This window comes from Saccopteryx leptura, chromosome 5, assembly GCF_036850995.1.
Source record: "Saccopteryx leptura isolate mSacLep1 chromosome 5, mSacLep1_pri_phased_curated, whole genome shotgun sequence".
NCBI classification, from domain to species: Eukaryota; Metazoa; Chordata; class Mammalia; order Chiroptera; family Emballonuridae; genus Saccopteryx; species Saccopteryx leptura.
Window position 1 is genome coordinate 163,787,728 of NC_089507.1, and position 255,531 is coordinate 164,043,258.

The following is a 255,531-nucleotide window of genomic DNA, read 5'->3' on the forward strand; positions in this document are numbered from 1 at the left end:
GGGAAAACCCAAGGGAATCAAAATAGTTTGGACTATTTTTGGATATACACAAATTGGGACATAAACAGTAAGTATGGATACACACACAGGTCAGGAGCTTTTCCATGTACCTAAAAAAACCAGTTAGAAAATATAGAGGGAAAAATGATCCTCCATAGTACATGAAAAATATAAAATACCCAAGAAATAAATTTAACAAGAAAGGTGTAGAGCTTAGATTAAGGAAACTGACAGAGGGGAAAAAGACTCAAAGAAATGTAGCTATTCCATTTTCATGGACAGAAAGACAATACAGAAAAACTGTCAATTCCTTTATAAATTAATCTGTACATTTAATGCAAATTCAAAAACACCAACAGGATTTTAACATTTAGCAGAATAATTCCAAAGGTCACTTGGGAAAAAAACACTATTATACCCAAATGAATTTTTGAAAAGAAATATATATATATATATATATTATAACACCATGATAACTAGAACCATACTACACTGTGGACATACAGGCCTAGTAATAAACAGAAGTGCTAATAGAGGAGATTAGAAAGTCTAGAAATAGACCTACTTTTATTATAAGTTAACATTCTCTGTGTCAGTGATTTTCAACTCTTTTCATCTCATGGCATACACTAATTACAAAAATTCAGTGGCACACCAAAAAATTTATTTTTTGCTGATCTGACAGAAAAAAAAGGTATCATTTTGATTCATTCACACCAGATTGCTATTGTTTTGTTGGCTGTTGTCATGTTTTTATATAACAATTTAAGGGAAAAGAGGTCAGTGCCCTTGACTAAGTAGTAAGGTATTGCATGTTTTAAAAATTCCTGCAGCACGCCGGTTGAAGATCGCTGTTCTGTGTTAAAGGTGACATCTCAATGTTGGAAAGGATGGATTTATTTGCCAATTGGATTAGACAACTTCCTAGTTATTTGAGAAAAAAATAAAATTAGATTCTTACCTCATAGTACATACCAAAATAAATTCCAGATGGAATAATGACTTAACCACAGCACTAGAAAAATATAAGTTCATATATATGTACGTATAATTTTGAGTTGGAAAAAGACTTTCTAAGACAAAAGATACCAAGGACAATGTTAAAAATGAGAGTGATGGATTTTAGTGATGGATTTTACTCTGCATAATTTAAAAGTTCTGTGGGCATAAAAATTGCTAAGAAGTTAAAAATCAAATGAAATTCTGTGAGGAAATATAATATTTGCAATATATACTAATGGACAAAGAGTTAAAATTCTTAGGCTATAAATAGCTCTTAAACTCATAAAGGAAAATATGGACATCCTAATAAATAGACAAGAAATACAAACAGGAAATTAACAAAAGAAATCCAAATGGCCAAGAAATCTATAAAAAAAAGTGTTCAATATCACCAGCAATCAAAAAAATGTGAAAAAGAAGCCTTTTAAAAATAACTCTTCAGGGTGAAAAAGGTGAAAGAAGTAAGATGTACAAATTGGTAGTTACAGAATAGTTGTGGGGATGTAAAGTCCAGCACAGGGAATAGAGTCAATAATATTGTAGTAACTGTGTATGGTGCCAGGTGGGTACTAACTTATCCAGGGGATCACTTCGTAAATTATATAAATGTCTAACCACCATGCTGTACACCTGAAACTCATACAAAATAATATTGAATGTCAACTGTAATTGAAAATATTTTTTAAAGATTCTTACATGGAAATTAAAAAACTGACTATCAAAAACATGGTTACAAGCCCTGGCTGGGTAGTGCATTTTGTTGGAGCATCATCCTGATACACCAGGGTTGTGGATTCGATCCCCAGTCAGGGCACATACAAGAATCAAACAATAAATGTAGAATAAATTGATGTTTCTCTCTTTTTCTCCCTCCCTGCTTCTCTCCCTCTAAAATTAATTAATTTTAAAAAGAAATTATGTAACATATTTACAAGTATGTGTGTGTGTGTGTAGAAAAAAAGTCTAATAGCCTGACCTGTGGTGGTGCAGTGGAATAAAGCATCAGCCTGGAACACTGAGGTCGCCGGTTCGAAACCCTGGGCTTGCCTGGTTAAGGCACATATGGGAGTTGATGCATCCTGCTCCTCCCCCTTCTCTCTCTCTCTTTCTCTCCCTCTTTTCCTCTCTCTCTCTCTCCTCAGAAAAAAATGGAATAAAGTACTTTAAAAAATGATTCATTTATTAATTCCTTTAAAAAAAAAGTCTAATAATTGATACACCACAATATTTTAGTAATTTATAGTAAGCCCTGGCCAGTTGGCTCAGTGGTAGAGCATTAGCCCAGCGTGTGGAAGTCCCAGGTTCGATTCCTGGTCAGGGCACACAGGAGAAGTGACCATCTGCTTCTGCATGCCTTCCTCTCTTCTCTCTCTCTTTCTTTCTCTCTCTCTCCCCCTCCCACAGCCATGGCTCAATTGGTTCAAGCAAGTTGGCCTTGCCTTAGGAACTAAAATAACTCAGTTGCTGAGCAAGGGAGCAACAGCCCCAGATGGACAGAGCATCCCCCAGTAGGGGGCTTGCTGGGTGGATCCAGGTCGGGGAGCGTGCGGAAGTCTGTCTCTGCCCCCTGCCTCTCACCTAATAAAAAAAATATATATTTATAGTAGTTATTTCTGAACAATAGAATTATAATTTTCAATTATTTTATCTGTAATATCTAATTCTGGAATATATATCATATAAATTTAAACTTTTTTATTTTATTAAAGATTTTTTAAATTTTTATTTATTTATTTTAGAGAGGCGAGAGAGAGAGAGAGAGAGAGAGAGAGAAGGGAGAGAAGCAGGAAGCATCAACTCCCATACGTTATGCCTTCACCAGGGCAAGCCCGGGGCTTCCAACTAGCAAACTAGCAACCTCAGCATTCCAGGTCAACGCCTTATCCACTGTGCCACCACAGGTCAGGCTATTTTATTAAAGATTTTTTTTTTTTTTTTTTTTTTTACAGAAACAGAGTCAGAGAGAGGGACAGACAGATAGGAACGGAGAGATGAGAAGCATCAATCATTAGTTTTTAGTTTTTCATTGCAACACCTTAGTTGTTCACTGATTGCTTTCTCATATGTGCCTTGACCGCGGGCCTCCAGCAGACCGAGTAACCCTTGCTTGAGCCAGCAACCTTGGGTCCAAGCTGGTGAGCTTTTGTTCAAACCAGATGAGCCCGCGCTCAAGCTGGCAACCTCAGGGTCTCGAACCTGGGTCCTCAGCATCCCAGTCCGATGCTCTATCCACTGTGCCACCGCCTGGTCAGGCTTATTAAAGATTTTATTTATTGATTTTACAGAGAGAGGAGACAGAGAGGGGAGTGGAGCAAGAGTATCAATTCATAGTTGCCTCACTTTAGTTGTTCATTGACTGGTTTTCGTATGTGCCTTGATTGGGCAAGCCCAGGGTTTTGAACTGGTGACCTCAGCATTCCAGGTTGACACTTTATCCACTGCACCACCGCAGATTAGGCAATTTAAGCTTTTATAAAGCAATAAAAGATGTCATAAAAAGAACCCCAACAGATTTGACTACATAAACGAATAACATTTATTTAAGATTTTAATAGGTCAAACTCTAGAAAACATCACAGACTCCCCCTAATATTCTTTCCAGTCACTACCTACTCTCATACTCTCAAGAATATCCATTATCCTGACTTTTAACTCCATAGAAGAATTAGTTTTGTACCTATACAAAGGAAACTAGTCTTTTGTGTTGGATTTCTTTTACTCAATATCATCTTTATGACAGTCACCTATATTTTGCTTTTGTAATTGTAGCTAGCTCATGTATTCCAATTGCTGTATTAACAATGAATATGGTTCATGATTTTGCCCCTAGCAGACACTTGGCAATGTCTTCAGACAGTGTAGCTTGTCACAACTGGAGGCCAGATGCTACTGGTACCCAGTAAGGGATGCTAGCCAACATCTTACAGTGCACCACAGAGTTATTTGCCCAAAATGTCACTAGTGCCTGCCCTATAGTATTCCACCAGGTCACACCATAGCCAGCCATTCTTCTGTCAATGGGGACACAGAGTTTTACAATGGCAAAAATTGAAAACAGCTTAAAACATTCCCATATTATGGTTTGTCTAAATGAGAATGTGTTATGCAGTTATAAGACTTCACATTTACAAAGAGTTTGTAATAATATTTTAATAGCTTTAATTAACGCTGGATACAAAGTTGTATACATAAAACATCAAATAGGGTAGTGCTTCTGTCATGGTGTCATATGAACAACACAGGATCCAAAATAGTGTGGACACTCTGCCCCCTCCTGTGCAAAACTGATCCCTAAGAAAGAGCCCAGAAGGAACAATGTGGGAATGTGGCAGTGATTGCTGTGGGGTGGTGTTGGGGCTGAGACAGGCCTGTATATTGTACTTCTTGCGTCTACAGTTTTCTAATTTTCCAAGTTTCCCATTGCTGTAATGTTGAGTAACAAGAAAATAAAGAATTAAAAAGCAGCTACTCACAACCACTCATGAGCTCACGGATGTCTGTGGGTGAATCAGTCTATAGGGCTCACCAACACCGTCTCCACTGGGAATCCTTTCCCAGGGTGGCTACCGTGCCTTCCTGGGCGGGCCAGGGTGTACTCACGTGCTCTCTCACAGGTCCATGCCTTTGTGTGTGCTGCTGTCTTGGCCTGGAGGGCCTGCCCTCTTTGGTCAATCTGGTAAACTGCAGTCATTCTTCAAACCAGAGTTTTTGTGATGTCTCCAGCAACCTTAACTTGGCTTCCACCTCCTGCTGACCACTCCTTTTTCTCTGCCAGGTACAGCTTTTCATACTGTACTGAGCACTACACTGGATGTCATATCCCACAGTAGTCTGTGAGCCACTGAGAGAGTCCTAACATCCCAGGACCTGACCCAGTATCTGTGGCAGTAAACTTAGGGGATGCCTGTGAAAGTCTGAAGAACCTGGGGCGACTGGGGCTCCATCAGGACGGCTCTGAAACAGAACTAGAATGCGACCCTAATGAGAACCAAAAGCACCTGTACTTTTTTTTAAAGAATGATGACTGGTATTCCTTCCTTCCTCCCTCCCTTCCTCTTTCTTTCTTTCTTTCTTTCTTTCTTTCTTTCTTTCTTTCTTTCTTTCTTTCTTTCTTTCTTTCTTTCTTTCTTTCTTTCTTTCTTTCTTTCTTTCTCTTTCTTTCTTTCTTTCTCTCTCTCTCTCTCTCTCTCTCTCTCTTTCTTTCTTTCTTTCTTTCTTTCTTTCTTTCTTTCTTTCTTTCTAGAGAGAGACAAACATACAGACAGGAAAGGAGAGAGATGAGAAGCATCAATTTGTAGTTGCGACATCTTAGTTGTTCACTAATTGCTTCTTATATGTGCCTTAACTGATGGGGGCTTCAGCTGAGCCAGTGACCCCTTGCTCAAGCCAGCAACCTTGGGCTCAAGCCAGTGACCTTTGGGCTCTATCCAGAGATCATGGAATCATGTCGATTTCACGCTGAAGCTGGTGATTCTGCACTCAAGCCAGATGTGCCTGTACTCAAGCCGGTGACCTCAGGGTTCCAAACCTGGGATCTCAACATCCTAAGTCAATGCTCTATCCACTGCACAACCGCTGGTCAGGCTGGTATTTCTGGTTTCTAAAACAGTGCTTGGCACATAAGATTTTGATACCACCTGGTGGCCTGCAATTCAATTCTGGTTCTATCTACCTGGAGTTAGTGCAGACCTCGCTGGTTAAAGGGCTGGCTCACAGCAAGCCTGTCGTCATTTCAGACCACTGGCTACAAAACTGGGGATTCTTATGGTTTCCCTCAGGTTTGGTGGTTCTCTACAATGACTCACAGAACTCCGGAAGGTGCTACACTTATGCTCACAGTTTTATTGTAAAGAATACTGATCAGGATCGGCCAAAGGAAAAGACATGCAGGGTGAGATCGGGCAGGGTCCAATTTCATAGCTCCTTTGTTCTCTCTCCATGGAACAGGGTGCATGACCCTCCAACGTATCAATGTTCACCAGCCAGGAAGCACCACTGAGTTTTCCTGGGGTTTCAGTAAGTAGGCATGATAACTTAAATAATGGACAGCCCAGGGAACCCAATCTCCAGACTCTTGCTCCTCCCTGGAGGTCCAGTTGGCTCAAAGTCTGGACCGTCTAATTACATGATTGATTGGTCTTTCTGGCCCCAGGTCCCATCCTTAAGCGATCAAAGGGGTCTCTCCAAGAGTCACCTCATTAGCATAAACTCAGGTGTCACCCTGGAAGCTCATGGATTACAAAGACACTTCTATCACTTAGGAAATTCCAAGGGTTTTAGGAGTTTCATGCTAGAACCTGGCACAAATTCTTTCTTATACAACACATAGTAGATACTCAACAAATATTTGTTAAGCAGAAAGATACACTCAAAATACCAGATATGAGCAGGAAAGAGGAAGGCAGGCTCTTGGATTCTGCCACCTGACCCATGTACATATACACCTATTATGAAGATGGACACACTAGGCTATGAGAAACCAATACTGTTAAACATTCCAATCATATGACAAACTCCTCATGCTCTGGTTTATATTACCAAGCACAATGATGATAATTTGGCCTCCCACGTGACTTGTTTATAGGAAGAGAATGCTAGCCAGGCTGACATTAGCATGTGCATCTGCCTAAGTTGATTTTTTTTTTTTCAAATAATAAGAGAAATGTTATTTAGAAAGTTACAGAGGTAGTAGAAGAGCCCTTGAAGTTTAGGAGAGAAAAAGGCAGCACTCTGAGTTGACTTCTTATCATAAATTAATAAAGGGGTGCCTGACCAGGTGGTGGCACAGTGGATAGAACAGGGGTCGGGAACCTATAGCTCGTGACCCAGATGTGGCTCTTTTGATGGCTGCATCTGGCTCGCAGACAAATCTTTAATAAAAAAAATAATAACATTAAAAATATAAAACAGTCTCATGTACTACAATCCATTCATTTCCTACCGCTCATGTTCATGGTTGCGGGTGGCTGGAGCCAATCACAGCTGTCCTCCGGGACACCAAATTTTTATTGGATAATGCGTAAGGTACACAGGTCATTGTATGGCTCTCACGGAATTACATTTTAAAATATGTGGCGTTTATGGCTCTCTCACCCAAAAAGGTTCCCAACCCCTGGGATACAGCGTCGGACTGGGATGCAGAGGACCCAGGTTTGGAACCTGGAGGTTGCTGGCTTGAGCGCAGGCTCACCAGCTTGAGCGCGGGGTCGCTGGCTTGAGCCCAAAGATCACTGGCATGAAGCCCAAGGTCACTGTTTTGAGCAAAGGGTTACTGTCTGCTGTAGTCCCTCAGTCAAGCAACCAATGAACAACTAAGGTACCACAATGAAGAATTGATGCTTCTCATCTCTCTTCATTCCTGTCTGTCTGTCCCTATCTCTGTCACTAATTAATTAATTAATAAAGTGGCATTCTGGCTCCTATAGACCAGTCTCTGAGCTCTTTCTGCCTCCCATCACTCATGTGGTTTGGAACCCACAAGCCAGATGCCCGGCCCTGAACCCTGGCAAGTTCTTCCAGGCTGGCGCCACCTGGGGAGTCTCGAGGAGTCCTTGGGAGCCAGCCAGCTGGTCTCTGCCTCTACATTTCAGGGTGTGGGCTGCAGAGTCTTCACGACATTCCTGCAACAGAAGACTTTTGGAAACACCCCAAACTGGATTTGGGTGACTCAAATATCATCTTCAGCAGGTATATTTGAGATGTGGTTGTAACTGTGAAAGCTTAGGTCTATTTAATTTTATTCTACTTGACTTAAAGAAAAAGTATGTGACAGAAGGGGATCTGAGGGCATCAATAAGCTGGGTCCCCAAAACATATTGTAAATCCCAATGTTTATCTGGTCCTGGCCAGAGGCTGGAGACATCAACTGCTATACACAATCCCTGAAGTTTCTGGAGAGATTTAGTACTCTCCTAAAACGTGAATGAGAAAGAGTAGCCTACCTTCAGCTTTAATTCAATTTAGCACTCAAAACACAGCCTTCTGATTAATAATTTGATCTCTGAATCATCTTTAGTATAGCCTCTCCATTGCATATTAATAAGTAACATTCTGGTTGATACATCTGCTTTTTATGAGTTTGGTTAACACGAGTCAATCCAAGAATCTGATCCATTGACATATTCTGAGTTTCAAGCTGAGGAAAGCTGAGAACCAGGCTACAGAAGATAGTGACCCCCTCCAACATACTGTCACTAGAGGAACATATTTACCTCACTGTATCCCTCAAAACACAATACACCTAATTCAGGAACCATTCTACAGTGGTCCTGAATAATGTTTTCTTTGGATGCCCCCAATGGCCAGGAGCTCATTGTCACAACCCTTCAAAGCAGTCTGCTTTCTTGGTTGGTAAAATGTTCTTTCTTAAACTGAAGTTAAACCTGTCATTTTGTAACTTCAACTTACAGGTTCTTTCACAAAACACAACAATTTTTTGTGTGTGTCTAGGCCTCCTATCCTTGGTTCCTTCAAAAAGACCTTGAACATAATGAAATCCAGCCCTCTCATCACCCCATTGTTCTCCTTCTAGCTTTCCAGTGTCTTTCTGAAAAACGTGATCCCCCAGATGATTTTTGAGACATAAGATATTAATGCAGCAGCCCTAGCTGGGCGGCTCAGGTGGTTAGAGCGTCATCCCTGTGCACAAGGGTTGCAGGATTGATCCCTGGACAGGACATATATAAGAATCAATCAATGGCTTGACCAGGTAGTGGCACAGTGGCTGGAGCATAGGCCTGGAACTCTGAGGATCCAGGTTTGAAACCCTGAGGCTGCCGGCTTGAGTGCAGGGTCACCGGCTTGAGCATGGGATAATATATATATGATCCCATGGTCACTGGCTTGAGCCCAAAGGTTGCTGGCTTGAAGCCCAAGGTCACATTGCCTTGAGTCCAAGGTCGCTGGCTTGAGCAAGGGGTCACTCGCTCTGCTGTAGCCTCCCCAGTCAAGGCACATATGAGAAAGCAATCAATGAACTACTACGGTGCTGCAACAGATAACTGATGCTTCTCATTTCTCTCCCTTCCTGTCTGTCTGTCCCCTTCTCTCTCCCTAAAAAGAAAAAAAAAAAAATCAACCAATGAATGCACAAATGAGACAGCAAATTGATGTCTCTCTCTCTCTCTAATCAATCTTTAACATTTAAAAAAGATATTAGTGCAGCCAAAGTTTGTTATTTCTTTTAGCAGCTACAACTCACTGTCAGCTCAGATACTTCAGATAAAATAACTTCATCTCAATGCATTTCCCCTTCCTTTTGGATTTGAGGCTGTTGAAATGAGATACAGGTTGGGAAGGCTGCGGGTTTACTATGTTGAGCTTATTTCTGCCCTTGATGAATACTGTTTCCGTTCAGTCTGAGGAAGAGGGCCCTTAGCGCAGACCCAACATACAGAGCTGTTTCAAGAATTCAGACCGAAGCAGCGAATGAGTTTTTCTTAGAAGGAAAAAAAATTCACCTTTCTCCAGGAAATAAGCCTTCACTGCAGATCTGGGAAGGTGTTTTATTCATCTTTGTTCCCTAGCACCTCGCTGGTAAATGGCTTGATGAATCCTGCCAACTAGATACCAATTTCAACTGGTGGGGTGGGGTGGAAAAGAAAAGCTGTTTTTGCTGATGCCGTTTTTTCTTCTGGTTCTAGAATATAAAAATTGTATATGCAGTAAAATGGTTTAACCAAACCTAGGATGTGGTCACTTGTTTCTCTTGGAAGTCCTGACACCTTCTGGGGTGAACATTCTGTCATCTTAGATTTCCCCCCTTCCACAAACCCAAGCTGTCTTAAGCACTAATATGTCTATTTGTTGTAGACGTAATCTAGAAAAAACTTATTCTCCTCAACCCTGTCCCTCAGCCCCTTAACACCCTTATTCCACTTGCCACCCCACCCTCTCCTGCCCCTCAGCCCAGTCCACAAACCGACAGGGGTTTAAAGTTTAGGATTTGATGTCATCCTTGGGCAGAGACCACAGGACACACACTCTTCAGGGACAGCTTTGGGAGGCCATGTGCTGTCCCCCTTAGGAAGTGGGAGAAATCCCTGCGGCTCTGAGTTGTTCCAATGGTCTGTCCAGTGAGTGATTCCCGTTTCCCCAAAGGCTGCCCCTCATTAGCATGAAGGGGGTGGGGGGTGGAGAAGGGATGAGGGGAGAGAAACAGCAAAAAGCCCTGGTTCAGTTTTAGAGCCTGGGAACCGTGTCTACAAAAATGACAGCTAGAGCTTTCTGGCTCCTCTGTCTGATCATTGGGTCATCTCCTGAAGCCCCAGTGGCGGAGAGAAAAGGTAAGATCGAGGAAACGCTGAGCCCCGGGAGAGGGGCTGGGAGCCGGGGGGGAGATGAGGAGACGGCACGGGACGAGAAAAAGGTCAGAGTTTGCCAGAGGGGTGACTCCGGGTCCGCGTTTATGTTCGCAAGGAGCAAAATGTGTCCCCAGGATTCTGTGTGTCTTGGCAGCCTTTTCGGGAAGAAGCCAGTTCAGCTACTGAAATGATCTGGAGCAAGCCGGGCAGGCTGGGGAAAACTTTGCATGTTAAGTAGTTGCTCCATCACAGAGCAGGGAAAGTGTCAGAAGGGGTCGCAGCATGCCTTTTGGGAACCTCGTTGGCCGGGCTCGCAGGACGCAGCGGCTGCGGGCGCCCGAGTCCCGCTGGCGATCGCAGCGCTGGTGCACCCACCGGGGCCGGAGACGCAGGGAGCCGTCATCCGACCTTCTTCCCCTCTCACTGCACCCCTAGCACATGGCCCTGCCACACTTGAGCCTTTAAAACACAGTTTCATGCATGAAATGAAAATAAGTTACTGAAGGAATGCAGAAATAAGGGATTTTCTGTGGGGAGGTGTTTTTGTTTTGCATTTTAGGGGATGTTTTGTCCGATTCACTATCTCTGGGAAAATAGCTTCCACACCTCACAGTGCAATTTACTGTGGGTTATTTTTCCACATGGAAATGGAATGACTTCAGTGGAATTTAACCCCAAATATCGGACAATCTTTCCCATGACAACAGATGGTGGTATCAATAGAGAAGCGGTTGTGAGGTCAACAGTTGACTGTCAGGAGTTGGATATCCACCAGAACTTGATTCAGCTGTGTAGGGGACAACGTTGACCATGATGAGTCAGAATCAACCTCTTTGCAAAAACATGAACTATCACCAGCTATTATTGTTGAAGGAAAGCTGATTTTAAAGGAGATTGTCAATTTGGCAAGATACATCACTTTAAACGAAGTGTTGCAAGAGCTGCAAATGGGCAGATCTAGCTCGTCAATGCAAGAGGAGAGAAATGCCTGAAACCAGCCGTTAAAACAACAGCAAGGGAAAAATAAAGACAGGTTCCCGTGCCAGTTTGGAGGGAACCCGGACCCAGGCAAACAGGGAGCTGATATTGTGTAACTGGGCATGGAAAGTTGCCCAGCCTCCAAGTTGGCTGAAGTTTGCTCACCAACCTGTCTGCAGCTCCGGAGAAAATAATTAATAATTTAAAAATTTTGTTTGCATGCCTTACCATTTAGGAGGTTTTTGTCCATCATCCAAGGAAGGGAAATTGTAAGCGATGTGTGTGCTTTTATACTTAACCAGGGGCCTCTGCCTCCCAGCCAGGCTTTAAAAAATCTTTCTTAGCTGTGGTTTACTAGTAGTAAGTGGTGTCCAAGAAGCCAGATAAAAATCCACTCACAAATGCTCGCTTCTACAGAGACCAAGATGACAGTGTAAATATGGATGGGAAAACCAAATAGTTCTGTTGTCAGGGCGTTGAAACAATTAGGAGAACCTGTAATATGAGACCTCTCCCCCTGGGGTTTGCTCTCGTACTTTCTCAACAAACTGGACACAGCCAAGAGGCGGATGTTTATATAGATATTAAAGAAAGAGCAGAAAGAGTTTGTTCAGCTAGAGTTGTCAGTTATGTCTGGTCCCAGAACAAATCATTTAAAAAAGCTATAGATTTGGAAAGGTTCTCTAACAGAAGGAAATGTTTCTACGTGGTGAGAAAGATCTGCCTGGCCGGCCTGTTCTTAGAGGGCGAGACGGTCACCCCCGACTTCCTCTGAGCCCAGAAGATGGACCAGAAGCTGAGGTCTCCCTTCCCAGACGACAGGGGCGCGCCTTCCCCGTCCCCTGCGTTCTCTTCTTCACTCCCGGCCTCCTGGCCCCCCTGCTCCCGCAGGTGCTCGCTAAGGCGGGCGCTGTCCCCCATGTGCTCCCGCCCCCAAGGCGCCGCTCCTTTCCCCCACCGGCCGCGTCTCCGCGGCCCGCCCTCCCGCTCAGCCTCCGGGTATCTCTTCTTCCCTCCCTGCAGCCTCGCTGCCGCATGACAGAAGCGCGGACCCAGGCGGCGGTCCGAGCGCGGAGGAGACGCCGGAGCTCCGGGCGCGGCCAATCCCCGAGGCCGCTCCTCCCGCCTGGTCGGGCCCGCGGCGCCGGAAGCCCCCGCTGTCCGCGGAGAACCGGGCCGGCTTCCGGGAGGAGGCCGCGCGCGCGCCCGCAGGCCCGCCCAGCCCGCGCCTCCCGCAGGCCGAGAACCGCGCGTCGCCGCGCCGCGCGCCTGCGCCGGAGGACTCCCTGCGCCGCTCGCGCACCCGGGCCCTGCGCTTCCCAGCCGCGCGCGCCGCCGCCGCCGCCTGGGCCGAGCCCGCTCACCCTAACCGCCCGCGCGCAGCCGCACCGCCTCCTGTGCCGCCGCCGCGCCTCGGCCCCCCACGAGGAGACGCGGAGCCGGGTGCCGAGCCCTGCGCGCGCGCCTGCGGGGCGGACCTGGACGAGCGCGAGTCTTTCTGCGCCAGCGAGTTCGGTGAGCCCCGCCCCGCGGCTTCTCCCGTGCCGCCTGCGAGCCCTTCCGAACCGGACGCTCCCGGAAACCCACCCGCTCGGTCCTGCAGGGCCCAACCCGTGGGGACCGGGTCGTGATCTGTTCGACACGCACTGGGGAAAGAAAGAGGAAGTGAACGTTATGCATTTGTCCAAACTCTTTGTTCTCTGAAAGCAGCAGTGAACGGGATCGTGCATGATGTGGATGTGCTCCGCCCAGGGATCCAGCTGGTGACTCTGCTGGTGGACCGGGACGGGCTGTACAAGACGAACCGCCTGTACATCGCTCCGGACGGGTTTTTCTTCCGAGTCCACGTCTTAGCCCTAGCCTCCTCCGCTTGCAGTAAAACCTGTGCAGAATTTAAACCTGGTATTGAAACTAATCTAACCGGCCATTTTTATATGTACCTGTACTTTAATGTCACCGTTTGTAACTTGGGTGCCACAGCTTGGTCTCTATTGGTAATCCCAACACCTTTGGTAGGCAGGGGTATTCCAAAATGAATAGAATGTAGACAGGTATTTCCGCCATCAATCCCGGACCCGGGGGATTTAAGCTCCATTAATGCCCCACCCTAAACACCTCCAGTTAAAGGTGGGAACAGCACGAACTGGCAGCAAGCAGACAGTCAATATTCGTTGACAAACTGAGTGTACGAAGGAATATCGTTGCCAGAAAGGATGCATAAGGGGCTGTACTTAAACTGAGTTTATTAGTCTTCTTTTGAGGGGTGGGGCACAGGATACTTTCTCGCAGTCTTTCAAGAGATGTGCTCTGGGAAATACTGATACATTGCATAAGGAAGATACTTCCTTCTCTAGTGTTGACTCTTTACAGGCTGATTATAACCGGTTATCTTCTGAAGGTCACTACTAGACTGTTTCCACCTGTTGTCTGAGGTTTAAATGTCTGAGTCAATATATAGGGCAGGGGTCGGGAACCTATGGCTTGCGAGCCAGATGTGGCTCTTTTGATGGTTGCATCTGGCTCACAGACAAATCTTTAATAAAAAAATGTTAAAAATATAAAACATTCTCATGTATTACAATCCATTCATTTCCTACCGCTCATGTTCATGGTTGCAGATGGCTGGAGCCAATCACAGCTGTCCTCCGGGACAACACCAAATTTTTATTGGATAATGCTTAATGTACACCGGTCGTTGTATGGCTGTCACAGAATTACATTTTAAAATATGTGTTTATGGCTCTCTCAGCCAAAAAGGTTCCCAACCCCTGATATAGGGGGTCCTTGGGTTATGACACAGTTCCGTTCAGACGACAGTTACGTAACCAGATTTTGGTGTAAGTCAAAACACACCCTACCCAAAGTCACTTACCTATCCTAACACAGTTGTAAAATCATAATCTAGAACAGAAAAACACAACTAAGCCACAGAAAAAGGACATAAATATATTATACACTGTACTGCTTATTTTTCCATCCTGCGTAACCAAACTAGTTTGCTCACATAGTCCATAAGCACAATGCTAATGGTAAGCAGAAACACTCGTCTCAATTTTTTAAAGTTTTTATGGGAGTGAGGGTCATAAGCTCGAAACGTCGTCTGTAGAGGCTGTTGTAACCCAAGGACCCCTGTGCTAGACTCAAGCTTAGGCATTTCTTAAAAATCTTACATTTTCTTACTTCATGGCATTTAAGACACTATTAATTTATATTTTGGTTACTATTTTTTTCAGGCAGCAGATATATTGTGATGGGCCATATCTACCATAAGAGACGGCAGCTCCCTACAGCTCTGCTCCAGGTCCTAAGGGGGCGCCTCCGACCAGGGGATGGACTCCTTCCGAGCAGCAGCAGCTATGTGAAAAGGTTTAACCGAAAAAGGGCTGTGCAAGTTCAAGGTGCAGCTCACACCCAATGTTTGAATTGACCATCCTGGCATTGCTGGACCAGAAGAAATTTGGAATTGATCAACAAGACAGGAAAGGTCTATCTTCATGTAATGAATGGGATATTTCTTAGAAGAGAGCACAGGGCTCCTTTATAGGAACTAGTTGCATAGTTCCGACTTTAATAATGGTGAAGTTGTCACCTTATTCACAAAATGCTTCTTAAATGGTATGCGTCTGTGCTTGGTGGCAAAGTTATCCAACTAGTGCCAGTTATGCACATAGCTACTGACCTGTCCCATTAACAGATCACTGCTTCATGCTGTTTATTTTTAATTATTTTAATTTAAATACATTCTCAGTAGAAATAGTTCACAAAAAAACATTTCCTTGATTTAATATACAACTTTGAATAGTTTATATCACATATCAAACCAAATTTTATACCTATACCATCACATTTTTAAGTTCTGTACATAACAGTAAGTGCACTAGTCAGACATGTATGATGTCATATTGATCAAACAGATGGGTCAGAGCCCAAGACAAGGTATAAAGTTTTACACTTAAAGAATACTAAAGGGTTTAATTCAAGCACATTATTCAGACAAGTGTTTCTGATAGACCAAAGTGTAAGATATTTTCCTGCCTCCTTGCTCCTAAAATTGTATGTTTTGGGCTGAACTGGCAGCTATCCCAATGCTAAACATATTCTGATGTCATTTTTTTTCTATTAAGATCAAGTCTCATGTTTGTAAAGCAGTAAATCTTGCCTTGAAATCAGATCTTGGATGCACCTGTTTTTTTTTTTCTTTTAGTGTCACTGAGCCCCAAAGGTTTGGGAGAAGGCCTCCCTCAAACTTATTCCACAAACCCTAGAGCCAATATTCAATGACAGTTTCCAAGCATGTGCATTTCACACATTTTCCAGTTGGATTACAAAAGGTTTCATCACTAAATTTAATATTGATTTTTATACTTGAGTTCACAAAGATATTAACAATTTTTTTCCTCTCAGTTCATCTCAAACACTGACTAGACACTGATAACCCACAGTTGAAGATCACCACCCAAAGAAAGATAAAAAGGAACTACATTAAAGAGAGAAAACAGCCTATTTGGCCTTTTGTAACGGCCAGATAGCATTGTAGTGCACCAAGACAAGACAATAGGGACACAAGGGAAGCAAACAGCAGTACCCTAAGATAGAGTATCTGATTGTGACAAGACATCAGCTTACCTTATTTGTCCCAAACATGGGGCAAAAAGATAAAAGTTGAGGCTCTCATGATTATTCCATGGTTAAAGCAGTACTGAAAAAAATTTTTTAGAGAATTTTCCAAAAATGAGTCTTGCCCAAACATATTAAAAATCATACTATATGAACTATTCGCATCTGAGTATGCAGTGAATGCAAAGCTTCCGGGTCAGTTTTAGGATAAAAACGCAATGTGACAGCAGTCACGAAAATCAAAGCCTAATTTTTAAATATCACAAGACTAAGTGGTGATCTTCAGTAACATGGTGGGGAAATTTAAAAAATGGCCAAATAAACGATTGGTTGGGTGCTCAGATGTTAGAACATAAAGAATTTTAAGTAGGTCTTGTTTGAAAGAGGAGAAAACACTTCTACGTACCTTAAGGTCAGAGTTTGATTAGACTGAGTTGATAACACTAGTTTCTGAGTTTTGGAAACACAAAATATGCCAGAACCACGTGACCTGCGCGATGCTGGAGGCCACACAGTCAGTACATATGCCCAGGCAGACACAGCAGGCCAGCCTTTTGGAAAAATTAAGGCCATCGTTTTAAGACCAGGCTTGCAATGAATCAGGTGAAGCTCAGATGACTAAGAGCATTGGTGGGCATGGGCTCAGGAGATGGCGAAAAGATTGGGAACTCTAGGTGAGCAAAAGAGGTGAAAAAGAATCTCCTTTCCATTATTCAGTCAGTACACTCTGGAATTTTATGGAAAATCTTAATTAGCAAGTTCATTGTAGTTCCTCTTCCTTTTGGCCTATTGATAGATTTTCCTCAGCACATGTATTTGTGCTCCCAAGACCAAAGGGCTCCGTGCACAAGTAGTCTCCCAACAATAAAATACTCTAGTGCACCCTCCTTCCAGTTACGCTACTAAAATTCAAAGGAAAAATGTTACTTTCTTGGGGGGTGGGTAGGGCAAGGTCCATAAAACATACCTTTTCAGTGCTATCTCTTACTGTCTTTCAAAGATATCGCTTGGCACTGTTTATTTAAAATCATGTTTAAGGGTTAGCAAACACGTCTATGCAAACACCTAACAGACCCAACATCTAAAATGTACAGTTTCAATGTCAGGAACAGGACTTTATCATATAAAAAATATAGCCTACTTCTTCAATTGAATTTGGTCCCAACTGGATGGGTGTGATCTTCTAAGAAATGTCTTTTTTTGGTATCTTATTCTAAGTATCTAGAACAGCGGTTCTCAACCTGTGGGTCGCGACCCCGGCGGGGGTAGAACGACCAAAACACAGGGGTCACCTAAAGCCATCAGAACTCCCCCCCCCCTCCGGGGTCGCGACCCACAGGTTGAGAACTGCTGATCTAGAAGGATCTCAGAGTGTTTCAAATTATTAAAAATCCTCCTCAGCTGCCTCTGTCCAAGTCCTTACATAAGACATCACTTTTCCCCTGAGATCCCACCCTTCTCATTTTAAGGACTACAAATCTGAGACTTATGGTAATGGCCTCAATCACAAAAAGGGGGAGTACTGCATAATCATGGAGCTCTGTCTAGCTCTGTATGTGTGCAGACTTAAAAGGTCACCGGGCTAGCTCTTGAATATCAGAAACACAAAAGATGCAGGGAGTCTGCCTAACAGAAATGAACAGGAACAGAGAAAGAAGTTTTATTTGCACATCCTAGAAAGGCAGGTTATAAACAACAGCAAGTGTCCAGGTCTCTAAAAAAACACACTAAGCCACTTGAACTATAGAAAGGCAATTGTTTTACTTCAGAAAATATCTCTTTAAAAGTTCACTTTTTAAAACCTACCACTGCAGGACATCAACTAAAATCAAATCCTGCAGAATTTGGAAAGGAGAAAAAAAGCCTTACCAATATTATGAAAATACTTTTCACGAAATAGTTTCAAGGATTGTGAATTTGGCAGATGAAACCTATTGATATACATTAAATAGATTTACATGCCCAAAGACTGGGTAGAAAAGCCTAACAGTATCACAAATGTACATTCTACTACTTGGATCATTGAAAGCAAAATAGCTGCAATATGTGTATCTTACTGAATAGCAGAAGCTTGTGAAAGAATATGCATAAAAAAGCAGCTTTTGAAACTTGTGTTATAAGAATGCATATTTTTCAAAAATTACCTTTGGAAGACTAAAATTCTGTAATTGATAAAACTATAAAATGTCTGTGTATTTATATGGCAATAGAAATTTCAAAAGGCTTTATAATATTAAATACACATGAAATTAACATCTTCCTGGTCAGAGGATTCCCATAAAATTTACCTTTTTTTGTACAACTTGGCAATGCCAACAACTACAGAAAATATATCAACCAACCACTGTTTCATTAGAAACTGCACCAAATCCAATGTCAAAAACATTACTTTATTTTTCTAGGATGAAATGTCCTATTACGTACAAAAAGAATCGCTATTTAGAATTTGCCACAATCTGTTAAAAACATAGCAATCTATTGCCTACAAGTAGGAAAGTTCTTGCTGCAACAAGTTTTAAATGAGTAAGCCCATATATATCTCTATCTCTATATATGAATAAATAGTACAGAGATACTGTGATGTGATGAGATGCAGAATACTTTTATAATTCATTGAAATGTATGATTCTTGCATCAGCACAGTGCATACAATATGTAACATTTTTCCAAAGTAAAAGGACAAATTAACTTATATTTGATTATTTCCATGTTAATATTTTAAGCAAAAACAGTTTCCATGTTTTCATATTGAGCATTAATCTCTAGTTTGTAAGCAGAGGTTTAAGTGACATTTTTATGGTACAAAAAAAGAATGGGCTTCATTAGATAAAATTAACCCAGAATAACTTGTACACCTGAGCCTGTAATAAGAAAAAACTGGGAACGTAGTAACATCTTCCTCTTAAGAAACTAAGGTCTGGGAAAGGTTTTGCATAGCAGGGTGATATTAAACAGAAGGAAACTTTAAAAACACTAATTCTGGAACTGGGTGGGGCAAAACTAATATGAAACTAGTGCAAAATCTAGTAAAATTTTTTTGCAAAGCTGCATAAACCAACCATGGCAGATCTAGAAGCTATTATTACAATGCCTTAATACAAGGGTAAGGTTAGAACACTGAAAGGAAAAACATGCAAATATATCCTCCTCCACTGCTTACGTTACTTCTTTCTCATGTGGGAAACAAAACAACCAACAAACAAAAAATACAAAAAAGATGTCATCTCAAAAAATGCCTTTTATAAAATCTCAGTAGCTGACAATTTGCCTGCTATCACATAACGTCCAGATGAAGGCAAGGTGTGTTTTGTCACATTACCTTTCTTATTCATACAAACAACTGATGCAATGGGACTAGCACCCCTGAAGATTTTTCTCTGACGTGATGAGTGGACTAGGAATGATAAATGAAGGGCTGCTGCTATCCTGGACAAAGCAGGTCCCACATTAGATACTTCTGCCTTTTATGACTTTCCAGCCCCCCCCCCCACCCCGTTCCCTCAAAGGCTTACAGATAATCATTAGCGCACATTCAAAGACACCATCTGTGGGAGAAAAATGATCTCCATTTATTTTGTTTCATATACATCCATAGTTGAATTTTAATACAAAAAGAAAAAAATTAGAATCTGACAAATGTTTACAAACAAGATACCTTCAAATAGATTTTACCCATTTTAGCATGGTGCAGAGTAAATGACAAATTGTACTATTATATTCAAGGCAACAGAGTCTGTGTAGTCCAGGACCACTTAGCCCAACCTTTATGCAAGCCTAATTTTTATCTACCATGAACAACAAACTCATTGTTGATTCCCAGTTGTGTGTGTGTGCACATGTGTACATAGCAGCTCCTTTCATAGAAAGAAAAGACATCTAGAGGTCCTCTTGTACTTTCACCTATAGGAATCATGATAAGATACAGAATGGATTACATGTAACCAGGGCTGGATTGTATAAGAAAAAATAATTAGCTGACAAATGAGGGCAGCAATAAAAAAGCGTCTTTTTTGCAACAATAAATAAATACAGTCAAAAGTTTTCTGTGAGACTCTAAACCAGCTTCTTCACTGAAGAGCAGACGTGGCATTTCCATGGGGTTACACTTGACCCCATATTATCTTTTTTTCTTGCTTTCTTTTTTCTTTTTTTTTTTTCCAATAAACAAAGTTTTCCCGCTTCTGCCACAATAGTAAAACCATTGGATCTTGACAAGATAATGGTGTCGTTGACTTCGCTTTTCCCTTGTCCGTTGGACAAAATTGGTCTCAAGAATAAAATTGGACTGTTATGACCAATAAAAACGAAGTTTAGGTCAAGTCTTGTCAGGATAACCTGACTGAAAACATCTGGCTCCTTAATTTAAAATAGTTCAGACAACCAGATTCTTGCTGTGTTTTATGTTTAGGTTAACACGCTGAACTTTAAGAAGCTGTAGACTGCAGTTTGTTGTTATGAGACCTACAGAATACAGAAAAAAGGGAACAATTAAGCACCCTTCATTTTTTAAAACAATGATGCTTTATGTGAATGCCAAGGTCAGTCTGTCTGGGGGAAATAGCCATGTTCTTTCATTTACCCTTGGTAAGCAAAAGTATGAGAATAAGTAAGAAATTTTTAACTTTAGTATTAAAATTTTTCACTTTACACTAAACATGAAAATTCACTGAAAAAAAAGCGCCAATATTAAAATATATATATTTGTCTAAAAGTTACATTTAGATGAAGGGACAAATAGAGACATTTACAGAACATTACCATTGTGGTAAAAGGTGTATGTGTGTTATGTGTATGTGTACACGCATGTGCACGCTCGTACTTATTTACACTGATTTCGGGAATGTGAAAAAAAATGTTAAGAGAAATAATATTAAAATCACATTTTTCTATTAAACTACAGAAAGTCTCCTTTCTAGTTTCACAGTTTTATTCACAACTTCCATTAGTAAACCAAATTACTGTACAGTTAGCAGGACTAAGTCAAAGTATGTTCTACTGCAACAGCATATATAAATACAGCATTTCAGGAGTTTACAGTCTTAAATACATTGTTCACCATGGCTGCTAGGACAAACTGTTTATTACTATACATCTTCATTTTTTACATAAAAAATTATATTAACTACTCTGAACTTTGGGAGGGGCAATTTTGAATTAGGTAATCACGTGGTTTAATAAAAGAAAGAGTGACCCCAACATCCAGTTCTGATTCCAGTTAAAAATTCAGACTAAAGATATCACAATCTGTAAGAAAACAAAGAACATGGATGGTATAAATGATGAATTATAACAAAGCACAGTAATGAAAATAATTTGCAAACAATGCTGGCAATCATAAATTAAAAATAAGAGAAAATATGGCAAAGGAAATACTGGAAATCCTTAAATAAATCAAACTTCAACAACTGGCCACATATGTGCTTCATTTGCCTTAAATCGACAAATCAACAAAAATTCCCCAATGTCTCTTCACTTATATATTGTTTAAGCAGAAGTGAGCAAACTTCTCAACTAGTTCCCATGTTATTAATATAATGTAAACTTAAATATTATAAAAGGCTACATGAGATCCTGGTGGCAAGCTCTCCTAAGTGTCCCCCCACCCCCAATTCTTCCCACCCGCCTCTCCTCTCCAGCAACGCAGTTGCTGCTGCTTCCATGCAGGACTTCTGCCCCCGAGCTTGGCAGCAGGGTGCAATTCAAACCCCCAGCTTCTACCAAAGGCTATTAGAGCCTTTCTTTAAAAAAAAAAAAAAAAAGGCAATTTTAGAAATTTATTCAAAGGAATAATTATTGAAGGTAAAAAACAAAAAGTATGGTGAGGCCTGTAAGTTATGGTCCTGTGTCCTATCGTTACGTAACCTGAATACAGATCTCCTTAGAATCAATCACTGTGCTTTCAGTGCTTAGGTAATCAGATCTGTTATACTCTTTCCAGTTTTATCAACTTTATATTGCTCCAGATCCTGTTACAGCAAACAGAAGTGAGCTCCGGTAATCATTTCCACCTTCCCTTCTTGAGTCCAAGTTTTATTTCCCTATAAATTTACTCTTTCTATGCTTTTTGTCAAGAGGCTGAGTCTAAAAGTTGAAGATCAATGTAGTACTTGTTACTAATAACTATGTAAATATTTTTTCCTGTAGCATCTACTCCTTTGCTAAGTGGGTATTCTCAGTGTTCGTATTTAACTTTTTGTTTTTCATGGAGATTCTAATCGCCTTTCATTTTCTCTGCTTACATTTTTTTTTAGAGGGAGAGAGGAAAGGAGAGAGAAAGGAACTCCAATCATACTTGCATCACTCTAATTGTTCATTAATTGCTTCTCCTACATGTCATGACCTGGGGGCTCCTGCTGAGCTAGACTCCTTGCTGAAGCCAGTGACCATGAGATCATTTTGATGATCCCATGCTCAAACCAGCAACCCTGCACTCAAGTTGCTGACCTCGAGGTTTCAACTGGAACCTCAGCATCCTAGGTCGATGCTCTGTCCGCTGCACCACCACAGGTCAGGTTCTGCCTACATTCCTAAATTATCCGCTACTTCCCTTGAGGGAGTGCTCCACTCTCCTGGTCCAATTTGAACTGCCTGCTGTAGAGGTCTGCTATACAAATGTCACCCTGGGTTAGGTAACTCCCATTGCTTTCTTGAACCTCCTGTTCCTGGATCCAAGATACTGTTTTCTTGATTTGCTTATTTTGCTACTGAACATCTAAAAAATAACTTGCTAAGGAAGGATGCATGGGAAGGAGACCCTGAGTCTTTCCATGACTAACTTATGTATTCTGTCTCTACACTTGACTGTTTGGCTAGACAAAGAATTCTAGGCTGAAAATCATTTTTCCTCAAACTTTTGGATTTCTCCATATTCATCTAGCACTCCATGTTGCGAGAGAAAAGTCTGATACCAGTCTGACTCCTGTTGCTTAGCAGGGTGTCTGTTTTACCCTCTTTAGAATCCCTGAGAAGAGCTTCTTTCATCCTTGGCATCTGGACATTTTATAGTGATGTATATGGTGGGTGGAACTTTTCCCATTTTCCAGCCAGCTTATTATCAATTGTCTTCGTCATCCCACATACCCCTGCTTTCCTACCCCACAGGGAGGCAGGAGCTTTATTTTTATTAACTGATGTATGCAATATCTGATACACAGCTGAGTCTCAACCATATGTTGAATGAATGAATGAATGTATTTGAAGTCTTGTGCCTCTCATTAGCTCAGGCAATTTATCTTATATAAGTCCTTTGATTATCTCTTGTCTTCTTTGTTTCTTTCTGGAATTTCCATTAAGTGAATACTGCACACTCAGTGGCTTTCAACCTTTTACACTTGGGGACCAGTGAAAACAGGGGACTGCTATTTCAGGGACTGCTAAGGCAGAAATCACCCTATGCATAAGCAAATTTGACTAAGATCTTTGGGTTTCCAATCTTCATACAACACCAGGGTGGTTGACTCTTCACAGGCTGGCCTGAAATTTCTGGCAGATTGGTCCCTGGACCAGCAGTTGAAAAACACAGTTCTATAACACTTCTCTTTCCCAGTTTTCATCTCCTTGTCTTTCTGTTTTTGATGCTGGGAGAGTTCCTTGATTTTAACTTTCTCTGCTTGCAATAAATTTAAATGTTTTCCAATCATTCCTTTTTCTCAGATTTGTTTTTTATTCCTAATATCCTGTTCACCATTTTGAGTCATTGCATTTTTTTTTTTTTTTACAGAGATAGAGAGAGAGAGAGTCAGAGAGAGGGATAGACAGGAACGAAGAGATGAGAAGCATCAATCATTAGTTTTTCATTGCGCATTGCAACACTAGAGTTGTTCATTGATTGATTTCTGATATGTGCTTTGACCGTGGGCCTTCAGCAGACTGAGTAACCCCTTGCTGGAGCCAGCGACCTTGGGTTCAAGCTGGTGAGCTTTGCTCAAGCCAGATGAGCCCGCGCTCAATCTGGCGACCTCGGGGTCTCGAACCTGGGTCCTCCACATCCCAGTCCGATGCTCTATCCACTGCACCACCGCCCGGTCAGGCTCCTGTTCACCATTTTGTAGATGCAATATCTTCTAAAATTTCTCTCATAATTTAGAGGGTGTTTTTTTTTTTTTAAAAAAGTTTAACGTTTTCCCTTATTTTTTCTGGGATCTACTTCTCTGCTACACCTTGACCTTCCTCTTTCACACTGCAGGCTCTTCTTCCTTACCTGGCTGTCTGTTCCCAGGTAAGAATCCATTAATGGACTAGACAGGCGCGAGAGCTCTGTGTACGAGTGTAGGGCTGACTGGCAGGATTTGCTTTAGATTGTGGTTTCTCAAGCTCACTACTGACATTCTGGGGCTGGATAACTCTTTCTTGTGGGGGCTGTCCCCTGCATTGTAGGGTGTTTAGCACCGTTTCTGGTCTCTACTTATACAGAGATGCGAGTACCACTTCCCACATCTAAACAAAAATAATGCCTCAGGCAATGCTAAATATGACAGTCACTTATAATGAGGGGACTGGGGAGCCTTTAATAGTGGTCCAATTGTCTTCTGTTTACTCTGGTTCTCTATAGTTTATTCCATTTCTTTAAAGAAAAATCCCGTGGTCTCCCAGTTCCTCGGGGTTCCTACACAGGTCTGTACACAGGAGTTAGGAAAAGGTGACTAACTCAAATACAGATGGCCCCCAACTTACAATGGTTCAACTTACAGTTTTTTAACTTTCCATTGTGCAAAAGGTTGTGCACTGTTTGAACAGGTGAGGCTAAGCTATGATGTTCAGTAGATTAGGTGTATAAATGCATTTTGACTTAACCATATTTTTGGTTTATGATGAGGTTTGTCGAGACAAAATCCCATCACAAGTTGTAAAGCATCTAATCTTCAGTCAACCTCCCCCCCCCCCCCCTTTTCCTTCTTTCCTGCCTTCTGTCCGATTCCAGAGTCTCCAGGCTGAAGTCTCTCTGGTCTGTGGCTTCCTGGCTTCATCCACTGATCCTCTTCCTTGTGTTTTCTGTCTTCCCAAATCTGTTGAAATCTCATTAGCTAACTAACTTTAACATATTGTTTTCACTATGCTGAGTTTGTCCCATTTTATTCTTTTTATTATTATTTTCCTGGGGATTCTGTCATATTGAATAAGTCCTCTTCATTTTAACTTTCGTAGCAAATAGGTTAATAGATAGGGGATGATAAAAGGGAAAGTTTTAGATTCTGAAAAGTTTCTTGGTTCCCAGTGTACATCCTGAGTGCCTACATACCTGCTTTCCTTTCTCCCTTGCCTATCGCTTTTGGTTCCTTGGCCGAGAAGGTAATTTTATACTTTAGCTGGGCTGTACTTCACATTTATTTTATGTAAACTGACTCAACAATGCAGTTCTTGATATAACTTGCTACAGGAAAAGGAGAGAGACAAAAAACACCCCTACAGACTTTGAAGGAAAATTACTATGTATAGCACTGTTCTCATACACTGATATACAGAGGACCTCAGGAGTTCATTAGAAAATTCTCAGGTCCCAAGCCAGGCAAGTTCTACCCAACTGAATAGGGACAGTCAAACTCTGGGCTGCTGAAGGGGAAACAATGAATAATACATCTCAGGGTCTATGAAGGGGCAGGAGCTACTACAGTAATGGAAGACAAGCATCTGTTGGAAAAAAGGAAGGAGGGAAGGAAGGGAGGGAGGGAGCGAGCTGTGGGCTGGAGAAGAGGGGCTGAGGTCAGAAACAAAAGCAACAAAAGCAAACTTCCTGAACATCACGCAAAGTTGTTCAGGACTTTTATGTACTCAAGGTTCAAAGGACAGATCTATGGATTTCAACTCTACAGTTTTGCCCACAAAAAAAGAAAACACTTTATGATTTAAAAGATATAGCAAACATAAATTAAGGAGAAAGTACTTCCATTCCTCTTTCATAGTCTTCCCCTTCCTCTGCCCTATAGAACACTTTTAATTTTAATTTTTAATTAAAAAAAAAATCACTAGGGCCCTGGTTGGTTGGCCCAGCAGTAGAGCGTCAGCCTGGCTTGTAGATATCCCAGGTTCAATTCCTGGCCAGGGCACAAAAACACAGGAGAAGCGCCCATTTACTTCTCCACCCCTCCCCTTCCCTTTCCTCTTTGTCTCTCTTTTCTCCTCCCATAGCCAAGGCTCCATTGGAGCAAAGTTGGCCTGGGCGCTGAGGACAGCTCCATGGCCTCTGCCTCAGGTGCTAGAATGACTCCAGGTCCAACGGAGCAACGGCTCAGATGGGCCAAGCATTGCCCCCTGGTGAGCTTGCTAGGTGGATCTCGGTCAGGCGCGTGCGGGAGTCTGTCTGCCTCCTACTTCTCATTTCAGAAAAAAAAAATTTTTTTTCATTGGGATTACAGTGGTTTGCAAAAGAATGTCACTTTTATACTTCTGTAAGAGCACTGTCTTACCACTATCTATGCATGCACATTTAAGAGAGCATCCTACAATCTGTAAACGTTTGATAAATATTTTATTTTTAAAAATGACTTTAATTCTAAGCAGATAACAAATAGATTCAGCAATTTCTTACTATTGAGCCTGTCCTCTTGTCCTTGACAGTATATCATCATGCTAGTCTTTTATTTTATTATAAGGATTCTTGATTTAAGGTCAAGTTTATCATAAACTGTACTGGTTGACTCCTTAGAAGTATACAGAGTTTGAAGAGCCGAATCAATTCAGAACACAGAACACATTTGCTCACCTGCTAGCCTTGAATCCTTTCAATTTTTGTACAAAGAACGATTCAAGAACTTCTGCACACTGGTAAAAAGGGGAGTCACTTGGATTGTAGTAACGACAGTTATCAAAAATTTTGGTCATATCTGCCACAAATTCCGTCAGTTTTTCATAATATCGTCTTTGTATTCTTTCTTCCATGGTGGCCAGATCTTAAAAACATGAAATGTAAAACGTTTTCAAAGCTTTAAGGTTGTTCCAATGTGAATATGGCTCCACAGTCCTGACTAACAAGAAGTTCAGTCAAAAAACAGACATTCAAGACTATCTAAGAAACATGTGAAAAACAAAAGCAACAAGAGAAAATTTAATCCATCAGACAGTAAAACTATTACAAAGCTGTGATAATGAATAGTCTGGCACTATGTAGGATGACACAAACATTAATGGGACAGAATCCAAAACAGGAACATCCCTAACTATAGTAAGCATAAGAATTTCATATATGTTGAGGATGTCATTTCAAATAAGTAGAGGAAGAAAGAATTCATAAATAATTGGGTTGGGGAAACTAACTATATATCTGAAGGAAAAATTCTACCTCACATTATAAACTGAAATAATTTAGGTGTTTAGGGCAAAACTGAAAACCATAAAAATTACTAAAACACAAAACATTATATATGTAACTAGTCACTAAATTGTGCATATAAACAGTTAAAACAGCAAATTTTATGTTCCATGTTCACACCCACGCACGCATGCCTCTGGAAGTTCCCATCTGTACTGGCAGGTAAACACGCAAACAAGGACAACTGTCAAAGTGCACCTACGAGTCCGACGGATTATTATTCCAAGCATGACCTGGGCACATCTAATCTGTGCGGGTAGTGAAAAAGTAAACACTTAACACATCACACCAGGCTATTATCATTCTTGTACTTAGGTGCTGGGTAGTTACAGCCTGACTGTTTTAATAAAGTATGTGAGCAGTGCTTAGACATTTCAGGATTCCTACTATATAAGTATAACTTAAAAGAGTACTGACAAATTTAGGCAGGGAAAAAGACTAAGGGCACAACTCTAGAGGTAGATTTTCTAATGCTTAATAAATTTGAATCCAAAAATGTTAAAAACTATCATATGGCCACATCAAAATCACTATAAAGCATTTATATGTCCTTACCATACAGATAGCCCTTAAATAACAATAACAACTACAGGAATATCTTAAGATAAATGGGCAAAAAAATACACAAATAGGAAACCCACAGAGAAAATGTTCAAACAGGCCCTGGCCAGCTGGATGAGTAATAGAGCATTGGCCCGACATGTGGACATCTTGGGTTTAATATCAGGTCAGGGCACACAGGAAAAGCAACCATTTGCTTATCCACCTGTCCACCTCTCCTCCTCTCTCCCTCTCCCTCTCCCTCTCTCTCTCTTCCTCTCTCGCAGCCACGGCTCAATTGGTTCCAGTGAGTTGACCCTGAACACTGAGGATGGCTCTGTGGCCTCTGCCTCAAGAGCTAAAAAATGGCTCCCTTGCTGAGCAATGGATCAACAGCCCCAGATGTGCAGAGCACTGCCCCCTAGTGGGCTTGCCAGGTGGATCCCACTTGGGGTGCATGCAGGTATCTGCCTCTCCTCCTCTCATTAAAAAACAATTAAAAAAAAACACAAAGGAAAATGTTCAAACAGTATATACATTAGTATTTATTAAGATCATGCAAACTCAAATAACCACTTTCTTTGTCCAGATTGGCAAGATTGAAAATTATAATGTCAACTTATTAACAGAGAGGTTGTCTCTATAAGGGGGAGAAAGAGTGGCAGCCAATTTTATAGTTTCTTTTCTAAACCTCTTTAACACCTGCATTTATATACCAAACATATTAGTCAAAACAAGTATTTTCAAATAAAAATATTTTCCCTGAAAAACAATAATAATCAGTGTTTTCAAGAGTACAGAGCAGGGGTCCCCAAACTACAGACCGCGGCTGCATGTGGCCCCCTGAGGCCATTAATACAGCTCCCGCCGCACTTCTGGAAGGGGCACCTCTTTCATTGGTGGTCAGTGGAGTACAGTTATGTGGCGGCAGCGCTCACATATAGTACTACTTTTGGTGACGCAGGACGCACATGTCACGACTCCAGAAGCGCGTCATATCACTTGTTACAACTAGCAGTGACAAATATGGAACCGGACATTGACCATCTCATTAGCCTAAAGCAGGCCCATAGTTCCCATTGAAATACTGGTCAGTTTGTTGATTTAAATTTACTTGTTTTTTTTTTTTTTCTTTTTCTGAAGCTGGAGATGGGGAGAGACAGTCAGACAGACTCTCGCATGCGCCCAACAGGGATCCACCCGGCACGCCCACCAGGGGCGAAGCTTTGCCCACCAGGGGGTGATGCTCTGCCCCTCTGGGGGCGTCGCTCTGCCGCGACCAGAGCCACTCTAGCGCCTGGGGCAGAGGCCAAGGAGCCATCCCCAGTGCCCGGGCCATCTTAGCTCCAATGGAGCCTTGGCTGTGGGAGGGGAAGAGAGAGACAGAGAGGAAGGGGGGGGGGTGGAGAAGCAAATGGACGCCTCTCCTATGTGCCCTGGCCGGGAATCGAACCCAGGTCCCCTGCACGCCAGGCCGACGCTCTACCGCTGAGCCAACCGGCCAGGGCCTACTTGTTCTTTATTTTAAATATTGTATTTGTTCCCGTTTTGTTTTTTTACTTTAAAATAAGATATGTGCAGTGTGCATAGGGATTTGTTCATAGTTGTTTTTTTTTCCTTTTTGTGTTTTTCTGAAGCTGGAAACGGGGAGGCAGTCAGACAGACTCCCGCATACACCTGACCGGGATCCACCTGGCATGCCCACCAGGAGGCGATGCTCTGCCCATCCGGGGCGTCGCTCTGCCGCAACCAGAGCCATTCTAGTGCCTGAGGCAGAGGCCATAGAGCCATCCTCAGCGCCCGGGCCAACCTTGCTCCAATGGAGCCTTGGCTGCGGGAGGGGAAGAGAGAGACAGAGAGGAAAGAGAGGGGGAGGCGTGGAGAAGCAGATGGGCACTTCTCCTATGTGCCCTGGCTGGGAATCGAACCTGGGACTCCCGCACGCCAGGCTGACGCTCTACCACTGAGCCAACCAGCCAGGGCCTGTTCATAGTTTTTTTTATAGTCCGGCCCTCCAACGGTCTGAGGGACAGTGAACTGGCCCCCTGTGAAAAAAGTTCGGGGACCCCTGTATAGAGAGAAGGCGACAGATGCACACTATTAGTGGACACTGTTCAATTTGCTGAAGTGCAATTTAAAAATATTTACCAAAAGCCTAAAAAGTAAATATTTCCTCTGGCCCAGAGACTCTAATTCTAGGAACTTTTCCTAAGAAAATAAACAAGTGCAGGCCGATGTATGAACAAAGATGTTCACATAAGTGTTGTTTATAGTAGCATAAACTGTACACAACCAAAAACTCCATTAACCAGGGGGTGGGGTAGTGATTAAAATCATCCTAATTTTATATAATTTAAAATGATGTACGTCTTACCACAGCTGATGTGAGAAAGGTATGACAAGTTTACAAAGTATGTTATAAGCTGCTGATCTTGTTGGTTCCCTCATATTCCCAAAAGAAACAACAATTTTCAAGTGAGTCCATATCTTTCCAGACATTTCTTATGTACTTTTCTAGATATTTTAAAGATATTTAAATACCCATAGAAAATACATAATTGTTCACTCCAAAAACCTAGGTATTGGCCCTGGTCAGTTGGCTCAGTGGTAAAGCATTAGTTTGGTGTGTGGATGTCCCAGGTGTGATTCCTAGTCAGGGCACACAGGAGAAGCAACCATCTGCTTCTCCACCTGTCCCCTTCCCCCTTCCCTTTCTCTTCTCGTCCCACAGCCATGGCTTGATTGGTTCGAGTGCATCAACCCCGGACACTAAGGATGGCTCTGTGGAGCCTCCACCTTAGGTGCTAAAAATGGGTCAGTTGCGAGCACGGCCCCAAATGGGCAGAGCATCAGCCCCAGACAGGGGCTGCCAGGTAGATCCTGGTCGGGGCACATGTGCAAGCCTGTCTCTATATTTCCTCTTCTTTCACTTAAAAAAAGAAGAATAAAAAACCCTTAGATATTATTGTGTAACTTCTATTTTTCTTTCAAGAGTATATCATAGAGATCTATATAACCATTATGTACATACTTAGAAAAGATGGTGTTTACTTGGGTAAAAAAAGAAAGATAGAAAAAACAGTCTAGCTCTTGAAGAAAATAATTATGATTAAAATAAGGTATATTAAATTTACAAGCTATGTAAAGCCATTAAAATCATGTTCTTGAAGATAATGACACAGGGCCTGATCAGGCGATGGCGCAGTGGATAGAGCGTCGGACCCAGGTTCAAGACCCTGAGGTCACCAGCTTGTGTGCGGGCTCATGTGGTTTGAGCAAAGCTCACCAGCTTGGATCCAAGGTCGCTGGCTCGAGCAAGGGGTTACTCGGTCTGCTGAAGGCCCAGGCACATATGAGAAAGCAATCAATGAACAACTAAGGTGTCGCAACGAAAAACTGATGATTGATGCTTCTCATCTCTCTCCATTCCTGTCTGTCTGTCCCTATCTATCCCTCTCTCTGACTCTCTCTATCTCTGTAAAAAAAAAAAAAAAAAAAAAAGATAATGACACAGGAAGATGTCTGTCAGACAGTAAAATATTTTTAAATTTTTATCTATTTATTTATCTGAAGTTGGAAATGGGGAGGCAGTCAGACAGATTCCCACATGCGCCTGACCGGGATCCACCCAGCACGCCCACCAGGGGGCAATGCTCTGCCCATCTGGGGCGTCACTCTGGTGCAACCAGAGCCATTCTAGCGCCTGAAGCACAGGCCATAGAGCCATCCTCAGCGTCTGGGCCAACTTTTGCTCCAATGGAACCTTGGCTGCGGAAGGGGAAGAGAGAGAGAGAGAAGAAGGAGAGGAGGAGGGGTGGAGAAGCAGATGGGCGCTTCTCCTGTGTGCCCTAGCCGGCAATCAAACCCAGGACTCCTGCACGCCAGGCCGACGCTCTACCACTGAGCTAACCGGCCAGGGCCTATTATTTTATTTTTTGAAGTGAGAAAGTGAGAAGTGGGGAGGCAGAGAGAAAGACTGCCTGCCGCATGCGCCCAACAGGAATCCACCCAGCATGCCCACCAGGGGGCGATGCTCTGCCCATCCAGGGCATTGCTCTGTTGCGACCAGAGCCACTCTAGCGCCTGAGGCAGAGGCCATGGAGCCATCCCCAGCGCCCGGGCCATCTTTGCTCCAGTGGAGCCTCGGCTGCAGGAGGGGAAGAGAGAGACAGAGAGGAAGGAGAGGCGGAAGGGTGGAGAAGCAGATGGGTGCTTCTCCTGTGTGCCCTGGCCGGGAATCGAACCCGACGCTCTCCACTGAGGCAACCGGCCAGGGCCATAATCTCAATTTTAACACACTGAAAATGTAATGGAATTTAATGAGGAAAAGATGAAAGATGCATTTTATCTTTTCTTAATTCCCTAAAATTTTACAATTAACCTGTAAATTTTTAGAAGAAGAATTACTACCTACCTACCTATGTAAAGCAGATTTTATGAATCAGATATGCATAGAAAAATTACTTCTATCTCAACATCAGAATAAGAGATGTAACACCTACTTATTTATGTTTTTTCTTTTCTTTTTTTTGTGTATGTATGACAAGAATTGAGAGAAAGAGACAGAAAGAGGGATAGACAGGCAGGAAGGGAGATGAGAAATGTCAATTCATCGCTGCGCTCCTTGTCTCCTTAGTTGTTCAGTGATTGCTTTCTCATATGTGCTTTGACAGGAGGGTGGGGGTCGACTGCTGAGGGAGTGACCCCTTGCTCCAGCCAATTACCCTGGGCTTCAAGCCAGCAACCCTGTGCTCAATCTGTTGAGTCTGCGCTCAAGCCGGATAAACCCGCACTCAAGCTGGTGACCTTGGGGCTTTGAACCTGGGTCCTCCACATCCCAGTCCGATGCTCTATCCACTGTGCCACCGCCTGGTCAGGCTATGTTGTTTTTTTCAAAAATACTTTTAGCTAGCCCTCATTATCTTTTCTTCATGTTTCCGTCTTTTAAAAAGTTATGCCCTGGCTAGGTAGCTCAGTTGGTTAGAGTATTGTTCTAATACACCAAAGTTGTAGGTTCAATACCAGGTCAAGGCACATACAAGAATCAACCAATAAGTGTATAAATAAGTGAAACATCAAATTGATATTTCTCTCTCTTTCTCTAAAATGAATAGTGAAAAAACAAACAAACAAAAAAAGGCTGTCACCCAATATAAATCCTTTCCGTTAAACAAACATTTTCAGCCCTGGCTGAATGGCTCAGTTGGTTAGAGCAGCTTCCAATGTGCAGGGGTTGCTGGTTCAATATGGTCAGGACACATACAGAAACAGATTAATGTTTTTGTCTCACTCTCTCTCCATCTCTTCCTCTCTCTCTAAAATCAATCAATAAATTAAAAAAAAAAATCCCTGGGTGGATAGCTCAGTTAGTTAGAAAGTATGGAGGTTACAGTTTGATCCCAAGCCAGGGCACATATAGGAACAGATTGATATTCCTGTCTCTGTATCTCCCTTCCTCTCTTGCTAAATTCAATAATTTTTTTTTTTTTTTTTAAACAAGGACAGAGAGAGAGAGAGACAGAGAGAGGGATAGACAGTCAGGAACGGAGAGAGATGAGAAGCATCAATCATCAGTTTTTCGTTGCGACACCTTAGTTGTTCATCGATTGCTTTCTCATATGTGCCTTTACCACGGGCCTTCAGCAGACCGAGTAACCCCTTGCTCGAGCCAGTGACCTTGGGTCCAAGCTGGTGGGCTTTTGCTCAAGCCAGATGAGCCTGTGCTCAAGCTGGGAACCTCGGGGTCTTGAACCTGGTTCCTTCCGCATCCCAGTCCAATACTCTATCCACTGCGCCACTGCCTGGTCAGGCAATAAATAAATATTTTAAAAAATTAAACAGCCAACTATAACACATTTTTAAGAAATTTAAAAAAACCAAAAACAGCCTGACGTGTGGTGGCGCAGTGGATAAAGCGTCGACCTGGAAATGCTGAGGTCGCCGGTTCGAAACCCTGGGTTTGCCTGGTCAAGGCACATATGGGAGTTGATGCTTCCTGCTCCTCCCCCCCTTCTCTCTCTCTCTCTGTCTCTCTCTCTCTGTCTCTCCCTCTCCTCTCTAAAAAAAACAAACAAAAAAAAACCCCCAAAACAACAAACCACTGTATACCCCTCCCTCACTTGTATTAAGAACAATTTTTTTTAAAAACTGAGATATAGTTGACATATAACAGTGTATTAGTTTTAGGTGTACAACATAATGATTTGATATTTGTATGTACTGTAAAATCACCACCATCAGATTAATTAACATCCATCATCACAAAGTTATAATATTTTTTTCTTGTGATGAGAACTTTCAAGAACTCACTTAGCAACTTTCCAATATATTAAAGCACTTCACATTTATAAAATGCTTTGCTGGCTTTGGAATACATTTTTCATTAAAGAATTAGCTGGAGCTAATTCTTTAGCAGTTTTGGAAGCTTTTATGAATGTTGTAATTTTTATAATTTATTTCCATATAAACTATTTTTAATATAATCATTAGAGTTTTCCATCCTTTTTTTTTCCCCCCTGAAGCTGGAAATGGGGAGAGACAGTCAGACAGACTCCCGCATGCACCCGACCGGGATCCACCCAGCACGCCCACCAGGGGCGATGCTCTGCCCACCAGGGGGTGATGCTCTGCCCCTCTGGGGGCGTCGCTCTGCCGCGACCAGAGCCACTCTAGCGCCTGGGGCAGAGGCCAAGGAGCCATCCCCAGTGCCCAGGCCATCTTTGCTCCAATGGAGCCCTGGCTGCAGGAGGGGAAGAGAGAGACAGAGAGGAAGGGGGGGGGGTGGAGAAGCAAATGGGCGCCTCTCCTTTGTGCCCTGGCCGGGAATCGAACCTGGGTCCCCCGCACGCCAGGCCAACGCTCTACCGCTTAGCCAACCAGCCAGGGCCTAGAGTTTTCCATCTTAATACAATTACTTTTAACTTAAACTTACTACCCTTTTTCCCCCCAGTAAATGAGGCCATTTTCTCTTGGATCTCTACTGGGGGGTCCATAAAATCCCTCTCCTTCAGGGAAAGATGAGGAAAAGATAGGATGAGAGGCTCAGACAGAGCCCAACCCACGTATTCTTTTGTATGGCTGCATGATACCCTTCTTTTTTGTTTTGTTTTATACCCTTCTTATGTATCACTTGATTTAGCTACTTCCCTACGGCTATGCATTTCAATTCCAGTATCTTTGCAAGTTTAAACACTGCAGTGATGAACAGCATATTGTGCACATGTAAATTCTAGAAATGAAGCTGCTGGATCCAAGGGTATGCACACTTAAAACAATACATAATTCTTATTTATCCAACAAGTTATCAGACCAATTTCTACTCCCATCAAATGTACTCAACATACCCTCCTGACATATTAATCTTATGGATAATAAATGAAATATCTGCTGAGACTTCTAAAAAAACTCTATATTCAACTCAAGTACTTACCCATAGGTTCCTTAATGACACCGTAATAATCTGGTGCATCATTAGGATCCACTGGTTCCAAGAAGGGCCAGGCCATCTTATGAGCCTACAATTCAAACAAAAAAGCCATTCTTAATGTCAGGTGAAAATACTAATCAACTTCCATTTTCCTTGCAGTTACTGCATCAATCAACTCTTAAACTCCAAATGTCTTAAATGGATAGATAATAGTTTATACTGAGATGATTTTTGCTCTAGTCAAAAGTTATCTCAGATGGGCACACTCTTTAATAATAGTTTCCAAAGGATTGTCTGAGGACCCTGGCATTGGGGGGGGGGGGCACGAGGGAACACTAGCTTAGGAGTCAAGAAAGTTGGCCTGATGATGTTCCAACTGAGCAATGTTGGCACTGCAATCATATCTGTGGGTGTGGAGGTGTTTCCAAGTGCCGAATGGTCACCACTGCTGACTAAGGAGGTGGCAGAGCTGTGAGAGCAGATAACATTCAACCACACACTGAGACTACTGTTCTCCTTTCAGTTCTTTCCATTCTCCTGACAGACTGGGACAGGAGAAAGTGTCACTCAAGCACATATATCTTGACTACATCTCTAGTATCTGCTGATCTTATAAACCATATCTGCCTCCTTTTGATTTCTACTGAGGGAGGTAAGGCTTTAGCTCAAATCCTTAGATAAGCATTTATATCTCACTAGAATTTAATCAGAATGTTTTTCAATCTATGGTAGTGGGGTCAAGCTTTTTCTTTAAAAAAAATTTTTTTTTTTTACAGAGACAGAGAGAGTCAGAGAGAAGGATAGACAGGAATGGAGAGAGACGAGAAGCATCAATCATTAGTTTTTCATTGTACACTGCAACACCTTAATTGTTCATTGATTGCTATCTCATATGTGCCTTGACCGCGGGTCTTCAGCAGACCAAGTAACCCTTGCTTGAGCCAGTGACCTTGGGCTCAAGCTGGTGAGCTTTTTCTTCAAACCAGATGAGCCCTCGGTCAAGCTGGCGACCTCGGGGTCTTGAACCTGGGTCTTCTGCATCCCAGTCTGATGCTCTATCCACTGTGCCACTGTCTGGTCAGGCTTAAAATTTTTATTTATTTATTCATTTTAGATAAGAGAGGGAACGGGGGGGTAGAGCAGGAAGCATCAACTCCCATATGCGCCTTGACCAGCAAGCCCGGGGTTTTGAACCAGGAACCTCAGTGTTCCAGGTTGATTCTTTATCCACTGTGCCACCACAGGTCAGGCCAATAAAGTTTTCTTTAAAAATAAAATTTAGGTTAAAAACTGAGTCATGGTCCTGGCCAGGTTGTTCAGTGGATAGAGCATCATCCCAGTGCTGCAAGGTTGAAGGTTCAACCCCCAGTCAGGGCACACAGGAGAAGCAACCAACCAGTATACAACTAAAAGGGAACAACTAAGTGGAACAATGAGTTGGTGCTTCTTTCTCTCTCTCTCTTTTGCTCTCCCTCCCTCCCTTCCCCCACCCACTGCCCCCAAATCAATGGGGAAAAATTTCACACGGGGGCATTTCACCTTCAAATTACCATATAGACTAGCTTCTCACCTGTAAAGAACGCAGCACCCTCTTCAAACCCTCATAGTCTTTCTCTGTTAGTGGTGTGAGCACTGTCATGGCATCCTCGGTTGACTGGCACTGTGGACAGACATACTCATCAATGAGCTCTGCCTCACTCTGCAAGATGCCAACGCAGCGCCCATGGTACCAATTCTGACACCGATCACAGCCAATATAAAATCTGCAAGGTCCGAAATGGAAATGTGAGTTCAAAAACAGATGGGATCATATTACTTATAACTTACTTTAAAAAAACATGCACCTGAAAATATTCTAACCCTGGGACATAAAATAGATTTAGTATTATAATCGTTTAATACTTTTGAAGATTGACATTCCTATGTGTTAATTTAGTATTTCTGATGTTAAATATAAGCATTAAAAGTTTATTAAAAACACTGTATAATACTAGAGAACCAATACAAAGAAAAAATGGAAAGCATTTTAATTGACTTTAAAGCTCAAAACAAAATAAAGCCAAAAAACTTTCAACAAGTACCCTATCATATGGGAAGCTGATATTGGCCACCCAACTGGGAGTTCAAAATCCTATAAGCTAAAAACAGAGTCTCAGAGCTGGTATCCAAATTAGTATTTTCCTAACCTACAAGAAAGCGCCATTTCAAACACTGACGAAGTCCAAACAAGTCAAGCTATTTTAATCTGATTAATTTCTATATTACATATTGAAGAATCAAGTCTACCATTAAACCATATTTTCCCAATGAATCTCAAACATTCACTATGAAGCAACATAAATTTTGAAGGGGAGGTAAAGAGGGAAGAAGAGAAAAAAATACTGGAAAGGAAATTGTAATGTAAGTGTAAAATTTATGCAGAAAATATCTTGCTTTTTATTTTAAAATAAATAAGTAACCAGTCAGAGCAATTTGGCTTCCTAAATTATTAAATATGATGCTCTTATTGGAACTCACTGTGACTCATCATAAGGTGTTCTGCAGATACAGTACAATTCCTCACTGCTGCCCTCTTGTGCCCGTTTACAATCATTACAGATGTACACATCCATTTTCTTAGCCTCCTTTTCTGTGATGCCAACACATTCTCCATGATACCAGTTAGTACAAAGATCACAGCCAATATAGAACCTAAAAGTGTTCACAATGAAAATGACAATGTAATTGTCATTTTGAGCGGCATGATACTTAAATCTGTCTTTCCTGTCCTGATTCACTTTCTTACAGGATAACTTTCTGCAATGAAGACAGCTAAACATCCTGAATCCGACCATTCTACCCCTGGCAAACTATAGCATCTGACTCTGTATCAAATGTGAAAACATAAAGTCACTCACATCAATTTCAACAAACACACTGTTGAGTGAAATATGGGTCTTTATAAACGTACTGGAATTTTAAAAAATAAAGAACACATTGATGGTAATGTCTGCCTCTTAATGAATGTGTGTGAAACTGTAACAGGCACAAAAACCAAAGCCAAAGAATCAAAGACTTACATCTGTCAAACCTATGCCACAGAAGCCATTTCAAAATCAAGGCTATTCCTTAGATAGGTTTGAAAATGTATCTCACAATTTAAATGGGAAAACAAAGCAAAGCGCAAACACCAAGTAGAAGTTACACTGGAAGGAACATGCAGGTCAGCCAGATGTAGACGATAGAGGATCAAAATATGATATGAAGAAGAAAACTAAAAAGATACATGTAGTGATTCAATTTCTACCAAGTTTTCTAAATAAACATTGGAATTTAATCTAATTGTGACAGATAATGACATGGGCCAATTTTTCAGTTAATGTATGTGTGACAATGTGGAGAGTGGCCAGGTTAATTAACTGTAAGGAGCTAACTGTAAGGAGCTGCTTCAATTCAAAACCAGGGATAAACAGTGCAGAGTGCTGTAAAGAGAGTTATCCAAAATGGCGAGAGGTTCTACAGTATTAGGCAAGGTGGGAAAATGTGAGTGTGTAGTAACTGTGAGCCTGTCACATACAGTTAAGCCTCAAGGCTTCTGTAATATAAAGTATCAAATGACAAAATGGAAAGTGTCTCTATGACAAACACACAGTGTATCTAAATGTGGTGACAGGCACTGTGTAGAAATACCATGTCAAAGTCACAGAAAGAATTAGTATGGACCACAGCGAACCAGATTGGCCTTGCCGAAACCACTGGTTCTAGCAAAGTGTTTCTTGATCTGTTCACCTAGAGAAATAGAAGTAGTCTTCAAGCTTCATGAACTTTATGAACATTAAGGAGTAATACACATTTGTGTGGTTTATCCTATTACCACTAACTTTTTCCTTTTGCATTAATGACTCTTGCATGATTTTCACTGCCACAGGGGTCTTCAACATGTTTCTGTATGTTGCCTTCACCAGAGGGTGGGCTGTATGTTCCGGAAGTTCAGGACTTAATTTCAAGTTTTAGTCACTCTCACTGGATTCTTAAACCGACCTACTCTGATACAAAAGATTACATAATACTCCTTAAGAAACCCCCTTTATCTCATTCGACTCAAACAGGGAGTGAATGAACCAGGTATACTGAAATGTTAAAAATGACAAACTTAAAAATATGAAATATCCACAAAATAATGAGGCAGTCTCAATACAATGAGTATGAACATGTGTGCCTCATTTTATGCAACTCAAACATTATATGAAATAAATTTCTGTGATTTTAATATTTTAAACAGGCCGAGAAAGACTGTTATTTAAAGAAATTTCATAAGCAAAACTTTATGTAAAGAGTAAAACACATTCTGTTTTGTTCTACGAGTCATTTAGTATCTTTTGCTTAAAGGGAGGCACACTTGTATTAGACTGAAGGAAAAATCAGTTGCTAGGGCTCCACTTTTTACATTATGTATAATTTCCAATAGAGTAAGACAATGAAAAGTGAAGATGCCTAAACTGATCTGTGTTTAATTCAACACAGAGCTAAGTCAACCAACAGAAAATTTTGATCTTGCACTTGTACATTATAATTTAAATTAAATAGCACCACCGAAGCAGATTTAAGGTTGCAACTTAAACATCATTAAAGAGAGAATTTTGTTTTAGAAATTGATTAGGCATCCACGTAAGACAGACATTCAGCATTCTTAATTCTAAGTGATCTTTTTTTTTTTAGCAAAATCAAAAACTTTTCAGTACTGTAAAAAATACTGTGATTAATTCCGACTTTAAAATGCCAGCCTACATTATAATGTTCAATATGGAAGCTAAACAGTTAAATGATAATGATTTAAACATAAAACTACATTTATAAAAATAAACAAACAAAACTACCTTTATACATTAGTATTTCTAACATCTTGTATCTATTACCAAGTATAAGTCACAACTGTCAAAAACAGCTTCCAGCTGCCATGTTCATCAAATGTTTGAGTGTCCTACTTGAGGAATAAATGGAACAGTTGAGGGTAAATGGAACAGTTTTGTACTTTTCTTTTTCCCCAAGAAGTAGGAACTTTGACAAAAATAATGTTGTCACATCATTCCAGGAGAAAAAAACATAGACTTGCTAATAATTGAATAATAAAAACTCAAAGCCACTCAAACCTCTTGCACCATTCATATTCACATAAGTCTCTAGAATTTGATGGTCAGGGCTGTGAACAGTTTCTACACAGGATGCTCAGAGCTCGGCAGCAACAGCAGTACAACTCCTTGTCCAAGTAGAATTACTGATTGATATTTGGAGTTAATCCAGAAATAAGAGGAGAAAGCCAAGGAGCAACAGAAAGCTTGTTTTTGACAGAAAAGAATATGAAAGAGAAACACGAATCATGAACATAGGAAATAAAATTTTTACTTGCTAGTGTCAAAGTTAAGAATAAGAGTTGCATGACCAGAGATGAAATGCTATTATTCCCCTTACTTTTAACTATTCCCATTTATGTTGCTACCAATATACTCATTTTGCTCAAAACTGGGAAGAATAACGGCTAAACTTTAAGAGAATAAAGTAGAGCTCAAAGGATCTACTCACTTCGATTCATCGTAAGGCGTTTTACAGATACAGTAAAGCTTTGTGTCCTTCTTCGTTTCCTTGGAGGTAGTAGAAATCATTTTCTTCTTCTTGGACTTGGAGCTGGAGTCTCTTTCCTCTTCCCGCTTTCTCTTCTGGGAGGCCACCAGCAGCGTGGCCGTGGCCTGAGAGCCCGTGTTCTGTGGGGGAGGGGGTGGTGGCAGCAGTGGCAGTGGAGGAGGAGGAGGAGAAGGCGGAGGGGCTGGAGGGGCCGGAGGGGCTGCAGGGGGTGTGACAGCAGCTGCTGTGGCCTGCACCATTTCTTTTTCTTTCTTAATTTTCAGGTCTCTCTTGAGCTCTTCCTAGTGTCAATTAAAGACAACACAAGACTATCATTTGACTTATGTAAATGCACAACCTGGACAGAAGATATCACATGGCCTCCCATGTCAAAATAGCTCCATGTGAGGGAGCTGTTGTCATTCCAAACACCCATGTTCTTACTATAACCCAAACCCAATTAAAACAACTGGAAATGGAAGATAAACGTGATGCAACAACTAGAGAGCTGCTAGGCATTCTCAAAGGAGATCTGACAGAACAGCGCACATGTGTCTAACAAGAACGGCCCCTGCAACTTGCCCACCCTGTTCTGGTTATCTCAGCTGTGGCTCAGGGTGTGATCTGTGTCCTTGTCCATTCGCTGCTTTCTTCTTGCCACTGCCCTTCGTGTCCACAGAATGAGACCGAACATGAACTGAATGTTATACTCAAATTGGTCAGCGCAAAGCAGAATGCGAGACCACCTTGCCTTCTTTCCTACACAGTTATGTCTAGAATTTAAGGCTGCAAGGAGTGCATTATCTTACTACAGATTTTGCCATAAATTAAAATCTTTATTTTTTTTACATGACCAAGCTTTTAAGTATCACACATATTCTAATAATAAATCTAAATGACCCTGGCTTAATAAATCTATTTCCTCCATGTAGTCTAGATGATCCGGAGAGAAGATAAGCTCTGTGACTATTCAACAGCCCTCCTCTATTTAAAAAGAGAGTGTAGGCCCTGGCCGGTTGGCTCAGTGGTAGAGCGTCGGCCTGGCGTGCAAGGGGTCCCGGGTTCGATTCCCGGCCAGGGCACACAGGAGAAGCGCTCATCTGCTTCTCCACCCCTCCCCCTCTCCTTCCTCTCTGTCTCTCTCTTCCCCTCCCGCAGCGAGGCTCCACTGGAGCAAAGATGGCCCGGGCACTGGGGATGGCTCCTTGGCCTCTGCCCCAGGCGCTAGAGTGGCTCTGGTTGCAACAGAGCGACGCCCCGGAGGGGCAGAACATCGCCCCCTGGTGGGCAGAGCGTCGCCCCCTGGTGGGCGTGCCGGGTGGATCCCGGTTGGGTGCATGTGGGAGTCTGTCTGACTGTCTCTCCCCGTTTCCAGCTTCGGAAAAATACAAAAAAAAAAAAAAAAGAGAGAGAGAGTGTAAACTTTTTCCTAGGGAAGTAAATTTTGAGTTTTATTTTTGTAAATATGGGTTTATGACACAATGCTAGGACAGCAGGAAAATACTTTGATCCCACCTTCAAGAACATACCAATGAAAGTCAACTATAAAAAACTACATATGTAGAATATAAATGTCTATATGGAATGGAAACACAACACTATGAACAGGGCTAGAACTGTAGGCCTGCTGGGCCCCAGATCCAGAAAAAGGAAGTGGCAGCCCAACAACAGTGCCAGGAAGAAGGGAACTCAAGCTTCACGTGAGGTGAGGAGCAAGCAGGATCCCCATTCCATGTTAAGGTTTGGCTGGCTAAAATGGGCTTCCAGAAAAGAAAAGAAAAGAAAAGAGAAGAGAAGAGAAGAGAAGAGAAGAGAAGAGAAGAAGAGAAGAGAAGAGAAGAGAAAACAAAACTCCTCTAGGCTGACCAGGCGGTGGTGCAGTGGATAGAGCATCGGACTGGGATGTGGAGGACCCAGGTTTGAGACCCCAAGGTTGCCAGCTTGAGCGCGGGATCATCTGGTTTGAGCAAAGCTCACCAGCTTGGACACAATGTGGCTGGCTCGAGCAAGGGGTTACTCAGTCTGCTGAAGGCCAGTGATCAAGGCACATATGAGAAAGCAATCAATGAACAACTAATGTGTCGCAATGCGCAACGAAAAACTAATGATTGATTCTAATCATCTCTCTGTTCCTGTCTATCTGCCCCTGTCTATCCCTTTCTCTGACTCTCTCTGTCTCTGTAAAACAAACAAACAAACAAACAAACAAAAACTCCTCTAAGTTAAAATACCAAATGCAAAATCGAATAAAAACATGTAATGTGAAAAAAAGACTACCACCAAAATCAGTAAATGAATCTCTATATGAAATTAATTTTATAACCTAATTTTGATGCCTGGCCTGTGGTGCTGCAGTGAATAGAGCATCGACCAGGGACACTGAGGTTGGACTTGCCTGGTCAAGGCACATCCAACATGTAACAAGCAAGCAATGAACAACTAAAGTGAAGCAAATGAGTCCATACCTCTCACTCCCACCTCCTCCTCCCTCTGTAAAATCAATAAAGTCGTTTTAAAAATAAATAAAACAATTTTGATCAAAATTTTATAATACATATGCTTGAGATATTCAAAAGAAGCAAAGGAAGGTGTAAGTTCTATTGAAAAATGAGTAAATTATTTTATCAAAAAGACAAGCAGAGGGGGATGAAGGATGGATGAAAGGTGGAACACAGGATATTTTTAGGTCAGTGAAACTGTTCTTTACAATACTGTAATGACATGCTTCTGTATTCTGTATGTGATATGGATACATGACATTGTGCCTTGTCAAAAACAAAGAACTATATATGTAACTCACAACTGAAACTGCATGTGAACTAGAGCCTTCACAGTTCACAATGCGTTAATATGCGCACACCAACTGAAACAAGTGTGCCACACTAATTCAGGATGCTAATAACAGGAAAAACGGAGAACGTTAATTTCTGCATAATTTTCCTCTAAATTTAAAACTGCCTTAAAAATCAAGTCGATTTAAAAACAGACAAACAGAAATGATATAAGAACAGATAGATATAACCTGACCAGGTGGTGGTACAATGGGTAGAGAGTCGGTCTGGAATGCTGAGGACCCAGGTTCAAAACCCCAAGGTCACTGGCTTGAGTGTGGGCTCACCAGCTTGAACATAGGGTCACTGGCTTGAGCAAAGGGTCACTAGCTCAGCTGGAGTCCCCCAGTCAAGGCACATATGAGAAAGCAATCATAGAACAACTAAGGTGCTGCAACAAAGAATTGATGCTTCTCATCTTTATCCCTTCCTGATTGTCCGTTTGTCCCTCTCTTTCTCTTGCTTAAAAAGATTTTTTAAAAGTACAAAGAACCATGCTGCAGATGACTTTTCCAGTCTACCTGAATCATTACCAGCTAGAAGCAGAGGTCATTGGGACTTGGACGTGAGCTGCAAAGTATAGAATTGTGATAACAATTCCAGTGCCATGTGGACTTTTCCTGGATGTGGACTTTTCCTGGACTCCTGCTCCTTGTGACAGCTCCTAACGGACTGAACTGGGGTTGGGTTGCATTTGCAGGGATCTGGAATAGTGTTGGTGCCAATTTGGACTTGGTGAACATGTTAAGGACACTCCTCTTTTATGGATTGTTGTTGTATTGGCCAAGAGTTTGCTTAAAGGCTTTAATCCATAAAGCGTTGACCTGGAAATGCTGAGGTCACCAGTTCGAAACCCTGGGCTTGCCTGGTCAAGGCACCTATGGGAGTTGATGCTTCCAGCTCCTCCCCACTTCTCTCTGTCTCTCTCTCTTCTCTCTCTCTCTGTCTCTCTCTCTCTCTCTCTCGCCTTCTGTAAAAATGAAATAAATAAATAAATAAAAAATTAAAGGCTTTAATCACTGTAAAAAAAATAGAAGACTGGATAAAGAAGATGTGGCACATATACACTAGGGTATGCTACTCAGCCATAAGTAATGATGACATCAGATCATTTACAACAAAATGGTGGGATCTTGATAACATTATATGGAGTGAACTAAGTAAATCAGAAAAAAACAAGAACTGCATGATTCCATACATTGGTGGGACATAAAAACGAGACTCTTTAAGAGACATGAACAAGAGTGTGGTGGTTATGGGGGGGGGGGGGGGGGAAGGAGAGGGGGAAGGGGAGGGGGAGGGGCACAAAGAAAACTAGATAGAAGGTGATGGAGGACAATCTGACTTTGGGTGATGGATATGCAACATAATTGAATGACAAAATAACCTGGACATGTTTTCTTTGAATATATGTACCCTGATTTATTGATATCACCCCATTAAAATTAATAAAAATTTATAAAAAAAGTACAAAGAACCAATCACATATCTTGAAAATAAAAAATAAAATCATTATAATTAAAAATTATTTTTCAAATGTTAGTCCGTATACATTTCAATGTTGCCCTTCAAAGTAAATTATCCTAGCAATAAATTCAAGTTAAAGTTATGCTGAATATTTACATTTTTTCAAAGATTTTATTTATTGACTTGAGAGAGAGAGAGAGAGAAAGGGGGGAGGAAGGGTGCACAGGAAGCATCAACTCAACTCGTAGCAGTTGTTTTTCAGACATGCCTTGACCAGGCAAGCCCAGGGTTTTGAATCAGAGACCCCAGTATTCCAGGTCAATGCTTCATCCACTGTGCCACCATAGGCCAGGAGAATTTTTTTTTTTTTGGTGAAAAAGACAGAGAGAGACAAAGAGAAGGACAGACAGGGACAGACAGACAGGAACAGAGAGAGATGAGAAGCATCAATTCTTCGTTGTGGCACCTTAGTTGTTCATTGATTGCTTTATCATATGTGCCTTCACCAGGGGGCTACAGCAGACCAAGTGACCCCTTGCACAAACCAGATGACCCCGCGCTCAAGCTGGCGACCTCGGGGTCTTGAACCTGGGTCGCTGCATCCCAGTCCGATGCTGTATCCACTGCACCACTGCCTGGTCAGGTTTTTCCTTTTTTTTTTTTTTTTTTCTGAAGCTGGAAACAGGGAGTGACAGTCAGACAGACTCCCGCATGCGCCCGACCGGGATCCACCCGGCACGCCCACCATGGGGCAACGCTCTGCCCACCAGGGGGCGATGCTCTGCCCATCCTGGGCGTCGCCATGTTGCGACCAGAGCCACTCTAGCGCCTGGGGCAGAGGCCAAGGAGCCATCCCCAGCGCCCGGGCCATCTTTGCTCCAATGGAGCCTTGGCTGCGGGAGGGGAAGAGAGAGACAGAGAGGAAGGCGCGGGGGAGGGGTGGAGAAGCAAATGGGTGCTTCTCCTGTGTGCCCTGGCCAGGAATCGAACCCGGGTCCTCTGCACGCTAGGCCGACGCTCTACCGCTGAGCCAACCGGCCAGGGCTTTCCTCTTTTTTTAAAGATTTTATTTGCCCTGGCAGGATAGTTCAGTTGGTAGGGTATGGTCAGAAAGAACTGAGGTTACCAGTTTGATCCCCATTCAGGGCACATATAAGAAACAGATTGTTGTTCCTGTCTCTTTCTCTCTCCACCTTCCTCTCTCTCTAAAATTAATAAAATAAACATTAAAAAAAAGTTTAAAGAATAAAAATTTTTTTAAAAATTTATTGATTTTACAGGGGAAGGCAGAGAGAAGTATCAACTTATAGTCGCTTCACTTTTGTTGTTCATTGCTTGCTTGCTGCTTGTTGAATGTGCCTTGACTGGGCAAGCCCAGGGTTTCGAACTGGTGACCTCAGTCCTCCGGGTCCATGCTCTATTCATTCTGTTACCACAAGCCAGGAATCAGGTATTTTCCTAAAGTACAATTTTTCTTCTTCATTAGATAATATATTGTCAAAGAAAACACCATGACTGTACAATAGAATATTCACAACAGTAGTAACATTTTTTAAACAGCTCTACAGTGTATTGAATGCCAAAAAAAAGTTCAATATACATTGTCTCCAGTGTGACTGTTTTGTATAAAATGTGTTTACAAGAATATAAAATAATATAAACAAGGTATATTCTAAGATTATTTTTAAATGGTAATCTGTTGGCAGTATGGACTTACAGATAATTTTTACTTGTTGACTAAAGGTAACTGCTTTGAAAGACATTTGACTGAGTGTATGTGTATGAGTATAAATATTTCCCTACTTTGTGCAGAATATGGAGCAGGAACAGTTTCCAAAATACCCAAATGTTAAGTACTTGTTGGATGCATTGAATGGATACATCACATTATCAGTACTATTCTGTAATCTGCATTTTTTTATTCAAATATTTCTGAGAATATTTCATTAAAATATTTATGAGAATTTACTTAAAGAATTAAAAACAAAATTGCACCAATCCTACATTGGCAGTCCAAAATGTGAACACCTCAAAAGGTCTTTAGAACAGTGGATATCAACTGAGGGGAGTAATGCTAGCTCTGGAGAGGGTTTGAGAATGTACATGGAGGGGACAGGTCACTCTTTTGGTTGTCACAATGAAGGAAAAGCGAGTAGTGTTTGAAACCCAATGCTAAACATCCTACACAGTGTAAAAAAGTGGCTGCTTCTTTGTGGAGCTTGGGCTGATTCCAGATTTTGTTACTATTGGTATTCACTATGACCTTGCTCATACATCCTGCCTAGTTGTTTCTTAGATGGTTCTAAAAGTAAAATGATGGGTCAAAGAATATTCACAGGTTTGTTTGTTTTATAAAGGTGAGAGGAGGGGTGATAGTGAGGCAGACTCTTGCATGCGCCAAGACCAGGAGCCACTAGCAACCCTGTCTAGGGATGATGCGAGTACTGAGCTATTTTTAGTGCCTGAGGCTGACATGATCTGACCAAATGAGCTATCCTCTTAGCACCTGGTGCCACACTCAAAACAACTGAGCCGGGCCCTGGCTGGTTGGCTCAGCGGTAAAGCGTTGGCCTGGCGTGCAGGAGTCCCGGGTTTGATTCCCGGCCAGGGCACACAGGAGAAGCGCCCATCTGCTTCTCCACCCCTCCCCCTCTCCTTCCTCTCTGTCTCTCTCTTCCCCTCCCGCAGCCGAGGCTCCACTGGAGCAAGGATGGCCCAGGTGCTGAGGATGGCTCTGTGGCCTCTGCCTCAGGCGCTAGAATGGCTCTGGATGCAACAGAGCGATGCCCCAGAGGGGCAGAGCATCGCCCCCTGGTGGGCATGCCGGGTGGATCCTGGTCGGGCGCATGCGGGAGTCTGTCTGACTGCCTCCCCGTTTCCAGCTTCGGAAAAATGAACCCTCCCCCCCAAAAAAAAACAACTGAGCCACTGGCTGCGAGAAGGAAGAGGGAGAAAAGGGAGAGAGCGAAGGGGAAGAAGCAGATGGGTGCACCTCCTCTGTGCCCTGACTGGGAATCAAACCCGGGACATTCATACATTGGGCTAACACTCTATCCACTGAACCGCTGGCCAGGGCCTAGTATTCACATTTTATAGACTTTTCATACATATCAGTGAAATTTTCTATAGAAATACATGGAATTTTCTCAAAAAAAAAAAAAGTATTGTCATTTCTTTCATTATTAGGGTGAATATCTTTTTATTTACTGATATTTGATATTGTTAGATTTGAAAACTATGTTTCTTACACAGTCTACTACTAGTTTCTGTTTAAATATCAGCTTTATTGAGGAATAACTGAAAACATTATAGAATGTTTAAACTGTACATTAGTGATTTGATTTACATGTATATTGTGAAAGTATTCTCATCTAGTTAGTGTTATCTTTTTCTTATTGACCAAATTAAGTGCTCTTTAAATTTTAGGAGTACCAATTTTGTCATAAATGTTATATTTTTTTTCTTGTCTCTTACCTGTTTTACTATATTGTTGATGGTATTCCTTTTCTACAAATATTTTTCTCTTATCTCTTCAAATCTATCATTTTCCTTTGTGCATTTAAAATATGTAACTCTTAAGAGTGGTTTTTCCCATTCCAAGATTGCAAAAATGACATCATGTTTTTGTCTGTTATTTTTGTGATTTTTATTTTTTTTACTCTAAAATTTTGATCTATAAAATATATCTTAAAGTGGGAGGTAGCGTATTATATAATCCATTGCTTCAGTGAACTGTCTCTTGTTTACTACACTTTGACAACGGTTGTAGTCCTGACATTAACTGAGTACCTGACTTGAATTTTCTCATAAGTTTTAATAATTTTTCTGAGGATTTTGATATAATAACCATATCATACACAATAACAATTTAATCTTTTTGTTTTTGTTTTTCTTGGCTTAAATTATCTAGAATTTCCAGATATGCTAAATACCAATATTGATTTTGTTACTGTGATCTGGTTCCTTACATTAGTGGGAAGATCTCTAAAAACAGAGTGATGTTGATTTGGAGTCTGATCCTTCCTAAAATATACAAGGCACTTTAAGGGATGGTTTATATAGCCTATTTCGCTTATAAAAAACTGTTTAATATGTATGTATAGATGTTTTCTTTCATTTCTCAGTAACTTCCCCAAGTAAACAGAGGACAAGCAATGCCTGCCAGGTCATAAACCAAGGAAGAAACACCTTATTTAATGGGCACACATTATTTTTCATTTTGTCATTTCCACTACCTCAGTTTCTCTAACTTTCTCATGAAACTTGGCTTCTCACAACCTTTTTTCTTTTTTTGTCTTTATCCAAAGTTAGAAGCAGGGAGATAGTCAGACAGACTCCCGCATGCACCTGACTGGGATCTACCCGGCATGCCCATCAGGGGGCGATGCTCTGCCCATCTGGGGCATTGCTCCATTGCAGCTGGAGCCATTCCAGCACCTGAGGCAGAGGCCATGGAGCCATCCTCAGCACCCAGGCCAACTTTGGTCCAATGGAGCCTTGGCTGCAGGAAGAGAAGAAAGAGACAGAGAGGAAGGAGAGGGGAAAGGTGGAGAAGCAGATGGGCGCTTCTCCTGTGTGCCTTTACCAGGAATCAAACCCAGGACTTCCACATACCAGGCCACCGCTCTACCACTGAGCCAACTGGCCAGGGCCTCCTCACAACTTTTGACAAGACTATGCCATAGTGAAGAAAAGCTATTCCCAAGAGATTTCTCAAATGTTTTAGTATATAGACTAACTTCTTAGAGTGCCTAGTTTAGAGATTACAATAGTTTGAAATAAGACCTCTTGAGTCTCCTACAACTTCTTCTTTTTTTTTTTTTCTTTTACAGAGACAGAGAGTGAGTCAGAGAGAGGGCTAGACAGGGACAGACAGACAGGAACGGAGAGAGATGAAAAGCATCAATCATTAGTTTTTCATTGCGCGTTGCAACACCTTAGTTGTTCATTGATTGCTTTCTCATATGTGTCTTGACCGTAGGCCTTTAGCAGACCGAGGAACCCCTTGCTGGAGCCAGCAACCTTGGGTTCAAGCTGGTGGGCTTTTGCTCAAACCAGATGAGCCCGAGTTCAAACTGGCGACCTCGGGGTCTTGAACCTGGGTCCTCAGCATCCCAGTCTGACGCTCTATGCACTGCACCACTGCCTGGTCAGGCCAACTTTTTACTAAATACACAAAAATGTAAATTCTAGAAAGCAAGTTGAAATTTTATGCTTACCCAAAATTTCAAGGGAAAAAGAGAAAATTAGATGCTAAAAACTGGACACAAAGGAAAGGAAACACCTCTCACCTGCACCTCAATTTGTAGGTCTTTGTCCAAGAGTGCTCTTTTTTTCAGAATCTCAGCTTTGAGCTGTTCCTTGTGTTTGAAGAGCAGTGCGGAGAGCTTGGTAGCATTCTGCTTGCTTCGTTTCTGTTCCACACTCTCTTCGCGCTTTCGTTTTTTCGCTGCTTGTTTTTCTTCTTTATCTATCTTATCCAAAATATACTTCATCACCTGGTTACAGACAAGCATTCTAGAGAGAAATACACAACCCATGTGATGCTGGGCATTTCATTTTGAAAGGCGTAAGAATAGATTTTTGGATTTCTCTACAGATGACACACCAACTTTCAGTGACTTTTGGAAAGCCTCAAAGAGTGATTCAAAGCAGCTCTGGGGGGCTTCTCATTTTATCAACTTCAATAAAGATTTTAAAATATAAAATCAGAACCTGTGCGTCTGTATGCTAAAGAGACTGATATACAGTGAGACCCTGTTACTGGGTTATAGACATCTTTCCCTACCTTTGATTCTCTTCTCTTTCAGCTGGAGTCATGGTCTTTTTCTGTTTTAAATGTTCTATTACAGCATTATGCTTCATCACCACCTTCAGGACAAAACAAAACCCAAAAGTGCGTATTTTATAATGACTACAAGTTGGTACACAGGTAATAGAAATCTGAGCACAAGTATGTGTTTCCCAAAGAAATTAATTTTCTATCATAATGTAAATAAAATGAGAGTTATATGGTCTTGTTGCTTACCATGTGCCGGGCACTGTGCTACTAAGGTAAGCACTTGCCTTATTTATTCCTAACACTGAAAGGTAGAAATAATTTTATAGAGATCCTGTGACAGAACAATGAACATGGTGTAATTCTAGCCCACCATCATTCTCCAAAGGCCACATTTTTAATATTGCACTCTCTTTCCCCAACCCCACCTGACAAACAGGCTAAGGAGATGAAAGTAAAGACAGGTATTATAATACATAATTCTCAATTTACAGAGTATGCAGTACTAAGAGCTGGGTAATAATGTATTTGAACATATTGTATATGATATCAATTTTACAATTCTATTACCACGAGTCTTTAAAACCCTTCTGTTGTTTAAGAAGTGCTTCTAACAATACTGTATTACAATCATCAAAGTTGTTAACAGACTAGACATTAATTACTCCAACCACTAAAAAAAGAAAAAGATAATTATATGACATGGCAGAGGTGCTACTTATTGTTACAACAGCAATATTGTAACATGTAAATGGATCAAATCAACATGTTGTACCTTAAGCTTACACAATGTTACATGTAAAATATATTTCAATAAAAAATATAAGTGCTTCTACATACATGACCTCTCATTTAATCATTACAATGATCTTGGGTGGTGGGAAAGAGGGAGTTTTAGTGAGGGCACAGTTCAGGAGTTAGTAAGTTTCAGGGGCTGTGAATGGGAGATCCAAGAACTGAATGGTCCCAATGACATGGGAATACTTGAAATCCACACTCAAACTCCTGACTACTGTCAGGCAGTGAACGCTGTGGATACAAAGAAATTTTTTCCAGTAACACTACAGGATTTATACATGTGACTTCATTTTAAGTAGAACAATTCTTACTCATCTAAATTGACTCACTTCACTAAAATGCTACTACATAATGCCACTTCATAAGTAAGCCATGAAATAATAGTATTTAAAACTTATAAAGGTGTGGCTAGAAATGCAAATGAGTTTAATCAGTCTATAATTTGTTGAGTCTAAATGCAAACTAAGAGATAATACTGTAAATAACTTCAAACAGTTGCTACAATGCCTGAGTGGCTTTAAAACTTCACTAAACCTTCCAGTTCTGTATTCATGATTCAACTCCTAACTCCATTCTTCCCATCTTGTTCTCCCAAAATGCAGATAATTTTTCTAAAAAACATTGACTACTGCCAACAAAAAGTTCCAAACCATAGTAGTCATTCAATATTTTCGTCAAACCCATGTTGCTTCTAAATTGCAACACCAATGACTTTTGTCTCATTGAAGAAACCTAACACAACCAAAGACTAAGTCTAATGCACAGCACAATAATTCAAGCTACTGAACATGCTGCTTTTACTTAATAACTTTACCTGTTTCTGAATGATTTCACTTTGATTAGAAGCTTGGAGGGTGTGTTCCCGCTTAATTTCTATCTGTTGCTGTTTCTTCTTTTGCTGCTGATCCCTGAGTTGCTGAACCCTTTGCAACTGCTCTTGCACACTGGCTGCCTGCACTGTAACCACATTCTGAATCTGGTGAGTTTGCACAGGACTGCTTTGCTGAATTTGAATAGGTAACTGCAGTTTGATTTGCTGGGGCACACCACCTTGCTGAGCCTGTATCTGAGCCACAACCTGTGACTGGATCTGAGAGAAAACCTGGACTTGTTGTTGCAGCTGAGGCACAGCAATGACTTGGGACTGTGGCTGCTGTACTTGTAGCTGAGGACAGGATGGGGATGAAACAGTAACTTGATTTAACGTTTGTCCTGATGAAAGAGTTTGAGGTGAAGACTGTACCTGGGGTTGTGACTGTGGCTGGCCCTGGGAAGGTATCTGAAGAGATGTGTGTGGCTGAATTGGAATCGGTTGTGAGCTTGGAGTCTGAACCTGGGACTGCTGTCCAGGAGACACCTGGGATGGAGTTGATGGACGTATTCGAGTCTGTGGTGGACTCTGGACGCGAGCAGGAGACTGTCCTTGGACATTACTTTGAGGCTGACATTGAACTGCAACTTGTGGTTTGGATGACTGTGCTTGCGTGGGTTGTGCTTCAGAAGGGACATGAGATACAACAGTTGTTTGGGTCTGAACTTCAGGCCGAGTCTGGACGTCAGGCTGAGCTGGGGATTGGGTCTGGGGCTGGGGCTGAGGCTGGATCTGGGGCTGAGCTGAAGGCTGAGCAGTCTGTGGCTGGGGTTCAGGAGGACACACAATTGATGACTGAGCTGGTGGCAGGGTTTTGGCTTGTTGCACCTGTGTTGGGGGTGATAATTTACTCTGTCTTTGTTCACCTGTACCTGTGAAAGAGAAAAACCATATAATTCTATTACTTTAGAACAGGGGTCAGGAACCTTTTTGGTTGAGAGAGCAATGAACGCCACATATTTTAAAACGTAATTCCGTGAAAGCGATACAATGACCCATGTACGTTAGGCATTATCCAATAAAAATTTGGTGTTGTCCAGGAGGAAAGCTGTGATTGGCTCCAGCCACCCGCAACCATGAACATGAGCGGTAGGAGATGAATGGATAGTAATACATGAGAATGTTTTTTGTATTTTTAACGTTTTTGTTTTTTTTATTAAAGATTTGTCTGTGAGCCAGATTCAGCCATCAAAAGAGCCACATGTGGCTCACGAGCCATAGGTTCCCAACCCCTGCTTTAGAACATAAGACTGGGGTTAAAAAAAATTGGATGGGCATTTTCTAACTGTGCGAATTCTGCACCTCAATATAAAAGATCGATGCCTTAGAAAGGCTCCATTTAGGCCCTGGCCGGTTGGCTCAGGAGTTGAGTGTTGGCCTGGCATGTGGAAGTCCCGGGTTTGATTTGGCACACAGGAGAAGCGCCCATCTGCTTCTCCACCCTTCCCCCTCTCCTTTCTCTCTCTCTCTCTCTCTCTCTCTCTCTCTCTCTCTCTCTTTTCCTCTCCTGCAGCCAAGGCTCCATTGAGGCAAAGTTGGCCTGGGCACTGAGGATGGCTCCATGGCCTCTGCCTCAGGAGCTAGAATGGCTCCGGTTGCAACAGAGCAACGCCCCAGATGGGAAGAGCATTGCCCCCTAGTGCGCATGGCAGCTGGATCCCAGTTGGGTGCATGTGGGAGTCTGTCTGACTGCCTCCCTGCTTCTCACTTCAGAAAAATACAAAAAGAAAGGTTCCATTTAGACATGCTTGGGTCAAGACTCTTATTTGGGGAGCATGGGCCCTATTGTATGGCCGCCTTCTGCACACTTTGTCGACTCTCCAGAAAACTAGTTTCTACAGTAAGGCGCAGCCTCTGGAAATCAGCTAGATATTTTGGCCCAGGCAGGTGCTAACCCTCATTTTTTTTCCGATGGCATGGTGACAGTTAGTGACAATAGCTTGCAGAAGGCCAACAAAGTGGTTCTGAACCTGCATCTTTCACTCGTACGTTATGAGCTGGATCTCTCTACCCGCACTGAGATTAACCCCATGATTCAGTTAGTGCTTATAAGGCTGGGCAAGGAATGTGAGCATCATTACAATGGAACCCACCCCCCACCTCCCTTTCTATATATTTTATGAGGAGTGAAGGTAACAGGAGTCTGTTAGAATTAGAGATTTTATTGAGATTGTGAGGCTGACCAGCCAAATGTTAAGCTGATTGGCTTAAGGTATACTCCCCAACAAAGATAAGCACTGGTCCCTTGTCCCCTCTATTACCCCAGCAACTTGTGGCAATAACATGCAGTGCTTCCCATAAACCCCAAGTTCTACCTGCGGCGGTTGTAGAAACAGTGGTGGTTGTGGCGGTGCTGGCTGTTGTGGCTGTTGTCACCAAGGGGGTAAAGAGGAACCGCTGAACAGTACCATTTGGCATTGCAGCCTGCATCAGCTGCTGTCCAGGCCCTGGAAGTATAGTCACCCCTTGAGGTATCAACTGCAATTGCCCGGTAGTTTGACCTTGTCCTTGAATTACTACTGTCAAACCTTGATTGCCACCCTATGGAAAAAACAGACAACACATAAACAGTATTCAAACCATCAATAAGTATACCGTTCGTATGTTTAAAAAATTCTATAATATAATAAAAACATTTTTTGAATGTGTATGGAATGACACCAGGTAGAAATCAGATAAGCTAGCCCTGGCCGGTTGGCTCAGCGGTAGAGCGTCGGCCTAGCGTGCGGGGGACCCGGGTTCGATTCCCGGCCAGGGCACATAGGAGAAGCGCCCATTTGCTTCTCCACTCCCCACCTCCCTCCTTCCTCTCTGTCTCTCTCTTCCCCTCCCGCAGCCAAGGCTCCATTGGAGCAAAGATGGCCCGGGCACTGGGGATGGCTCCTTGGCCTCTGCCCCAGGCGCTAGAGTGGCTCTGGTCGCGGCAAAGCGACGCCCCCGGAGGGGCAGAGCATCGCCCCCTGGTGGGCGTGCCGGGTGGATCCCGGTCGGGCGCATGCGGGAGTCTGTCTGACTGTCTCTCCCGTTTCCAGCTTCAGAAAAAAAAAAAAAAAAAGAAATCAGATAAGCTAAAATAAGAATATTTCTTTAAGAAGAATAATGCTCTTTATTGGAAAAATCAAGAGCTAACAATCCAGAGTTCTAGTCCAAGCTCTCTAAACAGATGGCCAGGAGTCTGTCAGTAAGTAACATCATTATTCCAGATCTAAATCCTCCAAATTATAAGATACAGTACTCCCCTTTATCCATGGTTTTGCTTTCCGTAATTTCAGTTACCCATGGCCAACTTCTGTATGGGTATATTAAATGGAAAATTCCAAAAATAAATGATTCACGGTTTTAGGGGGGATTTTTTTGTTTCTTGTTTTTATTATTATTTTTTTATTTAGTGAGAAGTGTATGCACCCCGACCAGTATACACTTGGCATGCCCACTAGGGGGCGATTCTCTGCCCATCTGAGGCCCTTGCTCCATTGCAACTGGAGCCATCTTTTTAGCGCCTGTGGTGGAGGCCAAGGAGCCAATCTGCTCCAACTGAGCCATGACTACAGGAGGGAAGGAGCAGAGAGAAGAAAGACGGCGAAGGGGTGGAGAAGCAGATGGGTGCGTCTCCTGTGTGCCCTGACCAGGAATTGAACCGGGGACATCCATACGCCAGGCCAATGCTCTACCCCTAAGCCAATCAGCCAGTGCTGATTAATGGGTTTTAAATCATGTGCCATTATGAACAGCATGATAAAATCTTACACTGACTGCTTTGAGCCCCCAGAACAGGAACCATCCCTTTATGCAGCTTATCTAAACTGTGTATGTTCCCTACCTGTGACTTAGAAACCCTCTCAGTTATCCAATCAACTGCTTCACTACTGCAATACTTGTGTTCAGTTAACTCTCATTTTACTTAGTAACAACAGCCCAAAGCACAAAAGTGATGCTGGTAATTCAGATATGCCAAAGAGAAACTGGAGAGTGAAAAAGTCTATGTATATATAGGAAAAAACATAGTATGTATATTTGGTACTTTCCATGGTTTCAGGCATCCACTGGAGGTCCTGGAATGTACTGACCACGAGTAAGGGGGAAGCACTGCAAGGGCACTGAAGTACATGACTAACATCAACACAAAATTCTGATGTTATATCATCTTATATTCATTTTATTTTACAATTTCAAAGCGTCTTTATACATACTGCCTTGTGTTTTTCTCACAATGAATTTGTGACTCTGTGGAGTAGGGAGAGAAGATACTACTATGATTTCTCAGCAATCAAGAAACTAAAGTTGGGCCCTGGCCGGTTGGCTCAGTGGTAGAGCATCGGCCTGGCGTGCGGGGGACCCGGGTTCGATTTCCAGCCAGGGCACATAGGAGAAGCGCCCATTTGCTTCTCCACCCTCCTCCCCTCCTTCCTCTCTGTCTCTCCCGCAGCCAAGGCTCCATTGGAGCAAAGATGGCCCGGGCACTGGGGATGGCTCCTTGGCCTCTGGCCCAGGCGCTAGAGTGGCTCTGGTCGCTGCAGAGCAACGCCCCGGAGGGGCAGAGCATCGCCCCCTGGTGGGCAGAGCGCCGCCCCATGGTGGGCGTGCCGGGTGGATCCCGGTCGGGCGCATGCGGGAGTCTGTCTGACTGTCTCTCCCCGTTTCCAGCTTTAGAAAAATACAAAAAAAAAAAAGTAAAAAAAAAAAAGAAAAAAGAAAGAAACTAAAGTTGGAAAGTTCAAGTCCCTTGCCCAAAGTTACAGACCAAGTTACAGGTGAAATAAAATCAGGAACTCAAGTCTCCTAGTTTTATTTTGTTTTGTTTTGTTTAAGACTTTATTTATTTATTTTAGAGGAGGTAGAGAGAAAAGAGAGGGATGGAAAGGGAGAGAGGGAGAGCAGAAGAGAGAGTGAGAGAGGAAAAGAGGGAGAGGAAGAAATAAAGAGGGAGGGAGAGAGAGGGAAAGATGGAGAAAGAGGGAGAGAGGGAGAGGGAGAGAGAAAGAGGGAGAGAGGGAGAGGGAGAGAAAAAGAGGGAGAGAAGGAGAGAGGGAGAGGGAGAGAAAGAGAGAGGGAGGGAGAAGGAAAAAGGGGGGAGAGGGAGAGAGGGAGGAGCAGGAAGCATCAACTCCCACATATGCCTTGACCAGGCAAGCTCAGGGTTTCGAATTGGGGACCTCAGCGTCCCAGGTCAATGGTTTATCCACTACATCACCACAGGTCAGGCAAGGTCTCCTAGTTTTACCAAATTATCTAAGCTTATGCTTTTAGACATGGAATGCAAATAGCAAGTCAGGAGGATCACTAACATCAAAATGAGGACCAGGAACTGAAATGTATTGGTAGCCTGAACTACCAGGAAGATGGTGGAGAATGAGAAAGCAAAAGTAAAAACAACCCACCCCAGATTCCCAAAAGCCAAACTTTGTGCTACAAAGTTCATGTACTAAATCTAAGCAACACATACTTTATTCCTGAGTCCCTTATTTACTCTTGCTTTCCTGAAATATATTTTTGTGTACATTCAAAAATACACATTGTGGAATTGTACAGCTGTATAATTTTGTTCACCAGAGTCACCCCAATAAATTCAATAAAAAGTTAATTAAAATGAAAACAAAATATATAAAACAGCAAATATAATTTAAAGAATAATTATAAAGTGAACCTTTATAACATCAGCACTCAGGTCATCATTGCCAGTATCTAGGAAGCCCCCCTGTGACTTACTCTGATCCTAACTCCCTTCTTTTCCCATAATGACCATTATTCTCTCTGTTATGACAATATTCCACTCCTTCAACATCATCACTGCATTCCTGCACAGTGCTACTACTTAGGTTCAGATCTTTAAAAGGGCACAGGTTCACAACTTCAAGAGCACCATCCAAAAAAGTTGAGAACGGTGCCCCCTCCAAGTAGGCTATGAAGTGGCCCTGTGTCCATACACAGTATAACCAGTTTTGCCTGTTTCTAAATTTTACCCAAATGGAATCACAATTTAAGTGTGTTGCTTCTTTAGTTCAACAATGTAGTTTTCTCTGGCAGTAGTTTGCTCATTTCCATTGCTGTAAGAATATACCAGAATGTATTTATCTAATTGATTACAGACATTTGGGTTGTTCTTTTAGACTTAGGAATACTGCTGCCATGAATATTCATTATTCTGGTGCTCCCATGAACAGGAACTTCTTTAGGGAATACACCTGGAACGAGAACCACTGGGACCTGAGGTAGCACATCTTCGCCTCTGCTAAGTAATGTCTCATTTTCCAAGATGGCTAAACCAATTTATACTACTACTGGTTGTGCATGAAGAATTCATCCTGTGCCATATCTCTTTTTTATTTTTACAGGGACAGTGAGAGAGAGAGTCAGAGAGAGGGATAGATAGGGACAGACAGACAGGAACAGAAAGAGATGAGAAGCATCAATCATCAGTTTTTCATTGCAACACCTTAGTTGTTCATTGATTGCTTTCTCATATGTGCCTTGACCATGGGCCTTCAGCAGACCAAGTAACCCCTTGCTCAAGCCAGCAACCTTGGGTCCAAGCTGGTGAGCTTTTTGCTCAAACCAGATGAGCCTGCGCTCAAGCTGGCGACCTTGGGGTCTCGAACCTGGGTCCTCCGCATCCCAGTCTGACTCTCTATCCACTGCGCCACCGCCTGGTCAGGCTTAAAGATTTTATTTATTCATTTTAGGGGAAAGAGAGAGAGAGAGAGAGAGAGAGAGGAGGAGGAGGAGGAGGAGGAGGAGGAGGAGGAGGAGAGGAGCAAGAAGCATCAACTTCCATATGTGCCTTGACCCGGCAAGCCCAGGGTTTCGAACCGGCAACCTCAGCATTCCAGGTTGACACTTTATCCACTGCGCCACCACAGGTCAGGCCATGTCTTATTTTTTTAACAGAGAGTCAGAGAGGGGGACAGATAGGGACAGACAGGCAGGAAGGGAGCAAGATGAGGAGATCAATTCTTCACTGTAGCTCCTTAGTTCATTGATTGCTTTCTCATATATGCCTTGACTGAGGGCTACAGCATAGCGAGTGGCCCCTTGCTCAAGCCAACGACCATAGGTTCATGTCCATGATTCCACGCTCAAGTCAGCAACCTTGGGGTTTCGAACCTGGGTCTTCCACATCCCAGTCCAAAGCTCTATCAACTGCGCCACTGCCTGGTCAGGCTTGTGCCATGTCTTTAACTCTTCATTTTGTCCAACATTTTAATTTATATCAATCTCTTATGTATATATTTTTTTCTTTTTTTAAAATTTATTTTAGTGAGAGGAGGGGAGGCATAGAGACAGACTCCCACATGCACCCCAACCCGGATTCACCCAGCAAGCCCACTAGGGGGTGATGCTCTGCCCATCTGGGGCCATTTCTCAGCTGCAACCAGAGCCACTTTTTTTAGCACCTGAGACGGAGGCCCTGGAGCCATCTTCAGCACCCAGGGCCAACTCACTCTAATCGAGCCATGGCTGTGGGAAGGAAGGAGGGAGGGAGGGAGAGAGAGAGAGAGAGAGAGAGAGAGAGAGAGGGAGAGAAAGAGAGAAGTTAGAAGGGGAGGGGTGGAAAAGCAGATGTTGCTTCTCCAGTGTGTCCTGATCAGGAATCAAACCCAGGACATCTACATGCTGGGCCGACGCTCTATCATTGAGCCAACCGGCCAGGACTTGTATATAGTTTTACTACACATTTCCTTCATTACTAATAAAGTTCAGCAGGTTTTAGATTTTGAGACATTTAGATATCTTCTATTCCCATCAAGTTTTCCTTTTTTTCTACTGAACTAGTAAATTTTTTCTTGATTTATAGTAATCCTTCATGTATTCTGAGTAATAGTCCTTGATTGGCTGTATTTATACTTTCTCATACTTTTCACTCTCTAGTTGAATTCACAAAATTTCCCTTTATGGTGTTTTCCTAAGGTCATGAAGACCGAGTGAAAAAATGTCTCACTTCATGATTTCACACATATAGTCAATTATCCCAACATCATTTACTGAAATGTCCTCTCCTCAATGATCTGCAATGCTAGCTTTATTTTATAACAAACGCCCACATATGCATGGGTAATTTTCTGTTCTAACTGTTGGTCTACCTATCTTTGTATCTGGTCCTTACTATATAAGTTTCGATATCAAGTTATCACATAAGGCAAATCCTCCAGTTTTTCAAAAGTAGAATTACTATTCCGTTTTTTTGTAATATTGCTATTCTTGATCATTTTCACTTCCATATAAATTTTAAAAAATCAGCCTGACCCGGACTGGGATACAGAAGACCCAGGTTCGAAACCTTGAGGTCGCCAGCTGGAGCGCCAGCTCATCTGGTTTGAGAAACGGGTCACTCAGTCTGCTGGAGCCTCCTCATCCCCCCCTCAAGACATATATGAGAAAGCAATCAATGAACAACTAAGGTGCCTCAACGAAGAATTGATGCTTATCTCTCTCCCTTCCTGTCTGTCCCTATCTATCCCCCTCTCTGACTCTGTCTCTGTCACAAAGAAATAAATCATTCATCAAATTTCATGGAAATTGCATTCAATTTATTGGTAACTATTAGAATAACTGGTAACAATATTGAGTCTTATAGGGAAATAGCTTAATGTAGTCAAATTTTATTTTTCCCATGGAAATGGGCCAACCAATAAAATTTTGGTGGTTATCCATTGCTAAAGTGTTGTCCCAGTACACCAATGTCATAGGTTTGATCCCTGGCCAAGGCACATATGAAAAGTAATCAATGAGTACACAACTAAATGGAACTAAGTAAAACAGGAGGTTGAGGTGTGCTCTCTCTCTCTCTTTTCCCCTTCCTTTTTCTCAATCAATGGAGGGTAAAAGGGTTATACATCTCGCTGTTTTAGTTCCAAGTCTAAGGACTCTAGATAGGTGATGCTTATTATATCCTGCCTTGGCCCTGGCCAGTTGGCTCAGTGGTAGAGCGTCAGCCTGGCGTGCGGGAGTCTTGGGTTCGATTCCCAGCCAGGGCACACAGGAGAAGAGCCCATCTGCTTCTCCACCCCTCCCCCTCTCCTTCCTCTCTGTCTCTCTCTTTCCCTCCCGCAGCCAAGGCTCCATTGGAGCAAAGTTTGCCCGGGCGCTGAGGATGGCTCTGTGGCCTCTGCCTCAGGTGCTAGAATGGCTCTGGTTGTAACAGAGCGACACCCCAGATGGGCAGAGCATCGCCCCCTGGTGGGCATGCCGGGTGGATCCCGGTCGGGCGCATGCAGGAGTCTGACTGCCTCCCCATTTCCAACTTCAGAAAAATACAAAAAATAAATAAATAAATAAAAATAAAAAATATATATCCTGCCTTTAGGAAGTGTTTTAGTTTAACCCTAGAAAGCAACCACTACTTAAAATAAGTACATTTTTTGTTTTTGAAAATAAGTATATGCTTTTATTATTTTTGTTTTATTTTTTAAAACTTTACTGATTTGAGAGAGAGAGAGGAAAAGAGAGCGCATGACAGTGACAGAAACATCAATCCGTTCTTGTGTGTGCCCCGAGTGGAGTTTGAACTGGCAACCTCTGTGCTGTGCTGTAGGACAATGTGCTACCCAACTGAGCCATCCAGCCAGGGCAATACATGCTTTTAAGCTTACAGCACAAATAAATGAAATTATCTCTATGGTAAGATGAAATTGAATTACTTACGTGGCCCTGGGTTAACTGAGTCAACTGAGCCATGGTGAGCTTCACCTGTCCTTGCTGGGGGCGAGGGGGTTGTGAGGCTGAAGACGGCAGACTTGCAGTGGCTGTTCCTGAAGTTAACCCCTTCTGCCCAGGTGCTGAGGAGACTGCACTGGGGGTGGAGACTGCAGTGGAGACAGGCTGCCCTCTGATGATCTGAGTCACCACTTGTTGAGGAGCACCTAGGCAAACAGCAGAGCATTACACACACTTCTATGCCCGCCCTTAGCGGCATGTGGAGTTGAAAAAGTTCACATTTCAGATCAATGTTTTTTTTCAATTTCTAAAAGAGACTTATGGGATGCTGACAGCTCAAGGAGGCACTCAGACATATACCCATGCCCAGAGGAGCTGCCTTGCTGTCAGTGAGCGTGTTTCAGTCACATCACTGAAAAGCATTCTCCAGTCCCTACTATCTGTAGCACAGGGAAAAAACAGTATTCTTCCTGTATGTCTAAAGCCAAAATGACAATAGGAAAGATCAAGAAGAACATGTAAAATATGCCGTTTATAAGGGTGCCTTTTCTTAGGAATATAACCTTGAAAAAACAATTTAGTGTGAAATTAATTCATATGAATTTTAAACAAATCATACAGAATCTGAAATATTTTGTGTCAGTTATCAATAAGCTTTTCTTATAGCTATGTATGTGCCAGAGTCTGGGGGAAGCATTGAATGGGAAGGACCACCGTGTCATCAACAAGCCACACCTCACTTTAATGTGCTTCACCGATGTTAGGGTTGTTTTTTTACAAACTGAAGGCAAGCCCCTCCATCAGCAAAAATGATGCTGTCTGGCTTTATTGCAATATTTGCTTTATTGTGGTAGTCTGGAACCAAACCCACAGGATCTCTGAGGTATACCTGTACTCAGGCAAAGTGCTCAAATAATGTTTCCACAATAAATCTACTGATGAATGGAGTTTAACTGGAATGGGTCTACAGTTTTTAAAAAACTTCCATTTTTCATTTAACTTGCTGAAACAGGAAGTAGAGACAGGTGGGATCCCTCCCCCCCCATGGAATAGTAGCTAAGAGTATTTATTTGGGAGCTAATTTTACATTTACAAACTCCTAACTCTTTATTAAACAGTGAATAATATCACATTTTTGAAGTTTTGACTCACTACCTGTTCTCCTTCTCTGAATGCATATTTCTCTGTATATTTCCTTTAATGACTCATAGTGTTCTATATTATTGCATATGTATAAAATTAATCCCTGTTTTTGATTGATTTTTAGACAGAGGAGAGAGAGAGAAAGGTAGGGGGAAGAGTGGGAGCATGAACTCATAGTATGTGCTTCTCATATGTGTTTAGACAGGTCAAGTCCAGGGATTTGAACTGGCAACCTCAGCACTCCAGGTCAATGCTTTATCTACTGCACCAGCACAGGCCAGGCAAATTGAGCCTATTTTGACATTTAGAATACCTTTCTTTTAAAATAATAATAATAATAACAACTCCATGGTAAAATCCTTGCTTATAAATTTTTATGTGCTTCTAATTATTTCCTTAGAATAAACTCCCCCCCAAAGTTATTCGGTTTCCAGTAGAAACATAGTAATAAATTGAATTTTATAAAAGTTATATCAATTCATACTCCCACCACAACTGAATGCCTATTTCAGTGAACAATGAAACCTAGGTACAATCATTTAAGTAAAATATTGCAGCACTCAGAAAGAGTATGATCACAATACCTGAATTTCTCCAATTACTACAGAGGGTCAGAATTTAAGACAGTCAAGTAGCCTGACTAGGCAGTGGTGCAGTGGAGAGGTCATCAGAGTGGGATGCTGTGGACTCAGGTTCAAAACCCCATGGTTCCCAGCTTGATCGCGGGCTCATCTGGCTTGAAGCCCAAAGTCACTGGCTCAAGCAAGAGGTCACTCGCTCTGCTGGAGCCCCCCCCCCCCCCAGTCAAGGCACATATGAGAAAGCAGTCAACGAACAACTAAGGTGCCGCAACAAAGAATTGATGCTTCTCATCTCTCTCCTTTCCTGTCTGTCCCTATCTGTCCATCACTCTCTCTTCGTTTCTGTCACACACACACACAAAAACCCAGCCAATTTAATATAGTTCATTGTGAATTCTCTTACAGTTGCTTTCTAAAGATAGAAATTATAAAAATGTGTTTTTCCTACTCTGCTGTCTGCCTTTTTTTTTTTTTTTTTAGATTTTTTTATTTATTTATTCATTTTTATTAGAGAGAGAGGGGAGAGAGAGAGAGAAGGAGAGATAGAGAGAGAACAGGGGGAGGAGCAGGAAGCATCAACTCCCATATGTGCCTTGACCAGGTAAGCCCAGGGTTTTGAACCGGCAACCTCAGCATTCCAGGTCGACACTTTATCCACTGCGCCACCACAGGTCAGGCCTGTCTGCCTTTTATTTATTTGTAAACCTATAAAAAGTTTTTTCATGTTGATTTTTTGCTTTAATTACTGCTCTTAAAGTTTTCTTGTATTTTCTCATCAGATATATGTTCCCAAGTATATTCTTATTCACGGTATATGTTGGCTATTTTCCCCCCAAAACTGATTATTCCAGTATGATTTATTCAGAAATCCAGTCCTTCCTTCTGATTCAAAATGACGCCATTGTCATAGAACAAATTCTCACATACAGTGAATGCCTCCTTAATCATTTCTTTTGGTCTAATTTCCTTTGGTATCATGCTCCTAATTCTGGAGGCTTAAAATATTCTTCAACAACTGGCAGTGCAAGTTTTCCATCATTACTCTTTCTTCTCAACTATCCTTGGTAATTCTCACCCATTTTTCAATATGAATCAAAAACAGTACAGCATGTATAGTCAAGTGCTTTCATTTGAGAACTTCTGAACCCCAACAGGATGTCCTCGTACTGCAAGTAGAGGAACACTTCATGAAAAGTTACTTTAGTTGACTGATCACCTGGTACTGTCAAGGTGTCATCATAAACACAGATGGAAAAAGCATTGGTACCGATTATACGATAGTCATTCAGATAATAATCCTCAATATGTATATTTTTTTATTTTTATAATTTTTATTTATTTGTTATTCTTATTATGTTTTACAGAGACAGAGAGAGAGTCAGAGAGAGGGATAGACAGGGACAGACAGACAAGACGGAGAGATGAAAAGCATCAATCATTAGTTTTTCGTTGCGCCTTGCGACACCTTAGTTGTTCATTGATCAATTTCTCATATGTGCCTTGACTGCGGGCCTTCAGCAAACCAAGTAACCCCTTGCTTGAGCCAGCGACCTTGGGTCCAAGCTGGTGAGCTTTGTTCAAACCAGATGAGCCTGCACTCAAGATGGCAACCTTGGGGTCTCGACCTCGGTCCTTCTGCATCCCAGTTCGATGCTCTATCCATTGCGCCACCGCCTGGTCAGGCTGTATATATATATATATATTTTTTTAATTTTTTTTAATAAAGATTTTATTTATTCATTATAGAGAGGGGGGAGAGAGAGAGAGAGAGAGAGAGAGAGAGAGAGAGAGAGAGAAGGGGGGAGGAGCAGAAAGCATCAACTCCCATATGTGCCTTGACCAGGCAAGCCCAGGGTTTTGAATCGGCAACCTCAGCGTTTCCAGGTTGACACTTTATCCACTGCGCCACCACAGGTCAGGCTGTATATATTTTTTATAGATGATCAAAATGGGATTTTAATTTTCTGAAGTTGGAAACGGGGAGAGACAGTTAGACAGACTCCCACATGCGCCCGACCGGGATCTACCCGGCACGCCCACCAGGGGCGACGCTCTGCCTACCAGGGGGCGATGCTCTGCCCCTCCGATGCTCTGCCCCTCTGGGGCGTCGCTCTGCCACGACCAGAGCCACTCTAGCGCCTGGGGCAGAGGCCAAGGAGCCATCCCCAGCGCCCGGGCCATCCCTGCTCCAATGGAGCCTTGGCTGCAGGAGGGGAAGAGAGAGACAGAGAGGAAGGGGGAGGGGGTGGAGAAGCCAATGGGCGCTTCTCCTATGTGCCCTGGCCGGGAATCGAACCCGGGTCCCCCGCACGCCAGGCCGACGCTCCACCGCTGAGCCAACTGGCCAGGGCCCAAAATGGAATTTAAAAATTTTTTAAATTACATTCAGGTAGTCTGTGGATTCCATTTTGGGAAAGGCGACTGTAAGGTAGGAATGGGGATAGGTAGGCAAGTTTGCACACACTCAGAGACATACAGCTCACACCCACCCACCTTGGGCACCTCTCTGACCACAGGTGCTATATAGCTCTTCCTATCTTCACTGGGCCTTACGAGCCCAATGAGCCTCTTTTTCTTCCTTCAGCACCTAGCTGCACTCACATGTGAAGCCACAGATTCAGATATGAAAATCAAATGCATTGCCATAACATAAGCCATTAGCGAACAAAGGCTTTATACACCTTGCATCACCAACTTTTTGTGTTTCCAAAGTACAGTATCATTTATCAGCCATACATTTTTTTCTCCTTTACATTATTTTATCTTTCCCTTTACCTGCCTGACATCTATTTTTAAACAGAAACGGACCTTGATTTTTATCAATCGTTCCTGTAGTATTAACTGAAACTTTGTTTTCTGTAATAAATCCTGCTTAGGCATTTTTTAAAAAAAGACAACCTTAAAAAAAAAACACTGTATTTATTAGAACTGTGCTAAATTTATATAATAAATAGGAAAAATTTAATCCTTTCTTTCTTCTATGCTCTAAAAAGTCTTTTTTATAAGAAAAAATTGTTTCTAAATCATTTGGAAGAATTTTACCCATAAAACAAAGAGGTCTGAAATTGTTTTATGTAGGTAATAACATGGCAACACTTTCCAAATTTCTTTCCTTGACACGAGTCATTGAGACCTGAAAATTATAAGCATAGTATATAAATGTGCCTAATTATTCAAATAGATTTAATTCCTGAGTATGAAGAGGAATTCTCAAAGTCTTACCAAAAGGACACCTGTAAACAATTACCTTTTGATTAAAAAAAGTTAATTCTATTTAAGTTCATTCTATTTTTTTTTTTTACAGTGACACAGAGTCAGAGAGAGGGATAGATAGGGACAGACAGGCAGGAACGGAGAGAAATGAGAAGCATCAATCATCAGTTTTTCATTGCAACACCTTAGTTGTTTATTGATTGCTTTCTCATATGTGCCTTGACCATGGGTCATCAGCAGACCGAGTAACCCCTTGCTCGAGCCAGCGACCTTGGGTCAAAGCTGGTGTGCTTTTTGCTCAAACTAAATGAGCCCACGCTCAAACTGGCGACCTCAGGTCTCAAACCTGGGTCCTCTGCATCCCAGTCCGACGTTCTACCCACTGCGACACCGCCTGATCAGGCCATTCGACTTTTAAGGCACTTTACTTTCTCATTCCTAATTCTGTAAATTAGTATTTTATTATCTTCTCTCAGGATCAGACTTGCAAAAAATAGTCTTAATATTTGCCTTTTATTTTTTCTAACTATATTTGTACTTTTATTTTACTTCCTCTGGCCTGTTTTCATTTAAGATTTGTTTTAAATATTTTTCCAACATTTGATTAAGATTTATGTTTTTGGGGGGTCTATTTTGTTCACCAATGTAGTTCAACTAACTAGTGTAGGTGCTGAAGCATTTGTCAAAGAATGACTTTATCTTTTGAGTTTGGCTTTGGCAGCATAGCTTAGTTACTATTGGATAATCTGTTTGAAATCACACATTTGACATTTCTTTAACTTAAAAGTCACTTATGAGAACATATATTTTTAAATTTCCAAGCAAGAAAAGGTTATTACTATATACTTTAATATGAAATTCAAGCTTTACTACAAAGAACATAGACTATCAACATTAGAGTTTTTGGAATTCATCAAGGTTTGAACCTGATGCATTAAATAACTATTTTCGTACTAATCATCCATAAATGTTTAAAATCAATGTGTGTTCCTAAAAGTACACAGGTTGATTCAGTCTGCTTCTGGTCTGTTATGCTTCTGTTAATGCCTCCTTGATTTCAAATAGTTTTTGATTAAAACACTTCAATGATATTCTCCTTTTAGTTCATAAAGATCCAAGATTGCATCTTCAATTTAACCTTTACCATTAAAAGTCATTATAAAATGATCCTCTTGCTTGGACAGTGCTGGTGCAGTTGATAGAACACCCACCTGGAACACTGAGGTTCCAGGTTCAACACCCCAAGGTTGCTGGCTGGAGCACATGTTCACCAATTTGGGCAGGGGGTCACTGGTTTGAAGCCCAAGGTTGTTGGCTTGGCTTGGCCTGGCCCCCCTCCCTACCCCCAAGTTAAGGTAAACATGAGTAGCAATCAATGAACAACCACAGTGCTCCAATTGCAGGTTGATGTTTCACATCTTTCCTTCCTTCCTGTCCATCTGCCTCTCTCGCAAAATAAAAAAAAATAAAATGACTCTCTTTATCCTATTTAGAGTTTTTTTTAAAAAACAGTGAATTCTACTCAGTCCAATATTAGTAAGATTATCCTTGTCCTCCTTACTGCTCCCCTCTTCTTTCTTTCTCTGGCTTTTATTTCTTTGCTCATCTGTTTATTTTTAACCTCTTACAGTAACGTGATTTTAATTATATTTCTAAAAAATGTATAGTTGGGTATTTTTTTTCACTCAATCTATACATTCTTCAAATTTTAATATGGGACCTTTAGCCTATATACAATGCAGGGCTGGCACTGCCTTTGTAATCTTGTTTTATGTCTTCCATATAAATGCTTCTAAGCTATTTAATTTTATCTGTCTTTTGAAATACAGACTGTTTAGTCATTTTATACTCTAATTATCTGAATGTATATATTCTATTTATTAGAAGTTTTAAAAATATTTTTATTAAGCATATTTGGATCAATTTTGCAATGCCTGAAATGAACTAGTATCTATGAATGCATACTACAATGGATTAGAAATTTACCACATTTCTCCATGTATAAGATGCATTTTTAGTTTTGCGGCCTAAAATTTAAAAAATAAATAAATTATTACATAAAGTGATTGAACTCAAGTTTTATTCACCATAAAATTCATACAACTCTTCATCACTGTCAAAACTCCCATCCATTAGCTTGTCCTCATCTGTGTCTGATGATGAATCACTGTATTCATATATTGTCTCGTCCTCAGTTCCATCTATGTCATCTGAAATGCCACACTTCTGGGTTTTTTTTGTGTTTTTTTTTTGTGACAGAGAGAAAGACAGAAAGAGGGACAGATATGGACAGACAGGCAAGAAGGGAGAGGGATGAGAACATCAATTCTTTGTTGTGGCTCTTTAGTCTCCTTAGTTGTTCATTGATTGCTTGCTCATATGTGCCTTGAAGAGGGGGGGCTACTGCAGACCGAGTGAGTACTTGCTCAAGCCAGCAACCTTGGGCTCAAGCTAGCAACAATGAGGTCATGTCTATGATACCACGCTCAAACTAGCGACCCTGTGTGCAAGCTGCTGAGTCCCCTCAAGCCGGATGAGCTCTTGCTCAAGCCAGCAACCCTGGAGTTTCAAACCTGGGTCCTCCAAGTACCAGTTTGACGATCTATCCACTTCTCCACCGCCTGGTCAGGAAAAATGCCATAGTTCTTAAATGACCTGACAACGATCTCAATCTTGATTATTATTTCAGGATCTTTTCACCCAGGTACAAACTTCTCCTATAGTTGGTTTCTTCACTCTTCCTGCTGGTGTCAAATTGTCCCAAGACTTCATCCATTGATTCCATTCGTCTCTCAGGCAGCTTTGAAGGGTTTGTAAATGCTGACTTAACTGGTTGGAGCTGGGATGTCAAGCCTCCAGATATGATGGTAAGTTTTGTTTTTTGCCCCACAGCAATCTTCTTTGTGTGTTTTTGTTATGTGTGCCCTGAACTGATCAAGCACCAATAGGGCAGGTTTGTGTAAGAGCCCATCTGGTCTCCTTCTCCAAACTTCCCAAACCAGATCTTCATCCCATCCTGATTCATCCAACCCTTGTTATGAATGTGGACAACCACTCCTCAAGGAATGTCTTCTTTTGGCATTGTTTTGTGTTTGAAAATCAGCATAGGAGGCAGCTTGGTTCTGTCAGCACAACAAGCTAGAACAGCTGTACAATGGCTCTTTTCATGTCCACTTGTCATAATTAGTTTTCACCCCACTCTTTATCAACAGTTCTGTTATTTGGAACATCAAATTGAAGGGGGTCCATATTTGGAACCTGTCCAAACTCACACTGATGTGTCTTCTGATATTGAATGACAAAATGATGAAATTCAAGGACCTTCTGCTCATAGCTTTTAGGTATCTTCTGGGCAAGTCTGGTGAGTGTACGCATGCTTAGTCCATTCCGTTTCATGAACCTGAAGCACCAATTGTGTCTTCCTTTGAAATCAGTAACTTCTTTTTCATCAGCATCATTCTTGCCTCATGCTGAACCATCTTTGTGGACACAGGAATTCAAATTGCCCTTTGCTCTTCATTCCGTATCTTCAGTACCCTCTCTACATCAGGCCATTTTGCTGACTTGCCTCTCATGGCCTTCTTCTGCTGTGGTGTTTTCATTAGGGTTTCTTCTTCCCGTAGCCAGTCTCAGATTGACTTCTCAGTTGGAGGAGGACCAAACTTCCATTCAGCAGCACAATAATCTTTTCTGAGCCATTTGTGGGCAGAACGTGGCAAAATGTAACCTACCATAATGTACCAGTAACAAGTGCAAAACAATGAGTGCAAAGACAACAAGCGCGAAACGGCGGGAAATGCAAGTAAAATAATCTAAAATAATGAGCAGAAAAACAAGCGCAAAAAAGCGGGAAATGCAAGTAAAAAAAATCTACAACCACTCTATAAGACGCACCCAATTTTCAGATCCCAATTTTTTGAAAAATAGTACGTCTTATACATGGGGAAATACAGTAGTATACTTTGAAGTCTTAATTCAAATTGGTATTTTCTGATAGGTAGAGTACCAAATCAGAGTATTTCAGATGTGCTGGACTGGTTGTTTAGATGTAAAATGATAATACTGGATGGATGAATACCTGGCTGTACCATCACAGGTGTTCGAATAATTGCCTTTCCTAGTGTAGACTGTTGGAGTGGTGTTCTAATCACCGTCATACCAGGGCGGATCTGAGGCCCTGTGATTACCTATAAATGATACAAAAGACAGTAAGTTAAAATGTTTTTAAAAGACTAAATAAAGCATGATGGACTCAGAACACAGATCTTTAAGTATTATATATTGATAAACAAGTCTACAGAAATAACAGACTCTTAGATATTACATTTTAAATTATATAAAGATAGAATTTTGAGGAGAAAATTTACTTCAATCAAGATCATATGAAACTCCTGGTCACTGCTGCCAAGAACAGCCTACACCTAAAAGGAAGGAACAAGACCCAGGTAGGTTCTAATCTACAACCACCAAAGCTGCTCATATAAAAACACTGCGCTATATTTTGCCTGAGAGCCAAATACATTATCTATAACCCAGGTGATAAAAGAGTAAGATCAGAAACAAAATGTTCTTCCATAGTTTTAAAGGAGAGGCTACAGACTATTCTAAATTACAATTAGGATCAGAACATTTTCAAGTCTGCAAAATTTTAAACCTTTTCCATATTACTAGTGCCATAGAAATGATGCATCTAATAGGTGTGTGTTATCAGCTGATTTTAAACTAGTTATTATGCTAGAGATTGTATTTTTCATTCAATTTCTTAGCTGCACAGCCAGTTTCCTTGGGTCTAGCTCAGTGTGGTCCATTATTTTGTATAAAGAAATTTTCTTTATAAAATCTTAGAAACTGCCTGACCAGGCGGTGGCACAGTGGACAGAGCGTTGTACTGGGATGTGTTCGAGACCCCGAGTTCGCCAACTTGAGCACGGGCTCATCTAGTTTGAGCAAAGCTCACCAGCTTGGAACCAAGGTCGCTGGCTTGAGCAAGGGGTTACTCGGTCTGCTGAAAGCCCACGGTCAAGGCACATATGAGAGAGCAATCAATGAACAACTAAGGTGTCGCAACGAAAAACTGATGATTGATGCTTCTCATCTCTCCTGTCTGTCTGTCCCTATCTAACCCTCTCTCTGACTCTCTCTCTGTCTCTGTCCAAAAAAAAAAAAAAAAAAAAAAAAAAAAAAATATATATATATATATATATATATATGGTCTATCAGAAAGTTCTGTCCGTTTTTGGAATAAAACAAAATATAAATATTTCTTACCGTCAATAAACTTTATTAAATAATATAATTGCCATTGTTATTAATAATTTCTTGCCAGTGTGAGGGCAATTTGTATATCCTATTTTTGAAAAACGTTTTATCTTTTGATGAGAAAAATTGAACCAGTGCTTGTTTGATATCTTCTTCATTTTTGAATTTTTTGTCCTTCAAAAAATTTTCTAAGGACAAAAACAAGTGATAGTCGGAGGGTGCTAAGTCCGGGGAATATGGTGGATGCGACAGACATGCTTCTGTAGCATTTCTTCCTTGTTGAAATTCGTAAAAATTACAGTGGCATAAATGAACTTTATCAGTAGCCATGGGTACACTATCGCTTCACACATAAGACTACCGTGAATCAACTTTGTTTTAGTTAATTTGCTACGTCAGTATGTATACATTAAGTGATAAAAATAGAGAGGCACACATGCGCCAAATAAACATGTGCTTACGTGTCGAAACTTGTGATAGAAATGAACAGAACTTTCTGGTAGACCATATATATATATATATATATATGCTAAGGTGCTATTAAGTACATGTTAAAAATAAAAAGTTCATCTATAATTTTTACTTATAAATATAACAATAGGTTTTTTACATCAGTACTTTGTCACAGATTAAGGAAAAGAAACATAAGAATCTGGATTAACTGTGAAAGAGGCCAGTCTAAAACCCTGTTGTGGGTAAGATTTCAAAGCACAGCAAGCCTGTAAAGAATTCTTACTTGTGAAGTGCTTGTGGTTCCTCCAGAGCCTGAGGTATTAGGCCTAATTGTGACTGTTGCTGTCCTTGGCTGGAATGAAGTAAAGGTTTGCTGACTTGTGCCTGTACTTGATGGAATGATACCCAGGACTTTTTGCTGTACTTGAACAACGCCTTAAACAAAGATAAAGGCATAATTAACAATTGCCCCTTTAATAAAAAGCCTCAGGTGTTGCTCAGTTTCTAAGGAGAAACTACGTGTGGCAGGGTTTTACAGTGGGCTACACAGAATGTGAGATCCGAGGACTGAAATCAGTGAAAAGGAAATGAAAAATGATGGCAATGGTATGATCTGGCAAATGTGAATTAAAACTCTTCACATTTCCCTTACCTCCTTGTGTTGCTGGCACATTTACAGCGACAATCTTGCTGTTTGCAGGAAGTGGCAGTTTGGTAATTACTTTTCCTGCCATAGTGACTGGACTGCCTGTAATTTGGAACGTCTGACCTGTGCTGGCAATGGTTGTAGCAGATGTGGCAGCTGTGCTGGTGGCTAATAGGGTATAAGACATTTAATAAGCTTTAGATTTAAAATAACCAGCAACGTAGTGACTTCTAGGAAGGGCACCAATGCATGAAATGTGGTTCATTTTGTATTTAAAAAAAGAACATTCCTCTTCATTCAAAGTGAACTATGTAAATGTTGAAAGTGAAATAATGTAGGAGAGGAGTTTTGCTAATGAAATATTATCTGTAACAAACCAACTGTTACAGATTATTTGCTCAATCTGCTGAAGAGAAACAATTTTCTAAAGAAATGTTTCATTTCAACACATAATCAATTGCAATTCTTTTTCTTGAATGAAAGTAATCTGCTATTTAATCACAGTTGTGTACCTGAATTTGACTGGCCCTGCTTGACCCATGTAGCAAAGGTCTGGTGGAAGTTCTTGTTCTGCTGGAATGTCACTGTAGCTGGAGATCCAACTTTAGTAGTTAGTACCATTTTAGTTCCAGTTGTAACTGAGCCACTTAGAGGGGCCACCATCACTTTCTGTGCTGGAGACATGGTACTAGTCGTAATGTTTGTTGAGGAAGTCGTAGAAGCTGAAATTACTGTAGGCTTCTGCTGTTCCAACCGTTTCTAGAAAAGTGGGAAAGAAAACATGAAATAAAACACTTCTAAGTAAAAATAATACCATTCTGCAAGAGAAATTGTTTCCAATCTAAGAAACTGCACCAATTTTCAAAAATATTTTACTTTTGAAAATATACCCAAATTAAAAAACAAAACATGCCGTATAAATTTACCTTGAATGCAATTTCTTGAAGAAAATATTTTTATTATTCTAAATCACATATATTTTATTAAAAACTTTTCAAAACAAAAAATTAAAACTATCAAGTTTTTTCAGCCTGTACAAATGTCTAGGCTTTCAGAGTGAAAATAAAAGAGATGTGGGCAATCTTATTAGACCAGGAACAACTTGCTGCTTAGTGGTAGTATTTAGAGAAGATTACAAATGACATGAACCATAAAAGGTTTCTGTTTGTCATAACGTTAATTTATGCCATCATAAAGAACATGTCAATTTTAAACATCATTATTCAAGGTGGCAAACCTGCAACAAGCAATCTGAAAATCATAAAACAATTTTTGTAGACATCATTTTTGAGTTCAAACATTTTTATAGCAAAATACTTTAGACTATTTTGTATAGAGTGGTGTAATCTGATTTTTCAGACTATACAGTTATTAAAGACAATTTGTGTACCTGTTATCATAGATTGTTGACATTTCCTGACAACTTACAAATGTGGCAATGCAAGCTTATGCACAGAAAAATAATAAATGGCAGGGATTAAAAACCTGGTAGCTGGTACTTTACCTTCATTATCTTTTTTTTTTTTTTTTTGTATTTTTGTATTTTTCTGAAGCTGGAAACGGGGAGAGACAGTCAGACAGACTCCCGCATGTGCCCGACCAGGATCCACCCGGCACGCCCACCAGGGGGCGACGCTCTGCCCACCAGGGGGCGATGCTCTGCCCCTCCAGGGCGTAGCTCTATTGCGACCAGAGCCACTCTAGCGCCTGGGGCAGAGGCCAAGGAGCCATCCCCAGTGCCCGGGCCATCTTTGCTCCAATGGAGCCTCGCTGCGGGAGGGGAAGAGAGAGACAGAGAGGAAGGAGAGGGGGAGGGGTGGAGAAGCAGATGGGCGCCTCTCCTGTGTGCCCTGGCCGGGACTTCTGCACGCCAGGCCGACGCTCTACCACTGAGCCAACCGGCCAGGGCCCTTCATTATCTTATTTAATGCTCAGACCAACTCAATCAAGTTGCTGGTATTGTGATTTAAAGATGAGGAAACAGACTCAGAGACATGAAAACGGCCCCAGGTCAGCATTATTAATGCTGGAGCCAGATGAATTCCAGTTCTGATCAATCTCATCCATGGAAGTCACTCAGCAATGACATTACACTCAGGCTTAAGACTACTTTTGTATGCGTCCTCTATCCCTGAATAAACCTAATTTATTAGGCACATAATTTCTGAGCCCTAATAAGTTTAGTTTTGGATACTTGACATATCATCTGACTAAATAAATTTAAAAAAGGAGGCATAAAGGCTGAAGACATATCTAGCAGTTATTTCCTCTGTAAGTCTTCAAAATTGGACACGTTGACTATATTTATATATAAAAGGTAAATCTGGTTGCACTGAAGAGGTGACAAGACATGTGTCTAAAGTGAAAAACAAAACCACCAGCTAGTTTTTCTAAGAATTAATAGAATCCAAAAGTGCTGTTATCTTACACTTTGATATAATGTAGATCATGTAAATCAATGTAAAAGATACCTAAGAATTTGAAAAAAATAAAACAAAAATGTTTTAGAAAATGTGAGAAAAAAAGGCAGTTTGGAATGAAGAGCTGGTTTATATAAAATGCAATTTTTAAAGTGACGTGTAAAAAAAAAAAAGTGACGTGTATCTTTCTTTTAAAGAAGAAAGTGTTCTTGATGAAATCACCAGCTCCCCAGCACAAGGCTCCAAAGCCCAGGCCTCACTACAAAGTTCTGTCCGAGTCCGACCATGCGGCCAACACACACTCACACGTGGGCGTGCGCCACGACAAGCAGGGACGGCCGCCACCTGGCCACCACCGAGTGATCCCGACACAGAGCCTCTTCAGTGAGAGCCCAAGAGCTGGCCCAAGGCTGCAGCCTGAGGGCCAGCCAGCAGCTCCCCACGACCCCCAGCCCCTTGGCCCTACCCCATTCCACCCCCTCCCACGCACACCCCAAACCCCTCCACACACCCTGGCCCCATTACACGTGTACCCCAGCCCCTCACACCCATGCCCAGACCTCTCACACAAGCACCAGGCCCATGAGTGTCCCCCAGAGAACTTACCCATCCCCTTGAGCATTGGTCTCCAAATTATGTATAACTTAAGTTGATATTATAAATACCTATTTCATCTATATCTTGACAGTTTATATATTCAAGTTGGTTAAAACTTTCATAGTAATTCCTTAACAGAAAAAAAGGGCAATCATCTTTTATATGGGTCCCTAATATTTAGGTATATATGGTACAATATTTATAGTATGGAAATACTAAGAAACCATCAGTAGCTTTTTGATCATTAATTACAACAAACTTAATAGAATTTTAGTAAAATTTGGTTTTCATAGGCTAGAGATTTTACAGATTGTAATTCTGCAGGAAAAATATTACCTTTAGAAGCTATCCACTAAATTATAAGATAATAAATAAATCTTATTTGCAACAATGTTCTCCAAATATGTACACTTTTACAAAACTACAGCTTAGTGTATTCACAGAGCTACTTTCAAGTAATGAAATTGAGATATATTTGAGATATACTTAAAAGTAAATGAGGGCCCTGGCCAGGTAGCTCAGTTGGTTGGACCATCATCCCAATACACCAATGTTGTGGGTTCGATCCCCCATCAGAACACATACAAGGATCAACCAATGAATGCATGAGTAAGTGGAACAACAAGTTGATGTCTCTTTCTCTCTCAAAATAAAATAAATTATAATAAATAAAACCACAGGAATATACAATTATTGTGCTTTCAGTGTGCATATGGTTGACTAGAAATGTCAATTCATTGCAAGGTGGGACTGGTACCAACTCCCCCACCTGCTGGGCAGCCAACCGCTGCTGTTTGAGGTGAGCCTCCATTTGGGACTTGAAGTCGTCTGCCTTCTTCTGATCACTAACCTTAGCCTGTTGCTCAACTGCTTGTGCCTTTTCTTTCTCCACTCTGCAAGGGAAAAAGGAGAAACTCATCAGAAACCACCCTACTAGGCATATAGCAACTAATATTAAGTGAAATCTGGCTGATTTTACATCATGAAGAGGTATCAAATTATTTTGATTTAAAAATAAAACACTTAAATCAAGATAATTAGAAACAGACAAATAGATAAAATCAAAACCAGAACCTTAATAAATGATCTCCAACTAGTACTTAAAATCAATAGGTCGAATAACATTAGGACACATTGAATAAACTATTTAGGAAGTAATTCTTTAATTCTAAAGTGTTAAAATTTCCAAATATCTGATAACATGTTAACCATTTCCTTACCTCTCAGCAAACGCCCTGATCTCCCATAATTCCAACTCTTCCTCTGCTACCCAGGTTTCAATAATGACAGGGCCAGTTTGCTTGGGTGTTTCTGGTCTCTTTGGCCGCAATGCACTTGACCGAAGGCCTTTCCTCTGAGGTGTAGGTGTTTCTTTGGAAAAGAAATCAGAGTATTTTAAGCAATATAGCTCCTAAAATTACAATACTTCTGGCATCTCCTCTTATATATTATGAAAAGCAGGGAGTGGCAAACATTTTCTTAAAAATCCAGATGGTAAATACTATGTGGACCAGATGGTCTCTGTAACAACTTTTTTTTTTTGGTATTTTTCCAAAGTGAGAAGCAGGGAGGCAGAGAGACAGACTCCCACATGCGCCCAACTGGGATCCACCTGGCATGCCCACAAGAGATCGATGCTCTGCCCATCTGGGGTGTTGCTCTGTTGCAACCGGAGCCAATCTAGTGCCTGAGGCGGAGGCCATGGAGCCATCCTCAGCACCTGGGCCAACTTTGCTCCAATGGAGCCTTGGCTGCGGGAGGGGAAGAGAGAGTTATAGAGAAAAAGGGTGGAGAAGCAGATGGGCACTTCTCCTGTGTGCCTTGGCCAGAAATCAAACCCAGGACACCCACACGCTGGGCCAACGCTCTACCACTGAGCCAACCAGCCAGGGCCCCTGTTACAACTTCTTAACTCTGCCTCTGTATCACAAAAGGAGCCAAAGACAATACACAAGTAAGTGTGGCTTTGCTCCAATCAAACTCGTTACGAAAAGGAGGTAGTGGGTCATGGGCCACAGTTGCTTGTCCCTGATACAAAGGCCTATGAACCTTTCCACAGCCTGTTCTCTCTGTTGGGAACACTGTTTCTAGCCTCCTACATCTCACTAAACCAAAGCCTACTTATCCTTCAGATCTCAACATGGGTACAATTTCCTTCAAGAAGCATAGCTCATTCTTCCCACTGTTGGGCTGGTGTCCTTGCCATGTACAACTCTGGCAATCTGTATTTCCCTATCAAGACACTGAGAAGGGGGGTTTGAGAGTAACCAATATAACAAAGAAATCTGAAACTATGAAAAATAGGTAAAATATCCTAATGATAAAATTTTCAAAATAAAAAGTATGAAGAGACGAACATCAACCTTTCCATACTCTTAAGGAACAGAAAGCTGAAGAATCAAAGGAAAGCAGTAGAATGAAACTGAAATAGCAGTAGGACCTGGTTTATAGAAAGTGATATAAGCAAAAAAATAAAAATAAAAAAGTAATTTAAGAAGACTGCAGTGTTTTGTACTGAAGGTTATGGAGTCAAGACTGAAGACTGGTCAAGAATAGCTTCTTCCACCTGTGTCTCTATCAACTGAGCCATCTAATACTGCTCCAGAACAACACTACTTTAATTATGCTAATATTTCATTGTCTACTAGGAGAGGTACCTCCCCTCGGTGTTCTTTTCAAAAAGGCCATTCTCGTCATTTATTCTCCAAGACAAACTTTTGAGTTAGTTAAATCAAGATAAAAAAACTAAATTTATGCATTTGGGGACAGTTAACTTCTATAAAGTAATGTGTTTCTATCTAAGAACACCATTTTCCTTTCACTCATTTTTGAATAGATTTTTTTATAAATATTTGTATTGCATATGTAAAGTAAAATTGATTTTTGTCTATATATCTTGAATCTGGACACCTTACTAAACTGTTTTTAATGCTAATAGTCTTTATTCTCAAGTATCTTTATTATATGCGGCTTAACTGTCTGTCACCGATAGCTTATTGGTTGCTTGCGAAACTGTACTAGCCAATGGGGTGAAGTTGCCACAGCATTCAAATAGTCCCGCCTTCTGGCATGCCACCTCACAAATTGTGGTTAAAGATTGGAGCAATTATTATGCTGTTAAGAAATATTAACACCAGAAGGGGACTTTGCAATGGTACAAGACTAGAGGTTCTCCAATTGAAAAATAATATCATAATAGCTAAGTCTTTGACTGGCTCCTCTAAAGGTGAAATACATGTCATTCCAAGAATTGATTTGGCTCCATCTCAAACAGGGTTGCCGTTTCAATTGAGACGTAGACAATTTCCTGTAAAACTTGCCTTTGCTATGACCATCAATAAGTCTCGGGGCCAAACACTTAAGCGTGTTGGCATTTTTTTACCTGAGCCTGCATTTGGACACGGTCAACTTTATGTTGCCTGTTCAAGAGTTCGTGAAAGAACGGACGTAAAATTAAAAATAATTGATGGTCCTCTGCAAGGCGAGCTTAAAAATGATGGAAAGATCTACACAAGAAATGTTGTGTACAAAGAGATCTTTGACATGTGAATTAACATTTTATTATTTAAATCACCTTTATTTATTGAGCTAGCGGTGGCTCTTAAGAAATGTACCGCCAGTGGTTTCCTTCATTGCACTCTACTTTAAACAATTAAGCAAGTAGAAGGGGGAAACCCCGTGGGGCAGTAAGCAAAGGGGCGTCCTCGCCGCCTGCCCTGGGTAATTCAGTTTGAATTAGCAGACACTTTTGCACAAATAATTTTAATTACAATTTATAATATCTAGAACAGCGGTCATTTCGTATGACCGCCGGGCTTTCTAGTATTATTATAACACGAGAACTTTTCTTTGCTCCTTTGAGAACAGGGGCTAGATCTCATTCCATATACTTGCCACCTAGTGCCTAACATGCAGGTGATCTATAAATGTTTCCTGAATAACTCCTTCGCCTCTCAGATGATTTCTACCCTGAACACCAAAGTATTTCACAGTAGCTTTAACTCTTGAGTCAACAAATCTTCACTGACCACTTGTGCGCCAGCTGTGGCAGCAGGTGCCTGGACCACAGTCAACCAGGCAGACTCAGTGGCTACCCTCTTGGAATGGATGATCTGGCGTCACTCACTGTTCCACATCTTAATTATAAGAGGCATTATAGGTCTTTGTACTCTCCTTGTTCTTGGTACAATGTCTATGGGTATCAGTGTGTGCTTAGTAGAATCTTCCTAGTTTATTAGTTAAATATCATTTTTAAATAGAACAGTTTGTAATAAAAATAATCTTTTTCAAAAGTTGAACAAAGAGTTAAAAAACAATTACAATCAAATTTGAAATCATAAAAAAATGTAGCCAGTTAATAATGAAAGAACAGAACCCTCTCTATCTCTTACCCTTTGGTGCTTCTGGAACTCCGATGGGGCAAATTATTTTTCTGATGCAATATTCAGATCGAATGCCATAAGGACCCACATCTCGCCTCTTAATTATTTCTGTTGTTGTGATTTCAGTTTCAGATGTTTCTATGGTGATTTAATTCACAAAGTATTAATAACCAACTAAAATATTCAGAAACTAAAGAGGTACAACATCTGCTGCTTTAAAAAGAGACACACATGGAATAAACTTCTGGAAACATTTAATTAACAAGTACAGGAATTGTTGTTAAAATGTAGTAATGCTGAGTTTCTTCCTCACTGAAAATTTCTAAACTGAGCAAAATGCTGTTTGGGGCAGCTTAGTTCTTGGTGGCAAAACTCATCCTAAATAATAAAAGCGCTAGGAGAGAAACAAGCGAGCATAATTTCAGATATCCTAGTTTAAATGATTTATACTGTATAACAGTGATTTTCAACCTTTTTCATCTCATAGCACAAATAAACTAATTACTAAAATTGTGCAGCACACCAAAAAATATATTTTTTGCCAATCTAACAAAAAATATAGGTATAATTTTGATTCACTCACACCGACGGCTATTGCTTTGCTGGCTGTCATTTTTTAATTTGATAATCTAAGAGGTCAGTGCCCCTGACCAAAACAGGTGCTGCATGTTTTAAAAATCCTTGCTGCACACTAGTTGAAAATTGCTGCTTTACAATAATAAGTATTTTTTTAAAATTCAGACTTGTTCCTACACAAGTGATTCGCCTTATAATTTGAACCCCCACCCTGCTTCCCTGCCTCCAGGCCTTTCTAGCATGTGTTACCAAACTTTAGCAAAGCTATATTTTTAAAACATAAGCATTATATTTTAATAAATAACAGATATTCTTAACCAAAAACCTTTACCTGTCCGTGTGGTCCCTCCTCCCGGAGGAGCCTTGGCTGCCATGTCGTCCCACCTCAAACTTGCCCACAGTAATCGTAACATCAGGCTCACTCCAGCTAAGGACTTCACGGTCTGAAGTCTGTACCTGAAAGGAAAAGCCAAGAATAAGCGCGCGCGCACACATACACACACACTTAAACTTAAGGATAGTTTCTTGTCCTCATTCAATATTTATAGTAATGTTTTGTAAGCATCCTGGCTATTATATGTTCCTTAATAAAAGAACTTTTTTGTTCCTAGGCATAACATGCATCTAACAACTTAAAAAGGGTTGGTAGTCACTTCAAATGCCATATAAATTTGTACAATAAGCATGCTTCATTGTAAGATAAATACAACAATTTATGAAGATTTTATAATTTAGCCTAATCCCAAAATAAGTGTTAGAAAAATTATGGAGAAAAGCATAACAGAGAAATAAATTGTGTTACAAATATGATAAGAGCTGTGAAGGATGAAATCTTAACTGACTGATTTTTGCTCAAACTAGAAATGTTTACATTTTCTCAAAAACCAAAACAAAACCAAAAAGACTTGGTAAATACAGTAAGACCTTTCCTTTCCAAATGGACAAAAATTTTTGTATCCAACTGGCAGTTAATTCTGCAGAACACAAATTCTTGGATAATGAATATTGCTAATATTATTAACACTTTAACTAGTACTAGTATAGTTTTGGAATCCTACAATACAACGAATAATAAAAAAGGACAACACTGCATTAGGTTACTATCAGGAGACAAGGAATCTCTGTGTTTCTTTCTAAACATTGTATGTAACGGTATTGAACATTTTAGATATTCTTTTCAAAATAATAAAAAAAATTTCAAAACAAATTTACAACTGCAATAAATTATATTTTAAAACAGAATTAACCATAAAACATTTAAAGCAGGCCTAGGCTGTTAATTCTCTATTAGTGATCTTTATTTAATTAAATACTTTATTGACATTTCCACATACTTAAATGAATACTCTGGTTCATTGCGATATAGAGAAAACATACAAAACTTAAATAATTTCCTCCTCTAAAAGAGGTAGACAATTTATAAGGCAATGCATTCTCTTCTTAATGTAAAGTTGGAAAAATGAACAATGTGAGAAAGGGAAATTTGAGCCCAAAAGTTGTTGCAACTTTTCAACTTCCTCTCTACACCTGTGACACCATTACTTTCTTCATTGTGTTATTACTCTGTGAATCCTCTGAATTGCACAAAATAATTTTTCCATTACAGGGCAAATGTTAACTAGTGCAGGGATATCCTAGGAGGGGGGAAGTGTATGTCACTTTCAGATCACACCCTGAAGAATGTCTTGGGAACTCTGGACTATTTGGAAAGAGAAGTGTTTTCTCATTGTCTTTCTTCTTCCTCTAATCACTCTACAAACAACACCTTTAAAGCATCTTTTTTACAATGAAAACAACCGGTGGGGAACACACCTTGTGTGTTACCAGCCTGTTCATTCACTCAAAAAATATTTGAGTGACTTCCATGTGTTAGGCTCAGCAAAAGGAGCTGGGCACATAGAAATGAATTCTATCTGTTCTGTGTCCTCAAGAGCTGTAACAGGAAAGCGCAAGGCAGGGGCAGCTGATTCAGAATAAAGCTTTGCCTGTGACTCTCAAACGACAAGGTGACTGACGAAGGCAAGGGGCACACATATACACACAAAGGGAAAATTGTGCAAAAAAACCCACATTTCTTTCCAAAAACCATGTCCGGTGTGCTGTGTCTGTCAGAAAGGGGGTGTGCAGTTGCAGCCAGAGACCAGAAAGTGGAGCCATAACATGCTGCACAAAATGCAAGTGCTAAGGAGGAGCCTTAGAGGCAGTCTGTATTAAGTAAGGCCTGTGACATTTATTCCACACTGGGTGGGTTGCAAAGGGAAGTACTTCTCATAGATGTGATAGACAGGTGACCAATGCTTTCCCCCTCTCAGCCCTGCAGTAGTTAAGTCCCCTTTAAATGCTTGCTCAGCTCAGTCAGGACATTCACAGGATAGATCTGCATTTTAGGAGGCTCCACAGGGAGACAACTACTGGTTCCAAGTGATGATAAAACATGGAGTCAGGGCCTGGGAAAAGGGAGCAAGGGAAAGGACAGTGTGCAGGGAAAAGAAGCCCTAATGAGTAAACGAGACACGTTTCACTTATTCAGTCTGGCTTAGTCATAACAGTAATAAAGATCAAACATGCACCTGTGGCAGCCTTAGCTCCTACTTTAAACATCAGAAATATCTTCTTCAACTGTGAATATAAAAATGCATTTCACATGCATGTTTTTTTATAGCTATACACTTTCAAAAATCGCATTCTAAAGTCAAGAATAATTTACATATCCAAAAATGCCTCTGTTAGATAAGAAGGGATTATGTTTCTTTCAACTTCAGCAAATTAAGATGTTAGCATATATCTGAAGGCAGTATCTGTTTAAAATGTACAGGAAGGTATTTCCTTCAATTTAAAAATGAAAACTTAACTAAACAGATACAAACTGTGCCCACAATGCATATTAAAACATAACAATACAAGGCTCCTGAAACCCAGCCGTGCAAAAAAGGGCCCTGGGTAACACTTGAGTGGAACCGGTCCAAAGAAGAAACTGCTTCCCAGTTGAGCCTACCTTCTATTTCATAATAGAAAAAAGCAGAAAGGTCGGCCTCCACCACTGCCAGGTCACTTTAATTAAAGTATTTGTACATAGTAACTTTTCCAGTGGGAAAGAAGTTACCTGCAGGACAGTCAAGGATACATTTTGGGACCGCTCTCAATGAAGAAAGCAGAAAAGTGCAGAGCAATCCTACAAATCCATGAACTGTAATGAAGAGTTTCCTTGATTCCCTGCAGGATTCTGCAAATCCTTCATTGCAGGCCCTGCAGAGAAATTGTACTTTTCAGCTGTCTCTATTGAGTGTGTAATGGAGTGATGATATTGTAATTCAAATCATAAAATGAGTTATAAAAACTTGGTCAAACCAACTATCACTAGTCATATTAATTCCTTTATAGAGTACTCATTTACACTTTCTCTTTTAGTCTTTTGTAACACCAGCTAATTGGCATAAAAAGGAAACAAAATAAGCAGATATTTAACTTAAAGAAACTGGGACCATATTGAAAAATCACAGAAATGAAGCCTGCTCAGTAACTTGCAGAATTAATCAATTTCAGAATCCTAACAAATATAACAGCTCCTTCCTGATTTCTGAGCGTGTGCCATAAAGAACTCTTCATGTGTACATTCCATCCTTCTCAACCGTAAGGTGAACGGAAAAAAAGACAAGGATGCGAAAAAGGACAAAGAGAGGTTCAATATGTCAACTGTGACATAGCAAATAAGGTACTGGGTACAATTCTGGAAAACTAGGCACTAATCCTAACTTGGTCTCTGTGGGCAGAGGCAAAGTATTTTATGTGTATGAAAGATAAGAAAGTAAGAGTCCCCTTATAAAACTACAAGATCTCACAACTCCTAACAATACATACTTGTGACTCATCCTCAAAGCCTAATGCCCAAGGTATTCTAAATGAAAACTACTTCTGGGTTTTTAAAAAAATCTCCAAGCAATCTCAGAGACTACCTTTATTCAAATAACTCCAGAACAAAGGTTTATCATGCAATTAAATTACATTAGGAAAATTTCCTCATTATAACAACCCAGCAATTTACAGGTAAGTTTCCTATGTCTTAGGTTTTTATGAATGACCTAACAAAAATAAAATACAGTGTGATTCACAATTGGGAATCTGTGTATGCAGAGGGTCGAATTCAGTTATACACAGATTTTTGACCACACAGGTGTCTGGTACCCTAACCCCATATTACTCAAGGGTCAATTGTATGAACATTGCAGAAAGTTGGTAGCTATCCAATCCTGTTACTATCTCACTCCCATGGCCAACCCATGGCAGTAATTTGGAAAGTTAGACCATAAAAACCTCTGTGTGTCTGCCATGCTTCTTTTCTCTTGTGAGAAAATCAAACTTCATTTGAAAGGATTCCCTCCTATTTTCAGTCTTTAAATATATTCTTCTCTATCTTTTCTCTATTATCTCAATTTCTTTAAAAAAAAAAAAAAAAGAAATATTAAATCATTCTTTTAAACTGTCTGCCTTCCCCAGTATGTATATATTTTAAAGTACATACCTCCAAGTGATACCAAAGGTTGGTCTAGGAGAAGGATATGGCCATATGTCCAAGGCAGGTTTAGCATTGTAATTAAAATAAGGGACTTCGCGGATGCCTCCTTTTCTGGCCAACTTTTTCAAGTCATCATTAGGCAAAACAAAGATGCTCTTCTTGCTGCTCTTGGTAACAAACTTTCTATAGGATGGCAGAGCTGTACCTGAACGAGTCTTCTTAGGTCTTGAAAATTTCATGAGTTTCACTTTGTCTCTTGTAGAATATTCTTTGCTCACAGTCATCGAGGTCACTAGAGTGCCTCCTGTGGTTGTCAGTGAATCTGTCACTGTCGTGGTGACCACAGTTTTGCTCTGCTCCTTCACAGAAATGATGTCCACACTACTGCCCGTGGAGGGTGTGGAAAGTTTTGTTACGGTTGTAGTGGTGGTTGTGACAGTGGACTTGGCACAGTTTTCTGTGGAGGAGACCACTGTCTGCTTATCGCCTTCTGCTACTTTGATCACAGTTTTTGACTCGGTGGCCAGTGTCGATGTCATGGTGGTGACTTCTGTGATGACTGTTTTCCTTTTAGATTCTCCATTGATTTTTTCATCTTTGTTGGTGGGCAGACCATTTTCATCAATAAAATCGTTACTGAGGTTAGATTCCTCTCCAGAAGCAATAGGTGATGGAGAAACTGGATTCATTTCTGAGGTTTCAATTTCCATATCTTCTACCTGATTCAATGAACTGCTCTCTGGACAAGATGGTGTCAGTGTGCTAGTTTGTGCTCTCTCAGACTCTTTGGTTAAAGGGAGAGTCTCTGGGCCATCTGGCAAGTCACCTTCAGCATCTGAAGATCGCAGTACGTATGATTTTGTTTCCAAGTTGTTTTTTATATTACAGTCTTCCATGACAACATCACCATTCATGAATGGCTTTACAGCAGATTCTTTAACAGTCAAAGACTTAATATCATTTTCAGGAATTACTCTATTTATATTATTAACCGTTGGTTCAACATCACCACTGACTACTTTACTCTCAGAAACTTCTTTCAAATATACTTTAGGTTTACTATCTTTTCCATTTATTTGAAAGGTACTGGCTTTCTCTCCTTTTCTTTCAGAGTCTCGATTTTCGTTATTCTTTTTGTCAGTGCTACTTTTTAGACTTATCTGATCAATACACTTATTAACTGTTCTTTCCTCTAACTTTTGTTCTTGACTTGTTTTTTTACCATTTGCTTCAGTTACCTTACCCTGCAGCCCATCACAGTTTCCAGTGGACTTATCTGAAACAAACTCAGATTTCAATGGCTCCAAGCCTTCAATATCTTGTTTTTGAGTTATGAACTGCTCAGAAATACTGTCATTGCTATTCTGAACAATCATATCTTCTTCACTGCTGTCTTGAATAGACATAGTATCAGAACTATTTTCCAAAGTGCTATTATATTCAAAGTCACACCCCAGTTTTCCTTCAAAGTCTGTTGCTTTTGACATAGATGGAATATCTCTGTCATTAGTACTCTTAGCTACTGGTGGTAACAAAGGGCTCTGGGAAGGAGAAACAATGCTGTCATTATCCTCCTGTGTGAGTGGTTTTTTGTTCTTAGAGATCCAAATACCAATTTCATCTGCACTGGTTTGTTTAGAGCCATCAATGAGAAAATCACTTCCTTTTGTTTTAACCTTACTACTAGGTTCCATGCTTTTACTGGTTAATTCAGAGAGACTCTCCTCTATGTCATTTCCAACAGAATTTTGTTTCTGACAGTTTGTCTCTGGGTTCGGAATGGAGATGTCATCTAACATTTGATCTTTTGGATAAAGTTTGCTTGTTCTATTATCAGGATCACTGATTTCCAGAATTGAGGAATCACTTTGTGAACATCCCCGCATAAAGTCTTCAGAATTATCCTTACTTGTATTAGGGATTTGTTCTTGAATAAGCAAGTCACTCTGACCGCCTTCTTTTGCTTTTGTTATTACCGGTGACTCAGACAGACCTTTCACAGAACTTGCAGAGGTCTTTCCTGAACCCTTAAGTCCAGCCTCCAACTTCATTTTTTCAAGTCGCTGCTTTTCTTCCAGTGTAAACTGTTTAATTCTCCTTTCAAGAAGTCCATCTAGTTTGGATGATTTAATTTTCTTTTTATAACTAGTCCTTAGATGAAAACCCTCACTCACATTGACCAAATCTACTTGAGAACTTTCCTGACAGTTTACATGTGCCTCTGTTTTCACATCATCATCTATTTCCATTGGTTCTTCTTTAAAAGATTTATCATTGTCAGACTCTAAAACTTCTTTTACATCTGTGAAACAAAGACATTTTTATAAGTGACATTTTTAGTCTGAGTTGTGAAATTCATTATAATATTTTTATTTTAATAACCATTTTTCACTAAAAATAAGTATAAATATCTATATAAAACAAAGTTCTTAATGTATGAATACAATAGGTTAATAGACAGGGCTAAATTTTATAAAAGGTTAAAAAGCCAATACATATCAAATTTTTAAATATTTGGATTTTCAGTATCTAAAAATGATGGAATGCTTCCATAAAAATTACTTAATATATGATAGCTATGCACACACCAGTCCCTTCATGTAAGATTCTGTATGGAGTATTTCGTAGTTATAAAATATCTTAAAGCTCATGTATCATCTAGCTTATCTAGTTTTTAAAAGGTGACTTTTCACAAAACACAATATCCACACAACATTAAATGTAGAGTTTTCTGATGACAGCAATTCCATATGTCCACATAAGAACTTGTACACAAATGCTCATATCTACATTATTCATAACAGCTCAAAAATAGAAAAGACCCAAATATCCATGGACTAATGAATGAAAAAAATGTGTAAATATCCATATAACTGAGTATTGTATTTTTTGGAATTTTTTTTTAACTGAGAGGTGGGGAGGCAGAGAGACAGACTGCCGCATGTGTTCTGGGATCCACCTGGCGAGCCCCCTACTGGGTGATACTGCCCCTGCCCATTTGGGGCTGCTGCTCCACTGTTTGGCAACTGAGCTATTTCAGTGCCTAAGGTGAGACCATAGAGCCATCCTCAGCACCCGGGGCCAACTTGCTTAAGCCAAACTAGCCATGGCTGCTGGAGGGGAAGAGAGAGAGAGAGAAAGAGAGTGAAAGAAGGGAGAAAGGGAGGGATAGAGAAGCAGATGGTTGCTTCTCCTGTGTGCCATGACCAGAATCAAACCCAGGACTTCCACAGGCCAGGCTAACACTCTACTGCTGAGCCAAATGGCCCAGGCCTTATTTGGAAGTTTGTTTTTTGTTTTTTTTTCTGAAGCTGGAAACGGGGAGAGACAGTCAGACAGACTCCCGCATGCACCCGACCGGGATCCACCCGGCAGGCCCACCTGGAGCGATGCTCTGCCCACCAAGGGGGCAATGCTCTGCCCTTCCGGGGCATCGCTCTGGCGCAACCAGAGCCACTCTAGTGCCTGGGGCAGAGGCCAAGGAGCCATCCCAAGCGCCCGGGCCATCTTTGCTCCAATGGAGCCTTGGCTGCGGGAGGGGAAGAGAGAGACAGAGAGGAAGGAGGGGGGGGGGGTGGAGAAGCAGATGGGCTCTTCTCCTGTGTGCCCTGGCCGGGAATCGAACCCGGGTCCACTGCACGCCAGGCCGACGCTCTACCGCTGAGCCAACCGACCAGGGCCTGGAAGTTTTTAAAAATGAAGCAATATTGATACATCCTAACAGATAGATGAACCTGGACACAAATATCACATCTTACATGATTCTGTTTATTCAAAATGTAAAAATAGGCAAATGAATAGAGACAGAAAGTTAACTGGTGGGCTGGGGAAGGGTACTTAGGGAGGACTGGAAATGCTAATAGATATGAGTTTCTTTTCGGGGTGATGAAAATGTTCTAAAATTGATTGTGGTGATGGTTGAACAACTGTGAAATACTAAAAACCACTACATTATACACTTTGAATGGCTGAATTACATGGCATAAAGATTATGTTTCAATAAAATTACACTGCTCACAAAAACCAGGGGGTATTTCATCACTTCATATTCATTTTGAAATATCCCCTATTTTTGTGAGCAGTGTATTATTAGAAGAGACAAGGCTGTCCATTTCCCGCTGTGCGAACTAGCTCCAGTGCACCCTTATCAACACACACCAGGCTGTCCTTCACACTCACCCTCCTTACCTTGGTCCTTCTCAGTGACCTTTGAAATGTCCATTTCACTTTGGTCTGCTTCTTTTGCTGCATCTGAATTTTTTACCTCATCTTTCTCAGAATCAGACTCTGTTTTTAATTTTTTTGGACTTTGTGGGCTTTTTCTTTTATCTGATTCATCCATATTTTCATCTACATTAGTTTTGGCTAAAAAGAACCAAGTATATAGTAACTATAAATAGTTCAAATATTAGCAATTTAATATATCTAGTTTAGTAGAAATTATCAAGTATTTTCCAATAATATATAGTCCATTATTTTTCATTTTAAAAAAAAGTTGACACAAATAAAGCAAAAAAAGGTTCACCACCAAACCCAGTGAAATATAGAAATATAATAAAGTGTCTTCAGAAGAAAAAAGAAAATATGGAAAATGGCAATTAATATATATCTATCTATCAACAATTGAATCTTAAAAAAAAAGTAAACAAAAACAGAAACAGACTCATAGATACAGAGAACATTTTGACCATGCCACAGGGGCTGGACTTTGGGGGAATGGGTGAAAAAGATGAAGAAACTAAGAAATACAAATTGGTTGTTACAGAATAGTCACAGGGATATGAGATACAACATGGGGAACGTAATAAGTAGTATTCTAATAACTATGTATGGTGTCAGATGGGTGTGAGATTTATTGGGATGATCACTTAATAAGTTATATAATGTCCAACCACTGGGGTGTACAACTGAAACTATATGTCAACTGTAATCTAAAAATAAAATTGGTTTTAAAAAATAAAAATGATTTAAAAATCTAAAATGAAAAGAAAGAAAAAAGATTGGCCAAATTAACTAAACTGTGAAAGACTACAGGGAGGTGTCTAGGGAAGAGGTATGAGGGTCTGGGGTGCTGTCATGTACTGTATCTCTACCAGAGTGTGTGTAGTCTGTGAAAATCCAGCCAGATTTTATCTGCGAGTCATTTTCTTTATGTTTACTCTACTTCAATATTTATGTTTACTGTACTTCAATAAAATGGTTTTTTAAAAAGTTGAAAGATCAGATACCATATATACTTTCTTACATGTTCAGGTGACCAAAAGCATACAAGGAATGGCTGCATTATATATGCACTTTAGAAGCCTTCACACAGCCCTGGCTGGATAGCTTGGTTGGTTAAAAGCATAATCTTGAAGTACAGAGGTTGCAGGTTCGATCCCACGTCAGGACACATATAGGAACAGAGACAGACAGAAAGGAAGAGAGATGCTCCTGTCCTCCTAATTTTTCTGTCTGTCTCTCTCTCTTCCCCCGTCCTCTCTCAATAAAGTCAATAAATAAACGTTAAAAAACTTAAAAAAAAAAGAAAAGAAGTCTTCACATCTGAGGCTATTTCAACCTGCTCATTGACTACAGAAAGTCTGCATCAGTGATTTCTCACATACAGTGTGTTACAGACCCATATTAGAATTGCATAAATGGTCTACAGCCATACCACCCTGAACGCGCCCGATCTCGTCTGACCTCGGAAGCTAAGCAGGGTCGGGCCTGGTTAGAACTTGGATGGGAGAATTGCATAAATGTTCTCATCTCCTAAGCAAAAAAACCCCACAAACACACACAAAAAACTGCACAAAATTTTATAATCAACTTCAAAGGATTCTTGATAGCTATGAAGTATTATCCATGGACTGTAGGTGAAGAATACTTAAGTCTATATCACAGAATAAAAGACAATATCGAAATGTTTAGACCTAATTTACTGGCAACAGTAAAAATGGCATCTCTGAGACAATGAGGACAATGGGAATGTAATTTGAGAGTGAGATTATTTTATTTATTTATTTATTTTTTTTGTACTTTTCTGAAGCTGGAAACGGGGAGAGATAGTCAGACAGACTCCCGCATGTACCCGACCGGGATCCACCCGGCACGCCCACCAGGGGCAATGCTCTGCCCACCAGGGGGCGATGCTCTGCCCCTCCGGGGCGTTGCTCTGCCACGACCAGAGCCACTCTAGCGCCTGGGGCAGAGGCCAAGGAGCCATCCCCAGCACCCGCGCCATCTCTGTTCCAATGGAGCCCCGGCTGTGGGAGAGGAAGAGAGAGACAGAGAGGAAGGAGTGGGGGGGGGGGTGGAGAAGCAAATGGGCACTTCTCCTATGAGCCCTGGCCGGGAATCGAACCCGGGTCCCCCACACACCAGGCCGATGCTCTACCGCTGAGCCAACCAGCCAGGGCCAAGAATAAGATTATTAATATGTTAACTATTGTTAATTTGTTGAATGTGATGATGACTATGAAAAAATATCCATTTTAGCTAGAGATACATTTACTTTAAATACAGGGGAAAGAGCCTGACCAGGCGGTGGCGCAGTGGATAGAGCATCAGACTGAGATGCGGAAGGACCCAGGTTCGAGACCCCGAGGTCGCCAGCTTGAGTGCAGGCTCATCTGGTTTGAGCAAAAGCTCACCAGCTTGGACCCAAGGTCGCTGGCTCCAGCAAGGGGTTGCTCGGTCTGCTGAAGGCCCGCGGTCAAGGCACATGTGAGAAAGCAATCAATGAACAACTAAGGTGTTGCAACGCGCAATGAAAAACTAATGATTGATGCTTCTCATCTCTCTCCGTTCCTGTCTGTCTGTCCCTGTCTATCCCTCTCTCTGACTCACTCTCTGTCTCTGTAAAAAATAAATAAATAAAAAAAATAAAAAAATACAGGGGAAAGAATTCCTGGGAAAAAAAAGACTGATAGAATTTGATCACTGTTGAAGTTGAATGATGGTTAAATGAGAGTTTATTATTCTATTTTCTTTTCTTCTGTGTAATTTCAAATTTTTCATAAGAAAAAAAATGAAACGCACAAAACAGAACTATTAATAGATGAATATTCTTGGGCTTTAGAGGCATTTTCTACCTTTTATTTTCTTCTTCACATGAACTAAAATATCTCAAGGACTTAGCAAGATGTACCTATATTGTATTTAAGTAAATGATTCCTTCCAGAAAGGTTTGAATAAGGGAAGAGAAAAGAATACAAAAAACACAGTACGTGCCAAGCAGCAGGACAATGCTGAGAGAAGAAAAGCAGCATACCATAGGGAGATGGGAGAAGTCTGGAACCCATGAAACAAAAAAATAAAAATATCTAAATTGATACCCTCCTTATTCAATAACTTTTTAGTTACTTCAGAATAGCTGGGAAATATTTTTTCAATGGTTTCAAGTTGCTCAAAAAGAGCTTTCTGCGACAAGAATCCTGACAATAAGGCCCTGGCCGGTTGGCTCAGTGAAAGAGTGTCGGCCTGGCGTGCAGAAGTCCCAGGCTCGATTACCGGCCAGGGTACACGGGAGTAGCACCCATCTGCTTCTCCACCCTTCCCCCCTCCTTTCTCTCTTTCTCTCTCTTCCCCTCCCACAGCCAAAGCTCCACTGGAGCAAAATTGGCCCAGGCGCTGAGGACGGCTCCATGGCCTCCGCCTCAGGTGTTAAAATGGCTCCGGTTGCAGCAGAGCAATGCCCCAGATGGGCAGAGCATCGCCCCCTAGTGGGCATGCCGGGTGGATCCCAGTCAGGCACATGTGGGAGTCTGTCTGCTAGCCCCCACTATTCGGAAATAAAAAAAAAAGAGAATCCTGATAATTAAAATGCATAACTATAGTGTTTGGGGATTTTCCTCCCTATTGAATTCTTGATACAAACAATATTAATATATACCCATTACTGAAGTTGGTAAATTAATGTGCAAAACAAATGCATACAGTCATAGTTAGAAGAGTAATGTTAGAGATTAAGGAACCCATAGCATCCAAACAAGTCAAACACTGGCTTTTGGCTACCTAAGTGAAGGTGTTCTCTGGACTACACTTCTGTTTTCCAACACAGTGACTTATTATATGCTCAAATTAGATTAGCCATTATTATAAAGCCAACAGCTCTGAGATTATAAACAGTGAAGTTTATACTACATTGTTGCCTTCATTGTGATTTATACTCTGTGGTTAAGCTAATATGAATAGCTGCTTTTCTCCCTGTCACCACTTTGAAGAAAAGGCTCAAAAGATGCTAGAAGACCGCCTGGCCAGGTGGTGGCACAGTGGACAGAGCATCGGACTGGGATGCAGAGGACCCAGGTTCGAAACCCTGAGGTCACGCAGGCTCATCCGGCTTAAGTGCAGGCTCACCAGCTTGAGCACAGGGTCGTCGGCTTGAACGCAGGGTCACTGACTTGAGGTGAGCCCAAAGGTCGCTGGCTTGAAGCCAAAGATCACTAGCTTGAGCCTGAGTTCGCTAGTTTGAGCAAGGGGTCCACTCGGTCTGCTAGAACCCTCCCCACCCCCCCATCAACACACATATGAGAGAGCAGTCAGTAAACAACGGAGGTGCTGCAACGAAGAATTGATGGTTCTCATCTCTCTCCTTTCCTGTCTGTCCCTATCTGTCCCCATCTCTCTCTGTCACCAAGAAAAAAAAAATTTATGCAAAAGACCAACTTGGTACCTCTCTATTAAGGCTCAGCATTTGGACAATGGAAAATCCTATTCTATGAAAGTGGATATAAAAGACCCTAAATATTTTGCATATTGATCATCTGGATTTTATTACATAGGTCACACACCTCTAGAATTCTAAGTGCTAAATTGATAACTGGAACAAAAAATGGTGAGTAATAATGTAACCATCTTTGGGAATGTATTATAATGGACATTTAGCTTAAATATAATCAGATAATAATAAACTGGTAATAGAACAGAAATATTCATGGAGCATCGGCTATGCACAAGACTATTCTAGTCCCTATAAAATGAATTTCAGTGAGTCATATAAAATACATACTTTTTCTTGTTAAAAGATAATGATAACTTTTCCAAATTAATAGTTTCAAAATTCTACCCGTTCAGATTTCACTACAAGCATTCACAAAAAAACCCAAATCAGTTAGCTAGATATGTACATAGTACTTATGTGACACATAACATAGTTTTTATAGGAAAGAGCATATCACACCATAAATTAGAAAATTATATTGCACAATGAACAGAACTGCTTTTGAAAATCACTGAGATATCACAGAATAGATTGCATAATAGAGTGCAAAAAGGGAAAGGGAAGCCAGGAGACAAGGATTCCAGCCATATCACTCTCAACCTAGTATAAACTTCAGTATGTCGCTTAACATCTTCACGAAATCATGTTTGTGTAACATGAGTTTCAATATATAAGGTTTCTTAAAAGGGTGGTTCACCTCTAGAGTTCTGTGATTCTAAAGTCATTACCCAGTAGCATAAATCGAGTTAATACCTCATGTATGTGATAGTGTTAGGGAAGCCTCTATCACTTCCTTTCTGGATTGTCCTGGGCTACAATGCTGAGGTTAACAGATTAGGATTTTTCCAGAAGTCAAGTAGTTCTGCACTTAAGATTTCAGAAAAAACAATTAGATGGCTAAGGCCTTTTTTCTTTTCCCTTTTTTTTTTTTTGTATTTTTGTATTTTTCTGAAGCTGGAAACGGGGAGAGACAGTCAGACAGACTCCCGCATGTGCCCGACCGGGATCCACCCAGCACGCCCACCAGGGGGCGACGCTCTGCCCACCAGGGGGCGATGCTCTGCCCTTCCGAGGAGTCGCTCTGTTGCGACCAGAGCCACTCTAGCGCCTGGGGCAGAGGCCAAGGAGCTATCCCCAGAGCCCGGGCCATCTTTGCTCCAATGGAGCCTCGCTGAAGGAAGGGAAGAGAGAGACAGAGAGGAAGGAGAGGGGGAAGGGTGGAGAAGCAAATGGGCGTTTCTCCTGTGTGCCCTGGCCGGAAATCGAACCCGGGACTTCTGCATGCCAGGCTGACGCTCTACCACTGAGCCAACCGACCAGGGCCTCTTTTCCCTTTTTTAAAAACAAGTTCTACACTATCATCTTTAATTAACTGATATCCCAGATATCAGAATCCTTTGAATAAAGGTAATTTTAAAACATGTAAATTTATAATAAAGTACATTAGTAATTTTGAACATTTTATTAAAAATTTCAGAAAAAGTTTCATCGAAAATATGGTCAATATACTACAAAGCTGTAATAAATTATACAAATCAGAAACAATTATGCAGCAAAAATAACTTTACTTACTTCCTTCTAACGACTTTCTGTAATTCACATTAGTATTGCCTGGCAATTTAGGGACAAACCTATAAACGTGAGTTTTACTAATCCAGCTCCAACCACCATATCCTGTTACTCTGTATTCCTCTCCTTTTTGTTTCCAAACCTGATGTAAATAAAAACATTCTGATTAAACAAGAATGAGAATGCGTATAAAGCACATACAGTTTTATACACTTTTACCAAACAAAATCAACAGGCAGGCAAATTAAATTTACCGATTTTATTTTCACTGAGAATCAGATTCATGAAAACTTAATTTTTCTTTCTGATAGAAAAAATATAACAGAATTTTACAGTTGTATGACAATTTCAACAAAGTGTCATAATAACCCACCTATATTCTAGTAAGATAAACTGATGCTTATTAAATTGCCAGAAAGATTACTTCATTCCAACTATATTTAAAATCTGTGTCACATGTAAAACAAATTATTAATTATTCAAGGTTGCAGAATAAAAGTTTCAGAAATGGCTAACACTGGGTTAAAAGTTTACAAGTAAAATTACCTGATGTTTAACTGGAAATGTGTATTTTACCCATGTAGCTTGTTGCATTGTTTCTTCCTCTTCTTGTTTCTTCTCCTTTTTTTTTACTTTCTCTTTCTCTTCTCTTTCAATTGATGTCATCCTGTGTAATCTAAGAATATAAGAATACAAAGACAGAATTACATATAACTTTGAAAAACACACAATACAAAATAAAGTGCTGAAAATTAGAAAGACAAAAACAGAATGGTTAGATATAATCCACAACCCAGATAGTCCCCTCTCAGAAAAATAAGTAGACGTATAATTCACGTAACAGGAAAAATCAAATAATACAGGAAGGCAAAACAAAACATGCTATGCTTCCCACAGGAAATACTCATTTTTGCCTGACCAGTGGTAGCACAGAGGTTAGAGCCTTGACCAGGTTTAAAACTCCAAAGTCACCAGCTTGAGCGCAGGGTCGTCAGCTTGAGTATGGGATCATCAACGTGATCCCATGGTTGCTGGCGTGAATCCAAAGGTCACTAGCTTGAAGCCCAAAGTCGCTGGCTTGAGCAAGGGGTCACTGGCTCAGCCAGAGTTCCCTGTCCAGGCATGTATGAGAAGCAATCAATGAACAACTAAAGTGACACAACTACTCATCTCTCTCCCCTCCTGTCTCTATCAGCAAAAATTTTTTAAAATAATAAAAATAAAAAAGGAAAAAAAATAGTCATTTATGAATTATTCCTGAAATATTTCATACTTATACCACATTTACACAAAAGGGGTATGAAATTATAAACACAACTACCTGGCTGTGCTTTGGGAGATCTCTCCATGCGAGAAGATACAGATCTTTTAAAAAATGAAATAATGTACCACTGTATGGATAGACTATAATTTATTAAACCAGTTCCCTATTAAAGGAATGCCTTATTTCCTTCACCTTAAGTAAGACCAACAAATCTAAAAACTTTTATCAACCAGTATTTCTGATATTCTCTAGCACTGGGATTTTGAAGCCTTCACATGGTTCACACTAACAAAGATTTCAGGCTTCATACATCCAGAGAGAAGGGATGTCTCCTGCTTTGGGCACGAGGAAGGGCAGTGGAGACAGGACAACACTGTTAGGCATCATCATTAGGCGTAGGATATAAGCCACACTTTTTTTCTCAGGCCAGAAAACAGGTATCACTGCACCCAGCAGTAAGGGAACGGGGCAGGCCTATGGTGAAGCACTACATTAAGGTGTTTTTTTTATATGTTCATGAATATGACTATGAACAGGGACATTAAATGAGACCTAAACAGAGAGGAGATCCTGTCTCTCTTGAGAGCTCCAAAGGTAGAATTGTTTATCGCGCTCTACCCAGCTGTAACTGCGTAAAAAGACTAAAGAGATCTTTTGTCAACTTGGAGGATGGAGGTGCTAATAAGTTGTGAGAGATTTAATTCTTTTTATCTCCATCTTTCCACCAAAAACTTCCAATCAATCTTCTCTTTCAAGAATGCTTTGTGACCCTGTAACTATATAATCCCAGAATCTAGCTAGCCTCCCCAGGCTAAAAGAACTCATACTAATTAACCGCACACAATTAGTACAGCAAACGTTCTTCCTTCTCTCAGTTAATGGGAAAAGAGGAGAAAAAGAGTGGGTTCTTACCAGGAACTAACTCACTGACTCAAACACAATCAATCTGCCACCACTCTCAGAAGCAGGGAGTACAGCAAGCCCTGTATGCAGAGCATTTTGGATAACAGGACAGGCTCAGCCCAGCAGAGAAAGAAGGGGGTGACTGAGGACCACATAGGATCTCTCAACCAAGCTTCTGTGGGCCCAGCTTTAAATACCTCTGCAAGGTCAAGTCCAACACAGTGACTGATCCATCTACACAGACAGCGACCGGGGATGGCACACTATGTGCGAAGCATAGTGCAGGGACACTCGGGGGCTCACCACTGGGCGGAATGCTCTGCTTGGGCTCTTGTAGTTCCCAAGGGAAACAGATCCAGTTACATCACCGAAGGCTAAAATGCTGCAGAAGCCAAGGCAGTGAGGTGGATTGTAGCTAACCTGTGATGTTAGCTAATCCAGAGTAAATTCTATTATTTTTTCACTGCGACCAAAACAATCCTCCTAAGAAAAGGCAGCAACAAAGGAGCTCCAAAGGAGTTCAACTCCTCTTGAGTGAACAGAACGCTCAGCAACTTCTGCCAGCCTGTGGGCCTCAGGCAGGACGCTCTATCAGCCGGGAGAGACCATGCCACCTCTGCTGCCCCTCCACACTAGTAGACACACGGGTGCCAGGTATTCCTTCCGCATCTCCCCGCTTCAACTGACCAGGAGTATGGACTCCACTTGAACTCCAATCCCAACCTCCATGTGGTACCCAGGGTTTTGTCATGTGTGCTTGCTGTTACAAACAAAGCTACCATAAGGATTGTTTCCTGCCTTTCTTAATCAACTTGAAAAGTATGCCCAAGCCCTGGCCGGTTGGCTCAGTGGTAGAGCGTCGGCCTGGCGTGCGGGGGACCCGGGTTCGATTCCCGGCCAGGGCACATAGGAGAAGCGCCCACTTGCTTCTCCACCCCCCCCCTTCCTCTCTGTCTCTCTCTTCCCCTCCTGCAGCCAAGGCTCCATTGGAGCAAAGATGGCCCGGGCGCTGAGGATGGCTCCTTGGCCTCTGCACCAGACGCTAGAGTGGCTCTGGTCGCGGCAGAGCCACGCCCCGGAGGGGCAGAGCATCGCCCTCTGGTGGGCGTGCCAGGTGGACCCCGGTTGGGTGCATGCGGGAGTCTGTGTGACTGTCTCTCCCAGTTTCCAGCTTCAGAAAAATACAAAAAGTATGCCCAAATGTTCCCCAGTGCTGGGATGGCAAATTCCAATGGTTCCTGCACTTAAAATGCTGACAGTACCAAACTGCTCTTCAGAACCACATGGCTGTAGATTATAAAGCCACCCTACTTCCCCACACCTTCACTCAAGTTAGCGCCAAACTTCTAAACTGAGAGGTAATAAATATTATCCCCATTGTTTAGAGTTACAGTTCTTTAATTATGAGAGAAGTAACCTTTATTTTTTTAATGTCTACTGGCCTTTCACATTTATTTTTCTGCAAAATGCCTGTTCAAATCCTTTGTCTTGTCTGTACTGGACTATTAGTCCTTTTCACTTATAAAAGATCTTTGTCAATTAAGGAAAGTTTCCATTTGTGGTGCAAATGTTTCTCTCAGTTTGTCATCTGTCTTTTGAGTTTGATTACATTATTATTTTTCCACTCAGAATTTTAAATACATAGATCCACTTTTCTCCTCTATGGCATCTGGGTTTTATATCTGTTTAAAAAAAGAAAGTATCACAACAAAAACACAAATTAATTGATGATTTATTGAAATTTTGTTTTTATTGTTTTTCAGAGTTGTTTTTTGAAAATCTCCATTTATCTAAATGTTTTAGCTGAAGCAGAGCTAGTTGATCATTTCTCTAAACCAGCCCTGCCCTCTTTCCTTCCCTGGCTGCAACGCTATCACAATGAGATTCCCACGTGTGCAGGTCTATTTCTGAATTCTCTGTTTGATTCCACTGCTCTACTTCCACTGCAGTACAAATTAGTTTGATTATTGAAACTTCAAAATATGTTCTGATACCAATTCCCCCTACTTTTTAAAACAATACCTACTTCCCTTTTTCTGCACATTAATTTTTCTAGATTAAATATCAGTATCACTTTGGTCAAGTTTTCCTGCCCATGGAGGAAAAAATCCTATCCACAATGCAAATAAATATTAATTTTGATAGAATAAAGTAATTTAATATTGCCTGACCAGGCAGTGGCGCAGTGGATAGAGCGTCGGACTGGGATGCAGAAGGACCCAGGTTCGAGACCCCAAGGTCGCCAGCTTGAGCGCAGGCTCATCTGGCTTGAGCAAAAAGCTCACCAGCCTGGACCCAAGGTCGCTGGCTCCAGCAAGGAGTTACTTGGTCTGCTGAAGGCCCCCGGTCAAGGCACATATGAGAAAGCAATCAATTAACAACTAAGGTGTCGCAACGAAAAACTGATGATTGACGCTTCTCATCTCTCTCCGTTCCTGTCTGTCTGTCCCTGTCTATCCCTCTCTCTGACTCTCTCTCTGTCCCTGTAAAAAATAAATATAATACATAGCATCCTTAGAAAATGTAATATACACATCTAAACATATTTTATATAAAGTATCCTTTTATACCTTTAGTAAAATTTTAATGATTCTTCATATGATTCTAAATATTTCTTGTTTAGTTTATTCCTAGTTGAGGTTTTTTGCTGTTGAGATCTTTTCATTATGATTTTTAAAAATATTGCCTGACCTGTGGTGGCACAGTGGATAAAGTGTTGACCTGAGGTCACCAGTTCAAAACTCCAAGCTTGCCTGGTCAAGGCACATATGACATTAATGCTTCCAGTTCCACCCTTCCCCCCCTAAAAGTAAATAAATAAAATAAAAAGCTTGACTAGGCAGTGGCACAGTGGATAGAGCACTGACCTGGACTCTGAGGACCAAGTTTCAAAACCACAGGTCGTCAGCTTGAGTGTGGGATTGCAGACATGACCCCATGGTCACTGGCTTGACAACAAAGGTTGCTGGCTTATAAAGCCCAAGGTCACTAACTTGGGCAAGGGATCACTGGTTCGGCTGGATCCCCCATGGCCAAGGCACATGTGAGAAAGCCATCAATAAACAACTAAAGTGCTGCAACCACGAGTTGATGCTGCTTTTCATCTCTCTCCCTTCCTGTCTCTCTGTCCCTGCCTATCTGTCTCTAAATAAACAAACAAAAAAACAAATAAGTAAAATGTAGCCAGGTAAAGAAACAGAACTTTATCAGTAACCAATACATCAAAAGCTAGTGTGTCCCATCCCAGGCAGGCATTACTTGACTTCTCTATTGTCATTTCTTTGCTTTTCTTTATGGTTTTACCTCCCATATAAGTATCTAAAATAGCATAAAGTTTGGTATTTGAAAACTCAGTACCAAGAATAAAACTAGCTACATGAGCAAAAGAGCAATATCATTGCTATTAAAAGGTTACTGGGAAAAAATTAAACTTGTCTCTGGGTCACAGTAGTTTAGAAGAGCTTCTTCTGGTGAAATCCAAGGGCAAGGTCATGAGCAAGCCCAGGAAGACACTGGGCTCACCCCACTCAAAGGATCAGGCAGACTGTGTAAACATATACTGAAGACAGAATTTGAACAGGACTGCTGCTCTACATTTCATGTTCCTGAGCCTTCTGAGGACTCTGGTGTAAACTATGACAATTCTCAGTTCTCCCCCTTCTTGTGTACAGAACCATTCATCCACCTGCATTACTGCTTCCGTGTTTTATTGGTGCTATTTTCGCTCCAGTTCCCCCTGACCCAACAGTATTATGCCTTAAAAAAAAACAACCTCCCTATCCCATGCTTTTAGTAGAGTTCAGCAGGAAGCAAACTTAAATATGTTTATTCAATTTGTTATTTTAAACTCAGAACTCCCACTGTATTTTTTACATCGTTATTATTTATATACATAAAAATCTATTTCTCAGCCCTGGCAGGTGGCACAGTGGCATAGTGGCATTCAGTGTCGTCCCAGAGCAAACCCTGGATTGCCAGTACAAACCCTGGTCAGGCCATGATAAGAAGCAATGGGTGCACAACTAAGTAGAACAAGTTGATGTTTCTCTCTCTTTCTCTTTCTCTCTCTCTCCCCTCCTTTCTCTATTTCAAAAAAAGAAAAACAGCCTGACCAGGCAGTGGTGTAGTAGATAAGAGGGTCAGACTGGGATGCAGAGGACCCAGGTTTGAAACCCAAAGGTCGCCAGCTTGATCACGAGATCATCTGGTTTGAGCAAGGTTCATCAGCTTGAGCCCAAGGTCACTGACTTGAGGGGTCACTCAGTCTGCTGTAGCCTCCCAGTCAAGGCACATATGAGAAAGTAATCAATAAAGAACTAAGGTGTCGCAACAAAGAATTGATGCTTCTCATCTCCCTCCCTTCCTATCTGTCTGTCCCGATCTGTCCCCCTCTCTATGTAAAAAAAAGAAAAACAAAAACAACACCTATTTTCAGTATTATGGCCACTTTACTTCATTTTCATAGTTTCTGACAGTTTTTCAGTCAATTTTCTTGGGTTTTCTAAGGATATAATTAGATCAACTGCATAATAACTGTGCCTATATCTGCCAATATATATTTAACTTCTCTTGACAAACTGATCTGGCTAATATTTTTTTTAAATGTTAAAAGATAGGTCTGACCAGGCAGTAGCGCACCGGATAGAGCATCGGACTGGAACGCGGAGGAACCAGGTTTAAAACCCCAAGGTCACTGGCTTGAGTGCTGGCTCACCAGCTTGAGTGTAGGGTCATTGGCTTGAAGCCCAAGGTCACTGGCTTGAGCAAGGGGTTACTCACTCTGCTACAGCCTCCCAGTCAAGGCACATATGAGAAAGCAATCATTGAACAACTAAGGTGCCACAACAAAGAATTGATACTTCTCATCTCTCTTCCTTCCTGCTGTCTGTCCCTATCTGTCCCTTTCTCTAACTCACTCTCTGTCTCTATCAAAAAGAACAGGTAAATTATAACAGTGGGATAGCAGTGGTAGCTGGAATGTTTCTTTTGAACCATGTGAGTGTTAATGGGAATGCCTAAAGAGTTTCACCATAAAGCATGATGATTTTGTTTGAAATACATCTTTATGGAAAAAAAAACAAAACAAAAACAAGAAGAAATAATTCCTATTTACTAAGTTTTTTTATTTTATTTGTTTATTTTTTGTGGCAGAGACCGAGTTAGAGAAAGGGACAGATAAGGACAGACAGACAGGAGGAGAGAGAGATGAGAAACATCAATTCTTCGTTGCAGCTCCTTAGTTGTTCATTAATTCATTTCTCTATGTGCCTCATAGACTGGGGGGCTACAACTGACAGAGTGACCCCTTGCTCGAGCCAGTAACCTTGGGCTCAAGCTGGCGACCTCGGGATCTCGAACCTTGGTCCTCCACATCCCAGTCTGACACTGTATTCACTGCGCCACCACCTGGTCAGGCAATTTACTAAGCTTTTTAAAATGATATAATAATGAGCTTCTATCTTGTTAATAAACAAATACCTTATTGGAATCTAATGAAATGATCAACCTTTTGTTTCTCTGTTGTTTTAAGATAGCATGGTATTAATAATCTCCTAAGAATGGACAAGTCTTCATGACTAAGGGAAGCCAATTTAGCTATGGTTTATTAATCTTTGAATTTATTCCAAAATATATTTCCTAATGTTTTGTTTAAGATTTTCTGAATGCAGATGTATTTGTTATTGATTCATCAATAGCAAATATTAATAAAGAGGACAAGGCTAGCCCGACTGGTGATAGGGCAGTGGACAGAGTGTCAACATGGGATGCTAAGGTCTCAGGCTCAAAACCTGAGGTTGGCCTGACCTGTGGTGGCACAGTGGATAAAGCGTCGACCTGGAATGCTGAGGTTGCCGGTTCAAAACCCTGGGCCTGCCCGGTCAAGGCACATATGGGAGTTAATGCTTCTTGCTCCTCCCCCCCTTCTCTCTCTCTCTCTCTTCTCTAAAAAAATGAATAAATAAAAATTATAAAAAAAATTTAAAAAAAAAACACATCCTGAGGTCACTGGCACTCGCCTGGCTCATCTGGCATGGGCTCACCACCTTGAGTGTGGGGTTGCTGGCATGAGCATAAGCATCATAGGCATTATCCCATGGTCGCAGGCTTGAACCCAAGGTCAATGGCTTAAAGCTCAAGGTTGCTGGCTTGATCAAAAGGTTCTTGCTTGGCTGGTGACCCCTAGTCATGGCACATATGAGAAGCAATCAATTAACCAAAAAAAGTGCCACAAGTATGAGTAGATGCTTCTTATCTCTCTCCCTTCCTCTCAGTCTCTTAGTCAAAAAAAAAAAGAAAAGAAAAGAAAAGACAGGGTTATAATTTTTTATTTACCTATTCATCTATTTCTATTTATTAAGTTTTATACTAACAGAAATAATCTAAGATTTCCTTCCTTTCCTATTTTGTGGAAGAGTTTAAACAGAATTGTTTTCTGAAACTTAACTTCCTTATGAAGCCCTCTGGTCCTGCCCACTTCCAGTGATAGCCTTTGAACTGAACCAGAAATCTTCTCCCTGCCTGGCAAGAGTATGGCTGGTGCCCTACTCAGTTCAACGACTGAGATTAGTGGGGCTCCACCTCCGCAAGCTCTTCTCCTACTCAAAAGCAGGAGCCCAGTGGGCCCCTTTTTCTGTGATGGAAGAAGCCTGAGTACTGTATGTTAGTGGACCCTGTGAAGGTTTAAATCCCTAGTACCAGCGAGAGAATCACAAATATCGGTTGGTATGTACCATTTTCTATTCTTGATATTGGCTACTTGTGCTTTCTCTTTTTTTTCCTTTTCCTGCTAATTTCATAAGAGGTTTGAAAGTTATAATAGTATCTAAAGTAAGTTTATTTTCTACTTCATCAAACACATTTTTGATATCCCTTAATATCAAATATATATTTAGTATTCCTTTCTTTGGGAAGATTGAAGATGCCAACAGACTAGGCAGATGCACAGACTCCCAGCTCACACCATCAAACTGGATTACAAATTAATTTAGGAACAATCAGTGTGAAAAACCAACTTTGGACTAAAAGAAAAGGTCTCAAAAACCAAGGAACAAAGAAGAAGCCACACTGAACCTGTTAGGGAGTACAGAGTTGTGGTGGAAGCTTCTTTGTTTCCAGGAGCAAAGGGGGGGGAGGAGTGAGGCTGAGAGCTCAGAAGGGCTCTCATTACAAGGAGAAGAGAAGAAAATATCGCTCACAGACACTTGCCTAGGGACCTGGGGCTGAGAGGACTGGCCTGTCTTCCTAAAGGAAAGTGGGGAGAGAGATAGACCGTGAGGGGCAGAGGAATGCATGGGATGACCAGAGAGGCTTACTCATCCAGTGCAGAGGCGGCCATAGCTGGAGGAGGCGTTGATCCCTCCACACAGCACAAGCCTAAAGTGGTTCCGGGTGACCCACCTCCAGAAAGCTCCCAGCTCCAATCAGCCCAAAAAGACACAGCTGAAAACAGGAAGTGGGGAGGAGGGGCAGTAACTCAGGTCTCCAGGGAGATCTGAGATACACCTCCCCCTACTGCAGCTGAGAAAGCACCCCCCCCCAGAGCAGCTGGCAGAACAGCCTTCAGAGTCTCAGAGGTTCCACCTTCTGCATGCCTGGATACAGTTTCAAATAAGCCCCCTGCTGAGATCAGTAAACAAGATTTCCACTGAGTTAAGAAAACTGAGAAACAAACAAACAAATCAAATCAAGACTTCAAAGCCGCTCTACTAGGTAAAAAGACCACAACTGGAAGAAGCCTACAAGCCACACAGAGAATAATGGGAAGGCAGAGAAGCATAAATCATATGCTTCAACAAAACAAATGCTCAGAAAAAGTCCTGGATAAAATGGAAGAAATCAAATTACCAGATGTAGAGTATAAAATAATGATTATTAGGATGCTTAAGGATCTCAAAGCTACAATGGATGGACTTAATGAACATCTCAATAAGAAATTGTAAGCATCAAAAAGGACATGGAAATCAAAAAGAAGAAACAGACGGAAATGACAAACAAATATCAGAAATGAAGAGTACACTAAAAGAATTAAAAGTAGGCTGGATGAAGTGAGGACAGAATCAGCGACTTAGAGGAAAAGATAAGCGAAAGCACGGAAGCAGAACAGCAAAAAAAAGAGGATCAAAACATCTGAGAAAATTCTAAGAGAGCTCTGTGACAACATGAAGAGAAACAATATCTGTATAATGGAGGTTCCTGAAGGAGAAGAGAAAAAACAAGGACTAGAGAATCTCTGAAAAAATTATAGCTGAAAATTTCCCTAAACTGATGCAGGAAACAGTCACACAGATATAAGAAGCATAGAGAACCCCATTAAAAAAGAACCCAAACAGACCCACACCAAGACATATCATAATCAACATACCAAAGCTAAGAGATAAAGAAAGAATATTAAAAGCTGTAAGGGAAAAACCTACAGAGGAAACCTAAGTCAATCACCTACAAAGAAAACTCCATAAGTATGACATCCAACTTCTCAACAGAAACACTTGAGGCCAGAAGGGATTGGCAAAAAATATTTAAAGAAAATGAAGAACAAGAACCTAGAACCAAGACTTCTCTATCCAGCAAGACTATCATTTAAAATTGAAAGAGAAATATAAAAAGCTTCCCAGAAAACAAAACAAAACAAAAAACCACAACAACTCAAGGAATTCATCACAACCAAACCAATGCTGCAATATATGTTAAGGGGCCTACTGTAGACAGAACAAAGTGGGGGGAGGAATATATATATAGTAAAAGAGGAATGTAGATTTAAAGAAAAAATGGCACTAAACAACTATATATCAATAATAACTTTAAATGTAAATGGATTAAATGCTCCAATCAAAAGACATAGAGTAGCTGAATGGATAGAAAACAGAACCCATACAGATGCTGTCTACAAGAGACCCACCTCAAAACAAAAGATACACATAGACTAAAAGTAAAAGAATGGGAAAAAATATTTCATGCAAATGGAAATGAAAGAAAAGCTGGGGTAGCAATACTGATAACTGACAAAATACACTTTAAAACAAAGACTATAGTAAGGGATAAAGAATACATAATGATCTATTCATAATGAACCTCTATTATGCAGATAGATAATGATAGAGGGAGCAATCCAACAGGAAGAGATAACCATTACAAATATCTATGCACCTAATATAGGAGCACCTAAATATATAAAGCAGATTTTGATGGACATAAAGGGAGAGATCAACAGCAATACTATAATAGTAGGGGATTTTAATACCCCACTAAAATCAAAGGATAGATCCTCAAGAAAGAAAATTAACAAAGAAACAGCAGAATTAAGGGACACACTAGATCAACTGGATTTAATAAATATCTTCAGAACCTTTCACCCTAAAACAGCAGAATATACATTCTTTTCAAGTGTACATAGTACATTCTCTAGGATAGACCACATATTAGGGCATAAAATGAGTCTCAACAAACTTAAGAAGATTGAAACCATATCAAGCACCTAAATCAACTACAATAGAAAAACTGAAAACACTGCAACACTTGGAAACTAAATAGCATGTTATTAAATAATGAATGGATCAACAATGAGATCAAGGAAGAAATAAAAAATTTCCTTGAAACAAATGAAAATGAGCATACAACAACTCAAACTCTGTGGGACACAGCAAAAACAGTCCTGAGAGGCAAGTTCATAACATTACAGGTATACCTTAAGCTAGAAAAAGCTCAAATAAAAAACTTAATCCTGCAACTGAAAGAACTAGAAAAAGAACAGTAAGTAAAGTCTAGAGGAAGTAGAAAGAAGGAAATAATAAAGATCAGAGTGGAAATAAATGACATAGTGACTAAAAAAACAATACAGAGAATCAATGAAACCAAGAGCTACTTCTTTGAAAAAGTAAACAAGATCGATGAACCCTTAGCCAGTCTCACCAAAAAAAAAAAGAGAAAGGATTCAAATAGATAAAATTAGAAATGAGGGTGGAGAAGTAACAACAGACACAGCAGAAATAAAAAGGATTGAAAGAAAATACTATGAAGAATTGTATGCCAAAAAATTAAGACAACCTAGGTGAAATGGACAAATTCCTTGAAAAATATAATCTTTCAAAAATCAACCTGGAAGAATCAGAAAACCTAAATAGACCACTTACAACAAATGAGATAGAAACAATTATCAAAAAACTCCCAACAAACAAAAGCCCTGGGCCAGATGGCTTCAAAGACAAATTCTACCAAATATTCAAAGAACTAACTCCTATCCTTCTGAAACTATTTCAAAATATTCAAGAGGAGGGAAAAATTCCAAGCTCCTTTTATGAGGCGAGCATAATTCTGATTCCAAAACCAGGCAAAGACAACACAAAGAAAGAAAACTATAGGCCGATATCCCTGATGAATTTAGATGCTAAAATTCTCAACAAAATATTAGCAAACCAGATCCAGCAATGCATGAAAAAAATCATACATCATGATCAAGTGGGATTTATTCTGGGGAGGCAAGGCTGATACAATATTCACAAATCAATCAATGTGATTCATCACATAAACAAAAGGAAGTACAAAAACCACATGATAATATTAATAGATGCAGAAAAAGCATTTGATAAAATCCATCACCCTTTTATGATCAAAACTCTCAGCAAAGTGGGAATATAGGGAACATACCTCAACATGATAAAGGCCACCTATGACAGGCCCACAGCCAACACCATACTCAATGGGTAAAAGTTAAAAGCAATCCCCTTAAGATCAGGAACACGGTAGGGGAGCCCCCTTTCACCACTCTTATTCAATATACTTCTGGAAGTCCTAACCACAGCAATCAGACAAGAAGAAGAAATAAAAGGCATCCAAATTGAAAAAGTAGAAGTAAAACTATCATTATTTGCTGATGATATGATACTGTGCATAGAAAACCCTCAAGTTGCAAACTACTGGACCTGATAAATGAATTCAGCAAGGTGTCAGGATATAAAATTAATACTCAGAAATCAGAGGCCTTTTTATTCACTAACAATGAACTGTCAGAAAGAAAAATTAACAAAACAATTCCCTTCACTATTGCAACAAAAGAAGCAAAACACCTAGGAGTAAATTTAACTAAGGTTAAAGACTTGTACTCGGAAAATTATATAACATTGATAAAAGAAATCAAGAAAGATACAAACAAGTGGAAGCATATACCATGTTCATGGTTAGGAAGAATCATTAAAATGTCCATATTATCAAAGCCATTTATAAATTCAATGTAATTCCTATTAAAATACCAAGGACATACTTCAAAGATATAGAACAAATATTCCAAAAATTCATATAGAACTAAAAGAGAACACGAATAGCCTCAGCAATCTTGAAAAGGAAGAATTAAGTGGGTGGTATCACACTTCCAGACGTCAAGTTATACGACAAGGCCATTGTACTCAAAACAGCTTGGTACTGGCATAAGAACAAGCATATAGATCAATGGAACAGAACAGAGAACCCAGAAATAAACCTGCACCTTTATGGACAATTGATATTTGACAAGGGTGGTAATAGCATACAATGGAGTAAAGACAGTCTTTTTAACAAATGGTGTTGGGAAAATTGGACAGCTATCTGCTAAAAAATAAAACTAGACCACCAACTTACACCATTCACAAAAATAAACTCAAAATGGATAAGACTTAAATGTAAGTCGTGAAAACATAAGCATCTTAGAAGAAAACATAAGCAGTAAGCTCTCCAACATCTCTCGCAGCAATATATTTGCTGATTTATCTAAACACGCAAAGGAAATAAAGGACAGGATGAACAAATGGGATTATAGCAAACTAAAAAGCTTTTGCACAGCTAAAGACAATATGAACAAAATAAAAAGGCAAACCACACAATGGGAGAACATATTCGACAATATGTTTGATAAGGGGTTAATAACCAAAATTTATAAAGAACTTGTAAAACTCAACACTAGGAAGATAAACAATCCAATCAAATAATGGGCAAAGGCCCTGGCCGGTTGGCTCAGCGGTAGAGCGTCGGCCTAGCGTGCGGAGGACCCGGGTTCGATTCCCGGCCAGGGCACACAGGAGAAGCACCCATTTGCTTCTCCACCCCTCCACCGCACTTTCCTCTCTTGTCTCTCTCTTCCCCTCCCGCAGCCAAGGCTCCATTGGAGCAAAGATGGCCCGGGCGCTGGGGATGGCTCTGTGGCCTCTGCCTCAGGCGCTAGAGTGGCTCTGGTCGCAACATGGCGACGCCCAGGATGGGCAGAGCATCGCCCCCTGGTGGGCAGAGCGTCGCCCCATGGTGGGCATGCCGGGTGGATCCCAGTCGGGCGCATATGGGAGTCTGTCTGACTGTCTCTCCCTGTTTCCAGCTTCAGAAAAATGAAAAATAAATAAATAAATAAATAAATAAATAATAATGGGCAAAAGAAATGAATAGACACTTCTCCAAAGAGGACATACAGATGGCCAATAGGCATATGAAAAAATGCTCAACATCACGAATCATTAGAGAAATGCAAATTAAAACCACAATGAGATATCATCACAGCAGTCAGAATAGCGCTCATCAACAAAACAACATATAACAAGGGATGGTGAGGATGTGGAGAAAATGGAATCCTCCCGCACTGCTGGTAGGAATGCAGACTGGTGCAGCCACTGTGGAAAACAGTTTGGAGATTGCTCAAAAAATTAAAAATCGAACTACCTGTTGACCCAGCCATTCCACTTGTAGGAATATATCCCAAAAACACCACATCAATGACTGAAAAGGAAAAATACACCCCTTTTTGGCAGCATTGTTCACAATAGCGAAGATCTGGAAACAGCCCAAATGTCTGTCAGTGGACGAGTGGATTAAAAAGCTGTGGTACATACACACAATAGAATACTATGGGGCCATGAAAAAGAAGGAAATATTAATTTTTGTGACAACATGGATGGAACTAGAAACTATTACGTTAAGTGAAATAAGCCAGGCAGAAAAAGAAAAATATCATATGACCTCACTCATTTGAGGAATCCAAGGAACAATATGAACTAAGGAGCGGAATAGAGACAGAGATGGGATCAAAGGATCCAGAAGCAAAGGGGATAATAGAATGATAGGATGGAAGGAGAGCAGAAAAACAAATCCTGGAGGGAAGGGGGGAGGGCGTTACAGAGATGGGGACAAGGGGGATGTACTGGGGAACATGGGGGAGGGAAGGATGTATTGGGGAAGACACTAGAATCCATGTAAACACAAATTAATTTTTAAAAACTATTCCTCTCTTTGGGATGATGTCTTGAGATTTATGCCTAGCTAATTCATTTATACTTTTTATTTTGTAATGTTAACATTGAAGGCTACCAATTTCCCCTGGGTACTCTCTAGTTACAACCCTAAAATTTCAATATATATAGTATTCTCACTAACTTTGAATTATAATGTTTTCTAATTCTCATTATGGCTTTTTTTTGACCATCAGCTATTTAGAGGTATATTTCTTAGGTTTCAACCATATAGTCCTTGCACTGCTTTAAACTTTTACCACAAATGTCCATGTTTTAAAAATTTACATATATGGAATCATACCCCATGTGTTTTTTCACTCTGTTGTACATGGATGAGATTCAATCTCACTGACACTTGTTGCTCTAGTTTGTCACTGCTGTGGAACCACACCACAATTTAACAATTTAAACAGGCCTGATTTATGGGCATTTAGGAGTTGTTACCAAGGTTTCACAACTACAAAACATTATAAAAAATTATTTGTCTACATGTTTTCATATATACATGTAAGGTTTTGCTAAGGTGTTTAGTTAGAAGTAGAAACGCATTTTCAACCTTGTTTTGACCAAATTTTTCTCTAAAATGCTTGCAGTAACCATTATTCTAGTTGCTTTTTTATCAGCAATGTCTACTTAGCTTAAGCACTGTCTCTGTTATCATAGGAAGAATTAAGTCCATTCCATTTGCTGAAGCCTCTACTGGTAGCAGCAGTTACATTCAAAATAGGAGAAAGAAAAGAAAGAAGAAAAATGTATCCATAAGATTTATATGGGGAAAACACCAAAGAAAACTGAGAGCAATCCTTAGCAGATGAAAAATGGTTAGTGGCAGAGCCTGATCAGGAGGTGGCACAGTGGACAGAGCATCGGATTGGGACGCAAAGGATCCAGGATCGAAACCCCAAGGTCACCAGCTTGAGTGCAGGCTCACCAGCTTGAGCATGGGGTCACTGGTTTGAGCCAGGGGTCACTAACTCAGCTGGAGCCTCTTTGTCAAGGCACATATGAGAAAGCAATCAATGGACAACTAAGGAGCCGAAACAAATAATTGATGCTTTTCATCTCTCTCCTTACTGCCTGTCTTTCTCTGTCTCTCTCTCTCTCTGTCTCTCTTGCTAAAAACAAGGAAAAAAATATTTTTTCATTATAAAATAAAACACATGCACTGGCCAGGTAGCTCAGTTAGAGCTCGATCCTGACACACCAAGGCTGAGGGTTCGATCCTGAATCAGAGCACATGCAAGAATCAACTGATGAATGCATAATTAAGTGAAATAACAATTCAATGTTTCTCTCCCTTCCTCTCTCTCTAAAATCAATCAATAATAATTTTTTTAAAAAAGCTACTGGTGGATAGCTGTAGCTTAAATAACAAACTGTAGCTTGAATAACTGCTTAAATAACAAAATTTTATTTAAGCCCTGGCCTGATAGCTTGGTTAGAGCATTGTCTCGAAGCACAGAGGTTGCCGGTTCGATCCCTGATCAGGGCACATACCGAAACAGAACAATGTTCCTGTCTCTCTCTCCCTCTCTCCCCCCTTCCTCTCTCTCTAAAAATCAATGAAATAAACACTAAAAAAAAAGAAATTTATCTTTAAAAAATTATTTTAAAAAATAATAAAACAGATGTTGAAAGCAATACAAAGCTATATTCATATTTTTTAAATGACAATGTTATATACCTTGGATTGAGCCCTGTAGGTAGAATGATTTTTACTTTTCACGCCATACTAATTCATATTTTTATCATAAGCTTGTATTAGTTTTGTACTAATAACTATTTTAAATTGATTATTATCTATTTAAATAATAAATTGTTATTATTTATTGAATAGCTGAATAGCTTGATTGGTTAGAGCAGTGGTAGTCAACCTGGCCCCTACCGCCCACTAGTGGGCATTCCAGCTTTCATGGTGGGCGGAAGTGGAGCAACAAAGTATAAATAAAAACATAGATTTAACTATAGTAAGTTGTTTTATAAAGATTTATTCTGAAAAAATAAAAAAAAATAAAAGATTTACTCTGCCAAACAGTGAAAATCTGACATAAAGTACTTGGTAAGTAATTATTATTAAATGCTTTAACTTGCTATAACTCTGCTTTATAAATTTTATAAAGTAAAGTTACTTCCCTACTTTATAAATCACCATTACTGTGGAACCAGTGGGCAGTTAGAAAATTTTACTACTAACAGATACAAAAGTGGGTGGTAGGTATAAAAAGGTTGACTACCCCTGGGTTAGAGCATCGTTCTAAAGTGCAATGTTGCCGATTCGATTTCTAGTCAGGGCACATACAGGAACAGGTTGATGGTCCTTTCTCTCTCTCTCTCTCTCTCTCTTTTCATCTCTCACTAAAATTATTAAATAAAAAGTTTTAAAAATTAATTTTTTAGAGAAGAAACAGGTAGAGGAAGGAAGAGAGGGGTGAAGAGAGGTTAGAGGGAGAGAGAGAAAAAGAGAACATCAATTTTGGTTATTCCACTTATTTGTGCACTTACTGGTTGAATTTTGAATGTGCCCTAACTAGGGATGGAACCCTCAACCTTGGTGTGTTAGGATGATGCTCTAACTAACTGAGCTACCCAGCTAGGGCCTGTAGTAGTAACTTCTAAAAGACTAACTAAAGTTAAAGAAAGTCCCTAGGGCTACAAAATAGATTCAAGACAAAAGTTGAAAAACTGATCTTTTTTTTTTAACCATCTGCACATTTATCTACTTAGGAACTACATGACCTTTGGTCACTCAACTCTAAATAAAGCAGATGTCTAGCACAGTACCCAAAACATTCTATAATATTAAAAAATATGAGTGTTCTTTCTAGTCAATAAAGATGCTTTTTATGATAAAAATACTAATTTTCATATACTTGATCTACTTTGATATTCATTACAATCCTATATCATAAATTAGAACTAATGTTCACTCACATTTACGTCATACAGGAAGAAAACAAGGTCAATAATAATTAAGTCTTTAACACAGCCTTTTAAATACATTAACTTTCATTTTCAATAGACCAATGTTCCAAAAAGGAGTCTGATATCCCATTCACAAGGCTATGAATTCACTCACCTCGTATGTCCTAAAGATTCCCGCCATATTGGTAGCATCACAACTGGTTTAACTGCACACTCCAAAATAGCTAAAGCCAGTGCAAATTCTCTGGGTTTGCTACACATCTGAACTGCCTTGATCCAATTTGCCCTGTATTTCAGAAGGAAAAAAAATATTTCACTTCACTGATCCTAAGTTACAAGCATAAGAGTTGTAATTTATGATGCCTCTGCCTTATAGGGCATATCTTTCTAAGCTAAGAATGTATAAATATATTGCTACTGGAATTTTCTACCTCATAGAATCATAAATTTTGACCATTGGAAGGAATCTCAAAAGTCACTTAGTCCTCCAACTTCATAAACCTTCTGCAGGGTTCTTACTTTGTTTGGTCTTCACTTGATCACATGGATCAAGAGTCTGCTTTCCAAAAATCTCCCAAATGTTAGTGTTGGTTCAGTAACTTAGAAGTACACTCACATCCCTAATGTCCTCAGTGTTTTGCTGAAATATACTTCATTCGACTCATCAGTAATGACCGCATAAAGAACCCACCTGCAACGATCATTTTGTAAATATTTACTCTCGTCATAGCAGTAAATGAACCTTGGTCTCCTTTACCTGTGTGAAGCCCAATTGGGATGAAGAAAAGATGACGGGATATTATTTTCCAGTTGGGTGATAGTCAGTCTCAGCGTAGATATTGTAAGAACTTTGGACCCATGGACAGAACCATTCCATTTGAACTCTCCTGCTGGAGTTAGACAGAATTTGTGTGCAAGATGCCTTCTCTTATCATGGTCTTCTCTGTGCTGGTGCTTATTCAAAGCAAATGAATTGGTGGAATACTGATTGTGGTAGACACGATACTTCCCTTCTTGACCCAACTTAAAATAATTGTTGATATTTCCTTTCATGATCACTTCCTTTTTGGTACTCAACCGTGAAATTTCTCCTTGAGAGTTAACTACCAGCACCTACCCAAGAAAATAAAAAGATTCCATTTCTTGTATCAAATATGCTAATTTAATTACTTGCCTTTCAATAATTTATAATGTATCATTCTAAATAAGTTACAATACATCTGACTAAATTTTTCTATTATTTTTTTTATTCATTTTAGAGAGGAGAGTGAGAGACAGAGTGAGAGAGAGAGAGAGAGAGAGAGAGAAAGAGAGAGAGAAAAGGGGGAGGAGTAGGAAGCATTAATTCCCATATGTGCCTTGACCAGACAAGTGCAGGGTTTCAAATCGGCGACTTCAGCGTTTCAGGTCAACGCTTTATCCACTGCACCACCACAGGTCAGGCATGACTGAATTTTTGAAGTTTAAAAGCTAAAGCTAGTTGTTTATGTCTGACCTGTGGTGGTGCAGTGGATAAAGCATCAAACTGGAATGTTGAGGTTGCCAGTTCAAAACCCTGGGCTTGCCAGGTCAAGGCATATACAGGAAGCAACTACTATAAGTTGATGTTTCCTGCTTCTCCCCCAACCCACCCTCTCCACTCTCTAAAAATCAATAAATAAAAAATTTACAAAGCTAATTGTTTATAATTTAAAAACCAAGATACACCTGCAAAAAGAAAATTAACCTCTATTAAGTGCTTATTATAAGTCAGACACATTAAGTACTTTTATGTATCTCAAATATACACACAAAACTCTATGTGTAAATCATTCACCAATCATTATTTCCATCCTACAATACATAGGTTAACGAAAAAGGAGAAAATTAAATGTACTACTCCCCCCAAAATATTTTTTTTCTTTTCCTTCTTCTTTTCCAAGCAAGCAGAGGGGAGAGAGAGGGACAGACTACTGCATGCACCCCAAGTAGGATCCACTTGGTAACCCCTATCTTGGGCAGATGCTCTGCCCATCTGAGACCATAATTACAACCGAACTATTTTTAGCACCTAAGGTGGAGGCTCCACAGAACCATCCTCAGTGCCTGGGGCCAATGCACTCAAATGAAGTGATCTATGGCTGTGATCATAGAAGAGAAGAGAAGAGAGAGAGAAAAAGAGAGAAGAGGGAGGCGGAGGGGAAGGAGAAGCAGATGGTCACTTCTCCTGTGTGTCCTGACTGGGAATCAAACCCGGGACATCCACACGCTGCGCTGAAGCTCTACCACTGAGTCAAGAGGCCAGGGCACAAAAATATGTTCCTAAAAATATTTATTTTCCTGCTTCTTTTATCAATTTCAGCTTTAGTATAAGAGCCCGAGGATAATCTAAAATATGTTCTCAAAAGAGTTGATCCCAGTCCTTTAGTGAACTATGAAATCAACAGTGGGTCTTATTCACCTTTTTTTTTTTTAAATGAAATACAATATAATAGAAGAGAAAATAACAGTATTTCCCACATAGGAAGGTAAAATACTATTTCAGGAAAATTTTGTGTGTACTGGGGTTGTTATGAAAAATGTCTTAGTGCAGGTCAGAGTAAAAAAGAAATTTGAAAGTCACTGCTTTAAAGCAATTCCTATGATGTTAATAAAAGAACAATGTTTATTCTCTCATATCTACTCTACAAATTATTCTCAACAGGAAGACAAAGTTGTAGCCATTATTCTGTCACTATGGCTAGCCAGAATAATGCTGAGTCCTAGCTTTAATCTTTTAGCTCATAATCAGAGCTGGGATGCAGTGCTTTCTATGCACTGTATTCTGCATCAAGGGGAAGTCCTATTCTTTAGGGACAGGTTCATCTAAAATAATGCCAGCCAGATCTGAGTATTGAAGTATCTACAACTTCTTAATAAAGCCCATAAATAGACTACTCATTACCCTATGTGAAAAAAATAAGCCTCTATCTCTTTAGAATTACATACAATGAAAATAACCATAAAGAAAGAATACCACCCATTTACAGCATTTCTATGCATGGCCTGAAATTCGGGTGCACAAATATACTCACAAACCTAATACTTTAATTCTTGTTAGCCAATACACTCCTGGAAGTGGAGAAAACACAATTCAAAAGAAGGGTCTATAAACTTGCTGCCCTTATTTATAAGGTGTGGTAAATAAAATTATTCTACTTTCAAGAAACTTTTGTTTTAAACAGAAAGCACACACCTCTTTGCCCTCCTTAAATAATTTATTTGCTTCGTGGGCTGCGGCTGCCACCTGCTGGCTCTTCAGCTGACTCAGCTTGCTATCTGGATTCCGTAACCGGGTGATAATCCGAGTTGACCCGGACGTTCCTCGTCCACCACCAGGAGACTCGCTTATTTCCCCATTAGACTTTTCTGATTTGAAATCACCTGTTATCAAACAAAAAGACAAAAATAATTTCTAACAGTAGGTAAATTATATATGATACTACTTTATCCCAAATTCATATCTGATGTACATCGAAGATCCAGAAAGTAAACAAAAAAGTCCTTGAAAAGCCAAAACAAATGTATTATTTCTTGCACATTTTACTTAAAAGAAAGATGTCAGAACTGGACTGTGAGTTAATTATTATTTTACAGAAAATTCAAACTTGCCAGGTTATCTGTTTCAAAACTCATCTCACAGACAGAAAACAGGAAGGGCCGCTACAAATTTACAAGTTAACAAACATATTAAATCAAAATGCACACTAATATTTTCTTATGTACTAAATGTGGATTTCTGCATAAAAAGTAAAAGATATAATTAATTTTAAAAAGATTTCCAATGAAATTCTGTTTAAACACCTAATGGTTGAAAGCTTATAAATATGAATGTTAAGTGAATTTTTTCTTAAAGTATCCAGATTATTATCTGTATATAAAAATAATTATATATGTGAAAATCAACTAAGTTAGTTTTTTAAATATAATCAAGGTGTCTCACATTTTCATAGTACCTTAATTTTTTAATGCAACAGATTTAACTGCCATGGAGCAATTTCTGCTTATTTCCATATATTCTGAAAGGATTCACCTCTATCCAATTTACACTGGCCAGATAGTTGAACAATATCTCATTTTTCTTTTTTAATTTAAAGCTTTGTAAAATTAAGACAGTATGGCATTGACAAACGAAAAATAAAAGAGAAACTTACTATACTTTATAATATAAAGATGGCCTTTTAAGTGCAAAAGAAACTGGATTGGGAAAACTGGCTATCCATTTTGAAAAATACAAAAGTTAAAACAAGTTGGTAAACATCTTAATTTTACGTATTCATCACCCCTTCCTTCCTTTGGGGATATGCTTTCCCCCACTAGGACCACATAATTCTGCCAGGACTGCAAGTAAGTGTCTTGCCCTATGGAACAGCAACGCCATCCAGCATAGCCAGACTGAGCACATCAGTAGTTGGATAGTGACTGACTATCCCAGAACTGGTTATGTGGCCCAAGCCCTTTAGCATCCTATTCCAACTTTGAAAATTTGGAAATGGAGAAACAGTCTTCCTTTAGAAAATCTGAAGGTGGAAAAGGGTATTAGTGAGCATAAATTGTATAAATTAAAGGTTGGCTACTTTTACCCACCACATGGAGAAAACCTCCAATAATAAGAAATGATAGTAAGCCCACCCTGGGGGTGGGGTGTGATGACCATGAGAGGAAGATTAAGGAATAACCTCATTTAGGTCATTACTGCATCCAGTAATGCACCTGACATGCCATCATTACTTCTGGACTTCCCAATATTATAAGTCAATAAAATTGCCTTTTTGTTTTAAGTAAGTCTGGTGAATTTCAGTCACTTATCATCAATAAATTCTAAATAATCCAGCAGAGTATTTTAAGATTTTGATCTCAAAATATGGCACTGACTAAATCAAGATATGGTGGTGCTTGGTATTTTGCCATCCCAGGCTGGGAAATTAGTAACTTTTGATATGTGGTAGCAATGCAGCTGGTTACCATCAACAATTTTCTCTTGGATTCCAGACCATGAGTCTACCCATGGGGAAGGTGTATGCCGATATGTTGTATTATGATGACTACATCTTGTGACAGTTTTTTAATCAAGTCCTATAATAAAGACTCTTTCTATTCTAAAGAGAAGAAAGAGAATAACACAGCTTTTTAAAATAAGCCGTTCAATTTAGAGCCAAGAATCCAATATTGTCAAGTTGTCAATCGTTTTTGCCACTTGCTAAGTTTAGTGCAAGTAAGGGAAAAGAGGTGGAACATCATTGCTGTGTAAGACTTGAAAGGAAACCAGGCTGAGAGTGGAGGCCCCTATCTAAAATCCATCGCTCAAAACCCATACTATAAAGGAGTGAATCACCCAGATGGAGCCTGGAGGCAGAGAGGGAGCTGCTTTACCCCAGCCTCTGGCTTTCATTGTTTAATGATATGAGGAGACAGAAGCCTAGATAGACTTTGTTCACCTGAGGATAGAAGAGGACATTTACCTTCAGGGACCCTGGACCACATTTCTATGCATCAGGGATTAGCTGGGGTCTGTAAGGGAGTGCCATTACCCCAGAAAATTCCAAACCTGCCAACCTCAAATTGTTCAAACCTACAGCAATCCTCAGCATCCCATCCGACAACAGCCCGCCAGCATAGGCTGCTAATGCAGAACAGCCTCCAGAAGGAAGATCTTCCCATATGCTTCTCACTTCTCAGCCACAGCCATCCTCCAGAAAACCGATGGCAGCAACGTTTATCAAAGAATGTCCTCTACTAGCGAGATGAATGTTAAACGTAATTAAATTCATAATTTGGCTCATGGATTTTGAGATCAAGGTAAGCTACATCCAGACCTAATAAAAAATAATAAACACACAGAAATGGAAATCCTAGATACAATTTCCAGATGTATTTTTGGGAAACAAGTTTTTGAAAACAAGTTTCAATTGTGGGTGACAATTTTGCATTATGTTCAGCAGAAGCATTTTTGAGTTTGAATACACAAGTTTGTACAGAGCTACCAAAGGTTGGAACTGTGGTTACATACTGTTTTCTACCTTTGCGGCATCCCTCTTTCTTTGGAAATCATTCCTATCCCAATCCAGTCATATACCTTTGCTGGAGCCATCAATCATTATATCTTGCCTGTCCTGGCCACAGATGTGGGAACAATGTGTCCAAGATAGGCCACTCAAATTCTTTCCTCAAGGGCTTTTGATTAGGAGCAGGAGTAGAGGCCTTGCCTTTCGGTCACAGATCTTGGAAAGATATGAATACAAATTGCTGATGCCATTTTCCCTGCCACTTGGAAAAAGCCTGTCTGTCTTAGCAGAGAATGAAGTTAACAAACAAATATATGCAGATCAAAAAGGTGAGAGTGAAAGAAAGAAGACAGAAAGAGTTTTGATACCTGAGGGTCCAGTTATGCCTGACGAGAGCTTGGGTTTCCCCAGTACATAAGTAATTCAATTCCCCCTTTCACTTAAGTTAATTTAAGCTGATTTGGTCACTTGCAACTGAAAAAGTCCTAATTAAAACAGATCTACCTCATAACATACACAAATTTATACTCCAGAAAAATTTAAAACAAAGTTATAGAAGTACTATGCAAGATTACTGTAAAATACATATACATTTTTAGGATAGGATGGTCTTCCTTAATAAGACATAAAATCCAGAAAAACCCTAAAGAAAAAGTTTAATAAATTTACATAAAAATATAAACATTTCTGTATAACAGAAAGAGTTAAAAACAAGCAAAGATTATATAAGCAAGTATAAATGTAAAATCAGAGATTAATAGTCCTAATACTTTATAAAGCATTCTTAAAACTCATTAAGAAAAAAATATCAACTTAAAAAAGGGAAAAATCAGCAAATGATATAAAGAAGTAATACACAGAAAGTTGAACAAACACATGAAAAGAAATTCAACCATTAGTTAGCAGGGATCTGCTGCAAATTTTAAAATGAAATACTTTACCTTGCTGAATTTAGATCAGAGTATAAAGAAATACTTATGTATGTAAATTACTTGCAATATATGTATCACTTTTAATGTACAATGAAGCAATAGCCATCACTAGTTTAAAATGTGCCTAGCAATTCCACTTACTATGTCTATACTGCAAAACATAATTGCACAGGTACACAAAGACATATGGTGAAGATGTTAAAAGGCACCATTTGTAGTAAAAAAAAACAAAACACAAACAAACCTGCTAACACTGTAAATGTCCATTATTAAAGAAATAGTTAATGAATTATGGTTTGTCCATACTGTGGAGTACCATGCAGCAGTTAAAAAAGAATGAATTCATTTTATAACATGAAAAGATCCATTACATGTATTACTGAGTGAATAAAAACAAGATGCAGAACAATACATGCAAAATGATCCTGTTTAAATAAAAAACAAAACGAAAAAAATTTTGTAAACATATATAAATGAAACTGCATGGAGAAAGATAAAAATGTTACACACCAAATAGTTGATGGGGGTTACCTTTGGGGAGAAGGGTGTAAAAAAGATGTTTTCTCTGTGTGCTTTTCATATTATTTTAAAAACAAAAATCAATGAGTGAAGCACTACATGTATTTTAAAAAAAGAAAAGAAAATCTAAATCTTCCCACCCCATCAAACTTTCATTTAAAAAATTAAAAATTAAAAAAGTATATAATAAAAAGCTTGCTTTAATGTATGAAGTGTATTCTTACCTATCTCTTCTTGAATAGAGACAGGTGTATGAGACTCTCTTTCTCCATTTTCAGGGTCATCAGCTGCCTGAGCAGATTCACTCTGGGAAGAATTGGGTTCACTGCTGCTGTGACTGTTTTCCAGACTAGGCTGCATGAAGGCAGTGGTAGCACTAGTGTTACTGCTGTCACATGTCTCGTTAGGTTCTTCTAGAAAAACAGAATAGCTGATTTTTAAATTGGAAATCACATAAAAAATAACTAATTGTCAGAAAAGACATTTTATTGTTTTAGAACTGCATTACAAAGCTAGATTTTAACAAGAAAAGCTGTTCATGTATGAATAATGTAATGTATGAAAAGGAGTTTATAAACAACACCCTGAGTTACTTTTTAAGTCTCCCAGTCTGTTAACTCCAACTTTTAAATCTTTGTCTACAGTACAAAGCAGACAATTTTTCAGGTACCCCAGAGCTAAAGAATAATAAAATGATATAACTATCTCACAAAGCTTATGGCATACCAGATACTGCATAAGTGATTTGGTTGAGATAATCCCTCAGAATCTGATATTTATATACTTACTTTCCAAAAAGAACTCACAGTATTAAAAACAGACTTAAAGAAAATTCTTTATCTGTAAAATTTCTGCCTAAATTCTGACTCAAAATTAACTAGAAGGTAATACCTAAGTGACTGTTAATTTTAAGAGCAAGTTAATAGCATCACTAAAAGCATAGTTCCTAAAACTATATCAAAGCGAACACTACCCATGAACTGAAAACCTAGGTCTTCCCATAGTAATTCAGAAATTTAAAGTCTCCCTCTACACTTTACTGTCACTAATAAAATACTCTTTAAATCAATCACCTAAATTAAAAAGTGGTTGACAGTGAATCACAAAGGCTACCTCTAATATAATACGCGCCTAAATTATTTTTGAGAAAACCCAACAACTTGATAGAAAAATGGGAAATTTCATGAACAGTCACAAAAGAAATGAAAATGGCCTTTGTATATATTAAAATATGCTCAACAACTGAAACTAAGAAATGCAAACTAACACAATATGAAAAAGTACTCTCAGCTATCAGACTGGCAAAAGTCCCAAGTCTCACAATACACTCAGGTGGCTAGGAAGCAGGTTAACAGTACTCCTACATACTGCTGTGGGAATGCAAAATGGACACAGTGGATAAAAGGAAACTGACAATATCCTGAAATATTATATGTGCATTTCCTTTTTAGCAATCCCATGTCCAGAAACCTATTCCAAAATACACTGGCAAAAATACTAAGTTACATATTTACAGAGCTATTTATTCATTGCAGCATTATTTATAACTGCAAAAGACCAGAAACAAACTGTCCAGCAATAGGGCACTGGCTGAATAAAAGACCATACACACAATGAAATGCCATATACTGTAACAGGAGCTAAAGAAATCACTGCATCCGCATGTGAAAGATCTCAAGATTAAATGTAAAAAGAAAGGTACATAACAGTTCTTACAGTATGCTAAATTTTGTGTAAGAACGGGCAAGAAATATGAATGTATAGACATATGTATCTTGCTTTAATTTACAAAAACACCACTGGGAGAAAAACACAAATGAGGCCCTGGCCGGTTGGCTCGGTGGTAGAGCGTCGGCCTAGCGTGCGGAGGACCCGGGTTCGATTCCCGGCCAGGGCACATAGGAGAAGCGCCCATTTGCTTCTCCACCCCTCCGCCGCGCCTTCCTCTCTGTCTCTCTCTTCCCCTCCCGCAGCCAAGGCTCCATTGGAGCAAAAATGGCCCGGGCGCTGGGGATGGCTCTGTGGCCTCTGCCTCAGGCGCTAGAGTGGCTCTGGTCGCAACATGGCGACGCCCAGGATGGGCAGAGCATCGCCCCCTGGTGGGCAGAGCGTCGCCCCATGGTGGGCGTGCCGGGTGGATCCCGGTTGGGCGCATGCGGGAGTCTGTCTGACTGTCTCTCCCTGTTTCCAGCTTCTGAAAAATGCAAAAAAAAAAAAAAAAAAACCACAAATGGCACCTATGTGTAAGGGAAGAGAAGGATTTGGATACCTAGAGGAAAGAGATGCAAATGAAAGTTCTTTGCACATATACAGTTACATAGTTTGACTTTGGAATCATGTACATGTTTTACAATTTTTAAAAAATTAAAATGAGAATAAACTGAAACAACCCCTAAATGTATATCAAGTTACTGGCATAACCACAATTATTTCAAGTAATTTTAGAACACAGTATCAGCCCTGGCCGGTTGGCTCAGTTGTAGAGCATTGGCTCAGTGTGTGGAAGTCCCAGGTTTGATTTCCAGTCAGGGCACACAGGATAAGTAACCATCTGCTTCTCCATCCCCCCTTCTCTCTCTCTCCGTCTCTCTCTGTCTCTTATTCTCCCCTCCTCCTGTAGCCATGGCTCCATTGGTTCGAGCAAGTTGGCCCTGGGCACTGAAGATGGCTTCATAGCCTCAGGCACTAAAATAGCTCAGTTGCAGAGCAACTAAGCAATGGCCCCAGATTGGCAGAGCATCACCCATTCGGGGGCTTGGTAGACTCCGGTCAGGGTGCATGTGGGAGTCTCTCTGCCTCCCCGTCTCTCACTTAATAAAAAACAAACAAACAAAAAAAAACCCACAATATGTTGAATGAATATCCTTATTGGACATACAGTAAAATGACATAAAGAACTGCAAAAAAATCCTAACTGCCATTCAGTAGTCTTATTATTAACAATAATATTGGTACTATAAAATTATTACAATCTCTAAAATCACTTATTATTACTTTAATACACATCAAGATATTAATAATGTTATTGATGAACAAGCTGTATCAGAATAAAGCACATATACAGTATAAATATATTACTATCGTTAGGAACTAAGGCATTCAGTGTAAGGGAAAAGAAATGCAAAGTAAAAGGCGAAAGCTTTATGCGATCTGAAGAGAAACCAGAGTATTAAGAAATGCAAAGTATAAAAATAAAGAAACTAACTATGAATCCCCAATCTGAATCTGAAATGTCAAAACAAACTGATGGTCTTTTTCTTTTTAAAAATAGGTATTTTCTAACACTACTCATTAAAAAAACCCTAGAGGCAGTGCGAGTCCAAGAGTAGTAAGAACTCCAAGGCCCAGATTATGGTCTCTAAATATCATTCCCCCTAAAAGAAACCAGGGCTTCTTGGAGTAATGACTGATTCCAGGTGTGGGGTAGAAAATATATAAGACACAGACATCTTATTCTGCCAAAAGTAGGGAAGCTATCATCTAACACTATTGGTGTCAAAGAAAAAGGACTCAAAATCCAACATAAAGGGTCTCTACTGTTAATATAAATAAAATGAATGAAAACTACAAGAAACTGAAACAAACTGACTATATGAAGACCCATGAGTTCAAATTGATACTTAAAATGAGAAAGCCACATCCCTCCCTCCAAAAGTACCTAACTCTTCAATCACCACTGAAGGTAACTGGATGTCAACTCCTGACTCAGAAAATAAGAATTTAAGACAAACAATTAGGCATTTATTACTGCTCTAACTATATTCCAAGGTATTCAAATACAAACAGCCTGATCCTGGCCAGTTAGCTCAATTGTTGAAGTATTGTCCTGAAATGCCAAGGTTGTGGGTTGGATCCCTGGTCAGGGCACATACGGGAAGCAACCAGTAAATGCACAACTAAGGGAAACAAAGAACGAATGCTTCCCTCTCTCCCTTTCCCTCTCTCTAAAAATAAAACAAAAAAATACCTCACCAACCAGCCTTGGCCAGTTGGTTCAGCAGTAGAGCATCAGCCCAGCATGTGGAAGTCCTGGGTTCAATGCTCAGTTAAGGGTACACAGGAGAAGTGACCATCTGCTTCTCCACTCCTCTCCATAAACCCACTCCCCTTTCTCTCTCAGTCTCCTGCATCAATGGCTTGAATGGTTCGAGCAAGTTGGCCCTGGGCACTGAGGATGACTCCATGGCCTCATCTTAGGCACTACAACAGTTTGGTTGCTGAGCAACAGAGCAGCAGCCCCAGATGAGCACAACATCAGCCGCAGATAGGGGTTGCCGGGTGGATCTCAGTCGGGGCGCATGCGGGAGTCTGTCTCTCTGCCTTCCTGCCTCTCACTTAAAAAACAAAAACAGCCCTGGCCGGTTGGCTCAGTGGTAGTGCATCGGCCTGGCGTGCAGGATTCCCAGGTTCGATTCCCAGCCAGGGCACATAGGAGAAGCGCCCATCTGCTTCTCCACCCCTCCCCCTCTCTTTCCTCTCTGTCTCTCTCTTCTCCTCCCACAGCCGAGGCTCCACTGGAGCAAAGATGGCCCAGGCGCTGAGGATGGCTCTGTGGCCTCTGCCTCAGGCGCTAGAATAGCTCTAGATGCAACAGAGCGACGCCCCAGATGGGCAGAGTATCGCCCCCTGGTGGGCATGCCGGGTGGATCCCGGTCGGGCGCATGCGGGAGTCTGTCTGACTGCCTCCCTGTTTCCAGCTTCGGAAAAATGCAAAAAAAAAAACAACCCAGCTTTAGTTAATGAAGAAAATTTCTTTACAGAATTCTAGTTAAAAATATATATAGCCTGACCAGGTGGTGGCACAGTGGACAGCTGAGGGTCCAGGTTCGCAGCCCCAATATAATACCATGGTCATTCACTTGAGCCTAAAGTTCACTGGCTTAAAGCCCAAGGTCTGGGTGGTCAAGCATGTATGAGAAGCAGTCAATGAATCAATGAACAACTAAAGTGCTGCAAGTACAATTTGATCCTTCTCATCTTTCTCCCTTTCCCCCTCCCCCCACTCTCTCTCAGTCTCTAAAAGACAGAATTAGAAATCACCATATTATAATCTCCAAGCAGATCAATGATTCTGGAAAGATCCTCAATGATTTACAGATTAACAGGGACCTTTACAATGTTACCACCTGAACTGATCAATCTTACAATTTGTAGACATAGAACAGACAGACATCATTAACCTTTTGATGCAATAAAATATGAAGTACTCAGAACATAGTTATGAAATAACTCTGGCCAAAAATAACTGAAAATTAATTTAATCAAGCCTTCAGAAACAAATTAAACACACCAAAAAGAAGGAAACAGACAATCCTAATGTGGGATATTTCATAGGACACACTAAGACTTCAGCAAGTCAACAGCGAGTGAAAGGAAAGATTCAGGGAAGGGGGGGTAGCTTTATATGGAGAGACTCGGGATATATAAAATCAAGTGTCATGTCATATGGGGACCTTATTTGAAGTTATTTCAAACAAAGTAAATGTAAAACAAAGCAAAACAACATTTTAAAGTGAGGAAATTTAAACTGACTGGATATTAACGAATTATCAATTTTATTAAAATTATAACGGCACTGTAATTACATAAGACAATGTCCATATTCTTTAGAGATGTATGTAAGACTGATATAACATGATGTTTAGAATTTGCTTCTAAAAACTGCAGTAGGAAACAGCCCAAATTAACATCACCAGAAAAGAAAAGAAAAACCAGACTGTTGTATAGTTATACAGAGGACTATTATAATGCAATTAATATGAAAGAACTCCAGCAACATACAACATTATTAGTAATATAATATACACTGAAAAAACTTAAGGTCCAAAAAGTTACACTTAACACAATACATTTGCTATAGATTTTAAAACAAAAACAAAAATAGTTTTTAGCAACTCATGTAGATCAACTCAATGAGGCAAGAGTATGTGGGTTATACAATCACTTTGACACCAGGTATTAAGAGTCTTAACTCTATTAGGTTCCCTTATTTTAAAAGGAAAGAAGCCTCACCAGGCAGTGGCGCAGTGGATAGAGCTTCGGACTGGGATGTAGAAGACCCAGGTTCAAGACCCCGAGGTCGCCAGCTTGAGCACAGGCTCATCTGGTTTGAGCAAGGCTCACCAGCTTGAGCCCAAGGTCGCTGGCTCGAGCAAGGAGTCACTCATCTGCTGCAGCCGCCCCCCACAATCAAGGCACATATAAGAAAACAATCAATGAACAACTAAGGTACTGCAACGAAGAATTGATGCTTCTCATCTCTTTCCCATCCTGTCTTGTCTGTCCCTATCAGTCCCTCTGTCTGATTGTCACAAAAAAAAAAAAAAAAAAAAAAGGAAAGACATTATTAGTGAACACAGGATTCAAGGTAACAATCACTTTAAGTAGGGAAGAGGGCAGCAATCACTTTAGGTAGCAGATGGAACTGGGAGAGATGGTTAGAGGGAGATTAGTTTCAAAGCAGGACTTTGCTTTTTGTTTTGGGTGATAGGTTCCTAGGTGTTTATTATTAAAGATCATTTTAAACCTGAATGAATAGCCTGACCTGTGGTGGTACAGTGGATAAAGCGTCAACCTGGAATGCTGAGGTCGCTGGTTAGAACCCCAAGCTTGCCCAGTCCAGGGACATATGAGAAATCAACCACTATGAGTTGATGCTTCCTGCTCCTCCTTGCCCCCTTTTATCTCTCTTTCTCTCTTTCTCTAAAAAAAAAAAAAAAAAAATCAATAAATAAAACCTTTAAAAATCTGAATAAATAAATTAGGAAAAAGTATACAATGACCAGAAATAAATGCAATTAACTAAGGATTATGATTTATCTAATACTGGACCCCTGAGACCAAAGGGAGGAAAATGTTTTAAGTTGAGCAAAAAAAATAAATAGTTTTTGAAAAAGCACAGGTGGCATTGGCTAGGTGGTTCTGTGAATAGAGTGGCACCTCAGTGGGCTGAGGTCGTGGGTTCAATCCCAATAAGTGTACAACTAAATGGAACTAAATAGAAGAAGTTGATGCTTCTCTCTCTCTCTCTCTCTCTCTCCCTCCCTCCTCCTCATACCTTCTCTCTCTTTCTCCCTTCCTCTCTTCCTCTCTCTTTCTCCCTCAGATCAGTGGAAATGTTTTTTTTAATTTTTTTAAAGCATGGGTGAAGCAAGTGTGACTAAATCTTGATAATTTTTAAATCTAAATGTTAGATATATTGGTAGTGTACATTATACTATTCTCTTAACTTTTATGTGTTAAGTTTAAAACTTTTCATAATAAAAGCATTTTATATAAAAGGCAGAAATGGCAAATTTAAAATTTGAGAGCTATAAAACAGTTAATATAATCAACTAACTTGTTAGAAAATACATATAATTAGAAGAAAATAAGTAAATCACACAAATAACATCAGATTCTTCACTAATCATTCCTTTTACAGCTATAGATCTACACTTGTAAAGTGCAGCACACCTAATTTATTACTGTCTAAACATCATCTCAAATAATAATATATAAAAATACCTTTTCATTTATGAGTTCAGAGCTCACTTTTTCATAGAAATATATAAAATAAAAGTAATAGGTTCTAGACCAGCCCACAAAAATTTTATTAGCATATAATATACCCAAGTATGGTTTTAACCAAGAAAATAATTCTGGGATTGGAACTTAAAGAGATTCTGACTATACATATCTAAAAATGCTTTATAAAGTGCTCTCTGCTATTAGGGAGATAATGGGACCTCTTAAAAGTGTAGGCAATCAATCCCCTAACCCATGCATTCTAATCCAAAACAATATTAATTTGTCTTAAGTGGAAAAATGTTTTCCTCCATTTTCACTGAGGATACTGATTTTTTTTTTAAATCATAGTTCTAGAATTCTTCAGCTCTTTACTTCATTAAGCTATAAGATTAAGAAAATCTTGGCCCTGGCCAATTGGCTCAGTGAATACAGCATCGATCCAACATGCAGACATCCTGGGTTCGATCCCTGGTCAGGGCACACATGAGAAGCAACCATCTGCTACTCTCCCTCTTCTCTCCTTCTTCCAATTCTTAATACAAAGTGATTCCAATGATTCAGTGTCAGCCTGGGGAGCTGAAGATAACTTGGTTGGTCTGAGCCTTGGCCTCAGGCGCTGAGGATAGTTGATTTGAGTGTGGGCCCCAGACAGGAGCTGCCGGTGGATCCCTGTCAGGGCCCAGGAGGGAGTCTATCTCACTATCTCCCGTCTCTCAACTTAAAAAAAAAAATCTGAAGCATTTGCTGGAAACCACCATAAAGAAGGTATCATCTATCAACATGTACATTTTAATCATCTAGTCCAAATGTGCTACACACATAGCAAATAGTATAGGTTTTGCTATTTACAATACTAATTTCACTGGACGTGACAAACACAGGAAAATTTTCACAGTTATCCCTCAAACCAAAATTACATATAGTCCTTGATCTTCAACTTCTGAACATAAACACCAAAACCTAAAAAACCTCGCAAAATTCTAAGCAGAAAACTACAAGGAGAAAAATAACTTTTCTATCTGATGGTAAAAGAAAAAATGTTTAAAAGTAAAAAAAAAAAATGAGGTAAAATAACTAGAACGTAATATAACTAGACACTAAAACAAAACAAATTAAAAATAAGAAACAAGAGTAACTGCAGAACCTACAAAAGCCATTACTGATCAAATCAATGAGGTAAAAGTATATATTGGTAATGCATTACTTCAGAATCCAGTAAACAGCTTCTTATCCACTGAGTTTCAAAACTAAAGCAAACTACTGTATTTTAAGATGTTATTATCCCAAAATGTTAATAAATAGGTTAAATCAGTAAGTTTTACTGAACTTGTAGTTCAATTTTATAGATACTAGTGTCTCATTATGTTCAGGAAAACATTTTCAAAGCAATCATAAATAGTTATGGAAATAAAGTTTTATCTATTACTAATATTTTCCTAATCCCAGGTATTAAATCTAGAGGCATAACTTAAAGCAAAGGTTGTCTACATTATATATTTAAATAAAACTTCTCAATGGTGATTTTGAGTATAAAATGCTAGAAACTATCCCTCTTTCCCATCATAAATTTAAAAATTTACATTCTAGTACAAAAAGTTTCCAACCTAAACTTCAGAACAGATGTGTAATTCTAAAATTGAGCCTTTTGTTAACTACAAAGAAGTTATACTAAATATCAAATGTAATACTTGCTATATGGGGTCATTTTGGGCATTATTTAGTTCAAGTTTATAAACTAAAATGAAATATCTGTAATGCAGGTGCAGAGGTTAAAAAAAATGTAAGGAACAGTTATTAAGAGATTAACTTTTTAGCCTGACCTGTGGTGGCACAACAGACAGGGCCTCCACCTGGAATGCTGAAGTTGCCAGTTTGAAACCCCAGGCTTAAAAACAAGACTAAGAGACATGGACAAGAGTGTGGTGGTTACCAGGGAGGGGGGTGGGGAGGAGAGGGAGGGAGAGGGGAAGGGGGAGGGGGAGGGGCACAGAGAAAACTAGATAGAAGGTGACAGAGGACAATCTGACTTTGGGTGATAAGTATGCAACATAATTGAATGACAAATAACCTGGACAAATAATTTTTTCTTTGAACATATGTACCCTGATTTATTAATGTCACCCCATAAAATGAATAAAAATTTAAAAAAAGAAATCTAAAAAAAAAAAAAAAAAACTAACCCAGGTTTGCCAGGTCAAGGCACAAATGACAGGCAATCAATGAACAACTAAAGTGAAGCAACTACGAGTTGATGCTTTTCTCTCTCTCTCTCACTCCTTCTATAAAATCAATAAATTAAAAAAATTTTTAATAGAGATTAACTTTTTAAAATGATGTCTACCAACATTTCCCCAAATATGGCCCAACTTTTTCAGTTGAATCGTTAAGTTTAATGACATAAAATCTTTCTGATCACTGATCATATCCAATAAAAAAATCTGTCCTTTATTTTTTGTTTCTTGGGGTCTTTTTGTATTTTTTTTTTCCTGAAGGTAGAAGCAGGGAGGCAGTCAGACAGACTCCTGCATGTGCCCAACCGGGATCCACCCGGCATGCCCACCAGGGGGCAATGCTCTGCCCATCTGGGGTGTTGCTCTGTTGTAACTGGAGCCATGGCAGCACCTGAATCAGAGGCCATGGAGCCGTCCTCAGCGCCTGAGCCAACTTTGCTCCAATGGAGCCTTGGCTGCAAAAGGGGAAGAGAGAGAGAGAAAGGAAGGAGATGGGGAAGGGTAGAGAAGCAGATGGGCGCTTCTCCTGTGTGCCCTGGCTGATAATCGAACCCGGGACTTCCACACGCTGGGCAGATGCTCTACCGCTGAGCCATCTAGCCAGGGCCTGGTTTTGCTTATGTTCCTCACTCCTATATTTTTTAGACCATAAATTTCTAACTTTTCTTTGCATATCATCTCTCATATTATATGAAAATCATAATGCTCTGTGACAACAGCTGAAAAGGATAACCTGAATACATATATTTCTAAAGAAATTCTGAAGTAGATATATTTCTATACATTTTCTGAGATGAATTTCTAAAGAGACTTTAAATTCCCATATTATTTTTTTAAAAATCTGTGTTCCACAAAAGATATACAAACTACATAATGCAAAAACTCAGGGAATTTTACAATAAATAGTCATAAATAATTTAAAAGTATCTTGCAGAGAGGGGGGAGAATGTAGTAAGGACACAGATTTGAAAAAAACAATAAAATACCTTGATCTAATTGTCCTACATTGCACTCAACAACTAACAATACATATCCTAGTACATATGAGACATTTATCAACATTAACCAAATGCTGGACCATAAAATAAGCCTAAACAAATCATGCACAGAATGTTCTCTGACTACATGGGTTATGTTAGAAATCAGTAACAAAAAGATAACTAGATAATTTCCAAATATTTGGGTATTAAGCAATATACAAACAATGGATTATAAGAAAGAACCATAAAATCAAAATAATAACCATAAAACAATATGATAATGAAAATTAGAAAATATTTTAAACTGAGTGATAAAGACAATATGACATGTGAGGTTCAGCTACAGCAGCTGTACGTAGAGGGGAAACAAATAGCTTCAACAGCAGACTTAGAAATAAATAAAGTCTAAATATAATCAAAGCATAGGTCTTAAGAAACTAGGAGAAAAACAATAAAGAAGGCTTAAGAAACTTCTGGAGGTGATGAATATGTCTATGCCATAGATTGTGGTAATAATTTCATGGTTTTAGATTTATCTCAAAATTCATCAAATTGTACATAAAACATGTACAGCTCTTTGTAAGTCAATTATACCTCACTGAAGTGGTTTTTGTTTTTTTTTTAATAATCAGAGCCTGACCAGGCGGTGGTGCACTGGATAGAGCGTTGGACTAGGATGCAGAGGACCCAGGTTCGAGACCCCAAGGTCGCCAGCTTGAGTGCGGGCTCATCTGGTTTGAGCAAAAGCTCACCAGCTTGGACCCAAGGTCGCTGGCTCGAGCAAGGGGTTACTCCGCCTGCTGAAGGCCCGCGGTCAAGGCACATATGAGAAAGCAATCAATGAACAACTAAGGTCTTGCAAAGAAAAACTGATGATTGATGCTTCTCATCTCTCTCCGTTCCTGTCTGTCTGTCCCTGTCTATCCCTCTCTCTGACTCTCTCTCAGTCCTTGTAAAAAAAAAAAAAAAAAAAAAAGGCAGAAGGTGAGTGGGTTAAAACAGTGGTCCCCAACCTTTTCTGGGCCACGAACCGGTTTAATGTCAGAAAATATTTTCACAGACTGGCCTTTAGGGTGGGACAGATAAATGTATCATGTGACCGAGACAAGCGTCAAGAGTGAGTCTTAGACAGATGTAACAGAGGGAATCTGGTCATTTTTGTTAAAATAAAACATCGTTCAGACTTAAATATAAATCAAATGGAAATAATGTAAGTTATTTATTCTTTCTCTGAGGACCTGTACCAAATGGCCCACAGACCGGTACTGGTCTGCGGCCTGGGGGTTGGGGACCACTAGGTTAAAATCCACAAAAATGTAAAGAGAGCAAAAGGAAGGAAAATAATAAAAATGTTTAAAAACTAGGAAAAACAGCCCTGGCCAGTTGGCTCAGTGGCAGAGCGTCGGCCTGGCGTGCAGGAGTCCCGGGTTCAATTCCAGGCCATGGCAAACAGGAGAAGCGCCCATCTGCTTCTCTACCCCTCCCCCTCTCCTTCCTCTCTGTCTCTCTCTTCTCCTCCCACAGCCAAGGCTCCATTGGAGCAAAGTTGGCCCGGGCGCTGAGGATGGCTCCATGACCTCTGCCTCAGGTGCTAGAATGGCTCTGGTTGCAACAGAGCAACACCCCAGATGGGCAGAGCATCGCCCCCTGGTGGGAATGCCGGGTGGATCCCAGTCAGGTGCATGCGGGAGTCTGTCTGACTGCCTCCCCGTTTCCAGCTTCAGAAAAATACACACACAAAAAAAAAAAACTAGGAAAAACATAAAAAGGATCAACAAAGACAAAAGTAATTTTTTTAAAGACTAATAAAAATTTTTAACAGTTCTATGAGATAAGATTAAGAGAGAACAGATAACCAATTTCTGGACTGAAAAAATATCACTACAGATCCTGTAAATAATAAAAAGATGGAATGTTTGATGTAAATAAAATTTAAAGTCCTAGAAAAATGTAACTTACTATAAAACTAATACAAGAGTCTACCCTATAGTGGCACAGTTAATAAAGGGTCCATCTGGAATGCTGAGGTTGCCAGTTCAAAACCCTGGACTTTCCTGATCAAGATACATATGGCAAGTAATCAATGAACAACTAAAATAAAGTACTACGAGTTGACGCTTCTCATTTCCCCCACTACTCTCCCTATAAAATCAATAAATAAAATCTTAAAAAAAAATACAGGAAAACAGAAAATATAAATAGCCCATTATTACCAAATAAATAAAATCTATGATGAATAACTTTCCCACAATGAATACTCCAGGACCAGAAGGCTTTGGCAAACATTAAGAAATACACACCACTGCCTGACCAGACAATGGCACAGTGGATAGAGCATCAGCCCAGGATGCTGAGGACCCAGGTTCAAAACCCCGAGGTCACTGTCTTGAGCGCAGACTCACCAGCTTAAGCGCGGGTCGCTGGCTTGAGTGCGGGATCACAGGCATGACCCCATGGTCACTGGCTTAAAGCCCAAGGCCACTGGCTTGAGCAAGGGGTCACTCACTTTGTGTATCCCCCAGTCAAGGCACATATGCGAAAGCAACCATGAACAACTAAGGAGCCACAACAAAGAACTGATGCTTCTTATCTCTCTCCCTTCCTGTCAGTCTGTCCCTCTCTTTGTCTCTCTCATTGTCTCTGTCACATAAAAAAAAGGAATAAACACCACCAACCCACAAAACTCTCGCAGGTGAAGAAAAATAGACACTTACTCTAACTCATTTTATGAGGCCCACATAATCTTGACACCAAAGCCTGGCATGGACATTATCAGAAAAGGAAACTGTAAGCCAGTCTCACTCATAAAAGTAGATACAAAAATCCTAAACAAAATACACTGCTCACAAATATTAAGGGATATTTCAAAATGAATATGAAGCTATAAAATAACCCCTAATTTTTGTGAGCAGTATATTAATAAACTGGATGCAACAATACATAAGAATGAAAATACATCACAACCACATGGAGTATGAGACGGGGTTAACACACACAAAAATCAATGTAGGAACTTATATTTCTAGTCAAGGAGTAGAGGGACTGGATTTGCCCTTACCCATGAAACAACCAAGAAGAGACCACTGAATAGAAAATGAACAAAGGGATCCAGAGGCACTTCACAAAAGATAATACATATGATCTACATACACTTATGCATGTGTACACACACAGAGAGACATACACAAGAAGGCACTCAACATCCTCAGTCACCAGGGAACTGTAAGCTCAAATCATAAGATATCCCTACATTCCAATCAGTATGACTAAAAATAAAGGGGAAAAGGAGAAAGGCAAGAATTGTGTGAAATTTTAAAAATACATAGAAAAAATCTTTCAGGACTTCCATCTAGGTTATTAACTATAATTCTTGATTTTTAGTACAATTGCCAGTGTTTATTTTCTTGTTTTGTTTATTTAAATTTTCTAATTTCTTTTTCAGAAAATACACACAGTTCCTATAATAAAAAATCTTTTTTCATTTTTTAAAAGTGTAAAAACAATAGCATAACAACATTCTTGGTGCGGTATACATTACTTTGAGCATAATTTCTATTTTAAAAAGCTAAAAATATGAATTATTTATTTAACTTACATTTTTATGTCAAATATATCTTACAAAAAATGTTTTATAACAATGGTTTTCTATTATATTATGGTTTGAAATGTTAAAAAAACATGAGCCCATGCAAACATAAAATTAATCTGTTAGCACATACAGAATTGGAATGGTCAAATCATTCAACACTGAGCCATTAGTATGTTAAGTACTTAAAACCAAAATATCTGCCATTATAGTCCGGTGATAAAATACATGAATAAGTCTATTAGACAAAAACAGCTAAATGAACTTTAAAAAAGCATGAAGGATTATGATGAGTTTCAAGCACTAAGTGCAAAAACACATGTCAAACTCCAAATGTTAGGTGACAATTTAGCAGTCAGGGATGACACTTATGTAAGCAAGCAGCATGAATGAACATATATATTTAAAAGACTCAGGTGACATTCAGCTTTTACTACAAAAGGGAAGGATTCCCCCCATTACAGAGGCATTGATACACTGCCCTCTGTACCTGGCACATCCTGGGGGAGCTCAGATGCCACCTTCTTCTCTGCCATGTTGCTGCTATCATGGGTTTCTGAGAGACAACCCACGGGACTCCTCCCTTCACAGGGACTAGTCTCTTCTGGAGAAGCATTTGTTGTGTTGTCGCCAAGATTTGCTGACTCAGAGTTACCTCTATCCCCAACTTCTGTTGGCTCTACAGTAAAATGCACAACAAAACTTTAAAGATATTCTTTAGAACTGCTTTAGGACACATGGCCACATTCAATCAACTACTAAATATTAGTGATCACCAATTTGACGGCCATTTTGAAGCAAGAGATTCTGGGCTATTTTTGCAATAGGTAATGAAAAGTGTATTTAAAAATATTTAACATGTTAAAAATGTTTTAGTAATTATAATACAAAAATCTTTATCACATACAAAAGTATATATATATTCTGGTATTAAAATAATGATTGCTCACCAACAAACCTCATAGGGAAATGGTATCTTATTAGGAAGTATAAATAGAGATATGAGTATAACATTATAGCAAATCAATCAATATACAAAACTCATTACAATGATTATGTATGTTACAAGGGAAAAGGTTATCCTAATCTCTTTAGAAATATAAAATTAAATAATTGTTTGTATAAAAATAATTCATTTTGCAAGTAAACTGGAGGCTTCCTTAATAACACGGATGAAATTTTTTAACCAAGTAACTTTTTTACCCTCAGATTTTCCTTGTTCAGGATCATCATCTGGTGTTTTGTCGTCATTGTCTTTTTCAAGGGACTGGTCTTCAAACTCCTCTCTGCTTTTCTCAGCATCTTTGGAGCTATTCTCAGGGTCACCGTTGTCCTTTTCTGTTTCTTCTGGGCTTTTAACAATATCAATCTCTCCCTTTTTTGCTCTTATGGATTCCAAAATTTCTTCTATAATAAAAACAAATAAAAATTTTTGTTTCCAATATAAAAGTACTACAAATGCCAATTAAGAGTTTCAATTCAATTTATTAAGTTAAATATGTATGTAAAAAGCATTAGAACTATGAACTAAAGATCAAGAGTATCAATAAAATTTTTGATAATTCGAGAGCTCAATTTGGTTATCTTCATTTCTAAAAAATACATGCTAATTTAGGTTCTTTTTCTAAATAGGAAAAATTTGTCTATCTTTTGAAATTGAGACTTGATTATAGATTACTTTCATCTTCTCTGGCATATAATAAAAACTGTAAGCTGACATAGACACACAATCTGGGAACATGGTATAGTGAGCAAAACCTAGAGACCCGCCCTGGCCGGCTGGCTCAGTGGTAGAGCGTCGGCCTGGCGTGCAGAGGTCCCGGGTTCGATTCCCGGCCAGGGCACACAGGAGAAGCGCCCATCTGCTTCTCCACCCCTCCCCTTCTCCTTCCTCTCTGTTTCTCTCTTCTCCACCCGTAGCCAAGGCTCCATTGGAGCAAGGATGGCCCGGGCGCTGGGGATGGCTCCTTGGCCTCTGCCCCAGGCGCTGGAGTGGCTCTGGTAGCAACAGAGCGACGCCCCGGAGGGGCAGAGCATCGCCCCCTAGTGGGCAGAGCTTCGCCCCTGGTGGGCTTGCCAGGTGGATCCCAGTCAGGCACATGTGGGAGTCTGTCTGACTGTCTCTCCCTGTTTCCAGCTTCAGAAAAATACAAAAACAAAAACAAAAAACCTAGAGACCCATGACCTAGTGCAGATCTGACTTGAATTAGCTGTGTGACCCTAGACAAGCTACTCAACCTTCAGTCCTCCACTATAAAATGAGAAAACAGAGGCCCATTTGGAAACATTTCTCCCTGAAGTCCCATAACTATTCTGGGAGGGGGCAGAGGTCACTGAACGCCTAAGGGCTCTAATCCTCTTTCAGCTTGAACAGTACTTCCACAGCATGGTACAGATCACACGGTGTATCAGCATGGACTCTGGGATATTAATGATATTCTTTGGGTTATGATCTAATACTACCACTTTTTATTTTGTTGCTCAGCCTTTGGCCATTGGAGTGTTTTGTCCTTTAAACACACCTCCTTCACTTACTCCATTTGATCATTCATACACTCATTCATTCAGTACCTTCCTTACTTTCCAGCAAAAGATGCTCTAAGCTACCTTGTGTTTTCCTTGCCCCAGCCCTAGAAATCCACCACTAATAGGTGTACCTGTTATAGAATTAGGAGTATGATTACTAACTATCTTAGAACTTTCAGTAACTATCTTGTTTGTGGGTCATTAAAGCATTGCCCTGTTGCTCCTTTCTAACTTCTTTCTCCAACAAGAGAAAGCTGGTTAACATTATCTACAATGTATCTATTTGGTCAATACTAGTATACATACAGCAGTTTTCAGAATTGATAAACTGTATACATCCATGAGATATAAATTTACCAACTAGAGTAAAATGCTTGTAAACAAGAAACATTTTTGCCTGACCAGGCAGTGGCACAGTGAGTAGAGAGAGTACAGGCCTGGGATGCGGAAGACCCAGGTTCAAAACCCCAAGGCCGCTGGCTTGCACGTGGGCTCGCCAGCATGAGCATGGGGTCACTGCCTTAAGCGTGGTATCATAGACAGGACCCCATGGTCACTGGCTTGAGCCCAAGGTCGCTGGCTTAAGCAAGAAGTCACTGGCTTGGCTGGAGCCCCCCCCAGTCAAGACACATATGAGAAAGCAATCAATGTAACAACTAAGTTGCCACAACTATAGTATGAGTTGATGCTTCTCATCTCTATCCCTTCCTATCTGTCCCTTTCTTCCTGCCTGTGCAACATCTCTCTCTCTCTCTCTCTCAACATTTTTAATGCAATGCAACCCATGGTACTTCTTTTTGGATTATTATATTTCATTGTTTCTATTTCCTTTATTTAAGTGTTCTCTACCTTCATTTTCATCAATATTTCTTAAATTGTAGGTATCTAGAATGTTTCCTAGGATTAGAAAAACCTTGTAAAGAATATTAACCTTTCTGAAAGAGATTATGCTTGAGCTGCCTGGAGTTAATTCCTCACTCTCGCAACTTCTCTACTAATTTTTTTTTTTTTTTTTTTTTTTTTTGCATTTTTCTGAAGCTGGAAACAGGGAGAGACAGTCAGACAGACTCCCGCATGCGCCCGACCGGGATCCACCAGGCACGCCCACCATGGGGCGACGCTCTGCCCACCAGGGGGTGATGCTCTGCCCATCCTGGGCATCGCCATGTTGCGACCAGAGCCACTCTAGCGCCTGGGGCAGAGGCCAAGGAGCCATCCCCAGCGCCCGGGCCATCTTTGCTCCAATGGAGCCTTGGCTGCAGGAGGGGAAGAGAGAGACAGAGAGGAAGGCGCGGCGGAGGGGTGGAGAAGCAAATGGGCGCTTCTCCTATGTGCCCTGGCCGGGAATCGAACCCGGGTCCTCCGCACGCTAGGCCGACGCTCTACCACTGAGCCAACCGGCCAGGGCCCATTCTCTACTAATTTCTACAAGAATTTGGAATGAATGAACATCTAAGACAGCTAATGGAGAATTTCAAATGGAAGTAACTGTAACTGGCTTATTTTATCCTCCTCACCATCAAAGTCATTCCAGGATCCTTTTTTTATACTATTTCCTTACATCCCTTGACCTATCTAAATATACTGCTTTCAGTTCTGATCTACCTTAGTTGCACTTACTCTTCCTAATAAGTACGTGAAACTTATCAATGGAAGTATCTCAAATCACTTTTTTTAAAAAAGAACTCTCTTTTAGAAAAATTAAATTATCTGCTTTTCTTATAGCCATATTACTTCTCACTTTCAAACATAGCTCCACACTGATCTCCCACTGCCAGATTTCCTTAACTGTTGCACATTCCACCCAACTTCCCTAACGAAATCCTACTATAAGTTTAGACCATCTGCATTAGATGAGAAGCACAGGCCCTGTCCAACAGGCTGAGGGGTAGAGAGTCGGTCCAGAGTGTGTATGTCCAAGGTTCAATTCCTGGTCAGGGCACACAGAAGAAACACCCATCTGCTTCTCCACCCCTCCCCCTCTCGCTTCTCTCTCTTTATCTCTCTCTCTCTTCTTCTCCCCTCCTACAGCTATGGTTTGATTGGAGTGAGTTGGCCCTAGGCACTGAAGATGGCTCCACGTCCTCCACGTGCTCCACGTCCTCCACCTCAGGCGCTAAAAAAATGGCTCTGGTTCCAACGGAAGCAAGGGCCCCAGATAGGAAGAACATCACCCTCTAGTGGGCTTCCTAGGTGGATCCCAGTTAGGACACATGCAGGAGTCTGTCTCTGACTCCCCTCCTCTCATTAAATAATAAATAAATGAATGAATACATGAAAAGCACAGAATGACTGCAGATCTCTGAATTTTCTATAAAAATTCTAATTTCAAATATTCTATCATGTTACTATACTATTAAGCAAATATGTATTAAACAGTCTAGATATTCTTGTTTTAGATTTTAAAAACTACTATATCCATACTCACAAGAAAAACAAACCAAAAATAGTCAGGGGGAGAAAAAAATCCTTAAAAGATGAAAGAAAAATTAATCAGTTTAACACACACATTTTATAAACTTGTGCATTCTATATTATTTTGCAAGAATATTTCAAAACTAAACTGAAAGAATATACCAGGTTTTAAAAACGTCTTTACTTACAAAAATGTATTCCAAAAATAAACTTCAAGCAAGCAAAATAAAGCATTATAAAATGCATGTATCAGCCTGACCAAGTGGTGGCACAGTGGATAGAGCGTCAGACTGGTACTCAGAGGACCCAGGTTCAAAACCTCAAGGTTGCTGGCTTAAGCGCAGGCTCATCAGATTGAGTACAGGGTCACTAGCTTGAGTATGGGATCATAGACATGACCCCATGGTCCCTGGCTTGACCCCAAAGAACGCTGGCTTGAAGCCCAAGGTCACTGGCTTAAGCTCAAGGTCGCTGGCTTGAGCAAGGGGTCACTCACTCTGCTGTAGTCCCCCAGTCAAGGCACATATGAGAAAGCAATCAATGAACAACTAAGGTAAACATAATTTTAAAAATTAATAAAAATTTTTAAAAAATTAACAACTAAGGTGCCACAACAAAGAATTGATGCTTCTCAGCTCTCTCCTTCCTATCTGTCCCTCTCTCTCTTTCTCTGTCCCCGTCACAAAACACACACACACACACACACACACACACACAAACAAACACAAAAAAACCACACTATCATAAAGATATATGATAAAATAAATACTATAAACCATTTACAGTTACAAATACATAGTAAATTGTAGAATAAAAATGACATTTAATATACTGTATAATTGTTACCCTTTCTGTATATTTGAAAACTTTCATAAAATATTAGAAAAGAATATAACTATCAAAATAGAATTAAATTCTCCTAAAATGAACATATACATAAAAACCAGAGGGTTCTAAATTTAAAAGGATGTATGCTATTTGAGAGGTTAAAAATGTCAAGTCATACAAAAAAAGGTCACTAGGACAGGCTGTGATTCTGAAATTACTATTATTATACTTAATCATTCTTGATAAGTTTAAAAAGAATACTATTTCTTGTAATTAAAAATAGGATTCCCAGAAAGGTTTAATAAGATAGTTGAATTAAAAAAACAATCAAAGAACTTGGGAAATACAGTAGTGACTATGGTAATATACAAAACTATAAAATGCTCAGCATCCCTGACCATGGCCAGGTAGCTAATTTGGTTACAGAGTCATCCCTGTATGCCATGGTCATACAGGTTCAATTCCTGGTCCAGGCACATAAAAGAATCAACCAATAAATAGGTGGAAAAACAAACTGATGTTTCTCTTTCTCTCGCCTTCTCACTCCCTTCCTCTCTTTATAGAATCAATAAATAAAAATTTTAAAATAAGAAGAAAAATAAAAAAATACTTTGGCCTGACCAGGTGGTGGCGCAGCAGATAGAGGGTCAGACTGGAACGCAGAGGACCCAGGTTCCAGACCTCGAGGTCACTAGTTTGAGCATGGACTCATCTGGTTTGAGCAAAGCTCACCAGCTTGAGCTCAAGGTCGCTGGCTCCAGCAAGGGGTCACTCGGTCTGCTATAGCACACCCCCTCCCCCATCAAGGCACATATGAGAAAGCAGTCAATGAACAACTAAGGTGTCACAACAAAGAATTAATGCTTCTCATCTTTCTCTCTTCCTGTCTGTCTGTTCCTATCTGTACCTCCCTCTGACTCTCTGTCTCTGTCATACACACACAAACAAAAAAAAATTTAATGCGTAGCATCCCTAATTCATGTTGGGATGAACAAATTTCTTCTGGGGATGAACAAAGTTGTCCTGGGAAAATGAAATAGAGAATTCAAGTAAAATAATACACACTTGAAAGTTTTAATACATTTTCAAATTTTGTAGTGATTTTGTTCCAAAAGTTTATCAAATATAACAAAAAGTAAAATGAGAAATTTCCCCTCTCACCATTAGCTGCCGCCAGAAAGGACTTGTTACTGCCCCGGGCCTTATTGGTCAAATCCTCAGTTATGTTCATGTGCCGGTGAATTTCATCACGCATTTCTTCCAGAGTTTTACAGAGTTCTGCTTCCCAGTAATCTTTGTCTAGACAATCAATTAATTCTGCAAGCTGGACCTTTGTACTGTAGTACCAAATTTTCTTTTCATTTTCATTTTCTGTATCTTCTTCTCTGTTTAAAAAAAGTACAAAAACACTTCCTATGTTAGACATAATGGCACGTAATTGACAACTTTGCCCATCCAGTAGAAGTTAAAAATGTAACAAAAAGCTTCTGCACTAAAAGCTCAACAAATTTGTTCACAAATGATCGCCTCAAGTCTCATTCAAATCAAGTTTTTCATATTTTATTTGAGCAACCTCTAATTATTTTGATTCCCTAGCCTACAGCAGTTTAGGATAAGAATTTATGAGTAGTAAATAAGAATATCTAAAAACATGACAGAAAAACAGATCTCAAAATTCAGAATGTGTGAGTATATGGTGGATAGTCCTGGTTATATTTCAATTGACTTTAAAATCATCACTGCAACACATGATGAGCAGATTGTGTGTGTGTGTGTGTGTGTGTGAGAGAGAGAGAGAGAGACAGACAGACAGACAGACACAGGGGGGACAGATAGGGACAGACAGACAGGAAGGGAGAGAGATGAGAAGCATCAATTCTTCGTTGTGGCACCTTAGTTGTTCATTGTTTTCTCATATGTGCCTTGATGGGGGAGGGGAGGCTACAGCAGAGCGAGTGACCTCTTGCTTGAGCCAGAGACCATAGGGTGATGTCTATGATTCCACGCTCAAGCCAGCGACCCTGGGCTCAAGCTGGTGAGCCCGTGCTCAAGACAGCAACTTCAAAATTTCAAAACCTAGGTCCTCTGTGCCCCAGTCCAACAATCTGTCCACTGCGCGACCACCTGGTCAGGTGATAAGCAGATATTACCTAGAAATATTTAGACTGTACATGGCAGGTTCAAAACAGGTCTACATTATAATATAATTTAGAAGCTTTTCCATTGAAATGGCGTAAATGGTCTGCTAAATTCCTGTTCTTGAAAGAGTCATCTCAATGTAGCAATAATATCTCACTGCTCTTCTTGTCTTACGGACAATCAAAGCTCAAACTGGAGAGAAGAGGAGCAGTTTCCTTTCCTGCTTAAATCTCTCCCAAGGTCCCATTCACTTGTAACAGAGGTAGAACAGGGAGGGTCACTAACTATGTCTAGGACCAGACATAGAGAAACACATGTAATGGTATTTCTTCTCTCATTCAAAAGGAATTCATTGGAACTACCATATGACCCAGCTATCCCTCTACTGGGTATATACCCCCAAAACTTGAAAACATGGGTACGTAAAGACACATACATCCTCATGTTCATCGCAGCATTGTTCACAGTAGCCATGACATGGAAACAAACAAAAAGCCCTTCATAGAGGATTGGATAAAGAAGATGTGGTACATAAATACAATGGAATACTACTCAGCCATAAGAAATGGTGACATGGCCCTGGCCGGTTGGCTCAGCGGTAGAGCATTGGCCTGGCGTGCGGGGGACCCGGGTTCGATTCCCAGCCAGGGCACATAGGAGAAGCGCCCATTTGCTTCTCCACCCCCCACCCACCTCCTCCTTCCTCTCTGTCTCTCTCTTCCCCTCCCGCAGCCAAGGCTCCATTGGAGCAAAGATGGCCCGGGCGCTGGGGATGGCTCCTTGGCCCCTGCTCCAGGCGCTAGAGTGGCTCTGGTCGCGGCAGAGCAACGCCCCGGAGGGGCAGAGCATCGCCCCCTGGTGGGCAGAGCGAAGCCCCTGGTGGGCATGCCGGGTGGATCCCGGTCGGGCGCATGCGGGAGTCTGTCTGACTGTCTCTCCCCGTTTCCAGCTTCAGAAAAGAAAAAAAAAAGAAATGGTGACATAGTACCATTTACGACAACATTATACTGAGTGAAATAAGTAAATCAGAAAAAGCTAAGAACTGTATGATTCCATACATAGGTGGGACACAAAATTGAGACTCGTGGATAAAGATATAAGTGCAGTGGTTACCAGGGGAAGGGGAAGGGGAAGGGAAGAGAGGGAGGGGAGTGGGGGAGGAGAGGGGCCTAAAGAGAAACAAGATATAGGGTGACAGGGGATGATTTGACTTTGGGTGATGGATATACAGTGTGATCAACTGTCCAAATGATGTGGAGATGTTTTCTCTAAATTTATGTGCTCTGGTTGGCCAATGTCACCTTGTTAAATTTAATTGTCTAAAAAATAATAATTAATTAAAAAAAACAAAAAAAAACCCCACCAGAATTCAGGAGTGCGTGTGAGGTACCTGATGAGAAAAAGTTTAACTTTCCTGTCTACTCAAAGACAAATTCAGGAAGTTGAAAGATCTGGCTTTAAATGGGCTCAGTCACTTATGAGATGTGTGAACATGGACAAGACACAACTTCTGTGGGCCTCTGAGGCATTTTCTTTACCATAACAGTACCTGTCTGCAGGGTCACCTTAACAATCAAAGTTACGATAATAAGGCATATATCATAGTGGCTGAGTACATCATTAGCAATCAATGAATATAAAATATTATTATTACTGTTAAGGTAGTAAATAAATAAACATTTAGCACAACTCCAGGAATGAATCATTAAGTAATTCTGAAAAAGGGATATATCATGAATAAAATAAATGGTTATCTAATATTATCAAAAAATTTTAAAAAGATTAATAAAGGGTTCCTTTATCTTGCTTTGCTCTTTCTTTTTTTTAGTGAGCAAGAGAGAGACAGAGACAGAGACAGGAAGAGAGAGAGATGAGAAACATCAACTCATAGTTGCAGCACTTTAGTTGTTCATTGTTTCTTATATGTGCCTTGATCAGGGGGCTCCAGCAGAGCAAGTGACCCGTTGGGCTCAAGCCAGCGACCTTGGGCTTCAGGCCAGCAACCTCTGGGCTCATGCCAGGGATCATGGGATCATGTTGATGACATCACACTCAAGCCAGGAACTTTGGGGTCTCAAATCTGGGGCCTCAGCATCCCAGGATGACACTCTATCCACTGCACCACCACCAGTCAGGCTACTTTTGCTCTTTCAAATCAGTTAGGCATGAGATTAGTGTATTTCTGTTAGAAGCTTTTTACAATTTTTAAACATTTTTTTAATCTGTTCTAAATTTCACTCTAGAATGCGTGTTTCTACTGACTTATGACTGAGCAATGACAATTGTCTTATTCTAATTTACAATGTTAAAGATGTTAGAGTTCTCTCATCAAAAAAAATATCAATAGCTTTCAAAAGCTGTACCAAATCAAAAATCCAATTAAGTGACAATATCAATAGCAAGTCGTGCCTGACCTGTGGTGGCGCAGTGGATAAATCATTGACCTGGAATGCTGAGGTCACCAGTTCAAGATCATGGGCTTGTCCGGTCAAGGCACAGACGAGAAGTAAGTTGATGCTACTTGTCCCTGCCCCTCATCCCTTCTCTCTCTCTCTCTCTCCTCTAAAATCAATAAATAAAATCTTTTTTAAAAAATAGCAAATCATAAAGTACTTAGAGAGCTTTGAGCATGAGTTATAACAATGCCTGATTATTTTCTAAAATATTAATTTTAAGGATTTCCCCTTTTATAAATATGCTTGCTAAATTCTCTCTGTAACTGTTTGCTTTTTTCTCTTTATTCAGAAACGCAAATCTTTGTAGAACAAAAAAAAAATTCTATAAATGTTCTGGGGGTAGAAAATAATTTACAAGCATAAGATATCAACATTAAAATGAGAAGCTATGAAAATAAATTTAATTAAATGGACATTCTGTCCATTTTTCAAGCAACTCACAAATTGCTGAAAGGGTCCCTAACAGGGAACTTAAAGGGCTTAGTCCATGCTGGCATCTGCAGAATTTCCATCTTAACCAAGAACATTTACTTGTAATTTTAATCTTAATTTTTTTTTCGTTTTTGGTGTTTTTTTACTTCATTTTTATTAGAGAAAGAGGAGAAAGCGAGAGAACAGGGGGAGAAGCCGGAAGCATCAACTCCCATATGTGCCTTGACCAGGCAGACCCAGGGTTTCAAACTGGCGACCTCAGCATTCCAGGTCGACACTTTAATCACTGTGCCACACCACAGGTCAGGCTAATCTTAATTTTTATCTTAACAGCTCACTAGTTTATATGGCAGTCTATTCTAAACTGGAATGGCTCTTTTAGAAAGGTTTTCTTTTTAATGAGATGATACAAACCTAATACAATTAGTCCTAGCTCTGCCTACTAGAGTTATGTGAAATAAACCAAACACATCTTCCACACACACAGTCTTTCTATCAAGCTCTATCCCTACAATGTCCTTTATGTACATCCAAACTGGCCTGGCTTCCCTACAGATACCAATTACAACATTTATAATTTCACTGATTTTTTTCTTTTCAGGCAAATATACTCAAGTAGTTTAATCATTTCTCATACAACATGTTTTCCAGAGTCTTCATTACCCTAATATTCTTCTCCTAAATGTACAGTTTGTCAATGTCCCTCTAAAAATGTGGCATGCAAGAACTATTTTTTTTTTATTTAATTTATTTTATTTATTCATTTTAGAAAGGAGAGTGAGAAACAGAGAGAGAGAAGGGGGAGGAGCAGGAAGCATCAACTCCCATATGTGCCTTGACCAGGCAAGCCCAGGGTTTTGAACCGGCGACCTCAGCATTTCCAGGTCGACGCTTTATCCACTGCGCCACCACAGGTCAGGCAAGAACTATTTTTTAAAATTCTGCTCATTAAATACTTAACATTTTCTTTCTTAAAGCTACATGTAGAAGGACAAATTCTTTAAAAGCATAAAGTAGCAAAACAGAATAAATAATAATACTAACGCTTTCAAAGGAAAGTTGTTTTAATACTTATGCACTTGGTCTTATTTACATAATTTATATAATCAAAAATATCTGTTCTATCGCTAGCCGGATAACTCTATTGACATCGGCCCAAAGCACAGAGGTTTAGGATCTGATCCCGGTCAGGGCATATACAGGAACTGATCGATGTTTCTCTCTCTCTCTATCTATCTCTCTCTCTCTCTTTCTCCCTTCCCTTCCTCTCTGGCTAAAATCAATAAATAAATATTAAAAGAAAAGAATAAAAAAAAAGAATCAACCAATGAATATAAAATATGTAGAACAACAAAACGATGATTTTGTCTCTGTCTAAAAAAATTATTTTAGAATAAATTTTAAAGAAAGATAAGTGCATTAAAAAAAAGTCTTCTCTGCCCACTAGTTACCTCAGTCAGTTAGAGCGTCATCCCAAAATGCCAAGGTTGAGGGTTCCATTCCTAGTCAGGGCACATATGGGAAGCAACCAATGAATGCACAACTAAGTAGAACAACAAATGAATGCTTTTATCTCTCTAAATCAATCAGTAATAAAAATTGCAAAATCTGTTCTAATTATAAAATTGATAACAGCAGCTTTCTTATATAAATATACATTAATTTGTATGTATATTTGGTTTTGTGGTTAGAATGTGGTTTCTATAGAAGCTCTGTCCCTACAAGGTCCTTTATGTACATCCAAACTGGCCTGGCTTCCCTACAGATACCAATCAGCTCAGGAAGCACACAGGATGGCAGAAAAGAATGGTGGGATGAAAATCTTTGCCAAAAAATACACTCATGAGCAAACATATATATGTCCACATTTTAAAGTTTGTTTGGCTTTTACTCTGGTAAGATAAATAAGAAGTTAGTGACTAACATTATATTTTTAGTTTCTTTCCTTTGGGGGGGAGTGACAGAGACAGAGAGACAGAGAGAGGGACAGACAGGGACAGACAGACAGGAAGGGAGAGAGATGAGAAGTATCAATTCTTTGTTGCGGCACCTTAGTTGTTCATTGATTGCTTTCTCTTATGTGCCATGACTGGGGTGGGGGGGGCTACAGCAGAGCAAGTGACCCCTTGCTCAAGCCAGCAACCTTGGGCTCGAGCTGGTGAGCCTTGCTCTAACCAGATGAGCCCACGCTCAAGCCAGTGACTTCAGGGTTTCAAACCTGGGTCCTCCGCATCCCAGTCCAATGCTCTATCCACTGCGCTACTGCGCCACCACCTGGTCAGGCTTTAGATTCATTTTAAAACAAACCAACAGAAACTAAGAATAAAGAACACTACTAGTATACTGGGTTGAAAAAAATGCCCCCCAAATTCATGTCCACTCTAAACCTTAGAATATGACCTTATTTGGAACATACAGATTTGCAGACATAATTAACTAAGGATCTGGAGATTAAATCATTCTGGATTTAACATAAGCCCTAACTCAAATGCATGGTGCCCTTATAAGAGAAGACACAGAGAGACACTGAGAGAGGCTGATGTGAAGATACAGGAAGAGATTAAGTGATGCTTCTGTTCATAAGCCAAGAAATGTCAAGGACTGCCTGCAGCCACCAGGCCCTAGGAGAGGAGCACAGAACTGAGTCTCCTGAGAGCCCCCTGAAGAACAGATCCTATCCCACTGTGATTTCAGACTTCTAGTCACCACAATCATGAGAGAATAGATTTCTGTTATTTCAAATAACTCAGTTTATGGTAATCTGTTATGGCAGCCCCAAGAAATGAATACAGATTTTGGTACCAGGAAATGGGAGTGCTGTAACAAAAATATGGAAGTGGCCTTGGACTTGAGTAACAGGAAAAGGCTGGAAGAACACGAAGCACTTGATAGAAAAGGCCTAGACTGCTGTGTATGCTGCCAACAAGCCAAGGAACACTGGGGCACCAAAAGCTGGAAAGGGCAAGGAAAGATTTGTTCCTAAAGGCCTCCTTTAGAAGGAGCATGGCCTGCTGACACCTCCATTTTAGACTTCTAGCTTCCAAAACTGAAAGAGAATTAACTTCTGCCACCCAGTTTGTGTAACTTTGTTACAGCAGTCACAGGCTATTGAGGTAGATAGGGATTCAGCAATTAAAGACAACAAGTAGGTCAGAAGCATTCTGCTTCCAGAATGCTTGGAATGGAACTCTGATTCTACCACCTACTATTATTATAGTTGTGTGATGGTGGATAAATTACTTAACCTCTTTCAACTTCTTCATCTGAAAATCAGAGTGATAGTACTTATATCAAAATGCTATTGCCCTGGCAGGTTGGCTCAGTGGTAGAGTGTCGGCCCAGCGTGCAGGAGTCCCGGGTTCGATTCCCGGCCAGGGCACACAGGAGAAGCGCCCATCTGCTTCTCCATCCCTCCCCCTCTCCTTCCTCTCTGTCTCTCTCTTCCTCTCCCGCAGCCGAGGCTCCATTGGAGCAAAGATGGCCCAGGCGCTGAGGATGGCTCTGTGGCCTCTGCCTTAGGCGCTAGGATGGCTCTGGATGCAACAGAGTGACGCCCCAGAGGGGCAGAGCATCGCCCCCTGGTGGGCATTCCGGGTGGATCCCGGTCGGGTGCATGCGGAAGTCTGTCTGACTGCCTCCCCGCTTCCAGCTTCAGAAAAATACAAAAAAACAAAAACAAACAAAAAAAAACCCTGGGCTTCACCAGGCTTCAGGCGGTGGCACAGTGAATAGAGGGTGAGATTGGGATGCAGAGGACCCAAGTTCCAAATCTCAAGGTCACCAGCTTAAAACAAGGCACATATGGGAGTTGATGCCTCCTGCTCCTTCCCCTTTCTTACTTTCTCTCTTTCTCCCTCTCTCTTTAGATCTCTAAAATGAATAAATAAAGTCTTAAAAAAAATTTTTTAAATAATATATAAAGTGCTTAGGCCTCGCTTAAGCGAGGTGGTGGCGCAGTGGATAAAGTGTCAACATGGAATGCTGAGGTCACCAGTTTGAGACCCTATGCTTGACTGGTAAAGGCACATGAGATAAGCAATCAATGAACAACTAAACTAAAGTGAAGCAACTATGAGTTGCTACTTCTCGTCCCCCCAACTCCTGTGTCTGTAAAATCAATAAATTCTTTTTTTTTAATTTTTAAGAAGTGCTTAGCACACACCTTGTGGGTACAATAAGCAGAGTTGCTATTATTTCCTAATCTTTTGATGTAATTAATATCTACTTTAAGATAAATATTTACAAGTAAAATGGCTGTTAAGAAATAGGAGTGTTTCAGGGTACAGAGAGAAAGAGGTTCAGAGAAAGAAAGCTCTAGGAAATAGCATAAATAGGCCAAGACTTGAAGAAGTAAGTTAGCCAAAAGATTTATGAGTGTTTTTAGTTTGCTTTTACTTATTTTGTTTTGGGTGGTAGGAAGCAAGAGAATTAAATGTACAAAGTTAGGAACCTGTAAACTTTCTTTTTTTTTTTTTTAATTTATTTTTTACAGAGACAGAGAGTGAGTCAGAGAGAGGGATAGACAGGAATAGACAGGAACGGAGAGAGATGAGAAGCATCAATCATTAGTTTTTCTTGCGCGTTGCAACACCTTAGTTGTTCACTGATTGCTTTCTCATATGTGCCTTGACCGCGGGCCTTCAGCAGACTGAGTAACCCCTTGCTGGAGCCAGCGACCTTGGGTTCAAGCTGGTGGGCTTTTGCTCAAAGCAGATGAGCCCGCGCTCAAGCTGGCAACCTCTGGATCTCGAACCTGGGTCCTCTGCATCCCAGTCCGACGCTCTATCCACTGCGCCACCGCCTGGTCAGGCTAAACTTTCTTTTAAGAGCAAATGTAGGCCTTGGTCGGTTGGCTCGGTAGAGCGTCAGGCCCAGCGTGTGGATGTCCCAGGTTCAATTCCTGGTCAGGGCACACAGGAGAAGAGCCCATCTGCTTCTCCACTCCTCTACCTCTTGCTTCTCTCTCCCTCTCTCTCTCTTTTCTCCTTCCCTTTCTGCAGCCATGGCTCAACTGGAGTGAGTAGGCCCCAGGCACTGAGAATGGCTCCATGGCCATCACCTCAAACACTAAAAAAATGACTCTGGCCTGACCAGGAGGTGGCACATTGAATAGAGGGTCAGATTGGGATGCAGAGGACCCAAGTTCCAAACACCAAGGTCACCAGCTTAAGCATGGGCTCATCCAGCTTGAGCGCGAAATCATAGACATGACCCCATGGTCACTGGCTTGAGCCCAAAGGTCACTGGCTTGAATCCCAAGGTCACTGACTTGAGTAAGGGGTCACTAGCTCTGCTGTAGCTCCCTAGTCAAGGCACATATGAGAAAGCAATCAATGAACAACTAAGGTGCCACAGCAAAGACTTGATGCTTCTCATCTCTCCCCTCTTCCTATCTGTCTGTCCCCAGCTATTTCTCTCTCTGTCTCTGATGCAAAAATAAAAAAAACTGACTCTGGTTGCAACAGAGCAAGGGCCCCAGATGGGCAGAGCATCACCCCCTAATGGGCTTGCTGGTTGGAGTCTGGTCGGGGCACATGTGGGAATCTGTCTCTGCCTCTTCTCCTCTCACTGAAAAAAATTTTTCTTTAAAAAAGAGCAAATGGAAGTAACTAAAAGACTTTTCCACTTGGGGGAAAAGGAGACCTGGCCAGAACTGCTATCTTTAAAATCATCCAACTATGGAACAGAGACTAGAACTGGGGACTAGGGAGTTAGATATAGACTACTGTGGAGGCCACTAAACTAGTCTAATGAGATGATGATGGCTTGCATTATAGTAAGGACACTGAGAATGGAGAAAAACTGATTCTACACACATACACACACATACACACACACATTTTTTTTTATGGGAGAGGAGGGGAAACAAACTCCTACATGCACCCAGACCAGGATCCACCCAGCAATCCCCATCTGAGGCTGATGCTTGAATACTGAGCTATTTTCAGCGCCTTATGCTGATGCTTAGACCAACAGAGCTATCCTCAGCACGCACAGCCAACACTTGAATCGAGACACTGGCTATAGGAGGGGAAGAGGGAAAAGAGGGAAAAAAGGGAAAAAAGGGGAAAAAGGGGAAAAAGGGGAGACAGGGGGGAAGAGAAGTAAATGGTTGCTTCTCCTGTATGCTCTGACCAGAAATCAAACCCAGGACATCCACACGCTGGGCCAACATTCTATCACTGTGCCACCTGCCAGGGCCTAATTCAATATATAAGAAATAATTTAGGCCTGGCCTGCAGTGGTGCAAAGGATAAACTATCAACCTGAAATGCTGAGGTCGCCAGCTGGAAATCCCAGGCTGACCCAGTCAAGGCCCATATGAGAAGCAGTTACTACGAGTTGATGCTTCTGCTTCTCACTCCCCCCTTTCTCTCTCTCTCTCCACTCTAAAATCAGTATTTTAAAAAATAAATAAATATATAAAATTTTAAAAAATGAAAAAGGAATGGAGATCAGTCCTGGCCAGGTAGCTCAGTTGGTTACAGCATTGTACCAATATGCCAAGGTTGTGGATTTGAACTCTGGTCAGTGCACGCACAAGAAATCAACCAATGAATGCATAAATGAATAGAACAGCAAATCAATGCTTCAATCACTCCTCCCCTTCCATTCTCTAAAATCAATCAATCAATAACTTTTTAAAAAGAGGTAATTAACCTGACCAGGCAGTAACACAATAAATAGAGCGTCAGACTGAGACACAGAGGACCCAGGTTAAAACCCCAAGGTCACCAGCTAAAGCAAAGGCTCATTCAGCTTGAATATGGGCTCACTAGCTTGAGTGGGGGGGATCAATAGCTTGAGCATGGGATCATAGACATGACCCAATGGTCACTGGCTTGAGCCTAAAGGTCGCTGGTTTGCGCAAGGGGTCACTGGCTCAGCTGCAGCCCCCTGGTCAAAGCACATATGAGAAAGCAATCAATGAACTAAGGTGCTACAACAAAGAATTGATGCTTTTCATCTCTCTACCTTCCTGTCTGTCTGTCCCTATCTGTCTCTCTCACTTAAAAAAAAAGGGCATTATTAAAAAGCATAACAAACAATATAGTACAAAAGACTAGTCTCAGGTTTCTAGCTTGAGCAGCTGGTACAATGGTGATCCCACTTACAAGATAGAAATACTGAATAAAGGGTAGGTATTAGGGAAGGGCTGATGAGTTCCATGTTAGACATGTTATGTTTGAGGTACCTGTGTGGACATGCCCAGGAGATTGCTGGACATACAATGAACTGAACATGAACAAAGGGTAACAGACATAGGTTTGATGGCAGCTAAGCCAACAAATAAGTAGCTCGCAGTTAGAATGAAGAGATGCAAGTGGAAAGCTGTGTAGGTTAAAAAATATAATTTAGGCCTGACCAGGCGGTGGCGCAGTGGATAGAGTGTCGGACTGGGATGTAGAGGACCCAGGTTCAAGACACCGAGGTCGCCAGCTTGAGTGCGGGCTCATCTGGTTTGAGCAAAAAGCTCACCAGCTTGGACCCAAGATTGCTGGCTCAAGCAAGAGGTCACTTGGTCTGCTGAAGGCCCGTGGTCAAGGCACATATGAGAAAGCAATCAATGAACAACTAAGGTGTTGCTACGAGAAGCTGATGATTGATGCTTCTCATCTCTCTCCGTTCCTGTCTGTACCTATCTATCCCTCTCTCTGACTGTCTCTCTCTCTGTCCCTGTAAAAAAATTAAATAAATAAATAAATAAATAAATAAATAAATAAATGCCTGTGGTGACACAGTAGAACCTGGAACACTGAGGTCACTGGTTTGAAACCCTGGGCTTGCCTGGTCAAGGCACATATGGGAGTTGATGCTTTCTGCTCCCACCCCTTCTCTCTCTCTCCTTTCCAAAATGAATAAGTGAAATCTTTTAAAATATAAAAAGTATAATTTAGTTTATTTGGCAAATAAAAAAAAGTTTTTAAATGCTGTATTTAAGGTAATTTTATTCAAAATGGAGAGTGACAGGAAAAAGTCACTTTCTTAATTTGGCAACTCCTATTTTACTGAAACTCCCAATTTCTGAGCAAATGACTGATAGGATGAAAGCTGTATTTAGGAAAGACAGGCCCTCCCTGGCCTGTGGTGGCGCAGTGGATAAAGTGTCAACCTGGAACACTGAGGTCGCCGGTTCAAAACCCCAGGCTTGCCTGGTCAGGGCACAAATAGGAGGTGATAATTCCTGTTCCTTCCCCTTTCTCTCTCTCCTCTCTAAAAAAAAATGAATAAATAAAATTCTTTTTTAAAAAAAGGAAAGATTGACTCTCATATATTAGATTAAAATCAACCTCTAAATTGTTTACCCAATATCTTAGTTCCTCAAGTAGACTAAAAAGAACCTTTCTTTTATTTTATGTTCCACTAACCTTTACAAAAAACATACTAGACAAAGCAATAATGGAAAAACTTAATTTCTACAAACTACTAGCAATATAATTAAAACTTTTTCACTACCCCAGACTTTGTTTTAGGCATTCTCCCTTGGACATGATTCATCATTTTCAACTCCCGGGTTTCCAAGGAGTGTATATACCAAATCTACACATACTGTGAACTGAGCAAGGTACATGACTTCAAAAACTTTCACCAGAAGTACACATACACTCTACCACAAGGGGGCACTGAAACTGAATCCAAACCCTGGAAATTCGAAACCCTGGGCTTGCCTGGTCAAGGCACATATGGGAGTTGATGCTTCCAGCTCCTCCCCTCCTTCTCTCTCTGTCTCTCCGCTCTCTCTCTCTCTCTCCTCTCTAAAATGAATGAATGAATGAATGAATAAATAAATAAATAAATAATAACCAACTAAGGTGTTACAACGTGCAATGAAAAACTAATGATTGATGCTTCTCATCTCTCTCCGTTCCTGTCTGTCTATCCCTTTCTCTGACTCTTTCTGAAAAAAAAAAAAAAAAAAGCATTTGTCTCAAAAAATAAAAGAATTCTTTTTTAGCAAGTGAGAGAGACCGACAGACAGCCAGGAAGAGAAAGAAATGAGAAGCATCGACTCTTACTTGCAGCACTTGAGTTGTTCATTGATTGCTTTCTCATATGTGCCTTGACCAGGGGGCTCCAGCCAAACCAGTGACCCCTTGCTCAAGCCAGCGACCTTGGGCTCAAGCCAGTGATCAAGAGGTCATGTCTATGATCCCACACTCAAGCCAGTAACCCCGCACTCTAGCTGCTGTGCCCGTGCTCAAGCCAGGAACCTTGGGGTTTCAAACCTGGCCTCAGCATCCAAGGCCAATGTTCAATAGACTGCGCCACCGCCAGGACAGGCTCAAATTTTCAAAGATCTGAGAAACACCCAGCACAGCAAAAACCATTTTATTATCTTTCTTCTGGTCAAGGCACATATGGGAGTTGATGATTCCTGCTCCTCTCCCCCCTCCTCTCTCCCTCTCTCTCTCTCCTCTCTAAAATGAACAAATAAAAAAATATTAAAAAAAAAAAAGGCCTGACCAGGCGGTGGCACAGTGGATAGAGCGTCGGACTGGGATGCAGAGGACCCAGGTTCGAGACCCTGAGGTCGCCAGCTTGAGCACGGGCTCATCTGGTTTGAGTGAAGGCCCACCAGCTTGAATCCAAGGTCGCTGGCTCCAGAAGGGGTTACTCGGTCTGCTGAAGGCCCATGGTCGGGGCACATATGAGAAAGCAATCGATGAACAACTAAGGTGTTGCAACGTGCAATGAAAAACTAATGATTGATGCTTCTCATCTCTCTCTGTTCCTGTCTGTCTGTCCCTGTCTATCCCTCTCTCTGACTCACTGTCTCTGTAAAAAAAAAAAAAAAAAAAAAAAAAAGGTAAGAGGCAAGGCAAAATAAAGAAGGGAAGGAAGTACAGGAATGGGAGAATAGGAGCACAGATTAAATTTCACTCACTTCCTAATTTATTCACAGCAATCCTAATGACTCAGAGCGCTTTGGGGAGGGTATTTGAGACTCGTTGAACATATGACCTACTGACTGTCTATAGACAGGAACTGTGCTGCCAAAGGGATTGTGATTTAATAGTCAGTTTAGAGTTAAATTTTTGTTTTTAAGCGAAAGAGAGAGAACAGACAGAGCTTCAGGAAGGGAGAGAGATAAAAAACATCAACTCGTACTTGTGCCACATTATTGTTCATTGATTGCTTTCAGATATGTGCTTTGACCAGGGGGTTCCAGCTGAGCCAGTGACCCCTTGCTCAAGCCAGCGACCATGGGCTTAAGCCAACAATCATGGGTCTTGAAGAAAACTGGCTTAATTTTATTTATTTATTTTTTTGTATTTTTCTGAAGCTGGAAACGGGGAGGCAGTCAGACAGACTCCCATATGCGCCCGACCGGGATCCACTCCGCACGCCCACCAGGGGGCGATGCTCTGCCCATCCGGGGCGTCACTCTGTCACGACCAGAGCCACTCTAGCACCTGGGGCAGAGGCCAAGGAGCCATCCCCAGCGCCCGGGCCATCTTTTGCTCCAATGTAGCCTTGGCTGCGGGAGGGGAAGAGAGAGACAGAGAGGAAGGAGAGGGGGAGGGGTGGAGAAGCAGATGGGCGCTTCTCCCGTGTGCCCTGACCAGGAATCAAACCAGGGACTTCCGCACGCCAGGCCGACGCTCTACCACTGAGCCAACCGGCCAGGGCCTGGCTTAATTTTAAATACATACAAAAACCAAGACCAGATTGACTTACATTATGAGTCTTCGGTTTAAGAACCAGTATTTCCTCCGACTTCTGTCATATCCAATAGGTTCATGTCGAATATATGGTTTATTTTTTTGGATTTCAGCAACACAGTCAGTCACACCAGGCACCTTATGTGCGACACAGACTTCACACTGCCACTCATCCTCTGGCACCTCCTCGAGAGGTGGTTTCACACATTCCAAATGGTACACTGCTGAACATGTCTCACAGCAGAGCAAGTCCCCAAGTTTGTGGCAAACCCTACAATGGTCATCATACTGGATCACCCCTTCAGACATCAACTCCTCACGAGCAATATTTGTGGTAAGGAACTGATCGACTAAGAACTGAAGAACTTTGATTTTGTTCTCTACTGGGCCATAAGGATAATCCTCTGCTTCTTGGTAAGGAAGCACATGATGGTACTCCTTATCGCTCTCACAGTACACCCGCAGCACCTCTGGCCACGTCATCCCGTCTATGAAATACAGCGTGGAATTAACGCTATCTTTCAGGTCAGCAGGTCCAAAGGTAGTATTGGAAGTGTCTTCTTCACGTAAAACTGCTTTCAAAAGCACAACGTGCATCTCCGCCATAAGTGTACACTGTTCTTGACTCACCAAAGCTGCACAGAAGTCCTCAAAGCGAAAAGGAGATAACCTTAAAACAGTGCCAAAGTTCCGCAGTACCTCGTAAATGGCAATAACATTCATTATATGCTCATTAGGCACCATTAAATCCTCAGAGGACTTGGGAAATTCAAGGAGCGGGATGTCTTTTTCTTCCAATATTGGAGAACGAGGCCGATGTACTCTTGGTTTTCGCCTACCTATAAGTAAAAAATAAAATAAAAATTGTATAATTACAAGTCAATACATCAGTTCTACGAATTAAGGGTTTTCCTGTTTGGATATATACCTCAAAAATTATATAAGCATACTTCTATTTTTCTAATAACTTTCAAGTTAAAATAACACCAAGAAGCAATGATTTAGTTCTAATTTTTAAGTCTATAGAAAATCTATACCAAATATAAAAATAAAATCAAAATGAATTCAAGACCTGAAACCATAAAACTCCTAAATGAAAAACTAGGCAGTAAACTCTCTGACACTGCTATTAGTTATATTTTTTTCTAATATATCTCCTCAGGCAACGGTAACAAAAGAAAAAATAAATGGGACTACATCAGATGAAAAAGTTTCTGCACAGCAAACCAAACCATCAACAAAACAAAAAGACAACCTACCAATTGGGAGAAGGTAAATCCCAAATGATACAGCCAATAAAGGGTCAATAGTCAAAATTCATAAAAAACACATACAAAACCAAAAAAAATCCAATTAAAAAATGGGCAGAGAACCTGAATAAACATTTCTCCAAAGACATACAAATGGCCAGCAGACATATAAAAAGATGCTCAATGTCACTAACCATTAGAAAAATGCAAATTAAAACCACAATGAGATTTCATCTCACACCTGTCAGAATAGCTGTCATCAACCAATCAACAAACAGCAAGTGTTAGTGAGGATATGGAGAAAAGGGCATTGTTGGTGGGAATGCAAATTGGTGCTGCCACTTTGGAAAACAGTATGTGGAGGTTCCTCAAAAATTAAAAATAGAACTACCTTGCCTGACCTGTGCTGGCGCAGTAAATAAAGTGTCAACCTGGAATGCTGAGGTCACCAGTTCGAAATCCCAGCCTTGCCCAATCAAGGCATATGTGGGGGGAGCAACAATAAACCCAGGCTTCCGGCCCTGGATGGTTGGCTCAGTGCTAGAGTGTCGGCCTGGCGTGCAGGAGTCCCAGGTTCAATTCCCAGCCAGGGCACACAGAAGCGCCCATCTGCTTCTCCACCCCTCCCCCTCTCCTTCCTCTCTGTCTCTCTCTTCCCCTCCCACAGCCAAGGCTCCATTGAAGCAAGTTGGCCCGGGTGCTGAGGATGGCCCCATGGCCTCTGCCTCAGGCGCTAGAATGGCTCTGGTTGCAACAGAGCAAGGGCCCAGATGGGCGGAGCATCGCCCCCTAGTGGGCATGCCGGGTGGATCCCGGTCGGGCGCATGCGGGAGTCTGTCTGTCTGCCTCTCCATTTCCAACTTCAGAAAAATACAAAAAAAAACATGCTTCCCACTCCTTCCCACACCCCTTCTCTTTCTAAAATCAATAAATAAAATCTTAAAACAAACAAAAAACTACTTTACGATCCATTAATTCCATGTCTGGGTACTTACCTGAAGAAATCCAAAACACTAATTTAAAAGAATATATGCACCCATATTTTTCATTGTTGCATTATTCACAATAGCCAAGATATGGAAGCAGCCTCAGTACCCATCAATGGATGAACAGAAGTGGTACATATATACAGTGGAATGTCATTTATAAAAAATAAAATAAAATCTTAGCATCTGCAACAACATGAATGGACCTAGAGGGTATTATGATAAGTGAAGTAAGTCAGACAGAGACAAATATCATGTGATTTCACTTATATGTGGAATCTGAAGAACAAAATAAACAAAACAGTTTCAGGTTCACAGATACGGACAATAAACTGATGGCTGACAGGTGAAAGGGGGTAAGAGGACTGGGTGAAAAAGGTTAAGGGACTATAAGAAGTACAAATTGGTGGTTACAAAATAGTCACGATATGTCAATAATATTGAGATAACATATATGATGCTAGATGGGTACTACATTTATCAGGGGAATCACTATAAATTAGATAAATTTCCCATTATATTCCAATCTATAAGTAAACTTTTCATTGTAACCAGCTCTCAATTACTTGAGAGGTTAAGTGGTTTAAAGTTAACCATGGCCCTGGCCAGATAGCTTGGTCAGTTAGAGTGACACCTCAAAACACAGAGGTTGCCAGTTCAATCCCTGGTCAAGGCACATACAGGAACAGATCAATGTTCCTGTCTCTCTCTTTCTCTCCCCCTTCCTCTCTCTCTAAAATTCTATAAATAAAAATTTTTTAAATAAAGGTAACCATGATTTTTTTAAAAAAGCATATTTGTGAAAGAGCTAACAAGAACATAAATGAGAAAAAAACCTCTCTATGTAAGATAAACAGGCATGACAGATCTCACATTTTGTCAGCTGTAATACAGAAAAGGCTCTGAACAACCAGACACGAAGTTCTCTGGTATAGCAACCTTTCCTCTGCCAGAAGGACTTCCTAAAAGCCAAACGGACTGGGGAGTTTCACCAGGAAGCACAAGGTGAGGGCTGAGACAGAATGAAGGAAGGAAGGAGGAGGAAGAGAGAAGTCGAGTTCTACTACTGTAAGAAGAAAGGAGGTAAGGCTTCACCTAGGAAGCTAATAACAGTCTACATTTTTTAGCAGGCAGTTAAGCAACTGCAGGCATCTGTTCCCCAATTTATAAGATATGATGTCCAGGATAAATATGTATGTAATTGTATAGCATTTGCATGCTTAGTTTATAACAATCACACACAGCTCCCTTTGAATAAATCTCTGAGGTATTATAAGCCCTGCTATATAAAAAAAGTATTGAAAGAAACATGTTTCTCCTGATGTTTACAGTATAGAAAATGTATTTTTAAATATCAAAAATAATTTTAATGAGATTAATTAACATTAAATTCAATTTTGTACAATTATATTAACCATAATTTGGGGCTGCTGGTACCATCTTAACTGCCTCCTTCCTCCTCCATTCCTTATTCCCATTCCCAAGCTTACTATCATTACTCTCATGAGCAAATTAGAAGAGCACATGGTACCAAGAGAAGAAAGTAGAGGATGAATATAAAAACTCAAGATTTTTGCCTGACACATTATAGTGCAGTGGATACAGTGTAGATCTAAAATGCTGAAGTCCCCAGATTTAAAACCCCAAGGTCACCAGTTCGTCGGCTTGAGCGAAAGCTGGCTGGCTTGAGTGCAGGGTCACAGGCTGGAGGGAGAGATCATTCACATGATCCCAAGGTAGCTGGCTTGAAGCCCAAGGTCTCTGGTTTGAGCACAAGTTCACTAGCTCGGCTTGAGCTCCCTAACTTCACTGGTCAAGGCCCCTATGAGAAGCAATCAACAAACAACTACGCTGAAGCAATTACAATATGATGTTTCATTCTCTCTCTCAAAAATCAATAAATAAAAAGTCAAGATTTTAATTTATACAAAGACTCCCACTATTCTCTCACTGAAGAGTAGAGTTTCCACATAAGAATATACCCATACTTGGGTCCTAGCTGGTTGGCTCAGTGGTAGAGCGTCGGCCTGGCATGCAGGAGTCCCGGGTTCGATTCCCGGCCCGGGCACACAGGAGAAGCCCCCATTTGCTTCTCCACCCCTCCCCCTCTCCTTCCTCTCTGTCTCTCTCTTCCCCTCTTGCAGCCAAGGATCCATTGGAGCAAAGCTGGCCCAGGCACTGAGGATGGCTCCATGGCCTCTGCCTCAGGCGCTAGAATGGCTCTGGCTGCAATGGAGTGACGCCCCAGATGGGCAAAGCGTCACCCCCTGGTGGATCCCGGTCACGTGCATGCGGGAGTCTGTCTGACTGCCTCCCCATTTCCAACTTCAGAAAAATACACACACACACACAGACACACACACACACACACACACACACACACACACAGAATATACCTATACTTTCTGTAGAGAAAAAGTCCAGGAATCACTCTGGGCCAGACACTGCTGGTGAAACTATATAGAAAGAAGCCTTCTCCACCTCAGCAAACTTCACTAAAGTGACACCACCTATATACACAGATGCAATTTCCATAGATTCAATTAAATCACCAAATCACCATACTAGCAAGCATCATGATGGGTAATCCAGTCCATATCACTATCTTCTAGAAATTATGGGACTCATCTGCACAAGTTATAAATGAAAGAGAAAAGGAGTAAAAGGGAAGACGTACCTAGAGGAATACCTTCAAATAAGAGAGTAAAAGAAACACAAGTCGCCTGACCAGGCAGTGGCGCAGTGGATAGAGCGTTGGACTGGGATGCAGAAGACCCAGGTTCAAGACTCTGAGGTCGCCAGCTTGAGCACAGGCTCATCTGGTTTGAGCAAAAGCTCACCAGCTTGAGTCCAAGGTCACTGGCTTAAGCAAGGGGTTACTCGGTCTGCTGAAGGCCCGCGGTTAAGGCACATATGAGAAAGCAATCAATGAACAACTAAGGTGTTGCAACACGCAACAAAAAACTAATGATTGATGCTTCTCATCTTTCCGTTCCTGTCTGTCTGTCCCTGTCTATCCCTCTCTCTGACTCTCTGTCTCTAAAAAAAAAAAAGAAATACAAGTCAGCAAAGATAACAAAACTGTTTACAGAAACAGTCCCTGTGTTCCTCTCAGATGTTTATGAAAAATGCTGTCAAACAGAATCCAGACGAAGGATTAGAAAAGGAAAGGCGGGAGAACAACAGTTCTAGGATGAGACGCAGAGGTGCTGAAATGTTAGCTTTAGGAATTTGTAGTACAGTAGTTTATTCTGGCAGTAATGAGGGTTGGCATAGGTTTTCTGAGCAGGTTAGGGCCATGAGTAGAATGTTCCAGAGAGACTTCTCTGGCTTTGATGTATAGAAAGACTAGACAAGGGGAGACAGACGGAAGGCAGGACATCTTCTGCAATGACTCAGAAGACAAGTCCTGGATTCAGCGGACAGCTGTGAGAACAACAACAAAGAGGAATAAAAGTGATCCTCTGAGGAAATAAATCCAATGGTATGGAACATAACACTACCACCCTGAGATTTAACTCTAGCTCCTTTTCTGCCAAGAGCTTATTCTAAACCACACACACACACCCAGGCACTTCTGGATTCCCACAGCCTTCTTTGAACTATAATGTAACCTTAAAATTTACACTTTCAAAAAAAAAATTTACACTTTCAGGGTATTTACTCCACCTCCCCAGCTGGACATCCAACTCTTATGCCAAAGAAGTTTTTGGCATACTTCTTTTATTGTAAGCACTTGCCAAGCATCATTCCTTTTAAAAGAACTTCCCTTCCCCATGCCAAGTGATGTTGATGGGGCCTCCAGAGTGTCCCACTGCCCGGTCACTGGCAAACAGACATGACCAAGGGCCGACTAGCAAGAGTCTGCCTGGGATTTCATACTCAGATGCTGACTGAAAAGTGCTCTGAGGCTCTTTCTTTCCCTGCAGGTGGCCAGAAGCTGTTGCAACTAACCCAACTTTACTTCTCTCAAGAAGGAAGTCAGGATGACAGAAGTCAGAGGTAAGTACTGATGACTCTGTTCATCAGTACTTACTTACCTTCAAATTTCCCAGTTACATAAACCAAAATCATTTCCCTTTTGCTTATGTTGGTTTTCTGGCACTTGCAAATAAGAGTACAAATTAAAACAGTAACGAAGTATACAGTAGGCTTTTTATACTGAGAAACACAAATTGCTATTCTAAGACTATCAACAGGAACAGTTAATGTTTAGAAACTAGTAATCTAGCCCTGGCTTGATAGTTTGGTAAATTAAAGCATTGCCCCATACACACAAATGTTGCCAATCCCTGGTCAGGGCATATACAGAAACAGATAGTTTCTGTGAGTGTCTCTCTCTTTCTCTCTCCCTTCTTCTCTCTATAAAAATAAACAAAAATTGGCCCTGGCCAGTTGGCTCAGTGGTAGAGCATCGGCCTGGCGTGCAAGAGTCCCGGGTTCGATTCCCAGCCAGGGCACACAGGAGAAGCGCCCATCTGCTTCTCCACCCCTCCCCCTCTCCTTCCTCTCTGTCTCTCTCTTGCCCTCCCACAGCTGAGGCTCCATTGGAGCAAAGTTGGCCGGGCGCTGAGAATGGCTCCATGGCCTCTGCCTCAGGTGCTATTGAATAGAATGGCTCTGGTTGCAACAGAGCGACACCCCAGGTGGGCAGAGCATCGCCCCCTGGTGGGCGTGCCAGGTGGATCCCGGTCGGGCGCATGCGGGAGTCTGTCTGACTGCCTCCATTTCCAACTTCAGAAAAATACAAAAAAAAAATCACGGGTGGATCCCGGTCGGGCGCATGCGGGAGTCTGTCTGACTGTCTCTCCCCATTTCCAGCTTCAGAAAAATACAAAAAAAAAAAAAAAAAAAAAATCAACAAAAATTATTTTTCTTCCTTTTTTTAAAGATTTTATTTATTCATTTTTAGAGAAGAGAAAGAGAGGGAGAGAGAGACAGAGAGAAAGAGAGAGAAGAGAGAAAAAAAGGGGGGAGAGGAACAGGAAGCATCAACTCCCACATGTGCCTTGACCAGGCAGGTCCAGGGCCTTGAACCAGCAACCTCACCATTCCAGGTCAACACTTTATCCACTGCACTACCACCACAGGTCTGAAAAACAAAAACTATTTTTTAATTTAAAAAAGTAGGGCCTGCCTGACCAGCTGGTGGCACAGTGGATAGAGTGTCAGACTGGGACACAGAGGACCCAGGTTCGAAACCCCAAAGTCACTGGCTTGAGCAAGGCTTCACCAGCTTGAGCAGGGCGTTTGCTGGCTTGAGTGTGGGATCAATACTTGACCCCATGGTCGCTGGCTTGAGCCCAAGGTCGATTGCTTGAGGAAGGGGTCATTGGCTCTGCTGTAGCCACCCCTTACACCCCGCTGTCAAAGCACATATGAGAAAGCAATCAATGAATAACTAAGGTGCCGCAACAAAGAATTGATGATGCTTCTCATCTCTCTCTGTTCCTGTCTGTCCCTAATGTCCCTCTCCCTGTCAAAATAAAATATTTAGGGCCTGACCAGACGGTGGCACAATGGATAGAGCATCAGCCTGGGACACTGGCGACCCAGGTTCAAAACCCCAAGGTCAGCAGCTTGAATGCAGGTTCACCAGCTTGAGTGTGGTTTTTTTTGTTTGTTTTTTTTCTTTTTTTTCATTTTTCTGAAGCTGGAAACAGGGAGAGACAGTCAGACAGACTCCCGCATGCGCCCGACCGGGATCCGCCCGGCACGCCCACCAGGGGTGACGCTCTGCCCACCAGGGGGCGATGCTCTGCCCATCCTGGGCGTCGCCATGTTGCGACCAGAGCCACTCTAGCGCCTGGGGCAGAGGCCACAGAGCCATCCCCAGCGCCCGGGCCATCTTTGCTCCAATGGAGCCTTGGCTGCAGGAGGGGAAGAGAGAGACAGAGAGGAAGGTGCGGCGGAGGGGTGGAGAAGCAAATGGGTGCTTCTCCTGTGTGCCCTGGCCGGGAATCGAACCCGGGTCCTCCGCACGCTAGGCCGACGCTCTACCGCTGAGCCAACCGGCCAGGGCTTGAGTGTGGGTTTATAGAAACGACTCCACGGTCACTAGCTTGAAGCCCAAGGTTGCTGGCTTGAGCAAGGGGTCACTCACCTTGCTTTTGTAGCCTTCTGGTCAAGGTACATATGAGAAAGCAATCAATGAAAAACTAAGGTGCCACAACAAAGAATTGATGTTTTTCATCTCTCTCCCTTTCTCTCTGTCCTTGTCTCTAACTTAAAAAAAATAATAATAATAAGCCTGGCTGCTTTGCTCGATGGACAGAGCATCGACCCAGCATATGGATGCCCAGGGTTTGATTCCATAGTCAGGGCACACAAGAGAAGCAACAATCTGCTTCTTTCCCCCTTCCTCTCCCCTTTCTTTCTATCTTCCCCTCCCATAGCCAGTGGCTCAACTAGTTACAGCATTGTCCCTGGCGCTGAGGAAAGCTCAGCTGATTCCAGCATTGGCCCCAGACGGGGGTTGTCAGGTAGATCTCTGTCAGGGCACATGGAGGAGTCTATTTCTCTTATCTCCCCTCTTCTCAAAAAAAAAAAAAAAAAGTAATTAAAAAATAAGTTGTAATCTAACCCTGGCTAGGTAGCTCAAAACACTGTCTCCATACACCAAGGGTATGGGTTTGACCCCGTCAAGGCACATATAAGAATCAACCAAAGAATGCATAGAAGTGCAACAACGAATCAATGTTTTTCTCTTCTGTTTTCTCTCCCCTTCCTCTCTTCCTTAAAAAAAAAATCACTCAATTAAAAAAATATATGTATATATTTAAAGTAGTAATCTATTTGTAAGGCATATACCATCTTATCTATTTATTTATCCCCCTGCCCCAGCAAGAGAGAGACAGAGAGACAGAGAGAGGAATAGATAGGGACAGACAGACAGGAAGGAAGAGAGATGAGAAGCATCAATTCTTGGTTGTGGCACTCTACCTGTTCATTGACTGCTCTCTCACATGTGCCTTGGCCGGGTCAGTGGTAGGGGGCTCAGCTGAGCCAGCAACCATGGGGCTCAAGCCAGTGACCATGGAGTCATGTCCATGATCCCACATTCAAGCTAGCGACCCCATGCTCAAGTTGGTTGAGCCTGCTCTCAAGCCAGCGACTTCAGGGTTTCAAACCTGGGTCCTCAGCGTCCCAGGCCAATGTTCCATCCACTGTGCCACCGACTGGTCAGGCAACATTGTCTAATTTAATGTCCAATTTTAAACCATGAGTTTGCATAGATTCTAAAAGATTCTGGATAACCATTGCATTTTAATTTTTTAAACATTTCATTCGGCTTTAAATCAAGTAAAGTTTGTTAGTTTTCCGTTAGTTTCAGAGGTAAAAAGAAGAAAGGCAAAAAGGTCCATAACATTCTACATTCTATATTGTCTAGCTGGAAACCACAAAATAGCTTCCATTCAAATTATGACCGTGTGTGTGTGTGTGTGTGTGTGTGTGTGTGTGTGTGTGTATAGCAATGTGAGCACTTTTGAAACTTATGCATTATTGGAAAAGAAAAACTTTGTTCAATTTTTTAAAAAAGCAATTTGCAAAATTCATCTAAATGAATATCCCTTGGATCCAACAATTCTACCTCATAAAATTTATGTTTTACATATACACACAAATTTAAGTACAAATTTTTTTTTTTTTTGTATTTTTCTGAAGTTAGAAACAGGGAGGCAGTCAGACAGACCCGCATATGCCTGACTAGGCTCCACCCGGTGTGCCCCCCAGGGGACGATGCTCTGCCCATCTGGGGCGTTGCTCTGTTGCAACCAGAGTCATTCTAGCGCCTGAGGGAGAGGCCATGGAGCCATCCTCAGCGCCCGGGCCAACTTTGCTCCAATGGAGCCTCAGCTGCGGGAGGGGAAGAGAGAGACAGAGAGGAAGGAGAGGGGGAGGGGTGGAGAAGCAGATGGGCGCTTCTCCTGTGTGCCCTGGCCGGGAATCGAACCCAGGACTTCTGCACACCAGGCCGATGTTCTACCACTGAGCCAACCAGCCAGGGCCAAGTACAAATTTTTTTTAATTTTTTAATTTTTATTTATTTATTTCAGAAAGTGAAGAAAGCAGAGAGAAAGAGAGTGAAACACAAACATCTATCTGGGCCCTGGCCGGTTGGCTCAGCGGTAGAGCGTCGGCCTGGCGTGCGGGGGACCCGGGTTCGATTCCCGGCCAGGGCACATAGGAGAAGCGCCCATTTGCTTCTCCACCCCCACCCCCTCCTTCCTCTCTGTTTCTCTCTTCCCCTCCCGCAGCCAAGGCTCCATTGGAGCAAGGATGGCCCGGGCGCTGGGGATGGCTCCTTGGCCTCTGCCCCAGGCGCTAGAGTGGCTCTGGTCGCTGCAGAGCGACTCCCCAGAGGGGCAGAGCATCGCCCCCTGGTGGGCAGAGCATCGCCCCTGGTGGGCGTGCTGGGTGGATCCCGGTCGGGCGCATGCAGGAGTCTGTCTGACTGTCTCTCCCCGTTTCCAGCTTCAGAAAAAAAAAACAAAAAACAAACAAAAAACAAACAAACACATCTATCTGTTTCCATATGTGCCTAACCAGGAATTGAACTGGCAACCTCTGTTTATCAAGACAATGCTCTACTAATTGAGTTATCCCACAAGGGCCAAATTTAAGTTCTTAATACAACAATTTATAAAAGGCGAAGTTTTTTTGTTTTGTTTTGTTTTGTTTTGTTTTGAACAGGGACAGAGAGAGAGAGTCAGAGAGAGGGATAGACAGGGACAGACAGACAGGAACGAAGAGGGATGAGAAACATCAATCATCAGTTTTTCGTTGTGAGACTTTAGTTGTTCATTGATTGCTTTCTCATATGTGCCTTGACCGTGGGCCTTCAGCAGACCAAGTAACCCCTTCCTCGAGCCAGCGACCTTGGGTCCAAGCTGGTGAGCTTTTGTTCAAACCAGATGAGCCCGCGCTCAAGGTGCATCCCAGTCTGATGCTCTATCCACTGCGCCACCACCTGGTCAGGCAAAGGCGAAGTTTTGTGTATGTCTTGTGTTGGTGGGTTTTTTTATCCTAAATATATATCAATAGTTAAATTATAAATTCTGACACACCCACACAATGGAATCCAATCTAGCAGCTGAAAAAAACAAAGTAAAAGCCACGTGTGCTAAATAAAAAAATCTTTAAAATACATTTTATTAAAATTTATTTATTCATTTTTGAGAAAGAAGAGAGAGAGAAAAAGAGAGAGAGAGGTGGGGGAGGAGCAGGAAGCATAAACTTATAGTAGTTGCTTCTTTTCTGTGCCTTGACCGGGCAAGCCCAGGGTTTCGAACTAGAGACCTCAGCATTCCAAGTTGACACTTTATCCACTGTACCAGCACAGGTCAGGCTGAGGTACATTATTAAGTGCAGGGAAAAGACAGCTAAAAAACAATGAGTAGAATGTAAGATGAGAAAAAATTAGAAACAAAAAGGGCAATGATAAAGTATACATGTCTAAGAGGTCATGTAAGAATCTTTTTGACGACGCTCTATCCACTGTGTCACTGCCTGGTCAGGCTTTACCTTTCCATATTTAAAAAGTGTTTTTAATTTACTGATTTGAGAGAGAAGGAGAAACACTGATTTGCCATTGCACCCATTCATGCATTCATTGGCCAATGCTTGAATGTGCTCTGACCAGGGACCAAACCCACAACCCTACCACATCAGGATGATGCTCCAATCAACTGAATTACCTGGCCAGGGCACTTTTTATATTTAATATCTCACGCATTTATGGTATTATAATATTTTAAAAGAAAAATACTCGTGAGGAATGAATGAATGAAAAATACTGGTCAGGTATCTATGCAAAGGTAAGTATAAAAAAGGTTACTATTTTTTTTTTCTTTCCTTAAGTGAGAAGTGGGGAGGCAAAGAGACAAACTCCTGCATGCACCCTGACCAGGATCCACCTGGCAAGCCCATACCAGGCGATGCTCTATCCATCTGGGCCGTTGCTTGGCAACCAAGCTATTTTAGCGCCTAAGGCGAGGCCATGGAGTCATCCTCAGCTTCAGGGGTCTAGTTGATCCAAATGAGCCATAGCTGCAGGAGGGGAAGAGAGAGATAGACAAAAGGAAGAGGGGAAGGAGAGGAGAAGCAAATGGTCACTTCTCCTGTGTGCCCTAACCGGGAATCAAACCTGGGACATCACATGCCAGGTTGATGCTCTACCACTGAGCAAACCAGCCAGGGACAAAGGTTAATCTTCAATTCAGTAAAATGATGCTATTACTAATGACCACTGATAGTCTTGCATGAATACAAATATAAAGCCATTATGCCAAATTCAAAGATTCAGGTTTACAGAACTGAGCACAGATTGTAGTGTATAAAAAGAAGATTCAAAACTTAAACCACTTAAGCCCCTCAACTGTCAATCATTAATATCAGCAAGTCATTTCAACCATCCATGGAAATGTACTTATAATATGCTATTGATGATTACACTCATTACCATTCCAACACTGATCTAATATCTCGCAGATAAGTTATACTAATTTTTCTGAATTTAAAAAAGATTATCACCTGACCAGGCGGTGTGGTACAGTGGATAGAGCGTCGCACTGGGATTTGGAGGACCCAGGTTCGAGACCCTGAGGTCGCCAGCTTGAACACGGGCTCATCTAGTTTGAGCAAGGCTCACCAGCTTGAGCCCAAGGTTGCTGGCTCGAGCAAGGGGTCACTCATTCTGCTGTAATCCCCAGGTCAAGGCACATATGAGAAATCAATCAATGAACAACAAAGGAGCCGCAACGAAGAACTGATGTTTCTCATCTCTTTCCCCTCCTGTCTTTCTGTCCCTCTATCTGACTCTGTCTCTGTCACACACACACACACACACACACACACACACACACACACACACACACACACACAAAGATTGTCACTCTGACTAGTTTCTCAGACAAAGGTAAAGTAAAACCAAAACCACAATGAGATACTGTTTCATACTCATCGATAGACAAAAATTTTAACGTTCAACCAAACAAACCTGGGAAGAATATAGAACAACAGAAACACCAGTGGGACTGTAAACTGGTTACCAGTACTTTGTAGGACAGTTCAACAATAGGTTATGGTTGTATATATAACTCTGAGAGAGTAGTCTGCAAACGTTTTACCCATTACCCAAAGGAAGAAGTATGTTTACATCTCAAATCCAGTACATATCGCAAAACAAAAGTTCTAGAAAACTATTCTTTCTGTATGTCTTATACTGGTATCATCTCTTCTACTCTAATACCTTCTGTTCTACTGTCATTCCGCTTTTAAAACATGCAGCCAACAATTTGAATAACATTTCTCTAGAGAACCTTTCTTCATGCATATGCAGAACATTAAATATTGCTTATAAAAAAAAAAGTAAATCAAGCTGGAAACAACCAAATACACATAATCAGGGCAATGGTTAAATTGTGGAACATTCATTTGATAGAAGCCTAAAGAACAGTCTTGACTAACTTAAGGCTACATATGTCAGCCTGGATCAATCTTAAGAACACCATGAAACAAAAAAATTGCTATACAAGGATAAGCAATTCGAAACCATGCAAAACAGTTTTATTTATTGCTTATGGATGAATGAATTAGTAGCTATCACAGCTAGTACGTATTAACCTCCTTTAACAGCAGGGAATTTTGTCTATGTTTTTTGTGCCTGTGAATAGGTGGCTGGTACATAGCAAGGTATACTTATTTAAAGAAATAAAAGCCTGACCTGTGCTGGCATGGTGGATAAAGTTTCAACCTGGACTGCTGAGGTTGCCAGTTCAAAACCCCAGGCTTGCCCCATCAACGCACATATAAGAGGCAACTATGAGTTGATGTTTCATGCTCCTTTCCATACCCCCAAACTTCTCTCTCTCTCTTTCTTTTCTTTCTCTAAAATCAATAAACAAAATCTTTAAAAAACAAGAATAATTTTGAAGTGCTAGCCCATACAATTTTCACAAGAAAATGATGTCCTTACATTATTTGAGGATGTTAGAAATGTGTTTTTCCTTTTCCCTTTACAATCAACTAGAGAATTACAATAAAAACTCTGCCCTGGCCAGTTGGCTCAGCAGTAGAGCGTCGGCCCGGCGTCTGAAGTCCCAGGTTTGATTTCCGGCCAGGGCACACAGGAGACGCGTCCATCTGCTTCTCCACCCTTCCCCCTCTCCTTCCTCTCTATCTCTCTCTTACTCTCCCACAGCCAAGGCTCCTTTGGAGCAAAGTTGGGCCAGGTGATGAGGATGGTTCCATGGCCTCCACCTCAGGCACTAGAATGGCTCCGATTGCAACGGAGCGATGCCCCAGATGGGCACGCCAGGTGGATCCTGGTGGGCGCATGCAGGAGTCTGTCTCTCTGCCTCCCCGCTTCTCACTTTGGAGAAATACAAAAATAAAAACAAAAAAAACTCCTAAGATAATGATCCTCAAATTTTGTATAACAGAATCACCTCGTGAACCTGACCAGGTGGTGCAGTGGATAGAGCGTCGGACTGGGATGCGGAAGACCCAGGTTCAAGACCTCAAGGTTGCCAGCTTGAGCACAGGCTCATCTGGTTTGAGCAAAGCTCACCAGCTTGGACCCAAGGTCGCTGGCTCGAGCAAGGGTTTACTCAGTCTGCTGAAGGCCCATAGTCAAGGCACATATGAGAGAGCTATAAATGAACTAAGGTGTTGCAACGAAAAACTGATGATTGATGCTTCTCATCTCTCTCCGTTCCTGTCTGTCTGTCCCTGTCTATCCCTCTCTCTGACTCTCTGTCTCTGTAAAAAATTTAAAAAAAAATTAAAAAAAATAATCACCTTGTGAGCTAATTTTGATTAAAATACCTTCAGATTTGACCTTGCCAGGGAGCTCAGTTGGTTACAGCATCATCCTGATATGCCAGTAGCACATATAATACAATGACAAAGATGCCAAGGACCCAAAATGGAGAAAGGGTTTTATTTCAACAAATGGTACTGTAACAACTGCAGATCCACATTCCAGAAACAAATGAGAAAAATTCTCAACTCTTACCTCACACTTAATACAAAATTAATTTTAAATGAAATATAGACCTAAATATAAAGCCTGTAATTATGACATCTCCAGAAGAAATGAAAGAAGAAAATCTTTGTGACCTGGGGTTAGTTCGAACAGTGATAAGCTAAATTACAACCCATTGAGATAAATGATTAGAAAAAATAACCAAACTAATACTATTTGGTGATGTGACAATTAAGTGAAATTCAAAGTGCATATCCATAGTTTTACTGGAATATGGCCCTTCTCGTTCATTTATATATTATCTCTGCTGTTTTCCTGCTACAATTACAAAGTTCCAGCAGGTTGCAATCAAAAGTTAAAACTTCTGCTCTTAGAAAGACACTGCTGCCTGACCAGGTGGTGGCACAGTGGATACAGCGTCAGCTTGCAATGCTGAGGACCCAGATTCGAAACCTCTAGATCACCAGTTTGAGCATGGGATCATAAACACGGTCCAATGGTTGCTGGCTTAAAGTCCAAGGTCACTGGCTTGAGCCGGGCATCTTTGGCTCAGCTTAAACCCCCCAGTCAGGCACCTATGAGAAAGCAATCAATGAACAACAAATGTCCGAAACAAGTTGATGCTTCTCATCTCTCTCCCTTCCAGTCTGTCTGCCCCTCTTTCTCACTTAAAAAAAGACACTACTAATGAATGAAACACAAGCCACAGATGAGGAAAAAGTATATACACATTCCATAGGCAATAAAACACTCACATCCAAAATGTATAAAGAACTCGTACAACCAAGCAACCCAAGTAAAACATCCTCAATAGCGATTTCATTATCTTTCCTTCAAAGATATGTAAATGGTAAATACAAAAATACAAAGGAAAGATGCTCAGTATCATTAGTCATTAGGAATAAGCAAATGAAAAACACAATGAGATAATCCTAAAATTGGCCCTGGCCAGTTTGCTCAGTGGATGGAGCGTGGGCCCAGCGTGTGGACATCCCGGGTTCCATTCCTTGTCAGGGCACACATGCAAACAGACTTATCTGCTTCTTTTCCCCTTCCTCTCTTCTCGCTCTCTTTTCCTCTCTCAACCAGTGGCTTGAATGGTTCAAGCATTAGCCCTGGGCGCTGAGGATAGCTCAGTTGATTTGAGCATTGGCTCCAGAGAGGAGTTGCCAGGTCTATCTCCCGACCTCTCACTTAAAAAAAAAAAAAGAGCCTGACCTGTGGTGGCACAGCAGATAAAGCATTGACCTGGAAATGCTGAGGTTGCTGGTTTGAAACCCTGGGCTTGCCTGGTCAACGCACATATGGGAGTTAATGCTTCCTGTTCCTCCTCACCTCTCTCTCTCTCTCTCTCTCTCTCTCTCTCTAAAAATGAATAATAAAAATTAAAAAAAAATAAAGATCCTAAGAGCAAGAAACAAGTATCCAATCTACATCTCTTTGAAGCTTTTAACACTGTAATGTACACTAGATACTAGATAAGTATAAATACTAGATAAGTTAGTTTCTAAATATTTTAATCTCATTGTAAAGAAATACTTAATGAGACTTCTATGTATTTATACATGGCAAATCTGTAACATGAGGCAGGTAGTATTTTTTTCTTCTCAATACTTGGCAAACTTGACAGCAAAGAAATACAAACAAAGAAATACATACTAGAACAAAGAGAAAAGAACCACAACGAGGTGTTACCTCATACCTGTTACAATAGTCACATCCAACTGACAAGAAATAAGTGTTGGCAAGGACTTGGAGAAAAGGGAACTCTTGTGGCCTGTTGGTGCAAATGTAAATTGTTACAGACACTATGGAAAACTGTATGGAGGTTCCTCAAAAAGTTAAAACTACAACCATCATATGATACAGCAATTCCACTTCCAGGTATATAGCCAAAGAAAAAGACATTATCTTGAAAAAATATTTATACTTCCATGTTAATTCCAGCATTATTTACAACAACAAAGACATGAAAACAACTGGTGTCCATAAATGGATGAATGGATAAAGGAAGTGTACACAGACACACATATAGGAATATTATTCAGCTGTAAAAAAGGAAATCCTGTCATTTGTGACACTGGTGAACACTGAGGGCACTGTGCTAAGAAAAATAAGTCAAAGACAAATAATATATGATCTCACTTATGTGTGAAATACTCAAAAAAAAAATACAAAGAATAGATTTGTCAGAGGCCAAATGTTGAGGTGAGCAAAATGGGTAAAGGGGGTCAAATGTACAAAATTCCAGTTATAAATAAGTCATGGGGCCTGACCGGGCAGTGGCACAGTGGATAAAGGATTGGACTGGGATGCAGAAGACCCAGGTTCGAGACCCCGAGGTCGCCAGCTTCAGCGCAGGCTCATCTGGCTTGAGCAAAAAGCTCACCAGCTTGAGCCCAAGGTCACTGGCTCAAGCAAGGGGTTACTCAGTCTGCTAAAGGCCCGCAGTCAAGGCACATATGAGAAAGCAATCAATGAACAACTAAAGTGTTGCAATGCGCAACAAAAAACTAATGATTGATGCTTCTCATCTCTCCATTCCTGTCTGTCTGTCCCTGTCTATCCCTCTCTCTGACTCTCTCTTTCTCTGTTAATAAAAAAAAAAGTCATGGGGGCCCTGGCCAGTGACTTATGAATAGAGCATTCACAGAGACTATGGACATCTCTGGTTCAATTCAAGGTCAGGCCACACAGGAAAAGTGATCACCTTTTCTGTCCCTTCCCTGTCCCTTCTCTCCCGCTTCCTCTCTTGCAGCTAGTGGCTCGATAGGTTTCAGCATGGCTCAGGGCACAGAGGATAGCTCAGTTGGTCCAAGCATGTCAGCCTCAAGTGCTAAAAATAGCTTGGTACTCGAGCATCAGCCCAAGACAGGGTTGCCAGGTAGATCCCAGTTGGGGTGCATGCAGAAGTCTGCCCTGTTATCTCCCCACCTCTCACCTAAAAATAAATAAATAAATAGGTCGTGGGGATATAATGTACATCATTGTGACTATAGCTAATAATGTCATACTGCATATTTGAAAGTTACAAAAACCCTGGCCAAGTAGTATACAGTTGGTTAACGCACTGTCCTGCTACACCAAGGTTGTGGGTTTGATTGTCAGGGCACATAAAATAACCAATGAATGTATAAGTAAGTGGAACAGCAAATCAATGTTTCTCTCTCTCCTCTCTCTTGTCAATGGGAAAGCCTGACCAACGGTTGCAAAGTAAAAAGAGCATCGACCTGGGATGCTGGGGTCCTAAATTCAAAATCCCTAGGTCACTAACTTGAGCATAAGATTATCCAGCTTGAGCGTGGAATCATCAACATGATGGCTTGAGCCCAAAGGTCACTGGCTTAAGCAATGGGTCACTCGCTTGGCTGGAGCCACCTGTTCAAGGCACAAATGAGAAGCAATCAATGAACAACTAAGGTCCTGAAACTACTAACTGATGCTTCTCATCTCTCTGCCTTCCTGTCTCTCGCTAAAAAAAAATAAAATAAAAATAAAAAAATAAAAAAAAATTAGAAACAGTATTTCTAACATGTTGCTATAAGTAGCCGACCCTGTGGTGGCGCAGTAGATAAAATGTCAGTCAACCTGGAATGCTGAGGTCGCTGGTTTGCAACCCTGGACATACCAGGTCAAAACACATATGGGAGTTGATGCTTCCTGCTCCTCCCCCGCTTCTGTCTCTCTTTCTATCTCTCTCTCTCCTCACTAAAATAAATAAAAGTTTTTTGGTTTTTTTTGTTTTTTTTACAGAGGCAGAGATAGACAGGGACAGACAGACAAGAACGGAGAGAGATGAGAAGCATCAATCATCAGTTTCTCGTTGCGCGTTGCGACTTCTTAGTTGTTCATTGATTGCTTTCTCACATGTGCCTTGACCGTGTGCCTTCAGCAGACCGAGTAACCCCTGCTGGAGCCAGCGACCTTAGGTCCAAACTGGTGAGCTCTTTGCTCAAGCCAGATGAGCCCGCGCTCAAGCTGGCGACCTAGGGGTCTCGAACCTGGGTCCTTCCGCATCCCAGTCCAACACTCTATCCACTGCGCCACCACCTGGTCAGGCAATAAAAGCTTTTTTTTAAAGTTGCTAAAAGACTAAATCATTTTTTTTATTCAGTGAGAGGAGGGGAGGCAGAGACAGACTCCCGCATGTTACCCGACTGGGATCCACCAGGCAAGCCCACTAGGGGGCAATGCTCCATTGCTCAGCAACAGGGCTCTTAGCACTTGCATGGAGCCATCCCCAGAACCCAGGGCCAACTCACTCCAATCAAAATATGGTTGCAGGAGGTGAAGAGAGAGCGGAAGAGAGAGAGAGAGAGAGAGAGGGAGGGAGAGAGGGGGAGAGAGAGAGAGAGAGAGAGAAAGAGGGAGAGAGAGAAAACAAGTGAGAGGGGGAAAGGTCGAGAAGCAGCAGATGAGCACTTCTCCTGTGTACCCTGACCAGAAATTGAACCTGAGACATACACACAATGGGCCAACGCTCTACCACTGAGCCAATCGCCCAAGTTAGACTTATGTATGCAAATATTTCTAACTTTATTTATTGATTTCAGAGACAGACAGACAGAAACCTTGATGTGCTCCTGTATGTGCCCTGACCAAGGGTTCCACAACCTTAACCTTTGTGTATTGAAACAATGCTCTATTCCAGTGGTCCCCAACTCCCGGGCCACGGACTGGTACTGGTCTGTGGGCCATTTGGTACCGGTCCACAGAGAAAGAATAAATAACTTACATTATTTCCGTTTTATTTATATTTAAGTCTGAACAATGTTTTATTTTTAAAAAATGACCAGATTCCCTCTGTTACATCCGTCTAAGACTCACTCTTTTCTTTTTCTTTTTTTAATTTATTGATTGAGAAAGAGAGAGAAGGGAGGGGGAGGGGAGAGGGGGGGAGAGAGAGAGAGAGAGAGAGAGAAGGGGGAGGAGCAGGAAGCATCAACTCCCATATGTGCCTTGACCAGGCAAGCCCAAGGTTTCGAACCCGCAACCTCAGTGTTCCAAGTCGACGCTTTATCCCACTGTGCCACCACAGGTCAGGCATAAGACTCACTCTTGACGCTTGTCTTGGTCACGTGATAGATTTATCTGTCCCACCCTAAGGCCGGTCGTGAAAATATTTTCTGACATTAAACCGGTCCATGGCCCAAAAAAGGTTGGGGACCACTGCTCTATTGGCCTAGGCAATTATGTAAATATTGAATCATTATGTTGTATACCTGAAACAAATACAATGTTATATGTCAATTACATCTCAATCTTTACAAAAATCTTTTTATTGATTTTAAGAGAGAGAAATATTGATTTGTTGGTCCACTTATCCACATATTCAATGGTTAATCCTTTCTTGCACCCCAATCGGGGATCAAACTTGCAACCCTGGCATATGGCAACAATGCTCCAACCAAACTACCCAATCAGGGAAATAGGTATCTTATTTCTATATGGAATTTCATATCTTGCAGTGTCCTGTAAATAAAAAATAAATTCCATCATTTTTGTTACTTTAAAAAAAACTATAATGAAACATACCAATTATAAACATACCACTAATCTATTGCTGATGTGAATGCAAAATCACTTTGGTAAAACAGTTGGCAGTTTCTTAGAAAGTTAAACACACTTGACAAACAACCCAGTGATTCCACTCCCAAGAGAAATGAAAGCTTTTTTATTATTTTTTGAGAGAGAGACAGAGACAGACTGGGATGTACAGAAAGGAAAGGAGAGAAATGAGAAGCATCAACTCCTAGTTACAGCACCTTAGTTGTTCACTGACTGCTTTCTCATATTTGCCTTGATTGGGGGACTCCAGCTGAACCAGTGACCCTTTGCTCAAGCCAGCAGCTCCGGTCTCAAGCCAACGACCTTGGGCTTCAAGCCAGCAACATGGAGTCATGTCTATGATCCCATGCTCAAGCTGGCAACCCCTCGCTCAAGTCAGCGACCCTAGAGCCGTGATGGCTAACCTATGACACATGTGTCAGCATTGACACACGTAGCCATTTTTGAGACTTGTTTGGAGGTTCTAGCAGGGGAGCGCAGCTACTCGTATACCCTTGACTGAAGAACGGTCCTCTCCTCTAGCGGGGAAGGTCGTCCTCTTCAACCGAGCGCACAGCTTCGGGAGGGATGCACATGGAACAGTGAGGGAGGAAGGGGACACCTGCCTAGCCAGCCAGATCAGCCGAATCAACCCTGGCGATCAATGGGGTGACAGATGTCGCAGCCAGATCGCCCTCACATCCACGTAGCCATTTTTAATGACACACGGCTACATATCAGAGAAGTATGGGGCCACATGCCAAGAAGGATGTTTCATCCTCGGCTCCTGCACGGCCAGGTGCAGTAGCCGAGGACAAAACATTTGCTGTAGTATAGACACACTGTGCCAGAGGTCTGTAGGCCAAAATAACAGAACTCTGGCACAGAGCGTCTAGTTCTGGGACTTCCAGTTAGGCTGTTAGGGGATCTTTGACCTCACTTCTGGCAGGCGGAACAGGGAGCAGCGGAATGCCGCGGGGGACGCATCTCTGGGGCCCCTGTGATCGCCATTACCAGCAACCACATAACCACAGCAACCATCATCCAAACTACTATTCTGGGGTGTTGTGGATTTCTATTTATTATTTTATTTTTTTTCTTTTATTAATTTTTAGAGAGGAGAGAGAGAGAGAGAGAGAGAGAGAGAAGGGGGGGAGGAGCAGGAAGCATCAACTCCCATATGTGCCTTGACCAGGCAAGCCCAGGGTTTTGAACCTGCGACCTCAGCATTCCAGGTCGACACTTTATCCACTGCGCCACCACAGGTCAGGCGTGTTGTAGATTTCTAATTGACCATCATTACTGAGATAAGTGAAGGGGAGGCTGGGAGAGGCGAGGGCCTGTGCTATGGGTGCCGTTTCCCGCCACTAGAAATAGCAGCAGCCATCTTAATTTACATAAGATGCAACTTGCAGAATTTCAAGACAGCATCTGGGCTCAGGTGTTTGTCGATATGAGGTCAAAGCTTGAGAATCTGGAAAGGTGCCCTTGGAGAATCAAGAGGAGTGCCACTACGAACAGGAAAAATTTGGAGTGCCTGGAACCGATTACCAGACACTTTCAGCACCCTGAAATATACAGCAATGGTTTTACTCACAATTTTTCCCTCTACGTAATTTTGTGAGACCTTATTCTCAGCGTTAAATAATATCAAAACCAACAAAAGAAACAGATTGACAGATGAAGTTAGAAGTACTTGCTTGAGCTTGAAGTGTACAAAATACCAAGCTTCAATTGAAGAGTTAGCCAATGAAATTCAGCAACAAAAAAGTCACTAATAGGCAGGTTAGTTGAAGAATTCCCCTTCCCCCTCAGTTATCTTAGTTCACAGCACCCCACACAAATTAAATAATATTAAGACCAACAAAAGAAACCAACTGACAGCCCTGGCCAGTTGGCTCAGCGGTAGAGCATCGGCCTAGCGTGCGGAGGACCGGGGTTCGATTCCCGGCCAGGGCACACAGGAGAAGCGCCCATTTGCTTCTCCACCCCTCCGCCGCGCTTTCCTCTCTGTCTCTCTCTTCCCCTCCCGCAGCCAAGGCTCCATTGGAGCAAAGATGGCCCGGGCGCTGGGGATGGCTCTGTGGCCTCTGCCTCAGGCGCTAGAGTGGCTCTGGTCGCAACATGGCGACGCCCAGGATGGGCAAAGCATCGCCCCCTGGTGGGCAGAGCGTCGCCCCTGGTGGGCAGAGCGTCGCCCCTGGTGGGCGTGCCGGGTGGATCCCGGTCGGGCGCATGCGGGAGTCTGTCTGACTGTCTCTCCCTGTTTCCAGCTTCAAAAAAAACAAACAAACAAACAAACAAAAAAAAGAAACCAACTGACAGATGAACAAAGAAGTCACTAAGAAGGTAAGTTAAATAACTAGTTTTTGGTTTATTAAATACAGTTATATATTACAATTATACATTTTTGTTATTTAAACCATAAATATCACGAAATTATGGTTTTCACTACCCTAGGGTTTTGAACCTGGGTCCTCAGCGTCACAGGCCGACACTCTACCCACTGTTTCAACACCTGGTCAGGCAAAATGAAAGCTTATGTTCATACAAAAGCCTGTAAATCAATGTTTACAGCAGCTGTATTTATAATCTCCAAAACCCGTACTGTAAACAATGCAAATGTCCTTAACTAGTGAGTGGATAAACCAACTCTAGTACATCCATATAATGAACTACTTACTCAGCAATAAAAAGGAATATACTATTATACAACAATATCTTGGATAATCTCAAATGCATTATGCTAGGTAAAACAAGCCAGACTCAAAAGGCTACATTTGGTAGAATTCCATTTATATAATATTCATGGTTAGACAAAAATAGATCAGTGGTGGCCTGGGGTAAGGAAGAGGAAGATGGAAAGGTTTGACTAAAGGAACATAAGGGAATTTTACAGAGATGATCAAACTGTTCTGTATTTCACAGTGGTCATAATTAATGACTATATATCAATGTACAATCAAAACTGTACAGTATGTCACTGGCTGGCTGGCTCAGTGGTAGAAATTTGGCCTGGAGTGTAGATGTCCTGGGTCCAATTCCTGGTCAGAGAACACAGAAGAAATGGTCATCTGCTTCTCCACCCCTCCCCACTTTCACTTCTCTCTCTCTCCACCCATCCTGCAGCCATGGCTCAATTAAAGCAAGTTGTCCCCAGACACTGGGGATGGCTCTATGGCCTCCAACTCAGGTGCTAAGAAGAGCTCAGTTGCTGAGCAACAGAGCAATGCCCCAAATAGGCAGAACATCACCCCCTAGTGAGCTTGCCTGGTGGATACCAGTCAGGGTACATGCAGGAGTCTGTCTCTGCCTCCCTTTCTCTCACTGAATTAAAAAAAAATAAATTGTATACTATATAGGGTGAATTTTACTGTATATGTAAATTATACTTCAATAATTTTTAAAATTATCATTAATGAGAAATACAAGATAATGTATCAATAAACATGATCCTAAAAACAAGTAGTAAAAACAGACTTTGGAACTTAAATGTCTGATAGCTGAAATAAAAAATGATTTAATAGAAAGCTTGGAAGAGAAAGAGAAATCTCCCAGAAAGCAAAGCAAAAGGACAGATAAAAGAAATAAATGAAGAAAATAAGATCAGTTTGGAAGATCCAACATCTCACTGAGCTTAAGAAGAGAACTGAGCCCTGGCCAGCTGGCTCATGGTAGAGTGTCTGCCAGGCATGTGGATGTCCCGGGTTCGATTCTGGTCAGGGCACACAAGAGAAGTGACTATCTGCTTCTTTACCAACCTCCTCCTTCTCTCCCTGCTCAACCTCCTGCAACCATGGCTCACTTGATTTTAGCAAATTGGCCCTGGGCACCTAGGATGGCTTTAGGGTCTCGCCTCCTGTGCTAAAACAGCTTGGTTGCCAAGCAACAGAGCAATGTCACCCCGTACCACATGGATCCCCCGTGAGGGCGCATGCAGGAGTGTCTCTCTGCCTCCCCGCCTCTCACTTAATAAAAAAAGAAGACGAAGAAGAGAAAACTAAGCAGCCTGGGCTATGGTATCCTGTGAATAAAGCATCAACCTAGACTGCCGAGGTCCCCAGTTTGAAACCTTGGGCTTGCCAGGTCAAGGAACATATGACAAGCAACCAATGAACAACTAAATTGAAGCAACTACAAGTTGATACTTCTCGCTCCACACCCCTCTGTCTTTCTCCTCTCTCTGTAAAATCAGTAATAAAATCTTAAAAAAGAAAGAGAGGGAAGTGAGCATTTTTGGGAGGAAATAAGCAAGAGAAGACATTTCCCAGAACTAAAGAACATAAGTCTCCTGATTTAAAGGGCCCACCAAGTACCCAGCAAAATAAATTCAAAAAGAGCTCTATCAAAGCTGTATCACTGTAAAACTTCAGAATCTTGCAAACCATGAAAAGAGCCTAAAAGCCTTAGAAAGGAAAAAACAAGACATGTTAGAATAATCAGAATGGCTGTAAACTTCCCAACAGCAACACCAAATGCTAAAACACAATAAAGCAAATCTTTCAAGTAAATTTATTTTTTATTTAGGATCCTATACCCAGCAAAACTATCTATTAGTATAAGGGTTGAAAATGACGTTTTCAGACATGTAATGAAAAATAAGGGGGATTATTTCTCATATATCCATTCTTAGGAAATAACTAGAACTTATACTGAAAAAAATAAAGTAAACCAAAAAAGATGTAAAACCCCAAAACAGAATTAACATAAGAAAGCAACAAAAAAAAGCTCCCAGTGTAAGGTTCACCAACCCTACAGAGCAACAGTTCAGGTGAAAGCATTTTAAATGCTGAGGGCTGCAGAAAGGAGATCAACTAGGAAAACACAAAACTGCTACATTTGAGAGTTTGGAAAATAGAAAGTGGTAAGATAGTGTAAAGTAAGGGATAGTGAGTGCACTGGGCTAAGTATGTTAGAACACTAAGCAAGTAAAAAAAATACAGGAATACTCCCTGGCCAATTTGCTCAGTAGTTGAGCATATGCCAGGCATGTGGATGTCCTCGATTCCAGGTCAAGGCACAAAAGAGAAGCGACTGTCTACTTTTCCACCCCTCCCCTTCCTCTCTCTCTCCCCCTTTCTCTCCCCTCCCCCTCCTGCAGCCATGGCTCCAGCGAATTGGCCCCAGGTGCTGAGGATGGTTCCATGGCCTCCAGCTCTGGGGGCGCTAAGAATTGCTTGGTTGCCAAGCAACAAAGCAACGCCCCAGATGGGCACAGCATAACCCCATAGGGGGCTTGCCAGACTGTATTCTAGTGGCATGCATGTGAGAGTCTGTCTCGGCCTCCCCTCCTCTCACTGAATAAAAAAATAAAAATAAAGTACCATAATAACCATAGCACATTATTTGATACAATTGTGAATAATACTTAATAGTCACAATAGTGTAATCAACCCCTCATGATCTATCTAAAAACCATGCTACAACTATAATGGGCACAGAAAAAAGTCATGATAATTTATCAGGGCTAAATGCTCATGTACAAAGTCAAGAGAAATGTCTAAAATTGATAAATCAAACATAAGCATATTATTTTAAAATACTGTGATAATTAACAGAGAAATAAAATACAGCTACAAGAACTGAAAGCCACTGCCTCTGAGGAGGTCTCAGGTGGGAAGATGTACATCAGGTAGCCACTTTCACTCACTGAGACACAATGATATGGGAAAACCTTGCTTTATAACAAGTAAATCAGTTTAATATGATCCTAAACAGTTATCTGTTTTAAATAGGTAGATAAAAACATGGTATTAAAAACTGAAATTTTAAAAATATAGAGTTCTCTGCCTGACCAGGCGGTGGCACAGTGGATAGAGCGTCAGACTGGGACGCAGAGGACCCGGGTTCGAGACCTTGAGGTCGCCAGCTTAAGCGTGGGCTCATCTGATTTGAGCAAAAAGCCCACCAGCTTGAACCCAAGATCGCTGGCTCCAGCAAGGGGTTACTCGGTCTGCTGAAGGCCCGCGGTAAAGGCACATATGAGAAAGCAATCAATGAACAACTAAGGTGTTGCAACGTGCAATGAAAAACTAATGATTGATGCTTCTCATCTCTCTCCGTTCCTGTCTGTCTATCCCTCTCTCTGACTCACTCTCTGTCTCTGTAAAAAATAAATTAAAAAAAAAAATATATATATATATATATATATATATAGAGAGAGAGAGAGAGAGAGAGAGAGAGCGCGCGCGCGCGCGTGCTCTGGCCAGATAGCTCATTTGGTTAGAGCCCTGGTCGGTAAACTGCAGCTTGCGAGCCACATGCAGCTCTTTGGCCCCTTGAGTGCGGCTCTTCCACAAAATACCATGTGTGGGCGCTACCTCGATAAGGAATGTACCTACCTATATAGTTTAAGTTTAAAATATCTGGCTCTCAGCCCTGGCCGGTTGGCTCAGTGGTAGAGCGTCGGTCTGGCGTGCAGGAGTCCCGGGTTCGATTCTCAGCCAGGGCACACAGGAGAAGCACCCATCTGCTTCTCCACCCCTCCCCCTCTGCTTCCTCTCTGTCTCTCTCTTCCCCTCCCGCAGCCGAGGCTCCATTGGAGCAAAGTTGGCCCAGGCGCTGAGGATGGCTCTGTGGACTCTGCCTCAGGCGCTAGAATGCCTCTGGTTGCAACAGAGCAACACCCCAGATGGGCAGAGCATCGCCCCCTGGTGAGCATGCCAGGTAGATCCCGGTTGGGCGCATGTGGGAGTCTGTCTGATGGCCTCCCCGTTTCCAACTTCAGAAAAATACCAAAAAAAAAAAATTTGGCTCTCAAAAGAAATTTCAATCATTGTACTGTTGATATTTGGCTCTGTTGACTGAGTTTGCTGAACACTGGGGAGCATCGACCCAAAGTTTCAAGGTTGCCGGTACAATTTCGTCAGGACACATATAGGAACAGATTGATGCTCCTGTCTCTTTCTCTCCCCCTCTCTCTAAAACCAAACAAACATTTAAATATATGTATATATTAAAAATACATGTCCAGTGGTTATCTTTGCTTGGTAGGATTACAATTTTCATTTTCATCTGTGCATTATGTGTATTTTCCCAAAAGAGCAAATCTGTAGCCTGACCTGTGGTGGCGCAGTGGATAAAGCGTCGACCTGGAAATGCTGAGGTCACCGGTTCGAAATCCTGGGCTTGCCTGGTCAAGGCACATATGGGAGTTGATGCTTCCAGCTCCTCCTCCCTTCTCTCTCTCTGTCTCTCTGTCTCTCTCTCTCTCCCTGTCTCTCTCTTCCCCTCTCTCTCCTCTCTAAAAAAAAAAAAAAATGAATAAAATTTAAAAAAATTTTTTTAAAAAGAGTAAATCTGCAATATTTTTATGATTTTTCACTGTAATCTTAAAAACTATTTTAGAATAGATGAAATCTCAAAGGAAGGAGGGAGACAGCGAGAGGACAACATGCTGGTTTGAAAACTTGGAAATCGCCCTGGCCAGATAGCTTGGTCGTTAGAACATCATCCTAAGCACAGAGACTGCCGTTTCCATCCCTGGTCAGGACACAGACAGGAACAGATTGATGCTGCTGTCTCTCTCTCTCACTCTCTCCCTTTCTCTTCCTAAAATCAATAAATTAACATTAAAAAAAAAATAAGGAAACCTGGAAAACTGGTGTTTAAGGAATAGGCAGGAAAAAAAGAGCATAAAGGAACTACAAAAGAGCTAGACATATCAAGAGTGCCTTCTCTAACCATTGTAAATAACTGATTATTTATTATAGCTCTGTAATAAATCAGATGTTAAATTTTCTAAGTTTAAAAGTTAAATATTTACTATTTCTTTTTTTTATTTTTGTGACAAGAGAGAAAGGGACAGATAGGGATAGACAGAAAGGGAGAGAAATGAGAAGCATCAGTTCTCCATTGTAGCAACTTAGTTGTTCATTGATTGCTTTCTCTACGTGCCTTGATGGGGGGGGGGGGGGCTACAGCAGAGCAAGTGACTCCTTGCTCAAGCCAACAACCTTGGGCTCGAGCCAGTGACCTTGGGCTTCAAGTCAGCAACCTTTGGGCTCAAGCTGGTGAGCCTGCGCTCAAGCTGGTGATCTCAGGATTTCGAACCTGGGTTTTCTGCATCCCAGTCCGAAGCTCTATCTACTGCGCCACCACCTGGTCAGGAAAAGTCCAGTAAAGTTTTTTTTTTAATTTATTCATTTTTAGATAGAAAGGGGAGGGGGAGAGAGAGAGAAGGGGGGAGCAGGAAGTATCAACTCATATATGTGCCTTGACCAGGCAAACCTAGGGTTCCGAACCAGCAACCTCAGCGTTTCAGGTCGTCACTTTATCCACTGCATCACTACAGGTCAGGTTGGAGGTAGTATTTTATCCTATCGAAAGCTGTCAACTAACTCACAAGGTATAAAAATATTTTGAAAACCACATTTAAGTAAAAATACACATTAAAACAGCTTTAAGAAATAGTACCCTGACCTGTGGTGGACAAGGCACATATAGGAGTTGATGCTTCCTGCTCCTCCCCCCCATTCTCTCTCTCTCTAAAATGAATAAGTAAAGTCTAAAAAAAAAGAATAAAATACTACCTCCACACACTTTAAGAAAGATCTCTGTATCATCAAAGAATCTCTATCTTCAGCTCAGGAACAAATACAGATAGTAAATAGCTAACAGTTATTGAACCTGGCATTTCATATACATTAAGTCTTTTAACCATCACAGCACCTTGAATTAAATACCGTATCTCCATTTATTTTTTTTTAGAGACAGAGAGAGAGTCAGAGAGAGGGATAGATAGGGACAGACAGGAACGGAGAGAGATGAGAAGCATCAATCATTAGTTTTTCGTTGCGACACCTTAGTTGTTCATTGATTGCTTTCTCATATGTGTCTTGATCATGGGGCTAAAGCAGATGAGCCTGCGCTCAAGCTGGCGACCTAAGGGTTTTGAACCTGGGTCCCAGTCCGACGCTCTATCCACTGCACCACTGCCTGGTCGGGCACCGTATCTCCATTTTTACAAATAAAGCAATGAGTTGAGCAAAATGCCCAGCATCACAGCACCTAGACTCAAAACCATAAAGCCTGGTAGCAGAGTCTTCACTCTTTAAATCTCGCCTGACCAGGTGGTGGCGCAGTGGATAGAGCATCGGACTGGGATGCAGAGGACCCAGGTTCGAGACCCCGAGGTCACCAGCTTGAGCACGGGCTCGTCTGGTTTGAACAAAAGCTCACCAACTTGGACCCAAGGTCACTGGCTCGAGCAAGGGGTTACTCGGTCTGCTGTAGCCCACGGTCAAGGCACATATGAGAAAGCAATCAATGAACAACTAAGGTGTCGCAACGAAAAACTGATGATTGATGCTTCTCATCTCTCTCCGTTCCTGTCTGTCTGTCCCTATCTCTGACTCTCTCTCTGTCTCTGTAAAAAAAATAAAATAAAATAAAATCTCTATACCACCTGCTTCCTCTCTAAAACCTTCACATTCATAAAAGATATACTGTATCTAAAATCCGCCAGTTGGCTCAGTGGTAGAGCGTCGGCCTGGCGTGCAGGAGTCCCAGGTTCGATTCCCAGCCAGGGCACACAGGAGAAGCTCCCATCTGCTTCTCCACCCTTCCCCCTCTCCTTCCTCTCTGTCTCTCTCTTCCCTCCCGCAGCCGAGGCTCCATTGGAGCAAAGTTTCCCCGGGCGCTGAGGATAGCTCTGTAGCCTCTGCCTCAGGCGCTAGAATGGCTCTGATTGTGGCAGAGCGAGGCCCCAGAGGGGCAGAGCATCACCCTCTGGTGGGCATGCCAGGTGGATCCTGGTCGGGCGCATGCGGGAAGTCTGTCTGACTGCCTCCCCGTTTCCAACTTAAGAAAAATACAAAATTAAAAAATAAATAAATAAAATAAAATCCTCACATTCTCATACATCATGATAACCTAAAGTTTTGTGGTTGGCTTATATATGTCTCTAAAGCCTGGCTCAGTCCTCACACTGACACTGTGAAAATCAATGGTATGACTCCACTCACACTGGTTCTTCTCCGATAAATCCTACTGGAATTAATTCTTCAGGCTGATCTCAGACAATCCAGCTGTCTTTCATCCTAAGAGAACTTTGTTTTAAAATTATCCTAAGGAGGAACACCCTTCCCGAAAAAATGACAGGATAGCGGAAGTGGAGCAGAAAAGAGCGAACCTTCCAGAATTGAAGCAGAAGAAAGCGAACCTTCAGGAAGTTCACCTCCAGTGGTGCTTATCTCCACCACATGCTAGGCGTTTCCTCGGAGCAGCAGCCGCACCTGCACAGCACCCCACACTGGGCAGCGGCTGAACCTGGGTGGGCGAAGGAAGTAGCACTTGCTACAGGAGCACCAGGATGAGGGCCAGAAAGGAGGTGCCGCAGACCGAGAAGCCGAGGTGGCGAAGACACAGGTACGGGATCATTCTGCCCGACATGGTGGGCGTCTACAACGGCAAGACCTTCACCAGGTGAAAATCAAGCCTGAGGTTTTTTTCTTTTTTTATTGATTTTAGAGAAAAAGGACAGTAGAGAGTTAGAAACATCATTGGTTGATTCTTTTTTAAAAGATTTTATTTATTGATTTTAGACAGAGGAGCGAGGGGAGGGAGGAAAAGCCCGTGGGGGAAGAGCAAGAAACATCTGCTTCTTGTATGTACCTTGACCAGGTAAGCCCAGGATTTCAAACCTATGACCTTACTGTTCCAGGTCGACACTTTATCCACTGCACTACCACAGGTCAAGTTCATTGGCTGATTTTTGTACATGCCGACCATGGATCAAACCCACTACCTTGGCATATCAGGAGAAGACACTCTAAACAACTGAGCTATCCAGCCAGGCAGAGGCTTATTATTTTCAAGAACCAAGAGCATGAAAAAAAATTAGAATAATGAGGGTCCTTGATAAATTATGAAGTTGAGATTATCACTGCCATAAGTAGGTATTCAAAGAGAAGTGAGACCAAGGTGAGCAACACTATTCTGGGAAGGTATCTCCCAAGAACTGGGATTAGAATCTAGCTAAGGAACAGGGAAGGAGGAATCTGTTTAATGCAAAGAGGGCATCTGCTAGGATTTGCTCCCATCTATGTCACCCACATTACTGGTCCCCCACCATTACCACCACCTTCTCACCCCCTGCATGCCACCTCCAAGAACCTGTGGTCACAGAAAGGATACAGGGTCTTGAAGAGGAAAGAAGGACCTAACAAGAGACCAGAGCTCCTGGCCCTACCATCCCCAATCCTGCTGCAAAACACATTTCAATACAGAGCTCCACTTCCAAATACACACCAGAAGACTGGGTGAGCAACACAAGACTATTGATTATTGCATACTTCAGACATACCTCTTTGCTCCATAGATCATGTTGCCCAACTTTTCAATAACTCTTTAGGGCCCTCATTTTCTTTCTTTTAATTCTCATGTTTAACTATTTTTCCCCCACTAATTTGAAAGAGAGAAAGGGAGAGGAAGGTAGGGGGAAAGGGAGGAAGGAAGAAGGAGGGGAAGCATCAACTCATTCCACTTAGTTGTTCCATTTAGTTGTGCATTCACTGGTTGCTTCTCATATGTGCAGTGATTGGGGATGGAACCCACGACCTTGGCATGCCAGGACAACACTCTATCCACTAAATCATCCAGCCAGGGCCCCATGTTTAACTTCTTCAGGTACCGATACCCGAAAACAGACCTCATTAATTTCCCTTATAACCTTTAATTCCTACTTTAATTGCTACTGAAAGCACTACCATTCTTACAGAAGCATCCTGATGCATTCCTCTGTCTACAATTCTGAGGTTGCTGAAGCCTGGAGAACTCTGAAGTACTTCCTGAACTGATCTTCCATCCAGGGCTGCTACAGAACCCATCCAGATCCCTACCATCTATTTCGTCCTCTTCCAATCCATCCTGCAGAACAGAAGCTATGCTAAACTTCCTAATGTCGCACTGAAATCATATCCCACTTGTTTCTAGATCTTCTGATTGATTCCCCAACACCCACATAAAACAGACTGGGAGGAGCTCCAGTAATTCTCTCAACCTGAGGGGAAAGAGTTGGCTGCAGCAGTGGAAGAGTATCTCTGTGATTTGATTTGATTTGATTTGGTTTGGTTTCATGCTGATGGCAATTTAACATATCCTTTGGGTGTTTCAGGAGTGAAAAATAACAGCAGACCACTGATCTAGTCAAAATACAAATGCTCCAGTCTGTTTGTGCACATCCTGCCCAACAATGGAGCTCTACAGGTTTGTTTTTTTTAACATTTCATTTTTAGTTTATTGATTGATTTTTAGAGAGAAGATAGAGAGAAAGGTGGAGGAGGAGCGGGAAGCATCAACTCCTAAGTTGTTGCTTTTTTTCTCATATGTGCCTTGACCAGGCAAGCCCAAGGTTTCAACTGACAACTTCAGCATTCCAAGTACACAATCTTATCCATTGCACCAGCACAGGTCAGGCTTTTTTATTAAAGAGAGACAGAAAGGAACAGGACGGGAGAGAGATGAGAAGCATTAGTTCATAGTTGTTTACTGATTGCTTCTCATTCATACCTTGACCAGAGGGCCCAAGCCAAGCCTATGACCCCCTGCTCAAGCCAGCAACCACAGGATCGTGTCTATGATCCCACATTCAAGCCAGCAAACCTGTGGCTCAAACTGAATGAGCTCACTCATGCTAAAGCCAACAACCTCAGGATTTTGAACCTTGGACCTCGGCATCCCTACACTCTATCCACTGCACTACCACCAGTCAGGCTACAGTTTATTTCCTATTCACACACTCAGGCTTTTGCTAAAAGTTTACTTAAGACTGCCCACACTTTAAAATCAGGGCCTTTAGTGCAGGCTGCTCCCTCCCTCCACCTGTCCATCCTCATTGTTCCCATGCTTATCCAGGAAGCATACATCCACACCAACTCCTCCAGTAGGGTACCATCTTAACCTCCTTTAAACCTCCATTACCGCCCTGGCCGGTTGGCTCAGTGGTAGAGCGTCGGCCTGGCGTGCAGAAGTCCCGAGTTCGATTCTCAGCCAGGGCACACAGGAGAAGCGCCCATCTGCTTCTCCACCCCTCCCCCTCTCCTTCCTCTCTGTCTCTCTCTTCCCTTCCTGCTGCCGAAGCTCCACTGGAGCAAAGATGGCCCGGGCGCTGGGGATGGCTCCTTGGCCTCTGCCCCAGGCGTTAGAGTGGCTCAGAGCGAACCCGGAGGGGCAGAAAGCATCACCCCCTGGTGGGCAGAGCATTGCCCCCTGGTGGGCGTGCCGGGTGGATCCCGGTCGGCACATGCGGGAGTCTGTCTCTCCCCATTTCCGGCTTCAGAAAAATACAGAAAAAATAATAATAATAATAAATAAAAATAATAAATAAATAAATAAACCTCTATTACCCATTGCACCTCACTTGTAGCAATCAGAAATTACACATATACTGAAAAGCTATTTGGTTGACACTGATGGAAATAAATATTACCAAATCAGCAACACAAATTCTGCTGCATAAATCTGCAGTTCATTCATGGCATCTATACCATGGATCTCCACTGTCATGATCCTTAGAGAACATAAATCACTAACTTTCCCAAGACATCACCAGAACTTCTGCTTTCTGTAGTCAGAGGTTACAAATTTCAAGACTACAGCTAAGTATTCTCAGAAGTCTCACACAAGTTAAATGCAAGAACTATTCTACTTCACCTATGACTTAATTTTTTTTTTATGTGAGAGGAAGAGAGAGAGACTCCCACACCCGCCCCAACCAGAATCCGCCCAGCAACCCCCATCTGGGACTGATCCTCAAATAACCAAGCTAGCCTCAGCGCCCAGGACCCATGCTCAATCCAACTGAGCCACTGGCTGCAGGAGGGGAAGACAGAGAGAAGGGGGGAGAGGGAGGGGAAAAGAAGTAGATGGTCACTTGTCATGTGTGCCCTGAACCAGGGATCAAACTCATGACATCCGTACACCAGGCAGATGCTCTATACACTGAAACAACTGGCCAAGGCTGACTTCAGTTCTTTAAATTAGCAAATACTTGATTTCAAGGTACTGTCACACTTTACCAAATACCTAGTCAAAATAGATTGTCCATACAATCCTTCTCAAGGTATTGGCAAAGTATGTTATAAAACTTACAGGCTGAGCCTGACCTGTGGTGGCGCAGGGATAAAGCGTCGACCTAGAAATGCTGAGGTCGCCGGTTCGAAACCCTGGGCTTGCCTGGTCAAGGCACATATGGGAGTTGATGCTTTCAGCTCCTCCCCCCTGTCTCTCTCTCCTCTCTCTCTGTGTCTCTCTCTCTCCTCTCTAAAATGAATAAATAAAAATAAAAATAAAAACTTACAGGCTGATGCCTGACCTGTGGTGGCATAGTGGATGGGGCATTAACGTGGAAACGCTGAGGTTGCTGGTTCAAAAACCCTGGGCTTGCCTGGTCAAGGCACATATGGGAGTTGGTGCTTCCTGCTCCTCCCCCCTTCTCTCTCTCTCTCTCTCTCTCTCTCTCTCTCTCCCTCTCTCTATCTCCCCTCTCTATAATGAATAAATAAAAAATCTTTAAAAAAAAAAAATTTTTTTTTTAAAAACTTACAGGCTGAAATAACTTTGAATTTTAACAATAAAAATAAATGAAAGCCTTATTTAGTCAAATACCTCTAGCTTAAGCAAAACTAGATGATTACAACTTTGTATTAACAAGTTGTCATCCCTACAGTACCATGTCATGTGAGTACCTTACATACTCATTTAAAGTTTTTCTCCATAAAGGGAAAACATTTAATTTTCACTGAATAAACATTCTTAAATGTATGCTTTTAGAAAATTAAGCTAGTAACATCAACCAATGTCTTTTCATCATCAACAGTTATATTACCTAAAAAGTACTCTATAGAGGAATAGATTAATGAGTTATTTCTTATACTAGGAATTTAACATTAATACTTAACACAACATTCTGGTCTACAGAAACTACTCTAAAGTACCAATAAAGTGTATTCCTCTTTTTAGCCTTAAGAGCACAGCAGAATTCAAACCCACCAATCATATTTCTTTATGTGCTTTTGTTGTATCTTAAACCAGCCCTAGAATGTTTTTACTTTCAAAGCATACACATACAACATTTACCTGACAGCCTTCTTCTCAGTACTGTCTTAAGTACAGACAAAAAAAAATTTTTAGTTAGTTAATGAAATTAGTACTTAGCCTGAACAACTCACTGCCTTACACTGTTACTCATTCTAGGCAAGTGGACATATTCTAACAGTTTAGAACACAAAATGTATCATCCCTTTTACCATAATCTAGAGACGTGTTTCAAAAGTAAAACATGAAACAAGTTAATGGCCACATTCAATAAAGAAAGGAAAATCCCAGGCAGACAGTATGAAATAGCAGATCAAAACACACAACTCCGCCTGACCTGTGGTGGCGCAGTGGATCAAGCGCCGACCTGGAAATGCTGAGGTCGCTGGTACGAAACCCTGGGCTTGCCTGGTCAAGGCACATATGGGAGTTGATGCCTCCAGCTCCTCCCCCTTCTCTCTCTCAGCCTCTCTTCTCTCTCCCTCTCTGTCTCTCTCTCTCCTCTCTAAAAATGAATAAATTTTTTAAAAAATTTAAAAAAACACACAACTCCGCTACTAAAAACATTCACGGTCTGTCAAAATCTAATTAGGCCCTGGCCAGTTGGCTCAGTGGTAGAGCGTCGGCCTGGTATGCAGAAGTCCCAGGTTCGATTCCCGGCCAGGGCACACAGGAGAAGTGCCCATCTGCTTCTCCACCCCTCCCCCTCTCCTTCCTCTCTGTCTCTCTCTTCCCCTCCCGCAGCCAAGGCTCCATTGGAGCAAAGATGGCCCAGGCGCTGGGGATGGCTCCTTGGCTTCTGCCCCAGGCGCTGGAGTGGCTCTGGTCGCAGCAGAGCGACGCCCCGGAGGAGCAGAGCATCGCCTCCTAGTGGGCAAAGTATCGCCCCCTGGTGGGCGTGCGGGAGTCTGTCTGGGAGTCTGTCTGACTGTCTCCCCCCCCCCCCCCCCCCCGTTTCCAGCTTCAGAAAGATACAAAAAAAAATTTTTAAAAAAAATCTAATTAGATCAATTTTTAGTTTCTCAAATCCAAAATATTTAGGCACTATGGCACCCATTGGCTCTGGCCTGCTAGAGTGTCATCTTGGTTCACCAAGGTTGGGGGTTGGATCCAGGTCAAGGCACAAACAAGAACAGAACAGCCTGACCAGGCAGTGGCGAGGTGGATAGAGCTTCGGACTAAGATGCAGAGGACCCAGGTTCAAGACCCCAAGGCCTCCAGCTTGAGTGCGGGCTCATCCAGTTTGAGCAAAGCTCACCAGCTTGGACCCAAGGTCACTGGCTCAAGCAAGGGGTTACTCGGTCTGCTGTAGCCCCACAGTCAAGGCACATATGAGAGAGCAATCAACGAACAAGTAAGGTATCGCGACAAAAAACTAATGATTGATGCTTCTCATCTCTCTCCGTTCCTGTCTGTCCCTGTCTATCCCTCTCTCTGACTCTCTGTCTCTGTAAAAAAAAAAAAAGAAAGAAAGAAATAGAACAAATCAATGAGGTTTTTTCCTCCCCACACTTTCTTCTCTCTCTCAAACCAATTTAAAAAAAAAAAAAAGCCTTTATCTATTGCAAGTTCTCACCTACTAACAATCATTTATCCAACCAATCTTTGATGAGCACATGCTACATGCAAGACACTTTGCTAGGAAATGCAGGAGATATAAGATTAATAATAAGGTAACTAGATAAGGATATATAATTCTTATTTTCATATAAAGATAGGACAAATATACACAAGTAGACTATAAGTGTCATTAAGAAAATCAAAATGTCATATAAGTACAAAATATACAAATATTAGTTATATCAGAATTGTAATCATTCTCATTTTATTTTCCCAAGCCCCTACCTTAGGGCCTAGCACATAATAAATGCTCAAATAAAGCCTTACCAGACAGTGGCGCGGTAAAATAGTGTTGGACTGGGACACAGACAACCCAGGTTCGAAATCCCGAGGTCGGCAGCTTGAGCATGGGTTCACCAGTTTGAGTGTGGGGTCACTGTCTTTAACATGGGATCACAGACATGACCCCATAGTGCTGGCTTGAGCCCAAGGGTTGCTGGCTTGAAGCCCAAGGTGACTGGCTTGAACCCAAGGTCACTGGCCTGAGCAAGGGGTCACTCGCTCTACTAAAATCACCCCCCCCACCCCTGTCAAGGCACAAATGAGAAAGCATCAATGAACAAAGGTGTCATAACAAAGAATTGATGTTTCTCCTCTCCCTTCCTGCTTGTCTGTCCCTATCTGTCCATCTCTCTCGCTAAAAATAAATGCTCAATAAATGTTAAAAAAATAGAAAAAAAAACAACCACAAACTTTAATTTAACTCACCATATACACAGCTATCAATCCTAAATATTATCTGCTAGACCTTCAAAGACAAGTGAACATTAGCTGAACTACACTGTCATAGGTCTTTCAATTCTGGGCTCTTGGTGAAGAGGACCACATGTAATTTCTTAAAGCAAAAACTATAACTATAGAAAATGTACTAAAATCAAATTGGCAAGAAATGAAAAGTGGCACAGTCCCACTACATACAAGACATAAATATTTGACACAATTCATTCCCTTCATTCTCCAGCCAGCCCTACCCCACTGTCCCCCAACAAGACAGGCAGATGTTCTTACAGTCAGGCAAAGTTGTTACTTTTTCACTTGCTGTTAGGACAATACAAATGGGATTACGTTTGGTTTAATTACTCAGACTCCTCCAATAAGTATTTAGGCATGTATAAAATACAGAAACATTTAAATTTATTTAACCACTTTTACTACCCTAGTCTCTTTAAAAATAAAAACAAGTGACACACCTTACTTTAAGATCCTATTTCCCCCAAAACTTTACTTTGTAAATACTCTTAAAACTGGATTCTAATTTAGTTAATCCAAATTAATAAACATAAAGAAAACAACCTTGTCGGTTACTGCTACAAGTTATGCTTTTTTCCACAATTTATTAAAATACAACTACGTATTTAATACAAAGCAGCAATTGTGTGCCTGAAAAAAGAAGCATCTCACCGCTAGTTCAGAAAAACTATCTGTAAGAAAACAGGAGTCACTATGAAGAAATTCATTACAGATTCAGGACTTCTAGCCCTCAAAATGGGATTTTCTAATAAATCCCGCTATACTTTTGCTGTGTGACTTACAAGTTGGTGCAGAAGTTCATTTCCTGCAACAGGTGGCACGAAACTGCGTTTCTCAGGCAAAGCAAAGGGCTCCAAGCAGTAAAACGCGTGTTCCTACTATTTCTTAGCTTTCTTTTAAATTTCACCAAAACACTTTGATTCGGATCAATTAACACGTTTGCTTTCGTTTTGTTTGGTTTTGTGTTTTGCTTTTTAACCAGCCATTCACCAGTAAATGTGGAACGAGCCCATTACCACCCAAGAATAAAAACAAACACGGTACCAGATAAGGCTCACCAACTAAACCAAACTGATCCATTTCCTCAACACAACTTTCCTTTACAACCAGAAGGCGAGGGGTGGGAAGAAAAGCCTGGTGGGTGAGTGGTGTGGATGTGGGTGCGTTACGTGTATGCCACAACCTGTCCAAACCCTTCATTGCCTTTTAAGGAACAGATACATAATAAAAACCTAAAAGAAACCGCACTAGAAATGCAAAGAGGTCTGCAAAACAAGAGGCTTCTTCCCTTCCAAAAAAACAGACCAACACAAGGATAGAGAAAACCGAATGCCATGGATACGCGTTGGCCAAAGTTTCTATCCTGCCCGACGGAGCCACCGACGGCACTGGCACCAATTTTGAAGAGGAACACGAGGGGGGCTGGGGGGCAGAGAAAAAGCGAGCGAGCGTGTGGCCTGCAAACTGCAACAATGCAATCTCCATTTTGAACAATGCGGCTCTTTCCTCCGGTAAATCTAGTTTTCGGTCACTTGCCGTGCCGTCGGTGTGTCCCCACGGTTGGGAGAGGGGGTGGGGGGACCGGAGACGGAGCGAGCGGGGGGAGGGCGCAGGCGGCGGGGAAGGAGTCCGCAGCGAGAGACTGGGCTGGGCGATACCTGGAGTGCTGCTGTAGGTGCTGTGGCTCCTGAAGCTGCTTTCCGTGCAGTAACTGGCGTCGTCGTCGTCGTCATCTTCCATCTCCTCCGGATAATCGGAGTCCTCGTCGTCCTCGTCCATCGCGTCTTCCTCGTCGTCCTCCGAAGCCTGGGTCTCCTCGGCGTCGCCGTCCTCCTCCTCCTCCTCCTCCTCGGAGACCATGTCCTCCTCCTCCTCCTCCTCGCTCTCGTGGTCATCGTACACCACTTTGTTGACGGCCCTGCGGGCCGCAGGGTTCCGGGCCGGGTGGCCCCCGCCGCCGCCGCCGCCGCCTGTCCTGCCGCCCCCCCCGGCCCGCCCCCCCCGGCCCGGGGCGCCGCCGCTGGGGGGGGCGGGCGGCGGCGGCGGCGGGGGCTTCCTGCGGGTACCGCCGCCCCCCCGGGGCGAGCCCAGCCGCGTCTTGGGCGCTACCTCAGCCTGGGCGGCGGCCCACCTGCCCCGGCTGCTGCCGCGGTGTCGCGAGCGGAGCCCCCCGATGGGCCCGGACGTGGGCGGCGGCGGCGGCGGCGGCGGCGGTGGCGGCGGCGGCGGGGCCGGGGCGCAGCGCTCCGCAGCGGGTGCTGCGGGCTGCTTGGGCGGCCTGCCCCGCCGGCCCCTCATGTCGGAGCCGAGGCGGGGGGAGCAGGGAGAGCGGCAGGGGAGGGGCGGGCGGAGGGGAGTGGTGGGGGGCGCTGGGCCGGGCGGGGATGCCCGCGGGGCCGGGCGGGAGGGGCCCGGGCGGCGGAAGCTGGTGGAGGGAGAAGGCTCAGTCCGAATTGCTGGGGCCCCGCTCCGGATCGCCTTCAGCCGCCATCTTGTTTCTTCCCTCTCGCTCGGTGACTGGGGGAACCGACAGCGGCCGCAGGCCCGGAGCGCGGTCACGTGAGCTGCGCCGGCGACGAGCCTGGGACGGAGTGAGACCGCGCGGCGGCCGCTAGGGGGAGCGCGGGAGCGCCGACTCGGGGGCGGGGAGCCCGGGACGCCTCCGCGCGGCTCGGGCGGGCCGCAGACGCGGGCGGAGCGGTCCGAGGGGCGCTTCCCCTTGCAAAGTGCCCGCGCGCGAAGCTGCGGGAGGCTGTTAGATCGGCGAAACCCACGCTGGAGCCCACCTCGGCGGGGCCTCCGTCCCGCGTCGCCCTTTCCCTCGAAGAGGAGGGCGGGGGAGCCGCCACATGTGCCCTCCTCCCGCTCCCCTAGGGGAACTGATGCTGCAGCAGCCGGAGGGCGTGTCGCGGAGGGAAATGAACTGAGGGGCGGGCAGACGAACCCCCAGAAATGTGAAACTCCGGAGCTTTCTTGTTGGAGAGTCCTGAATTGATCCCAGTGACAACTGCTTGGGAGCTGTGCCAGGAACCACGCCCCAGGTTGCCAGACCCCGAGGGACAGTCACTCGGAAACTCCTTGCATTAGAACCTAGAACCCCCACCTGAAAATCCTCCCATCTACTCCAGAACGAACTACAACATTCCAATGTCCTTCCACCGTTCCCAGTATTCCAGCTGTAAACTAGACTCCCTTCAAGAACTTTCCAATTGCTCGTTTGCAGTAGAAAGGGTGGCTTCTTGCATAAAACCTACTTCAAAATGCATATTTGTGTTATAAGGAAATACATTTTATTAATTTCTGAACGTGACAAATTGCCTCGTCTCGCTTAGCCCAGGGAACGAATCAAGACGATGAAATTTTAGCCTGACCAGGCAGTGTCACAGTAGATAGAGCAACGGACAGGACGCAGAGGCCCCAGGTTCGAATCCCAATGTTGCTGGCTTGAGTGTGGGGTCACTCGCTCTGCTGAAGCACCCCCCCCCCCTTCGTCAAGGAACACATGAGAAAGCCATCAATGAACGACTAAGTTGCCACAACAAAGAATTGATGCTTCTCATCTTTCTCCCTTCCTGTCTGTCCCTCTCTGTCTCTCTGTCCCTGTCTCTCTCACTTAAAAAGGAAAATGAAGGCCCTGGCCGGTTGGCTCAGCGGTAGAGCGTCGGCCTGGCATGCGGGGGACCCGGGTTCGATTTCTGGCCAGGGCACATAGAAGCGCCCATTGGCTTCTCCACCCCCCCCCCCTTCCTCTCTGTGTCTCTCTTCCCCTCCCACAGCCAAGGCTCCACTGGAGCGAAGATGGCCCGGGCGCTGGGGATGGCTCCTTGGGCTCTGCCCCAGGCGCTAGAGTGGCTCTGGTCGTGGCGGAGCGACGCCCCGGAGGGGCAGAGCATCGCCCCCTGGTGGGCAGAGCATTGCCCCCTGGTGGGCGTGCCGGGTGGATCCCGGTCGGGCGCATGCGGGAGTCTGTCTGACTGTCTCTCCCCGTTTCCAGCTTCAGAAAGAAAAAAAATACAAAAAAAAAAAAAAAAAAAGGAAAATGAATAAAGTGGACAAGATGGAGACTTTGTCAAATGGAAGTGCCTGTGTTTTGTTTGTTAAATGTGTTTATTGATTTTTAGAGAGAAACATTGATTTGATGTTCCACTTATTTATGCAGTTATTGGTAAATTACTGTATATCCCCTGACCCTGGATGGAACCCACAACCTTGATGTATATTAGGGAGATGCTCAGACCAATTGAGCTACCTGGCCAGGGCCTGCATGTGTTTTGTTTAAAGAAAGAAGCTGTGAGCCTTGACCTATAATGGTTAGAGTGTGGCCCTGACATGCTGAGGTTACTGGTTCCATCCCAAGTCAGGTCATATACAAGAATCATCCAATGACAGCATGAATAAGTGGAACAACAAATTGATGCTTCTGTCTCTGTCTCTTCCCCCTTCCCTCTAAATATCAATCTATAAATTAATTAAATAAGAGGGAAGCTGTGGGAAAGTGGGCCTAAAATGGCTAGATCTTCAAGTTTTTGAAGAGGAGGTAGAAATGTGCATTACATATGAAATCTCATGATTTTTAAATGTTGGCAACCAGCCTGAACTGTGGTGGTACAGTGGATAAAGCGTTGACCTGGAATGCTAAGGTCTCCGGTTTGAAACCCCAGACTTGCCCCATCAAGGCACATGTGGGAGTTGATGCTTCCTGCACCTTCCCCTTCTCTCTCTCTCTCCCAGCCTCTGTAAAATGAATAAATTTTTTTAAAAAACAACAATAAAGGTTGGCAACTAAGTCAATTTTTAAAAAGCACTTCAGACTGATCAAAAGGAATACAATTCAGATATAGCCCAGAATCTACTAGATTGTAACCAGTACCCTGCACTGTGTAAAGTACAGTCACATGGACTATAGGAAAAATGTTAGAAAATGTGACAACCTTTAGAGTTCACACCCTATATGTGGAGGAAGCCAATTTACCATAAAAAGTACAATAGACGGCACAAGGAGAGGTGTAATTCTTGGTGTGTGTTTTTTGTTTTTTGTTTTTGTTTTTGTTTTTGTTTTTTAATTTATTCATTTTAGAGAGGAGAGGGAGAGACAGAGAGAGAGAAGGGGGGAGGAGCTGGAAGCATCAACTCCCATATGTGCCTTGACCAGGCAAGCCCAGGGTTTTGAACCGGCGACCTCAGCATTTCCAAGTCGATGCTTTATCCACTGCGCCACCACAGGTCAGGCAATTCTTGGTGTTTTTAACAGCAGCGGAAACTGACTCTTGCCCATTTAAACAGAAAAGGAGCTCAGGGGAAGGACATGAACACCTCCAGAATGCTGGCTCTAAGTGTAAGTGGAATCCAGGCTCTCAAGTTGTCTTCCAGCTTGCTCAGGAGCTATGTATTCCATGGACCATTCTACTGTTTCATAAAGCCAACCCCTTCTGGTTATCCATGTCCACAAAAGAGCTAGTGAATCTGATAAGACAGCCAGTTTCTTAACTTCTTTCCTAAATACTCCCTTGGTCAGATGCTATGGACTGACTGTGTCCACCCCAAATTCATATGTTGAACCCCTGCTCCCCCAATGTGATGGTATTAGGAGGTGGGGCTTTTGGGAAATAATTAGGATTAGATGAGGTTGGAGGGTGTGGCCCTCATGAATGGGATTAGTGCCCTTACAAGAGCATAAGAGCCTGGCCTGTGGTGACACAATGGTCTATCTTTGTGCTAACCTAGAACAATGAAGTCCCTGATTCAAAATCCTAGGCTCGCCTGGTCAAGGCACATACAACAAGCAATCAATGAATAACAAAAGTGAAGCAACTCATTCTCCACCTCTCCTCTCTCTGTAAAATCAATAAATAAGATTTTAAAAAAGAGAGAGGGAGAAAGAGCATGAGAGAGCTTGCTTTCCTACTGTTCTCTGCCATGTGAGGACACTAGAAGAAGTTGGTAGTCTGCAACCAGGACCCAACCATGCTGGCACCCTTATCTCAGATTTCCAGTCTTCACAGCTGTGAAAAATAAACTTTTATTGTTTTGGGGGTTTTTTAATTTTTATTTATTCATTTTAGAGAGGAGAGAGAGAGGAGAGGAGAGGAGAGGAGCAGGAAGCATCAACTCCCATATGTGCCTTGACCAGACAAATGCAGGGTTTCAAACTGGCGACCTCAGCATTCCAAGTCAACACTTTATCCACTGCACCACCACAGGTCAGGCTAAACTTCTATTGTTTAAAAGACACCCAGCCTGACCTGTGGTGACACAGTGGATAAAGCATCAACCTGGAATGCTGAGGTCATGGGTTTGAAGCCCGGGGCTTGCCTGGTAGAGGCACATACAAGAAGCAACTACCACCTGACCTGTGGTGGCACAGTGGATAAAGCGTCAACCTGGAAACACTGAGGTTGCTGGTTCAAAACCCTGGGCTTGCCTGGTCAAGGCACATATGGGAGTTGATGCTTCCAGCTCCTCCCCCCTTCTCTCTCTCTCCCCTCTCTATAATGAATAAATAAAATCTTAAAAAAAAAAAAAAGCAACTGCCACGAGTTGATGCTTCCTGCCCCCCCCACTATCTCTATCACCTCTTCTCTCAAAAATAAATAAATAAATGACACCCAGTCAGTATGGATGGACCTGACAAGTATTATGCTAAGTGAAATAACCTAGTCAAAGAAGGACAAATGCCATATGATTTCATTTATATGTGGAATCTAATAAAACAAACTAACAAAATAGGATAAGACACGCACACACAAAAAGACAGTCTAGCCCTAGCCAGATACAATAGTTTGGTTAATTATAGCTTCATCCCAATATGCAGAGGTTGTGAGTTCAATCCTTGGTCAGGGTACATAACAGCAACAGATTGATGTTTCTCTCTCTCTTTTTCTCCCTTTCTCTCTAAAATCAATAAATAAATTTTAAAATAAAATAAAAGACACCAGGTTATGGTAATTTGTTATAACAGCCTAAACTAAGACAGATGTCACAATGTGTAAGATACCATGATGGCAAACAAATTATTCAGAAAAACGCATGTATCATGATGATGTTTAAAGCATGGCTGGTGGGAAAAGCAAATCCAAATTCAATATAAATCTCTTTCCAATGTGGTTGACTCACTGTATGCACCATGATAGAAGAATCCATGACAATGACTAATTCTAAAATGGGCCCTCAATAGTGGCAATAGCCAGGCCAGCCTTGCTGAGGAGAAGCCCATGACGAGCTCATGACCCCACCAGGTGGGCACTGGCTTGACTGGAGAAGGAACCTGCCCTACATCTAAGGGGCGGGTCCTTCTTGTCCACTAACTTATTAAAGCTTCTTTAGCAGTGGAGACATTTTGATAAGTATCCATACAGAACACAAATACTCTCTAGGTCTGTTCTGAGACATTCATCTATATTCTCTTTCCCAAACTCTTTTTCATCTATCTAAGACTTTGACCACTTGGCTCATGAATTGATACAGAGTCTTTCTCGAAGCAAAGAGAACCACAGAGTACAACTCAAAGCTCTGCCCACTGGGAAGATTTCCTTTGCCCTTGTCCTTTCAAGACCACATGCCTAGTGCAGCTATTAACACCTATTAGTTCACCCCCAGCTGATGCCATTTGTAAACCAAGTTCAGATGTCATCCTACTTAGTCACCTGGTCATGGGAGTTTTCCAGAAGGTTATTGAGGGAGGGGTGGCAGTAAAAGGGGAGTAAAGCACTGGGTGTGGAGCTGCTCAGAATCTGCTCAGAACCTGCCCTTATCTAGTCCCTATTCTCTTGGAGAAGGGACTGCCACTGGGACTTCATGGTAAGTGAATAGATACTTAGTTCGTGACAAGCTGCATAGGTTACATGGTCACCTGGTACTCCATGGTCAGGCTTTCAATCTTTGGAAAGGTCCAGGAGCAACTTAAGGACAGTTCCCAAAAAGATGAATAGTATTATATTAGCTAAAGAGAGCAAGGCTTCGCTCTAAAGCCCTAAGCACAACCATAGTGCTGCTCTTTTGGGGACTTGCCATGGGTCTGTACAGCATCCCAGCAGGTGGCTTCACACAGTGCACCCTGGGTGCACTGTGATCCGTGGACCAATTAGCAGAGCTCCTGCACTGCAGCCTGGACCTGCTGAAGAACCTTCTTTAACCCTGTGCTGTGGCTCAACATTAGCAAACTTTCAGGTCACTTGGAAGATGGGTTAAAGCAGCACATACCAATATGGTATATGTAGTTTTCTTTTTAAATTAATTTGAGAGAGACAGAGGAAGGGAAAGAGACAGAAACATCAATCTGTTCCTGTATGTGCCTTGACAGGGGATTGAACCCATAGCCTTTGTACATTGGGGTGATGCTCTAACCAACAGAGTACCCAGCCAGGGCTTTTCTAAGTCCAATGAGGGCTGGCAAGCATCCAGCACTGTAGGAAGAAACCACCCCACCCCACAGTTCTTGGATTCCTCATATCTGTTAGAGTTCTATGGCTATTGCCACTCACTCTTCTAAGGATTTGCCTTTAATTCCAAGTGACAAAGGAGTTTTGTTGAATTGTTTTGCTTCAAGTTGTTATGTGGTGTTTAAGACTCATAGCTCAACACTAGATGCATTTTCTCTACCTTTGGCTGCAGAAGAATAGACAGACAGTCACAGACCACCCCCACCCCACTTCCCCTACAACCACTTTGGTTCCAATTTCTTTATCAATCTGGTTCTTGGTTGCAAGCCACAGAAATGAACGTTCCTTGCTATAAGCTCCCAGAATCTCTGGGAGTGCCCAAGAACCAGACTGGGAGACTTGCAACCAATAAGTGTCCAAAATCAGGCTACAAAACTGGAGAGGACAGCATGCTGTAGCTGCCAGCACAAGGTCCAGCTTGTCCTGGTAGCACCACCCACACTGGGCACTGGGCACTGCTCCATGGCACTGCCAGCTTCCAGTGCAAAGGCTGAGAAGGGTGTGCCCGGAGACAGGGTCTAACTGCAGGGGAGGCCATGATGGTGAACACCTGGTGATTCAACTCCCATATTGTGGAGGATTCCTTCAATCTGGGAAGGGATATAGATTGAATGGGATATGACAGAGGGAGAGAGGTCAACAAGATTTGACTTAGACTTGGGTAACTTGGAGAGTGATATATCACAGATCTGTGTTTAAGACTCAGGAAGTCAGCAGGACAGCTGTTTTAGGAAGGAAGTGATTAGCTCTGTGACCTTAGACAAGTCACCAGACCCTGACTGAGCCCGTTTCCTCACAAATAAAGTAAATGGGCTGGATTACAGCTGTACTTTCCAATCAGAACAGCTCCCAAAATTATAGTACCCATTGAAAACTGAAAACTAGAGAAATATGTACAGGGGCATACTAGATGTGGTAAAAATGAAATGTTTTCTTTATAAAATGTAACTATGATAACAATTAAAGTTAAATATACAGCATGAGACAAGATATTAAATAGTGCATTTTCTAACACTTTTTGAAATTCCTTTTTTATTAAATAAGAAACATAAACTTGAATCCTGGTACCTAACTTTATATTCTCAGGTTTGTGTTTTAAATAGCTCATGCAATTCCTGATTGAAACTCTCTTTTTTTTTTTATAAATAAATTTTTATTTTAATGGGGTGACATCAATAAATCAGGGTACATATATTCAAAGAAAACATTTCCAGGTTATCTTGTCATTTAGTTCTGTTGCATACCCATCACCCAAAGGGAGATCGTCCTCCGTCACCCTCTATCCAGCTTTCTTTGTACCCCTCCCCCTCCCCCTCTCCCTCCTCCCCTCCCCCACCCCCCGTAACCACCCCACTCCTGTCCAAGTCTCTTAGTCTCGTTTTTATGTCCCACCAATGTATGGAATCCTGCAGTTCTTGTTTTTTTCTGATTCACTTATTTCACTCCGCATAATGTTATCAAGATTCCACCATTCTGCTGTAAGTGATCCGATGTCATCATTTCTTCTAGCTGAATAGTATACCATGGTGTATATGTGCCCCATCTTCTTTATCCAGTCTTCTAAGAAACTCCTTAATAATGATCTTTTTAAACGTCAAGAAACTTTCTGTAACAGTATTTGGTAAAAAAAAATTTTAAACCATCTTTTATAACCATTCAAATAGTCAAATAGTAGAAATTATATTTGTTATATTTAAAGCTCTTTTCTTTCATTGACAAATGTGCTTATAAAATTTCTGGTGGATTTTCGATACAATCTTTTTCATAGCTAGTATTTCAACATAACAATGAAGTTCTAATTTGCAGAACATAAAGACATTTTTAGAACAGTCACCTCCCAGGCGCATCGGCCACAAACAGACAAAATTATCTACAAACAGACAAAATTATCTAATATAAAAGTACGTGAAGGTAGAGTTTCTGAGCTGCCTGCATCAGAACCCCCACTGCGTGTACACACAGTTACATCTCCTTCCCCACTGGATTGCTCCCCATACTCCTTGGGTCCTTGGGACACAAGTTCCTCCACCATTTCCAAGCAAACAATGATGTGTCTGCATCTGGCTGCCAATGGTGGCATCTTGCTCACTATTCCACTCTCTTAGGGCAATCAAAGGATGAGGATGTAATGAATAGAGGTGACTGCTCCAGAGGCTCCAGCCACTCTGAGGGCTGGGGGATGACCACGTCCACCCACCCAGAGTTCAGTTACTGTGCACTAGTGTGCACCATTGCTGATTGCACAGGTCTAGATAAGATCAGTGGTTTTCAACCTTTTTACACTGGGGGACTGGTAAAAATAGAATTATTACAAGGACCACTAAGGCAGAAATCACCCTGAACATAAGTGAATTCAACTAAGATCATTGGGTCTATAATTTTCCTGCAACATCAGAGCAGTTAACTCTTCTGAGGACTGGCATGAAATTTCTAGCAGACCGGCACCAGTCTGTGAACTAGAGGTTGAAAAACACTGAATTAAATCATCTCTTGGGTCCTTCACATGCTACTATCTATAATGATGATCCTGCTATCTTTTATATATACCGCTCAAAAAAATTAGGGGATTTTGTATAGCTTTCATATTCATTTTGAAATATCCCCTAATTTTTGTGAGCACTATATAAGTAGGCTGAATTTGGCTTATTGATGGGAAACTTTGCAGCTCTGGAAGTACCCAGTGCAGTGAGATAGGGTGTCCAACTCATCCCAGTTTGCCAAGGACTTTTCCAGTTATAGCACTAAAACTCTTGCATCTCAGAAATCCTCTCTGGTCCAGGCAAACCAGGTGGTTGGTTACTCGATAGTGAGGTATCCTTTGTGAAGTACTGGCAAGGGCAAAGGCCTGGAAAAGAGCACCTATGTTTATCAAGTCCAGGCACTTTATAAATGCTGGGGCAGCAGGAAAGTAGCAGACATGCTCCCGCTACTCCCACAGGCCCCCAGGGCCTTTGCAGAGGTCTGCAGGAGCAGGTGGAGGCAACGGGACAGGAAAATTTTGGCACAATGTGGTCTCATTTAAACCCACAGGCTAGAGAGGTCCAGGGACTTTAGTATTGTGTTTACATAGACAAGATGACATCACAGCCACACTCCGGTCTCGTGTTCTCTTATCTTTGATTCTACAGTATACTCTCACAATTTAATGGCTTCATAATATTCCATCAAGTTCTGAGTTTGTTTCCAAATTTCATATTATAAATAACACTTCATGAACATCTTCATGCTAAAAGATTTTTTCAGTTAAAAAATTTTTTTTCATTAGTAATTTAGGTCCTGGCAAGTTGGCTCAGTGGATCTAACATTGTCTTCATGCCTTGAGGTCATGGGTTCAAAATTCTGGTCAGGGCACATATGAGAAGCAACTAATAAGTATACAACTGTGAACAAAGAGTTAATACTTCTCTTTCTCTCTGCCTGCCTCTATCTTAAAAATATATATAGTAATTTTAAATGTCAGTCACTAAGGGTATACATTATGAGGCATTATCCCATTTAATCCCAATGACACCACTCTGGGGTACATATTATTTTCTGGAAACGAGAGCCCAGAGTTTATATAATTTGCTCAAGGTCACATAGCTAGTGCATGATGGAGACAGGATTTGAGACCAGCATCACTATACATCTTTTAAAATACGTTGATGGTGGCCCTGGCCAGTTGGCTCAGTGGTAGAGCGTCGGCCTGGCATGCAGGAATCCCAGGTTCGATTCCCGGCCAGGGCACACAGGAGAAGCTTCCATCTGCTTCTCCACCCCTCCCCCTCTCCTTCCTCTCTGTCTCTCTCTTCCCCTCCCACAGCCAGGGCTCCATTGGAGCAAAGTTGGCCCGGGTGCTGGGGGTGGCTCTATGGCCTCTGCCTCAGGCACTAGAATGGTTCTGGTAGCAACAGAGCAATGCCCCAGATGGGCAGAGCATCGCCCCCTGGTGGGCGTGCCAGGTGGATCCCAATCCGGCGCATGCGGGAGTCTGTCTGACTGCCTCCCGGTTTCCAACTTCAGAAAAATACAAACAAACAAATAAATAAATAAAATACGTTGATGGTGATATTTGATTAATTCAGGGCTGCAACATCTCTTTGCTCAGAGAAGATGGCATTGTTAGGGAGCGGGGACTACTTGAGCTAAGCAGACAAGATATTCTGAACCACAAGAATGGGGGAAGCAAATTTGAGGGAGGGGTGAAGATGTCCCTGGTATGCCTTCACTTACTCAAATATTTACTGAGCACTTATTATATCCTGGCAGTACATACAATGCCACTTTGTGTAAGGTGGGGAGAAAAGGCTTCTGAGGAGGGGACATCTGAGCTTAAACCTGAACATTAACAAAGCGTAAAGATCTGGGGAGGAACGTTCTAGACAGAGTAGACCCAGCACGTTTAGGAAAAATAAGACTTACAATGCTGAAACAAGTCTGTGATTCTGGGCAGGTTTCTTGACCTATTTTTTTATCATGTGTAAAATAGGAATTATTATAGTACCCACCTCATAGCATTATTATGGGTATTAAATAAAATAATGCACATAAGGAGCCTAGTACAGTCCTTGAAATTCAGCAAACATTTAATAAAGATTAGTGGTAATAATTATTATGATGATTTTATTATTTATTATTTTATTAATAAGAGAACACTGAAAAGTACATAAAAAGTAACATGAAATAGTTTCATGTTAATACTCAAGGATTAGGTCTAAATTCAATCTTGAGGCTACCATATAATAGCATTTGTATACATAATTGTTTACCTCTCTGAATCTTAGTTTTATCAGCTGTAAAGTAAAAATAAAAATAGTGTTTAGTGCATAGGATTGTTTTAAGGATTAAATGAAAAAAATACACACATAAAGCATTTAATACAAGGCTTGGTAACAAGGGAAATTCTTTAAAATTCTGTCTTTTTTTTTTTCTTTTTTTTTCTGAAGCTGGAAACAGGGAGAGACAGTCAGACAGACTCCCGCATGCGCCCGACCGGGATCCACCCGGCACGCCCACCAGGGGCGATGCTCTGCCCATCCTGGGCGTCGCCATGTTGCGACCAGAGCCACTCTAGCGCCTGAGGCAGAGGCCACAGAGCCATCCCCAGCGCCCAGGCCATCTTTGCTCCAATGGAGCCTTGGCTGCGGGAGGGGAAGAGAGAGACAGAGAGGAAGGCGCGGCGGAGGGGTGGAGAAGCAAATGGGCGCTTCTCCTGTGTGCCCTGGCCGGGAATCGAACCCGGGTCCTCCGCACGCTAGGCCGACGCTCTTTTTTTTTTTTTTTTTTTTTGAGAAAGAGAGAGAGACAAGAAGGAAGAGAGATAAGAAGCATCAACTTATAGTTGCAGTACTTTAGTTGTTCATTGATTGCTTTTCATACGTGTCTTGACCGGAAGGGGGGGCTCCAGCTGATCTAGTGATCCCTTACTTAAGCCAGCAACCTTAGGCTTCAAGCCAGCATCCATGTCAATGATCCTACGTTCCAACCGGTGACCCTGTGCTCAAGCTGTTGAGCCCATGCTCAAGCTGGTGACCTCAGGATTTCAAACATGGGACCTCAGTGTCCCAGATTGACACTCTATTCACAGTATCACCACCAGTCAGGATAAAATTTTGTGTTTTGATTGTTGTCTTTTAAATCTCTACCATCCCATCATCCTTCTAAGAAGAGTACTATCAGCTCACATTAGGCCAGAGCCCATCTCTGACTTACCTTCTTAACTCTGTCAGCTGAGTGAATAATCCCCAATTTGCAGCAACAGAACCTTTAATGTGTTTTGTTCTTTACTTCCCAGTGTGTGTGAGTCATGCAATTCTTTTGTAAAATAATTATTTTACTAATTATACAAGAAAATAACTAGTATGTTCTCCTGACTTAAAAATTAAAACAAGCCCTGGCCAGTTGGCTCAGTGGTAGACTGTTGGCCCGCTATGTGGATGTCCCAGGTTTGATTCCCGGTCAGGGCACACAGGAGAAGCCACCGTCTAGTTCTCCACCCCTCCCCCTCTGTCTTCTCTCTCTCTCTCTCTTCGCCTCCCACAGCCATGGTTCAGTTGGAGCAAGTTGGCCCCAGGCGCTGAGGATGGCTGCATGGTGAGCAACAGAGCAACAGCCCCAGATGGGCACAGCATCACCACCCCATAAAGGGGCTTGCCAGGTTGATCCTGACAGGTGTGCATACAGGAGTCTGTCTCTCTGCCTTCCCACTTCTCATTTAGTAAATTATTTTTATTTTTATTTATTTATTCATTTTGGAGAGGAGGGGAGAGATAGAGAGAGAGAGAGAGAGAGAGAGAGAGAGAGTGAGAGAGAGAGAAGGGGAGGAAGAGGAAGCATCAACTCCCATATGTGCCTTGACCAGGCAAGCCAGGGTTTTGAACCGGCAACCTCAGTGTTTCCAGGTTGACGCTTTATCCACTGTGCCACCACAGGTCAGGCCCCACTTCTCATTTAAGAAAAAAACAGCCTGACCAGGCAGTGGCGCAGTGGATAGAGCGTCGGACTGGGATGCAGAGGACCCAGGTTCGAGACCCCAAGGTCGCCAGCTTGAGTACAGGCTCATCTGGTGTGAGGAAAAGCCCACCAGCTTGGACCCAAGGTCGCTGGCTTGAGCAAGGGATTACTCGGTCTGCTGAAGGCCCGCGGTCAAGGCACATATGAGAAAGCAATCAATGAACAACTGAGGTGTTGCAACGCGCAATGAAAAACTAATGATTGATGCTTCTCATCTCTCTCCGTTCCTGTCTGTCTATCCCTCTCTCTGACTCACTCTCTATCTCTGTATAAAACAAATAAATAAATAAATATTTTTTTTTTAAAAGAAAAAAACAATAAAACAAAACTTTTAAATCTAGATCTGTGGTGGTGTAGTGGATAAAGCATCGACCTGGAAAGCTGAGGTCACTGGTTCGAAACCCTAGGCTTGCCTGGTCAAGGCACATACAACAAGCAACCAATGAATACCTAGTGTGAAGCAACTACTTCTCGTCCCCAGCCCCTCTAAAATCAATAAATAAAATCTTTAAAAATAAATAAATAAAAAATAAATCTTTAGCCTGACTAGGCACTGACATAGTGGGTAGAGTGTCAGACTGGGACACAGAGGACCCAGGTTTGAAATTCCGAGGTCACCAGCTTGAGCGTGGGGTCGCTGGCTTGAGTGTGGGATCATAGACATGACCCCATGGTCACTGGCTTGAGTCCAAAAGTTGCTGGCTTGAAGCCCAAGGTCACTGGCTTATGCCCAAGGTCACTGGTTTGAGCAAGGTGTCAGTCACTAGCTCTGCTGTAGCCCCCTGGTCAAGGCACATATAAAAAAGCAATCAATGAACAACTAAGGAGACTGAGGAGCTGCAGTAAAGAAATGGTGTTTTCCGGCCCTGGCCGGTTGGCTCAGTGGTAGAGCGTCGGCCTGGCGTGCAGAAGTCCCGGGTTCGATTCCCGGCCAGGGCACACAGGAGAGGCTCCCATCTGCTTCTCCACCCCTCCCCCTCTCCTTCCTCTCTGTCTCTCTCTTCCCCTCCCGCAGCTAAGGCTCCACTGGAGCAAAGATGTCCAGGGCGCTGGGGATGGCTCTGTGGCCTCTGCCTCAGGCGCTAGAGTGGCTCTGGTCGCAACATAGTGAGGCCCAGGATGGGCAGAGCATCGCCCCCTGGTGGGCAGAGCATTGCCCCTGGTGGGCGTGCCTGGTGGATCCCAGTCGGGCGCATGTGGGAGTCTGTCTGACTGTCTCTCCCCGTTTCCAGCTTCAGAAAAATACAAAAAAAAAAAATTGGTGTTTTCCATCTCTCTCCCTTTCTGTCTGTCTGTCTCTACCTGTCCCTCTCTGTCTGTCTCTGTCACAGAATAAATAAATAAATAGATCTTGTGACTATTCTAAAACCTACCAAATTGTACACTTATCTAAAAGGGTGAATTTTATGGCATGTGAATTATATCAGAATGAAAATAAAAATAAAGAAGTGGTACAAGGAATGAGGGGGAAATTATAGATATACTTTAAATCTTCTTTAATCAGTTCCCCTCAGTCATCAGCAACAAGGTTAGTCTCAACTAATACTATTATTAGCAATTACTGTGGTAAAATTTGTAGTTCCTTTCCCAACATTTACATATATATATATATATATATATATATGTAAATCTCCACAGCAAATATGCAAGGTGATTTGTTAATTTGTTTTTCTTTGTGATTTTAATACTTAAAATCTTTTTGAGGGAAGTTCCACAACTTTATCCCCCTCCCCCTGACTCCACCCCTAGGGCCTCCTCTATAGACTTTCCCCCTCATGTGGACTCTGCTTAAATTAGCCTAGTTTTCTTTTTAATCAAATCTCCAGGAACCAATTCATCATCACTGATATTTATCTAACATGCTTGATTTTGATCATTGCTAAAAACCCTTTAAAAAAATTTTTTGGATAATGCCAATCACAAAGAAAAAAAAAGGGTTATCATTTACTTGACCGGTAAAAGACATTTACAACATTTGAAAAACACACGCCAGTCGGCTTACCTGACAGTAAGAAAGATTGCAGCCGAAAGCTGTGTCTGCCAGACAATGGTGTTAGATTTACTGTGCTTCCTGAAAGCCTGGGAGGGTATCGCCTGGCATCTTGATAAGGAAATCAATTACTTACCTCATTCTGAGTGAAAAGAATGAAAGGATTGAAAAAAAACAAAACCAAAACAGTAAGAATAAAACAAATTGGGAAGAGACACACACTTCACGCTAGTATTGCTTTGCCTGAAAAGATAGTCTCTATGCTTTCAAATAGTCACAGTGATTTTTATTCCTTCATCCCTGGGTCCTCGAAAATCACAGAGAACACCTGTCCTGGAAGCAGCCAGCAGCCAGCCTTCAGCCACACCTGATCTAATTTTTCTCATCTTGTCAGGACAATAACCCAAAGTGGCCTCTGATCCTCCCCACCAGAGGCTTCCCATTCAAGAATCACAGCCCCTGCTGGCCTGAGAGTAGGAAACAAACTTAGTTTCCAGGAAGAAGTTACCCATCATCTTTTTTCTGAACTGGGTTTCCGCTGTCCTGGAGTCACTTCTTTTGGACTCTGCTGGCTCCCTTAACAGCCCCGGCAAACAGAAGTGTAGCAAGTCCAGGGGTTTCCAAAGCCTCTTTTAGTCTTCCTAATGGGTCATTTTCACCAAACAATCTAGGGACAGAATATTTGCATTTCCTGATCGATTCACTAAAGCTGCCCCAAGTACTTTCAGCCTTGTCACGATCTTCTCACCCTCACAAACACTGCTTTCTTCGCCGGGAAGCTATAAAGCCAACGTTTTAGGAGATTCAGAATTTTATTTAAAAATGTATTTGCTCTACTCAAAAGTGAATTATGTTAGTTTGGTCATAAAATGAGTGACCTTTTTTTTAGTGGAAGGGGAGGTGGTAAATAAAACATGAGATTCATTTGCCAGCTGATGGCTGAAGGCATAAAATAAATAAGAGGCTGGAGGAAGGGAGGGAAGCTTCCCACACCTCAACTGGGATAGTGTGTGGAGCATGGATTGAGACTGGAAGAAAAGGATCTGCTTTGCCTTGCCCTGGGAAAACACACACACACACACACACACACACACACACACACAAGCATGCACATCCATATGGAACAGATTGCCCTCAAGGGTAGTCATGGCCAGGCTGGACCTAATTTCATACGCTCTGCCCTCAGCCAAGGGTAGTGTAGTTTTACACCAGCACTGTGTCTTGCTTTGCTGATTCTCCGCCTTCTCTCATGTGCAGACCCACATCACAGAGGCAAGGACCAGAAAGAAGTTTTGCAGACATGCCTAAGCCTATTTGTAAAGAGAGAATCCCTTGGCCAGAGCAGTAGCCTAGAAATGAATGAATCCTGAATTTAGCAAGGGGTCTCAGACCACCTGCCGCTCTTTCTCCTTCCTGACCCCTCCATGAGGGGATCCTGGGCTCAACCTAAGTGAGGAGAAGCCTGGACACAGATGATGAGGTATTACAGGCTCCTGGGTCTAGTCCTGCTTGCAATCCTTTTCTTAAAGATATCACATGTATCTTTGCCCTATAAACACTCGAGTGCATTTTGATCAAAAGAATTCTTTTTTATTTAATTATATATATATATTTTTTATTTTTTTATTTTTTTACAGAGACAGAGAGAGAGTCAGAGAGAGGAATAGACAGGGACAGACAGACAGGAACGGAAAGATGAGAAGCATCAATCATTAGTTTTTATTTGTGCATTGCAACACCTTAGTTGTTCATTGATTGCTTTTTCATATGTGCCTTGACTGCGGGCCTTCAGCAGACTGAGTAACCCCTTGCTTGAGCCAGTGACATTGGGTTGAAGCTGATGAACTTTTTGCTCAAACCAGATGAGCCCATGCTCAAGCTGGTGACCTCGGCGTCCTGAACCTGGGTCCTCTGCATCCCAGTTCGATGCTCTATTCACAGCGCCACCGCCTGGTCAGGCTTATTTAATTTTTTAAATGTTTATTTTATTGATATTAGAGAAAGGGAGAGAGCAGGAGAGAGACAGAAACATCTGTTCCTGTATGTGCCCTGACTAGGATTGAACTGGCAACCTCCACACTTTGGGATGATGCTCCAAGCAAGCGAGCCATCTAGCCAGGGCCAAAAGAATTATTGAGTCCCTGGCCGGTTGGCTCAGTGGTAGAGCGTCGGCCCAGTGTGTGGATGTCCCGGGTTCGATTCCCGGCCAGGGCACACAGGAGAAGAGCCCATCTGCTTCTCCACCCTTCCTCCTCTCCTTTCTCTCTATTTCTCTCTTCTCTCGAAGCCAAGGCTTCATTGGAGCAAAGTTGGCCCAGGTGCTGAGGACGGCTCCATGGCCTCTGCCTCAGGTGCTAGAATGGCTCTGGTTGCAATGAAGCAACACCCTAGATGGGCAGAGCATCGCCTCCTGGTGGGCATGCCAGGTGGATCCCAGTCAGGTGCATGTGAGAGTCTGTCTGTCTGCCTCCCTGCTTCTGACTTCAGAAAAATAAAAAATAAATTAATTAATTTTAAAAAAGAAAGAATTCTTGAGCTGCATGATGGAGGGATTCGTAGGAAGGCTAGAGTTGAAATGTTTTACAAAGAAATCAGGATGTAGTATATAAAACCCAGATATTATTCTGGTTCTGTGGGGATGAGAGTTAAAAACAGATTTCAAGGTAAGTCTTGAGCAGTTGGAATACATGACAGTGCTCTCAGTCTTGGACAATGTTCCTGCCCTTTTACTGGGGCTGATAAAACTGTCCAACCTGGCCTTCTGGGCCTCCTCTTCCCCTTGGTGACCTCATATATTTGTCAGACCCACCTGAGCCTTGGTCTCATGGTTCCAGACCAACAGCATGGGCGCCACCTCCAGGCCAAGCCCAAGAAGTGAGGTTTTGTGAGCTGGATTGATATTGCCAGATGTGTGTATTCTGGGAAGTGTGTGTCCATCCTCAACATGCAGGGAAAGGTAGTTGGTCTCCTAGGTTGGGAACACTCTCTCCCAGGCAATTCTAGAATCTAGGGTTTCTTGAGGCTTAGGCATCTGGGTGGTCCACCCCCAACTTTATCCTGTTTGTCCCAAGTGACCTCAGAAAAGAGATGGGATTCCTCCTGTACCAACCTTGCTGCATGTCTGGTGTCAGATGAATTTCTAACACGTCCTTGACCTTCCTCAAATCAGTCTGGCCTTACAGCCTGAAAGCCAGTTCTTCTAGGCTGTTTTAAGAACTCCCCAGCCTGGTAGAGCGTCGGCCTAGCGTGCGGAGGACCCGGGTTCGATTCCCGGCCAGGGCACACAGGAGAAGCGCCCATTTGCTTCTTCACCCCTCCGCCGCGCTTTCCTCTCTGTCTCTCTCTTCCCCTCCCGCAGCCAAGGCTCCATTGGAGCAAAGATGGCCCGGGCGCTGGGGATGGCTCTGTGGCCTTTGCCTCAGTTGCTAGAGTGGCTCTGGTCGCAACATGGCGACGCCCAGGATGGGCAGAGCATCGCCCCCTGGTGGGCAGAGCGTCGCCCCATGGTGGGCGTGCCGGGTGGATCCCGGTCGGGCGCATGCGGGAGTCTGTCTGACTGTCTCTCCCTGTTTCCAGCTTCAGAAAAAATGGAAAAAAAAAAAAAAAAAAAAAAAAAAAGAACTCCCCAGCCTAAGTGACTTCCTCTTCTGCTACACCATGTGAAGAAACCAGGAATGGCTAATGTCCATGACCTTGTGGAGAAGACAGAATGTCTGGTGAGCTAGGCAGCCTTCAAGGAAGGAAGTCCCCCCACTCACCTGACGGCCAGCAGTGCCCAGAGCACACTTGGCTCAGCTCAGGCCTCATTACAGACTTCAAAGAGTTGGATTCTCACATTTGCCAGCTGAGCAGCCCAAACTGTCACAATTGTTGGGGGTGGCAGGGAAGCCCCACCTCCAAAGCCCAGGGCCTGAGAACTTTGCTTTGCTCCTGGTCTAAACATGTCTGCCGGACCACCACCCAACTGAGTGAAAGACAAATCCACCCGAAAGTAAGGAATGCACAGGATCCTCTTCCACCTGAACAGCCACCAATGTCCTGGCAGCAGGACCACACACACCATGCTGGTATAAGCAGGACACTACTCAGCATGCCACAGAGGATCAATTCAAAATCTTGAACATGGTCCAAGGGAACTTCCGGTGGCCCTGTGGTCTGGAAACTGTCCATAAAATCCATTGGCTCTTGAGTTGCAGGTTTTGTGGCTGAGAATAGACAGTGATAGCAGAAGTCCTAAGGGTTGATGTACCCTCTCAAGGGCCATCACATCATGATGGGAAGCAGGTCTGCTGACTGGACCTTTCCACTAGATTCCTCAGGGAATACATCAATCAAGCTCTGGAGGAAGGGTTTTCAACCATTTTCATCTCATGGCACACATTAATTACTAAAATTCTGCAGCACACCAAAAAATATATTTTGTGTCAATCTGACAAAACAAACAAACAAACAAACCAGGTATGCCCTATCCTGTTGCTCAGTGATTAGAGTGTTCTTTTGGCCCACCAGAGTCATGGGTTCGATCCCTAGTCAGGGCACATGTGAGAAACAACTAATGAGTATACAACTAAATGGAACAACTAAGTGGAATGAGTTTATGCTTCTGTCTCTCCTTCTCTCTTTATCTCTTTCTCCCTCCCTCTCTTTCTTTCTCTCTCTCATTCCCCCTTTCTCCCCCTCTCTCAAATCAATGGAGAATATTTTTTAAAAACAGGTATAATTTTTATTCATTCATATTGACGACTATTGTGTTGTCTATTGTCATTTCTTTATTTGACAACCTAAGGGAAAAGAGGTCAGTGCTCCTGACTAAATAGTCAGGTATTGCATGTTTTCTCTTTGTTTTTAATTTTTATTTATTGATTTTTAGAGAGATAGGAAGGAAGAGAGAAGGAAAGACAGGAATATCAATCTGTTCCTGTATATGCCCTCACCAGGGATCAAACTAGCAACCTCTGCACTTCAGGACAATGATCTAACCAACCAAGCTGTCCAGCCTGGGCAGGTATTGCATGTTTTAAAAATTCTTATGGGGGGTCCTGGCAGGTTGGCTCAGTGGTAGAGCCAACATTTGACCTGGTGTGTGAAAGTCCTGAGTTCGATTCCCAACCAGGGCACACAGGAGAAGCGCCCATCTGCTTCTCTACCCCTACTCCTCCCCCTCTCCTTCCTCTCTATCTCTCTCTTCCTCTACTGCAGCCAAGGCTCCATTGGAGCAGAGTTGGCCTGGACGCTGAGGATGGCTCCATGGCCTCCGCCTCAGGCGCTAGAATGGTTCCAGTTGCAATGGAGCAACGCCCCAGGTGGGCAGAGCATCGCCCCCTGGTGGACATGCCAGGTGGATCCCAGTCGGGCGCATGCAGGAATCTGTCTCTCTGCCTACCCACTTCTCATTTCAGAAAAATAACCCCCCCCAAAAAAATAAATTAAAAAATCTATGGCACATCCATTGAAAATCACCACTCTAGAGAACTCTCTCTGTTGCTCCTTACCTGCCAAGAAACACAGCTGTACCACTCACCTTAACTCTGCAAAATTTGCATAGAGCTCACTTCCTATCCGTGTCTAAAACACATTGATACACATCTCCCAAGGCTTCCATTCCTTCAACTTTTTAAATAACCAACCACACTACCAGCAAACTACCAGGACCTCAGGAGTTTGCACCCTGAGAATGGACACCAGAATCACCTGAGAAGCTCTTTAAAAACAGGGGTCCTGCCCTGGCCAGGTAGCTCAGTTTGTTAGAGTATCTTCCCAATATGCCAAGGTTATGAGTTTGATCCCTGATTAGAGCACATATAAGGATCATCCAATGGGCCTGACCTGTGGTGGCACAGTGGGATAAAGCATCGACCTGGAACACTGAGGTTGCCGGTTTGAAACTTTGGGTTTGCCTGGTCAAGGCACATATGGGAGTTGATGCTTCCTGCTCCTCCCCCTTCTCTCTCTCTCTCTCCCCTCTCTCTAAAAATCAATAAATAAAATATTTTTAAAAAAAGAATCATCCAAAGGATGCATAAATAAGTGGAACAATAAATCAGTGTCTCTCTCTCTCTCTCAAATCAATAAATAAAAATTTAAAGAGACCCTGGCCAGGTAGCTCAGTCAGTTAGAGCATCATCCTGACATACCAAGGTTAAAGGCTCAATCACCCATCAAGGCACATACCAATGACATGGAGTCAACCAATGACAGCATGTAGAAGTCAATGTTTCTCTCTTTCTCTCCCTTCTTCTCTCTCTAAAATTCAATATTTTTTTTTTATTTTAAGAAAAAATAATGTCTCACCAGAAGGAGACACTCATCTGGTCACTTGATTGCCAACAAAGGCATCAAGGCAACCTAATCAGGAAAGGAAAATGTCTCTAACAAATGTTGCTGGAAACTGGATAAACATATATAGGCTAAAAAACAAATAAATAAAAAACAAATCGCAACCCTTTACCTCACACCACACACAAACATTAATTCAAGATGGAGTCTAGACCTAAGTATAAAAGCTAAAACTATAAAGCTTTTAGCAGAAAACATAAGAGATTATCTTTATCACTCAATACATGCAGAGGTTTCATAAGACCAGAAAGCAATACTCATAAAAGTAAAGTTAATAAATTAGATTTATTAAAGTTTAAAACTTTTGCTCATCAAAGACATCATGAACCAAAGAAATAGATGAGTCACAGACTTAGTGAGAGTTTTCTCAAAATATGTATCTGACAGGCCTGACCTGCGGTGGCACAGTGGATAAAGCGTCGATCTGGAAATGCTGAGGTCACCAGTTCGAAACCCTGGGCTTGCCTGGTCAAGGCACAAATGGGAGTTGATGCTTCCAGCTCCTCCCCTTCTCTCTCTCTGTCTCTCTCTCTCTCTCTTCTCTCTCCCTCTCTGTCTCTCTCTCTCCCTCTCTCTCTCTTCTCTAAAAATGAATAAATAAAATAAAATAAATACATATGTATCTGACAGCCTGACCAGGTGGTGGCGCAGTGGATAGAGTATCGGACTGGGATGCAGAGGACCCTGGTTCGAGACCCCAAGGTCGCCAGCTTGAGCGCGAGCTCATCTGGTTTAAGCAAAGCTCACCAGCTAAAAAAAAAAAAAAAAAAGCTCACCAGCTAGAGCCCAAGGTCACTGGCTCAAGCAAAGGGTCACTCGGTCTGCTGCAGCCCCCCGGTCAAGGCACATATGAGAAAGCAATCAATGAACAACTAAGGAGCCTTAACGAAGAATTGATGTTTCTCATCTCTCTCCCTTCCTGTCTGTCTGTCCCTCTCTCTGACTCTCTCTGTCTCTGTCACAAAAAAATAAAAGACAACTTTAAAAATAAATAAATATATATATCTGACAAAGAAGAGGTACCCAGGATATAAAAATAATTCTTAAAACTCAATAATAGAAAGAATTCATTTCTAAAATAGGCAAAGAATATGAAGACACTTCACAAAGGAAGATATATGAATGGCCAATGTGCACATAAAAAGGGCTCTCCATCATCTAGTCATCAGGGAAATACAAGCTAGAATCACAATGAGAGACTTCTACACTCCCACCAAAATGGCTAAAATTCAAGACTGAAAACACCAAATGCTGAAGAGGACACGGAATCACCAGAACTCCACACAGTTTTGTTGGGAGTTTCAAATGGGACAACTTTGGGAAAATGTGTGACAGTTTTTCATAAATTTAAACATATACCTTACCTTATGACCCAGTACATCCATTCCTATGTATTTACCTAAGAGGTATAAAAACATGCAAACACACATACACACACACACACAGTTGTACAAAACATTTATGGAAGCTTTATTTGCAATAGCTAAAAACTGTAAATAGTTTAGGTCCCCATCAACAGGAGAATGACTAAAAAAAGAACCCTTGTATTTCATACAATGGATGATAGCTCAGCAGTAAAAAGGGATCACTACTGATACATACAACAACATAAATCCCCAAAACATTATGTTAAAAGTGAAAGAAGCCTGCCCTGGCCAGGTAAACTCTGTTGGTTAGGGTGTCATGACCATATGCCAAGGTTATAGGTTCAATCCCCACTCAGGGCATATAGAGAATCAACCAAAGAATGCATAAATAAAAAGGAACAACAAATCAGTGTTTCTCTCTCTCTCTCTCCCCCTTCTTCTCTCTCTAAAATCAATAAGTAGAAATTAAAAAAAAAATGAATGCATAGATAAGTGAACAACAAATCATTGTTTCTATCTCTCTCTTCCCCTCTCTCTCTAAAATCAATCAATAATTTTTTTGAAGCCTGGCCAGGTGGTGGCACAGAGCATTGGCCTGGGATGCTGAGGACCCAGGTTTGAAACCACAAGGTTGCTGTCTTCAGCGTGGGCTCATCTGACTAGAGTGTGGGCTTGCGAACTTGAGCGTGGGGTCACTGGCTTAAGCCCAAGGTCACTAGTTTTTGCAAGGGGTCACTCAGTCTGCGGTAGTCCCTCAGTCAAGGCACATATGAGAAAGCAATCAATGAACAACTAAGATGCCACAAAGAAGAATTGATGCTTCTCATCTCTCGCCTTCCTATATATCTGTCCCTCTCTCAATTTTGCAAAAAGGAATTAAAGTTTTTTTAAAGATTTTATTTATTCATTTTAGAGGAGAGAGACAGGGAGGGAAAAAGAGAGAAAAGGGGGGAAGAGCAGGAAGCATCAACTCCCATATGTGCCTTGACCAGGCAAGCCCAGAGTTTCGAACTGGCAATCAGCTTTCCAGGTCAATGCTTTATCCACTGAGCCACCACAGGTCAGACAAAAAAATAATAATTTTTTTTTTTTGTATTTTTTCTGAAGTTGGAAACGGGGAGGCAGTCAGACAGACTCCTGCATGCACCTGACTGGGATCCACCCAGCATGCCCACCAGGGGGTGATGCTCTGCCCATCTGGGGCATTGCTCTGTTGCAACCAGAGCCATTCTAGCCCCTGAGGCAGAGGCCACAGAGCCATCCTTAGCACCCAGGCCAACTTTGCTCCAATGGAGCCCTGGCTGCAGGAGGGGAAGAGAGAGACAGAGAGGAAGGAGAGGGGGAGGGGTGGAGAAGCAGATGGGCGCTTCTCCTGTGTGCCCTGGCCGGGAATCGAACCTGGGACTCCTGCACGCCAGGCTGACGCTCTACCACTGAGCCAACAAGCCAGGGCAATAATTTTTTTTTTTAATTCAAAGGTTTGCCTTGGCTGGTAGACTCAGTGGATAGAGTGTCAGCCTGAGGTATGGATTTCTGGGTTCGATTCCTGGTCAGGATACACAGGAGAAGTGACCATCTACTTCTCCCCCACTTCCTCTCCTCATTTTCTCCCTCTTTCCCTCTCTCAGCCAATGGCTCAATTGGTTCAAGCATCAGCCCTGGGCACAGATGATAGCTCGGCCCAGCGTCAGCGTCAGGTGCTAAAAATAGCTCAGTTGATCCGAGCATAGACCCAAGACAGGTGTTGCCAGGTGGGTCCCGATCATGGTGCATATGAGAATTTGTCTCTTGGCCCTGGCCGGTTGGCTCAGTGGTAGAGCGTCGGCCTGGCGTGCAGAAGTCCCGGGTTCGATTCCCGGCCAGGGCACACAGGAGAAGCGCCCATCTGCTTCTCCACCCCTCCCCCTCTCCTTCCTCTCTGTCTCTCTCTTCCCCTCCTGCAGCCAAGGCTCCACTGAAGCAAAGATGGCCCGGGCGCTGGGGATGGCTCCTCAGCCTCTGCCCCAGGCGCTAGAGTGGCTCTGGTCGCAACAGAGCAACGCCCCGGAGGGGCAGAGCATCACCCCCTGGTGGGTGTGCCGGGTGGATCCCAGTCGGGCACATGCGGGAGTCTGTCTGACTGTCTCTCCCCATTTCCGGCTTCAGAAAAATACAGGAAAAAAAAAAAAAGAGAGAGAGAGAGTTTGTCTCTCTATCTCCTCTCCAATCACTTAAAAAAATTTTTTTTCAAAGGTTGCCCTGCCGGTCTGACCTGTGGTGGCGCAGTGGGATAAAGCATCGACCTGGAACACTGAGGTCGCCGGTTCCAAACCTTGGGCTTGCCTGGTCAAGGCACATATGGGAGTTGATGCTTCCTGCTCCTCCCCCTTCTCTCTCTCTCTGTCTCTCTCTCTCTCTCACTCCTCTCTCTCTAAAAAAATCAATAAATAAAATATTAAAAAAAAAAAAAAGTTGCCCTGCCTAGGTGGTTCAGTGGATAAAGCATCAACCCAGTGCACTGAGGTCACGGGTTTGATACCCAGTCAAGGCACATATGGGAGGCAATCAATGGGTACATGGCTGAGTGGAACAACAAGTTGATTCTTTCTCTTCTCTCTCTCTCATCAGTGGGAAAAAAACCTATTATTTTTAAAAATGTCCAAAGGTTGCAGATAACAGCTAAGTGTAAAGTAAAATCTTATTTTATATGTGAGAATGTGATATATCTGTGTGTGTTCATAAGTTCTTAATTATTCATCTTTTTATACTGTTTTTAAGTGTAATGATTCTAATGCTTCTATATTGAGTATCCCAGGTATGAGGGGACCTACTTGGCCCCTTAAGCCATGAAGCAGATGGGAAAGAATGCATCCACTGGGAAAGAGGTGGGGTGCAGGGGTGTGTGAGGGTGTTCCAAGAGCAGCCCCTTGAGAGATGGCCAGAAGGGCATTTTTTTCCCTCAATTTAATTTTTAAATTGATTTTAGAGAAAGAGGAAGGGAGACAGAAATATTGGTCTATTCCTGTATGTGCCCTGATTGGGGATCAAACCTGCAACCTTTGAGTATTGGGATGATGCTCTAACCAACTGAGTTACCTGGCCAGGGCAGGACACCATTCGTTTATTGCTGTTTTGCAAGAATTTTGGTCTCTTTGCAACCTGCTATGATGGTTGTAGGTTCTCTTTACAATTTGCCATTTTGTCAAAAAATTCTTTCTGGATAGCCCCTCTAATCATCTTCCTTCCTTCCTTCCTCCCTCCCTCCCTTCCTTCCTTCCTTCCTTCCTTCCTTCCTTCCTTCCTTCCTTCCTTCCTTCCGCTTTCTCTCTCTCTCTCTCTCTCTCTCTCTCCTTCCCTCCTCCCTCCCTTTCTTCCTCCTTCCCTTTCTTCCTTCCTCCCTTTCTTTTGCAAGAGAAAGAGAGACAGACAGACAGGAAGGGAGAAAGATGAGAAGCATCGATTTATAGTTACAGCATTTTACTGTTCATTGATTGCTTTCTCATATGTGCCTTGACTGGGGAGCTCCAGCCAAGCCAGTGACCCCTTACTCAAGGCAGTAACCTTTGGGCTCAAGCCAGTGACCATGGGGTCATGTCTAGGATCCCACGCTCAAGTCAGCAACCCCATGCTCAAGCCGATGAGCCCATGCTCAAGCTGGCATCCTTGGGGTTTCGAAACTAGGACCTCAGCATTCCAGGTCTACATTCGATCCACTGCACCACCACCAGTCAGGCCCAAAGAGTACTTTTAATCAAAAAAGAAATAATAGCCTGATCAGGTGGTGGCACAGTGGATAGAGCATCGACCTGGGATGCAGAGGACCCAGGTTCGAAGCCCCGAGGTTGCCCACTTTAGCAATGAATCATCAACATGATCCCAAAAGTTGCTGGCTTGAAGCCCAATGTCGTTGGCTTGAGGAAGGGGTCACTGGGTTGACTGGAGCCCCCTAGGTCAAGCCACATATGAGAAAACAATAAATGAACAACTAAAAAGTGACACAACTACAAGTTGATACTTCTTATCTCGCTCCCTTCCTATCTCTCTCAAAACAAAATACTCCTTGGGTAATGTTTTTTCACAAGTCTTCCCTTTTCTGAGATATTTTTATTTGGATTTCACTTCCGCTTCCTTTCCTTTCTGTGTTGAATGTGCCAGGGTCCCAGGAGTACCTGCACCCTTGCAGCCTTCGAATGCAGGCATGCCAAGGCAAGCCGGAGGCTAGTCTGCATGAATTATCTCCTGGAAAGAATGCATCCTAAGGGAAGACAGCTTTAGGCAGACAAACCCGCACCGGAATAAGCCTCAGGCCATACAGAGGTGGTGCTTGTCACTCTTACCTGTCTAGTCCCTGACCCAGCCACCTGGAACCCAGTGTCCCTGGTCCAAGCTGTCTCAGTCAGAGAGTGGCCTTGCTCCCACTTCTACATGGATATATCACAGGAGACAACATGCATAGGAAAAGAAAAGGCAGCTTTGGCCTCCTGCTCATCAACATGGGTGGTATCATGTATGATAGTTCAATGTATCAACTTGACTAAAGTATATTACCCAGTTATTCAACCAAACATTAATCCGGGTGTTGCTGTAAAGGTATTTTAACAAATGTGATTTAAAAAATCAACTGAGCTTAAATAAATAAACAAACAAATTAATTAAATTTTTAAAAATCAACTGAGTTTAAGAAAAAGAGATTAGGCCCTGGCCTGTTGGCTCAATGGTAGAGTGTCGGCCTGGCATGTGGGAGTCCCGGGTTCAATTCCCGGCCAGGGCACACAGGAGAAGCGCCCATCTGCTTCTCCACCCCTCCCCTTCTCCTTCCTCTCTGTCTCTCTCTTCCCCTCCCACAGCCGAGGCTCCATTGGAGCAAAGTATGCCTGGGCGGGCGCTGAGGATGGCTCTGTGGCCTCTGCCTCAGGCGCTAGAATGGCTCTGATTGTGGCAGAGCGACGCCCCAGATGGGCAGAGCATCGCCCCCCCTGGTGGGCATGCCAGGTGGATCCCGGTTGGGCGCATGTGGAAGTCTGTCTGACTGCCTCCCCGTTTCCAACTTAAGAAAAATACAAAAAAAAAAAGAAAGAAAAAAAGAAAAGGAGATTATCCTTGATAATCTGGGTGAGCCTCATTTAATCATTTGAAAGGCCTTAAGAACAGAACTGAGGCTCCCCTGAAAAAGAAGAAATTTGTGAATCATAGCATTAGCTCTTGCCCAAGAGTTTCCAGCCTGCCCTGCCCTACAGGTTTCAGACTTTGCACCCCTCACTCACCTTCTCTCCCTATTTCTGATGCCAGACAGTCCTGGGTTCAAAACCAGCCTCAGTCACTCAAGCAGAGTGACCACAAGTGAGTGCCCTCACATCTCTGACCCTCTTCATTTCCTCAGCTGCGGGACATAGCCTGGTCCTCACAGCGCTCTTGTCAGGACATGAAACCACGCATGTAAAGGGTGGAAGGAAGCATTGCTCACAAAAGGTGGTTACTAATTGTGCTGAGCAGTCAGTCATTCTGCCTCCGGGGTTTGAGTTCCACCCCCTAGTCCCTCTGGCTCACCTGACCTGCAGACTCACAACCTTGTGAACAAACTGTGATTTTTGCATAGTGTTAATGGCTACTGTGAACCTGTTTCTGAGCTTGATAGTCACAACCCTGTTACCCATATCTTCTTGACGTCTATCCTGGCAAGTCTTGCCCCTTGTTTCAATTTTCTTACCACAAGTGGCACTTCTTTTTTTGACCAGTGGCAACCGCCCCATGCTCCAAACTGCTATGGCCCCATGACCTTTCATATCTAGCCTCTTCCTGTTTTGCTTTGGATACCCTGATGCAAGCTCCCATCTACACCAGATAACTGCCCCAAAATGGTGCCGAATGGGTCCCACGCTTCAGATGTAGCCTGCATCCATGTCATGTGGCTACACATAGCAAAGTCCCTTCTGCACACATGCTTGCTGTGTTAAGAAATCTGATTGAAGGAAACACTCAGCTAAATAAATAAAAATAAAACCTGCTGTGTGGATGGCAATTAACTCTACATACAAAGCACCTGCTAGCAAGTTATCACCTTTGATTATCACAAGAATCCCAGTTAAGTAAGAAAGGTGGAGTTAGCCTTACTTTGAAGCTGCAAAATTAAAGCACAGGAAATAAATTACCCAAGTTTGTTGACTTAGTGGTGGTGGTAAAATGAGCATCCTATCACTTCCAAGTTAGTGCTCTTCCCATTAGTCTATATTGCTTCCCAAAATGACTAATAGCTCTTCGCTCTCCCAGTGGTATATGCGGTTTTTTAAAATCACTTTTTAATCTTTTTTTCTTTTTCTTTTTTTTTACAGAGACAAAGAAAGAGTCAGAGAGAGGGATAGACAGGGACAGACAGATGAGAAGCATCAATCATTAGTTTTTCGTTGCGCATTGTGACCCCTTAGTTGTTCATTGATTGCTTTCTCATATGTGCCTTGACCGCGGGCCTTCAGCAGACTGAATAACCCCTTGCTGGAGCCAGCGGCCTTGGGTCCAAGCTGGTGAGCTTTGCTCAAACTAGATGAGCCCGCGCTCAAGCTGGTGACCTCGGGGTCTTGAACCTGGGTCCTTGGCATCCCAGTCTGAAGCTCTATCTACTGCGCCACCGCCTAGTCAGATGGGTTTTTTTTTTTAATATTTTATTTATTCATTTTAGAGAGGAGAAAGAAAGAACGAGAAACGAGGAGGAGCAGGAAGCATCAACTCCCATACGTGCCTTGACCAGGCAAACCAGGGGTTTCAAACCAGAGACCTCAGCATTCCAGGTCGATGCTTTATCTTCTGCACCACCACAGGTCAGGCAATATGTTTCTTAAGTCTCTAAATTTATAGCTTATCGTTCTCCTTCTATTACATCCTTGCAACTTATTTTATAGTAGAAAACCTAAATTATATATAAATAGTGTGTGTGTGTATTTTTTTTTTTTTTGGTATTTTTCTGGAGCTGGAAATGGGGAGGCAGTCAGACAGACTCCCGCATGCGCCCGACCGGGATCCACCGACATGCCCACCAGGGGGCGATGCTCTGCCCATCTGGGGCATGCTCTGCTGCAACCAGAGCCATTCTAGTGCCTGAGGCAGAGACCACAGAGCCATCCCGAGTGCACCGGCCAACCTTGCTCCAATGGAGCCTTGGCTGCGGGAGGGGAAGAGAGAGACAGAGAGGAAGGAGAGGGGGAAGAATGGAGAGGCAGATGGGCGCCTCTCCTGTGTGCCCTGGCCGGGAATCAAACCTGGGACTCCTGCACGTCAGGCCGATGCTCTACCACTGAGCCAACCAGCCAGGGCCGTAAATTATATTTTAAAACACTTAATCAAAATTATCTGAGATCATAGGTTGGTCTTAAAGCAAACAGTATCAGTTAGGAAAGGGTAATTCCCCATACTTTCTACCCTTTTATAGTCAAACACTGATTCACTTACAAGGGAGTAATCAATGAAAAGAGAGCACTGCATTTGTGATGTTAAGACGCACAGGGGAATCTGTTTAAGAGAGTATTTTAATTTTATAAACCAGTTTTTAAGCAGTCTAGACCCTATAGAGTTCCTCCTTTCATTGGTGGTTTCTAAAAGGAAAAGTAAAGTCACAGAGCTAGTTTTAAGTGGAAGAGCAGTGTAGACAGTACCAGCAAAGGGAAACTCCCAGGGCTTGGGCAGAGAGGTTCCTCCATGGATAAGAGCATGAAAGTGCATCAAGATGAGCATTTCTTTATTAAGGGCTCAAGGCTTCCAGAAACATGAAAGTTTAAAGGACACCTGGTTGCTATGGCTGCACAGAGTAGGAGACTGACGATCCTCATTTACTTTCCCTGTAAAGGATTACACATATAGTTCTTATCTCCATCACTGCTGTAGTTTCCCCTCACAGGGAAGGTAGAGTGAGCAGAGGTTCTTTCTGCCCCTAAACAGCTTTGGCTGAAGGGTTGGGGTCCCAGGGGTTCAGCCTGCGGGTAGGAGGGAGCGGGCCCTCTTACCCTCGGCCCTTTGAGTCTTGCCAAAGCACACCGTGCCTTGAGAGAGGGTGGTTCTGGGAGCGCAGCAGAGCTGCTGGGCTGGGCGGTCAGTCAGAGGTCTGGACAACGCCAGGGATGCCTGGCTCTGGGAATGGGGCCAAGCTGGGTCATTTTCCTGACTATTACAGGGTTCAATATACGTTCCTTTCTCCCGTCCAAGCTGGAAATTCCACTGCACTGAGCATCAGTATATGAGCATGTGTGCGCTATGAAGAGCACGTAGGGAGAAGCTGGAAGGACCCACGGTTTTGGCTTTCCCTGTGCTGAGAGCCCAGCCCTCAGGTCCAGTGCCTGGTGTCTGGCTGGAAAACTTGGATGTAGAGGAGAGAGAAGGGGCTTCCAGTCCCCTCCTAGCCTATCACAGGCCACCTGGGAAGGACAGTGTTGGTTCGACAATAAGTGAAAAGTCATACACCAATAGCAAACCGCAATTAAAGGCTTTTGGCCAGGCACTTTCCTTTCACTATTTCCTTCTATTCTCACTGCAATTCCCCAGGTAGGTGGGAAAGGACTGGAAGAAAGCAAGGAATGGGAGCTCAGTGAGGCCAAGAAACTGGCTCAAAGTTAAGCCAAATATGACTCTGGGCCAGTGACTTCCACCCTTTTTCATCTTGTGGCACACAAAATAATTACTAAAATTCTGCTGCACACTGAAAACTGTGTTTATTGCTGATCTGACAAAAAGAAAAATAGGTATAATTTTGATTCATTCATACTGGATGGCTACTATTGTGTTGACTGTTGTCATTTCTTTTTCCTTTTTTCCTTCTGAGAGAGAGAGAGAGAGAAAGGGGAAGGAGTGGGAAGCATCAACTCCCATAAGTGCCTTGATCAGGAAAGCCAGGGTTTTGAACCGGAGACCTCAGCGTTCCAGTTCGACACTTTATCCACTGTGCCACCTCAAGTCCGACTGTTGTCATTTTTTAATCTGCCAGTCTAAGGGAAAAGAGGTCAGTGTCTCTGACTAAATAGTCAATTTCTGCATGTTTTAAAAATTCTTGCAGCACACCAGTTGAAAAACCACCTCTCTATGCAAATCACTTGACTTAGAGCCTCAGTTTTCTCATCTGTAGAATGGAAGTCATAGTATTATCCACCTGGAGAAGTTAATTCAAAGAACTGATGAGCTAATTTCATGGAAGGTCAGGTTACTATGCTTTATCTAAAAATAAGGTAAGAAGGTTAGAAAGCTGGTTGCTCAGCACAGATCCAGATGTTTCCCTAGTAGCAAGGCATAATTTCTAAAATGAAATTCTTCTAGTCAATAAACTAGCTTAGCTTATGGTAAAAATCTTGTCTCTTCTCATAGGATTCAATAAGCTCATGTCATCTTGACTGATATAAATAAATGAGGCCTGTGAATATTTGTATTTTTCCCGAATTAGCCTTTGTGTTAAAAGGAGGTTGCACATGCCGAAGGGGTTGTCTTTTCCTCAGGGGCAGGACGTTTTATGCTCTGTTATCAGCAGCTTTGAACCATGTCCCCAGCACAACTTAGTCTACTGACAAACACCTGATTGACAAACACATATTTCCCCCTGTTGGACAGATGAATTAATTTATGCTCACTCTGTTAAAGATGGCTACTGCCCACGTGGGGTGGCTGATTGCCTTCTTGCTTGGGAAGGGGCTTGGTTATGCTAATGTGTGTTGGGGGAGGGGCTTTCTATCCCAAATTTTTTTTTTTTTTTAGGGAGAGCGAGAACGCAGTCCCCCACTACCACAAATTATGCAGTCGAGTTTCCCACATTTGGGGAAATTGCAGGGGTCAGCACATCTGGAGTGCAATGGATAAGCCTCGTCCTGGGAAAACCACCTTTGTGATATTGGTATCTCCCCTGCCAGGTAAGTATTATCCCAAAAGTTTTAAAAGGAGGAGCTAGAAGGCCATTTTGGGGAGAGGGACCACATTCTTGTAGAGAGGAGGAACCCATATTGTAGCAGGGCAGGGAATCCACGTGGAGGAGGCAGCCAAAATGGCGGAATGGTGAAAAAGAAGCCAGTTTGTGTAGGAGAAGGAGATGGAGAACAGAGGTGAATAAGGCTGGTGAGGTAGAAACCTTTGATTCTAGGAAAACTTGGATGAGTCAGTGGCTTTGGGAACCCTGAATGGGAAGGGAAGTGTTTTCCCACTGTGTGTTTTTACTCGCTTGCCGAGTTTGAGTTTAGAATAAAGGAAAATGGACCACCAGTTTTTGCCTCTGCAGTTTCTTTATGATTGATCTGAATTAAATGTGAACCTACATGGGCCAGGAGGCTGTGATGGTGGCCCGCGTCTACTGGCCTTACACCCCCCTCCCAATTCCTGCCCATGTTCTTAACATTTAAAGCTTCATTCATTTATTCTACACTCAAAAAATGAATTCTCTTTCTTCCTTCTGTAAATTTCCAGACTGTCTGCAGCACCAGGCACTGTCTAGATCTGGGAATACAGGACAGCTTTGGTCTTGCCTTCATGTAGCTTAGGTAGTGTAATGGGGCAAACAAGCAGTTAAAAAATGTGATCAGGCCCTGGCCAGTTGGCTCAGTGGTAGAGCGTCAGCCTGGTGTGCAGGAGTCCTGGGTTTGATTCCTGGCCAGGGCACACAGGAGAAGTGCCCATCTGCTTCTCCACCCTCCCCTTCTCCTTCCTCTCTGTCTCTCTCTTCCCCTCCCGCAGCCAAGGCTCCATTGGGGCAAAGTTGGCCCGGGCACTGAGGATGGCTCTGTGGCCTCTGCCTCAGGCACTAGAATGGCTCTGATTGCGGCAGAGTGACGCCCCAAGATGGGCAGAGCATCGCCCCCTGGTGGGCATGCCAGGTGGATCCTGGTCGGGCGCATGCAGGAGTCTGTCTGACTGCCCCCCCATTTCCAACTTCATAAAAAAAAAAAACAAAAAAAAACAAAACCGTGATCAGTACTTGGAAGGATGTTTAAAGCCAGTATCCACGGCCACCATCACAGCCACCTGGCCCATGCAGTTTCGCATTGGATTCGGACAGTTGGTAAAGAAACAATGGAGCCAAAAACTGGTGGGCCATCATCTTTAATCCTAGCTTGCACCCAGGGGGCAAGTAAAAACACACACTGGGCTCCAAAACCCACTCACATTCAGTGCTCACAAAGTTACTGTCTTATCAGAGTTTTCCTAGAATCAAAGGTTTCTAGCTCACCAGCCTTATTCACCTCTGTTCCCCATCTCCTTCCTTCTCCCTGCACAAACTGCACACTGGCTTCTCCCTCAACACTCGCCATCTTGGCTCTTCTCCTGGTGGCCTTTTTCTGCTCTGCTTTCTAATGCTAATCTCAGGAACCGAGAGAGCAAGCTTCCATTCGGGCCCCATTTTATAAATCAAAACCTTTAATCCAATATACAAAATAGGGAAGTCTCTAATACAAAGTCCCTTATCTGGGGCATGATGGGATTGCACCAACCCACACCAAAAAGGGTGGGAAAGGCTTAGTCCTAAAACCAAGCCTCAGGCTACAAGAATCCTGCTTGCCCACAGCCCGCCCCCAACATACATTAATATCACCTGGGCTACGGGCTTCCATGTGGGCAGTACCATCTTTAACAAAGTGAGCATAATATATTTTATCTGCCCAACAGATGTCAAGAGTTGATGCAGAGAAAAAAACATTAAGAAAGTCTCTCTGAGGTGGAAACCAAAAGGCTATTAAGGAGCCAGACCCACGGTGGGGCTGGAGACAGAACACCAGGCAGAGGGAATAGCTTGAACAAAGGAGTAGAGGTGGGTTTGGCATGGCTGCTTAGAGCAGACCTACAGCCTGAAGTTCAGAGAACAAGGGGACGTGACCAGGGGCCAGACCATGCAGGGCTGCATGGACTATAGTGAGAAGTTTGATGCTAAAGACCACAATGAGCCTGGCCTGTGGTGGTACAGTGGATAGAGTATCAACCTAGAACACTGAGGTTGCTGGTTCAAAACCCTGGGCTTCTTGGTCAAGGCACCTACAACAAGCAATAAATGAACAACTAAAAAGAAACAGCTACAAACAGATACTTCTTGTCCCCCTCCTTCTCTCTGTGAATTCAATAAATAAAATCTTAAAAATATATATATATACATTACAATGGTGAATTTTATGTGAATTTACTCTAATTTAAAAAAAAGAAAGAAAGAAATATACATTACAATGGTGAATTTTATGTGAATTTACCCTAATTTTTTTTTTTTTTTGTATTTTTCTGAAGCTAGAAACGGGGAGTCAGACAGACTCCCGCATGCGCCCCACCGGGATCCACCGGGCATGCCCACCAGGGGGCGAAGCTCTGTCCCTTCGGGGCGTCGCTCTGCCGAGACCAGAGCCACTCTAGTGCCTGGGGCTGAGGCCAACGAGCCATCCCCAGCGCCTGGGCCATCTTTTGCTCCAATGGAGCCTTGGCTGCGGGAGGGGAAGAGAGAGACAGAGAGGAAGGAGGGGGGGGTGGAGAAGCAGATGGGTGCTTCTCCTGTGTGCCCTGGCCGGGAATCGAACCCAGGTTCCCCGCACGCCAGGCCGATGCTCTACCGCTGAGCCAACCAGCCAGGGCCTGTAATGTATATTTCTACTGCTCCCTCCACCTGCCTTACCTCCAGCCCCTGGCGACCATTAATTTGCTTTCTGTCTTTATAGATTTGCCTCTTCTAAACATTTCATAACCACGAAATCATATACTTTATGGCCTTTTGTGACTGGTTTCTCTGGCTGAGTGTCAAGTTTTCAAGGTTCATTACGTTGTAGCATTTCTCAGCACATCACAACAAGGTTTTTAAAGGGTATGTGTGAAGCAATCCGATTCACGTTTTAGGATCCCTTTCACTGCTATGGGGAGGATGAACAGGAGAGAACCAGAGAGTGGGTGGGTGAGGCGTCGGGGCGCTGCAGTGGGGAGGGGAGGGAAGGGTGGGGGAGAGTGGGGCCCCGGAAAGAGAGCTACAATGGCAATGGAGGGCAGGGGCATGTCTGAATTACTTTATAGGCAAGCCCACAGGACGTGCTGCTGTGCTGCTGGATGGGTGGGGAGGGAAGTGTGGCAGCCGGTCCCCAGGAAGTCCCGGGCAGGGGAAACAGGTGTGGGGGAGATTAAGAATTCTATTTGGGGTATGTTAAGGTTGAAAGAGCTAATTGGAGATGTTAATTAGGTGGTGGAAATTTGAATCTGGGAATCAGTGAGAAAGTCAGAACTGGAGATAAAATCTTGAGCTGGAAATTGAGTCTAAATCCAGGGGAATATGAGTTAAATTACATGCATTATAATAAAACAATTTGCACCCCCAAGGGTGACCAAGAGTACAAATTCCTCTCAGCTCCTAGTGAAAATCAGAATATTCTGCATTTGAATGAGTACTCAGCATTTCCAAAGACAGAAGGCAGCATCCTCAAGGTCTTTACTCAGAGTCACCAACCTCACTTAACAGACCTCTTTGCATTTCTATTGCCACTCCAGAAGGTCAGTCTGTGGGCCTCAACCACCGGTAACTCTTATTGAGGGAGTTAAGTGCCTTTCAATAAGAAAGCCAACCAAGCAGGATCAAGGTCTTGGCTCCTGTTAAAAATGAATGCTTTGTTGCACGGAGATCACTCACATTGAAGAAATCAAACTTATTCATAACATGTTCCTACATTTTTATGCTTTCAAGTGATCTAACCCTCCCTGGCCAATCCATTCTCCTGTGTGAGTGGTTATCCTAATTGCTAATAAAAAGTCTCCTAGCCTGACCAGGCGGTGGCACAGTGGATAGAACATCAGACTTGGATGCAGAGGACCCAGGTTTAAGACCCCGAGGTCTCCAGCTTGAGTGTGGACTCATCTGGTTTGAGCAAAGCTCATCATCTTGGACCCAACGTCGCTGGCTATAGCAAGGGGTTACTCCATCTGCTGAAGGCCCATGGTCAAGGCACATATGAGAAAGCAATCAATGAACAACTAAGGTGTCACAACAAAAAACTAATGATTGATGCTTCTCATCTCTCTCCGTTCCTGTCTGTCTATCCCTATCTATCCCTCTCTCTGACTCTCTGTCTCTGTAAAAAAATAAAAATTAAAAAAAAAAAGTCTCTTGGTTGGAGTCCTGTAAGCAAACCAGACACCTGACTAAGACACTTGTCCACTTTTGCTTAAATAGCAGCGACTGGGCCTGGTCCCCACCTTTGGGTAGGCAGCAATGGGGAGGGAGGATGTACACTCCCAACAATGGTCTGTCTCTTGCTGCCTGCACCTGTTTATTTCAATCACTGTAAAACACAAGTGCAGGAATGCAAACAATTACCGTGAGAGGCTCAGGGGGAAAGAAATGTACTTGAACCCTCACATCAAGAATAACCATTCTCCTTCTGCTAAACTGATCCCATAGCCAGCAAAAGGCACCCACCCACTGGCAAAACCACCACTAAATCATTGACACTAGGGCTGCCTGAGGGGTTCGCTGTCAGCAACTTCAGGGCACAGAGCTTCCTTTGCTCATCTCCCGGCCCAGGCAGGTGCCCTCACTCATTCAACAAATGAATATACCTACCAGGAATCTGCCGTGACCTAGCATTTGGGTTTGACAGAGAACAAGACAGGAAGTTTGCCTCCAGGGAGCCAAAATGGACAGAGGAAAACCAGATTGACAGGTACGATAAAGGGTATGTGAGATAGTACATAGTTTCTGCAGGGAAATGAATGAGGGAGAGACATTAGGGCATACCATTGTGGGCGTAGAAGGGGGGATGTAACTTTCAGTAGGGAGCTCAGAGAAGGCTTCACTGAGATGATATTTGATTACAAACCCTAAGAAGTTGTGTAGTAAACCTGATCTGTGGTGGCGCAATGGATAAAACATTGACCTGGAACACTGAGGTCACCAGTTTGAATCCCCAGGCGAGCTAGGTCAAGGTACATATGAGAAGTCACTACAAGTTGATGCTTTCTGCTCCTTTCCCTGCTTTTCTCCCGTTCTGTCCTCACTCTAAAATCAATAAATAACATATTTTAAAAAAAAGTTGTGTGGTAGGCAGTTAGACAGACATGATGAGCAGAGCAAGGACAATGTGCCAGGTACAGAAGTGACCAAAGCAATGACAATAGGTCAGGCCTCAGTTGTGTTTCAGCTCCCAGCCCAGAAAAGCAACATTATTCACAATAGCCAAAACATGAAAACAACCCAGTTGTGTTATCACTGGATGACTAGATAAACAAAATGTGTATATACATATAGTGGAATATTATTCAGCCTTAAAAAAAAGAGGGAAATTCTGTACAGCATAGGAAATATAGTCAACAATATTATAATAACTATGTATGGTGCCAATTGGGTCCTGGAGTATCAAAGGGAACATTTCGTAAAGTGTATGATTGTCTAACTACTATGCTATATGCCCAAAACTAATACAAAATAGCCTGACCTGTGGTGGCGCAGTGGGATAAAGTGTTGCCCTGGAACACTGAGGTCACTGATTCGAAACCCTGGGCTTGCCTGGTCAGGGTACATATAGGAGTTGATGCTTCCTGCTCCTCCCCCTTCTCTCTCTCTCTCTCTCTCCCTCTTTCCCTCTCTCTCTCTTTCTCCTCTCTAAAAATTGTATAAAGTCTTTAAAAAAAACTAATACAAAATAACAGTAAATGCAAAGAAAAAAGAAAAAGAAAAAATAAAAGATTCTGACACATACTACAATATAGATAAGCCAGATACAAAAAGACAAATACTGTGTGGTTCCACCTACATGAGCTATCATAAACACAGAAAGGAGAATGTTGGTTGCCAGGGAGAGTGGTAAAAGGAGAAGTTATTGCTTAATTGGTATCAAGTTTCAGTTTTGCAAGATTAAAAAATTTTGGAGATCAGTTGCACAACAATGTGACTACACTTAACGCTACTGAACTGTACATTTAAAAATAGTTAAGAGGGCCCTGGCCGGTTGGCTCAGTGGTAGAGCGTCGGCCTGGCGTACAGGAGTCCCGGGTTCGATTCCCGGCCAGGGCACACAGGAGAAGCGCCCATCTGCTTCTCCACCCCTCCCCCTCTCCTTCCTCTCTGTCTCTCTCTGATGAAGCATCAATCATCAGTTTTTTTGTTTTGACACCTTAGTTGTTCATTGATTGCTTTCTCATATGTGCCTTGACCGTGGGCCTTCAGCAGACCGAGTAAACCCTTGCTCAAGCCAGCGACCTTGGGTCCAAGCTGGTGAGCTGTTTTTGCTCAAGCCAGATGAGCCCCTCCCACAGCCAAGGCTCCACTGGAGCAAAGTTTGCCCGGGCGCTGAGGATGGCTCCATGGCCTCTGCCTCAGGCGCTAGAATGGCTCTGATTGCGGCAGAGCGACACCCCAAGATGGGTGAAGCATCGCCCCGTGGTGGGCATGGGTGCATATGGGAGTCTGACTGTCTCCCCGTTTCCAGCTTCAGAAAAGTGAAAAAAAAAAAAATTAAAAATGGTTAAGAGGATAAATATTACAAGTTTTTTTTTAAAGCAAAGCTTTTGGCCCTGGCCAGTTGTTTCAGTGGTAGAGCATGGGTCTGGTGTGTGGCTATCCCAAGTTCAATTCCCAGTCAGGGCACACAGGAGAAGCACCCATCTGCTTCTTCACCCTTTCCCCTCTTGCTTCTCTCTCTCTCTCTCTCTCTCTCTCTCTCTCTCTCCCTTTTACCCTCCTGCAGCCATAACTCAATTGGAGCAAGTTGGCCATGGCCCCAGGTGCTAAGGGTCCCAGTTGGGATGCATGCAGGAGTCTGTCTTTGCCTCCCCTTCTCTCACTGAATAAAAAAAAAATCTTAAAAAAAAAAAGCAACGCTTTTATTACTACATAGAATAATGGTTTAGAAACCACTGATTTAAACATATTTCCCTATTACTTACACCAATTCTAGCAAACCCACTGTTTGTACCTTGTTTTTTGTTTTCATCTATCAATATAGACTGAGCTGCTTTTTTTTTTTTTTTTTATACAGGGACAGAGTCAGAGAGACGGATAGATAGGGACAGATAGGGACAGACAGAAAGGAACGGAGAGAAATGAGAAGCATCAATCATCAGTTTTTTTGTTTTGACACCTTAGTTGTTCATTGATTGCTTTCTCATATGTGCCTTGACCGTGGGCCTTCAGCAGACCGAGTAACCCCTTGCTCAAGCCAGCGACCTTGGGTCCAAGCTGGTGAGCTGTTTTTGCTCAAGCCAGATGAGCCCGCACTCAAGCTGGCGACCTTGGGGTTTTGAACCTAGGTCCTCTGCCTCCCAGTCCGATGCTCTATCCACTGCGCCACCGCTTGGTCAGGCTGCTTCATTTTTTATTTTTTATTTTTTTTTAGCAAGAAAGACAGAGAGAGGCATAAACAGGGACGGACAGACAGGAAGGGAGATGAGAAACAATTCTTTGTTGCAGCACCTTAGTTGTTCATCGATTGCTTTCTCATGTGTGCCCAGGGGGTTCTAGCCGATCCAGTGACCTCTTGCTCAAACCAGCGACCGTGGGCTCAAGCCAGCGACCATGAAGACATGTCTTTGAGCCCGCGCTCAAGCCAGTAACTTCAGGATTTTGAACTTGGGTTCTCTGCGTCCTAGGCCGATATTCTATCCACTGCATCACCGCCTGGTCAGGCTGCTTCATTTTTTAAAAATGCCACTAAATTAAACCATTGCACGAATGTACCATGTTTGTTTATTTAGCCAGTATTCTCTTAGGCATTTCATTTCCAAATGTTTTCTTCCTACTGCAAACAGGGTAGAAATAAATATCCTTGTATATACTTCTGTGGGCACATGTACCAATATATGTAGGATAAATCCCTAGTAATAAAGGAGCCCAAGGGTATCTGAATTTAAATTCTAGTAGTTATTGCCAAATTGCCTTCTGAGGAGGTTGAATCAATTTATGTTTATACCAAAAATGTATGCATGCCTGTAGTTACCCCTTTGCCACATTTGTCCCTAAATGCCCCAGTCAGCACAGATACTTCATCCGCAGACTTTATCCAGTCTACCTCTCCATCTATAGCTGATTATTGAGCCCTCTTGCTTAGACCTAATGAACTCAATTCCCTCGTTTTCATACCCAGAACATAACTTCTGATATTTATTCTCTAAGGTCATGACTTGTGAGAAGCATTCTATCCTAGAAGACCAGTAACAACACTTGATATATTTGCCTGACCTGTGGTAGCACAGTAGATAAAGCATTGACCTAGAATGCTGAGATCACCAGTTTGAAACCCTGGGCTTTCCTGGTCAAGGCACATATGAGAAGCAACTATGAGTTGATGCTTCCTGTTCCTGCCCACCCCCACCTCTCTCTCCTCTCTCTCTAAAATCAATAAATAAAATTATTGGGCAAATGAGTTTGTAAAATTTGTATTTTTTGTTTGCTCACTTTTATTGTTAAAAATGGCGCTGGGCAGCCATGTATGTGCTTGCCCTCAGAGCAGGGCAGTTGATAGCAATTTGTATATTGCATTCCTGTTTGGGAGGAGCCATTGTTTTGCTAATGTTTTCTGGAGGAGGGGTCTTTGTGAGCCCAGGTAGTTTTGCAGGGAGAGCAGAGAGACTACAGAGTGCTGAAGAAGAAGCCAGTTTTGCAGGGAGAGAGAAGGTGTGCAGTTGGGGAACCAGAGCTGAGGGGCTTTGGGAGCCCTACTGAGGCTTATGGGGGCCTTTGATTCTAGGAGGATCCAGAGAAGATTCTCCTGGTTGTGAAACGAGATAATGTGTCAGGGCTTTGGGAGCCCTGAGTGAAAGGGAAGTGTTTTCCCTGTGTGTTTACTTGTTGGCTGGTGCGAGACTTTAATAAAGGAATGGCCCACCATTTTTTGGCTCCACTGTTTCTTTACCGTCTGCCTGAATTCAATGGGAACCTGCATGGCCATGATGGTGGTGGCCATTGGGCATACAAAAATACATATTTTTTATTTTTAAGACTTTATTCATTCATTTTATTTATTTATTTATTTTAATATTTATTTTTATTTTATTTATTCATTTTAGAAAGGAGAGAGAGAGGGAGAGAGAGAGAGAGAAACAGAGAGAGAGAAGGGGGAGGAGCAGGAAGTATCAACTTCCATATGTGCCTTGACCAGGCAAGCCCAGGGTTTCGAACCGGCGACCTCAGCATTTCCAGGTTGACGCTTTATCCACTGCGCCACCACAGGTCAGGCTATTCATTCATTTTAGAGAGAGAGAGAGAGAAGGGGGGAGGAGCAGGAAGCATCAACTCCCATATGTGCCTTGACCAGGCAAGCCCCAGGTCTCGAACCAGCGACCTCAGCATTCCAGGTTGATGCTTTATCCACTGCGCCACCACAGGTCAAGCGATTTAAATCTTAAAAAAAATAAAACAACACTCGATATCCTTTTTCATTCCTTTCTATGCAGGGCAGTGGTCTAGTGATTGAGGATTCTCCATCAGGATTCTCCCTTCACAAAAGATATTTCTGTAACACGAACAGGATTATCCTTGCTACTTATTGTGCAAATCAAACTAACACACGACATCACAACCCTCATGACAGTCACTTCAGAGTCTTGCTTCAAATGTTGCAGACCCCCTCAAGTGGGACTAAAAAGTGCTCTAAAATTCAAGTGGCCTTCCTTTTGTATCATTTTCCCTTCACAGTTGCAAATCTGTAGGCAGGAGGCCTGACCTGTGGTGGTGCAGTGGATAAAGCATGGACCTGGAATGCTGAGGTCGCTGGTTCGAAACCCTGGGCTTGCCTGGTAAAGGCACATATGGGAGTTGATGCTTCCTGCTCTCCCCCCTTTCCTCTCTCTCTCTATCTATCTCTGTTTCCTCTAAAATAAATAAATAAATAAATAAAATAAATCTGTAGGCAGGAATTTATTAGTAGTTTGAGCTGATCTCTAGGTCCTGCCTCATTAAATTACCACTTGCTGCCCTGGGACACATCTTGCCTTTGATTTTTTTTTTTTTTTTTTTTGCCTTTGATTTTGACTTTGCTTACTCTTTCCTTCCTTTGAAAGTGTCCTGCCTTCTCATCTTCATATTTCAAGTTTTATCCATCTTATAAGGCAAACCTCAAGTGTCACAGCCTCCAGGAAGCCTCCCATGATTTGGAGAGGAAGCTTTGCTATCTTTACATCTTCCGGAGCATTTTGGGCACTTGATGCTTTCTACCCTTGCGCTGACAATGTCTGTATCTTGGCTTCCTCATAGGACTCGAAAGTGTCTGAAGGTAGAGATCGGGTTTTATTCATCTGCATACTTGCTTCTACCACACATGGGTTACTTGAATCACTCCTGGAATCATGCCTGGCTCCTACATAAATGATGAGGCATGTTTTATTTCATGCTGACCCTAACAGAAAACTACCTGCATCAGCTGTCACAATGTCTTCACCAAGCTGTTGATTCTTTTGGACAGAATCCCAGCACAACCCGCACTGCCTGCACGTGGGTTTCAGTCTCCATCACCTTCCTGGGCCATACTCTTCTTAGCTGTAAATCTGGAATACGTACCTCCCCTATCTCACCCCTTTATGTAGATTACAAGGTCACTGTATTTGAAGTTATATGTAGACCTTTAAGTGCTATACAAAGCCAGGTCCAGGCATAGTATAATTCCTTCTTTTTTTTTTCCCCCTTTTTTTTTTTTGGTGATAGAGACAGAGAGAAACAGAGAGGAACAGACAGACTGGAAGGGAGAGAGATGAGAGCATTAATTCTTTTGTTGTGGCACCTTAGTTTCTCAGTGATTGTTTTCTTGTTAAGCCTAATCCAGAGGGACTGGAAACATTGAAGACACGAACAAAATCCGTTGATTCCACACCAGAGCTTTATTGTCTAGCTTGGCCAAGCGGCGGCAACTCCGACAAAAAGCTGAGGGAGAGCTCGCTGGCCCTTTGTTTTACCTAGTTTTTATAGTTTTGTAAGTGGGACGTACAGAAGCAAAAATTGTAATTAGGTGCCCTTTACCACTACTGGTTATAGTCATATGTCCTTTAACATGATAGGACTATGCTTATTTTGCAAGCCATACATCATTTTGGAGAAAACAAAATTTACAAGTCAACCCAATGATAGAAAGATGTCTCTTTATATATTAAAAGACATTCCTATATTTTCTAATGTTTATCCGCCATCTCTCTGTCCAGAGTCACACACATTAACCACATGCATTCACATGGGAGAGGTAGTTTCCGTGGGGACAAATGCCCGCAAATGGCTCATTACTATAAGAAAAGGTTTATTTTGGCTTTTCTCTTCCTGCACCTGGCTAGCCATTCACCCCTTTCTCCACAGGTGTGGTGGAATGTTTGGGAATCCATGTTTTCCTTCCCTTTGCATTTACAATACAATGCCAAGGGCAATCCTGGTTTTATGCCAATCACACAGTACAGAGATTATTCACAAAATTTCTCTGCACACTTTAACCCAAATTAATAAAATGTTCTTCAGCCTCTTAAAATATTAATATTGATTCTGTAGCTTTTGGTACTTTATAACACCTGTGGGTGAGGTGGCGCAGTGGCTCCTCATACTCATATATGCCTTGACTGGGGGGCTACAGCAGATTGAGTGACCCCTTGCTCAAGCCAGTGACCTTAGGTTCAAGCTGGTGAGCCTTGCTCAAACTAGATGAGCCCATGCTCAAACTGGTGACCTCAGGGTTTCGAACCTGGGTCCTCCGCATCCCAGTTCGACGCTCTATCCACTGCACCACCACCTGGTCAGGCATAGTATAATTCTTTCATGGTAGTTATTTTAGTTTTCACAACAATCTCAGATATTATCATACTCACTTTGAACAAGGAAAGTGCAGGCAGGGCCAGTTATATAATTAGCAAGGTCCAGTGCAAAATCAAAAATGGGGAGCCCCCAGTTAGAAGAGCAGGGGAAGTGCTATCAAAAGTAATACATGTAAAACTTTTCCCTTTCTTCCGCAGAGCCTCTCTCAACTTGCCACAGTGCCTTTCGTTTGCTATTTAATGCTGTGGTCCCTTGGGCACGATGGTACTGATGGGGTATTGCCCTGCAACTTGCTATGTGCACAACCAACCAGCCACCAGATGGTGTGACAGACACTGAAACTGGAATTTCATATAAATTATTTCATGCCTGACCTGTGGCAGCACAGTGGATAAAGTGTCAACCTGGAACACTGAGGTCACCGGTTCAAAACCCTGGGCTTGCCTGGTCAAGGCACATATGGAAGTTGATGCTTCCTGATCCTCCCTCCCCCTTCTCTCTCTCACTCTCTCTCTCTTCTCTAAAAAAAAAATAAATAAATAATTTCATGTGTCATGAAATATTCTTCCTCTTCTGATTTTTTTATAACCATTAAAAAAATAGAAAAACCATTCTTAGCTTGCAAGCCATATATACAAAGGAAACCTGGCCCATAGCAGTCAGTACTCCTAAACTCCTCTTGTAAGGAAAAAATTCATTTCAGAAAAACACAATTCATCCCATCAAATCACTGATGCTAATTTCAATTTTATTGTTTTGGATATTTTTTTATAGTTATCTCCGCTCATACAAATCTTATCCATTCAAAGCGTAGGTCTAATTCTTCTGTTTCTGACATGTCTCTGGCCCATGTCTCCAAAGGGAAGTTTCCCGGTTAATGCCTTGTGAGAGTTGGCACCAGTCTGAGGTACACTGAGGAAAATGAGGGCAAAATAAAGGGTTCCCCTGAAAGGTTAATTAGTAAAACAACGATGGCAACCTAGAGTCAGCTTCCAAAATCCTTTCTAAATTTTATTAAGTTTGTGAAACATTGCTGTGGGCCTCTACAGAATCCCAGAAGCACTGTCAGCGACGCCTACTTAGCACCAAAGAGGAGTTTGCTTTGTGACCTCCTCTCCGAGACAGTAAATGCACAAACACAGGAGATTCTACCACTTCTTTTTTTTTTTTTTTTTTTTTAATTTATTTTATTTATTCATTTTAGAGAGGAGAGGGAGAGACAGAGAGAGAGAGGGAGAGAGGGGAGAGAAGCTGGAAGCATCAACTCCCATGTGCCTTGACCAGGCAAGCCCAGGGTTTCAAACCGGCGACCTTAGCATTTCCAGGTTGATGCTTTATCCACTGCGCCACCACAGGTCAGGCTCTACCACTTCTTATATCCTCCTTAGCAGGTGCTCAATAAATACCGGTGGAGGGAATAAAGATAAGAGGTCTCCCCACCATTCTGTCCTAAAAAAATCTGCTTTGGACACTGAGGGATTTCCTGCAATCTTGTGGGAGTGGGTCTGCAGTACAGCCACTTTCTGGTGAGTCGGTGGAGACAGTAGATGGGTTGAGCAGCTGGGGAGTTCCCGATTCTTGGAAGTTACTTTCCCATGGGCAGGAGGGTAAGCTGGAGAATCTCGTTTTAGGTCAAGTTCCTTCTCTTTTCCCCTCCTGACTTTCTGCTTCTGGGTCTCCTCAATCCTTTGACTCCTTACTTAGCTTCTTGTTTGTGGGAATTCTCCCTGTCTTGTCGTTGTTTCTCACCCAAGCTGTCTTCTCCAATTACTCAGTAACTATTTAATGGGCATGTCCTTGTGTCATACCTTCATATTTCATCTGCTAACAGCTAACAGGTGGTTGATCCCTTGCCTATTAACTGAACCATAGTCCAATTTGCCCTGACACCAAGGTCTAAGCCTTTTAGCCAAACACCTATGGTGCTAATTAATGTTTTCCTCAGGCCCTAAGTACATTTGCAAACAATTAAAAATATTAACTTAATTTTTGTTGTTAAAATCTGACTTGGAGCTCAAAACATTGCCACTTAGTAACAGGCAATCTTGAGTTAACTGCCCAGCTTCTCCCTGTAGAAAGTGAGGACTGAACTCACCAGCTAAAGCACTTGTAGCATCATATGCAAATCAGTACTGTACAGACATTTTAAGCCTAGCCACAGTGAGACAATTGCCTTTTGTCACACAATCTCTGCCATTAAAAATATCTCTTTGACCGTAAATAAACAAAGCACTGATGATCTATAAAGTTCCCTGAGCCCTTCTGTCATACTATGCAAAGAAAACTACAGCAGAAACAAAAAAGCAGAAATTTGAAACAAAAGTGACTAAAATGTCTATAGCAGAGATAAGAAAACATTACATCCTATAGCGAATGCAATCAGGCATTGCCAATAGAAGCATTTCAGAGAAATATATAGATAGCATCAAGAATACAAGAGAACCTTACCAGGTGGTGGCACAGTGGATAGAGCATTGGACTGGGATGCTGAGGACCCAGGTTCGAGACCCCGAGGTCGCCAGCTTGAGCGTGGGCTCATCTGGTTTGAACAAAAAGCTCACCAGCTTGGACCCAAGGTCTCTGGCTCAAGCAAGGGGTTACTCGGTCTGCTGAAGGCCCGTGGTCAAGGCACATATGAGAAAGCAATCAATGAACAACTAAGATGTCGCAATGCGCAATGAAAAACTAATGATTGATGCTTCTCATCCCTCCGTTCCTGTCTGTCTGTCCCTGTCTATCCCTCACTCTGACTCTCTCTTTCTGTAAAAAAAAAAAAAAGAATACAAGAGAAAACAGCACTGTGTATTAAAGGTGTAGGCATAAACAAAACTTCCTCTGAAACCCTAAAGAATGAACATACACAGTTTTTGAAATGTGACCAATTTAAACACACACACTTACCCATAATATAAGTAAACTGCTAGTAATTTATACTTACGGTATCCTGAAGGGCTTAAACAGCTTATTTAAAATTCTATACTGCAGCCTGACCTGTGGTGGCATAGTGGATAAAGTGTCAACTGGAACGCTGAGGTCGCCAGTTTGAAACCCTGGACTTGCCTACTTCAAGACGCGTATGGGAGTTGATGCTTCCTGCCCCTCCCTTCCTTATTTCTCTCTCTCCCCTCTCTAAAATGAGTAGGTAAAATAAAAAAAAACGTATACAGCAATCGAAAAGAACCAGAATCTCATGACTTTTCTAGGTTCAAATACCAATTTAGAGGAAACTATGAGTTCAGAAGAACGTGAAAAATGATACTATGGAAAAGTAATCAGCATAACACAGACTGAAAATTCTATAGGACAAATGACATAATTCCTTTCACAAGAAAATTCCAGAAAAAAATAATGAGATGGTAAGGGAATTTACAGATGAAGTCATGAGACTTATCAACCACCACCACAATGTGTAAACTTTACTGTTACAGTAATATGCTATGGTAAATAAATATACAGAAATATAGAAATAAGTAGGATATTAATATTAAAAGCCATTAAGGCAAGTTAATTTAGTGTGTAGAGATATGATAGGCAAGACCATGTCCTCTGCACAGGGCTCAGTCAGTGTGTGTGTGAAATTATACATAAATAAAAAGAACTCCCCCTAAAAGTGGCTTGATGTGACAATTCTGTAAATTGACATAAAAAAGAGCTCCCTGAGAGGAACTCCCTAGAAGTGGCTTAATGTAATAATGCCATAGATCAGGGGTCAGGAAACTTTTTGGCTGAGAGAGCCATGAACGCCACATATTTTAAAATGTAATTCCGTGAGAGCCATACAATGACCCATGTACGTTATGCATTATCCAATAAAAATTTGGTGTTGTCCCGGAGGACAATCGTGATTGGCTCCAGCCACCCGCAACCATGAACATGAGCAGTAGGAAATGAATGGATTGTAATACATGAGAATGTTTTATATTTTTAACGTTATAATTTTTTTTATTAAAGATTTGTCTGCGAGCCAGATGGAGCCATCAAAAGAGCCACGCCTGGCTCGCGAACCATGGGTTCCTGACCCCTGCCGTAGAAGGCATATGGCCAGTCCTGACCAGGCGGTGGCGCAGTGGATAAAGCGTTGGACTGGGATGTGGAGGACCCAGGTTCGAGACCCTGAGGTCACCAGCTTGAGCGCTGGCTCATCTGGTTTGAGCAAAAGCTCACCAGCTTGGACCCAAGGTCATTGGCTCAAGCAAGGGGTTTGTAGCCTCACGGTCAAGGCACATATGGGAAAGCAATCAGTGAACAACTGAAGTGCCACAACGAAAAACTGATGACTGATGTTTCTCATCTTTCTCCGTTCCTGTCTGTCTGTCCCTATCTATCCCTCTCTCTGACCTTCTCTTTGTAAAAAAAAAAAAAAAAAAAAAAAATTAAGGTGACCAACTTTAAATAAACAAACAAAAAAATAAGGCATATGGCCAGAAAAGGTACTTAAACCAAGAGGGCTTCAGTTGCAGTTGTTTGTTCAGACTCCAACGTTGAATGTGGACTGTCTTCTCCACACTGTTCTGACCAAGGACAGCTGAGAGGAGCACGCTAACGGGGCTGCCCTTAAGCTGTGCTCAGGCATGCCATAGGTCAGGATCTGTGAGTAATCAACTGCCTGTGTGATTCTTTTTTTGCGTGTGTGTGACAGAGACAGAGAGAGACAGAGAGAGGGACAGACAGGGACAGACAGACAGGAAGGGAGAGAGATGAGAAGCATCAATTCTTTGTTGGGGCACCTTAGTTGCTCATTGATTGCTTTCTCATGTGCCATGACCCGAGGGGCTATAGCAAACCAAGTGACCCTTTGCTCAAGCCAGTGACCTTGAGGTTTCGAACCTGGGTCCTCTGCGTTCCAGTCCAACACTCTATTCATTGTGCCACTGTCTGGTCAGGCTGCCTGTGGGATTCTTGCAACCCACTTGTGTGTCGGTCGAGTTTTTCTTTCGGTGGCAGTTGGTCTCGGTACCAATAAGTAGAATCCTCAGAGCCCCCTCAAGAGTAGTCTCGGGGAGGAAAGGGAGGGGCTTAAAGAGAAACAAGATATAGTGTGACAGAAATGATTTGACTTTGGGTGATGGGTATACAGCGTGATCAACTGTCCAATTGATGTGGAGATGTTTTCTCTATATGCTCTGATTGACCAATGTCACCCTGTTAAATTTAATTGCCTAAAAAAAAAAAGAGTAGTTTCGAAGAGGCTGCCAGCCCTGCTGCTAAGCAGGAGTGTCCCACTGTGCAGGGAAGTCAAATTAGGAATGCCTGATGGATGTAGACCTCTGATTCTACTGGGACATGTATTTAACCTAACTCAAATAACTTGTAAAAATTATTAAATAAAATATTCAGAGATAAAAATGATCTGATGTCTGCAATAACATGGGAAGGAAAAATTGAAGTATGGATGAAATATTATTTAAAAAGTACTGATAGGCCCTGGCCGGTTGGCTCAGCGGTAGAGCGTCGGCCTGGCGTGCGGGGGACCCGGGTTCGATTCCCAGCCAGGGCACACAGGAGAAGCGCCCATTTGCTTCTCCACCCCCCCCCTTCCTCTCTGTCTCTCTCTTCCCCTCCCGCAGCCAAGGCTCCATTGGAGCAAAGATGGCCCGGGCGCGGGGGATGGCTCCTTGGCCTCTGCCCCAGAGGGGCAGAGCATCGCCCCCTGGTGGGCAGAGCGTAGCCCCTGGAGGGCATGCCGGGTGGATCCCGGTCGGGCGCATGCGGGAGTCTGTCTGTCTCTCCCCGTTTCCAGCTTCAGAAAAATACAAAAAAAAAAAAAAAATTTAGAAGTACTGATAAATGCTGGAGCTGGGATACATGCAGATACATGGGATTCATTATACAGTTTACTTTTGAACAACATGAGTTTGACCTGCATGGGATCACTCACACATGGATTTTTTTTTCCCAATAAAAACCTATATATATATATTTTTAATCTGCAGTTGGGGGCCAGCAGATATGACTATATACATTGATCTATGGCATTTTATACAAGGAACTTGAGCATCTGTGTGTGTGTGGGTGTCCTGGAATCAATCCCTTCAAGGATACTGAGGGACAATTTAAGTTTGGGGGAGTCAAAAATGATACACTGATTTTTCAGCTATGTGTGTGTGGGGGGTATCAGTGTCCCTAATCCCTGCATTGTTCAAGGTCAGCTGCCTGACCTGTGGTGGCGCAGTGGATAGAACACCGACCTGGAACACTGAGGCTGCTTGTTCAAAACCTGGACTTCGGCTCTGGCTGGTTGGCTCAGTGGTAGAGTGTCCGCCTGGCGTGCAGGAGTCCCGGATTCGATTTCTGGCCAGGGCACACAGGAGAAGCACCCATCTGCTTCTCCACCCCTCCCCCTCTCCTTCCTCTCTCTCTCTTCCCCTCCTGCAGCCGAGGCTCCATTGGAGCAAAGTTTGCCGGGGCGCTGAGGATGGCTCCACAGCCTCTGCCTCAGGCGCTAGAGTGGCTCTGGTCGCAACAGAGCGACGCCCCAGATGGATAGAGCATCGCCCCCTGGTGGGCATGCCAGGTGGATCCCTGTTGGGTGCATGCGGGAGTCTGTCTGACTGCCTCCCCATTTCCAACTTCAGAAAAATACAAAAAACAACAACAACAACAAAAACAAAACCTGGACTTCACTGGTCAAGGTAAATATGGGAGTTGATGCTTCCTGCTCCTCCCTGTTCTCTCTCTCTCTTTCTCCTATCTAAAATGAATGAATAAAATCTTTATTTATTTTTTTTGTGTGTGTATTTTTCTGAAGCTGGAAACGGGGAGGCAGTCAGACAGACTCCCGCATGCGCCCAACCGGGATCCACCCGGCACGCCCACCAGGGGTAGATGCTCTGCCCACCAGGGGGCAATGCTCTGCCCCTCCGGGGCATCCCTCTGTCACGACCAGAGCCACTCTAGCACCTGGGGCAGAGGCCAAGGAGCCATCCCCAGTGCCCGGGCCATCTTTTGCTCCAATGGAGCCTCGGCTGCGGGAGGGGAAGAGAGAAACAGAGAGGAAGGAGACAGGGACGGGTGGAGAAGCAGATGGGCGCTTCTCCTATGTGCCCTGGCCGGGAATCGAACCTGGGACTCCTGCATGCCAGGCCCACGCTCTACCACTGAGCAAACCGGCCAGGGCTGAATAAAATCTTTAAAAAAAATTAAAAATGGTTAACTATACGCTTCTGTCTACTTTTGTACGTTTGAAATTTTCCACAATACCAAGAGAAAAAAAGGAGGAAGAACCTATAAAGTAAAAGTTTAAAAATATATAATTAGGTCAAGTCCTTGTGAACTTAAAAGTTTTGTTGACTTTTGCAGTTACCATATTTGTATCCACCTTTGCTGGGCCTAATTTTCTATTTCTATTGTACTATTTAATGGTACACTTCTCTTTGTTTGAAAGGCAATGTGTAAATAAATTAAAAGCTTTATACAAAAGGTTCTAGCAGCCTTCAGCTTTCTGATATTCCTGAAGAAATTATGCACCAAACTGTTGACAATGGCTTTTCCTTTTTTTTTTTTTTTTTTTTTTTTGTATTTTTCTGAAGTTGGAAATGGGAAGGCAGTCAGACAGACTCCCGCATGCGCCCGACCGGGATCCACCCAGCATGCCCACCAGGGGGCGATGCTCTGCCCATCTGGGGCGTAGCTCTACTGCAACCAGAGCCATTTCAGCGCCTGAGGCAGAGGCCATGGAGCCATCCTCAGTGCCTGGGCCAACGGAGCCTTGGCTGCGGGAGGGGAAGAGAGACAGAGAGGAAGGAGAGGGGGAGGGGTGGAGAAGCAGATGGGTGCTTCTCCTGTGTGCCCTGGCCAGGAATCAAACCCGGGACTCCTGCACGCCAGGCCGACGCTCTACCACTGAGCCAACCGGACGGGGGCTTTTCATTTTCATTTTGTAGCTTATGCTATTGCATATTACATCAGGGGTCCCCAAACTTTTTACACAGGGGGCCAGTTCACTGTACCTCAGACTGTTGGAGGGCTGGACTATAAAAAAACTATGAACAAATCCCTATGCACACTGCACCTATCTTATTTTAAAGTAAAAAAACAAAATGGGAACAAATATAATATTTAAAATAAGGAACAAGTAAATTTAAATCAGGGGTCTCAAACTCGCGGCCTGCGGACCGCATGCGGCCCGCAGACTAATCCACGAAGTTCAAAATATTTTGGATAAAATTAAGTAAGCCTAGGGGGCCTACTTGTATTTTTCATTTCTCTAGCATCCTAGCTAGATATTAGCTTAGTTAACAGCAGTTGTGATGCGAACTACAGTTTCTGGTCGTTTTGTAACACTGAGTAAACTGCATGTAGGATTGTGCTTGTTGTACTGATTTTTTTTTGTTTTCAACTGCAGTGAGAAAAGTGTTGCGTAACAGTTGCCTTTTGTAGACCTAGTGCGGCCCGCCGAATGGCTGTGATCTTGCTCTGCGGCCCACATGCTGAGTTGAGTTTGAGACCCCTGATTTAAATCAACAAAGTGACTAGTATTTCAATGGGAACTATGCTCCTCTCACTGACCACCAATGAAAGAGGTGCCCCTTCCGGAAGTGCGGTGGGGGCCAGATAAACGTCCTCAGGGGGCTGCATGCGGCCCGCGGGCCATAGTTTGGGGACCCCTGTATTACATGCTACTGCCCAGCTTAGTAATGAAACAGTGCAGAAGGTCTCTGCAAATCCAAGAGCCTTTGAAGTATGTACTAGAGGTTCTCTAAATTAATTTTAAAGGAAAAGAAAACATCTATACACTAACTATACCTTACCTGATTGATGTACAATTTAAAATATAAGACATTTAACTGTAAAATAAAATATATAAAGCAACCAGAAGAAATAGATGTCGTAAACCCTGTGGTCTGACTAAAACATATTTGGCATTGGGAACTCAAAGCATACAAATTCATCCAGAAGTGACAAGGAGCCAAAGATAATTAGGTTCACGTAACATCAAATTTTAGACAAGAAACTTAATTTGTTAATTTACAAGGGTTATAGGAAACCGTCATTACCTAATTACCTCTCACACCAAGGTATGTGTGTTTCTGAGGAAGCACATCAATGTCAGCTGCTTTGTGAGGACTGACTTAAAGAACATACATATACTTTTTAAAATACCTTCCTTTTAGCAATGATGTGTTTCAACAAATTGTCCAGCTTTGAACATTGAGGCCGCTAGTTCAAAACCCTGGGCTTGTCTGGTCAAGGCACATATGGGAGTTGATGCTTCCTGCTCCTCCCCCCTTCTCCATCTCTTTCCTCTCATTATAAAAATGAATTTAAAAAAACCCCCCAAAACAAAACACTAATGCTGGCCCTGGCCAGTTGGCTCAGCAGTAGGCCTGGCGTGTGGAAGTCCTGAGTTTGATTCCCAATCAGGGCACACAGGAGAAGGACCATCTGCTTCTGTACCTCTCCTCCTACCCCTCGTTCTTCTCCCTCTCACAGCCATGGCTTGAATGGTTCGAGTGCCTGGCCACTGAGGATGGGTCCATGGCCTTGACTCAGGTGCTAAAATAGCTCAGTTGCTGAGCAATGGAGCAGTGGCCCCAGATGGGCAGAGCATCACCCTGTAGGGAGCGTGCCAGGTGGATCCCGGTTGGGGCCATGCAGGAGCCTGTCTCATTTAATTTAAAAAAAAAAAAGAGAAAAAGAAAGAAAAAGAATATTAATGGTAGAGTTAGAATGCCTGGGTTCAAATCCTGATACTTACATAGCTGTGTGAACTTAGAAGGTTACCTTACTGGTCTGTACCTAAATTTCCTTAACAATAAATCTCACTTCATGGGACTGTTCAGCAGGGTTAAGAGTATTAAATCAACTAGGCTCTGGACAGTTGCCTCAGTGGTAGAGTGTTGGCCTGGCATGTGGATGTCCTAGGTTCGATTTCCTGTAGGGCACACAGGAGAAGCGCCCATCTGCTTCTCCACCCATCCCCCTCTCCTTCCTCTCTGTCTCTCTCTTACCCTCCTGCAGCCAAGGCTCCATTGGAGCAAAGTTGGCCCGGGTGCTGAGGATGGCTCCATGGCCTCTGCCTCAGGTGCTAGAATGGCTCTGGCTGCAATGAAGCAATGACCCAGATGGGCAGAGCATCAACTCCTGGTGGGCTTGCCAGGTGGATCCCGGTCAGGCGCATGTGGGAGTCTGTTTTGTTTTGATTTTTTTTTTTGTTTTTTGGGGGTTTTTTTTGTATTTTTCTGCAGCTGGAAACGGGGAGAGACAGTCAGACAGACTCCCGCATGCGCCCGACCGGGATCCACCTGGCACGCCCACCAGGGGCAACGCTCTGCCCACTAGGGGGCGATGCTCTGCCCCTCCGGGGTGTCGCTCTGCCGCGACCAGAGCCACTCTAGCGCCTGGGGCAGAGGCCAAGGAGCCATCCCCTGCGCCTGGGCCGGCCATCTTTGCTCCAATGGAGCCTTGGCTGCGGGAGGGGAAGAGAGAGACAGAGAGGAAGGAGGGGGGGGTGGAGAAGCAAATGGGCGCTTCTCCTATGTGCCCTGGCCGGGAATCGAACCCGGGTCCCCCGCACGCCAGGCCGACGCTCTACTGCTGAGCCAACCGGCCAGGGCCGCATGTGGGAGTCTCTCTGCTTCCTTGCTTCTCATTTCAGAAAAATACAAAAAAAACCCCCAAAATAGTATTAAATCAATTAGTATTTATAGAGTATTTAGAACAATGGCTGGCACACAGTATTATATAATCAAATATATTATATAGTAGAATTATATTATAAGCTTAAATTATAAGTACACAAATGTTTATCTTTTATTAAAACAATTTTAAAAATTATTTTAGGGAGAAGACAAGATGGCGCTGGAGTAGGTGGACGTACCAACATCCACCTCCCAGAACCAAAGTGGATTACAAAATAACTTTAAGAACTATCATCTGGGAAGTCCCGGGTTCGATTCCCGGCCAGGGCACACAGGAGAGGCGCCCATCTGCTTCTCTACCCCCCCTCCTTCCTCTCTGTCTCTCTCTTCCCCTCCCACAGCCGAGGCTCCATTGGAGCAAAAAGATGGCCCGGGCACTGGGGATGGCTCCTTGGCCTCTGCCCCAGGTGCTAGAGTGGCTCTGGTCGCGACAGAGCGACGCCCCGGATGGGCAGAGCATCGCCCCCTGGTGGGCATGCCGGGTGGATCCCGGTCGGGCGCATGCAAGAGTCTGTCTGACTGCCCCCCCCCCCTGTTTCCAGCTTCAGAAAAATACAAAAAAATAAATAAATAAAAAATAAACAAACATGGACATTTTCATTAAAAAAAAAAAAAAAGAACTATCATCTGGAAAAACCAACTTTGGACTAAACTAAGAGGACTCTTCAACCAAGGAACACTGAAAAAGCCACACTGAGACTGGTAGGAAAAGCAGAAACACGGAGAGGGCTGCCCAGCTCCCCGGAGCAAACGGCAGCCGGGAGAGACTCGCGTGGCGGGAACTTAGTGTATCCCAAGGTTTTTACCAAGCCACAGTCGCAGAGTTCCAGGGAAAAACAACCTGGTCTCATTTCTCCAGGCGGAGAACAGAAGCTCCATCTCCACACATGCTGCAGTCTACCTGAATCATTACCAGCTAGAAGCAGCGGTCATTGGGACTTGGATGTGAGCTGCAAAGTATAGAATTGTGACAACAATTCCAGCCTGACCTGTGGTGGCACAGTGGATAAAGCGTCGACCTGGAAATGCTGAGGTCGCCGGTTCGAAACCCTGGGCTTGCCTGGTCAAGGCACATATGGGAGTTGATGCTTCCAGCTCCTCCCCACTTCTCTCTCTCTGTCTCTCCTCTCTAAAAATGAATAAATCCCTGGCTCAGCGGTAGAGCGTCGGCCTGGCGTGCGGGGGACCCGGGATCGATTCCCTGCCAGGGCACATGGGAGAAACGCCCATTTGCTTCTCCACACCCCCTCCTTCCTCTCTGTCTCTCTCTTCCCCTCCCGCAGCCAAGGCTCCATTGGAGCAAAGACGGCCCGGGTGCTGGGGATGGCTCCTTGGCCTCTGCCCCAGGCGCTAGAGTGGCTCTGGTCGCGGCAGAGCATCGCCCCCTGGTGGGCGTGCCGGGTGGACTCTGTCGGGCACATGCGGGAGTCTGTCTGTCTTTCCCGGTTTCCAGAAAATAAAAATTAAAAAAAAAAAAAAAATGAATAAATAAATAAGTAAAAAAAACCCCACAAACAATTCCAGTGCCATGGATGTGGACTTTTCCTGGACTCCTGCTCCTTGTGACAGCTCCTAACAGACTGAACTGGGGTTGGGTTGAATTTTTCAGGGATTTGGTATGGTGTTGGGGCCAACTTGGACTTGGTGAACATGTTAAGGACACTACTCTTTTATGGATTCTTGCTGTATTGGCCAAGAGTTTGCTTAAAGGCTTTAATCACTGTAAAAAAAAAGTAGAAGACTGGATAAAGAAGATGTGGCACATATACACCATGGTATACTATTCAGCCATAAGAAATGATGACATCGGATCACTTACAACAAAATGGTGGGATCTTGATAACATTATACGGAGTGAAATAAGTAAATCAGAAAAAAACAAGAACTGCAGGATTCCATACATTGGTGGGACATAAAAAACGAGACTAAGAGACATGGACAAGAGTGTGGTGGTTTGGGGGGAGGGAGGGAAGGAGGGAGAGGGGGAGGAGAAGGGGGAAGGGCACAAAGAAAACTAGATAGAAGGTGATGGAGGACAATCTGACTTTGGGTGATGGGTATGCAACATAATTGAATGACAAGATAACCTGGACATGTTTTCTTTGAATATATGTACCCTGATTTATTTATGTCACCCCATTAAAATTAATAAAAATTTATTTATTAAAAAAAAAGAGTTGACTTTGGATGATGGGCACACAATACCATCAACAGTTCAAATGGTACGGAGATGTTCACTGGAAACCTAGGTACTCTTATTTATTTATTTATTTTTACAGAGACAGAGAGTGAGTCAGAGAGAGGGATAGACAGACAGGAATGGAGAGAGATGAGAAGCATCAATCATTAGTTTTTCATTGCGCGTTGCAACACCTTAGTTGTTCATTGATTGCTTTCTCATATGTGCCTTGACCATGGGCCTTCAGCAGACCGAGTAACCCCTTGCTGGCTTTTTTTCCTCAAACCAGATGAGCCCGCACTCAAGCTGGCGACCTCGGGGTCTCGAACCCAGGTCCTCTGCATCCCAGTCCGACGCTCTATCCACTGCGCCGCCTGGTCAGGCATATGTACTCTTATTGATCAATGTTACTCCATTAAATTTAATTTCTTTAAAAAAATTTATTTTATAT

General features: G+C 42.2%; 2 protein-coding genes and 1 non-coding gene across 15 annotated transcripts; 1 reads left to right on the plus strand and 2 right to left on the minus strand.

Moving 5' to 3' along the window:
- Positions 1-10,129: 10,129 nt before the first annotated feature.
- Positions 10,130-15,453, plus strand: C5H17orf58 (chromosome 5 C17orf58 homolog). Its single transcript, XM_066386500.1, has 4 exons — positions 10,130-10,286; positions 12,306-12,797; positions 12,993-13,184; positions 14,516-15,453. Exons 1-4 carry the CDS (start codon positions 10,211-10,213, stop codon positions 14,707-14,709), a joined length of 954 nt encoding a protein of 317 aa, XP_066242597.1. The 5' UTR covers positions 10,130-10,210; the 3' UTR covers positions 14,710-15,453.
- Positions 15,454-19,445: 3,992 nt separating this feature from the next.
- BPTF (bromodomain PHD finger transcription factor) lies at positions 19,446-198,269 on the minus strand. Of its 13 annotated transcripts, none has more exons than XM_066386488.1 (32): positions 197,630-198,269; positions 157,811-158,633; positions 143,265-143,488; positions 137,538-137,741; positions 136,825-137,013; positions 122,253-122,441; positions 117,769-117,956; positions 115,312-115,667; positions 114,709-114,840; positions 96,771-96,900; positions 96,228-96,366; positions 90,137-90,313; positions 85,955-88,250; positions 81,767-81,891; positions 80,869-80,997; positions 77,698-77,848; positions 77,328-77,370; positions 73,973-74,219; positions 73,467-73,628; positions 73,098-73,249; positions 71,181-71,289; positions 62,154-62,371; positions 54,830-55,055; positions 52,458-53,386; positions 50,855-50,937; positions 50,358-50,583; positions 40,730-41,070; positions 37,688-37,861; positions 36,741-36,933; positions 35,174-35,258; positions 26,599-26,785; positions 19,446-20,360 (listed from the first exon to the last, which is right to left on the minus strand). In XM_066386488.1, exons 1-32 carry the CDS (start codon positions 198,267-198,269, stop codon positions 20,324-20,326), a joined length of 9,504 nt encoding a protein of 3,167 aa, XP_066242585.1. In that variant the 3' UTR covers positions 19,446-20,323. The 13 variants fall into 13 exon arrangements, with proteins under 13 accessions (XP_066242585.1, XP_066242595.1, XP_066242583.1 ...); XM_066386498.1 differs by having other exon boundaries at positions 52,887-53,386; positions 77,247-77,370; XM_066386486.1 differs by having other exon boundaries at positions 77,247-77,370.
- A 32,023-nt stretch (positions 198,270-230,292) lies between these two features.
- Positions 230,293-230,456, minus strand: LOC136407183 (U1 spliceosomal RNA). Its single transcript, XR_010751792.1, has one exon. It is a non-coding gene; the product is annotated as a U1 spliceosomal RNA (small nuclear RNA).
- Positions 230,457-255,531: the final 25,075 nt, after the last annotated feature.

Coding starts and splice junctions, on each gene's coding strand:
- BPTF (XM_066386486.1), bottom strand. CDS start 198,269: ATGAGGGGCCGGCGGGGCAGGCCGCCCAAGCAGCCCGCAGCACCCGCT. Junction 81,892..85,954: donor ACCTTTGGTATCACTTGGAG/GTATGTACTTTA, acceptor TTTTCCTTTCAG/GTACAGACTTCAGACCGTGA. Junction 73,250..73,466: donor TGTGCCAGCAACACAAGGAG/GTAAGGGAAATG, acceptor TCTTTGTTTAAG/GCGTTGTTCAAGTACAGCAA.
- C5H17orf58 (XM_066386500.1), top strand. CDS start 10,211: ATGACAGCTAGAGCTTTCTGGCTCCTCTGTCTGATCATTGGGTCATCT. Junction 12,798..12,992: donor TTTCTGCGCCAGCGAGTTCG/GTGAGCCCCGCC, acceptor CTCTGAAAGCAG/CAGTGAACGGGATCGTGCAT. Junction 13,185..14,515: donor CTGTGCAGAATTTAAACCTG/GTATTGAAACTA, acceptor TATTTTTTTCAG/GCAGCAGATATATTGTGATG.